The sequence below is a fragment of the Petromyzon marinus genome, chromosome 13, assembly GCF_048934315.1.
Source record: "Petromyzon marinus isolate PM22_M1 ecotype Great Lakes invasive population chromosome 13, UKy_Petmar_22M1.pri1.0, whole genome shotgun sequence".
In the NCBI taxonomy this organism is placed as follows: domain Eukaryota; kingdom Metazoa; phylum Chordata; class Hyperoartia; order Petromyzontiformes; family Petromyzontidae; genus Petromyzon; species Petromyzon marinus.
This window is the reverse complement of record NC_133679.1, coordinates 8,467,191-8,755,548: the sequence shown is the minus strand read 5'-3', so window position 1 is coordinate 8,755,548 and position 288,358 is coordinate 8,467,191. Positions and strand designations below refer to the sequence as shown.

The 288,358-nt window shown below is 45.9% G+C and overlaps 7 protein-coding genes and 2 long non-coding RNA genes across 15 annotated transcripts; 5 read left to right on the top strand and 4 right to left on the bottom strand.

Moving 5' to 3' along the window:
• Positions 1 to 27,038: 27,038 nt before the first annotated feature.
• Positions 27,039 to 47,894, bottom strand: FST (follistatin). Of its 2 annotated transcripts, none has more exons than XM_032953395.2 (6): positions 47,625 to 47,894; positions 44,914 to 45,105; positions 40,926 to 41,141; positions 34,982 to 35,236; positions 29,727 to 29,957; positions 27,039 to 27,924 (listed from the first exon to the last, which is right to left on the bottom strand). In XM_032953395.2, the coding sequence occupies exons 1-6, from the start codon at positions 47,707 to 47,709 to the stop codon at positions 27,893 to 27,895; spliced, it is 1,011 nt and encodes a 336-aa protein (XP_032809286.2). In that variant the 5' UTR covers positions 47,710 to 47,894; the 3' UTR covers positions 27,039 to 27,892. The 2 variants fall into 2 exon arrangements, with proteins under 2 accessions (XP_032809286.2, XP_032809285.2); XM_032953394.2 differs by having other exon boundaries at positions 27,039 to 27,902; positions 47,625 to 47,892.
• A 9,400-nt stretch (positions 47,895 to 57,294) lies between these two features.
• LOC116942140 (sodium channel protein 1 brain) lies at positions 57,295 to 72,720 on the bottom strand (the record flags this gene model as incomplete). Its single annotated transcript, XM_032953747.2, has 7 exons — positions 57,295 to 63,498; positions 64,856 to 65,126; positions 66,926 to 67,039; positions 67,839 to 67,976; positions 68,922 to 68,975; positions 70,358 to 70,630; positions 72,547 to 72,720. Coding segments are annotated over 7 exons (2,160 nt in total), but the record flags the coding sequence as incomplete, so codon positions are not given.
• A 50,258-nt stretch (positions 72,721 to 122,978) lies between these two features.
• MOCS2 (molybdenum cofactor synthesis 2) lies at positions 122,979 to 125,683 on the top strand. 2 transcript variants are annotated; one of them, XM_076066843.1, is made up of 4 exons: positions 122,999 to 123,088; positions 123,406 to 123,486; positions 124,475 to 124,596; positions 125,557 to 125,683. In XM_076066843.1, exons 1-4 carry the CDS (start codon positions 123,074 to 123,076, stop codon positions 125,681 to 125,683), a joined length of 345 nt encoding a protein of 114 aa, XP_075922958.1. In that variant the 5' UTR covers positions 122,999 to 123,073. The 2 variants fall into 2 exon arrangements, with proteins under 2 accessions (XP_032809284.1, XP_075922958.1); XM_032953393.2 differs by lacking the exon at positions 123,406 to 123,486 and having other exon boundaries at positions 122,979 to 123,088.
• A 591-nt stretch (positions 125,684 to 126,274) lies between these two features.
• Positions 126,275 to 130,890, top strand: LOC116942139 (molybdopterin synthase catalytic subunit-like). The gene is made up of 4 exons (XM_076066842.1): positions 126,275 to 126,395; positions 127,798 to 127,951; positions 128,377 to 128,500; positions 129,356 to 130,890. Exons 1-4 carry the CDS (start codon positions 126,275 to 126,277, stop codon positions 129,482 to 129,484), a joined length of 528 nt encoding a protein of 175 aa, XP_075922957.1. The 3' UTR covers positions 129,485 to 130,890.
• Positions 130,891 to 136,538: 5,648 nt separating this feature from the next.
• On the top strand, positions 136,539 to 148,532 carry LOC116941958 (E3 ubiquitin-protein ligase RNF126-B-like). 3 transcript variants are annotated; one of them, XM_032953392.2, is made up of 10 exons: positions 136,539 to 136,696; positions 139,315 to 139,376; positions 139,595 to 139,655; positions 140,042 to 140,159; positions 143,102 to 143,210; positions 144,103 to 144,153; positions 144,272 to 144,341; positions 144,698 to 144,791; positions 145,583 to 145,698; positions 146,355 to 148,532. In XM_032953392.2, exons 1-10 carry the CDS (start codon positions 136,604 to 136,606, stop codon positions 146,496 to 146,498), a joined length of 918 nt encoding a protein of 305 aa, XP_032809283.1. In that variant the 5' UTR covers positions 136,539 to 136,603; the 3' UTR covers positions 146,499 to 148,532. The 3 variants fall into 3 exon arrangements, with proteins under 3 accessions (XP_032809283.1, XP_032809282.1, XP_032809281.1); XM_032953391.2 differs by having other exon boundaries at positions 143,099 to 143,210; XM_032953390.2 differs by having other exon boundaries at positions 136,540 to 136,696; positions 143,093 to 143,210.
• Positions 148,533 to 149,198: 666 nt separating this feature from the next.
• On the bottom strand, positions 149,199 to 216,748 carry LOC116941956 (integrin alpha-10-like). Of its 3 annotated transcripts, XM_076066841.1 has the most exons (30): positions 216,243 to 216,744; positions 192,078 to 192,198; positions 187,335 to 187,456; positions 183,629 to 183,720; positions 182,948 to 183,062; positions 181,948 to 182,075; positions 180,706 to 180,854; positions 178,184 to 178,334; positions 176,894 to 177,059; positions 174,616 to 174,689; positions 172,554 to 172,698; positions 170,764 to 170,912; positions 170,352 to 170,498; positions 169,452 to 169,652; positions 168,768 to 168,898; positions 166,621 to 166,787; positions 163,898 to 164,040; positions 162,856 to 162,966; positions 162,655 to 162,740; positions 161,292 to 161,433; positions 160,512 to 160,607; positions 159,401 to 159,477; positions 158,085 to 158,174; positions 156,635 to 156,737; positions 154,831 to 154,944; positions 153,518 to 153,628; positions 152,202 to 152,315; positions 151,795 to 151,890; positions 151,109 to 151,222; positions 149,199 to 150,180 (listed from the first exon to the last, which is right to left on the bottom strand). In XM_076066841.1, exons 1-30 carry the CDS (start codon positions 216,313 to 216,315, stop codon positions 150,112 to 150,114), a joined length of 3,597 nt encoding a protein of 1,198 aa, XP_075922956.1. In that variant the 5' UTR covers positions 216,316 to 216,744; the 3' UTR covers positions 149,199 to 150,111. The 3 variants fall into 3 exon arrangements, with proteins under 3 accessions (XP_075922956.1, XP_075922955.1, XP_032809277.2); XM_076066840.1 differs by lacking the exon at positions 149,199 to 150,180 and having other exon boundaries at positions 150,683 to 151,222; positions 216,243 to 216,748; XM_032953386.2 differs by lacking the exons at positions 149,199 to 150,180; positions 216,243 to 216,744 and adding an exon at positions 207,752 to 208,075 and having other exon boundaries at positions 150,683 to 151,222.
• Positions 206,287 to 216,031, top strand: LOC116941959 (uncharacterized). The gene is made up of 4 exons (XR_004402742.2): positions 206,287 to 206,979; positions 212,391 to 212,470; positions 214,448 to 214,496; positions 215,404 to 216,031. It is a non-coding gene; the product is annotated as an uncharacterized LOC116941959 (long non-coding RNA).
• Positions 216,749 to 225,682: 8,934 nt separating the features above from the next.
• LOC142924426 (uncharacterized) lies at positions 225,683 to 229,818 on the top strand. Its single transcript, XR_012941642.1, has 2 exons — positions 225,683 to 229,232; positions 229,410 to 229,818. It is a non-coding gene; the product is annotated as an uncharacterized LOC142924426 (long non-coding RNA).
• Positions 226,344 to 280,243, bottom strand: LOC116941957 (integrin alpha-1-like). The gene is made up of 30 exons (XM_032953389.2): positions 279,556 to 280,243; positions 277,585 to 277,696; positions 261,124 to 261,233; positions 259,692 to 259,783; positions 256,512 to 256,629; positions 254,493 to 254,620; positions 253,186 to 253,334; positions 251,835 to 251,985; positions 250,967 to 251,132; positions 248,296 to 248,363; positions 247,210 to 247,363; positions 246,222 to 246,370; positions 244,163 to 244,309; positions 242,951 to 243,151; positions 242,680 to 242,813; positions 241,167 to 241,333; positions 240,138 to 240,286; positions 239,871 to 239,981; positions 238,535 to 238,620; positions 237,444 to 237,585; positions 236,654 to 236,749; positions 236,302 to 236,378; positions 235,719 to 235,808; positions 235,052 to 235,154; positions 234,379 to 234,492; positions 233,744 to 233,854; positions 233,294 to 233,407; positions 232,171 to 232,266; positions 230,601 to 230,714; positions 226,344 to 229,565 (listed from the first exon to the last, which is right to left on the bottom strand). The coding sequence occupies exons 1-30, from the start codon at positions 279,602 to 279,604 to the stop codon at positions 229,464 to 229,466; spliced, it is 3,600 nt and encodes a 1,199-aa protein (XP_032809280.1). The 5' UTR covers positions 279,605 to 280,243; the 3' UTR covers positions 226,344 to 229,463.
• Positions 280,244 to 288,358: the final 8,115 nt, after the last annotated feature.

Sequence of the window (288,358 nt, the reverse complement as noted above, 5' to 3'; positions counted from 1 at the left end):
AAAATAAACCACCTGTTTAAAAGACCTTCAATTACCAGCACAGGTCGTCACATCTGTTGATAAACGAATTGGTTAGGCACGTCAGAAGCCAGTAAATTACGTCAATGTCTGCTGAACGGATGATCACGAAAGAAATTTAAAAAACCCGAGTAGAACAGTGAAGTCACAGAAAATGAACGTGTTTCTGTAAAATCGTTATAGTCTTTTCTTTTTTTTTTGACATGTGAATCAGAAAATATTTCAACATTATATTTACTCGTAAAACAGGTGTGCGATGCTTTGATATGGCGAATGCATTTCCCCACATGGGTTGTGTTATTTCCTGCAGGACATTAGCTTCATAACAGCAAAAGTATTGCCTTGTTGGGCACATGAATGTTAAAACAATGAAAATATCTCACAAATATCAAATCTAAATATTGTGTGTTTTCCTTTGGGCAAATTCTTTCGTGTCAGACCCAATTTCCCAAACCTTATATTTGCTGATAACGTTGATGATGACGACGACGAATATGAAGATTACGATTTTTTTTAAAAACCCATTGTCAGCGTTAGCCACTTCACGCGGATCAAATTGTGACGACGCTGCGATGTAAACAGTGTCCGGCCGGTCAGCCTGCCTCCAGCGTGGCACGTTCTGCGAGGGCTCGCCCTCCCGTAGGCCCCACGCAACCTGGCCCGGTTCCTCGCATTGGCAGCGGGAACGGTGGCTCACAGATGCCGGCGCTCGAGAGATGAAAGCCTCTCGCTGCCCCAAGGTCTGCCTGCGCTCAGACAGTGGGGTCAATCACCGGAACGGTGGGATCCCCCCATCTTCCCAAGCCGAAATAGACGGCGCCCTCCGCTTCTGGATTTCCCATCTCTGCAGGACCCGGCGCAGACGCCGTTCGGCGAGGCGCGCTCGTGCATGGGGAAGTCATTAGGAGACGTGCGTGGAGCCTCCTGTGTGAACGAAAAAAAGATTGATAGTGCCCGGCAGCCTCCTCCTCGCTCCTCCTCGCGTGCGCTGGCATCGGCTACTGCGGTTGAGGGCCACGGTGCCACCCCCCCCTCCCCCTCGAGGGTGCTGCGGGAGTTGTGGCGGCAATGGGGGCTGGGGGTGGGGGGGTTTGTTGGCCGGCTGGCCGGCTGGCCGGCTGGCTGACCGGCTGGTGTGGCCGTGATGTTTTCGTCCGACGGTCAGCCTGCCTCTCGGTTGACCCCCCCCCGTCCCTCCCCCTCCAGAAACGAAGCACACGTGAGCGGCGTTTGTACTTGGGTGTAATTACTGCTCTCACTGGAAGCCCAAGCGTAATATTTGCATTCGTTTAAATCTGGCATCGAGCCATATTTTAGATAGAGAGAGAGAAGGAGCAATGAGCTACAGTGGTGATTTATTGCAGGCTTATATGTTATATTAAGTTAAAAAAATCCACCTGTGCTAATGGTTGTTGTATTTAATAATAATGTTTATTGAAACACACCTGCAGATATGTTCACTTTATATAAATGCCGAATTCATTTTTTTATATATAGTGCCTGCAGGAAGTTCAGAATGTTGTTAAACAATTATGGATAATTTAACAATTGCTGAGAAACTACGCAGACTACTTTAACAATAACTTAATTATATGAATTCTAAATTGTGATGATTGACGAGCAGGTGCAAATAATGTTAAACTCCCATTGTGCTTTATTCATGCCAAGGTAGAAATAAACAGAAAAACATCAAGTCGCCCACTCATCATTATGTACCATACATCGATTTATGGATTAAAAGGCCTTATTATGCTCATGATACGTGCATTGAATTGTGCACCTGAAGATTCAGTTTTGTTATGATTAATGCAAATTCTATTCTTTTGTTACATTAAGGCTAATGGAATAAACAATGACGAATACTATATATAGAATTAGTCAATAGAACAAGAAACAATACAAATGAGATAGTAAAAACGTGACAACGGAACGGAATCAAATCGCGACCCCAAAATCGTGACAATTCATGAAACTGCTCACAGCGTGAATCATCTCCCACCTAATCATTATGCTTGTGCATTCGGAATGAATTTCTTGACATTAAGAGGCAGTTCAAAACTCTGCAAACTTTGCGCGTCTGCTAAGGATGTATTTTTTGTCGTGCTGGGATACGAGTGACACTTTGTTAAGTCGGTGCTTCTGCAGGCTCCTATCACGCCCTGAGATGAGAGGCTTCCTTCTTGCCATGCCAGCCTGCAGGCGGCTCTTCAGGTCCGAGACGGATTAAGCCGTGGCTTAAGAGAAGCAATGATACCTCTCGCACAGGGCAAGAAAAACAAATGCCCCGAGTGTAGCATTACGGCCTTTTCAAATCCCGCCGCGAACGCACGCCAAGGAAGAATACAACAACAAAAAATCCTGGTTCTCTCCCAGCCTCTGTGGCCAGCCGGGGGGACGAGTGGGATAATCCAACATCTGGGAGCCCTCTCGCCTCGCGCAAACAACGCGGCTCCAGGGTAATCCCCTCTCGCCTGTCTAGGGGCAGCCAGCGGGCAGAGGCCTCGGGCAGCGCGCTGCACTCGTCAAAGGGCCGTGCCAGGGACCAGGGAGGAAACTGGGTTCATTAGGAAAATTCGGCAAAGAAAAACAAGGGCTCCTCTCTGTGCCATGTGGGGGGGGAGCGGCGGGTTGGGGGGGGGGGGCTTTGACCCCGGCCTCCTGGGAGACAGCCTTCCTTCCCTCTGCTGCTCTCTTGTTTGCAAGTTCCCGCCCGATTTTCGTGCGAGCGTCGGCCAGACTTGTTCCGTCGGTGATCTCTGTCAGCACGTTACCCAGAGGCCAGTCACGGGGTCAGTGGCTTTAATGACGGATAAGATGATAAAGTTAAGCGGCTTCCCGCTCGCACGAGTCTCGCGTGATATCTCGGGGGATGCAACACTGTGAGTCCGCGGGGCGTTTTTATAAGGGGTCATCTAACCCACATCAAAATTCTCCGTCGCCATCCCCGAGGTTGTATCCAACGTGTCGGGGTATATAATGGATATGTGTAATGTGTACGTGTTTGGTATTGAATGTGCTGAAAGTATCAAATTTGACTATACCGATGATGGCCGGTGGTCGAGACTAATAATGGAGTGGCGATCAAAGGAGACGACGCTCCGTAGACGATGCCCACTCCCAGAGATTGCGCAATGAGGTCGGCTCGTGTGCACGAGCTGTACGGATTCCATACATCACGAGATGGTGGACAGATTGAGGTCTTCATCTAGCAGTAGATCGATACTGGCTGATCATTACGATGTCATGGGGGTGCAGTGAATAATATACAAGGTTGTATGCATAATTAGAGGAAAGCTACGTGGACTTTCACACGGAAACCATCGTTTTAAAGCTTTCGTGACTGCAATGATTCATCTTCTTTGGTTCTTTCGGTAAAGTCACGTAGAATGAGAATAAAATAATAAATTGATAAAATAAAATAACACAATGATATTCTCACGATGTTTCGGCCACAACACAAGCGGCCTTCATCAGGTGAAGGGACGAGACTGTCTGGTAGGACAGCGCTGGAGTGAAAGAGCCACGCTGTCCTACCAGACAGTCTCGTCCCTTCACCTGATGAAGGCCGCTTGTGTTGTGGCCGAAACGTCGTGAGAATATTATTGTGTTATTTTATTTTATCAATTTATTATTTTATTCTCATTCTACGTGACTTTACCGAAAGAACCAAAGAAGGAGAAACCATCGTGTGAATGAGACACCCCACCTTGCAGGCAGTACAGCAAGTCGGCTGTTAATGTGTGTGTGTGTTCTGCAGTCACTCCAGTTGCTACGTACAACACACTCACGAGAGATTTTTAAAATGGGCCCAACATTCCTCACCGGACCCTCCTGGATATCCTTGAAACTGAGTAAGGTGTTTTTGGGTGAAACAAAAGGCTTATTGTTATAATAATTACAACAATTGTATTCATTCACAAGGTGAAACGTACAAGTTTAAAATGTTACGCACAGTACTCTTATGCTTTAAGCATTTCCAACGAACAGCATGGATTGGAATAACTTCAGACGTGCAAAATTTTAGTTTTAAAAGACAACGCTTTTGTCTAAAACTAAAAAGGATCGCACTTTTTTTGTTTGCTCGAGCGTTTGAACAAAAGTTTTTGGTAAAATTTGTAAAAAAAAATCTTTAAACGTAAAAAAAAAATGCAAGTCTGGTATTTCTGCGTGTAAAATGTGGCTGTGGAGCCAGGATAATCACTCAGAGTTCAACCCAAACGTTGGTCATTGTAACGTGAAGATGATTTTCAACAAAACGTGTGACAATGTCACGTTAAAATGGTGTAATGTAAAAGTTACCGTTCACAATCACCGGCTAATGCATTACACTTTTAATTAAAATCTGTAGGTATTGTAATTTAGTGGGGGTTATTTCTAAAAAAAATACTCTATGCAAACAATGCACAGCAGCATTACATCGTTACAGAAAGTTGTTAGCCTTGCTTGACCTTCATCAGCTCATAGCGTGTAACTTTCTTGACAACTCAAAATTTACTCCTCACGTATTTTTTTACGTTTCATTATGCTGATAATGAGATACGTTCAATTAGGATGGGATGGGGTGGGGGGGAAATTGCACAATTTGTTATGGCTGCACTAAACAGTCTCATAATTTAAGATGTTCTTACTCACCGCAAACTCTGCGCGGCGCATCCAACGCTTTGCTTTCTTGCGCATTAGACCGACCGTCCCACCGATCGGTGCGTGCAACCAACAAACTTTTCGGGGTGGCAGGCGATTGGGCATCCGAGGTCACATCCTGGGTTGTTGTAATGTTCTCAATCGCACCAACTGGATCACTGTGATAAAGAGCTTCGTAGCTCATCGGACTCCTCCAGTATAGATACACGTTCCGATTCTTTATTCTGACACTTTGTATTACTGTGTCGATTCCTGGATCCAGCCAGAAAATGTGGATTCTGAAAAAAACAAATAGCTCCTTTTTAAAAATCTCGGGACGGATGAAGGCCGTAATTTCACCTCGCTGGTCGAGCTGGTGAAGATTTCACTCCGACGACTTCCCTTAGCGGTGGGCAGGAATTGAACTCGGGAGATCGCCATCACTGGCACCGTTCCTTAACATACCACCACCGTGTCAACTGCTCCAGCCAAGTTGACGCCAGTCAATACTGAAACGGGCAACCGCCTGTTTACTGAATGTTCAAGAGCCCGTGGCTTCATTTGCCAGTAGTTGTGTTTGTGTATGGGGTCAAACTTTCCAATGACAAATGTATTCAACAAATAATGATCTGCCCCTCGTTAACCAAGAGGACTCGGGTCTCCATTGCAAAAGAGATCATCTGAATGGCTAAATAATAGGACGACGATGCACAGAATTCGATGCGTCGTGCAACTTGCACAATTTCCTTGCGTGTATAAAATCACGGATTTTTTTTGGGGGGGGGGGGTGGGGGGGTGGGTGGGGGGGTGGTGGTGGTTTCCACGAGTCTCGTACTACTTGACGCCTGGTCTCTTATTCACCCGACAAAAAAAATACCCAACGGAACAGGGCTTCCGTTACTTTTCACTTTTTTTTCCATTTTCCTCCACGCAGACTTCTCACGGCGAAACTGTCGGTGCCAAATAATTATTAAAGGCCCATTCTCTCGACAGCAGGGTTATTCTTTCTTAGCCCACCGACTGCCACCGGGCAGCTGATGTGGGGGGGGGGGGGCCTGTGCTTTCACCCCGGCTGTAGTTTCTCCCTCCCCAGCTGCTGGCGCGGATACCGTCAGCGGCAGCCCGCGCGCCCCTATCTCGTCGTACGCCCGATACACCAGTGACTGATTGCGCCCTGCCACAAAAGGCCGTGGAGTTGTTGAGGGGTAACATTCCGGGCATTGTCTCCAAAGCAACAGCCCCCCCCCGTGCCCCCTCCCTTCCGTGCCACCAGCCTCTTTAACTACGGGCGCAATAATGCAATGTGCTCCGCACATTTTTTAGGACTGCGTTTTTCTCGGAAACAGATTGTGACCAAGATTTGTTTTTTTTTGTCTTCTAGATTCTTGAAGACACAACCTTGACTGTTGTCTTGCGATGTTGTTGTCATTGTTTTTCCCCTTCGCAAATAAAACCAGCCGTTTACGATTTCAATGTGCAGCGTGCACATAACTCGTTCTCTCTGTGTTTTGCGTACTTTAGATGTGCAGCTATTTATCCGAATATTAAATATTCCTAGAAGTAAATAACATAAATACGCTAAATATTTTTTATTTAAAGCTTTCGTGACTGGAGGGATTCATATTCTTGGTTTCTTTCGGTAAAGTCACGTAGAAGGGAAACAATAAAATAATAAAAGTATAAAACAATACAATTCTCACGACGATTCATCAGGTGTGAAAACCACAGCAAGAAAATGTTCTTGTTGTGGTTTTCACACCTGATGATGATTGCTTGTGTTGCAGTCGAAACGTCGTGAGAATTTTATTGTTTTATATTTTTATCATTTTATTGTTTCCCTTCTACGTGACTTTACCGAAAGAACCAAGAATACGCTGAATATATTAATAATTTCAGTTATCCATTTTCCCAGGAGAACATTTACTGAGCCACTGGACCTTTTTTATAAATATAAAAAAAGGATTTTACTTGTTTGGTAAATTCGTTCTGGCATTTTTGTTTTGTGTCACATGAAGTCAAGGCGCCTGGAGAAACCCCAAAGTATATGAGGAGATGACACTAATTACATCTTTTACGTCCTGTGGTAAACAACACTTTCATTTTAAATAAACGATTTCATCAAAGGAGAAAGGAATTCGTTTGTAATAAATACCCTTTTGTTCGGGGGCGGTGCAGCGACGCAGCGGTTTGCACGCTGCGCTATGAATCCGACAACCTGGCTTAAATTCGCAGCCATACCTAATAACAATAGTGGCGATTGATCTCTGAACCAGTCTTGAGCTCCCACTTCACAAAACCGCACTGGCCAGAGTGGTGAAGTATTACTAAACAACATCGATTATTTGCACAATTCATGAAGGCCTTCATCCAGCAATGGATTGCCAGAGGTGTGAATTATGAATATATATTTCATTATCACGAGTTAGGTATACCTTCGCTGGTATTTAGCTTATACGAAGCATTGCGTAGGTGTTCACTGTTGCACTGTATAACCTCTCCGATTGTGTTTTCGGGTCGTACCTCGTGATGTCCGGCACGATGTCCGACGTTTCGCTCCACATGCCGAAAGCATGTCCATTTTCACTGGTTTGAGTCGCTCACTTTCGCATTCGATTATATAAAGTTTGAGGGCATCTTGCCAAGCAACACACGGTCCAACACACACACACACAAAAACATCAGAGAGATTGTTAAGTTATCATCCGCACAATGGCTTGAGGAGGCTATAATCCAGCATTGGATTAACCATCGATGATGATGATGATTGAGCGAGTTGCTGTTGAGCGAGTTGTGTTTATGCTTAAAGGACGGATGCATGGCTATAGAGCTATGGGACTCACGAATACTTACACGCTGCCAACAGTCGGCCACTGCAACCAATTGTCACGGGACGGCAAGGCAGCCTCCAGACTGTGTTTTGGCTAAGTTCAAATGTTTTGAACTGCAATATGCGGTGAAACACTCCAAGCGAGAGTTAATGTTCACATTTTTTTTTGCGCGAACACAACTTAGAAGGGTCTTGTGGATAAATGACTTAGTTTCCCCAAGGGCTGGCCTTGTAAAATAAATATATATAAAAGTGAAATATTGCGAGACGCACCAGTGGCGAGAAGCCACACGTTGCGCGTTGAGAACATTGCTTAGACTAAAATCAGCATCGTGTCGAGATTAAGAAAATTGGAGGTCGTTCTATTTCAAGATTAAACAAAACTCCTCTCGATTAGTGTTGTTCCCCTCGTTCCGGTGTGAGCATGGGGAGCAGCCTGTGACTGTCCACACCGACGCCTCTCTGCGCCACGATGGCGAAATGTTAGCTACCTCGCCTGGTGTACAAGAGAGCCTGTGGGTTTCCATCCCGACCCTGACGCCTGCTGTATATTTGGAGTTTACATGTCTCTCCGGCCGTGGTGGCGTGGATTTTTCTCCCCCCCCCCCTCCACATTTAGAAACATGCGTTGAGAGTGTTTGACTGCTATGCATCTCTCCACATGACAAGCCACTTCGTTGAGCTATCATTTGTGGTCAGGTTGATTCTGAAAAAAAGAACAGAATAGCTCTATGGTCCTTACCTGATAAAATAAAAAAATATATATAGTTTAGTTTTAGTTTAGTCTCTTTCCCTGATATGAATCGCACGCATGCTGTATGGTGATGCTGATTATGACGACGACGACGATGATGAAGTGATAGAGAGTGGGGAGGGTGTGCAGGGTGGTGCAACCGCGCTGGGACCTACAGCCCGGAGGGGCCCATGCGGTGGTCTAGGAAGGGGATGGAAATCGGACAGGGGGCCCAACTTCATTGCTTCCACCATGGCCCATGCCACCAATGCTTACGCCACTTAATGGGGGGTTCAATAATTCCCCACCACCACCACCCCCATCACGATTCAATCAGTTGTTGGGATCCAGTCACAATTCCATTCAAGAATATATTTATATTTTTATGTTTACCATTGTGAAGAGTGTCGATGCTTCTCGTGGCCCTTGGCCATTGGTGCCATCTGGGGGTGCGAAGAATGCCAGATTTTTTTAGAAGGTCGAAACAAATTAAGCACGGGCACGTAAGTACAACTACTTTGTTTCATCAAATTCCGTGTGTTTATTAACATTGTACATGTTTTAACGATTGAGAAACAAAGGGATGCAAGGCTGTAGTCAAGATTAAGAACCAATGCTCTCGGCTGTCGTGTAAACCTATTCCGCGCAACATATATGAATCTCAAATTATTTATTCTAATTCGATTTAAAGCTTTCGTGACTGCAGGGATTCATTTTCTTGGTTCTTTCGTGAGAATTTCATTTTATTATGTTTTATTTTTATTATTTTATTATTTCTCTTCTACGTGACTTTAGCGAAAGAACCAAGAAGATTATTTATTCCAATTAATTCTATGCATGTTGTTGCAAGCTGTATAGTATCAATTGGTGAATTGATGCGTCGTTACACCATTTTGTATTTTTTGGTGATCCAGGTAACTCTTGCAAATGAGACTCATCCTGTTGTCTTGAGTTTTCACTCGGTTAAACAAAATAACATTCGTAAATGTACCATACCTGAGTCTGTTATTTCGGCAAGAGTTTCAACAAATGTCGTCTCTTACACAGGATCCACCGAGGACCTGACGCGACTGCACATGAGTGCGACCTGCATCGAGTGGCAGCAGCTTAGACGCATGCATGTTGAACTTCTTTCGCGCCATACGCAGCCAACCGTGCTAATCGGAGGTGCGGGGGAAGGACAACAAACTTAACCCATAAAGCAGTTCTCGGGAAATTAGTTTTCAATCTACATTTAAAAGTGCATAGCTCCAGTGGCTTCCTAATATCGGAAGGAAGAGCGTTCCAGACGGCCGCAGAAGCGCATCTGAAAGCGCGCGATGCGGTGACTGTCTTTGTTCGATGGTCAGCCAATAGCCGCTGCGAGGATGACCAACGGAGTTCACGTGATGGTTTATGCGCCTTGACGAGATCAGCAACGTATTGTGCGTGCGGCGTGGCTACGCCACCCTAATTCATCCAACACTTTTCGCCATTTCATAAAGTATTGACGTTGAAACGTAACTCACGCTGGGTCGTAATGATGAGGACTAATAATGGTGGTGATGATGATGATGATGTCATCAATTTTAACTGCCCCCATCTGTCTCCTTTTTATGGCGGCTATTTATTTATTTATTTCATGAACAGCGGTGAAATTTCTGCCGACTAGCCATGCCGACAATATTTCAACCAAGATTGCTTTTTAGGTCAAAGTGTCGGTGTCACGGTAGGTCAACCCTCCCTATCCCTGAAATCCACGTGTGAGTGGCCCGACTTGTATCTGTGGAACTTGTCAGCCATCCAGAACCAAATTACCGGTGAGAGTCCAGATTTACACACTTTAGTCTTCAATTGCTGTGTAGGTGAACAGATCATAGGTCACAAGTCAATATCATAATACTTCAAAGGAACGTCATAGAAGTTTTACTTCTTAGCTTATTTGCTGTATGCATGCATGTACACTCCTGTGTGAATGTCAGGAGCGGTCACAAAGATTTGAGAAAGTATGCTCAAACTCTCACTCTGCTCGTTTTCAATACAGGACAAGCCTTCAGTGACACTTATTACGTTTCATGATTAACATTGGAAGAGCGGCTCTCAAAATAAGCCTGACGGTACGCTTGTGTGAAATTTTTACCGTCGCTTTCCCCCCAAAACGTTTTGATCTCCACTCGTAAATATATTCCATACGCATTAATTTTCACAAGCTGTCACGAGTGCTTGCGTGCAGCATGTGTGTGTGTTTTGTGTGCGTGGGGAGCGGTAGCGCGCTGCGCTTACGAACCCAGTAACCCGAGTTCGACTGCCGCACCCAACACCAAGTGACGAACATCTGAACTCGTCCTGGGCGTCTTCTAGGTCGACTCAGCCTCAAAGGAGTATCTGGTGTGGTCTGTAAACATCGCCACTTGGGAGAAAAAGGAGGCCGGGCGTGGTGCTGGCCACCCACCCCCTCGTGTGCCCTGCCGGCCTTCATAGGTGCTCGCGAACAGCACTTGCCCCAACAGTCTGTTCAGGCTATAGGGTTTTTTTGTCTTTTTGTGTGCGTATGCATGGCTTTTTAGACAACGACCAGATCGCTGCACGGTCAAAGCACAGCGAGTTGGCACACTGGGACGTGCAGGTGGTGCATCTGCCGCTCATCTCACCGATGATATCTGGGCCTGTCCCACCAACAAGCCTTCGACACCACGATTCACGTTGGCCTCAAGGTGCGCCCAGCCTGGCACAAGCGCCGTGTTGACATGTATGTTGAACGTCTTTTTGCACCCCACATTGCCAACGGTGCTAATCGGAGGCACGTGGGAAAGACAACAAACGATGCACGAAAAGCAGTTCATCACCGTCACTTAGTGACGGTCGTCGTTGTTTTTGTTGTTGACTATACTCTTACATAAGCGCACAACTTTAGCTATCTGTGATGAACGCTGCACTTTCCGTCGTTTTCATGAAAGGAGGCGCTGCAAACCTTCACGCGCCCCCTGCATGAACGACGGAGGCGCAGGGACAGACGTTCGATTACGATGGAATCGATCTGCAGACGGCGGTCTTCTCGCACGGCCAGCAGCTCTCTGTCGCCTGATCTCGATCCCGCAATCCCAAACGGGTGAAAGTCCGCATCGAACAGAACCTCCACAGCAAGGCCATCTACTTAACGACGAGATAAAATCCGCACGAAATGTCCTTTTCAATTAAGTCTTCCAGATGTAAAATTATATAAGCCTTTAATGAAGAAATACAATTATCCAATTAAAAACATAATACAATTCAAAGATGTTTCATTTTAAAACTTCAAAACGGAGCATCGGGTGCTTGCGTGAATGCGTCGTTCGTGTGCAATTGCTTTTGTGACTTTCCTGGCCGAAGGCCGTCGTCAATGGTTGTTCGGGGTCGCCGCAGGCATCCCCGAACAACCCCCAGTTTACCAATACTTGTGTACACCCATTGCACAGGGCGTGCACCGGGGTTGAATGATGCATCGATTACAGCAATTCATTCATATACGTTCTTAAGCTATATATGATACGTACGTCAAATCGCCTGCTTAATATAATCTACGTTTCCCGATTCATAAATGTATTCGCGTTGTATCTGCAACGAATTTGCGTCCAGCCGGCGGCTACTCGAGCATCCACCATTCACAGCAATGGCAGCACACACACAAACAAGGAATTGACTCTGGTATAGAATCGCGATGCTGCATCACAACACTTCTTCAAATTGCCGGCAGAGTTGTGGGGGGGGGGGGTGAATTCTTCTCCTGGGAATCGCTGCGCCGCTGATGCTGCTGCTGCTGCTGCCGAAAAGTGGGAAATCAGCCGTTCCCAAACACCACTCTCCACTGCCTCTCGACATTCGCCAATCTCTTCCACGTAAAGTAATTGATGCTTTTGAGGAATCTGTATACCTGCCCCATGGTGTCACGTGCCATGCGAGTTAGTAATTGCCATGTGTTACTCAGAACCCACCACCAAATTATCGGAGCATCGTTATCATCAGCCATGGTCAATCGACTGCCAGATGAAGGCTCCCCCCACCCCCCCAAGCCGTCGCCATCTCTCACTTTGCTGCTATGATGTAACAATCCATCTATCACCTTGACATGAGTTGAATTTAATCACTCCATCGCCGCGGTCAATCAACTCTCAGACGTCGTTACATTGCCTGGCTGCTCCTTCTTCGTCATTCTTGACACATCGGCCCATTGGGCCCTTCGAGCTACGCGCGCTGCTCAAAGCCAACCGACGTCCCTTGACAGTTTGAACGAAGTCATTAACCTGCGCGCGTTCTAGAATCTCACGTGATCCTCTATCCCTCTTCCCAGTGTAATCCCAAACCGTGCCGTGTATCCACGCTTCTTTGCACGCTGTTCGGTTTTGTTCTATCTTCCGTTTGACGATCCCGTCTCTTGACTGTGTGTCATTGTAAGTGGCAGTAGTCGTAGTCATAGACCATAGCTTAGCTTTAAAAAAAGCACTCCGCTATTTCTAATTTAGTTCAGGAGCTAAATGCCAAAATCGATGTCTGCTAGCCACGACGAGAGGGCTTTAGGACAGAGTTCGTGTCATGCTGCTGTTCCTCCTCCACTGAAGGAGCACAGCCTCCAGTGGTTTATGAAAATATGTTTTATTTTACCAAGTAAAGCCCACTGAGCTATAACGCTCTTTTTCAGAGGCGACTTGGCCACAAATGATAGCTCAACGGAGTGGCCGATCACGTGGAAATGTATAGAAGCCAAATACTCTAAACGCATGTTTCTAAATGTGGAATGGAAAAACCGGAGGACCCGGAGAGAGAACACGCAAACTCCAAATGTGCAGACGTCAGGGTCGGGATCAAAGCCACGGCCTCCTGACATACCAGGCGAGATAGTTAACGTCTCGCCACAGTTGCGCCCGAAATGGTCCACGGCCTGGCTTGGCTTGCGTTGCCACGGTCGCGCTATACTGTTGCTTGTGTCTTCAATGTAGCTGCACGGGTCTCATAAACATCCACGAGGCTCTACGTCTATACGTTTGAATTGGTTTACTATGCAGTCCATAGCTCTCCGCTGAAGGAGTGGAATACACGGAGGCACTCTGCTGCCTCACCGCAAACACACTTCACGCCGCGAACAACACTGGGGGGGGGGGGGAGGGTTGGCTACAGACGTTCCGAGCCCACACCACGTCCACACGGCACGTGCTGAGACGCCGTGTCCAGCACACCACACCGAGACGCACGGGCTGGGACATTAGCCATTGTTATCTTTGGTTAAAACGTTAAGCCCCCCCCCCCCCCCATTCGGAGTGCTGGAAAATGAAAGCCGCAGCAGCAACAGCGGCGGTGGCAACAGCAGCAGCATCGTCTTTCACAAATATACCACACACGATTCTACGGGATTAGCGTTTCTTCTGGAAACGGGTGGAATGGTGGTGCCGTGGTGCGTTCCCGTGTGGCCGCGCGGTACGGGAAAAGGCCCCCCCCCCTCGCCGTCTCTCTCGCTCTGCCGCTGAAGTAATTGACAGCAGTTGTGGGAGTCATCACGATAAGAGGCAGCTGACGTAATATGGGATTGGACGTCTGTTAACGACCTTCTCGGCGATTAGCATCGCACACATCCAACACCAGCAATCCCAGCTCCCACCTGTTCTCTACGACGCTCAAAATCCTCTCAGGCCACAAGGTTTTTTTTTTTACGTTTTGCCAATTGTTCATTAGCGGAACATAAAAAAGGTATGGATTTTTTTTTTTAGAGCCAGAGACAAATCAAAGACATGCTTTTTGGGCTTTGACATTTTTATGCCACACTGGGGTTTAATAATAATGCCAACTCGAAAAGTTTACAATAAAAAATATTTATACCCTATCGGCAGAGTGAGTGAGTAGGCATAATGCTTTTTTTTCCTGTGCATGTGTCACCTTTGCGCCTGCTTCGCGCGTTTAAGGACCATGTCGAAAATGTAGGAACGGCACAAAGATACGTCATTCTCACGGCGCTTATTCTGTCTGTTCATCTGCGTTCATTTGCTTCAGTTCAGGGCTGGTACCGGGGTGCTGTGCAACCGATCGCAGTGCCAATGCGAGCTTTGTGGAACCTGCCATCGTCAAGGTGTGGATAATGGAATGCACGCACCGTCAGAATGCAGACCTATTCATCATCCAATTAATCTATTTGCCACACCTGACAGTCTCCTTGCAAAAGCCTCATTTGACCTGTGGGGCGACGAATGCTAAGTTCGTTTGGACTCACAAAATTTGCAGCTGTTGTGCATTAGCCTTTTTACGCATTATTAGATAATCTACATTGCCTGGGGAAATGTGGAATATGTTATTTTGCCTGTTGTTGTGCAGAGCTGCAGTGAAGTCAGTGGATGTGGCCCATTCCAGAAAATTCTGCCGACATGGGAAGACTGAGGGTTGCAAGATAGGCGTGCCTTCAGTCCAGAACAGATCATCCCCGAGGGAACATTTTCCCATCGCATCCCATGTTTTACATCGCACGGATTAATTCTTGCTGTTTCAATCAGTGCATGAAATTAGTCTCGTGTGCCATTGCGCCCTGAGTGTTTTTGAGCGACGACTCACGTGAGCTCTGGGTGGAAGCCCATTAACGCAGCTCGAGAGTAGCTCCACGTGGGACACCAAAAGGGCCAGTGGCCTCGGAAATCTCCGAATCGGTGAAAGGGTACAAACACGGCTCTATCGCGGACGGTGTCGCCTCCTTCATCGGCTTTCTGCGTGAGTCCTCTGCCCAATGGCAGACTTTTTGACTCAGAGCTTCCTTCATCCTGTCCGATCTTGAGCTTTCTTCTTTATCATGTCACTGCTTGGTCCGCGTCCACCCTTCAAGTCAACGAGCAGCATTTATTGCATTTTTTGCATTCCACTTGTTTGACATCCTTCATTTCAGAACTTCCTTCATCAAGCTGTCACCTTTGAGAATGTGCCCATTCCCTTTCTGGATTGTTCTAAGTTAGACTTCTCCCTCCATAATCATCAAACCAGTAACATGGATGTGTGCATATATATATAGCCAAAAATATCCCGTGTACCCAGAACAGACTTGGGGCGAGTGCTGTGAGCGAGCACTAATGAAGGCCGGCACAGTACACGAGTAGGCGGATGGCCAACACCACGCCCGGCCGCCTTTGTCTCTTCAGTGGTGATGCTTACACACCATGCCAGGTACACATTTGAGGCTGAGTCGACCTATATATGTATATATATACACACTCACCACCGGGCCACTTTATTCAGTGCCAGCAGTTTGGTCCGCACAGCTGTCCTGTAATTCTTGATGTGCCGTCTGCTGTGAAGGGGCATGCCTTTAAGCGCTGCGCTGCCGCTGTTCATACCACATTAGCAATACCTGTTTGCGCTCCCATAATATATGTATGGGACTTTGTGGCTAGCATGCCGCGCATTAGAAACTTCCCTGGCTGCGGCAACAGTAACGGAGAGAGAGAGAGAGCGAGAGAGAGGGAGGCATCCAGAGAAGCCGTCGTAGTGAGAATAACTGCCCGGGTGGAGGGAGGGGGCGATGAGTTTCTCAATCTCCACCTGGGCCACCAAGCAGAGAAGGTTGCGTACATCAGCGCAGGTTTAAAATCGTGATTGTGGTCCGCGCCACATTGATGGGGTTTTGTTTGGGGCGGCGAGGTGGGGGGTGGGGGGGTGGGGGGGGGGGAATCCAGGACCGGTTCAGATATTAATTCGCCCCTGACGTTACTACCCGTGGCCCCTGCATTGAACACAGGTCGAATAATGCCGCTCAGCACTGCGCCACCCTCTCCGTGTCTCTTCCACCAGCGTGCAAAATCATCTCGCCGCCACCAAGGACATCCCGGGCAACTAAAGTTGTCTTAGGGCAAACCAAAAATACATCCTCGCCATCCTCTGGGACAACTTTAACTTTCCAGGAGCGAATTGAAATACAAAACAGCACGGCGGTGGCGCACGACATTGATAAGGTGTTGGCGCATTGCAACAAAAAAATGTTTCCAGTGGAAGGAATTCCCTTTGGTTTGCGTAGACAGATGTTGGCACGCAGGAGTGCATCTCGCGGCAGACTTGCCGTGAGCCACTGACAAATGAGCCCTCGTGCGAAGTTCGCCTTTCCCTCTGGAAGCACGCAATGGGAAATGTCGCCGTAACCGGTTACGAGAACACAGGCTTTTGTCTATCCACCGCTGGATGAGGACCTCCCGATGCCGTGCGGATCGTGGGGGCTATATGAGAATAATTCAGCAGGCTGCCTCGTGCGGGTTGGCGAATGAAAGGAGCATAGATGAGTGGGAGATTAGTGCAGCGCAAAGTCGGATGTTGCTCCACTGCCCACACACACACGTTGGCTCCACGGCAGCCTCTAGCACCTGCTTGATGCACTGTGGTCGCCCATGCAGGCACGACGAAGGCTCAAATGCCGCTTAGCTGCTGCGATCGGATGAGATGGGGCACACTGTGGGCGATTTCGTCTCGTCGGAGGCGTAGGCAATCGCACGAAACCTCACGAGGAGTCGGCACTCCGGCATTCTCGTGCGTGTCCTGAATGCACCCGCACTGCCTGGTGATGGGATGCTGGTGACTCCTATTGGAGTCGATCCAAGTTCAAATTAATCGTTTTAACATTGAACAATCGTTGTTGTTGTTCTTGTTGTTGTTGTTGTTGTAAAACAGCCTGCACGTGTTGATGAGGAGGTACAGAAATGATCTCCACCAACGTGATATTCGGCTCTTTATAAGTTTCTATCTCGATGGACGAATTATGTAATTCATTGTCATTAGTAGCGGCAATGCAGCAGCAGCAATGATCAATTCCACTGCTGGATGGTGGAGGCCTCCCCAAGCCGGCACCGTTTTTCACAGAACTGTTTGATCCACACAGCTGATCAAACAAACCATGGCAGATGCGGATACCTGATGCACAAATGGAAATGTCTCCAGTGTGCGGCTGTGGTCATCCAGAACAGACCGTACAGCGTTGCACGACGCAATGCCAGATCCACGAATACGAGGGAGACATCACAGCGATCGCACACCGCTGCTCCCGACGCCGTTGTCTGTGGCTTGACCACACCTGGCTTGTGAATTTGTCGTTGTTGCTCCTGCGTCTTACATCGGCGGCCGTACGACAAAGAAGAAGCCGGCGGTCGCGATGCAATCGTTCGCATGGCACCTCGGGAATTACAAAAAAAATGGACATCCTTCTCTCGTCGTGTTCCTCCCGCCCGCGCCCCCCTCCCTTGTCACCATCCCGTCGTTTGTCGACACCGTCAGCCGTCGTCCGTTCTGGCCACGCCGCCTGCCCAAAGCTCCCCGCGACTGCTGTTTATTGACAGTCGCCACGATTGCCACTCACGAACTTGCACGTTGCTCGCCCGATCCGTGCGTCCTCTCAGCTGTAATCCCCCAAGCCCGCGCGTGCGCATCTCAGCAGAGCGTCGACTTATTTGTTCCATTTCGCTGCTGCTGCTGTTGTTGTGAACTGGCCAGAGTTCTCAAATGTCACGGCGGTAGCATGGATTAAACGCGTTATTATGTGGGAACATGTGTTTGTTGCTTTTCACTATTACGTTCCGAATTGTATACATGTTTAAAACCGTACAACAAATATAGGATATGTAATAGGAATAAACAAAGTAATTATTTTGGCCATTCTCAAACCTTTCAGGCTATCCTCTCATACACACCCGGTGTGTAACAAGTGACCACAATCGTACATTTAAAGATAAATAACTTCCAAAGTTTTGTCGATCCGCTGCTGGTGGATGAAGGCCGCATTACCATGCAGTGTCAGTCCTTGGGGTAACTTCACCACACTTCACCACGCTGGTAAGCGTGGGTGGTAATGGAGAGGATGGGGCCAGGACCGTTACTGATGTTAACCGTGTGACTGGAAATCGACCTCAGCTGCCACTAAGCGCTACACGTATGCGCCTATGTAAACACACAGACAAAGATGCCCCCATATAGCCCGTTAACACGCGGTTGGAGCAATTGTTGTCAGCGAGTTGCGGCACCTTACGAAGGCCGGCACGGCACACGAGGAGGGTGGTGGTTGGTCAATAGCACGCCCGGCCGTCTTTGTTTCCCCAGTGCCGATGTGTACGCACCGCTCCAGGTACTCGGGATGAAGCGATGCGCGCTGTCGCGTCCCGTGGATCGGAGTGGACGGGAGAGTCGGCGCGCTAAGGGTGCGGCCACGCAAGCTTGCCAATCCACCCAGAGGCGCCCCCTTCACCCCGCGGGGACATAAGGGGCCGTGTGTGTGCAAAGGAGCGACGCTCACAACAACGAGCGGAGCTCCGGGCGGATAAAACGCAGCAAGTTGGCGCAGTGGGGGAGGCACAGTCGCTGCATCTGCCAGTCATCGCAAACAGTCCGCCCATGGCACCTGGGTTTGTTCCGTGACCTGCCAGCGAGCCTTCGACACTTCACGTGGCCGCAAAGTGCACCTAGCCTGGCACAAGCACCGTGGTGACAACACACCTCCACTTAGTGGCGAACGATGGTTGTTGTTGTTGAAACGGGGTTCGACTCCCGCTCACGACCCCGGACCTGGGCCTCCCATAGCTCGAGTAGCTGGTTCGGTGACGAAAAAAAACCATCGTCAGCGGGGAGACAAAAGCTGCCCGGGCGTAAGTGCTGGCCACTCACCCCGTCGTGTGCCGTGCGGGCCTTCAATAGGTGCTCGCTAACAGCACTTCCCTAACAATATGTTAAGGCGTATACGGAGGGGGGGAGGGGGGGGGTGGATCTTTGTGTGTGCATCTCCCAGCTCATGGCTCCGGGAGGGCAGGCGGGGGGCACAGCGGTCTCACTTGAGTAATATCTCTCTCGCGTGGGCTCCGATCAAAGCGGCCGTGTGGCTCTCTCGCCCGCCTGCCTGCCCGCCGGTGGCCCCGGCCAAAGCAAAAGGCTTCCGACTCGTCGTAAAAGCTAGTAGACCATACTGAGCCTCCTTCCAGTGGTGGAATGTTTTTTCATTCTAATATTACGGAAGCCACCCCCCCCAAAAGGAACAAGGACTGTATGGTGCGGTCTTGCCTGATTGCGTGTGGCCTGGGTGTTTTTTCCTAAAGACAAAATTTGTGTGAAACACATTGACAACGGCTTTGAAGTTGCACTAGTCCGGTGACCTGGGGTCCGCCGTGTTTGGCCCAGGAGTGACCGTGATTTACAGTGGGAAGAGAGCACACACAGAGGTCTCATCTGGGGGGAGCCTGGCCCTGCTACTTCCATGGGCCACTGAACCCATCTTGGAGTTTCAGGTTTTTTTACTTCTTTTTTTGTTCCGTTCCTCTCACCGCAATGACCCCCGCCCACCCACCCACCCGCCCGCCCGCCGTCAGACTCCCCCTCTTTTTTGTTTGTTTAAAAAGCAATAAAAATAAAAAGTATACATAGGTGGGCACGCACGTGTGTGCTGGCACATGCGGACATAATACAAAGACGAAGCTCCCTTGCCCAGACTTTTGGGGCAAGTGCTGTTAGCGAGCACATATTACGACCGGTTCAGGGCAACGAGGAGGTTGGCTTTGGCCAGAAGCACTCCGGTCGCCTTTGTCTCCCCAGTGCTGATGTTTTGCACACTGCCACCAAGTACATTACGATTTGCTTGAAAGCAGAATCTACCTGGGCCCTAGGGGATGGTTAAGGAACAGTTCTGATGTCACTCGCCACTGATATTAACCGTGGCTGGTGGAATCGAACCCAGGTGGCTGGGTGTGTAGGGCAGTGTGCGAACCACACGCAAACAGAAAGACTCCTCGATTGCTTTCGAGACTGTTGGGGCAAATTCCGGTTAGCACACACACACAGACAGGCGTTGTGACAAAGGGTTTTGGAAAAAGGGTAAATCAAACTTTTGGTTGTGGCGAGTTTGTAAAATTTGAAACGTATGTAAAAAAAAACATGGCAATTAAGTGTAAGTTCATGGTAGAGCAGAATGAGTGGAATAAACCGCCCAACAAAATTTGGGGCAACGATTTCACGAAAATGACTCCCATCCCCTTTACCTTACCCGCAGCCTCCGGTGGTCTGCGAGGAAGCGGTAACTAAAGTGAGAGAGAGACGATTTCGATTTCAATCACCGCTCACTCTTGTGTACACTTCTGTCGGGAAGCGACAGGATAGTGAAGCATGATTTTAATTAATTCTCGCACGACCATTGTCTATGCATGTTGGGGTCCCCCCACCCCCTCCAGCCCCTCTACCCCCCAACTTTTGCAATATATGAATCTTTGACTTTGTAGTCGTTGTCGAGGTATTATTTTTGTTCCAACTTGTGTCGTCTGGGATTCGTGAATCCGACAAAACAGTGATAGACGATGTAAAAAAAAACACACAATTACGTGAAAGTAGCAATTACAAATCTGGCATTTATAAAATTAATATTCTTCCGTGTTAACGATGAGCAATTAACACAGCTTGGAGAAGAGAAACGAGCTCACACACCGTTGGCAAATTGTGTGACAGGGGCAGCCTTGGTCTGCACTGACGAGGAACATCTTCACGTCATCTCTGCGTTCCTAATCGGGTTCTTTGCGTCGCCCCACAAAGCCGTTCCATGAAGTCAGGGGAATTCCGTGCGGCTATGGGAGAGAGTTGTTGTGGCGCATTATGGTGCGACTCAGTTCTGTGATTTAGTCTATCCCCCTTTTGACTTTTCACACGAATTACACTCCCACACTATACAGCAGTTTATATTTATAGATATGGAAATGTTTTGATGGTCTTGGCAATGCTGGATGAAGGCCTTCCCCAGCCCGTCGCTGCCGCTGCGGTGGCGAGATGTTATCTCCCTCGCCCTGGGTACGCAGAAGGTCGTGCGTTCGATCCTGGTCCCTGGCGATGCCTATGTCGGTCGCGTGTATTTTTTCTCCTGGTCCTCCGCTTTTGCCCTTCACATTTAGAAACATGCGTTTAGATTTCGATGTAAAGCTTTCGTGACTGCAGGGATTCATATTCTTGGTTCTTTCGGTAAAGTCACGTAGAAGGGAAATAATAAAATAATAAAAATATAACAATACAATTCTCACGACGTTTCGACTGTAACACAAGCAATCATCATCAGGTGTGATTTTTCACACATTTTTCACACCTGATGATGATTGCTTATTTTATTATTTCCCTTCTACGTGACTTTACCGAAAGAACCAAGAATATGCGTTTAGATTACTTGGCCGCTACAGTACGATAAATTCCCAGATATGATGATATAAGCCACTGCAATGAGCCGATCGTGTTTGGACAAGTCGCAGCTGAAAAACATCTAAGAGCTCAGTGGGCTTTACCTGGTGAAATAAAAACAAATTGTCGTAGAAATTGCTCACGGTCTCGCGACGCAACAATCCACAATGTTGTGTTTTGTGCGCTGTCTAAAGTGTCGGGGTGAAACGATAATGCGTCGATTAATTGATCAGCATCGATTCGTAAGCTCACGACACGTGCATCGACTCGCCCGGGTAAAATTCTACGTGCTTTTTTCCCCGTACATGTTGCATTGGGTGGAGCGGTCGCGCAGTGGTTGAGCGCACTGTGCTATGAAGCCGGTTCTCCAATTGCCAGACATGGCTATAACATCAGTGACAAAGGATATGCGAACCGGTCCTGGACCAATCCTTCACCGATCCTGGGCCTCCCACCTTCACCAAGCATGAATCGGGGTGGTGGCATGGCCTGGCGGTAGCGCGCTCACCGTTTATTGTAGAGGTTCGTGGTGCACACCAAGGCCGTAGCCATGGAGTCAACATTGGGGGGGGGGGCAACCCAGAAAAATATCTAAATTTGAAAACGAATTTCTTGCCTAAAATATTAAAAAATTCACTAACACATGGGATGGACTTTTCATTTTTTTTATATATATAATGTCTAATAGTGTATTGTATTACATTGCTCTGTTTTTACTTTTTTACCATTGCTTCTTTCATTGTATGTAATGGCAGAGATTAGGGATGAATAAAGTACAACCGTAACCACAATCATATACACTGAAATCTATGCATTGATTTGCATGAAGACAAGTCCAGATATTGTGGCCAAGGTTTAGCAAATTGTTGTTTTTATTTACATAGCATAGCAATTATTTTTTATAGCAATATATGGGGGGGGGGAAATTTTGAGCATATTTGAATATTGGGGGGGGGGGATGTGTCCCCCCCCCCCAATATATTATATTATAATACATTATAACAATATATTATAATATAATAATACATTATAATTACGTCCTTGGTGCACACTGCCAGCTGCCTGATTGATACCGTGGTGTGTGGGTAGTAACCGTATAAAATACGCGCCATTTGCTTCAAAGGCCACGTTCAGTGTCCCGTGATGCCATGAGCAAGACTAGACCATTGTGCGACGGTGTCTTGGTCCAGATTTGCTCAATTTGAAAAAAAAAATACCCGCAAATTACATTTTTAAATTATCTAGGCATGGTAATCGTCTCCCTCCCACTGTGGAAACTTGGCAGGAGCCACCTGAAAAGAGTGACGAGACGCAGTGAGGTTCTGTTGGGTAAAGAAGCGGAATAATCATGACCCGCACTCACCACCCTGGAGAAGAAAGGTCAAACAAGAGCCATGACCGACACGGCGTGAAGGAGGAGGCCTTCAAAATATCCAGCGCTGGATTGACAGAGGGCTGTAAACACGTTGCATCTTATGGGTTCTTGTGACCCCTCCAGCCACTAGAGGCGCTACGAAGACTTCAATCCTCGGATTAATACAGATTTAGCAGCAACAGACACATAAATCACGGGTCTTACCTTCGAGCGTAAATACCTATCATCAACAGTAACGAGTGATGGTTCGGGAATTCCCATGGCAAGGAATTCACTAGAGATACGTGATTGGGTCGGCATTAAACACCGCTGCCAATTAATCCATGAAAATTATGTTTCTTGAAGTCTGGTGTTTAGAAAGGTACTCCAAATTCCAAAAGATTTCAAAGAAACGAAATACTCACGCGGCGGCAATTAAGCGCAAAAGGGGAAAAAAAGTGTCCAATCACTGAAAATGTGTGAAGTCTCGCCGTGATTATTCGGGTTCGTATCCACACGGGGGTTCGGCGTGCACGGTTGGCTACGTACGGTGCGAAATTAGTTCAACAAACGTACCTGTATGTACAATAACAATAATGCTTATTCACTCCGTCTCACACTGCTAGATAAGTTCACGCTGTTTGTTTGTTTGTTCCTCAGGGGTTTGCTGAGCAGAGGCAGGATGGCCCCAAAACACCAAGCGGCCAGCAACATACAGTACCATTATTATTAACAGTCATTTAAACTTGCGGGGTGCACAGTATTCGTTCACTCTCGAATAGAGAGAGAGAGAACGCCTCAGAAGCAGCCGCGCGGTGAGCCCGTGCCCACAATTGCCCTCGCTCTGCGGTCCTCAATATATCACGGTGTCACCTGAACAACGAATGAGCATGTACGTGACATTTTAATCGGCGAGAGTTAACACACTTTTTGAATAGCAAGGTGTGTACGAGCGATGGAGAAAATAGAGGACGGGAGGGAATTCCGGAATTGAAGGGTGCGGATGAAAAGGGCAGAATGAGAGGTTTGGTGATTGAACACAGTGTGAATGAGACGAGACAGTCGATGTGGCAGACCGAGTGCTCCACATGTGTGGAGGAATCAGCGAATTAAATTCGTGCGGGTTATTTTACCAGACGTCAGAGGTGTGCGTGTAGGTTCAAAGTCTCGCTCTGTTTTTCACCAGTTTATTTATGAATGCCCTTCCACCCCCCCCCCCCCCCCCCATTTTTTGTTTGTTTAAATCGGTATAGAATGCACAACATGTTGCAAACTGAGTGTTGTTTTAATTTTCGACAGCTGTTGGGAAGCTCGTTCATACCGAGTGGCGAATTAAGAAAGAGGAATATGCTTTACGCCGTCGCCCTGCTGACTTGGACCCCCCCCCCACCCCGCGGCCCCGTGATAGAGCACACATGCGGCTGATGTTCAATGGATGTGCAGCGCTCGGCCGTGGGGCGGAGGACGTCGTGTGCGGGGTGGTGTCGAGGGTGGTGTGCGGGGTGGTGTCGAGGGTGGTATGCAGTGTGGTGTGATGTCGAGGGTGGGATGGTGTGCGGTGTGGTGTCGAGGGTGGGGTGCAGTGTGGTGTGATGTCGAGGGTGGGGTGGTGTGCGGTGTGGTGTCGAGGGTGGTGTGCGGTGTGGTGTCGAGGGTGGTGTGCAGTGTGGTGTGGTGTCGAGAGTGGGGTGGTATGCGGTGCAGTGTGGTGTCTAGAGTGGAGTGGTGTGATGTCCGGTGTCGAGGGTGGTGTGCAGTGCGGTGTGGTGTCGATATTGGGTTATGTTACAGTGCGGCGTGGTGTCGAGCGTGGGGTGGTATGCGGTGCGGTATGGTGTCGATATTGGGTGATGTTACAGTGCGGCGTGGTGTTGAGCGTGGGGTGGTATGCGGTGCGGTATGGTGTCTAGAGTGGAGTGGTGTGCCGTGAGGTTATGATGTCGAGGGTGGGGTGGTGTGAGGTGCAGTGTGGTGTCGAAGGTGGGGTGGTGTGTGGTGTGATGTCTAGAGTGGAGTGGTGTGCCATGAGGTGTGATGTCGAGGGTGGAGTGGTATGCAGTGCGGTGTCGAGGGTGGTGTGCAGTGCGATGTGAGTCGAGAGTGGGGTTGTCTATAGATCGTGGTTTGGCGCTCAGACCACGGCGTGGTGTGGAGAGCGTGGTGGTGTGGAGAGCATGGTGGAGTGGAGAGCGTGGTGGTGTGGAGAGCGTGGTGGTGTGGAGAGCGTGGTGGGGTGGAGAGCGTGGTGGAGTGGAGAGAGTGGTGGTGTGGAGAGAGTGGTGGTGTGAAGAGCGTGGCAGTGTGGAGAGCGTGGTGGAGTGGAGAGAGTGGTGGAGTGGAGAGCGTGGTGGTGTGGAGAGAGTGGTGGTGTGGAGAGCGTGGTGGTGTGGAGAGCGTGGTGGTGTGGAGAGAGTGGTGGAGTGGAGAGCGTGGTGGAGTGGAGAGCGTGGTGGAGTGGAGAGCGTGGTGGTGTGGAGAGCGTGGTGGTGTGGAGAGAGTGGTGGAGTGGAGAGCGTGGTGGAGTGGAGAGCGTGGTGGAGTGGAGAGCGTGGTGGAGTGGAGAGCGTGATGGTGTGGAGAGCGTGGTGTGCATGCTACGGAGTGGAGAACCGAGCATAGTTTCCGGAGCGATGGTGTAGAGAGTGGGAGAGAGAGAGTTCCGCGGTGTGAAGAGTTTGACATTTTGGTGTGGATATCCTGCCAGGGAGTGGATTGGGTAGTGGAGATCCTGGCGTGGTGTCCCGATCTTGGCGTGGCGCTGTGCGCGGTGTGGTTCGGATCACACGAGCGTGGTGTGTCGCACTTGGCGTGGTGTGTCGCGACTGGCGTGGTGTGTCGCACTTGGCGTGGTGTGTCGCGCTTGGCGTGGTGTGTCGCGACTGGCGTGGTGTGTCGCGACTGGCGTGGTGTGTCGCGCTTGGCGTGGTGTGTCGCGACTGGCGTGGTGTGTCGCGCTTGGCGTGGTGTGTCGCGACTGGCGTGGTGTGTCGCGCTTGGCGTGGTGTGTCGCGACTGGTGTGGTGTGTCGCGACTGGCGTGGTGTGTCGCGCTTAGCGTGGTGTGTCGCGCTTGGCGTGTCGCGCTTGGCGTGGTGTGTGCACGCCTCGTCCATTCTGGAGCGCGCTGACGTTAATGCGCTCTCGGCTTGATTGAGTGCGATGAGGTAATGTTCTTAATACGGTGGAGTTTCGGCTGAATATTCTCGTAAAAGCCCTTGCCACGTATTTATTTGGCGCAAGGTACGCCAGACGGCACGACGGCAATGTATTTTGGACAGTAAAAACGTCCAATATATTTTATCACCGTCTGCGAGTGTGTCCCAAACTCTGCCCTGTACGCATATATATACTCGAGGGGGAGGTCAGAAACATTTGAGAAAGATGCCAAATGAAAGTTGCACGAACTTAATCTTCATCGTGGGCTTTTTCATTTTTACGGCTCACCTTCTGTGTCACCGCTCGCCCGTGATCAGCGCATTTGGGCGGTGGCGTTGAGAGTGGCGGGCCACGCATACGAGCGGGTTCGGTGGTGCGTCGTTTACGCCTCGAGATGCGTTAATTATCATCAGCCACGGTCAATCCGCCGCTGGATAGAGGCCTCCTCAAGCCGACTCCATCTCTCGCTGTCGTGCCATGTAAGAATCCATCGACAGTAGCACGTGCACACGAGCGGGTTCCCATCGCTTCATTGTCTCCGTAGTTGACGTTTTCGGACGCATTCCCATCTTTGAATGCCATTCCGTCATTGTTCTCGACCATCGTCCCCCCCTCTAGCCATGACGTGTCCTACATAAGCCCACGTGCTCTTTCTGAGCAGTCGATATTATGCATAGAGCGTGCGTGCGTCCTGCAATCACACGTGTTCCTTCTATCGGTTTCTCAATGTACGGTCATCTCAAAATCCTATTCACGCAACTTCCCGACTGCCCGTTCTATCTCTCGGTGTGTGCGCACAGTAGTTATCACATTCGTCAATCACGCTGCGACGTTTTGGGCAATGACTCTTCTGCGCAGCGCATAAATCACGTAATTTGTAACAAGCGTAATGCGTTATTTATGTGCTCTGAAGAAGGGCCATTGCCCGAAACGTCACCCATTATATATATTTTTTCCCGATTGATGTTGATGTGATGAGGTTTATTTTTTTGCTTGGCGCGCCGTTATAACGTGCTCGGCTGCGAAGTTTCACTCGCACGTGCGCGCGTGTGCGTGTGTATGTTGAACTTCTTCCGCACCGCGCGAGCGGCCAGCGTGAGATTTAAAGCGGTGGTGGCGGCGGACTTCCCTTTCCCCTCTCGAAACGTTTAAATACGAAACAAAACAAAACACAAGTCTGTGCCCTTCGGTATATTTACAAGGTCACGATATATACAACAAATCACAAAAAAAGCATATCATATTTAAAGTACAAAATTATATTGAAATACTTCAATACAAAAACATGATCCATGTTTTAGTACTTATAAAATATATCTTCATTCAGGCAGCGATAAAAACTAAAGGTCTAGGAACACAAACGTCGGGTTGCTTTTGGGGGGAGGGGAGGGTGTGGTGAGGATAGGGTAGAGTTGCAAAGATAGATTTAAAAAAAACAACAACATACATGAAGCGTTTAACATTCACATTGTATCTATTATAACACTGATTAGTATACCCATTACAGATACTTTGGAGTAAAATCTGGTAATAACGCGATCTCAAAAGCAATTAAATAAACTCTAGAGCTATAGTCTACATCTGCCCCTTTTTTGCATGCAAAACACCAGTCATTGTTTATGTTTTGGGTGTGAACCAAATCGGGCCCCCTTTACCCTCTTGGCACGAGATACAAATTCCACAACACTACTACATGTACTGCAAAATAAATAAACACTTCAGACTGACCATATAGTATAAATACTGCAATGCTATAAATTAAAAAAAACGAATGTTGTACAGATTTTTTTTTTTAGAACATCACGCGAATAAATACAAGTGGCTTCCTCTAGAATATGTACAGTAGTGTACGGTTTATGACTTGGCCCTAGCCGGGCGCTTAGAGATGCGTGAAAGAATATGGAAACATTTTTTTTGCTTTTCTTGTGTGTGTGTGGTTTTTTTTAGGTCCAAAGGTCTACTACCAGTTGTGAAAGATAGGTTTAGGAAATGTGTTCATGTCCACATCGTCGCTGTCCTCCTCCTCTTCCTCACTGATGGCTGGGAAAGGAATACACGGCGGCTGCGATGAGAACAAGGCAAGCGATGCTGCAGTTCTGGGTTCAACAAACAGCGGATCCACAATAATCACTGGCAAACACAGCTCAAGACAACCGCGTGACGCAACGCACAAAGATGCCCCCTGCACTGACTGTCAGGGCGCAAAGCGCCGTGAGCGAGCAACCGATTAAGGTCGGCAGGCTGGGCGAGTGTGGCCAGCACCACGCTCCGTCGCCTCTATCTCAGCCACACATGTAAGGCTGAGTCGACCGAGCGGTTTGGTCCAGGAGCGGTTCAGATAATCGCCGCTGGTGTCATCCACGGCTGGGAATTGAACATGCCGAGGGGGAGTGAAGGACCACCATGCCGAGTGTGGGCGGAGTGTACCCACAAGAGGTCCAGACCACGTTTGTTTTATTCTAACCTCCATGAGGTAGGTGATTAAATTAATTAATCACGTGTGAATTGTAAATGGTAAAGTTGTTGATTACTTAGTGAGCTCTTGTCGTTCAATTTAACACGCTCGACTCCACACTCTCTGAATTTTGCAGTACGCAGAAATGTTACGATAACAATTTAAAAATGAATGCGTGTTGGTAAATGCGCGTAATTGACATATCTTGAACGTACTCATTGCATACGTCGATCATAAAGCACACAATACCAGCTCGTGCTCAAAGTGGCGATGTGTATCTTTCCCACTAACTCCCAGTCTGAGGTGTGCTCTGATTCTGGTTAGACTCACTGACATACCATTCCAGCAATATCCGATTGTGAGGTTCCATTGATTAATTGAGGTATCCATCTACCGAGGTGGTACTGACTCAAGACGCCCCATTGTGAGATCCCAGTGACTCACATACGTTGCACTGACTCATTGAGATAATATTCCCTTATTTAAGTCCAATTGCCTCTTTGGGGCCCGACTGTGAGATCTCATTTCCTCTCCGATGCATCCACTTATCGAGGTCCGATTGTATTCAATGAATTTCCATTGACTTATTGAAGTCCAATTTACTCATTGAGTTCCATAGCCTCATTGAGTTTCCAATGCCTCTATGGGGGTCTCATTGTGTGCTTCTTTTGCATAATTGTCTCATTGATGTCCCACTGTGAGGTCCCACTGTGAGGTCCCATTGACGCACAGATGCCCCATGTGATCAGCAGCATGCTAGTCAAGGTGAGGGCGCTTCTGGCCAGTCTGTAAATAACAGAATAATAGTGTGGAGGTGTAGACTACACATATTTATGTTGAACTTATTTCGCACCGTATGTAGCCAACGGTACTAATCGGAGGCCACGTATGTGGTTTCCAGGGGCAGACCTTGCAGCAGTGGTCCATGGTGATTCTACATGTGTTGATGAATCATAACAAGAACGAAACCGGTCCACGATTAAATTTTGATTTAAAGCTTTCGTGACTGCAGGGATTCATATTCTTGGTTCTTTCGGTAAAGTCACGTAGAAGGGAAACAATAAAATAATAAAAATATAAAACAATATTATTGTATTGTTTCCCTTCTACGTGACTTTACCGAAAGAACCAAGAATACGGTCCACGATTGTTCATCACTGCACCTAGCCAAAGTCGGTCACATTTTGCTAAGTAAGTATTTTGACGGTCATCTAAGGCAAGGAAAGAGCACCACGATGCACTACTTATTTTTTCATTCTTCTTCAGGAACGGTGCTGACGGGGTTGTTTTATCGGCATATGCACGGAGGCGGTGTGCCCCCCTCACACGTTCATGCAGCGTGTCTCTCTGTGTACCCGTTCTAAACCTTTTGTGTTGTACGTGCCAAGTGCGTGCGTGCTATCTCTTACCGCTGCAGTAGCCGGTGTGCTTGACCTCCAGGTAGACGCCGCTGGAGCACGCGGCGTTGCCCATGGCGCACGCGTTGGGGTAGGTGTTGTTGTTGGTCGCGCACACGGGCTCCATGCGCTTCGCGTCGCGGCAAATGTCGTTGCACTGCGCGCAGTGGGGCCCACCCTCTGCAGGGTCCCAGAGGCACTTCTTGCCCGATCCGCACAGGACGTCGTCACAGGACTTGGACTCTGCGGTGGAACGGTTCGACCCGCACAGGAGGACGTCGGATGTTAATCTATTTAGTTTTTTTTTTAATCTTTGCCGGGTGATTGTTTGTTGTTGTTGTTGTTGGTGGTGGTGGTGGTGGTGCCGCTGCCACCCCATGGGCACACGGAGGTTTCTTTTTAAAATAACGTTCTCAAGGTTTCGCCCAAAGTAAACTTCCACTTTTCTTATTTAAAGCTTTCGTGACTGCAGGGATTCATATGCTTGGTTCTTTCGGTAAAGTCACCACGTAGAAGGGAAACAATAAAACAAGAAAAATATCAAACAATAAAATTCTCAGGACGTTTCGACTGCGACACAAGCAATCATCATCAGGTGTGGTTTTCACACACCTGGTGTGGTTTTCACACACCTGGTGTGGTTTTCACACACCTGGTGTGGTTTTCACACACCTGGTGTGAAAACCACACCTGGTGTGGTTTTCACACACCTGGTGTGGTTTTCACACACCTGGTGTGGTTTTCACACACCTGGTGTGGTTTTCACACACCTGGTGTGGTTTTCACACACCTGGTGTGGTTTTCACATACCTGGTGTGCTTTTTCACACCAGGTGTGGTTTTCACACACCTGCTGTGGTTTTCACACACCTGGTGTGGTTTTCACACACCTGGTGTCGTTTTCGCACCTGTTGATGATTGCTTGTGTTGCAGTCGAAACGTCGTGAGCATTTTATTGTTTTATATTTTTATTGTTTTATTGTTTCCCTTCTACGTGGTGACTTTACCGACAGAACCAAGAAGTTATATTCCACTTTTCTGTGAAGCGTGATGGTGTGGCCGTACCGATTCAACAATTTGTCTTCTTCCCAAGTTCTAATACAAAATATAAGCCATGGACTGACACGCTGCGCAACCGATGATTTATAAACATGCCTCACGTGACGTAACGAGGCGCTTATCATTGCAAATAGGCGCTCTCTACATCACGACTCAACGTACACACACACACACGGATAGACGGACGTTATCATATCTTAAAGTGAATAGGCGTTCTCTACACCTCGTGGAAGGTGTCAAATAGCAGCAGTGAGGCGCGTGCAGTGTTAAAGACCTCAATTCTGTTTGTGCCGTCTCTGAAACGAGGTGAATTGGACAACTCGGAAAGATGAGCGGTGGGGTGGCAATGAGTGGGGTTTGTAAAACCCCAAACCTTGAGACCCCCGTTATGTACACAATGTATGTTGAACTTTATTCGCACCGTACATAGCCAATTTGTCTCCCAGTTCCTTTTTTTTTCTTGAGCTTTGGATTTGTTTTGACCTTTGTCGTTCTGTAGGAGGTGCCGCTGTCAGCTAGGGTAACTGCTGATTTCAACAATAATACCTTCGAGAATGTTGTCACTTTCCCCGCAAACCCATTAAGTAAATAACGCAACTTCCTCTATATCGCAGGGCGATATAAACCAGCACGCCCGATGAACTCTGCCCCCGAACGCTCGGAGTCCATTTGTACCGTCGCGTTAGTGTATTTGCTGCGCGCAGCGGTAAAGCGGACGCGGTATTCTAGTCCGTCAAACCCCACTTGCTCACCCAAAATTCGCTACACGCGGTTTGAATTCACTCATTCGCGGCCATGCTGTCGGACGTGGGCACAGCACTGAGTGTGTGCTGTTCGTCGCAACTCGGCAGGCAGCTGTCTCTCCTCGTACTGTTTCGCTTTGAGCGCCACGCATTTTTTGGAACGCATCTACCGCTGCCGCATAGAGTGGGGGAAAACCCTGTAATGGGATTTGATCGCGGTCGTGGAAATCCGCCGAGGGTCCCGGCATGAGCGAGAAGTCGAAACGGAGGCCGCCTCGAACTCCCAATGATAGCCGCGCGCTGTAAACAAGACCCTTCCTCCATGGTTCACAAAAGTGTGTTTGTTGTTGCCGTGCGATAATAAAACAGTGACGGGGAACGCGCCGACATCTCGCTTCATATCATAAATATTCCTGGGGCGGATTAACGCGTGGTGCACGTGTGCATGCTTGTCCCCTAGGTCTACTTGGCCTTAATAAAGCACCGCGCGCGGTGCGCGAACACCAAGGGGTCGGCCAGGCGTGTGTCTGCATGGCCACGGCACCCCTGCGCTCACAAGTGCGCAGTGTTGGCCTTAATATGTGCTCGCTAACAGCCCTTGCCCCAACAGTACGGCTAGAAGTTTTGGCGGCGGTGGGGCTAGGGGGCTCGATGTGTTTGCTGTGCGCGCGCGCGTGCGCGTGCCGCGTCAACCCCCACTCCAAAAAACCCCGCAGCCGTCTTCAGGCGACGCTTTGCGAGCACGGCGTCGTTACCCGCTCAGCATGCGTGCGCGTCTCTGCTCCCCTCCGTGTCCCTCGCTTGTTCTCTCCCCGAGCCCCCACCCCCGACTCTCTCTCTCTCTCTCCCCACTGCTCGTAAACACGCGTTACGCTCCCACCACCACCACCACCACCACCTCCACCTTCCCCCTCCGCGGTTGTTTTCGGGGCCGCCGTGGCGTACGTGGCGAGCGCCAGGGAGAGACCGCGCGTTGCGCAAGAGGCGGCGGGAATCACGCGTGCGGCCGGAAAGCGTCAGACGGATCGCGCACGTTTAGCGCTGTCGGTCGGTCGGCGGGGGGGGGGGGGGCTATTTTTACCCTCCCCGCCGGGAACACATCACACGCGCAGACGCATTAATAGCGGGGCTTTCAGCACGCTCAAAAAAGGCCGCCTTCCAACAAGACTGGAACCGCCCGCCGCAGCAGCAGCAGCAGCTGCTGCTGCTGCTGGCTTCGCGTGGAGCGGTGGTGCAGTTGCTAGCGCACCGCCCTTCTGAACCCGACCGCAGACTTTTTGAGTTCGATTCCTGGCCAAGGTTATAATGCCAGTGGGTGAGTCGATGCAAATATCTGAACTGGTCCTGGGCGCTACACTTACTCTGCCCACCAACCTGCGCCGACCGGCGTGGCGATGTATGGTCTTGTACGGTTCAGAATCAGCTCGGTGGGTTCGTAGCGCTGCGCGATGGGCTAACCACTCTGTGCCACCGCTCCTCCAAAATTAAATGTTCACTTTGTATAAATTTGACCCGTGGAACGTTTCTTTTGCACGTTGATAAGAAGACGTGAGGGGTGAGGTCATGGGTACGTGAGTGTGTTTCCTTCTGCAAATAATCATTCCGATGCGGAAGTCTACTTCAAAGCTGCAGCAGGCGCGTCGATGTAAACATTTCTTCCCCGGGATGCGAGCCCGAGTGATTGTGGCAGTGTTTGAGGCACGTTTGATGATTGCCTCTAATCGCTTCAATAAGCGAGAATCCACTGCGGATTCTGCGGCGGAGCGAGGCTATGTGTGTGTGCACGGCTGAAATACCCGTATGCATCTGGGTTTCTAAACTTCTGCTCCGTCGAAATATATATGTGAAGCCGTGTGTAAGAACTGATCACATTAATGTCTATAAACAATAATGCCAAATATCGACTCATTAAAGGCTCGCTGAGCCTCAAGACTTTCCCAGGAGGGTCCTGCTTACATTGGCATGTTTGATCCAATTCCATTGAGTGTTTGGCTTCATGTGGGGAGGGAAATCGGAGAACCAGGAGAAAAGCCACCAATGGCATATTAACGGTGATTAGGTTGACACGTTGCTTTTCCTACAAGGCAGCTCTGAATGATTGTCATAGAGAATTGGCTGTGGGAATATTTACGGAAAACATCTCTTCAAAAACTGTGGGATATGGCAGAATTCCGGAAGCAATTGCATTGACCGTGCTGACCTCTTGAACTCAAAAATATTCAAGCCAGTGTTCAGGTTGCACCCGGACAAGGCAATCACAACCCTGCTGGAAGAAATGTGTGCTCCTGCTCACCCAAAGGCTGAACAAATTAAACTCAATCCCTTCGGGAATGTCAATGAAGCCAGTTCCAAGGTAAGTTACCGAGTCTGTGGCCGAGCGCACAACTGTGATGAGCGTGATAGGAAACCATAAGAAAACAATGGACGAGACGGTTGGGGCATTGTCTAAAATAATACCACCGGCGCTTTGGTGACCGAGTGTGTGAACAGCATTGGCGATGTCTGCTGCACTGCATCTACTCTCAAGCCAAGACTCCACACCACCTCTCCACGCCCTCCTGGCCTACGACGGCACGTCTTTATTGCTCGTGTTTTAGCTAAGGGGACTCAAAATAGGCACGTGATCTCGTGGCCTAGAGACGATTACACCCCAATGTTACAAATCACATCGCTGGTTAACAGCCGCCCCTTGGGCTGCGTTTCCATAATATCATTGTTTATGTGTGTGTGTGTGTTAACAAGGCCTGAGAATCACATGGGCAGACTCGGCCTCAAATTCAAAATAAGTGCCTGTCACGTGGTAGCAACATTGGCGCTGGAATATACAAAAACTATGACTTAGTAATGCGTGGTGCTGGCCAGTTACAGAATGTGTTCGAACTGTTGAAACAGGAGCTCGCTAGCAACTCTTGCCCTAACTGTCTGTTAATGGCTCCATTGGGGGGTCTTTGTCAGTGTGTACATGTGCGTGTGCACCCACACACTCAAAGACACGAGGGGGAACTGGGTGTCTGCTTTCACCGTGTTATTTTTTGGTTGGAGTAATCGGTCTTGATTATAATTTAAGCTTTTATTAGTTTACTTTTTTTTATACATCCGAGAGCAGAGGGTTCCCACCCTTTCTGGACTTGCGGTCCACCGTCAAACCTCGCTAAACGTCGGTGGACCAGCGTGCAATAGACGATCTGACGCTCTGTGAACCGAATCGCGAGTGCAACAATCGTGCGCGGAGCACTTCCCACATCCCCGCAAACCGCCGGTGGTCACTACCAATGGGTGCCCATACCAGAGGCTGGGCACGACCGCTTTTTTCTTAACCAAACATCCTTGCATTCGGTAAAATGTCAAATCGTCGAGCGCCCACGCAAAAGCGTTCCGCAAATACGCCTCCGTCGTTGCGAAGTGTGAGTGCCGTGACGTGGCGAACGGGAAAGTCATTCGACCAATCCGTGTTTCAAATACGCACTGGAGCAGCGTCCCTGGTAGGCGACGCCGATGGACTTTCCGAGCAGGCACGTGGCACGGCGCAGGTGGCACACGCTGGCGTAGGTGACGCCGTCCTTGCCGCACACGTGCTGCTGCTGCTGCTGCTGCTGCTGCTGCTCGCCCTGGCCAGACTCCGCCGGGCACGGGCGCAGGTTGCAGAGCACGCAGTGCGCGTTGTTGTTCTGGTCCACCACGCAGAACGTGCCGCTGGGGCACTGCACGTCCTTGCAGTTCTCTGCACGCACGCGCACGTTCGTCGACACTCTGGGGGTTAATCGGATTGCCGCCGCCGCCGCCGCCGCTGTTCGTGGTCGCAGTTGTTGTTGTGACCGCAATTGTAATCAAGAGGTGGTGTCAAAGCGTGAGAATGAGAACATGAGAATTCACGACGCGCAGTAGTCGTATTAGTAGTAATAATAGCGAAAAGCTGAAGATTTTTTTTTTGTCAGGAAGGTTCTGCTAAATTTTGCAATGTGGATGTTTGACTAATACCATTTTAAAGAAATTAACGTGAGAGGAAACCACAGTGCCTGGAGAACACCCACATACATTTACCCCTGGCGGTCACCCATTCAATTACTAAGAAGGCTAAATTCTACTTCGCGTCTAAGATCTAGTGGCATTTAGTAATAAGCATAGGTGGTAGATGACTGGAGATCCATGACAAAACATTACAAATCTTACTCGCCTCATGTCAATACGATCAAAGCGTCTGCCCTGATAATCTCCATTGGAAGCTCTGGGGAGGAGGTGGTACAAATTCCACATTGCTATGGCGAGGTCCACAATCAGCGCGTGAGGCCAGATTTTAATTTCTGTCGCTCTTTCCTCGTTTAGAGCCATCAGATTCCCCAACGTCCCATTACTCGCAGTCCACTCTGCTCCACGTTTACACATTTACCAGTCTTATGAATTGAAATGCACACTCAATTGTCACACCTAGCGCACACTTAATGTAGGGGGGAACGTGTCCCAGGTAAGACTGAGAGTGCTGATTCAGAGAGTAATCTCAATATACTTTGGGACACCCAAAACCAATGTTGGGGGGAGACCGAGGATCTTGGTGCTTTTGTTTTTGGAACAATGCAAATAGTGTCCAGGCAAATGATGTTTGTTTGTGTAACAAGAAGCAGCTGATAATTCAGGCGAGTGTCTAACTTGAATCTGGGTATAGTCCAGGTGTTCGTGGTGGGTGAGTGTACCGAAGAAGACTGACTTTTTTGGCACTCAGACCACGCCATGCAGAACCCTATTAAAATATATATTTAGACTCTATGAGACTTTCCTGGATGAATGCATTGAATTTCGTAAAGCGTCAAACATGTAACACGCTAATGGCTTTGAACAGTACAAATATCAATCTTAAGAGGGTATATATATACGGTGTGTATATATATACACATATATCCTCATATATATACACACACACGCGCAGGCTCGGCGGATTAAGAATACACCCCTAAAGACAAAAGTGGTCAAAAACCCAACGCATGCGTCTGCTCCCAGTGCAGGTGAAGGACGGTCGCGCAAAGTGGCACCGATGGTCCAGCATATTCCATTGGCACTTTCCTCCAAACGTCAGCCGCCGGTCATGAGTGTGGCTATTCTGAGACCGCTGCTATTTCAAAATGTGGCTATTGTGAACCACAGACTGGGGGAAAATATAAAGTCGGGGGGGGGGGGGTGTGGAAGTTGGCTGCAGGGAGGACGGAGAGTCGATCGCTGCGCGAGCGTTGGTGGGCGGGCGGGCGGGCGAGTGGAGACTGGCGGGGTGGTGAGACGACGGGGACTAAAGAGTTGCGCTATGATGAAGGGGCCGTGGTGGGGGTGGGGCGCGCCATCACCGATTACGGGAGGCACGGTGCGGTTTTTTTTTTGGCACCCATTGAGTGAAATCTGCCGCCGGCCGCTGCCGCCGACCGCTCGGTCGAGCGCCAGCGTCACCAACGTAAATATCCTGGCCCTGTCACTCGAGTCGCGTGCGAAAGTGCACGTCTGGCTACGCGGTAGAAAGAGTTGGTGGGAGGTGGTGGTGGGGGGGGCACTGCGCGTGCTGGAACACCCAGGGGCGTTTTTTTTTTAAAGGGGATAGAGAGAGCGAGAGCGGGCAAGGGAGAGAGTGAGGGATAAGCCAAAGCCTGTATGTCTGGCACCGAACCTGAAGGTGTGTGCGAGTGCGCTGTGTGTGTGGGGAGCGGTGGTGCAGCGGTTAGCGCTACGCTGCGCTATGAACCTGGCCACCCGGGTTCGATTCATGCTCACGGCCAACACCAAGTGGCGATTATCTGAACCGGTCCCGGGCCTTCCCTAGGTCGACTCAGCCTCAAATTAGTACCTGGTGCGATGTGTAAACATCGTCACTAGGGAGACAAAGGCGGCCGGGCGTGGTGTTGGCAACCCACCCCCTCGTGTGCCGTGCCGGCCTTAATAGGTGCTCGTTAACAGCACTTGCCCCTACAGTCTGTTAAGGCTATACGGGGGATCTTTGTGTGTGTATCAACGGAAGTGTGTGTTGTGCAGGTGCAGCAGTCGCGGGTTTTTGAAAGTTGATGGTGATGATGGTGGTGATGATGATGGGGGATTGTGGGGAGGTGTTTGGATCTCGTTTAAATAAAAAAAAAACATTACCGACTGGAATTTTCAATTTGTGATTTAGTCAAGCATAAATTGTCAATTAATTACAAACGGTAAACTTTGAATATTTAAGTGGTTAATGATTCCATTGAGTATCAGACCGGGATTTCCCAGACGAACGACCTCGTGCGCCTCCATGGAGAATGTCTTTCCGAGTTTACCAATCGTCTCCCGACCAAATGCAAAACAAATTGTTACATACTCCACGCGTCTGATGATTGCTAAATACATTCCTCGTGAGCTCGAGGGTGCTGGTTCAGATTAAGAACGTGTGTGTGCGGTCGTGTGTCTTTGTACTTGGCAGCGTAGAGGGTGCTTGACGGCGCATGTTTAGCAATCATCAGACGCGTGCGGCGCGTGACTACTTAATCTATATTTGAACCGATAAGATTGTAGAACATAATCAGACAAACTGTTGAGGTTCGGTGTGAGGGCTATAGTTTGGGAACTATCAAAAGGCAGGAGTTGGTCTTATCAGGCAGTGGTTGCAGTGAGGGAAAAAAAGTATTTGATCCCCTGCTGATTTTGTACGTTTGCCCACTGACAAAGAAATGATCAGTCTATAATTTTAATGGTAGGTTTATTTTAACAGTGAGAGATAAAATAACAACAACAAAATCCAGAAAAACGCATGTCAAAAATGTTATAAATTGATTTGCATTTTAATGAGGGAAATAAGTATTTGACCTCTCAATCAGAAAGATGTCTGGCTCCCAGGTGTCTTTTATACAGGTAACGAGCTGAGATTAGGAGCACACTTTTAAAGGGAGTGCTTTTAAAGGGAGTGCTCCTAATCTCAGCTTGTTACCTATATAAAAGACACCTGTCCACAGAAGCAATCAATCAATCAGATTCCAAAATCTCCACCATGGCCAAGACCAAAGAGTTCTCCAAGGATGTCAGGGACAAGATTGTAGACCTGCACAAAGCTGGAATGGGCTACAAGACCATTGCCAAGCAGCTTGGTGAGAAGGTGACAACAGTTGGTGCGATTAGTCGCAAATGGAAGAACTGTCAATCTCCCTCGGCCTGGGGCTCCATGCAAGATCTCACCTCGTGGAGTTGCAATGGTCATGAGAACGGTGAGGAGTCAGCCCAGAACTACACGGGAGGATCTTGTCAATGATCTCAAGTCAGCTGGGACCATAGTCACTAAGAAAACAATTGGTAACACACTACACCGTGAAGGACTGAAATCCTGCAGCGCCCGCAAGGTCCCCCTGCTCAAGAAAGCACATATACATACCCGTTTGAAGTTTGCCAGTGAACATCTGAATGATTCAGAGGACAACTGAGTGAAAGTGTTGTGGTAAGATGAGACCAAAATAGAGCTCTTTGGCATCAACTCAACTCGCCGTGTTTGAAGGAGGAATGCTGCCCATGACCCCAAGAACACCATCCCCACCGTCAAACATGGAGGTGGAAACATTATGCTTTGGGGGTGTTTTTCTGCTAAGGGGACAGGACAACTTCACCGCATCAAAGGGACGATGGACGGGGCCATGTACCGTCATATCTTGGGTGAGAACCTCCTTCCCTCAGCCAGGGCATTGGAAATGGGTCGTGGATGGGTATTCCAGCATGACATTGACCCAAAACACACGGCCAAGGCAACAAAGGAGTGGCTCAAGAAGAAGCACATTAAGGTCCTGGAGTGGCCTAGCCAGTCTCCAGACCTTAATCCCATAGAAAATCTGTAGAGAGAGCTGAAGGTTCGAGTTGCCAAACGTCAGCCTCGAAACCTTAATGACTTGGAAAAGATCTGCAAAGAGGAGTGGGAAAAATCCATCCTGAGATCTGTGCAAACCTGGTGGCCAACTACAAGAAACGTCTGACCTCTGTCATTGCCAACAACGGTTTTGCCACCAAGTACTGAGTCATGTTTTGCAGAGGGGTCAAATACTTATTTCCCTCATTAAAATGCAAATCAATTCATAACATTTTTGACATGCGTTTTTCTGGATTTTTTTGTTGTTATTCTGTCTCTCACTGTTCAAATAAACCTACCATTAAAATTATATACTGATCATTTCTTTGTAAGTGGGCAAACATACAAAATCAGCAGGGGATCAAATACTTTTGTCCCTCACTGTACGTTCGCAAGACCCAGATTAAAATGCTTTATAGTGCTGTATGTCATCAGTGAAGGACATTGTGAATGTTCCGTGTTAAGTACTTGATATTGTTTTACATTTGCATTGGCTCTGATCCAGCAGAGATAATGCACGCACGCTCACATTCTCCCACCACCACTTTCCTATGGCCTTTCTTTTGAGAGCATCACGTTGCCTGTTTGTATCAAGCGAAACAAAACAACGCAATAGATTACTCATCTAGAAAGCAGCTGTGTTTGATATCCACCAAGTGACGTGCATGAGCTTTGTCGCCTGTAATGTGGCACATTCCCTGGGATATTTTTGCTTGCTCGTTTTTTATTTTTTTACCAGCGTATAAAATAAATTCACCTTGCAATGAGAGCCGATCTGGCTGCAGCCCATAAAATAATGCATTAAACAATTCATGCACATTCCAGTTATCAATTACACCACCCGCACATGTCACCTGCAATTGGGGCAGTGTTTGGAGTGCCTTGCCCTGCCTTGCCCTGCCTTGCCCACACTGTCCAGGGTTGGATTGCGTCGCTGGGCAGTGGGGCATTTTCTAATTTCAGTCAGCTGGCAGACACAGCTGAATCGAGTGTGTGGGGTAGTTACACTCCAGGATCGGTTTAGAGAAAAAAATAGTAGTAAATAAAATAATAAATAACAAGATGATAGTGGAGCCTTATTTTTTTTTACCAAGCCTCACCAAGACCCGGCATACAAGCGGATAATACTCAAAGATCTGCACAGACGGATTCACGGACTCGTTTGCTCTACTGCCATCTCCTGTCCACTGGTAGTTCGGCAGATATGGGACTTTAGTACAACTGCAAATCTGTCCACTAACCCTCGCCTCCAATGCGCTGCATTACTGGAATGCGTGCATCACCACCCAATGCCCCAATCTCATATTGAACCACTGGTGAGAGGAGAGGACAGCAGGGAAGAGTGCCAGTGGCATGGCGCAAGGAATAAAATAGGGCCCTCTGTCCAATGTCCCTGTCCTCGGGCCTGTGGGGCCCGGTACAGTTGCACCGCCTGCACACTCAAAAGCTGTGCCACTGGAAGGGTGATGGTGCGTGGGTTGGGTGGGATAGGTGAGAGGTGGGTGGGGTGGGTTCGGTGAGAGGTTGGTGGATGGAGTGGGTTAGACGAGAGGTGAGCTAGAGGTGGGTGATAAGCACTCACTCTGGCATGGCCCGTGGTACTGCATCTCCAGGTTGGGTTGGCCCTTGCACCTGGCCTTGAGGAGCGCGCAGCCGTCGCGGTACGTCTTGCCGTCCGTGCCGCACACGGACGCTCGGCTCGCGTTGGAGCAGTCGGGGGCGCAGACGCAACGCGGCTTGTTCCTGCGGCTCATGCGGCACTGCTTGCCGGGCCCGCAGTCCACGTTGTCGCACGTCTCTGCAATAGAGGTGCGACGCACACGCAGACAGAGACACGCACAAGCACAAAGAACACCCGCAGTAGCCTTTTAACAGACTGCTTGGGCAAGTGCTGTTCGCGAGCACCTATTGATGCCAGAACGGCGCACGATGAACCACGGAGGCTCGGACACTAAAACTGAACTAAACTATTTATTTTATTTTACCAGGTAAGGCCAACTGAGCTATATCACTCTTTTTCAGAAGCGACCTGATAGCTCAACGAAGCGCCTCATCATGTGGAAATTTATCGCAGCCAAATAATCCAAACGCATGCTCTACATGTGGAGGGGAAAATCGGGGGACCTGGAGAAAAGTCCACGCGACCACAGGGAGAACTCGCAAATTCCAAATATATAGGCGTCAGAGTCTGGATCGAACCCACAACCTCCGGTATGCCAGAGGAAGCAGATAACGTCTCTCCACCGGGGCACACCAGGATTGCCTCACCAATGCTGGTGTTTGGCACAGCAGCAGGAAGTACTCATTTCAGGTTGAGAATACCTGGAGCGGCCCAATACGAATTCAGATATCTCGTGCCACGAATGGTAGCCAGTGCCGCGAAGTGAACCCAGGTTGATGGGCTCATAGAGCAGAGCTACATCGCCACGAACCCAACCGCCCCCACCACACGCACACATTGACGCACACGTGCACAGATAAGCCAAGTGAAATAACATCGCACTGCTATATTAATGCACAATTTAAACCGCCTGTGCTATAAACTGGAGTCTGATTTCTGGCCATGAGCATCGGGAGTAATTGGTTTGTTTTGGAAAGTGACTTGGCTCCAGTGATGTGGAACTGGCCCAAATGAGTGCTGTAACCGGGAGAGTGGTAGTGTGGTCAGTGAAAATGTTGAGAAGATAAAGTTGGTTGACCATGCGTGGTGCGGTTCCAATACCAATGCCCCTTTGTGCATCGCCTTGGTCTTATTCAAACAATAGGCGCTCACTAACAGCACTTGCTCTGCCTTCCTGCCCAGGTGTAATGGGAGAGAGAATTTTGTCTTCTATTTGGGTCTCTCAGCTGCTTGTAAAGGAAAGGTTTAAACAATTGCACGTATGTACGCACGATGTTATTACAATGACAGATTCGAGTTTTTATATTTGAACTTTATGGCGGGACCCCAGAGTCCCGCCATAAGGTTGATATATATATAAAACGTCGAATTGCAGCCACATCTCGAGAAGCTGTATAGAAACGGGGTGGACATGTTTATTTCGTAGAGAGAAACGAACAATCAGTCGTCATCAGAGGGGGGAGGTGGGGGGCGGAAAGGGACCTTTTGAGCCTGGATTTGAGCAGGGAACAGGGAGTCGACGACACGGAGGGTTGGGGGAGGGGAGTTCCAGAATGTGGATGGGGTAGCAAATGAGGATGAGCGACCTCCCACCGACTGAAGGTTGAAGGGGGGCCGGGAGGGGGGCTTTGATAATCGTTTTTTATTGCAGCATTTTTGATACCGTGTTGTGTTGTGTGAGCGTGCGAGTGCTCAATTATGTGGAGCGGTCGTGTTGCGGTCAGCGCGCTGCGCTACAAAACCCGAGTTCGATGCCAGCTCACGGCCAACATCGGTGAACCGGTCCTGCGCCTCCCCTAGGTCGACTCAGCCTCAAATGAGTACCTGGTGCGGTGTGTACGCATCGCACCTCGGGAGACAAAGGCAGTCGGGCGTGGTGCTGGCCACCCACCCCCTCGTGTGCTGTGCCGGCCTTCAAAGGTGCTCGCAAACAGCACTTGCCCCTACAGCCTGTTTCGGCTATACGGGGGATCTTTGTCTTTGAGTGTGCTCAAAACGTGTATGTAGGCGTTACAATGCTGACATTCCTACATTCAACTCCCCTTCCCCACGGGACTCAACAATACTCATAACTGATCATACATTTGTAAAATCGTAATGGCATGTGTCATCTGGTAGCCTTTGAAAACAGTGCTTGTGGCTGTTCAGCGTGGAGCAGTTGTGCAATAATTCCGCCTATAAATGATATTGACTCTGGCTGCTCTGACAGCGAAGTTGCCAATACCCATCACGATAATTTCACATCACAGTTCTGTCATTTTATTTTCATCCGTTGCAACATCGTTCCCACGACAGCGTTTCGACACACCAGACGAGAGTGCGCCACACTTGAGCACGTGAGACAATTTATAATAATCATAATTTTTTTGAAGAATTCCAATTATTCACCCCAGAAAACCTTGCCGAGTCCCAATACAGTATTTCGTTTGTTTCCAGGATGGTCCTGCTACATTGGGATGTTTTGGACGACCGCGTTCATGAGTGTTTTGCATCATGTGGGAGACATCCGGAGTATCCAGATTAAACTCATGCCGACGAAGGGGTTGACCGTTACATTTAAAGGTGGTCGCTACCAACACTTGCCATGACAGTTGATCACCCGGGCACCTTCCATTCCAGCGCTTACAACGCATGAGAAGCCCTGGCGGTCACCCACTTAAGTACTAACCAGGGCAAATCCTACTTTACTTTTGAGCTGTAACGGGATTGGACACTTTTATGGTGAGCTTTTTTATTTTTAGAAATTAGGGATTGGGTGAAATCAATCACCAATTATTCCCCTCCTTAGACACGGTATTTACGACATTAATACGTCCCATGCAATCATCCTCATATATATATCCTTGCATTGACAAATTTGAACCATTTCTGGCCGTAAGTGGGAGTTGTTGCTGCTGTGTGTGTGTGGTAGACGTCACCTCGCATTCCAACACACGCTGTGCGCGGATGAATAGGTGTCTTTGTGGACCTTTCACCTTCCCGCAGTTCATCTTTTTTCACGTCTAGCAGTCATCACACGCGTCATGCGGGTTTACTAGTGCATAGTTTTTTTTTAATGAATAAACCTGGAAACGCATTTTTGGGGTCGTGACTCACGGATGCTTGGCATTTGGGCAGCGCTGGCGTGAAATACTCATTCTTGTACGAGCAGAGAAAAGCAAGCAGTGGGTGGTGGTGATGAGTGATTTGGCAAATGAATGAGTGTGCGTGAGTGTGAGGTGGGTGGGCGAGAAAGTGAATGAGTGGGTCGGTGGTGAGGTGAGCGAGTGAGTGAATGGGCGAGTGAGTGGTGAATAAGCAAGCATTGCCAAGGCTCAGCACCCAGAGTAGTGAACACGGTCTATCCACTCCTGAGCAGCGACGATCTCACAGTCAGTGGCCAATTATAGCAACGCGCTTTTACACATTGATTCGAAAAAGATGCTCAGGACATTGCCTTTAACCAAAGCTATCAGCGTAACCTCAATTAAAACCAGCACCTGACGCTGATGGTTAATTGCTTCGGATAATATGTCTCGTGTAAATTGCTGGTTCTTTATTCAATCAATTATCACATCAATTCATGCATTGACGCCAAGACTTTATAATGGAATTGGTCAACACATCCCAATGCAGGAACCTTGAGAAATAATAGCCTTGTGACTCGGTGAAGCTCTGATTGGCAACCAAATACACGAAATCCATTCAGAAAAACGCGCACGTGGTTTAAGAGAATGTCAATCGGGTGTCTGGAAGGACAATCTGCACAATGCGCTCCATTCACGTTGGCTTATTTTTTTGAACAGATTTGTAAAGATTGTGGGGTTTGTGTTTGGTGGTGGCGGTACGTTCGTGGGTGGGTGGGTGGGTTTAGTTTGAGTTTGGAATAGCAGAGCAAAATTCAGGTGAGAAAAACAAAAACGGTGCACGGAGCGGACCAGAGGAATCGATCATCCGTCGTGCGTCGCACCTTTGCAGGGCTTGCAGTTGGGCGCCCCGCCGCTGAAGGCCATCCAGCGGAACAGCGTGGCGGTGGACACTTGCTCGCCCGTGTACGCCGAGCCCAGACGACCACTCCGGCAGCATTCCTGCTGGCTCACGTTCATCTTTAGCAGCTCGCGGCAGCGGCCGTTCTTGCTCTGCTGCAGCCAGCAGTTGCCGGCTGCGGGGTGGAAGGGGGTCGGTGGGCGGTTTGGGTACGAGGTCGGGGTATTAATTATAATGATTGTTATGTATATTATGATAAGTACAATGTTAATGTATGCGGCCGGGATAAAGACGAATATCCCCCGTATAGCCTTAACAGTCTTTTAAGGCAAGTACTGTTAGCGAGACGCACACAAAGACAAAGATCCCCGTATAGCCTGAACAGATTGTTGGGACAAGTGCTGTTAGCGAGCACCTATGAAGGCCAGAACGGTATACGAGTGGGTGGGTGGACAGCACCACGCCCGATCGCCTTTGTCTCCCGAGTGGCGATGTTTACACACCGCACCAGATACTCATTTGAGGCTGAGTCGACCTAGGGGAAGCCCATAACTGGTTCAAATAATCGTCACTGGTGTTGGCCGTGTGCGGGAATCGAATTCGGGTGACCGGGTTCATCGCGCAGCGGGCAACCGCTCACCACAAACACACACCGCATACCACACACACCGCATACCACACACACCGCATACCACACACACCGCATACCACGCGCCGCATACCACACACGCACGTCTGGTGCTCGGCGAGTGAACAACGCAACAAAATCACGACGCAGCGGCGTCAAGTTGGGCACAGGTTGAGAGGCTGCAGTGCTGCATCACCCGCGCACACCACGAACTCCGGAGAGCCAGAAGGAGATTGGAGGAGAGAGCAAGGGTGCGGGGGGGAGATTGAGCAAGACATCGTGTCGAGTTCGCATCTCAATACCGGCTGCGATTTGTGAATGTTCTGTAAAGCCGCACAAACTGCCGCGTCCTTAAAAAACAAATAAAGACTTGATCGCAGCTACGCAGGAGGAGGGGAGCAGTTTTGGGGGGGGGGGGGGGGTCTCGCACAGAACGCGACAGTGGTGGCAGCTGCCAGCCCCGCTTCTCGCCGAGCGGGGATGATGATGATGATGTACGGCTGCGCACGGCGTGATATACGAGCTATCGTTTATCACGCTTGTTAGATAATACCCATGGGAAGCTCACCGTAGGGTTTTCTGGGCGCTTCTTGGAAAGACGGCGCCGAAAAGAGAAACCCGCTAAATCCGACGGTGCCGGTGGCTCAACTCGCGAGGGCGCAACTCCGCGGCGGCGGTGGTGGTGGGGGTGGTGGTGGCGGTGGTGGTGGCTGTGGTGGTGGCGGTGGTGGTCGCGGTGGTGGTGGCGGTGGTAGGAAAAAGGCGCGAGTCGCAGCCACTACGTCAACAGTGGCGTCTTGTGCACCACCACAGCCACCACCACCACCGCCACCACCGGCGGCCTGAGCGAGCGAGCGAGCAGCCTACTAACTTTGTTACCACTTTTCTCCGCAACGCTTTCATTTTGTTGTTGTTGCTGCGGTGCGCAATAAAAAAACAACAACTCGAGAAGACCGCGTCGCGACAACATCGCCCGCAACGGCGCGGTCCGCGCAACGTTTGTTTCCGAAGCAAAGTGGCAACATTGGGTAAATGTTTATAAATTATCGTAGAATTCTTTGGTCCCACACTCGACACGCTACTTGCCCGCACCTCGACTCGGCACGTCTCACACGCGTGCTGTGCAATCACGCATGTTTAAGATCCCTCTCTCTCTCTCTCTACTCGTTGCGCTGCGTTTGTTTTATTTTCCCTTTAACCAGGAGAGGGAGAGAGAAAAAAACGGAACAACGAACGCCGCTCCCGCCGCAAGCGAAAGCTATCGATTCGCTTCCGTCAGTCGGACAATCACGTCGCTTTTTGCTTGGCAGCGATAGTTGTGCGCGCGTCCGTGTGTGTGTGTACGCGCGCGCGCCTGTGCGTGCGTGTATACACACAGCGGTGTGTATTTATAGCCGCGTGTGGCCGGGTTATTGTCAGAGTTTTCAGTCGCGTGTGCGCCTGGAGCAGCAGCGTTCCGCGAATGTGTGGATTCCGCGGCTCGATGCGAGAACGCGCGCCCAACGCGCTCCCGTCGCCGCCTTTGCGCACAGGTGTGCCACGCGGAGCGATGATGGACACGGTGGCCCCCAACAACGGGGACACACCCCCCCGCTCCCCCCCCCCCGGTGAAGGGCAATCAACGTAAGAGGGCGACGGGTTCGAACAAAAATAATAGAAAACAAAAACATCCACCGCCGCATCACCGCGCCCGTTTAAGCCGCAGAGCGCAACAACCCTCCGAATCGTGAGATTGTCATTTCGCTTTTCTTCTTAAAACGCGAACATTCGCCCGCCGTCGGCGTCATCACGTTAGACGACGCCCGCCGTCGCGCGCTGCTCACTATGAGAAGAAGCCGCTAGGTGTCGGCAGGTGAAGACGCAACGCTGCTGATTTGTTTTTTTGTTGCCAATGCACAATAGCTGTTTATATGCGTGCGTGCGCGCGCGCGCGCGAGACAAACAAATTTACACCGTGGCAAAGTGTGCGTACATTGTGTAAACACGAGAGGCGCGTGAAGAAATGCAAACGATGCCCTCGGCGCATTCGCGCGCGCGTGTCTACTGCGACGACGACTCCGACTCACCGTGCGCTGGGTGATTCGCAATGAATGCAAACACGAGGAATGCGCCCAGGAAGACTTTGACGGTCGCCACCTTCTGCGATGACATCTCGAGTTGATGCGCCTCGAGCGGAGACGAAACAACAAAAAAATGCCCCTCTTTTTTTAAAAGTGTCACAGCGGAGGAGCCGAGCACTCTTGTCTGTCCGTCTCTCTCAGAGTTGAGACTGGTCGCTCACCGACCTTAAATATTTCACTTGATCAGGCACCACCACTCATCCTCCACCCACCCAGCCAGCGCCCCCCTCCCTACTCCACCTCCCCACACCACACCCCCTATACACATACACACACTCCCCAAATCCACATCACCACCACCACCTACCTCCCCCCCACCTCCCCCCCACCCATCTCGCCTCTCCCCAGCACTGATGTAGATGGTGGGCGGTCTCATGCGGTGGTGGTGTCTGGCTGCGTTTCGTTACTAGAGGATGGTGGTTGGAGTGGGTGGGTGGGCGAGGGGGTGAACGGGTGGGGAGGGGTGGGAAGAGGTGGGATGGGTCGTAAGAGTGGAGCCAGATTTTTCTTTTTAAGTTGAGCGTGAATTGCAGTATGCGCGTGTTATACGCAGTCCCACCACTGGCACGCGCGCACGCACGCACGCGCACACGCAGGCGCGCGCGCGCCTCCACTTCATCCTTGCCGAGCGGAGCTGAGCAAGCGATTCGTTCCGTCTGGTGGGGTGGAGTTGGTTCCCATCACGTCACTGTGTCTCCCTCCATTCAGCAGCATTAACGACGAGCCCTCTTATTACTTTATTTTCCGCTGCTGCGTTCGCAGAGGAGGAGCCAGGTGACAGAGTTCGACTTATCTTTTTATATTATCAATGCAAGCTAGCGTCCCCTCCCCTATTTCTTGCCGCCAAAATCATTAACAGTTTCACCATCCTGATCATCATAATCAGGAGCAGCAGTCGCAGCCATGAACAATTCACTGCTTGAATAAAGGCATTTCCCAATTCGTCACCATCTCCCTTGATCTTGCGATGTCACGTTAGAAGTTTAACCCTTCTCAACCATGAGTGTTTTATACAATATTGTGTGTCCAAATAAGACGGTGCTGTGTGTGGAGTGTACTTAAATGACAGAGATCGTTACTACATTTATCCATCTCGATCAAGAAGCTGTGAGTGTTAATCTCTCATATGCGTGTGATTTCTCCAGTTTTCTCCCACATGCCAAAATGCTCCTTCATGGAATAGGAATAAAAAATATCCGTTTACAGGATTGTCCCGCACAAAAAGCTTTCCAGGATAAAGAAGGGACATTATCATAATTCTTATTACCCATGCAATATATTTGGTCCGACTACAATACTATTTTTGTTTACGCAAAGTTGGCCTAATTCACTTATTTTTGGTTGAGGTGTAAAAATAGTTCCATTTGGAATCTGTGGAAACCGAAATGAATAAGCCGTAAAAAAAAAACTGTTACCAGTTTGTGGCACATTCAGCAATGTCCACATGCGAAATAAATGTTGACATTTGACCAAGTTACGAAGGAAGCTGCCACTGTTGTGCAATGATTATCGCACTGGACTTGCTGCTACCCAGAGGTCGCCGGTCAAGTTACGTCGCCCGGTGCGGCAGCTGAATCAATGGGGCTGGCTTCTTAAAGCCCATCCCACCCCCGCCTCGATCCACCCAGCAGTATACACGCGGGCAGCACAGTCGACTGGCAGGTGGCGTGTGGTGGGGTGAAGTTTGGGTACATCCACCTCTCCTTCCAAGGCGTCTGGCCAGCGTGTAGGACTAGGCCAAACTACCCTCCAGTAGGGCCTTCTCCAGAGCTCCCTCCCCTTCTACCAGCAGTGGCGTGAGCAAAAAAAAATCAACATTGCAAGGCTGCACCTTTGCCTGTTGTCATTTTTTTCTCCACACAGCAAATCAACGCAAGGGCGTTGTTCGTCGTCACGCGCGCTCATTAAATCCAGCACTGCCTCGTTCACTTTGGCACCCTCCCCCCCCCCCCAAAAAAAAAAACGACGTGTCTCCCGGTAGGCCCGAGATCCTCTCTCCAGCAGGTGAGGGAGCGCCCCCCGTGTGTGTGAGGGTGGTGTCAAAAGTGACGGCTCCGATGAAGTCAACCCGAGAACGAGCGCAGCGCACACCCCTCTTGGGTGGCGGTAAACAAAAGAAAAAAAACCTGCCAGACTCTCTCAGCCCCCGCATTCGCGGTCTGCGCGATTAAAATGTGTGATTTTCATTCCAAGCGTTGGCTGCCAGTTTTCACTACTTTTCTTAATTTAACTTTCGTTTTGTTTTGGCAGACATAGCTGCCCAAACAAAAGAGTAAATGTTACAGGAGGTACTTATTCCACATTACAGTGTCTTGATTTTAATGTCTCATTTTCTACAAGTGTGGCCTCCCACAGCTATGCAGTCATTATTTTGTAACTAATAATTTTGAACAATGCTCCCTTTTAGCATTCTGTGAAAATGAAAATAAAATGTTTTGTAGAAAGTTTGTCTGTGCTCTTGCGTGTTTGGACGAGACATTTTACATTGTTGAGGGGCTTCAGATGAACTAATGCCCCCTCTAAATTGCTACGTCTTATACACATATATCCGTTACATCCATGGTTCAAGATCTGGCCTATTGAAGTATATTTTTGGTACTATTGATTTATCTGTACAAATTTGAGGGTTCATTTAACATCATGTAGCTGATGTATTGAGGACATAGTTGATAAACCACCACTTAAGTGGAATATTTCGTCAGTGTGCTGGCTTTTCGACGTAACTGGCTTTTTGAAGAAAAAAATTCAATTGGCACATTTGCCAACGTGACAACTCGATTTGTTTGGCCGTGTCGGCTGATGGATGATTACAGCTCTAACTGACTTCATACCGACACGATCTAGCGCAACATAAACCAGTTTATGAATCGTAGTTATCGACGTTTAATTTAAGCTGATGATCATCATTAAACAGCTTTCGACAGCCCTTTCTCACTTAAAGTTTTCGTGACTACACGAATTCATATTCTTTGGGTCTTTCGGTAAAGTCACGTAGGAAAAGGGGTGGGAGGGGATCCTGATGCCGACCGCTTGTGTTGCGATCGAAACGTCGTAGTTTTTTGTTATTTTCTTTGAACCAATTTACGTGACTTTACCGAAAGACCCAAAGAATAGCCCTTTCCCAATCCACCGCTGACCTCCCCCCACTCCATGTGGATCATGGGGGGTTGGTTGACCATACTTCACCGTACTGGTCACTGCGGAGTGGTGAAGGGGATGTGGGTAGGGTCCCACCGATGGTTCAGACGTCACTCGCTATTGATGTTAACCATGGCTGGGAACTCAACTCGGGTCGCCGAGTGCAAAGTGCAGCGCGTCAACACTGCACCACTGCGCGTCAACACTGCACCACTGCGCCGTCTGTTATATAACGAGCTTGTTTGCCCGTCCTAGGGCGGAAGCTGTAATATTTACGAAAATTTTGAGCAAAGTATAATTGTGTCTTGTGTAAATTTAATGGCAGTGAATCTTGCCCGAAAGTACGTCATCAAACACTTCACTGCAGTTCACTGTAGCACTGTATTAATGGCAATGAATCTTGCACAAAAGTAAGTCATCAAACGCCTCACTTCACTGTAGCACTGTATATAACTGACCTTTAATTTGTTCAAATTGACTGCTCTGAAACTTTATTTTCTTCTGCTTTCGGTCGCTGGGGTTGAAATTAATTTTAAAATCGATACAATATCTGGCAAATCACCGAGAAATATCTATTTTACCATAATGTAGAAGCATAAATTCGACTTACCTTTTGTCTCAAGTGCTGAAGAAATAAATAAAGACACCAAATCCACTTTGTTGCTGCGTATAATTATTTATTAGATTCACTTTCAATAAAGAAACGTCAAACTTAAAGCGAATTTGCGAAAAAAATATTTCCGCTGAACCTTCTTCTGCATGAGTGTAAAAATCCACCCGCTCATGAATATTAATGACGGGGGGGGGGGGGGAGTGCGGCATGTGGAGTGACGTCACGCACGTTACACACAGACATTATTGGTTCATTATAGTAGTAATACAGGAGTATATATGCCGATTGAAACAAAGTCTATGCTACATGAGACAAGCTAATGGGATGCTGTCACGGTGGTGTAATGGTCAGCACACTGGACTCGAGAGCCAGAGGTCACTTGGTTCGTATTCAATTTCTCGGTGCGGCAGTCGCAATCTCGGCGCAAGTTTATGACATCCCCCCCCTCCTCTCCCCCTGGCTTATGTCCACCCAGCGATGTAAATGTGTGCTTCCCAGTTTGTCGATCGGTACGTCATGTGTGGTGGGGTAAAGTGAGGGTAATCTCACTCTTTACAAGACGTCTGGCATGCGTGGAAGAGTAGGCCCAAGTGCCTTCCTGAGGAAGTCTTTTGAGCTCTCCTCGAGTGGGAGCTTGATACCATCTGATATTTAGGGAATATGACATTTAGTGATATTTAGTGAATATGACATTTAGTGATATTTAGTGAATATGACATTTAGTGATATTTAGTGAATATGACATTTAGTGATATTTAGTGAATTTGACATTTAGTGATATTTAGTGAATGTGACATTTCGTTATATTTAGTGAACATGACATTTAGTGATATTTAGTGAATATGACATTTAGTGAATTTGACATTTAGTGATATTTAGTGAATTTTACATTTAGTGATATTTAGTGAACATGACATTTAGCGATATTTAGTGAATATGACATTTAGCGATATTTAGTGAATTTGACATTTAGTGATATTTAGAGAATATGACATTTAGCGATATTTAGTGAATATGACATTTAGCGATATTTAGTGAATGGCATTTAGTGATATTTAGTGAATATGGCATTTAGTGATATTTAGTGAATATGGCATTTAGTGATATTTAGTGCATTTTACATTTAGTGATATTTAGTAAATATGACATTTAGCGATATTTAGTGAATTTGACATTTAGTGATATTTAGTGAATACGACATTTAGTGATATTTAGTGAATATGACATTTAGTGATATTTAGTGAATTTTACATTTAGTGATATTTAGTGAATTGGACATTAAGTGATATTTAGTGAATTTGACATTTAGTGATATTTAGTGAATTTGACATTTAGTGACATTTAGTGAATTTGACATTTAGTGATATTTAGTAAATTTGACATGGCCTCTGATATTTACAAAATTGTTCTCAACGTTGCCAATCATTAATTTATTTATTTTCAAGACAGTCTTATTGATGAATATGTGCATTGTTGTTATGTTTGTGCACCGTTGCCAATCCGCTATGACTGCGTAATTTGTTATATGTACATTATTTATAAGGGCATCAAGGCTTTGGAATGACATTGCCAACAGTTGCTCGCGCACTCAATCAACAACACGGTGGCTACTCATTGTTAAAGAATGCAAATTTCCTCTGCTTGATTTCTGATTTGGTATCAACGGTCACGCGTGTTCGTTTATTTTTTTTCCTGTTGTTCCCACCGCTCCGGCGAATGTGTCATTGAAAAAGCCCTCCGCTCAAAAGCGAGTTTAAACGGTGACACAATTACAACTCGTTCAGAACGAATCGCAATCGCTGATCATCCCCTGCGTGCAAATACTCGAAGCGTGTGTTCTCGTAAATTGACACGCACGCTTGTGCACGCACGTGCGTAATCAGTGACTGAATAGACAAATAAGAGTATTGAAGTCTGCACACTGTTTTGTAACCGTCGGGGTCGTGTTTGAGGTAAACACGCCGAGACCGTCACACAGACGGCTGCAACTGGGGCTCAAAGAGCACAGCACAGGGCTGGTGTCTCTCCCGAACGCGGCGGGCAACATGACGGGGGAAAACATCCGCGCACAGACCAACCTTCTTCTCCATATTCTTCTTCTCCTTCTTGTAGTGTTGCTGCTGATGTCGACGCAGTGCAACGAGACTAGAATTGTCACATTCAGGTGGCCAAGCCACGTAGCCGCGTCACGAGGAGTGGCAGAGCCGCGTTTCGCCGTGATGTCTCCTTCCTCGTATCTTTGGATCGGTGGCATTGCGTCGTTATATGTTGTGCGGTCTGTTTTGTATGGCCGCAGGGAGCCGTGCCATGGATTCTCAATGTTCATCCTCATCATCATGGTCAGCATCGGTCATGCTCAATCCACTGCTGAACGAAGGCCTCCTTCGTCAGTCCTGCAATAAAATAATGGAAAAAAAACCCGCAAAAAATAAACAAAAGCCATGGCTCCATCTCCTCGAGGTGTCCATCCGAAGACGTTGACTGTCAGTTGCCGCTCCGTTGTCGTTATTCTGGACCATCGTCCAGCCCTGATTATGTCACGCCCAAGCATTTTGAAACTTTCTTCATAGTTTTGAGTAGTCGAATTACGTCATCATTCTGTTCCCTTCGAGTTCTCTCATTATAAAATACGAAAACATAACTTCAATTAACAGGTTTTCATTGTATTCATTGTCTTCTCTATACCTGGGAAATCAAACTCAACTCGTGTGCAGGTACGAGGTGGATTATTGCAATGCAGGACCATGATATATAGCGATGGTTTGTGGAGGCCTTCATCCAACAGTGGATATGTCGTAGCTGATGACAGTGAGGATAATTCATCATTACGTGTTTTAGCCAAGAAAGCCTTACTGAGTCTCAGGACTTGTTTTGGGAGGATCCTGCCAACTTCTGACAGCAGTGTAATGAGATTCAGTAATTTATGGGTGATATATTTTATTTCAGCATTGGGATGTTTGGTCACTGCTTGTTACACTGTGTGTTTTAGCGATAGGAGAAAACCAGAGGCCCTAGGGAATAGGCGGAGAACATACAAGCCCCACACAGAACGGCACCCAAGTCGGCAATTGAACCCAGGCCATTCTGGGTTCATCCGGTGCGTGCAGCGCGTTGCAGCTTGGGTTTGTTCTTGTGAACGGAGAAGACTGGTAAACACGGAGAAGACTGGTAAACACGGAGAAGGCTAGGCTGTGGTGGGTCGCGAGGAATGTGGGTTGGGAAGCCCTGCTGTAGCCAACTGTCACGGGAAGCCGGCGACGCGCGTGTTTGCGTAAGCATCGGTGTTTGTCCGTTTCTATGTTTAGTGCCGATAGGTCCTCAGTGGACGAGCCCCCTGTTTACATAACACAACAACAACACATGTCAAGTATCCAGACATTTTTTTTACAGAGAAAGTCTTCGCCCTCCAAAATATCTGACAGATCAACCCACGTTGGTTCGAATAAGCCTGGCTCTGCCGATGCAGACACCGAATGTTGAAACCGATCCAGAGTTTTCTTTGTGCTGGTGATATCATTCGCTCCTAGAAGGTTTACGTGGCTGATGGTAAATGCGAGAATAAAATCTATTATATATTTGTGATGTGGAGGAACAAATATATATACGATAGCATTATTAATTTCCTCTTTCAGCGGCTGTCGCATCATGTGACAAAGTCTGCACACACGGCCAGTAGAGTCATTGCGAGGGCAACTACCCTCTGATAACATAGCGAGTTTCCTTAGAAGTCTCATAATATGAACACAATTATTCCATGTTTTCACATTGTGAATACTAAATAATGTCTTCGTCCATCAGAATACTGGCTCTCCAGACCAACACTATCAACGCAGCATTTGTTAGAGCCAGCAAACTCTAGACTAATACACCAGTTCAGTACAATGCACCGGTACTCAAAAACAGTCGAAAATCTTAATTTGAACTGAAATTCGCCTTCCGACTGCTTCGACATCACGATAACTGATTTTGATAAACCACCCCGCAACATTTTCTGGCCGGGTTGCGAATCGTGGGAAAACAAATACATATTTTTTTTTAATGTGCTTCTTTATACTGCGCACCGGCTTACCACCAATACGCTCATATTAAAAAAAAATCCTGCTCGACCACTAGATGTAACTGGCAATAACACGACATGCAATATATGGGACTACCTTCATCAATACCATACACACACCCTCATTGGAAGCTACAAGGAGATTTCCATTGACGCACCAGAATAAAATACTCTTTGGTTCTATTCGGTAAAGTCACGTAGGTAAAAAAATAAAACAACAAAAATCACGACGTTTCGGCCACAACACAAGTGGCCTTCATCAGGTGAAGGGACCAGACTGTCTCGGCCACTCCAGCGCTGTCCTCGAGACAGTCTGGTCCCTTCACCTGATGAAGGCCACTTGTGTTGTGGCCGAAACGTCGTGATTTTTGTTGTTTTATTTTTTTACCTACGTGACTTTACCGAATAGAACCAAAGAGTATGGATCCTTGCAGTCACGAAAGCTTCAAATCTAGAACAGAATAAAATAATAAATAATGCGAGAATAGTCGCGTTTAGCTCAGCCGACCTATCGGTGCACTCATGTCACCTGCCCCACCTGCGCCATAACACGACGCACGGCCAAAGTGACTTGGAATGAACGCCCGGCATATTTAGCCTGAGTGTAACGCGAGCCTCGTCTGACAGGGATGACAGTTGAATTCGTTCAGGGGCCTTTCCCTCCAGGAGTCTCCACGATCACACACACGTGGGGTGGGCACGCAGGCCACTTTGTTAACGAGCACTGATTGAGCACCGGCAATTAGCGACGTCCGGAACCTCAACCGTCATTGGCTTCTTCCCCTGTGACCATCTCATCATCGCTATATCGCCCCGATCTTAGTAGCTAAGCAGCGTTGACCCTGGAGAGTGAGCGCTTGGATTGGTGACCGCAATGCATCAAACAAGCGCAGGGATGGCAACCGATCCCCGTCATAGGAATGTGGAGTTGACCAATGACTAAAGACTGCAAATGCAGCGCCCGATGCCAATGATACATTAATCTGTATTCTTGACACGTGTGTATATACAGACACAGAAATTCACAGAGAAGAGTCTGTTCCACCGCATGCATGCATGCATACATACATACATAAAATAAATAATAAATACATATTAAATTCAGGTATATCAGGCCATCGACATTCCAGACCAATGTTTTCCACGGCATCGCCAGTTTCGACTGCATTAATCACATCAGAAACGTGCGGCCCAGTGGACAAATGCCACTGGCTTTGTCTCGTCTCGTTTAACAGAACGCTGCAACACCGGTGGTCCTAAAATAACATTTGAGGCCACCACTTTTTATTTTGTGTTTATGTATATATCAACAAACGGCAGCTGTTTGTTTATTTTATATTAAAAACAAATACGTCACAATGCATGGCTGTTTTGGATGAGGTCACGGGTCGGCAAACCGCACGTGGCTCATTGAGGGCTGCTTCGTGACCGTCATTTAGTAAGGAACCACCGTCTCATGCATTGTGGCTCTTATAATATTGAGAGGGGGGGGGGGGGTTATTTTTTTACCGAATTCGAAAAAAACTGGCTCTTCTTGTTGTTTTGGTTGCCGCCGCTTTGGATGAGGGTGATAAGATTATTCAATAAAAAACGAGGCAGACATCCACCGCTCCACAGGTGTAAAATGGAGCCCTGTCGAGCTTGAACTACACAGTCGCGGCTGCTGCCGAGGGGTCGCGGATATTTCATTCGCGGTCACGATCGTTGACTCGCTATTGATTCGGCGCTCGCCAAATCTTTCAGATTCTCCGATCTTCAGGTGAAACGTGTACCGGTTTACTTTAAACGACAGACGCTCGTAATCCAAATGAGGAATCAAAGCCTTTATTTTAAATGTCATGGAGAAAGAAAAAAAACGTACCCCGACAATGATGAAACACCCACAGCGAAAACGACCCGTTACGCCAAGCGCTAGACAAACCAAAACACACCGCGGGGCTTCACAAAACACATTCTTCAGGATACGTTGCATCACCCCGAAAATAGAAAATACTTCACCCCCGTAAGCACTAACACTGGATTAGAACTGCAAACTATCTGCGCTAAAAATAAGCCGTAGTTTTTTTTAAGACGGCGTTTCACGAGAAAAAGATTTCTAATGTACGTGCAGTATTTTCTCCGTTAAAACAGAGAACAAGCCATGTATCTGTGCCAACGGTGGTAAATTCATCTGTCCTCACCCCTGCCGATCACTTCCACGTTTTACAGCCCAGGTGGATGCATGCATTTACTTAAAGGATCCTTTCCAAGTCATCTGGATCAGCATGAAAGGGGACAACAAAAATAGCCACCGATTGGGGCTCCGTGGAGCTCCACCGAGTGGACAAACCTGCAGTGGCTTGAGTAAGCTCTTGCAGGGCTGCACCTCCACTTTCTAATTGCGTAAAGGCAGACACAGCCAAGACGTGCATCCTATCTTGAGTATATACTTCCAGACTATGTTGTCCCTGGGTTTGCCTAACACGAATTGGAATCTTTGTTCGTGAAAGAAAAAAGCCATAAGCATGCATTCTAATACAGAGCATGGCATGTCTACACACTTGTCCATGACTTTAGAGTCTTTACTATGATCGTTAAAGCTCCAAACTCATGTCAGACAGCATGGTACGTAACTGTATTTGCAAGACAACGCTACTTGTTTGATTTGGGTTGCATCTCCCTTAACGGGAATAAAATGTGCCCCGAGTCCAGGTGAACACGTCATATGACCCTAGGGGTTGTCATCTCAGAAGTGCAACAGGGAATTGTCAAGAATACGGTATTTCAAGATACCAGAGGATGGAACCAAACGTAAATGAGCTGTGGATAATAATCATCATCATCATTATGCAAGTGGAAAAAAAAAACCCAGGAATGTTGAATAAAATGTCCCCGGGGAGACTTACAGACGTCCCAGGCCAGCTACCTCAACAAGACGACGATCCTGTGAAAATCAGGACAGGTGGCAACCATATGTGGTCCTGCAGTGTCACCTTGCTCCGCACAATGGGTGTGTGTGTGTGCGTTGGATGCCGTTGTGAGAAGCAAGCATTGGGAATCTTTTGCGCTTTCTGTGCGGTTTTGCCTCCCAATTTAAAACAATAGGCAGCGCTCCACAGCTTCACCACGAATATATCTCGCATCGTCGTATATACTTTGGGGGTGAATGTTATTAGCGCGCACCTACTAAGGCCAGCACAGTGCGTGAGGATGTACAGTGCTAATGTTTAAATGCCACGCCAGGTACTCATTCATGGAAGGTGGAGTCGACTTAAGGGGTGGCCCAGGACCGGTTTAGATGTCACCCGCCCGTGATGTTCAGGCATGGCGGGGAATTGAACTCAGGAGAGGTGGCCAGGTTTGTGGAGCAATGTGCGAACCGCTGCTGCCCACCTCTGTCCACTCCGTTAGATAGATAAACGGCTAAACTAAACGTACACAACGCTACACGCAGCATACACACCAGCCATAACTCTCTCGGTGAGTGCACGTCCCCTGCGGTCTTCAAGAACGGACGGTCAGCCGCACAGAGCTGAGGTTGTGGCCGATCATTAGGCAGCAGGAGGATGCAACGTGACAGCAAAATATCGGCTTCACCATACTTAGGGATGATCAGGAGGGCATGTAGCAGGCTACTCGTGGACGAGGCGGTTTAACGTGCATTGGTAAAACACAGCAGATGAGTCGCATTCATGACGTATTGTTGTTGTTGTTATCTTAATTTCCCAGCTGTTACGAGGCGTTCCCTCCAATGAAGGTTTTCGCCCGCTTTCCAGGTCAGGTCATGTCCTCTCAAAAAAAACACAAACGCGTATCATGGAAAACGGGATTTTTCGAGCAGATGTTTCCTAAAATGCTTATCCTTGTGTTATTTACGACTCTCGAGTTAAAGGCAGAATGAAGGCCAAACAAACATTCATATTTCAATGAATCGCAGGTATCAAGATAAGTGTTTTTGTACCATGTGCCCGACTCACAAAGGTCATGGGCTAACCCATGAGCGTCACCTCTGGCGGCCGCGACTGCTGTTAAATAAATACATTACCAATTGTAACGCCAACGCGAGAGAAATAACCAGCAAACTCCAGGCATGACGTGGACAGTTGGCACGAGGAGTGAACGCCGACTCACCAATGCATCGGTTCCGAGACAGCAGCGTGGCCTCCAGGACGCTTCTTAGAATTTGAGCAGTGGAATATTTTCGCGCTGTCACGAGGCCATCGCTTGCGTGACAAAGAGCGCCGTCGCGTGTGCACAGAATAACGTCTCTCTCCGGACAGACACTCGGCGCCCGCTTCGCTTGTGCGCACGGAAGCTTCCCCCCGCACCCACCCACTCACCCACCCCCCGAGGTGCAGCGTCGTCCGCTTCTCGTGCAGTGGATTGGCACCAAAAGTGGCAGTTCGCAAAGCTCTCGACAAGTGTTGAAAAGCAATGTTGACGCGAGAACATTTCAGCTGGGCGGTCTACCCAGAGTCAATTTGTTAATCCACTGCTGGATGAAGGCCTTTCTGTGTATGTGTGTGTGCTATTTCGGTTAAATGGTGGTTATTTGACCATAACTTCATCGTGCGGGTTAGTGCGTATAGGACTCTCAATCGAAGTTGGCCATGCCAGGGAATTGAACTCAGGTTGCCAGGTTCATCGTGCAGTGCGTGAAACTTTGCGTACCCACTCCACCAAGAGCAACCAATTTGCTTGATTATATTATAGATATAATTTTCAGGCCTGTGTTTGTGTCTGGAAGCAGGCCTAGGCTGAAATGTAAATTTGTCCTGTGGATGAATAAAGAATGTTGTGCCCCGTGAAAATCATCTTTTGGTAAAAGCCCCACAAACTTTTGCCATTTGTTATTCATCATGTGACTCACGTGTGTGTGCTATTAATCATGTGACTCACGTGTGTGTGTTATTCATTACGGTAGTGGAGCGGTGAGCGTGCTGCGCTAGGAACCCGACGCTCCGAGTTCGATTCCCGCTCACGGCCAACACCAGTGACGATTTTCTGAACCGGTCCTGGGCCTCCCCGAGGTCGACACAGCCTTAAATGAGTACCTGGTGCGATGTGTAAATATCGCCACGAGGGAGACAAAGGCGGCCGGGCGTGGTTGCTGGCCACCCACTCCTTCGTGTGCCGTGCCGGGCACGGCACACGAACAGCACTTGCCCCAACGGTCTGTTAAGGCTACACGGGGGATCTTTGTCTTGATACTCATTACATGCACGCTTTGTGACGCATCTGTAAAATTAAGTGAAAAAGAAAAAAACCCGACGTGGTCGTACTCTGTACAATTGTTGGCGCCTCTCGCAGATTTTGTGCCCGAGGCAGCTATTTTGATCCCCACCCCCAACTCCGCGCCTGCCCGAGAGTCTGCACATCTTGGATTACCAACAAAGGACAATGACGTGCTTTAATAGAGGAAACAACATCACTGTTTCCCTATTAGCTTTATAATAATAATCACAAAGGTCAGCTTCACCGTGTCACCTATGCAGTGACCGTGAAAAGCCTTTACTCAGGCCTGGTAGGCTGGAACCTCTCTGTGCTAATATCCAGTAAGCTGAAAGAAGATAACTCTGTGGATTGGATGAGAAGCCTACCATCTGTGTAGTCGTGGCAGTGTCCTCAGCAGTACAATGCACGACCACGATTGCATCTGCGGGTGTGTACGCACTGGGTAACGTTAGTGGAATTGTGCACGTGACAATTATCGACCATTTATTTTTTAAGGAAATTGTACACAACTGGCTAGGTGGCTCAGTGGTATAGCGATTGGACCACAATCAGATCGTGCGAAGTAAAAGAATCCTGGTTGGAAGTTGATTCAGCCCATCATCCCTCTGTAATCGATACAATGGGGACCACTTTGTGTAAATTCAACATTGGCTGTCCTTTGTATGGATTGATTCACTCTTGTCATAGAAATGTGGAATTTCCACCACTGGCTCAGGGCTGTAAGAAAAAAAATTGCACCACCTGATGTCTGTCTATGATGCAAGAAATCACTTAGCCTATGTATTGTTTTGGTAATATTGCAATTAAGCTAATATAGCAAGCAAAATCGTACAGACGAGATGCACAAAAAAATCTATGAACAGCACGAGCGAGACTACAATCCACAAGACGCAAAATACGGGACGGTTGAATCAAACCATGACTCCGAAATGTGGAAATTCATCAAATAAAGAACGGGATTGAATCAAACAGAATGCGTACATTTAATTTCTGTAGACAAACTAATTACTCGGCCTACGTCCGTTCAGCATACAAATATAGACACTCGCACGCACACACATTGCACATAAATTCCACACTTTAAAAACAGAGTAAATACGTTTAAAACATATTCTTGGTTCTTTCGGTAAAGTCATGTAGAAGGGAAACAATAAAATAATACAAATATAAAACAATAAAATTATCACGACGTTTCGACTGCAACACAAGCAATCATCATCAGGTGTGAAACGTTTAACATGTAGGCTTTCGCGACCAATATCATCCATAATATAGGGTTTTGGGTTAGATCGCGTAAATATATAAAATGTGTCATTTAAACCATACAATGTGTCGCCTGATGAAGCTAGTTGTAATTACTGGCGAAACGTCGTACTCAGATTGTAAATGTTGTGGCTTGGCTCTCCAACACACCGGTGTGCTGTACTAGTGACGAATTGGCCACGTTCTGTTTACGTGACAACCCTTACTAGTTGGCCGTGTCGGGTGGTGGCGGGTTTTAACGACACATTTGATATATTTACGCGATCTAACCCCAAAACCTCTATTATAGAGTAAATACAGCTTGAAACCAGCGCGGCCCTGTCGCACTCTTCATTAACAGCGTCGTTTAATCGCTCGACGGTTGAACGCGCTCGTGCCCAACTCCTCACGCCTTGCCGCTCACGTAGCATCCCTGACGGTGGATCGGCGCCTCGCGAAGCTCTTCACCTTCCAGCCGTTCATCACCTTGCAGCAGCTCACCACCTCCGAGAAGTCAACCCCCGCTCCTCCTTCTCCTCCCCCTCCTCCTCCTCCTCCTCCGGTGGAGTCGGCGCCGGCGCCTTTGGGGCCTTCGCGGTAGCCGCCCCCGCGGCGCGAGCGGAGGGACGTGCGGCACCCCCTCGGTTCCTGGCCCTGGTGCCCGCGCCAGTGGCGGAACGCTCGCTGGATGACGTGCGCGGCCTTCTCCTCGCGCCGCAGCGCCAGCGTGGTGCTCACCACGTGCATGATCCTGCGGAGCGGGAAGCGCCGCATCACCTTCTCCTGCGCCTGCCTGCTGAGCTGGCGCAGGTGCTCCGTCTTGACCACGCGCCCGAAGATGACGCGCGTCATCGTCTTGAGCACGTCGAGGCAGTGCACCTTGTTGCCCTCGACGATGGCGAGCTGCAGGGCGGCGATCTTCACCGTGTTGGGCTTGGGGATGCGGAAGGGCCTCTTGAGCGCGTCGAAGAAGTTGGGCAGCTGCTCGCAGGCCAGGAACTGCGTGGCCAACGGATCGAACTTCCCCCACACGCGGTAGAACATGTCGATGTCGTCGTCCGTCACCCCCGTCTCCTCTTGCTCCTGAGCCTCGTTGAAGTTCTCCAGGATGATGGCCACGTACATGTTTATGATGATGATGTTGCTAAAGATCACGAAGGTGGTGAAATACGCGATGACGAGGATGGCGTTCTGCGTCTTGGTGCCCAGGACGGAGCCCATGACGTCGTTCCAGCCACCGGCCGTGTTGAGCCGGAATAGGAGCGTCATGCTGTTGGCGAATGTCTCGAAGTTCACCATGTTGGTGATGGAGCCACTGTAGGGCAGATCGCGGAAGATGCTCACTCCGAGGACGCCGTACATGAACATGATGAGCAGGAGGAGGAGGCCGATGTTGATGAGGGCTGGCAGCGAGATGACGAGCGTGTAGATGAGCTTGCGGATTCCCTCCACGGAGCGGATGAGGCGCAGCAGGCGGACGAGCCGCACCACGCGGAACACGCGCAGGATCGCCGGCGAGAAGTTAACTTGTGATGCCATGGTCTCCAGGACGATCTCTGCGGACAGGGACACAAACGCGATGAGGGCGGTTCGCTGTGCGCCACGAGCAAGGCGAAGTTCCCTCGCGTGGCCTTCAGCAAGCTCTTGGGTCAAGTGGTGTCAGCGAGGCCTCTGTCTCATGAATGCCTATGTTTACACACCACGTCAGGCACTGATTTAAGGCTGAGTGGAGCTATCGGACACCCAGGACTAGTTCAGATATTCGCCACTGATGCTGGCCCAGGATGGAACTCAAGTCGCTGGGTTTGTAGCGCAGTTCACCATCCCCCTCACACACTCACACACACAGACTTGGGTGGCAAGCACCATGCCCGGTCCACCTTTGTCTCTCCAGTGGTGTTTCACACCATACCAAGTACTCATTTGAGGTTGAGTCAACTTAAGGGAGGCCCAGAACAGGTTCAAATAGTAGGCACTGGTGTTGGCCGTGAGCAGTAATTGAACCCGGGTCTCCGGGTTCATAGCAAGCGCGCTAACCACTACACTACCGCTCTCCCCCCACACACACGTATGCTCAAACCTCATTACTACTCAGAATTTTTTGAGCAATTGTTAGTTTTGGTCAATTTGGCCCATATAATTATTTGACTCCATAACCACATCTCCCTGAATGTGCCCATTTTCATCAGTTGAGCCTGGTTAGTACCTGGATGGGAAACTGCATGGGAATACCAGGTGTTGCATGCTTGGGCTACGAGTTGGCCAGGAGACTGCAGTACAGAGATTGATGTTTTTTATTCATCTGTGCGTAGCTCTGAGTATTTCCCCCTCATCGGAGCGGGGTTTCTCTGGGTGCTCTGGTACTCGCCAAACACTCAATGCAGGATGCTCGTGAAAATAATCCGAGGCCGAGTGAGATTTGTTGGATAAATAACAATATTATTACAAGTTTAACATGATTATTTCTACGAAACGTCTTCCCACCCCAGCAAAGCAAATCCATTACTGTTCACAGTAATTTAATAATAGCAGGCACAGCAGCAATTATATCCGACAACTGTTGGCAATATACAGGGTGCAATGCATGAACACAAATAGAAATTTTAACTAGTAGGAAAATTAAAGTACAACGAAAAATTACAACCTAAATGCGTGCTTACACACGTTTAATATGTTGTCGTGCATTGTTCCAAAACTGCTCAAACTCTTGGCACCACAATGAACTACACACAACCATGCGCAGACATCATCACGGACATCAAGAGACAACCTTCACAGACATGACAGACTGACATCACAGACACTCAACACGGACACACATCATGGACAGACATCGCAGGCAGACGTCGTGGACACCACAGACAGACTAAACAGACAGCGCACAGCTGAACTGACCACCGATCAGCGCTGTACCTGTTAAGGAGATGCACACCACAAAAAAGTCAAAGATGTCCCACGGCTGGCGGAAGTAGTGGATTCGATTCCCCAGGATCTTCAGCGCAGCCTCCAGCATGAAGAGGCCCGTGAATACCAGGTTGATGATCTTGGTAATGTTGGTGAAGCTTTCACTCTGCTTGTAGTGCTCTGAAGCGAGCATCACCATGTTGAGGGAGATGACGGCAGTGGAGATGTACTCGAAGAGCCGGCGGTGCACCAGCAGGTAGAAGAACCTCAGGACACGATTCTGAAAGTGGGAGTCGCGGCGGAACCACGATGAGCCACTCCGATGAGCACGGTTGGCAACGCACGGCGCCGACGAATTTCGACGCGCGTACGTACACCACGTCGTCCCACGACACCACGTGGTCCCACGACGTGGCGTACGTACGCGACGCGCGTACGTACGCCACGTCGTCCCACGACGTGGTGTACGTACGCGACGCGCGTACGTACACCACGTGGTCCCACGACGTGGTGTACGTACGCGACGCGCGTACCACGACGTGCGTACCACGACGTGGTGTACGTACGCGACGCGCGTACCACGTCGTCCCACGACGTGGTGTACGTACGCGACACGCGTACGTACACCACGTCGTGGGACGACGAACAGCCCGTTGCTGCTCGCGTGCCACTCGATCGAGCGACCGATATTTACGGAGCTCGATTCGCATCACAATAAGCATCTCGGAGAGCTTCACGCAACGCTTAACTTATACTTGAGTGCCCGAAACCTTAGCGGCTATACTTTAAGGTAACAAAGCGAGGTAACCTCGACTGAGTCATTAAAAACTAAACAAATGCTTCCGTTGTGTTGAAATCCAATGGCTAATCTCGAGGAATAAGAGCACTCATCTCGCCGCACGTTATATTTTGCTGTTCCAAATGTCCACATGATGAGCCACTTCGTTGAGCCATCATTTGTGGCCAGGTCGTTTCTGGAACATGAACATAGTTTAGTTTTATTTGTATATATTTTTTGTTTACCTTTCGAAAACTTTGCATTTCTATCGTGTTTTTGTATTGCTGACCCCCTCCTGCTGGACATCTGTGGAAAAAGAGCTTCATAGCTCATCGGATTCCTCCAGTATTAATAAATATTCTGATTCTGATGCTTGCATGATGTCGCAGAAGAGCTGCGGAGCCGTGGCGTGCCCCTCATGTCGTCAGCTCTCAGCTGGCATCACTCCATGGGACTCACGTTGACACCTTTAGCACCTTAGACACACGTCTTACAGTAACCCTTTGCCGATGCAATTTAATGAACTAGAAATAAAAAATTCCAAATCCCGGAACTGTTTCTCCATCAGGATACCTCAGTATTGGGATGAATTTAGCATTTTTAAAAGGTAGCTTCCTATTTTTCTGATTTTTAAAATTGCCAATTTTCAGATACTTTTGGGTTTTTTTGGCTCATTTTCAATGGGTAGGGGTGTAAGATGTCTTCGTGCCAGCAACAGTAATGTCACATGATGCCACACAACACTACTTTTGGTGGTAAAAGAGCAGAAGTGACGTCATGTCCATGATGACACCTCTGGATTCAAATAGGTAAAATAAGGATATTTTCTGAACGTCCAGAATTTCGTATCAAGGGGATCATTTTGGAATTTTCCTCTTTAATCTAAGAACTCGAGCACACCCCCTGCTATAGTGGTATCTATACTACTGGACATCTGTAAACTCCTGGACATCTGTGAAAAAGAGCTTTATAGCTTATCGGATTCTTCCAGTCTAAATACAGATTCTGATAATAGCAGTTATCAGTTCCATATCAATCCACTAGCGAAGACCTCCGCGTACTTTTTGGTCACGGAGATTGTTTAGTCATACTTCACCACACAGGACAGCGTTGGCTGGTGAAGTGAGGGTTGGTGACGGCATCAATTAAGACATCACTCGCCCCTGATGCGGGCAATGGTTGGGTATCGCATTTAGGTTTCTGAGTTCGAATCGCAGTACGCTAAAACCACCATGACCAACCCCCTGCAGCCCGTTGCTTTTCCATGCGCTCGGTTTAGCGTGCCGCGTGACAGTGGAGACCTGGGGTTGCGGGATGCTCTTGGAAGGCTTGCTCCTGTACAGCCGTCGCATGGTTTTGTAGAACTTCTGCTGATCTTCTGTCAGGAGTGCCATCAGCGCACCTTCCTTGTGAGACTGAAACAATCGCGAAGGACAGTGACCAGGCACGGCTTGAGGATGCAAATATGCGAGCGTGGGACGACGCGTCGCTTCAATAATCAATCAAAGTCGACTCTTAAGACGCAGGGTGCATTGCATCGAAGTGCGCGCGCGTGCAAGCCGCAACATTTTAACGCGAGCAACGACCGGCTCGTGGGTCAAACGGAATCGTGCGAAACGACGCGGGCAACATTGAGAATGCAAACGGGGCGGTGAAAACGAGGCAAGCGTCCACTGTTTGCTTTGCACCGCGGCCCGTATCGTGAAAATCCGCCGATTCGCTGACGGCGTGAATTCTCAACACCTCAATAAAAAGGCGGACTAAAATGAAATCACGCCGGTCAGGCTGGCTCCTCAAAAATCTACCGCTACACGGAGCAGCGCGAGCGATTTTTATTTATTTTCACGTGCGCGCCACAGAGAGTGCGATGAAAATGACCGCGTTTGCTCTCTTGCTCACCTCACTTCCCCCCGTGCCCCACTTCCCCAGGCAACCCTTCAATAAAATAACTTGCTGCAAACACATTCTCAAATAAGGTTCTCAAAACAAAATAATTTCTTCCTATGGGCGTCTGAAACAAACAGCCCGCCTGCCCCCCCCTCCTCCACCCCCCCCCCCCCCCCCCCGCTATGACAGCGTATAATGTAATGGAAGTGAATCGATTTGCTGCATTAACAATGTTTTGGGTTGGCGTGTGGATTAATCACCGGAGGGAACAAAGAGGTCATTTTTGGGCGATTGCCTCACTGGAAGCAAATGCAATCAGAGGCTTACCCTCTTGTGCACGGAGTTAAAGTTGTCGATGACAACTCCGATGAAGAGGTTGAGGATGAAGAACGATCCGATGATTACGAATATGATGAAGAACATCTGGGAGTAGATGTTGGCATTGTAAGATGGTTGTTGATCGACCTGCAATTCAAACATTGACTCATTCACGTTCATAGTCCATTACCTGCTCTTGGCATCACCGCCTTGATTGAACGATGTAGACTTGATTACCGAGTCTGAGGTCACTGTTCAGTAGCATTCGCTCCAGTTCACTCTCCCCAGTGTTTAACTTTCGAGATAATTACATGCAGGCACGCTTGGTTCAGGTCAGAATGAGGTCGCTTATCAGCGGCGCGCGTGCAAGACGCCGTCGCCTCGTGTCGGTGTCACGTGCCATTTGCAGCGCAAATAACCCAAGCGCTGTTGCGCGAATTGAAGATGTTTTCACAATTATTTTTTTAATATATATATAACGTTCCCCCTTCCCCCCGCCCACCCTCGCCTATTTCCCCCTATACCCTCCCTTCGCCCACCGAAGCGAGTTTCGCAGATATGAAGCAAGAACAAACAACAACCAAAAAAAATCACGCAGTGGCAATTGGAGAAGATGCTTCGGTCGTGAGCTACGATGGAGCGTGTCGGAGGCAGGGCGGTGTAAACACGTGCGCGAGTTGAGTGAGTGCGTGCGGGGCACTTGAGCTTGGGCACAGCACATTCGGGCAAAAGAAACCGTTCCCTGCGCTCAAATGCTTTTATCTTTCCCCGAGCACTTGCAAGCACCGTCGGTTCGGGGTTGAGTTGACCCGAGGGTACTCCTCAGAGAGAGCACCCACTGCAGGTTGAGTCGACCTGACAAGAGGGTCCTTGTCGGGGACAATAGTTTTTGGCCTAGTCGACCTAAAAGGTGGCCCCCTCTTACTGCACGGTGACACTGGAATGGAACTCCGGTCAAGTCGCGGTCGTGTTGTGTAACTAGGATGTGGTGCTTCATTACCCGGTATATTTCTTTGTTCGTTGGAAATGAATGCACAAATTGCGCCACTAAAACGAAATTAGAGTGAGGCATGCGCTTGGCAGTGGGCTTACCCCCGTCGAATCCGAGGCATCCGCCATCTGTTCAATCCACCCTTCGAGCGTGGCCTGTCAAAGCATTAACATGACACTCAGAGAAAGGTTCCGCTGCGTACATGGCCATCATCTCTCTCTCCTCACCTGAAGCAACTGAACTATGGCAGAATAAGTCAGGAGCAGTACAGTCATCTCTCATTATACGGCAACTTCATGGAATGTCGATGTAACGTAACTTATAAATTAAGGGGACAAATTCGATATGAAGTACATTAAATTTGCATTTCAGAAATTTTGAATCCCTAAACTATTAATGTGCGCTTGATGCGGCTCTAGGTGGTTTGTGTGTTTTTCACACTATACTGATTTCCCGTGACTTATTTTGATTAACTCTGTAACAGGCGTCAATGGGAAAATAGGGTGAGATCTTCGGAATTTCGCTAAACGGACAACTTTCCAGGAACGTATCCGTTCTGTATATTGAGGAATGCCTGTAGCAGCCTTTATCTTTAATTTGATATAAATTATAACTTAATAAAACTGCACTGCATGAGTGACCTGAAGCCTGATGAGGTTTAAAAGATGGAACATTAGCAAAATAAAAATGTTGATGAAAAAATTGGTAAACTATTGGATTACATAAGTTACAATCCAAATACTGGTATTTTTTTACAATTTTATTTAGTTATAAAATCTAACTCAAAACACAATTATGAATCACGCTATTGGTCGTAAACACCTACGCGTTAAAGTAAATAAAGAATGGTCATTGTTTTTAATCTCGGTCAAAGGTCACAGGTTGCACATTATTCATCATCCATAATATCATCCGCCTGAAGATGCTAGTTATAATTACTGGTGAAACGTCGTACTGCGATTGTAAATTTTGTAGATTTGCTCTCCAACACAACCGGTGTGCTGTACTAGTAACGAATTGGTATGTTCTGTTTACGTGACAAACCTTACTAATTGGCTGTGTCGGGTGGTGGCGGGTTTAATGACACATTTATATTTACGCGATCTAACCCCAAAAAAGCTATATTATAGATGATATAGGTCACGAAAGCCTCCTACGTGTTAAACTGAATAATGCATCATCATTGCTATAGGTCCCTGGTTCATAGCTCATCATCAACGCCACCATGACTCAACTTCAACACTATGGGTGCCTGGTTTCTCCTGGTCAGAGTGAACCAATTCTTGACTCTGTGACCAAAATTTAATCAAAGCAAGTACTGTGACCAACTGACCGGCTCGCAGCCGGACAGATTAAGCTTAGTTTTTTCACACCGCAAAACAAACCGAATGCGTCCAGCCACACCGCGAACATTTTTGCTCGAGGACAGACTCGTTGGACATGAATCTCTCTTCCGCTGTCAAAACGACAAAGAAGCCAGCGCTGGCGGTGGGGGGGGGGGAGGAGGGCAACTCCCTGCTGCCGCTGCCACCTTTACCACTTGCAGGAGAGCCAGGTAAGCAGAGAGGATGTTGTCGTAGTTGATGATGGCGTTGACCCAAAGGTAGCCCTCGGCCGCGAGGCTCTCGCACACCGTGCGGTTCGCGACCTCCGTGGCCGGCAGGCGGTTGCCCTCGGCGTCGATGCAGCGGAAGAACTTCCCTCCGAAGAGCTGCACCCCGGCGATGCCGAACACCATCCAGAAGAGCAGGCACATCAGCATGACGTTGGAGATGGACGGGATGGAGGTCACCAGAGCGTTCACCACCAACTGCACGCGGGGAACGAGACTTGTAAATAAATGAAAACGTAAAGGGAGACGATAGTGAACAACGACGCCATCTGCGGTAATAGTTCTGCTCATCGTAAGGCCGCCGCCGCTGCATGCTGCTGCCGCTTGCTGCTTGCTATATGTCTTGTTTTCATACTTCATGCGTGTGGGAAGAAAAAGGCTAGATTGGTAAATGGTACTTTTGACCGGTTATAAAAACATTCCAACGTGTGATCCCTTTAAAGTGTTTTTTTATGGGTAAATTTGAAAGACACAAAAGATAAAAAAGGCCGCAGTGTGCGTGCATATTTGCTTTGAAGGCTCTTGAATATCAAGGGCAATTATCAGCAAATGGTAATTTAAACAAAAAATATTTCAATCGCCAAAGGCTGCAAAGGGGAGTGTGACGAATGACTTGTGAAAGTCGCTTATCGCTTCCTTTTACTGGTTACAGTGCCATCTCAAGTCCAAAATAAATTCCTGCAGTGATGTGCCATCTTTCTCTCAAGTAGCACGAAAATTCCACGGTGGCGCCACCATGGCGAGCTGTAAACTCCCTCGCCTGGAATGCAGGAGACCATGGGTTCAACCCTGACGCCTGTATATTTGGTGTTTGCATGTTCTCATTTAGGAACATGCGTTTAGCATGGTTGGCTAATGACGGTGCGAAAGAAGTTCAACATACATTTGGCTGATATAAATTTCCACATGATAAGCTACTTCGTTGAGCTTTCATTTGTGGCCAGTTTGCTTCTGAAAAAGAGCTATATAGCTCAGTGGGCCTAACCTGCTATAATAACATTAGTTAATCGTTAGTTAAAACAAGAAAGAAAAAAATTATTATTGCCAATTGTTTTGAATTGTGCTATCGGTGTCCTTGCCATGAGACCAAGGGTCCATTCAGAACTCTGGTACAGCAGTGCCTCACCCTGTGTTAGAGAATTGCCTGCCGAGGCAGGTATCACTGCAGTGCTTCTGAGATCCCTTTAAACTATCTCTGATCTACACGCTGCTATCAAGACGTCTGTCTCATGACAGCCAATTTGAAATATTCATCCATGACAACAAGGGTGTGGCACACCAGCATTGTCACGACTTCATGTTTACAACTACCAGACTTTTGTTTACATAATTCGATTTGTTTGTTATTATTCACAGAACTGGAATTAACCAAGTGAAGTGAAACACCAAACTTAACGTGGTCGGTTATTTGTGTGTGCTGTCCGGAGAAACAATAAAGTCAATGCACTTGCAAATCCGATTTTATTTAGCAGTGGCTGAAACCCAGATATTAACCCAGAGCTCTCAGCAGTGCTGGCTCAGAGTTCTGAGCCATGAGATACATTGGCAGCCTCAGAAACATACTTGTTGCAGGCTGATGTGGAGCATTATGGGTAACAAAATAAATAAATTAAGCTGGATCCATTATTTCTCCATGTAAAAATGCGCTCATCTGGTAGACTGTGGACATTCTACACCATTATTACCCAACAGCATGTGATAATAACACAAGCAAAGTCTGGACCAGTGTCAACTTCATGGGTCTCATTAGCAGAGTCATGCTTGCCAAACAAATACTCTACAACTATTGTATTTCATGATTTATCGAATGCTCTTGCCAATTACATCTGGCAACCCAGCAGTATTTGTGGAAGTCAGAAATAAAAAAAGATAATTTCTAAAGTACTCTACAGTCTCGCATATCACTCATACCATAATTCTACATCACAATCCAATCCAATGAGGATTTAAGAGGCATCCAATCGCGACGGCACGTCAAGATGCTGCACAGAAACAGTGGGCGCATTTATTTTACAGAGAGAAAAGAGGTTGTCCATTATGGGCAGAGGACAAACAAAAAGGAAAGCTATGAACCTGGTATTCAACAGCACGGACAGGTGGGGGGAGGGCCTTACCCTCATGCCCTTCCACCGGGAGATGGCTCGGAGGGGCCTCAGGGCCCTGAGCGTGCGCAGAGACCTCAGGGACTTGAGGGCAGGCACCGCACTCGCTAGCTGATTCAACCATGACACCTGGTGGGAGCAGACACCCAATGGTTCAAACTCAACGGCCACGTTGGACAATCCCTCTCAGAAAGCCACCTCTCGTACACTTGAAGTGTAGTCCGTGTAGAGCCCTTTGTCAATTCACTGCTGGATGAAGGCCCCCCTTCACAGCAGAATCATCTTTATTTAGACTGGAGGAATTCGATAAGCTATGAAGCACGGCGTGCAAGTCACGTGGGTTATTTGGTCATACATCGTCATGCTGGCCAGTGTGGGTTGAATGCGGGGACCATAAACGCAAGAGCATACAATGATGGATTTTGTGGCACCTGTCCATCACATAACCCTAATGTATTGTATGTGCTTACACGTATTACATATCCATCTGTCCAATAAATAAAGTGCGTGTGAGGTCTTTTGGCCAGAGGCAGGCATCACGCAACACGTATTTTTAAATAGCGAGCACAATTTTTTCTTTGAAGCTCACAGTCACATCATGATACACGTCAACTGGCGTTGCAACTAAACTCCTTCACATTTGCTTCCCTGCAGGAGAGATAATATATTGGAGGGTTTAGGGACTGTCCTGCGAAGTTTTTTAGGGCGGTTTATAGTTTTTGTACAATGAGGGAAAACAAAATTTGATCCCCTCCTGTTTTTGTACGTTTGCCCACTGACAAAGAAATGATCAGTCAATAATTTTAATGGTAGGTTTATTTGAACAGTGAGAGACAGAATAACAACAAGAAAATCCAGAAAAACGCATGTCAAAAATTTTATGAATTGATTTGCATTTTAATGAGGGAAATAAGTATTTGACCCCCTCTCAATCAGAAAGATTTCTGGCTCCCAGGTGTCTTTTATACAGGTAACGAGCTGAGATTAGGAGCACACTCCTGTCCACAGAAGCAATCAATCAATCAGATTCCAAACTCTCCACCATGGCCAAGACCAAAGAGCTCTCCAAGGATGTCAGGGACAGGATTGTAGACCTACACAAGGCTGGAATGGGCTACAAGACCATTGCCAAGCAGCTTGGTGAGAAGGTGACAACAGTTGGTGCGATTATTCGCAAATGGAAGAAACACAAAAGAAATGTCAATCTCCCTCGGCCGGGGGCTCCATGCAAGATCTCACCTCGTGGAGTTGCAATGATCATGAAAACGGTGAGGAATCAGCCCAGAACTACACGGGAGGATCTTATCAATGACCTCAATGCAGCTGGGACCATAGTCACCAAGAAAACAATTGGTAACACACTACGCCGTGAAGGACTGAAATCCTGCAGCGCCCGCAAGGTCCCCCTGCTCAAGAAAGCACATATACATGCCCATCTGAAGTTTGCCAATGAACATCTGAATGATTCAGAGGACAACTGGGTGAAAGTGTTGTGGTCAGATGAGACCAAAATGGAGCTCTTTGGCATCAACTCAACTCGCCGTGTTTGGAGGAGGAGGAATGCTGCCTATGACCCCAAGAACACCATCCCCACCGTCAAACATGGAGGTGGAAACATTATGCTTTGGGGGTGTTTTTCTGCTAAGGGGACAGGACAACTTCACCGCATCAAAGGGACGATGGACGGGGCCATGTACCGTCAAATCTTGGGTGAGAACCTCCTTCCCTCAGCCAGGGCATTGAAAATGGGTCGTGGATGGGTATTCCAGCATGACAATGACCCAAAACACGGCCAAGGCAACAAAGGAGTGGCTCAAGAAGAAGCACATTAAGGTCCTGGAGTGGCCTAGCCAGTCTGCAGACCTTAATCCCATAGAAAAACGTGGAGGGAGCTGAAGGTTCGAGTTGCCAAACGTCAGCCTCGAAACCTTAATGACTTGGAGAAGATCTGCAAAGAGGAGTGGGACAAAATCCCTCCTGAGATGTGTGCAAACCTGGTGGCCAACTACAAGAAACGTCTGACCTCTGTGATTGCCAACAAGGGTTTTGCCACCAAGTACTAAGTCATGTTTTGCAGAGAGGTCAAATACTTATTTCCCTCATTAAAATGCAAATCAATTTATAACATTTTTGACATGCGTTTTTCTGGATTTTTCTTATTGTTATTCTGTCTCTCACTGTTCAAATAAACCTACCATTAAAATTATAGACTGATCATTTCTTGGTCAGTGGGCAAACGTACAAAATCAGCAGGGCATCAAATACTTTTTTCCCTCACTGTATGTGTAGTGACTGACTCGGAGACACTAAGAGTTGGAGGCACTCTGTTTAGTAACGCGGCCTAACGAGTTAACACTTCCAATATTTTGTTGATACCGGACTACAGTTCCCAGTCAGGACAACTGGCAGACTGCCTGACTGGCGGCGCCGAGAGGGTGAAGGCGGAGACGGCGAGAGAAGAACGGTGAAGACTCCAGCAGCAGCACGACGGGGATCCCACTCCACACGACAGCCCCGAGGTCCCCTCCCGGGGCCCCTCTTTTACTGTCACCGTGGCCTGGCTCCGCCCCCGGCCACGGCCCCTTTCTGGAACCTACCAGCGGGTTCCTCGTGTGCCCCTTCTGTGACTTTTCCCCTAGATCCCTCTCTGGTGTATCACGTGGCCTGCTGTCGGTCAGCGCTGCTGTAAGCTGCAGATCCCCTTCCCCACCAGCAGCCAGCGCTATGCTGCTACATGACCAATTCTATGTCACTAAATATGCATGTTGAACTTCTTTCGCACTGTACATAGCCAACCATGCTAATTGGAGTTTAGGAAGAAGGACAACAAACTTGACACAACAAGCAGTTCTAAAGAAATGAGTCATCGACAGTGTATAATCCTATGGTCAATATCACAAGGTGACTAAAACTGGCGGCCGTGTCTATATTTTAGAAGCGAGTCCTAAATGTTGAAGGCAATTTCCACGCTTCAGTTTATGAAACCCTACATCAGGCTCTAAGCCATTGAGAGGAACTAGCCTGGGGGGACACTTGCCAAGACTAAGAAGCAGTCAAGTAGAGTCCAGAAGCTGGTGAAGTACTTGTGGAGGCCGAGGCCTATCATCTTGAGGAACATTTCCATGGAGAAGAACGCCATGTAGAAGATATCCATGTAGCGGAGCACCTGCATCAGCTGCGCGTTGCTGCTGTTGTACTTGTCGTCCAGCGTCTGCACGAGAGGGCAAAGGCGTGGCGGTGCTCGCGTCAAACGCACGCGGTGAAGGATGGGACGAGACATTACAAACCACGCCAGCGCCAACACAATTAAATCATTGTTCCGTGCTCGCTGAGCTGCAATGGCTTCCAGTTGCTGAATGAATACATTATAAGGTCGCACTCATTACACACACAACGCTTGCCACAAGTCAACCACAAAACCTTCCTGATCTCATCAGGGAGCATAAACTATCATGTGAACTCCGGTCATCCTCGCAGCGGCTTTTGGCCACCCATCAAAGAAAAACGGTCACCGCATCACATGTGTTCAGATGCACTTCTGCGGCAATCTGGAATGCTCTTCCTTTCGATATCAGAAAGCTACTGGAGCTGTGCACTCTTAAATTCAAATTTGATAACTCATTTCTTTCGAACTTCTTTTTTGTGTTTGTTTTCTTATCCTTCCCCACACCTCCCATTAGCACGGTTGACTACATACCATGCGAAATAAGTTAAATATAGATACATCATTACTATCATCAAACATCCATGATCTCTCCACTGAATGTACGAAGGCTTCCCCCAAGTCGTTGCCATCTCTCCCGGCCTCCGTGATGCGACACTCGAATGGAATCAGCTCGAGCGCAGAAGCCAGATGACTTGGTACATCGCAGGACCATCAGAGGTGATGAAAGGCTTCAGGAGGCCTTCATCCGATAGCACTTAGATCATGACTGATGGTAATGTATGTAAGTATAAAATACAATACATTCCTATAATTATTATTCTAGCGTATGCATGTTTTTGTAAAGCCAGACTACATTGTCATTGTCTGCAGTGTTAAGTGCTCTTAGTCCTCCAGTCTACTCAGAGGGAAATCCTCCTGCTCCACCGTATGCCTCACAGTCTGCACTTTTCCGACACATTCATGCTCTGGGCTTCCCCCGGATGCCCCGTCTGGCCCTGTTGCCCACACAATGCCCTTGTCCAGTTCCAAATTGTTTCAGTGGAGCCCATGCATGGTGAGGGTGCAGTTTGAAACCTGGTTGATGGGTGGTGGGGCAACTCAATGCGTAGGTTTGGCGGTTGGGGTTGGCACCGGGAGTCTCCTTGTCAGGCCTATCCAGTGAAACATCCTGCGAGCACAACCAAGGTTGTGCAGCCAAGGTCGGCGAGCTCACAAGGTGATTGGGCTACGCCAGCGCAATGCACCGGCACAAGATGACCATGCGGGTTGGGTGGTTGACACTAAAATTGTTCGTAACCGTCGACGAGAACTACTGTGAACTATTCTGTCGACAAGTCGTGGGGTGGAAGCTCAGACCACAGTGGGTGTCGTGAAAACGGTCACGGACCGAGTGCTACTCACCAATGTGAAGCTGCTCATGATGACCATGAAGAGCACTAACCCATTGAAGCCCGTCGTATGGCAGAGGCGAAACACCATACGCCTTACCGCGTGGAACGCTCCCACGCACCCACCGCAGCACCCTGAACCGCTTCCCTCCCGGCCTCCGTCGCTGCCCTGCCGCCCTGTGCTCGCCTCCCCACCCGAGGGCTCTTCCCCGTGCCGACCTCCTCCTTCTCCGTCGCCGCCGCCGCTGCCCACTGCTCGCTCCACGTCGGAGTCGCGACGTCGCTGGCGGTGACAGCAGCAAATGCAGCTGGCGGAGAAACACGGCGGCACCTGGACGCGCTGCTCTGAGCCCTCGGCCTGGTGGCTTTCCGCGTCGGACTCGTCCTCGGAGTCGTCCTCGCTCCACGACTTGGACTCTTGGCTGTGGGCGCTGCTGCGGACCGAGCCTCCCTCCAGCTTGGCCGGCTTTTGGTAAAGAGAGACGGGAAGGTCGACAGCATGGGTGGCTGGTCGTCATGGTAACGCGAAAGCAAAGCATCGAGAATGGCAGAATTAACTTTCTTTTTTAAACGTGGGACTGTACGGAGATATTTAATTTGATTTAAAACGAAAATTGGATGAGTCTCTGTTTATGAAAGTCAATAACAAGCTCAGCTTGGTTTTATTACTTGTGATTATTTATTTCTCATTTTGTCACACATGGACCAAGTAGGATTATTTCCTTGCTGGTAAGCTCCTCGATTGGGCCAATAAACACAACCCGAGTGTTGCTTTGCTGGCCAAACATCTGTTGTTTAGTACTGTATGATAATAAACTAGGAGTGTAATGATGTAGCAGCCTCTATGTGTCTGTGGGGGTCATGTGAATGCCTTGCATGCAACACGTACATTGTTTAATTAAAACATCGATTCTTACACACACTATCACAAGCACATATTGTGAGCTTCAGAATCAATGTTAATCAATGGATCAATGCATCTCTATACTGTACCTCTAGTCCTTCAATAGTCACTAAAAACAAGGGTGTTAACATTCCATAGGCAAAATTCCACAGGCAAAGATGGGCTGTATTTCAAAAGAGTATTTTGGCCACTTCTACCCACAACATCAGTGCCGCAAAGTACGAACATTTTGATCTGGTCCCTTCATACAATGGAACTGAAGGTTGACGCATTGCATTCACCGCGTGTAGGAAACCGTTTCTAACAATAATTATTTAAAAATTATTCTATGATTTTAGATTTGTGGGTTTTTGAAGGACCATTTCGGATTTTCGCATTCTTGAAAATAATATAAAATGTAGCGTGTCTTCGTGACAAGTGACATCACACGACGACCACGTGCCACCACCTTTGGTGACCGTAACCCGTATGTAAGTGATGTCACTTCCTGTGTCATCATACTTTCGGATGAATCAGATGAAAACTAATTTGGATAAATCTTAATTTTTGTACCTCGGCTCCATTTTTGGATATTTTTCTCTATCCAGATTAACCTAAAAATCAGGAACTGCACTCCTAATCTACAGCATTGCAATGGACGAGTAATTTAGCCAAGGCAGCAGACCCATCACTTTCGCTTGTGCAGTGAGTTTCGCGACTTACGTCAAGGATGACAGAGTTGTTTTTGAGGCTCGCGGTTCCCCCCGCCGTGGCGGAACTGTGCAGGAGGTCGTTCAGACGCTGCCAGGAGTTCCTCACTTCGGCACTCACATCGTCGGACGTGGGCGTCCTCGCCAGGCGAGCCAAGGGCTTTGCCGGAGCGATGTAAATGTAATCCTGGGTAGCTGCACGCCGCGGTGATGTCATGCAGAGGGACATGTCATCACAATTTAGTCAATCGCCCTATTCTCAGAGTGCAACAGCTACCACAGATGTCCGCCGGTAATGGGCGATGTTGCTCTGCAATTTTTACCCAATCAGGTTAAATCGCAATTAATTTTACGAATTTTGACCCTGACAGCGGCACACATGAGCCTTTTTTTTGTTCGCATAAAAGTCACCGAATCTTTAATGTCCACTTTGAAGCAGACACTGCACCAGGTATTTTATGGTCAATACACCTGCATTATTAACCAGGGCGGTCACCGGGGTCGACACAGAAACTTCTGCAACAAGCGGCACACGGGGTCCCACTTGGCCCTGTCACCGCCCCGTGGTGTGGAGAATTAGCAATTCTAGGTGGACAAGACAAACAACTACGAGGTCCTAGATACTACAATACAGCCGTATTACTCCATTGCCTCCTCAACCTGGAGCCACCAAGTCAAGTGTGTGGTGAGATCTCACGAGACCAGGATGAGTCTCAAGAGTGGCCTGGGTCAAAAGAACGGCAATAAGGCAAAAATAAATCTGAGCAAGAAGAACTGCGTTCCTGGAGGAATCGAAACTACTGCACAAACACAAATCGTTATTAGAGACGATAATTTTCCCCGAAATCAAGGTTGGCTCAGACAAGTTACACTTTAAAAAACGTTCATAGTACACCGGTGCGTGTGTGTACGTTTGTAAGTTGAACTTCATTCTCACCGAAAGTAGCCAACCGTGCTAATTGGAGGTGCAGGAGAAGGACAATAAACTATGGGTCTCTGCGCGAGTCTATGTACTGTATGTATGTGTATTGAACTTCTTTTTGACCGTACGTGGCCAACCGTGTTAATTGGTGGTACGGGGGGAAAGACAATAAACTAAACACTGTGTACACCGTGCCACGCACCCTGCACGCTGGCCACGCTGCTGCGCTGCAGGTTATGGTAGGTGCCAACGTCCATGTCGAGCCGAGCGTGCTCGCCGCGACGCGAGGCGGCCTCCTTCTTCCTGCGCCCGAAGCGCGAGGGCTTCGTCGAGACGTGGAACGTGCGCCGCGGCTTGAGCCCCGTCAGGAAGTGCTTCACGCTCGCCGACTTCGCCGTCCGCTCGCCGCTCGATCTCGCCTTGAGGTTGTCCCCGCCGAACGAGGCGAGCAGCAGAGCGAGGAAAAGGTTCAGCACCTGCCGGGAGACGGAGCCCGACGCGTCCTCATCGGCGCATTTTCACGTCTCGCGAGTCCAAACAGAGGACTTTAACCCTTTCCCGTTCCAATGACGTATGCGTATGTCATCACAACGAAACCAGAATAATGTTTTTAATTAATTAACTTTATCAGTACCGAGGCTCCCACAAGGCCAAGCGGCAGGGAGCGTGGCACAGTTTGTGCCAGCTATCATAGAGTGCAGTCGTGTCGCTACAGCTCACGGCAGTGAGTACAATGTCTTTAAAAACAACGGTGCTATGCCTCTAAATAAAATGTACGCTGAGCCGCTTGCACGTTCTGAGATTCAGAGGTGAAGAGGACCCATCCTGAAACTTGCAGAAGTCCCAGAACGAGAAGGGGTTAAGAATTGCCCCGCGTCTTTTGCAGCAGCTTGACGATATTACGCCCAATATTTTTGTTCAAGCTTGAAAACAATTGGCGTAGATTTACATTTGTAAATAAAAAAAATACTTTTTGTTTTCAAACCACAGTTGAGGACTTGGTCTGTCAGACTGTTTCGTCACGTCCGTACTCTGTGCGGCCACCACACTGCAGATATCACCTCTTTTCCCAAGTTTTCATAAAGTTGGCCAATTCAATAAAACGGGTTGACTCAAATTATCTATCTAGCGCTGTACATTGTTGCCTCTCGAACCATGGGGGGGGGGGGGGGAACCCCAACCATTTCACTCACCAAGAAGCCACCGACGATGTAGGTGAGGATGAAGAGAGGGATGCAGTAGTAGATGTTGGAGCACACGAGGCATTCGTAGAGTGGCTCGATCCACTCGCCGCACAGCACGCGGAACACCATGAGGAAGGAGGAGTAGAAATCCAGGAAGTTCCATCTGGGGACCTGCCCGCTGGAGAATTTGTTCTGCGTGGGACGAGAGGGCAGCGGCATCAGCGGCATCAATGCACGGCCACCCGCCTGGGGCCAGCGCTCTCCTCCTCAGCGCGGAGCCTAGCCCGTAGGATCACCACGTCAACACGATATTGCAGCGTGTCGCTACGATAAGATCCCCCAATAACTGTATCGCCCGTTTTCCGAAACTATCGTTTCATCATGGAAATTGTTGCTGGTTTTATTATTGATTTGAAGATTTCGTGACTGCAGGAATCCATACTGCTTGGTTCTTTCGGTAAAGTCACTTTACCGAAAGAACCAGAAAGTATGTTTCATTATTCTTGAAATAAAAACACGTATTTCCTGACAAAATATACATGACGCAACAAACTACATTTTTCCATTTGTAAATAAAGAGCTATTATATATGGCATTTGTTTTGTCTTAATTGGCAGTAAGGCAATCACATTATACAGGGTGTTTTTAAATATGGACCCAATTTCAAAGCAGTATATTTCACGATGGCAACATGTTACAATTACACAAAAAGTTACAAACGGTTTAATGAGTTATCAAGTTTTACTAACCGTTTTATAAATGCTCTATGTGTCCTCCACCTGCTGTACGGACAACATCGAGACGATAGTTGAATTCGTCCCAAACGCCTCTCTTCTCACGTTTTCCTCTGATGTGCATGGTCGCCCTGTGCTCTTCCCTTTACATAAACAGCAGCCCGTTTCCTCAAATTGTCGGTACCAACGACGAACGCAATTACGGATTCAGTCTTGCTGAACTGCAGAACGCAAAACGCCCTTTGTGTTGCGGGGTCACCGTCTCGCGAATGACTGAGGCTAGGGGCTGTTTGTGCACAGGGAGAGGCATCATTTTAATAATTTATAATAACAATTTAAACTTTGTGCCCCGCCCTTTCAAGTGGTTAGAGTTTCATTCATGGGCGGTTCGTGGTTGCAGAGATAGAGCGATTTTCAAATCGGGTACATCGTTTTCAAATACCCTGTACTATCATTTTGGTAGTTGCCATAATTGTTTAAGCTGCAATGTTTAGGAGATTTTTGGCGGGCTCATGTCGAGTGAACTGCGGTTAAATAACTTTTCCGTAATTTATATTCTTACCGGAAGTACAGCGAAGCACAAAAACAGCCCAGTAAAAATGTGAACTGCAGTTTCAAAGTCGTGGGAAACTGATATACAGGAATGAGAGTCATCGTCATACGGATAGGAAATACGATGTCCTATCCATACAGCAAAATATGAAATTGCGGCAATCCTCCTCACCCGGTTGTGGTAGTAGTCTCGGCCGATGAGCTGCATGCCGATGACGGCGAAGATGTAGATGACCAGGGCAAAGATGACAGTGAGGTTTCGCATCTCGCCAATGGCGCTCTTCATCACACGGATGAGGAGGTTGAGCGTCTTCCACTTCTTCGCCAGCTTGAACACTCTCAGCTGGGTTTCGAATTAAGTTCATGGTTAGGGTTACTTTTTTATTATTACGGTTGCTGAGCGCATGCCCCAAAGGTCCATAAAACGACAAGTAGCCAGCAACAAACAGCGCTGCTGAATACGTCATAAATAAGGGTTAATAGGCTTCTTGAATCGAGTAGGGTGATTATGAGAGCTTGGGAAAAGAGGTGATGGCAGGGAATTCCTAAGTCGAGCAGCGCAAGGAAAGGAGCAGAGAGAGAGGAGTGTAAATCTAGACTCGGCAAAACAGTTCCCATTGCTTTTTTTTTAATCCACTATAATATCCTGCATTGAGCACGGCTACATTCAGAGCAAATTAATTAAACCATATAAATATACTTTAGCATTGGATACCTTAAAGAGCATTTTAATCACGGACATTTTGTTTCAAGTGTTATACATTTATCCTTCAAAGGACCTATCATGGACACCGACTGAATGATTCATTCATTTTTTCAAGATTTGTCACTCAAAGGGAGTATCGCTGTAAAAATCACCAAGCCTGGAAACTCTGAAAAGGCTAAGCAGCTTGCTCCTATGAGCATTACTTCATAAATGGCATCAAACATTTGCCACCATTATCAAGGCAGATCACAAGAGTGCACACCAAGTTTTGTGCGTCAGGTTTAAGTGTCGAGGTAGATGGGAGATGTGTTCCAGTGAAAATCCTCGGGTCGACTCCTAATATGAGTACTCACGATTACGGCTATTTTAATAAATTAATGTAATTACGTTCTCAATTAATGACGTTTTAATGGTTGAAAAGCATTCTGAGATGCCCTAACGTAAAGGGAGCTCTCTTTATCTCTTATTATTATAAACAGATGTCATCCGTAACTGAATTCTTCCTAGTATCCGCATTCCGCAGATACGAGGAGTCACCCGGAAGTGGCACCAAATTCACCCTTTTATCTGTGAGTCACCTGAATGTAATCGCCCAGAAATAACAAAATAGTCATCCTCGAAACTGCATATTTTTTACATACAAGAGGAGGCACTGGAACGTAGTGCAAAATTCATCCTATTATCAGCATTAATCGGGGCGGGTAACTACCCGGATATCTATCTGTATTAATTTTTGTGGAATGGTAAAAATTAGGATCTTCCAATTGTACCCCCCCCCCCCCCAGTAAATGCATATAAGGGGAGTTTCACAACACCCTATGCAGCACAAAATGTAGGGTTGCCACATGTCCTTGTTTTCCTGGAATTATCTTTCTTGTAAGGGAGCTGTCCTGGGGAAGCTGTAATGTTTTCCTGGGACGTTAAAAGTCCCAGTTTTTCTCAGCAATAATAATATGTATATGTCTCCCTTCTTCCGGTCTTGTGGGATATTCTTCCTCCTGCGATAACGTCTCGCTTCGACTGTGATCTCACAGGTGGCAACCCGAACCAAGAGGTGGTGGACTCATTGTTAAGGTGGCAGAACAGAACCCATACGTACAATGCGGAATGTACGGATGATGGAGATGTTGATGTTGGTGTTGCTCATGGAGTCGAGAATCCACTCCACCACGCTCGTAATCACCACACAGAAGTCAAATATGTTCCAGCCCAAGTGGAAGTAGACCCTTGGAAAGAGAGCCGTCAACTTGAGTACTGCCTCTGCTATGAATATGGTCGTCAGCACCTGCAGAAAAAAATCACCACAATGCACTAAATTGTCAGGAATCGTACATTATGGATAAAGCTATCAAATGGTTTGGTTTGGAATGGAACAGCGCCGGTTTTGAGGAAATCCATTCCGATGTTCCAAGGCCATCGTGAAAATTGGGATTTTGTTATGGATTTTAAAATGTTCTGGCCTCGTGTTCGACTCATCATACAGGCACAGGTAGCACAGGGGTGGGCAGGGACCTATGAGCAGTAAATGGAGCCAATGTTCGAACATTGCCCCGTTTCATCACGGCCTCAAGGCTTTCACTTGGAATGAACTGTTGCTTGTGAGGACAATCAACTAAATACAATAAGTATACATACGGTTATTTTTTAACCCATCCCCTTGGCTACACATTTAAAATTCTCCCTCTGCCCACCTAACCAAGACGTTTTCTTAGCGGCCAGGGGCTGAAGCATATCATTCATCTCCCGAGTGGAAGGGTGATTGGCTTCATGGCCCCCCCCCCACCCTGGCGCCACCTATTCCGGGGTACCGTATTCCCGATGTCGAGGGCACTGCTGTAGGGGGCATTGTAGTAGTCGATGGCCATCATGACGGTGTTGGTGATGATGAGAATGGTGATGAACGTCTCGAAGACGCTGGAGGTGACCAGGGTGCGCAGGCGCTGCCGGAAGGCCACGAATGCTGAGCAGCAGCGGAGCGAGTTCAGGCAGGCGACGAGTCTCTCCCGAGGGCGCCTGGCTGCGCGCACCGACAGGAGGGAGCAGGGAGGAACATGGCTGGCAATCGGTGGGCGTAGTAAGGTCAAGGAGATGTCCGGGTGGCTCAGTGGACAGAGCCTCACTGTGCTTGCACTGCTGAGACCCTGGTATTGAAGCCAGATTTCAGCCACTGGGAGTTAAGCGGGTTCTCAAGAGTAGTGAGTTGATGGTCTCAGCCTGGTCATTAATGACTGCACACAAATGCAAAACGCATTTTTAAAATTAAATTTTTCATTTAATTTGGAAAAATTCCAGCTCAGATATTAAAAGTTATCATATTAACCGCCATGCGATGAACATTTCTCTGTAGCTGGGAGTGTGACCAGGTGTGCCCCCCTCGTGTGTGGATATAATTAAAGTGTTTATTTTTTATCAGAATTAGTTTCGCGAAATCGCCGTCCACATGCTATTCTATAGGGTGATGCATTGCTCCGGGATAATTCTGAATGGATACTTCATCTCATAACATGACACCAATAGGACAATTCGAATAAGTAGAACCACAGTAGAAGTGCGAAGCACGGAGCGCCATGCTCCATGGTCATTGTGTTCCACTGCCAAGTGAGCACCCACTGAGCTGTAAGGTGGAGCCTGCGCCCAAGTGGTCGAGGCCCTGGGAGATGCTGGAGTCCACGGAGAGGTCCCCTGATTGCCGGGTGGACATGTGCATGTGCGCCTCCTTATTCACGCTCATGAGGGCCTCCACCACCTGGAAGAGAAGCGAATTCGAGCACTGTTACTCTTTTTTTTTTACACCGGCACATCCGAGCCAATCCAGCAAGGGGCCCTCACACCATGGGCAGTTTTGTCGCAGCCCCGGTATGGCTCAGTTGTACAGTGGAAGAGAGCCGCATAACATGTTCCTTTCAGAAAATGTGACGGAGAGGGTGTGTGACCCGGTCACGACAAGTTCTCATGTGGTGGCGCACACCTATGGTTCAATGATTTGGAGATTCTACACTCACCACAATAGTTTAAAGTCATTGAGGTGACAGGAACAAAAGGAACAGGATCTCCGTGTTCCAAACTCTTTATTTTACTTGCAGCAAACTGGCTGATTAAAGACGAGATTTATTTAATGATCTGTGGACATGGCAGTGGGACCAGGTGATTTGTTATTAGCGTTGTCAATTTGATCATTGTACCAGTTAATCAACTTGCGAAGACAGGAAATCATTACTTGCCAACTGCAAAAGTGGACACAGAATATAATTACCAGTAACTTACAAGCAAGCCTCCCAAAAACCTAACCCGAATACCAACATCAGCATTTATTGTAAAACAGCTGAAAGTACGGTAGATCCCCTATTAACGACGGTAATTGGTTCCACAAAACCGGTCGTTGAGTCATTTGGTCATTTGGGGAGTATAGCAAATACATGTTAAAAGCTGAATTTGTTCCGATAGCATCGAGTTAACATTTTTCACTGAAAAAACATACTTTATGATATTTAAACAATGGATATTAATACATAAAGATAATAACAACATTATAAACGTGCACATAATATTAAAATAAACATGGTTAATCAATGCATTAATTTATATTCACTGTACCTACAACAGCCAGTCGTTAACAAGGAAATGGCCAGTCAGCGAACACATTGGGCTCTACGGAGGCCCATCGTTAAGTGATTAGTTGTTAACAGGGGTTGTCGTTAAGTGATTAGTTGTTAACAGAGATCGTCATTAAGTGATTCGTTGTTAAGTGATTAGTTGTTAACAGAGATCGTCGTTAAGTGATTAGTTGTTAACAGGGGTCGTCGTTAAGTGATTAATTGTTCTCAGGGGTCGTCGTTAAGTGATTAGTTGTTAACAGGGGTCGCCATTAAGTGATTAGTTGTTAACAGAGATCGTTGTTAAGTGATTAGTTGTTAACAGGGGTCGCCGTTAAGTGATTAGTTGTTAACAGGGGTCGCCATTAAGTGATTAGTTGTTAACAGGGGTTGCCGTTAAGTGATTAGTTGTTAACAGAGATCGTCGTTAAGTGATTAGTTATTAGCAGGGGTCGTCGATAACAGGGGTTCTACTGCGGTAAGACTATGATAGTGCCATCAACCTCTGGGTGAAGTGGTACATACCTGTCGGGGTATGTTGTGAGCGTTTCAAACTCACAACCCCACTGAGCTGCAAGGTGGCCACAGGAGGTGGGAGTTAAAGCAAATAGGTTCGTGAACCCGTCTGTGCCAGTTGACCGACTGGCCAAACAAGCCAATGCAGGACTCTCCTGAAACACCGACTCTCGAGATTCAGTGAGACTATTCTGGATTAATCAATGCCCTTGTCAATCTGTATTACAAGATGTTTCATTCGTCTATCGGTGTGTCAGTCAATTTGTCTGTCATAGCACTTGTTGAGTTTTGTCAAACAACGTCGACTTCAGATTTATTCTGACCACAGAAGAAACCAGACACTTATGGAATTCATGTTGAGCTACGTATAACCTTTGACCTCAGGAAATGAAACCCTGAGCAAAGCAAGCAATTGCAGGGCTGCACACATTAACCTTCTAGTTTACCCTTAGAGATACCATCATATTAGCCGCGTTGACGATGCGAACGCACAGTCGTGGCGATGCGATGGGTGCGGCAGCACCTGTCTCTGCTTGCGCTCCGCCTCGGCACGCTCCTTCTTCTCCTCGTCCAGCAGCTGCTGGTGGTGCCGCAGCTCGCGCTCGTACGAGGAGGCCACCACGGCCAGCACGAGGTTGACGACGTAGTAGCCGCCCAGCATGATCACCACAATGAAGAAGCCGATGAAGTACTGCCCAGAGGCTCGCAGCACCTGCGACCGTGGAAGTCACACAGAGAGTGGCCGGAGGTCGCAAGCTCGTTCGTACGGACTTTCGTGGGAAGTGCTGTCTAATAAACTATGAACTGTTTTAAAAACTATGAACTATTTTTTTATTTGACCAGGAAAGGCCCATTATTTGACCAGGAAAGGCCCATTATTTGACCAGGAAAGGCTCTTTGTCAGAAGCGATCTGGCCACAAATGATCGCTCAACGAAGTGGCTTATCACGTGCAAATGTAAAGCAGCCAAATACTCAAAATGCATGTTTATAATTGTGGAGGGAAAAACCGGAGGACCCGGGGGAAAAATCCACGCGACACGAAGGAGAACATCCAAACTTCAAACATACAGCAGGCGTCAGGGTCGGGATCAAACCCACGACCTACAGCATACCAGGCAAGATGGTGCCACCAATGGCACACCTGCTCAACAAGAACTGGTGAGCAGCTGTTCATGTTGGTAAGGTACACATGGCAGTGGTGGGATCTGTGGTGTAGCTGTTCAGTGCGCAGGTAGTGCAACTGCACCAGGGCCCGTGGGTCGGAGAGGCCCGGGTGATGGAACCCGAACGAAGAGGAGGGAAGCTGGACATGGAGGTGCCCATTTCATTCTGTGCACAGAGGTCCATGCCGATCGCACTACGCCGCTGGGTGTGACCAGCACTGTGCGTGTCCGCATTCCGTTGCTGATGTTAACCACATCCTACTCGGTACTCATTTTATGCCGTTGACCTGTGAAAGTGTTTGGCTTAACCTGCTCAGCTTAGGAACACAATTATATTATTAAGGGATATTCGAGAACTAAATAGAACGTGAAAATGTGAGAGAAAAAAATATGAACGTTATTTACCTAGGCAAAGATAGATGAATCCAGTTTTATGGTTAAACATTTCCACGCCGCCACATGACTCAAACAAAAGTATCCATGTTGAGTGTTGCCATGACAACAACATGACGCCGATGAAAGGGCTTGCTGCATGCGCAACAAAACAAATCTCAAGACTCGTGTCAAAGTGAGGTGTTGCTCAGCAGCACGGGAAACTTGACTCACGCGGTGTTGTCGAGCTACATGCACAACAAAAATAGACGAAACGTTTATTATTGCAGCGGAAGTTGAGATGACACTTGCCATATTGTAGCAGTTCTCCCAGTAGTCGATGGTGATGATCTGGAAGGAGGTCATCATTGCCCAGCCAAAGTTGTCGAAGCTGGTCGCACCATGGTTTGGGTTTTCACCGATGTCTGGCAAACACGTGTAGTTTGCGGGGCAGTGACTGAAACAACACCACAAAGAGAGGCACATATCATGTCTCTACCCAGTAATTTGTATGTTGCTCGATACGACTAATGGTTTTCCATACTACCATTTACCATATTCTCCGAATTATAAGACACTATTTCCCTGATATTTTAAAGCAAAAAGGTGAGGATGCCTCTTAATATCCAAGAGGTGTGTGTGTGTCTGTCATCAGATTTCCGTACGTTTATTGACACCGGGTAGAGATCGGGGGTGCATCTTACTTTCTGGAGCACTTAATAAACCAGAGAACATGGTAGTCGCCAATGAGAGTGTGTTAAATTTTTATCACGAGTGAATTTAGAAAACTCAGAACAAGTCACCTGGTGCCAGTGCCGTTTCCACAAACCATGATTTCAATGTCGTCCGTGATCAGCCAGTTTGCTGTAAATAGAAGAAAAGAGCTGCAAATGTGGAGAACCAGACTCGCGTCGTACAGTGAAGGCCACGGGTACAAACGAACGTTTAGGGATGATGATGAGGATGATGATGCTGCTAGTGGTGGTCATGAAATCATGAAATCATGACCACCAATTATCTATGGACAATAGCACACATATGTGGAGTCATTTTATTTATGTGGCTAGTTGGCCACAAATGACAGTAACCACCAACAACAGCAATACCCATATCGATGTGGATCAGAATTTCATAATGAGGACTATAAAGACGATAAAATATGTGTACATGAAAAGTTCATTTCTAGATCCACTGCTGGATGAGGGCCTCCACATGCCATGTGAGTCATGAGGGTTATTTTACCATACTGCACCATGCTGGTAAGTGCGGGTTGGTGAAGGTATTGAGCATAGATATTGGAACATAATACAGTACAACAGTAGCGTTTGCTTTACTGTCCACTGCCAACAACTTATAAACTATTTTATATGGTTTAGAAGCATGACCAATAATAAGAAATATCGAACGTACATTTTAAAAATGTGCAAAGAAGAATTGAGAGATGCATGCTTGGAGTGATATTGAGAGAGAGAGGGGAGCACATGGTTTGGAGAACATACACAGATCAATGACACCATCAAAACTAAAAAAAAAACAGTAAGTGTGCTCGGGCAGGGTGCATCATAAGGGATGACAGGCAGTGGTCAAGAATAACAAAGTGTGGAAGTCAAGGAATGGAACATCCACCGAGAAGGCAGCAATGAAATTAGTCCGCTTGCATGTTAACTTCCTCGCCTGGTATACAGGAGGTCGTGGGTTCGATCCTGACCCTGATACCTGTATTTTTGGAGTTTGTGTGTGTCTCTCTCCCCGTGATCACGTGGATTTTTTTCCAGGTCCTCCGCTTTTTCCCTCCACATTTGGAAACATGCGCTTACAGTATTTGGCTGCTATACATTTCCATATGATAATCCCCTTCTTTGAGATGTCATTTGTGGCCACGTCGCTTCTGAAGAAGAGCCATAAAGCTCAGTGGGCCTTACCTGATACAGTAAAACATTGCTCAAGTTGTTTTGTTTTTATTACATCTGTGGATCATGAGAGGTTGGTGGTTGGCTTGAGGAGGCCTACATCCAGCATTGGATTGACCGTGGCTGAGGATGATGGCGGCGACGAAATCACGTAAAGTCAAGTGCCCGCTTACACTTGTTTTGCACGTAGTTGCTCCACTCGGCATCGGAGAGGGAGCTCGTGCCCGGGTTGGGCAGGAATACGCACTTCTGACGCAGCACACCGCGGAAGATCTGCAGGCCGAAGAGCGAGATGATGATGAGCGCGAAGATCATGAGCAGCATCACGTTGAGGAGCAGCCCCGCCGACTTGAAGATGGCCCCCACGATCGTCTTCAGTGCTACGTAAGGTGCGAAAGAAGTTCAACATACACACATGCATTCATCAGAAGGGAAAAAAAAACAACAAAGACACACTCAAGTATGTACGTATGTTGAACTTCTTTCACGCTGTACACAGCCAATCGTGCTAATCGCACCCGCACCACTCGAACGAAAGCAAAGGGCGAGCGGTTGTGAATTGAATATTGTTAAGAGTCAAACAGCGACCACAAAGTCAAAATAAGTTTTCTGCGGTCGCTGCTTGTCTTTGTAAGCTCGACCAGGTGAGCCAGAGCCAGTCTCGTTCACATCGTGCCGAACAGCCACGCGGTAACAACCAGAGAACACATTTGTGGCCAACTCTTAATGCAGAAGCTGGCAGCTGTTGCACGTTACCAGGAAGGATGGCGATCATCTTGAGAGCTCTGAAGGCTCGCAGAGCTGAGAGGCCCGGAAGGAAGGGGAAGGCTATCGTCATGTACCTATAAGAGAAGGTGAGGTTCGAGCAACGACAGAGACAACTTTAAACGATTTGACAGTGGACATTGAAGCAGTGCATTGCACACACTCACGCTTTGCACGACATTTATAAACTAGAAAATCCCTATTTTTTTTAATAATAAAAAATATATTATTTTATTGTTTCCCTTCTACGTGACTTTACCGAAAGAACCAAGAATATGAATCCCTGCAGTCATGAAAGCTTTAAATCAAAATTGAGAAAATCCCTGTGAACTCTCACGGTTTAAGGTTCCCCCCCCCCCATCCTCTCCAAAGACTCCAATTGTGTCTTCCACATGTTTCCCAGACTTTCGTTCATTTTACAAAACTATTCCCAGCTGCCGTCTAATAAAATCAGAGGAATGTTAACAGTGTTTAGAATTGCATGAAACCCCATGAGATAAGTGTGGTTACATTTTTCAGTCAGTTCTTTTTTTTCCACCTAGGTTGGCTACGTGCGGTGCGAAAGAAGTTTAACATATTCTTTGGTTCTTTCGGTAAAGTCACGTAGAATGAGAATAAAATAATAAATTGATAAAATAAAATAACACAATAATATTCTCACGACGTTTCGGCCACAACACAAGCGGCCTTCATCAGGTGAAGGGACGAGACTGTCTGGTAGGACAGCGCTGTCCTACCAGACAGCCGGCCTCAACACTCCGACACTGAGACCCGGCCTCAACACTCCGACACTGAGGCCCGGCCTCAACACTCCGACACTGAGACCCGGCCTCAACACTCCGACCTTGAGATCCGGCCTCAACACTCTGCGCTGTCCTACCAGACAGTCTCGTCCCTTCACCTGATGAAGGCCGCTTGTGTTGTGGCCGAAACGTCGTGAGAATATTATTGTGTTATTTTATTTTATCAATTTATTATTTTATTCTCATTCTACGTGACTTTACCGAAAGAACCAAAGAAGATGAATCCTGCAGTCACGAAAGCTTTAAATCAAAATTTAAGTTTAACATAACATACATAGCTCATCAACATCATTACCATACGGTCCAGGTTCCTTTCGGTCCGGGTGAGCCTGTAACTCGACAACAAGATTACTTATGCAAGTAATTTGCTGAAGCAGGCTGACTCACGGACGGGAATAACATGTCCTTATCATGTCGATAAACTAACATTAGGTCAGTGTATAATGTTTTTAGTAGCTCATCCTTACAACATTTCCATAACATGTGTGAATAACACGCGTTTATATGAAACAAACGTTATGAAATGTCAGCATGCTGAATAATTCGCGAGCAAGTTTAACGATGCAATGCACAACAGGTATGGGAAATCATGGGGATTGATGTTAATGTTCTTGTTGTTAAGGAATGTATGAATAAGGGTACAAACCAAAAAGTTGAGATGTACCATTGACTGTGAACAAAAGTAAGTGTGCTTGGTAATGACATATTGTTAAAAGGGATGATCATCAGACTGCTGATGGAGTGGCAGCCAAAGGAGAGAACGTGCCTGAGAGTATAACCCCCCGGAGATTGGGTGACGAGATCAGCACATGCTAGCCAGGGAGACCCCCTGTGGCAGCTGTACCTATGTGGCACAAGGTATATGCAACATCGCCCTGAAAATGGGGCACCAGTCTCCTTGTAGGGGACGATGCAGTTTTAGGGGTTTTCCAATGGGGTAATTTGTGAGTATTTTTTTTTCAAATTGTGACCATGACGCTGGCAATGATGACCATCTGCTTCATGAGAAAATTGGCGCAACTGACGCGAGGATGATGACGATGAAGTCGAGCCAGTTCCACGCATTGCGCAGGTAAGAGTACGGGTGGAAGACAAAGCCCCGAGCCAGCGTCTTGATGAGAAACTCGCCCGTGTAGATTGCCGTGAAAATGTAACTGTGAATAAAAAACACATAAACTAATATACAGCCCCTGGGGAGTGGTGGCGGGGGTTGTGGTTAGTGCACTGCCTTATGAACGAACACGTGTAACCTGCGTGTGATTCTGGGCCACGGCTGACATCTGTGGTCAGTGATATACGAACCCATCATGATCTGTCAACATCCTGCATAGCTGGTGGCTTAAGCAGCAGAGCAAACGGCTCTCAAAGGGAAGGTTGCAGAGTCCAAATGCTTTTTTTGGGATTGACTCAGCCCATCATCCCACCGGGGCCAATTCAATTGAGTACCACTTTGTGGGGAAGTAAACAGTGGTTTCCCATGGAAAGACTTGCCTGTGGTATTTCCACCACCGAATCAAGGTTGTGAATATAAGATGAGCACCGTCTCAATGCTCATTTGAGCAAGAATTCACTTTGACTTTGGAACAACCTACTTGACAGGAAGGCTTGGGGAGTGGTTCAGTAATGGATTGGCAAAATTACATATTGTTATTTTATGCAGTGCATTATGTGACAATAAGTAATTATTGAGATGTGATAATGCCTATTATAATAAAATATCAAAGGATGGAAATATAAATAACACCACCTGGTAAGAGAGTTGCACAGTCCCCGTATTATATTTCAAGGTGTGCAAGGAATACTTCAATACATTTTTATCTTGGCATCAAAATTGACGAATTGATTGATTTGTCTTGAGTGAAAGCGAGCGACAATCTACTGAGATTAACAGTATTTCCTCCTTTACAACATAGACGCAAAAAATATATTTAGACAAAAAGAGACAGTTGTCATATATTTATATCATTTGGAATATGGGCAATGATGCACAATACTCATACATTTACAGTGCATTACGTTTAACTTTATACTTCAGCATGAACAGTGATCGGATCAATAATGATGATAACAATGACAGGGCAGCACTGTAGTTTCAGTGGTAACACTTTGTGCCTCACAGCAAGAATGCCTTCGGATTGAGTCTCTTACCCAGACCTCTTTCTGTGTGGAGTTTGTGTGCCCCCCCCCCCTATGTTCCTATAAAGACCATATAATCATATATTATATAATAAATAATCATATATTCATATAATCATATATTCATATAATGTAACCGGTCTTGGCCAAACATCCCAATGCTGAAAAAAATTGCCTGCAAAATGCTCATTTGTGATATTGCACAAAGCAGCAGCAGCATCGCTCCCGACTTATAAAACCTGGCACGACCCTCCTGAACAAAGAATCTGGAAGACGGTAACACTTGCCTGGGTAAACAAGACAACAATAACAATCTTCTCGTCGTCTCCTGCTGCCACCACAGTTAAATGTTTATCCGGTATCGGGGACACGTGATCATGGCCCTGTCCGCAGCCCCTGCACTTTACCTGCGTATTGAAGCAATAACAATACACAATTATAACAAAACTTGTGGACCGTTCAATCGTGTGATGGCGGCTGCTTTACTTACTCGGCCAGCGGATAGGATTTGTTCGTCGCCAGGATGATCATGTTGACGAAGATCGTCAGGATGATGAATGAGTCGAACATCGTTCTCGCCGTCAAGGAACAAAAACGACAGCACTCGCCCGCCTCCCTCGTTCCCCAGCTCCCCTGTAGGGCATCTCGAGCTGAACCCAAACGGTGTCGTGTTGCGTAACGAGGCAAATCAAAACCAAAACCATCCGAATGTTGCCGCGCGACCAAATCAGCCCAGGATGAACGACGCGCCCGGTCTCGTCAGATCTTAGCAGCGAAGTGCCAGAGAGAGAGATCTGAGCCTGCCGTGGAAGGGCTTCTTCAATGGGCAATCGCCATGCACGACAGCTGGTAAGAGGCCGCGGGGTTGTAATCAGCAGATCGCAAGCTAGGGCCGAACGATTAATCGATTTAAAATCAAAATCGCAATTTGAAACAATGCGAGTAGCAAAGCGCAAAGGCTGCGATTTTTTGCGATTTGAAAAGTCCTGTTACTTTCTTGTTGGAATTGTTCAATTTGTTATTATTATAACTTTATTTATTTAACTTAATTGTTCTATGTTTGATTGTTCTATTTCGATTAAAACATTTTAATAAATACATGTTGGAAGTAATTCATATATTTGAAGTTCTCATCCTTGCATTAGAATATACAGAGCAGTTCATATTGTGATGGTATCACGTGGTAATGCTACATCACATGTTTTAAATCTGTTACACAATGAATATTGAACTGAAGCTTGACTTAAAACAATTTAATCGCAAATCAAATCGCAATATCTATCAGAAAAAATCGCAATTAGATATGTTCCCCAAATCGTTCAGCCTTAATCGCAGCGCAGCGGAATCCACCGTTGTACAGCACTGCTATGCTCTTGCCTTCTAAGCTGCTAGCCCTCGCCAACTCGCATCGACCAGAGTGGTGAAATTCCGTCAAATCAACCTCAAGGCCCGGCGAGGCTTTTTATGGGAGGGGGGGGGGGGGTGCAGGTTGTCATCCAGCAGTGGATTGGCCAATGGGTTGCGCGTGTACGCATTTACCTTTCGGAGGGGGGGGGGTCATAACGGAGTGCGCACAGGAGGCCATCCATTGAGTAGTTACACACAACTCTGTCAAAACTTGACCCCCCCACCCTCCCTGTAGGCACGCGTACTTTTTAAACCCCCCTCCCTGCGTACGCACTAAATGGATGGCCCCTAGCACACGAGTGTTGAGTTGTGTTGCGTGTGCTCCACCCCGTCTCTGCCCCCAGCCCGGTGGAGCAGGCACGAGACGCGTTGGCGGGAGACAGACAGAGAGACAGACAGAGGCAGACAGAGAGACAGACAAGAGACAGACAGAGACAGACAGAGACAGAGAGACAGACAGAGAGACAGACAGAGACAGAGAGACAGACAGAGGCAGACAGAAAGACAGACGAGAGACAGGCAAGAGACAGACAAGAGACAGACAGACAGAGACAGAGAGACAGAGACACAGACAGAGAGACAGACAGAGACAGAGAGACAGGCAGAGATAGCCTCGCAGCTTCAACTCCCCCGTTGGGTATTCTGAGTCTTTCGGTAAAGTCACGTAGATAGATTTCGATTTAAAGCTTTCGTGACTGCAAGGATTCATCTTCTTTGGTTCTTTCGGTAAAGTCACGTAGAATGAGAATAAAATAATAAATTGATCAAATAAAATAACACAATAATATTCTCACGACGTTTCGGCCACAACACAAGCGGCCTTCATCAGGTGAAGGGACGAGACTGTCTGACAGTCTGTCTGAGACTGTCTGACAGTCTGTCTGAGACTGTCTGACAGCCTCGTCCCTTCACCTGATGAAGGCCGCTTGTGTTGTGGCCGAAACGTCGTGAGAATATTATTGTGTTATTTTATTTGATCAATTTATTATTTTATTCTCATTCTACGTGACTTTACCGAAAGAACCAAAGAATCAGGTAGATAGGTTCAAAGAAAATAACAAAATAACAAAAATAACTACGTGACTTTACCGAAAGACCCAAAGAATATGAATTCCTGCAGTCACGAAAGCTTTAGGTCAAGATCCCCCGTTGGGGTTTTGCCAAACCTGTCCATCCTTGCAGGGAATGAGTAAGATACATGTTCCTTTGAAGGAAGTAAAAATAAGAAACGACCATCTAAATACCCCCCAAACTACCAGCTAACAAACAGGCCACTCGCAATAGCCCTCCCAATCGCGTTAACAAAGAGCCAAGCAATTACCCGGTACGAGTCTCTCCCGAACTCGAAGCCCCTGATGGCCAAGCATCCACTCCGCACTCGCCCCGTCACTGAAGTTAGCCCTTAACCAACCAGCCATGCAAGCACTCACCAAGAGCTCACCCTTCGAAATGCAAAATATCCAACCAGCTGCTCGTACTAGCCCGACCCCTAACCCTAAACCAACCCCTAACCCTACACCACGAGTAGCGACCGTGGCCCGAATAACGCTACCAACCACCCAGCTCCACGCCTCGCTTTTTCGTCGTCGTCGTCGTTGTTGTTGTGGGCTCTCCGCAACTCTGCGCGTGCTCTCTCGCGTAAGGGGGGGGGGCGGGGGGGGGGGCTCGTTGACAACGGCACCGCGTGAAGATGAAGGAGGAGGATATTGGTTGGTCATGAGCCGCACGGCGAGCCAGCGCACGTGGCTCTGCGGAGCGAGCATGAGCAGGGCGCGGCAGCTGCTCATGCGGTACATGAAGGGCTTGTTGAAGCGCGTCGTGATCACGCAGTACGATTGCTGCTGCAGACCCATAGATGCGGGGGTGGAGGAGGGGGGGTAGAGGGGATTAGTGAATAGTGCTCGGACAACGATTTGTTTACTTTGCCTATACGTTGCGCTCCATACTCTTGGTTCTTTCGGTAAAGTCACATAAGTCACATAAGTGACTTTACCGAAAGAACCAAGAGTATATGGATCATTGCAGTCACGAGAACTTCAAATCTAGAACGTTGCGCTCTTGTCGTGTGTTTCTGTTGTTGCTGCGTCGTTCTGATCTCGTGTCCCCTACTGGAACATCTGTGACGAAGAGCTTTATAGCTCATCGGATTCCTCCAGTAAAAAAAAATATTCTGATTCTAATGAGGGCGATGAGATTTTGTGGGTTATCAAGTTGTTGTTTTTTTTCTCCAGAACGCTCCTCAATTCTCTCCTGCCTGCGTGTCATCTCCACGCATCCAGACTGTGCAGTGGTTCAAGCACGCGGCCTACAATAGTAAGGATTGTGAATTCGAATCTCGTGGGGTTGGCTCGAGTTTAAAATGCTCTGGGGTTGGATACACAGTCATGAGTTGGTATGACTTTGTGGAAAGTTAAATCGTGGAGAAGAGAGAAAAAAACGAGTTCTAATGAAAAACGTGCCCTCGCCAAAGGAATGTGGAATTTACATGACTCACCCGGGACTGTGAGCAAAAAGATGAAAACTGCCCAATGCTCATATGAGTGAGAAATCACTTTCACATATAGACTTTGTTCCATCATCAAGACGTCACAGAAGACAGCGAAAAACATTCTCTATCTTTGTGATTAAAAGTCTGAAAAAAAAACATATTCAGTCGTGGTCTGCTGGCCTCCGACTAAAATAAATCAGTTTTAACCTGGAATATAAAATAGCTGCCGGAAAGCAGGTGCGGGTGACAACAATGTGGTATAATTTTCCTTCAGTTATCACACATCATGTAGCTTCCTAAGCTGCAATTGCTTAGGTTTATAATTTACATGTGAAGTCGTTTTCATTGTGTTCATAATTGATTAATAATTGGTTTATTTTATGTTTAAGTGGTGTATAAATGTGTCGTAAAGCCTCCTCCACCCGACACAGCCAATTAATAAAAGTGTCACGTGAAGCGAACGTTATCACTGCTTCAGCAGCACGCACCACCGGTGTTGTTGGAGAGCAATCTCACAACTTTATACAGCCTCACCCGATATAAACCAACGATGAGCCATAATATTGGCCGTGAAAGCCTATGTATGGCATGTGTTAATTATTGTGTAATGTTCACCATCATACAACTCCAAATCAGATGCATATGACAGTTTGGTATGATGTAACCATTATTGATGAGTAACTATGTATCTCGGCAAGTGCGTTTGGTGCTGTCCTGACCACCCATGACCCCTTGATCAGAAAATGCACGTAGAGTACACAGGGGTAAATATACAACATTTTTCAATACGTAAACAGTATAATGACGATGTTGACAACAAACATCTTTCAGAAAATCAATAGTCGCGTAATGATTTGAGAAATATTATCATTCAACCGTCCGTCGTCAATACGTGCCCCTAGGGAGCAATCACAACCACCCAATGACGCCAGGAAGAGTTTGCCCTGCTCTCCGTGTCGGATCACAGACTATCAAAATAAAAACATTTGTGTTTTTGGATGTATTTATTAAAAAAAAACATTTTTAGCTCTGGTGTTTAAAGCTAAATGACAAATGTGTCGATAAATCAACAGTCACGTGATGGCGTCAAAAGTCTGCAAAGTGAGAGAGAGTAATTTGTAATGGGCGCCGTGGTGGCGAGATATTAACTAGCTCGCCTGACATAAAGGAGGTCGTGGGTTCCATCCCAAACCTGACACCTGTATATTTCGAGTTTGCATGGTCTCCCCGTGGTAGTGTGGATTTTTTTCCGGTTCCCTCCACATTTATAAACATTCGGTTCGAGTATTTGGCTGCTATAAATTTCCACGTGATAAGCCACTTCGTTGAGTTATCATTTGTGGCCAGGTCACTTATAAACAAACAGAACAATATAGCTTAGTGGGCCTAAACTGGAAAAACCCGTTTTTTTATATAGTAACGTGCAATCTCCACCATGTTAAGAAAAGCCTTTGATCTGTAGTATTAACATGTGCCATGAAATCATTGCACAAAAAACAAGAATAAAGCAAAAAAAAGCCTACACTTTTTGTCGATGCCAGAGTTGAGCAGCCATGATCTCAGCTGGGCTGGTAGCAATCCTCAAACCCCACATTTGGAACATTTTCCTAACATATGCAGCAATCTACCCTCGGCCCCCAAAAGAGCAGAGGTATTCGCAAACTACGCCAGCAAGTATGACGATGAACACCATGTGATTGCCAATTGGTTTACGCCACGATGTGGCCACCCAACTTGTATCCAAGGCTGAGCCAGGGGTGGTACGAGCCTGTGGGAGTACGTACTGCACATGCACACGAACACAACATTCCCACTTTTAGACTTATAGGCTGGATGGAGGGGTAGCTGCTGTTTGTGAGCATCTATTCATACTGACAGTGCGAATGAGTGGGTCGTAGTGCCAGCAACATGCCTGACCGCTTTTGTCTCTCCTATGCCAATGTTCACATTACAGCACCTGATTCTCGTATTAAGCTTGAGTTGATCTGCATCAGTTGCCTTACGCTTTGGGATATGCTGTCACTTGTGATGTGCGGTACATATGAACGACGAGGATGATGGTGATGATTGTGATGATGGCGATGATCATTATCATCATGATAGTAGAGAGCCCAAAGACAAGTTCAGATTACAATTGCCACTGGTCAGGTGCTAAACCCAGCTCACCAGCAATGCAGTGTACTGCACCTCAACTCTCCGATGCGTTTTCGAATTTTACCACGTATTATCCGATATGATGTTCGACATTTTATTGCACGATGCTGAGATGTTCTCCTCGTGCTGGGAAGTTCTCAGCATGTGCAGATCACGATCACTATGAAGAAGCGCCCTGCACGTGGAGCAAAACGTCGGACATCGCACTGAACAACATCCAGTACAACCCGAAAACACGTCGGAGAGCCGTATGGCACAACCGTGAAAATCCACGCAGGAGTATACCCCACCAACCACCAAACCACCTCTTCCTGCTGTCATAATTTCCTTGAGCTCCATTCCCATACCTTTCCGTCTGCCTGCTGGTCGTTGTGCATAATCTCGGCCTTGCCATCGGTGAGAAATGTGTCATTCTGAGTGATGAGGTGCTTTTCCTGGAGCCAGGTCAAGAGGTCACTCTTGTCTCCATTCTGAGATGTGGCCAGTGGCTTCTCCAGGGACAGGCGCAGTGGCAGCTCCAGCAGCCGCTCGGCCGGCAAGGAGGGCATCCGCGTGGTGATGTTGAAACTGCGGATGCTCTGCCTGACTGCCATCATTTGAGAGGGATCCATGTTCTGATACTTGGCCGTCCTCCTGCGAGATGGCCGGACGATCGTGCTGCCCATGCTGGGCACGTTACCCTTCTGGAACGGAGCCATCCTGCCAGCGGCGCCCTGCAAGGAAAAAGCACCGCACTCTCAGAATTTAAAACTACAGAGGGCTTCATTTTAGCCGTAGCTGTCCGGGGATGATCTACATATAATATTTCCCCACTTGTCAGGGGCAACAGAGTCCAGGATGTTTGCAGCCCCTAGGAAATAGTCTATCAGCATATGAGTACAAACTGAGCAATCATTGGAAGGACGTTATCAACCAGTTTAAGCCATAACTAGCTGTGATGTTCCCATCCTACCACCGTCCGATGTTAGTTGTGCTTTACGCCCATTTCAAACTTGCGCTTTCACAGGGTTCACACCAAAACAGTCACTTCGCACGCCGACTACCCCCCAGTTGCGGCTCTGCAATTTTCAATTTACATGCTAATCCCACATTAACATGCTAATTGTCACCTGGCAGCCCTTTGATTGGTGGAAAACCAACCACCGTCAGGTTGGCTGCCCACCACTTGCACTAACATTGGCTGCTGACATTTGGGCTACGTCCATTTCAAACCCTTATAAACAGCCTTTGGAAGCTAACCCCCCTTTTCCTGAAGGCAACCGCTTGTGTTGCGATCGAAACGTCGTAGTTTTTGTTTTTTGTTATTTTCTTCGAACCTATCTACGTGACTTTACTGAAAGACCAAAATAATATGAATTCCTGCAGTCCCGAAAGCTTTAAGTCAAGAGTCTATCAGCAGTTAAGCCCTGAAACTATACATTGATGAGGTGGCCAGACGCTTGAGAGAGATTAGAGCACTGAGTCGGCATGCCTGAGAGGCTGTGTTCAAGTTGGGTTCAGAGCCAACTGTGCTTCTCAAGTGTGATTATTTGGTGGTCACAGTGTGGTCACAGTGTGACTGCACAAACCAATAACAAAGTAGATTTCAGTTTTGATTTAAAGCTTTCGTGACTGCAGGGATTCATATTCTTGGTTCTTTCGGTGACTTTACCGAAAGAACCAAGAATATATATAGATTTCAGTTTTTAACTTCGGCTTATTGTCTTGAATATTTAATTGACGTGCAAGGAACAATTTTTTTTTCCGCAGCTTTAAAAGCTATGCCTTTGGTGTGGGTAAAGAGGTTCATTGACGTTACTTCAGAAGTAGTTCTGTGACATACATTTCTTGAGCCATTCTCTGACACAGGGTGGCATCCTCTGATAGTTGCAGAGCTCCAAATGGCAATTAAAATTTCGTGTTTCTTGCAATTGTACCAGAATCGCAACCAGAATATAATTGTGGATGTCTTCTTGAGCGTGTTTTCTTCGTTGGCTGTCACTCCGCCGGTAGTCTCGACCGGTGCCAATTATTCCTTCTGGTTTTCGTTCCAACGCTGTGGAAAATCAAATCAGGTGAGAACAAATGTTACGGATTGCTCGCCATTGGCAGGTGCACTTACTTCTTTCGCACTGTACGTAGCCGGCCGTGCTAATCGGAGGTGCGGGGGAAGGACAACAAACCAAACACAATGCAGATCGAAAGAAACGAGTTTTCAATCGAGATTTAAATATTCATAGCTTCAGTGGCTTCCTAATGCTGAAAGGAAGAGAGCGTTCCAGGTGGCCACAGAGGCACATCCTGAAAGCGAGCGATGCAGTGACCGTCTTTGTTTGATGGCCAGCCAAAAGCCGCTGCGGGGATGACCGGGAGTTGGTGTGATGGTTTATGCTCCTTGACGTTTGGGATGCAGAGCTTCCGACCATGACTGTGGCTTCTCCTAGTGGGGCCTGTCAAGGTACAGTGCCCTTCAGCCTCTTTATCCCTATGGCTAAACCACCGCTGCATACAGCGAAGTGGCCCGGTCATAGTCGAAGACAAAAGCTCAATTTCCAGGCCAAGTGAGGTAAAAAAAATAAAAACCAAGCTTGATTTCGCATCGTGTCCACAACGGATGAGTGTTCGTTTCATCAAACAAACCTGATACGAGGCCCTCTGCTTTAATCTGCAGTGGCACTAAATTTTCCGCACGGTTATTGTGTCACTGGGACCCGCTGTCTTTGCGTACCGAAATAAGAATTTTCATTATTGACTCGTTTTTTTATGAATGCCCTCGGTTGTATGGCAGCGGCAAAACGGCTTGAAAGCCAACACCTGCGGCCATGAGGCACCGAACTCCTGTTACAGCTCGCCAAATAAATATTATGAAGCTGAGCGTTATTTCATGCGATATTATAAACCTATTGGTTTTTTTTGTGGCGCGTCTCTGCCTCCAGGTGAATGTTGTTATATAACACGAGGCGGGAATGTGACCCTGCCGCTGTGCGAATCGAAGCTGAATCATTGATTAAAGTTGCCTTTAATATTTAATGTTACATCACGTAAAACATCGCAGGATTAATGTTGTATGAGCGGAAACCGCATGAGCATTTTTTTTGGTGTCTAACATTAAGTTTACTCTTTCAGAATGACGTTGCCAAAAAAATTGGAGGAAATTATTTGTTTTACCATGAAGGTTAAACGCACACTAAACTCAACGTCGTAATAATCGTGATCAGTCATGGTCAATGAAGGCCTCCCCAAGCCGTGGTGAAGAGGCTTGAGGGCCTTGAAGCGGTGAGCTGAACTATTGGACAGGGGCAACTCCCTTCACCAAAACCACCATTGACCGGCCGATGATTGATGCACCTAAACACACAAATAGTATGGTATAATCATAACAAAATGCTATATTTTGTCAAAATATTCTTAAAATACTGTTTATAATTTGAATACGATGCCCTGATGACCAAATCGCCGTGAATGTACTCATTCCCAACGGATCTCAGAAGGCAAGCAGCGTTGAGCTTTTTGGATTTGAAGCTTTCGTGACTGCAGGGATTCATATTCTTGGTTCTTTCGGTAAAGTCACGTTGAAGGGAACCAAGAATATAGCGTTGAGCTTGTTCAATGCTTGGATGAGAGACTGATTGAGAACATCAGGACTTGTGCCCTTGGACTGCGTGGTGACTAGAAGATGGCAGTATATCAACGGATTCTTGAATCCATATATGTGGAGCTTTGAACATTAGCCCCGGTTTAATCTATGGGTTTCCTCTGGATACTACAGTTGCCTCCCACTTGTCAAACACTCCTTTGTGGAATTGCACAAATATCCCAATGCAGAACCATCTTAAAGTTTTTTTTCGTGGATAAATTAAACCAAGATTTATTATTACATTTAAACTAACAGGAATATGAATATGAATGTATTACCTGCATTCCCCTTTTTAACTGAAGCTAGCTATGTCGCTAAACATTAACAGGCAAATGATATTAAAGCATATCACAAATGCGCCTTCATTCCTGATGATGAGTTGTAGCAGAAAGATTTCTCCTAACACTTGATTTGCACTGATAGATTGATGAATATCTACTTGCACCTCTGTGTTATAAGAACCTCAGATATAAATGCCCCAACCTCTTATAATCCTTACATCGAAGAAAGAGGATCATTAATTGATCTATATTATTTTATTGTTTCCCTTATACGTGACTTTACTGAAAGAACCAAGAATATGAATCCCTGCAGTCACGAAAGCTTCAAATCAAAATTTGATCTATATTGCTTTTAACTCTGTAAATAATTTCCATTCCTTACACGTCTCTTTGGTACAATAGCCTCTCAAACCCTTGATTTAAATAAATGATCATTGTACTCTTTGGTTCTTTCGGTAAAGTCACGTAGGTAGAAAAATAAAACGAAACAAAAAATAATATATCACGACATTTCGATCGCAACACAGGCGGTCGTCCTCAGGCGGAAAAAATAATGCAGCAGTTCCACTGCTGAACTAGCGAGAGAGCTGTTACAACATGTATAACCATATATAACCTTGTTGTAACAGCTCTCTCAGCAGTGGAATTGCTGAACCAGCGAGAGAGCTGTTACAACATGTATAACCATATATAACTTTGTTGGAACAGCTCTCTCAGCAGTGGAATTGCTGAACCAGCGGTGCTGAACCAGCGAGAGAGCTGTTATTTTACCTCTTGTTGTTGTAACAGCTCTTTCGCTGGTTCAGCACTTCCACTGCTGGATGATTTTTTTCCGCCTGAGGACGCCCGCTTCTGTTGCGATCGAAACGTCGTGATATATTTTTATTTTATTTTATTTTTCTACCTACGTGAATTTACCGAAAGAACCAAAGAGTATGGATTCCTGCAGTCACGAAAGCTTCAAATCAAGAAATTATCATTGTATTTTTACAGGCCTTTATCAATCCACTGCTGGATGAGGGCCTCCCCATGTCATGCATTTCTTGGTGTATGTATAAGCATACTTCACCGTGCGGGTTGGTGAAGGATGGGGAGCATGGATGTGGGTGCATAGAAGTACAGTACAACAGTAAATTTTGCAGCACCGCCCATCATATATTGTTAGAGCCTATAACAACTGCTGTGCATGACGGTTGCCCATCAAAAGCACTATCTAGGCCCAATCCTGTGAAGTGTCCAAGATCTGATGAGATCACGTGCATTCTAGATGATTGGGTCGCAGGAAAAGGATAAATAATTTCTCAAAACACCCATTGCAGGAAAGTTATAGTACGATTATCGAGCTTGCGTGTTGGTCGTAACTCTTGAATAATGTGTCGTGTTAAACAAATGTATTGCTTTGCTTTGCACAACCAAATATAATATTTCTTGTTGGGTGGGTGGGCCGATGGCAGTGTTTAAACTGCTATATCTATTGCGCAGCTTATTGCCTTTTGCAATCTCCCGTGCTCAATATAAGTAAACAACTTTGAAATACAGTAGCACACTTTTCAGCAGAGTTTGTGTTTGTTTTAAAGACCACCAGTTATTCACATTCACGATGGGTTGTAAACGAAACAAATCAAATAAATATTGTGTTGTTGTGCTTAAATGTGGATTCGCTAACAGTAACTCAACGCGTCAGACAAATTCCAAGAAATTTATATTTTTTGTTGTCCATGAAATCATTAAATGCCACGTATTTTCCAACTTTGCTTATTGCTCTAGTTAATAATGTTGTTAGCTATATATTATTCGTGTTTTAATTATATATGCTATTAAACACTGAGAAACTATGCCAATAATTTTGCGTGTTATTACAAAATGGAAAATAACTAACCTTCCCACTTCGTGTCAATCATGGGGATCGTTTGACCATACTTCACTTTGTTGGAGAGTGGAAGTTGGTGGGGGGGGGGGGGTTAGGAGTGGTTCTGATATCACACGCCATCGATGCCAGAGTCATAATCGGGAATCAAACCCAAATTGCTGGGATCAGATCAGAGTGAGCTCACCGCGATGTCCTATTGGGGTAGATGTGTTATTTTTTATGAACCTATTTCTAAAACCATGCTCGTAAACAAATCAATGACACACTTTAGTTTCTACAGAAACGTGGCAAACAATTTTGGTCAATATACCTAATTTACCTTGTGAATGCCATTACATTTTACCCAACAGGCAAATAGTGATGCAAGTTCATGTAAAATTGTTAAAATCATGCTTGATTTTCAACAAAACCAAATCAATTAGCACATTTGCCCACGTGACAACTTGATTTCATTCACTCTTATTCTTAGCTCTTTCGGTAAAGTCACGTTGAAGGGAAACAATAAAATAATAAAAAATATATATAAAACAATAATATTATATATATTATTTTATTGTTTCCCTTCAACGTGACTTTACCGAAAGAGCTAAGAATATGAATTACTGCAGTCACGAAAGCTTTAAATCAAAATTTCATTCACTCTGTCGGGTGGTGGAGGGTTATACATTAACATAGGGCATAATATTAACAGTATGCCTACACAGTGCCTGCGATATCGAGTCAGACTGCTGCTCCAGGGCATACCGAATGTCTCGGCTCAACCAGACCGCTCTCGTCGGGACGCCAATATACCAAACATTACTGGGTCTCCAGTGGCTTCCAGTTGAGCTCGGTACACAATTTGAAATTGCTGACTAATTCACGAAGCGCTCTGCTATCTCCAAACTGCCTCCTCACTCGTCGACTGAGACATTTGCAGTTCTCACAATCCTGTCAGAAGTGTGAGTTCCTCGCACAACCGTGCCTCCCTGCCGGCCACGCTGTCACCGAGCACGCTATGAAATTCACGACAAAAAACCGGAAACTTGTTCTTATTGAACCAGGTAAGGCCCACTGAGCTACATAGCTCCTTTTTTTGTTCAGAAGCGACCCGGCCATCACAAATGGTAGCTCAACGCAGTGCCTTGTCACGTGGAACTACATATCAGCCAAATGCTGTAAACGCATGTTGATTCTAAATGTGGAGGAGAAAGACCGGAAGACCCGGAGATAAATCCACACGATCACGGGGATAACATTGAAAAGTCAATGTACAGCAGGCGTCAGGGTGTGGGATCGAACCCACGTACTCCTGCATAGCAGGCGAGGTAGTTAACATCTCACCACGTGACGTTCCTCAGATGTGTGGCTCCTCCGCTCGCTGAGCTCCGTCTGACGTTCTGAGATCCTCCTGCCTTTTATGAATAAATTTAAAACGTTCTTATTTCGTAAGATATTATTTTACATTTTGGAGAAATTGGGTAGATGTGTTGTTATTATTAATCGGGGCGGTATCATTCACGAGTGTGTTGAGAATTTTGTTGAAGATACCATGAACATGCCTTGTGTTATTTCTCACGTATGTGTTTTTGTCACTTCTTAGAAAATGATTTTGTTGCACTGTTGTACAGCACTCTGAAACCTCTATTTGATCTGTTGTGCTTCATACATTTGTTAACGTAACTAAATTATAATGTTGGCGATGAAAGCCGACGTATAAAATTAAGTAGTGATGCATCTATGAAGCGATTCATGTTCATTACGACCAAACCCACAATGCATGGATCAAATTGGGCGGACGAAAGTTAAGTCCTCGCTGAACGCGTGTTCACGCAAAGCTTTTTCGCTATAATGCGGTTCTTCCATAAGCGAACACTTTTCGCACAACGCCCATTATATCACGGAACAAGCACCGCTATCACGCGACAATTAACTACTTTTTGGAGCTGCGCTGCCGAGCAGTATGATACAATACGTGGAAATGATACAGAAACTCGGCCGCGTACCCTCAGCTATTTGTCCCGCCATCTCACCCCGTGTGCGGCGTACATCACATCTCGCCAAAATTTTATCGTCACATTATTTTATGGGGAAATCGTTTTGTTGATTAACGCATTTTTTCGCCTAACGCGCCACTTTTCAGGAATGCATCTAACACGTTCAAACGAGAACTTTCTGTGATAACGATTTCTGCGAATTTATACGCGAGTGATATTGCTACAGTTAGGCTAATGAGGCAAACAACATCTGGCACAATAATAAGTAATATTAAAAAAAATTAAAACACGCTTTTATGAAATGTACCCTTAGTCATGGCAAGACTCCAGGAAGTGGCCCCGAAGCTTGCCGTAACGTAAGGGGACCCGTGGTGATTTACAGGCAACGTCAGTTGACCGTGGACAATTAGACCCAAGCCGAAACATAACATATAAAAAAGATTGTTTAAAAATATTAATGTTTTTTTATGATAGAATATAGTATTGTCATCAGTATGACATAATTATACCAAGTTTGCAGTCGATACCACATTGGGAAGTGGGTAAAAATGTAGTTACAAGATTTGAGGATACAACAACGACAACAGAGTGAGTTAATAAAAAGCGTGTAAAATAACAAAAAAAGAGAAACGCTACGAAACAAAATCTGACCAAACAATTATCAAACCTTAAATCGAAATGCATCGATCGCTGAAATTCATTGAATCTTCTCCGAGGGTAACTCATGCCTATTGTCCTATTATCCACAATGCGGAACTGTGGACAAAGTTTTCAATGCAAACTCAACTCGGGCGATGGAAGCAATTCAATCTGCTCGTGCGCCTGTCCTAGGAGGGGAATTATTATACATCGCCGAATCGCGTGATACGGCAGCCACTGGGTGAGGCTTTCATCTCGCAGTAGATTGAGCATGGCTTATGATGGCGGTGAATACACGACAGCAGTTACACTTCTCGCATTCGTGGTATTTTCTGGCGGACAGAATTTGCGGCAATGTTTTATTGATTTTGCCACTAAATTGTTTTCCTGCCCAATGTCAATGCTGCTATGCTTGGCCATTGCTCTCAGGAGCAAGAAAAGTATACTTATATGAAATCTAAAGGGTCTTCTGTACATCCTATTGCCAAGATGTCAATTGCAACCAATGTAAACATCAGCTAAATCATCATATGATCACTATCACATTTGGAACGTGTGATATCTTGCATTTTGACAATGTGCTGAGAGAAAATGTCATTTATCACAGCGGCAGAAAATCAAGCTGATTTGACATATACATGCAAATAAAACTCACCTGTCTGTGATGGCCGTGTTGCGAGATGATGCAGTGTTGCTGTGTATTTATGCTTACACGTCACATAGCATCATAACCTAAACAATGTCGCCAACACTTGTTGAATTTTGGCTTAGCTAGTTTACATAGGAGTATATATATAAACTCTGTGCCTGTGTGATTGCGCGTGTGGGTGTGTCACCTCCATAAATAATTGACTGCATTGTAGGATGATATATGTTTTCTAGTAAGCTACCAAATAGTGCCACTATGCATCCAATAATTTAAAAATCATCGGACCGTGGCAGAAACGTGACCCTCCCTGCCCACGGGCTCAAAAGCGATGGTGACGAATGCTGATTCATGCAGCCTCGTATGTAATGTATGAGTCCAAAACGGACACTCATCCTCAGCAGTAGCCATGATCAATCAACTGCTCGATGAAGGCCTTCCCGAAGTACTTGCCATCTCTCAGTCCTGCGATGCAACAATCTATCTCCCGCACGCAAACTAATCACGTCGCTCCATCTCCCCAGTGGACGTGCTCTTGGGTGTGTTCGCTCCTTTGGCTGCCACTCCTGACTTCGTCTCAATGACTGACCATCAATCCATTCTGAGCGATGTGTCCTGCCCAAGCACACTTGGGCAGGACACATAATACATACCTGTCAACCCATACAGTTTACGGGTATTCTTGTATAAAGGGAAATTGAGTTGTCAGGTCCAGACGGTTTACAGCCGTTTCAATACGGGCAAACATTTTTATTTGTTTGTGTATCTCCCTTGTGAGAAACACAAACTTTGTAGGCTTAACGATGAGGTTTATAAGGGCACGGGGTGACCAATAAGGTCTGAATTGGTCTGTAATAAGGTAGGCACTGATAATGGGTTGACAGGTATGATACTATCAAAACCATGTGTTCCTCTCTTGGTCTATGGGTGTAAATCCAAAGCATTACAACAAACCCAACAACACAGAGAGCCCTCCAAAATGAGATAGCACACCTCTGTTAGCATGCTCACCATTGCGATCTGATTTAGATCCATTTGGTTATTGATGTAATAACCAAACATTTGTCATGCCTGCAAATGAGGTGGACACTTGCACAGAGGGTCAGTGGATGAAATACTACCTCAACTCAGTACTGATTACCAGAATACCAACAGCTGTAATTAAGACATTCACAATCTCGGAATGACATTGCCAATTAAGGGATGTGTATGCTAGTGCATTGAGCGAACTTGCAAAATGTTTCAATTGCCAGCATTTGTGAATTTCGGGGAATTGAACGCATACGAAGTCAAACAACAATACAACCTTGAGTGGTATGTTTCTGTACATCGTTAACCGGCACTTTGTATTCACTATCGAGGACAAGTTACGTCAATATCACGACGGCCGCCAACATTAGGCGGCAACAAATTGTTCCGTGGTCAACGCGACATTGAATGCCTTTAAAAAAAAAGTGACATAAACGAACACGTCTCGAATATATATTCAGGGTTAAGATTGCGAAGTGGACACCCCGCAGGTTGAATTGAAGCATTGATATGAGCCAGATGTCCTTCTGCAGAGAGACGCTGATGTTTTGGCCCACTGTGTATCGCTCTCTCGCTCTCTCTCTCTCTCTGTCCCAGGGCTGTAAACACGCACAGGGAGCTGGCAGCTCGCGATCGTGGCGCCAATCGCAGTGAGCGAGAGCTCGGCCTGGCGCCTGCGCAATTAAACACAGCGGCTTGGGGGCTCCTCTCTCTCTCCCGTTCCAAGGGAACACGGAGTTACGCCTGCACTTGCGGAGTCTCCCCGTGCGTTGCGACGCAATGAGAAACACAACCGGCTAAATCTGCGTGGTCAAAAAAAATTGGCGAAATGTGAAAGTGCAGCCGCTTATGTGGCTCTCTCACGCCACTGTCGGCAGATGGGCGAGCAAGGTGAAGGTGCGTCCCTGCAATTGCTTGCTCATGGCATTGCTTGCAGAAAGCCCCCCCCCCCCCCCCCCCACTAGAGCCAACACCAGAGAGAGCTACTCCCGAGCGTACTTTGGCCTACTCTTTTCACGCCCGCCCGGAGTCTTGGAAGTGGTGGGAGTGCCCACACTTCATCTCACCACACACGACCTGCCCATCGATTTAATTGTGGTGCACCCGTTTATATCGCCGGGCGTATATCTATATATGTTGAATGTAGCCAACCGTGCGAATCGGAGGTGCGGGATTATAATCGCAGAGAGGCGGGGGGGATATAAGTAGCTTGCCAATTGTTTCAATATTCAACCGGCGACCTCTGGATTGCAATTCCATCGTGCTCACAATTACACCACAATAGTATTGAATCTTACATTATGCACAAATTGTATATTTGTCCATCTGTCATCAGTCACAGCACTTTTACTGGAGTACTGTCAACTGCACAGAGTCAAGTAAGGGCTCATTCTGACTGGAAAGAACAAGAGACGTATGGAATTGATAATGAGCAATGTAAGGCATAAGACAGGGAGTGGATTGACACACGGATAGTAAAATTGTATGTACAACGCATGGTGAGTGCAATTTAGCAACGTGTGCATTTTCTGCAGGCACCACCGTTTTCTCGCAAGCAGAAAAATCAGTGTTTAATTGACCAAGCATCCCAAGTGGAGTCCTTCTGAAAACGAGTCTTGCGTCTTAGCGAGGCTATCCTGGTTATCGTGTTGCCAGTTCACTACTGGGTTACTGGCTGCTTTTCTCCATGTAGATATATCACTGGCAGTTCTTTTTGGGCAGATAGCTGTGCACCTGGCAAGTCTTCAATGGGTGCCTTTGCCAATTACACAACTGTGGGGTGGGGGGGGTTATAGCCTTGTAGATCAAAGAGTCTTGTGTAAAGGTAATACACTTTGTTCTGTGTTGAGCTTCAACACACTGTTTGGAGGGCGACTAAAGAATGCGTCTAGAGGATTAAAGGAAATGCCCAGTTAGGGTTATGATGGCGGTGTTTTTGCAATGCAATCCAAATGTACAAAAATCTATCAACGACAACGCATTCAATATTCCCATTATCCATAACCTTAATTCATACATGTCCTAAAATGATTACACTAATTGCAGGGGCCTAGCTTAATCCTTGAGGCAGACAGAGAAAGATGCTGCTTGTTGACTTGGAGTCAGAGAGCTGTACGGTGAAATGAAGATGAAAGCTCAAGATAGGACAGCATGGAGGAGGTCTGAGCCAACAACCTGCCAATGAGGAAAGGACTAAAGTAGAAGAGCCTCGTCCTAAAAAGGTGAAATCATTAAGACTCTAATGCACTTTTTGATCTGGTGGTGCATGCCTGTTAATCAACTCGTAAGGGCAAGGGTTGGTGGATCATCTAGGTTTTTGAATCTCCCAAACCCACTGGCTCGTGAGATGCCCAGGAGATGGCGATTCAGAAAATCGGTTGTGTCTTCCTGAACCTTTGAACATTCTCCCCTTGTGTTGCGTGTGTTTTCTCTGGATCCTCCGGTTTCATCTCTTACGCAGCAAAAACGACGTTCATCGAATTGACCGAACATTTTAAACCTTCTCAAAATATTTTTTGAGACTAAATTCACCTATCTTGGATACATTCCATTGCAAAAATACCTATATGGAAGCGTGTCCAACTGAATACAAAACAATACATTAAAACAACTTTAAATGCTATATTTACAACATACGATCAGTAAAGCCCTCCGAGACGAGTGTGGCATACCGCAGGTACATTTTGATCCGGGCGCAGAGGCCAGGTGGCGACCAGACTTCAAAAGTGGAGAGTGCCTCACGTCTGCGCATTCTATCGACCAGGTGTGGAGCCACAGGGTGCAATGGGCAGCGAGATTATGTGGGTGAAAGGGTGGCATCTCACGTCGTGGGAATAGCTGCACAACTGGAGTCTGCCACTGCACGTTTTTTGTGTTTTATAAGAAATACGGTTTTTTTACAGCGGTTGTGGTAAACTCTGACGGTGGTCAAAGTAGCTTACTGGTGATGAACAATAGTTTATCTTTAACACGTAGGCTTTCTTTGTACAGATGTCACCAGCCAGCACTTTATCAGTCCGCTTCTGGATGAATTGCTCCCCATATTGTCGTGTCAGTCATTTGGCCATATTTTAGAATGCTGATCGGTGTGGGTTGGTGAAGGGGAAGGCCCATGATCGGTTCAAATAATCAGAATCAGAATATTTATTTCTACTGGAGGAATCTGATAAGCTATAAAGCAGTTTTTCACATATGTCCACGTAGAGGCGAGTAAGAAAGTTAGAACAACAAACAATACAAAAACACGATCGGAGTGCAGGAAAGGTAAGCAAATCACAAAACAAACTATTTTTAATTTCTAATAAAAATTAAGCATTTTTATTTTACCAGATTGAGTCCACTGTGCTATTAGTTTCTTTTTCAGAAACGACCTTGTAACAAATCATTGCTCAACGAAGTGGCTTCGCTGGAAATTTATAGCAGCCAAATAATCTAAACGCCAGCACTTTATCAGTCCACTGCTGGATGAACCCCTCCCCATATCGTGTCAGTCAAAGGGGTTATTTGGCCATATTTCAGCATGCTGGTCAGTGTGGGTTGGTTAAGAAGAAGGCCCATGATCGGTTCAGATATCACTCATCACCGATGTAAGAAACCACTGCCAGGAATGTAACTTGCTGTCACCGGGTTTGTAGAGCAGTGTGATAAACACAGTGTTAACACTTAACATTCGACACCTATAAATCTAAATACATAAACTGTACAACATGGAAAAGTATCCATCGCATGTGATTCAACGTATGTATTATGAGCCTTACGAGTCGATATTTTTATTTGTGGAATCGATGGATTATAACATATCTCTACTAACGACGCATTACCCAACAGCTGGAATAAAAATCATAAAGATGGTGGTTGTTTATAGTTTCAATCCAACAGCCTCAAATCTTGACTTAAAGCTTTCGTGACTGCAGGAATTCATATACTTTGGGTCTTTCGGAAAGTCATTTTATTTTTTGTTATTTTCTTTGAACATATCTACGTGACTTTATCGAAAGACCCAAAGAATATCCAACAGCCTCCTTTTTAAATGCTTAACCTAATATGCAGCCATAAATTTACAGTCAAAATATAACAGAATTATGACTGCAGAGCAAAACCAAATAATCATGAATGAATTCATTGGGAAGTTTCTTTTTACCGGTATTGTATTTGTGTCTCCTTTTTAATGTTACAAATGTTCTGGTAAATGTCACCGATGCTAACCAGGTATGCACAGGTGTGCAGAGAGATTGCTCAGAATCAAATGTCTGTGTGTCTGATGAGGGTTAAAAACACTTTGTTTGATTGCCATTAATTACTTAAACATCATCAGACAATGGAGTCACCAAACTCATTTCCATTTGTGTTTTACTGATGTCGCTTTTAGGGTTTTTTGTAAGTTTAAAATATATATTTGCATGATGAATATGTTGTTCACTTTACAAATGTGCTGATGGAATGGGTTTGATATCTAAGGATGCCGATGCTTAATTTTAAATGATGCTTACAGACATTGTTTTATATTTGGACAAAAGTATTGTATTTATATTTAACTTTCCAAATGCAGTACAGCACCGACAAAACATGTAATGTTACGCCATTTTGATATCTACTATAAAATACTACGCAACAAAATTTCACATTTAATATTTTTAAAAATGTTTGTGAATGCGGTTTTGTGTGTATACAATTTGAAACTGAGTCTTCCATAGTCGCTTTATAACAGTGGAAAACATTAGCCCAATCTTTCTCCAACTACAACGCATTAAGTCCTTGATGAGGTCACTGAGCGTCTGCAGATGGAAACGCCTCTGATGGATAAATACTCGCCCCCAGCAAGGAAAATCTTGGTTCCGAGTGGTCGAGACATGATACCACCTTTGTTGTGGCGATGGAAGAAGGGTGGTCCCAGCTTCCTTGGCTGATTAAATTGAAGTCTCTAGCAATGAAGGTACCGACCACTGAAATGTCACGTCCTTGTTTGCATGTTATTCAAATTCTTGATGCTTGGCAAGTACAACAGAGGCCGACCTGGGCCTTTGCCAGTGATGCATCCATGGTAAATTTGCCTTTAGTTAAGCTTACCCACCGTGATCGGTACATTTCTTGAGATTTGGTTTGGTGGGTGGCACTCCCACAACACAAGGATTTAATGCGTGTCCTCCAATTAATTGACCTCTGTCCCATTTTGCATGTCTCTTCTGTGCCGAGGTGGAATTGCCAACTTTGAACGCTACCGCTCTGGATTCTTGCCATGCAGATATCCACGCCCAGGAAACAACAAGTACTTTGCTGCCATTTCAGCAACGGAGTTGGTTTAAGAATGCTTGTTTAGGGATGTAAATGACCATATGTTTCTGTTCAAGACTATTAGTCAGAGTGGTTGGGAGACTGTGGCATGTCACCAAATCATTTAAGTTTGGTTATAATTGCGGCATAAGCCATTTCAAGCTCTAAATAGCTGGGCTGCAGACAGTGGTGGCTAGCGCATTGTGTAGAAAAAACATGTCTTTCTTCTACTGCGTCACATCATCCTTGCGTATGGATGCATGGCGATCCTACTCAAAGGTGCAGAATCTTAGTAACTGAAGCAAAATGTGACCCAACTGGTTGCAGCTCCGAGATACAAACTAAATTGGGATTAAATCTTGATTTGAAGTTTTCGTGGCTGCAGGAATCCATACTTTTTGGTTCTTTCGGTAAAGTCACGTCGGTATGAAATAAAAAAAAATCACGACGTTTCGGGCAGCAGACCATGCTTTTCCACCTGATGACGGACGCTTGTGTTGCGCCCGAAGCATCGTGATTTATTTTATTTTATACCTACGTGACTTTACCGAAAGAACCAAAGAGTACAAATTGGGATTCATGTTCAGTTTCATTAATGTACTGTAGATCACACTGCGTTCGCAATTTATTATATTTTTTATACATTAGTACATCTGCTTTCTGTTAGTTGAATTGCTTGCTTAAATTAGAGAAAGAAGCAATGTTTTTATTTTACAATATCGTTTCGCATATGTATACTGTATATGAGTACCATTCAATGCAATTCATGCTGTAATTTTTCAATGTGTATTGGAACAATTTGTTCAGTGTAAATTTTGCTGGGGCGTTTATATATCTGTTAAGAGGCGCAAATACACTTGGCCGCTGAAATGTATGTATGTATGTTGAACTTCTTTCGCAGAGTGGCAATCGATGGCTACAAATCATTTTAATAAACTATTGACGACTATGCATAATGACATAAACAGTAAATAGTATTATTCCTTGCTTGTTTACAAAGGAAAGCTTCACTGAGTCTCACGTCTCATTTTCAGGATGGTTCAATCTTGATTTGAAGCTTTCGTGACTGCAGGAATCCATACTTTTTGGTTCTTTCGGTAGAGTCACGTAAAGGTATAAATTAAAATAAATCACGACGTTTCGATCGCAACACAAGCGGTCGTCCTCAGGCGGAAAAAAATTGAATCCAGCAGTGGAAAGTTCCTGCAAAGTTTTCGCAGGAAAGCGCAATGATTGTTTCGTGTAAAGTATAGTGTAATGCCCATTGAGTAATTTAGTAACTTGTGGTGAGAGCCATCGTGTTTCCCACTCTTGTCAGTGTGCATCATCGACAGTGTGCAGGCTTCAGATTTGTATAAACTTTAGATGACAAATTGAGCGGCAAACATGGAGCATGCATTAGTGCACACAAGATACTAGTGAACATCTGAGCCATCAAAGTATACGTAACATAATTTTGTTTATGTATACACTGAACGAATATAACACTGCAACATTTATAAAAACGTCCCATTACACTGTTCTATAAAAATGATGACCACGTTGTAATTGCAAATGCCAACTTAAAGATTTTGTCAGAAAATGGATGGATGCCTGCTGGGACCGGATAACACCAAACTAAGAATGTATGGGTTTTTCTAGGCCAACGTGCTGCAAAGCAATGCATTCCGCATGCATTACGGTCTAATGCAGTGACGACAAAGTGGTCAGGGCAATGCTCTTTGAAGCCGGTGACCTGAGTTCGATTCCCAGCCAGGTCACCTACCCTGGTCTCCTTCACCAATCAGCCCCACTGCGGCGTGGGGTTTGTGTTGTGAGGTGGCCAAGGGGACGTTAGCATGGCACGAGGCTGTGTTGCTCTCAGACAGAATGTGTGATGCCAATGAGACCAATTACTACCCAACAATGCACACCGAATGTAAAGTAACCGTTGTGCTATTAGAACATCACAGAAGAAGTGCATTCATTTGCAAGACTTTCAGCATTAAGATTTTGAAAAGGCTGGAAGGACTAACACTGATATTACGCTACTATTATTAAGGTTCATTAATTTAACTTTACCACTTGAGAAGGCCTCCATCCAGCAGTTGACAGATCATGGCTGATGATGATTATGAACATCACTTTCCATATATACATCACGTTAGGCATGTAACGATGCACCAATTAACTGATTAAAATCGATGCTTATACAGTGAGGGAAAAAAAGTATTTGATCCCCTGCTGATTTTGTACGTTTGCCCACTGACAAAGAAATGATCAGTCTATAAGTTTAATGGTAGGTGTATTTGAACAGTGAGAGGCAGAATAACAACAAGAAATCCAGAAAAACGCATGTCAAAAATGTTATAAATTGATTTGAATTTTAATGAGGGAAATAAGTATTTGACGCCCTCTCAATCAGAAAGATTTCTGGCTCCCAGGTGTCTTTTATACAGGTAACGAGCTGAGATTAGGATCACACTCTTAAAGAGAGTGCTCCTCATCTCAGCTTGTTACCTGTATAAAAGACACCTGTCCACAGAAGCAATCAATCAATCAAATTCTAAACTCTCCACCATGGCCAATACCAAAGAGCTCTCCAAGTATGTCAGGTACAAGATTGTAGACCTACACAAGGTTGGAATGGGCTACAAGACCATTTCCAAGCAGCTTGGTGAGAAGGTGACAACAGTTGGTGCGATTATTCGCAAATGGAAGAAACATAAAATAACTGTCAATCTCCCTCGGCCTGGGGCTCCATGCAAGATCTCACCTCGTGGAGTTGCAATGATCATGAGAACGTTGAGGAATCAGCCCAGAACTACACGGGAGGATCTTGTCAATGATCTCAAGGCAGCTGGGACCATAGTCACCAAGAAAACAATTTGTAACACACTACGCCGTGAAGGACTGAAATCCTGCAGCGCCCGCAAGGTCCCCCTGCTCAAGAAAGCACATATACATGCCCGTCTGAAGTTTGCCAGTGAACATCTGAATGATTCAGAGGACAACTGAGTGAAAGTGTTGTGGTAAGATGAGACCAAAATGGAGCTCTTTGGCATCAACTCAACTCGCCGTGTTTGGAGGAGGAATGCTGCCCATGACCCCAAGAACACCATCCCCACCGTCAAACATGGAGGTGGAAACATTATGCTTTGGGGGTGTTTTTCTGCTAAGGGGACAGGACAACTTCACCGCATCAAAGGGATGATGGACGGGGCCATGTACCGTCATATCTTAGGTGAGAACCTCCTTCCCTCAGCCAGGGCATTGAAAATGGGTCGTAGATAGGTATTCCAGCATGACAATGACCCAAAACACACGACCAAGGCAACAAAGGAGTGGCTCAAGAAGAAGCACATTAAGGTCCTGGAGTAGCCTAGCCAGTCTCCAGACCTTAATCCCATAGAAAATCTGTGGAGGGAGCTGAAGGTTCGAGTTGCCAAACGTCAGCCTCGAAACCTTAATGACTTGGAGAAGATCTGCAAAGAAGAGTGGGACAAATCCCTCCTGTGCAAACCTGGTGGCCAACTACAAGAAACGTCTGACCTTTGTGATTGCCAACAAGGGTTTTGCCACCAAGTACTAAGTCATGTTTTGCAGAGGGGTCAAATACTTATTTCCCTCATTAAAATGCAAATCAATTTATAACATTTTTGACATGCGTTTTTTCTGGACTTTGTTGTTGATATTCTGTCTCTCACTGATAATTTCTTTGTCAGTGGGCAAACGTACAAAATCAGCAGGGGATCAAATATTTTTTCCCTCACTGTAGTTAGGATACATTCGATGAATTTGGATTGTGAGAATGGATCGTTTCGGATTGACACAAGTTGGAGGTATTGCAGTTATGTTCAGAGACCCCTGCAGGCACTAGTGGTGCTTCAATAACCCTACAATGTTGTGTTTAGTAACTATTATTTAATCAAACTGTGTCCACGAAACGTGACAATTCAAATCGCATGGGGGGGCATGCATGTCTTCTAAACATGTTCTGCCATGAGTAGATAATGTGGGATATCAAGTTGCTGCTTGAGTGAACTTGTGCTTAAAATATCAGGCTATTTCAAACATAATGGCAAGTGTTTTTTTTTTGTTCATAGTGTCTGAGAGAAAATGAAGATCTTAACGTTTTTGTCCACTTTTCTTGAAGTAATGTTGAGGATTAATGAAAAGCATTCTTGAATAGTGTTGCGAAGTGAGGTAAGTAGTCAGTGTTGTATGATAGTATACACAGTATCCGTGCATCCGATTAATATGGATGTCTACATACCATGCGAAGTACATTGAACATACTTACATATATGGCCCTGAATGGAAGCGAGTGCAAATTTGGGATACAGTAATGTACCTATGGATGTTAGAAATGTTAAAACACTGATAATAGTTTGAAGGAAAGGCTGTGGTAATGCTGAAACGTGAAACTAAACTCAACTTTTTATTTTATTTTACCCTGTAAGGCCCACTGACCTATATAGCTCTTTTGCAGAAGCGACCTGGCCACAAATGATAGCTCAACGAAGTGGCTTATCACGTGGAAATGTATAGCAGCTAAATACTCTAAACGCATGTTGTGGATTACTTTGGCTTAACAATAATTACAATGATGCATTTCAATGTATGAGGCCGTGCTGCAGGCCATATGCTTTATATTATTACACTGATTAGCGCGGTTGGCTACATATGGTGGGAAAGAAGTTCAACATATATACATACATTTGAGGTCACATATATAAGGAATAATATATGGTATTCCTTAGTGTTAATAGATGGTTGTCAATGGTAGTACAGTAATAATAACAATGCATTGCATGTATGAGAATGTATGCGTTTGTGTCGTGTGGCTTTGCAGAGGGTGGCCGCGCTCAATGCGGGTCTCGGTAATTAGGTCCCATGCGGGTACTCGCCTTGAGTTGAGGTAAGGAGTCTCCTCATTTTCTCGACTCTCGCTTTCACCATCTCCCCCTTCTCTCGAGTGCACCTTGGGAATGACATCTCCCGAAAACGAAGCTTGATAGCCAGGTATAACACATGCCCAGGGAGGGTGCCGTGGGTGTCCAATTTTATATAGTTTTTTCCATAAAGAACTCACACCTAGCTCCACCAACTTATTTAGTCTCATTTGTCTCGCTTACTTTAAGCAAGCGTGTAAAAAAAATCCAGCATTTGTAAGGTCATTTCCATATCGCTGTGATATTCGTTTGCAACGAATTAATTTCTTTGATTGGGGTCAGGATTCGGCATTGCTTTCATTTTTATGCAGACGACTCAAGCTCCACTCTCATTCAGTGTGTTTGCTCATTTTTTGTGGTTCGTAACGCATATGAGAAACGTGCTACACATTCGACAGCGCTTTTGCATAAATGTTAATGAGGTTCTTTACTTTCACAAAGCAAAAGTGTTCTGCATGCACCAATTCAATCTCAATTTCACATACTTAATTTTTATTTGCTACGAGGAAAATTTGGCCTTAAAATGCTTATTTCCCCAAGTGCTTTTTCACGAAATCTCTCAAGGATCACAAAGCACTGACAACTTTCCCACGAAATCTATCAACGTATATAAAGTGTGTACACATTTTGTGGCTTCGACGACATTTCTCGTGCTCATCGCTGTACTCTTAATACTTAACTTATTCCTCCGGCCTTTAATTCTACATGAATCTATTCGTACAGGGAATTATGGGCATTGTTGTCCAGGTCACACAACCACAGACAAATGCGTAATCTTGCCTTTGGGGTTTTATTTCTGCCATTCACATGACTGGTGTTTGGCGTCTGCACTGTTTGTGAAAGCACACATATCCCACGATTGTGGTAAGCCACTGACACATCTTAAAAGCAACTCCGATCTGTTGAGCAACCAAGTTCACAGGATCAGTTGCATTTAAAAAAAAATTCAGGCTGAAAATATTTTGCGTCACATTTTATTTTCAAGCCACAAAACATTTTGTGTCACATTTTATTTTCAAGCCAACATTACACAACTGGGAAAACAGCTTATCTGCTGTGACCCCCATATTCGACTGAATGCATTGTTTCTTGTGTAAGTAGTTTATTCAGGATTGATTCGCATCACAAGGCCTCTTGAATTGCATATTACCTTCTATGACATGTGTATCACCAAAATGGAAACTGACAAAAATGTCTTACCAAAAGTGTGGAGAGATGCATGCTTGCAATTACATTGAGAAAGAAAGAGGAACACTTAGATGAGAGAGCAAATAAAAGCAAGAAAACTAAAATGGACTTGTACAGGACACATTTCAAGAGCGGATGATAGCGAATGGTTAAGATTGACAATGGAGTAGCAGCCAAAGAAAGGCACATGGCTGAGAGGATCATCACCATAAACATTGGGAAATCAGATAAGCTCATGTGCAGGTGCCAGATGGAGTGTTGCATCACAAGACCGTCAGGGATGTTGACAGCTTGGGGAGGTCTTCATTCAGCAGTGGATAGATCATGGTCTTCAAAAATATATTTTCAACATAATATATATCCATAACTGTTTATAGGTTAGTACAATAGTCACCCTATAGCGTGTTCATGTTTCTGCAACTTAATTCTAACTGTACTAGGATCAGTCAGAAAATAATCTACCTGATTTATATTTGTGCAATATTTGCGAATGCTCTTTTTTCTATATTCTCCATTGCTGTATTTTATTTATGTATTTTGTCATTTGTTGACACAGGTCACTCTTACAAATGAGACGATTAGTATCTTGAGTTCTCACCTGGTGGTTACACAAAACAAACTTTAAACAATCATGAACGTTGGATGGAAACTACGTTTGGACAATAACAATCTCTTGCTGGTGCTCTTAGCAACCTCAGGCTATGGTACGCAGTCTGCATGTACAGCCCGGAAAACTGTTTCAGGCCTCTATTTAGTTTTTTTTTATTTTTACCTTTCATTGGCCTGAACAGTCAGACAGACATTACCGTATGAGAATAGGTTTTCCCCTTTTTCTGGCAACAAAACAGGTGTTAAGATGGTAATACATCAAAATGAAACCTTTTACAAGGAATCATGTCTACATTAAGCACAATGCTTGTGGTCAGAATTCAAACAAAAAACGTACTCTGATAATATATGATGCATTGTCTTTGAAACTGATTGGTCCACACCAGAGACAGCTTTCTTTTGAGCCTAGTCTCAAAACGGTGTTAGACCAGAAGACGCCAAAATGCGTACGTCACAAAGGTAAGCACTATCAGAGTAATGAGAGCTCGGGGTGAGCATATTTGGTACTGCCAAAGGAGGTCCCATGATGAAGACATTACCGTAGTTGTGAATTGAAGATATTTTGTTTATAAGCAATATTAGTCGGTCTAAGCTACCACCTGCTGGTACAATGTGATCATTGCACGGACCAGCTAGTAAACCCCGTCGTTGCTCTTAAGCCCCCGTGGGCAGTGAATGCAATATGCTCTGCGTTTTCACCAAACACATTCCCAGTAAACACGCAACGTTGCGCCAAAGTTGATATGCGGTTTGCCCAACGTTGGCCCAAAAAGTTCCATGTTCACTGGATCGTTCTTTGGGATGTGACGAAAACGCACAGGGCCCCTGTGGTGGACAGAGGCAATTGTGGTCACGTGATGCGTGGGAAGTGGAAGTGACATGCCACGTGTTGTCGGGTGAACACGGCGGCCCGGATATCCACGTGAATGACTGCGGTGCAGGTCAGTGCGTGAGTTGCGAGTTCCCTGCTCGTACAAAAGCACCGGGCTCGTCACGGCCACGGCAATGCCCTCCCTTCTCTATGCTCGCGAAACGTGGATCCCTCCAAAGGAACATTTTGCGCCGGGTTGACACATTTCAGGCTGGCCCTGCCTGCGATCCATCCCTGGGTTCGACCAGGCTGGATTGTGCGATGGAGCTGGACACAGTTCCGTCAGTGAGCTACTCCAGCCGGCAAGGCTGCGCTGGCTGGGTCATGTAGCCCGCGCTGTACTTTACGCGACTAAACGGGCGCGGCGCGGGCTGTTGTGGTATACAGAAGGATACCGTGGAGCCGATTGGACTTGCCGATGACCGGTACCAGCGGTGTCAAAATCGACGGCTGGAGAAGGAGGAGGAGGTTCGTGTGGGATGCTGCGGGGGGAGTTGGAGGCAGTCGCCCTCCAACAACAGCGGAGGGCAGAGGAGCGACGCTCACAGCGACGAGCGGAGCGCAGAGGCTTGGCACAGTGGGGGGGGCACAGTCGGTACAATCTGCCAGCCATCTCCGTCTTCCCCATGGCATCTGGGTCTGTCCCGTGACCTGCCAGCGGGCTCTTCGACACCTCACGTGGCCTCAAAGTGCACCTAGCATGGCACTTTTTTTGCCAAGCTTATATTAATGTGGGGGGGGGGGGGGCATGATCCCACCCCGTGTAGCCTTCAGCAGACCGTAGGGGCAAGTGCTGTTAGCGAGCACAAACGAAGGCCGGCACGGCACACGAGTGGGTAGGTGGCCAGCAACCACGCCCGCCCGCCTCTCTCCCCCTAGTGTCAATGTTTACAACACCGCACCAGGTACTCATTTGAGGCCCAGTCGACCTAGGGGAGGCCCAGGACCCATTCCGTTCATCATAAATTGGTGTTGGCCGTGAGCGGGAATCGAACTTGGGTCGCCGGGTTCACGGCGCAGCGTAGCGCTAACCGTGTTGCACTGCGCACTCCCGACAAGGTTGGAGTGGAGGGGGTCCTAAAGGCATGGAGAGTGGCGCTGGGAGACATTGAGAGAGATGAGCATAGTGCTTTAGACACGAAAAGACACGTACCTTAGGGGAGACGTGAAGAGGCAAATACAGGGTTGACTACGCATCTCCCATTAGCACCGTTGGCTACGTACGGCGCGAAAGAAGTTCATCAACATACAGGACGCGCACTGCGAGAGTCATTTAGACATGCACGTACGAAATCAGAGCGCAGAACGTTAATGCTGGAGACAGGGACATGGGAGAAACAGAAACAAACTCCATATGACCAGGCGCGATCAGCATACGCAGCAGCATCTGATGACGGCAGCGATATTGGGACCCTGGGATGGCAGTGAATGTTATTCTGTGTTCACCCCTGGCCAGATCACGGTGCTGTACTTTGCGAAGAGCGCCGAGCTGGCAGAGACTAGGAGGGAGGTCCTCACTGTGCCGAGGCAGCTCACGTCCCGGCAGCTCTGGCTGGAGATTGTGTCTCACCATCCAAGGTTCAAAGAGGCCCTTGGGCTCATTTACATGTTTCCAGTATTTTAAAGTTGTATTAAATTATCATCATCATTAGCCATGATTAATCCACTGCCGGATGAAGGCCTCCCAAAGCCATCGCCATCTCATCTCTCACGATCCTGCGATGTAATAATCCACCTCGCACCTCCGCACAAGCCAATGTAATCACCCCACCTCATTGGTAGACGTCCACTCAGACGCGTTCGTCATCGTGTTTCATTACATCAGCCATCTGACCTGGTTCCTAGTGAGATGTTTTACCAGACCTCTGTTTTTATGAGCAAAAATCACGTTATTCGATCTGATTTAGTTGAATTAATCTGTTGTTAATCTACATCGTTGTGGCATGATTTGATCATCTTAATTTAGATGCACTTCATGTCAGAAGTCAATGGAACATTACATTGTCACAAACCAGTTTGCAACATGTATATTTATATTTAAAACATTTAAACGAGAAACTACTGGGAACACTAAACCTTATCTTTCACAGGTGGTGCAGTGTTGACGGGCCTTAATAATTATTCTGTTGTGATGGGTTGATGATAATCATTCTACACCTTCACCATGAGAAGTGGGTTCACCACAGGAAACAATAACACTGAATTTAAAGGAAACATATAATAGAGGTGACGTTTCAGGCAATCGCCCTTGTTCATAGCACATCAATAAAAAGGCCAGAGAGATAGCGTGGATAAAGGTTGGAGACTGCACTTTACACCATGGGGCCTAATAAGAATTACTTTAAAAATGTTTCCTAACCACAGGAAACAGACTCGGATGAGTTACTTAATTTATGGACCGCAGCCAAGACCCAATAGAACAATGGGAATGTTTACTCTGAGTAAGGGATGAGGAATAAAGTGAACAGCAGTCAATGATGGCAGGCCATTGTCAGAGATTCACATTTTCTTGTTGCCATGCCCATACTTTGCCCCCAGCCTCCGAGTGATTGAGCAGAACCTGGTCCTCGCCGTTGGGGAGCAGTACGTCTCCTTGGGTGACGAAGAGCTTCTTCTTGAGCCAGGCCAGGAGGTGGCTCTTGTGCCCCCGCTGAGCGGCGGCTAGCGGCAGGTAAGCAGCGATAACAATACAAACATCATCATCATCAGCCGTGGTCAGTCCGCTCCCCCAAGCCGCCACCACCACCTCTCACTATCCTGTGTGGTAATAATCCACCGAGCACCTGCACACAAACTGATTTCATCGATCCATTTTCTCAGAGCGCATCCTCCAAATGTGTATATACACTGCAAAATATTAACTCCGAACATTCTAAAAGTGTTTATATATGTCTTCACGTATAAACCAATATTTTTAGTACATCGGCCTATTTACTCTCCACGCTAATATTTTCAAGTCAAGAGGCGAATGGACAAAATCATTTTATTTAGAGAGAACAGAGTTCAGTTTAAACATGCTTTTTCCAATAATTCTCCACAACAACGCTGTATTAGCTTCCTCAGCTCCTGAATCTCCCAGCACGTGGAGCAAAACGTCAGATATCTTGCTGATAAATTCTCAGTACAACCCGAAAACACATCGGAGAGCCATACAGCACAACTGCGTCAACCTATGCAGTTGTTAAGGATATTACTATTGTTAACTGCAATTGTTACACCGACAGTGTTTGACAGGTACGGTGTTTGCGCGCAGGCCATGGTGGATGCTGCAAGCCGCCAGAGGGATGTGGTGACACTGTCGCACCACAAGCTGAGCGTGGAGGAGGCAGTGGCGGCCGTTACCGCCCCGTGCTGTGGGGCTGTGTCCCTCTTCATCGGCAAGTCAGACACGCTGCAGCAGCAGCAGCACATACAGTAACAAGTCTATAGGCATGCCGAGGTAGCCATGTGGCTCGGGGTGCGAAGCTGGCACTGTTGAGATCCTGGGCTCGAATCCAGGCAGCTGCCTGTGATTAAACCGGGTTCTCTTGTGTAGATGGTCTTGAGCCAGTGACCAATCTCTGCACAAAAGAACTCCAACATTATATGTTGTATAAATTTCAGCTCTGGAGGATTAAAACTGTCAGTTTGACTGTCATGTGACAAACATTTATGCGTGTAGTATGGCGGTTAGGAAAGTATCACTCCCGACTGTGTAGAAAGCAGTCTCTTAAAGGGATCTCAGAAGTAGGTATGTTATCTCCTGGTATGGGTCATTGTCTAGCATGGGGTAATGCACTGCTCTGAGAGAGACTGGAACAGATTCGTCTTGTGACATAATGCCGTTATCACGATCAGTAGACATTCTAGCTCACATCGAATTGTGTGAATGAACATTAATTATTATTTATGATTTTATGCAAATTATATGCAAATGTGACGTTATACATGACTGGAGCTCACAGACTTACAAGCGAGACAGAATTTTATTTGTAAAAATAAAAAATAGATTATAAAAACAAAATATAATTAAATAACCTTGCAACCCAAAATTGTGACAATACATAACAATGGGGGGGGGGGGGTCAATGGTCATCTGCCTACAAATCAGTACACAATACGCATTTGCTGGCTTGGCAGACTGTGCGTATCCATAGATACGACACGTTATTATTCTATACAGTTTTGCACTTTACTCTTCTTCAACACATTCGTGTGTTTCATTGTACTACTATCATCGTTGTCGTCGTGTCACACGGCAAACAAGTATCCATTCCAAACTCACAGCCAGCAGTGCAGCACCCTGTGTCAGAGAAGGGCTCTGGTAGGTGATGTCTAAGAACTATTTTGAGAGTCACTTGAAAAGGCCTCTATTCACCAGTGCAGGCTTTTCTTGTCGAACTAAATGCTGCTGTAAAACATTTGTCCAAAAGTGCCATTTTGGCCAACAGCCTCAAAACATTTTATTTTGGAAATGAAACGAGGCATCTTACGTCTGCGTGGGTCTCCCCGGTTGTGCTGTATAGCTCTCCGATGGGTTTTCGGCTTATACCTTGTTTTGTTCGGCATGAGGTTCCAATTCAGCTCCTGAAGAAGCTCCCAGCATGTGGTGAAAAACGTCGAACATCATGCCAAACAACTGCACGGTACAACACGAAAACCCATTGGAGAACTAGGCACCTTGTTTGTTTGTTCCTTCATGTACTTCATTCTCAAATGTGTCACTCGCATGCGTTTATTGACATGCGCCGACCATTGCCGTTGCGGTAAACGGGGTTGGGGATGCTGTGATGTATGCAGGCGTGACACGCGACAGCTTTGAGGCTAGGAGAGTGGTGCGGCTGGAGTACGAGGCCTACGAGTCCATGGCGATTACGGAGATGCGTAAGGTGTGCGCAGCGATGCGCCACCAATGGCCTGCTGTGGAGTACATCGCAGTGGCTCACCGGCTCGGGTTCGCAAGCGCAACCAATCACCCGTTATTTTTCAATAAAGATCAACATCAACAATAATGCACATTCGTGTTGTGTCTAAATGCAAAAGCATCTCAAGACGCTCTCACGCATGTACGTGGGTGGGGAGCATTGGCGCAATGGCCGACACAAATGGTAAGCGGTATCAGAACTTGTCCTGGGCCTCTCGTAGCTCTTTTCTGCCTTAAATGAGTACCCTAGTACAGTGCGCGAGCATCTAAACTTGCGAGTTAAAGGTAGGTAGGCCTGGGTCCGGCAACACCACCCCGGCGTGTGCCGCTGTGCCTTTCTTAATAGGTGCCCACTTAACAGGACTTTTCCCGACAGTCTGCATTGCCGTACATTGCACATTTGGCTATGTACGGCGCAAAATAAGTTCAACAGACATACATTTGGTTTTGTGCAGTGTGGTGCCAGTGGAGGAAGCGAGCGTGGTAATCGCCGTGTCATCCCCGCATCGCCGAGACTCTCTCGATGCCGTCAGCTACTGCATTGACAGCCTCAAGGCCACAGTACCCATCTGGAAGAAGGTGAGTAGGAGCTGTTCTCTCAGAATGAAACCAATCTGCTGTCTCTCTGTTGAGTCACTGTGAATATTAGAGCAGCAGACCTGTGAGGTCAACTATAAGTTACTCACTTATCGGCGGACGATTGCCGTAGTGGTAAGGACACTATTAGGTATTTGTTTATTCATTGTGATCTTATTGTACAGCACCGTCAGATGTTTCTGTTCCTGTTTTTTATCGTAGGATTATAAAATATACATTTTTAGTGACAAGTGATTGCGTTATGTTCACTGTTTCTTTTAAAGTAATTTTGTACACTATTATTTTAATTACTATTCCTTAATTTATTAAATATCTGTTGCAGCGCTTTGAGGTGATTTTATTGCTCAAAGGACAATCTATAAATAAAAACGATCGATTGTGTTATGATCCTGGCGATATGAGTTTCATTCCCGGCTACGGTTAACGTGATGACGAATATCTGACCTGGTCCTGGGTCTCTGACCTGGTCCTGGGTCTCTGACCTGGTCCTGGGTCTCCCCTAGGTCGACTCGGCCTGTTTACTTCATTGCCACTTCGCAATACACCTCAACAAACATGATATAATTTGTACTTAATAATGATATGCCATTCAAATAATGAAAGCTTTCACAAAATTTGTGAACAGATTTACTGGATAAAGATTTACCTTGAGTAAAAACTTTCAACATGCAGTCATTTGTATTTGATAAAAAAAAGTTTCATTGTTCTACTCAAGCTTATGGTGTCAAGCTTGTAGAACACTTGGCAATTTGTGTGAGCAAAGTTAAAGTTTACCACTGTCGATTTAAGGGGCAATTCTGCATGTGGATTTACAAGGTTTTGTGTTTGGATGTGCAGGAGGTGTATGATACAGACGAGTACTCCTGGAGGGAGAATAAGGAATGCACTTGGGCCGAAAAACAGGAAAAACACGAATGCGGCACAAATGTACGAGACTCTGAAGATGCAGTTGACACATCGTCGTGAACTCAACGCAGTATTAACATGATCGTGATTCTAAGTTCATTTTAAATATAAAGTAATGATAATTGCGTTTTAGTTATTAACAGTTGGACATTTTCCTGGCCTCACTGGAGATTACTTGTAAGGATACAAGATAGATTACACCAGCAGTATAATGCAACTTGAATTTATATATAGTGCCTAAATGGAATGAGACACACACTACTAACTCAGCATTTGTTTCTTGATTGTTGGCTCAATTGTGTAATTGGTCTGGTGTTCATATCTAACCTGGCTACTCAGAGTCTTAAGGCTTAAGCTGTCTTAACCTCGGGGTATGCTGAGTGGGAGGTACAATATAAATAATAAATTATGCACGATATGTGTTTTAAATATTGTTTATTTGCGTTCAGTTGAGTATACGCGTAAACATTGTTTCATGAGATTAATTGCAAGATAAAGTGTAATGCCCTCGATCCTACCCTCTTTGTACAGCCATGTACCAATTGCTTGGTGAGGTCATTGTGTGCAGATCTAAATGCCTCTGGCAGCTAAATACTGTGGCCCCCAGCAATGGGAAATCTCAATTCCAAGTGGCACTGACAAAACACCACTTTTCTTGTGGTTGTGCAAGTGGGGTGGTCCCAGCTCGTGACCTGCTTGGATGATTATTACATTGAAGTTCTAACGAAAAAGCTACCAGATGCAGAGCATTTTATTATTTAACTCTGCTGATTCGGTGGGTTTAGCAATTAAGCTGCGGTCCCCAACGTCTGGCCAGCATGGACATATTTATGTAAGCTCACGTCACATTGAACCCACCTGCCCAAGCCAAATTCGTAAGTCCAAGTTCAGGGTGAGAATCGTTATCAGGGTAGAAATTCAATGAGTGTCCTTGGTGCATTCATTTGAGGCCATTACCCTAGATGCCTGTAGAGGCAGCTGAAGCAATCTTTGCATCACAAGTGAACAGAAAATATTTGCCTTTGTTGAACTCTAGCGTTAATGATCGTTACCTTGTAGGATGGGGGCAGTGATTAAGAATGGCCCAAGTGATTTAGGGGAGCTGAGGGCTTCACTCGTTGGAGGTAAACTCATGTGACAGGTCAGAGGGAAATAGTCGATGAGTAACTTGGGGGCCCCCTATTTAATGGCAGGCCCCCCGTGGTAGTGTTCAGAAGCCTTGTGATGGCCTGGTATGCAGGTCAGCAAGGTTATTTGTAACATGGGAACTATGGCAACCAGGATGCATACACCTTGACTCACATTGCAGAGGGGAACATGGCTAATGATGGGTTAAGAATGTGTGTATAAGAAAATAATTGTTTAGCTAAAACTGCATGCCCCTTCTCTACAAAAAACTCGGTACATTTTTTCGTGTAATAAGTGTTTCATTACACAGCACTCAATAAAGGAAGTGCATGATGGCATTTAAGCTAGATTTTTTCTTTAAAGAAGACGTACATGAATAGTAGACAATTTTTGACTGGTCATATGTGCTTTTTACAGTTTTGAAATGCCAAATAAATTGGAAAGTTACGTTGTAGAAACATGAGGGCGGTGGAAATGGGACTATATATGGTCTAACTGGACATCAGCAAAGAGCACTTGGTGGTAGACCTAGATTCAAATCCTAAAAGTAAAAACAATTCCAAGGTTTTTTTTGGCAAGTGAAAACAAATTCTACTTTTTTAGATTTATATAAGCATATATTTGATTGCGTTTGTGCTAAATTTCAGCTTTCTAGCTTGTATACAGTGTCATGAAAATGTAAACCAATTAACTCACAAGCAGATATATATATACATCTTTTGTGGGGCACTGTCAACGTTTGGAGGAGAACTGACGTGCACAATGTGTGATATCGATGCCGGCGCCGCTCGTAGTGCCCCCTCGTGGCAATGAACCGGTAACCCACCGGCCACGATGACGAGTATCGTACAAAATGTTTGCGTTCGCGGTGAGAAGGTGGTGGGGGCTGAATTCTTTTGGGCCTTTTTGTCTTTTCGTGTGGAGGAAGTTGACTCAGCCGAAAGCGAGCACTTGGTGCGGTGCCTAAAACATCGGCACTGGGGTGACATAAGTGGTCGGCTGAGGGGTTTCCCGCCCACCCCCTCGTGCACAGTGCCGGCCTTCATAGTTGCTCGCTAATAGAATTTACCGCGACATACTGTCGACGAGACCGGAGATCTAATCTCTTTAAATAAATAGTATAGGAGTCAAGCAAAGGACATCCGTGTCCCACATACACCGCAAGGTGAACAGGGAGTGGCCGTGCAGATTTAGCTCTCGGCTTGCTCACCAGCATGAGTGCCCTTAATTATCATGAGCAGAGAGAGTCGGGGAGACCCTGAGAGCCCTTCCTCCGTCGACCCAGACATTTCCCATCACTCACCTCACCAATGATGACCCACACCGCTCACCAGACACCTTTCACCTATGACGGATGAACGAAGTGTTGACGGTACATGCTGAGAGTGAGCGGAACTTTTCTGTGATTGATGAGCGTGTGGTCGGTGTTTATACTGAGCGGGTCGTTGTTATTATTATTGCACACTGGTGTAACGCCTCCGGCCATCTATAACAGGGGGTCTGTTATAGATGCACACTGGTGGGCCACGTGGCGACTCTTTAAAGGACTAAAACTTTATTTGGAGCTTTCGTGACTGCACGAATTACTTTTTGGTTCTTTCGGTAAAGTCACGTAGAAGGAAAATAAATTAAATGATAGAATGCGACGTTTCGGTTGCAACACAAGCAATCGTCATCAGGTACGAATGAATGTGAAAAAAAAACCTAGTAAACTTAGAAATATAATGCATAACACAGAGAGTCGGGTGTTGACTTATGTTAGCCGACTCTCTGTGTTGTATTGCATTATATTTCCAAGTTTACTAGGTTTTTTTCATTCATTCGTACCTGATGATGATTGCTTTGTGTAAGTTGTGTTGCAATCGAAATGTCGTCTTCTATTATTTAATTTATTTTCTTTCTACGTGACTTTACCGAAAGAACCAAGAAGTATTTAAAGGACTGCTTCGTCAAGTTATTCGCATGCATTGTGGCTTTTAAATATTGAGAGGGGGGGTTTACAGAATTCCAAAAAATTACTCTTCGTGTTATTTTGGTCAGAGACCCCTGAACGGGTTTTTTTACAGAATTAAAAAACAATTACTCTTTATGTTATTTTGGTTAGAGACACCTGAACTTTACGATACAATAAGGCATCGATGCGACGACAATCAGATGCAATAGCACATTTTATCCAGAAGACGGCGCACCACTCATTGCGATTCGCGGGCGGTTTACTGGGATTTGTGTCGCTTTCCAACTAAGGTGGAAGGCATTCATGCATTTGTCCCGTCTGTCTGCAGCGGGGAGTGGGGGGACAATAACTCTTGTAACGATGATCCATATTGAACTACATATTAGTGCCAGGTTGTGTTGCCATTAGGGACTTACCCTATCGATAAACAGGCACAAATTGACGTGCTGCCGTCTTGTGCGGCTCGGAAGATAATGTGATGGTACATAATCATTAGCCATGATCAATTTATCTTCGTCGTCATCAGCCATGATCAATCCAACAATAAACGATGTAAATTACGAGAGAAACCCATCAACTTCACAAATTACGGTACAGGCCGGAAAACCCTACTCACAAAAACGTCTAAAGAGCCTCTGCTCATGCAAAAACCTTCAGCAGTTCCTAAAGAAGGCCATTGTGGTCCTCTTCAATCCAATGCTCGATCAAGGCCCCTCCCCAAGCTGCCGTCATCCCCCACGGTCCTGCGATGTAACACGACACACGGTACCTGCACATGGTCTGATTTCATCGCTCCATCTCCCCGGTGCATGTTCTCTCTCTCGCCGGCGTGTTCACTCGCTAAGCTGCCACTCTGTCATTATTCTCGACCATCAGGCACAATCCCTTCTAACGACGGGTCTTTGTCAAGGGCGGTCTGTCCATATAGGCGAGGAAGTACGCGGTCGCCTAGGGCGTCAAATTAAGTGGGGTGCCAAATTCGAGGGAAAAATATACAAATACCACAAAGAACGAAGATGCCATTTCAATTCCCATGCGCATACAGAGGGAATGACTTATAATTAATTTCTGTATATTTATGAGAATATTGGTTGGACAGACGGACGAACAAACCGAACACGTATGCCTCTGTTAAATAAAAAAAACATTTAACGGAAAATAAGGGCAAAATGTTTCCAAGTTTACCAAAAACCTCAGCCGAGATCTACCCTTGGGATTTGGGGGTGGAGGCACCGACTGTATGGTTCGCCGGGGCTCCAGTTGCTGGCAGCTAGTCTAGGGCGGCCCCTTGTCTTTATCCAAGCCCACTTCTATGAGGTGGATGTCAATAACCTGCGTATACTCTATGAAGTCTAAATCATGTCTTCTCTTTTCTGTCCCTTAGTGTAATTTTAAGCATGCACCTCTCGATGCTCCGTTTTTTGTTGTTAATGTCCGTGATGAATGTCAATAACTGAGGATGGGCCAAACATTCATATTGTACATCGGTAACATTGACTAATTGGTTCTGATACATGGAGGTTATGCTTTTGATGTGTTTTACGCTGGGATAAAAAGAGGCTGAACATTTATTTTGGCTCTTTGATGAAGAAAAAACACTGGTCCCTTTCCAAACATTTAACAGGCGTGTATAGACTGCAGATTGGTTTAAAGTTCATTCTGAAAAGCAGACGCGAATTTGATATTGGTTGAGACTTAAATTATTTTTTTAAACTATGTTTTAGTTGACCAGGTAAGGTCCACTGAGTTATATAGCTATTTTAAGAAGCGACCTGGCCACAAATTATAGCTCAATGAAGTGGCTAATCGTGTGGAAAATTATAGCAGCCAAATAATCTGAATGCACGTTGATTCTAAATGTGGAGGGAAAAAACTGGAAGACCTGGAAGAATATCCACGCAACCACGAAGAGAACATGCAAACTCCAAATATACAGGCGTCAGGGTCGGGATTGAACCCACGCACTCCTGTTTCCCAGGCGAGGTAGTTAGAGACCCTGCAGCAACAGCCTTGTGTCATTGTATAATGTGGAAATTTGTCATTCTTTTTTACGATATATCCTGGAAAGTAAACTAAGATTGTGTTTAGTGTTGACCCTGCAACCCCAGTAAACAAGGAACGTTAGGCAAACGTTAGTCCAATCACATGCTCACGTTTGCCCAAGGGTTGGCGTGCTTACTGGGACAACAGCCCTCTCTGTCTTTTGATTATGTTAATAATCATTGCTTTTGAATATTCATATTATCCATTCCTGCAAATAGTTTATTTTAAAAAAACACCATGAGAATCATACATTTTTAATTCCAGTCTTTGAATGTACATCGCTGGTTTCGTTAAAAATATTGAGTGTGATATATCAATGTGTTTCTTTCAATGTCCCAAAACCTATTAAAAACAATAATTACGAGGACAAGTGCGTGTTGGAAAGCATAAAAAACGTGGACATGCATGAGTCCTTGTTTTACATACTGTAGCTCGCAGAACATCGCAAGTTCATAATTGTAATTCCATAAGTCCCTGGTTTCTTATAGCACGAATAAGCCCTGTACAACAAAAATATCTCAAGTATAAATTACACTGTTGACCAGCATTACGTTTTTACTGATTAAATATATTGTGGCAATTTGAGGTAAAAGGCGTCATCTATTGATGTTAAATTCAGTTGTGAAAATTCTTAAGTCACAGGTGAGCAGATATATTGATCAGAATTTAATCAAGACATTGGCACTTGTAAATAATATCTGTGTAACCGTGGAAATCGTGTCAGAAGCGATCATAAAAAAAACACAATTCCCGATCAACCGCAACTCCTATGATCTGTCGAGTTCGTGGGGTCCATAAAAAAACCCTATTATCTGCAATTATCAGCCGTTTTCCCACCCTGCTTTGCAATTATTCACGAATAAGGGGAGTCACAATTAACCCGATTATCCTGCGATTTTTTTTTACGGATAATAGGATCGGCAATATTATTCCCTTACGTCACCATGGATAAGACGAGTTCTCCTGTACATACACGCAGTACTACACGTGTGTGTGTGTGGACTACAGAGGGTACAATTTAGCATGGAATATCCCACCCCCACAGCGAGGTGGCGGGGGAATATCTTCCGGATCTTCAGCCCCGGGCAGCACCGTCTCAGATTTAGCCTCTGTCCACCCGGCAATATAAATGCGCAACACCACGGTTATAGTCGATTGGCAGGTCACGCGTCGTGGCGCCAAGTGTGGGTATACTCCCACCTCTTCTAAACTAAACTCTTGCAAGACGGCTGACCAGCGTATAAGACGAGTAGGCCAAATACAATCTCCGCAGGTGGAGGGCTCTGTAGACCTTAGCCTCCCTATCGCTGGGGTGGAGGGGGGAGGCCCTTTTGCCAGCAGTGGCGTGAACAGGAAATTGCAGGGACTGTACCTTTATCTGTTGCAACACATGCGCATGCCTGTCAACCCCTTATCAGTGCGCGACCTTATTACAGACCAATTCAGACCTTATTGGTCACCCCGTACCCTGATAAATCTCAATGTTCATCCTACAAAGTCCCGTCACAAGGGAGAAACACAAACAAATAGACAAAAACGGGTTTTTTTGACCTATTGAAACGCCTGTAACGCCGTATGGACCTGAAAACTCAATTTCCCTGTACAATAATACGGCGTAAAGCGCCTGGGTTGACAGGTACGGTGCTCGCGTGCTCGCCCTATTCTCCACCTCCTCTCTCCCTCGCTCTCCGCTCTCTCTCTCTCTTTTATTTATTTTTTAATCTACTTTTTTCTTTCTTTTTATTATTGACTCTTTTCTGTTTTTATATCATTATTCTTTTTTTTATATTTATCTTTCTTTTTTTCATTTTCTATTCCGCTCTCTCCCTCACGCTCTCCCTCTCCGCTCTCATCGCTCGCTCTCCTTCGCTCTCTCTCCCCTCTCCTCCCTCTCCCCCCTCTCCCTCTCCCCCTCTCCCCCCTCTCCTCCCTCTCCCCCCTCTCCTTCGCTCTCTCCCCCCTCTCCCTCTCCCCCCCCTCTCTCTCCCCCCTCCCCCTCTCCCTGGCGGTGACATCACTCCCCGCCTCCTCCCCGTCCGCCACCGACCGCCGCGATGGCGGAGGCTCTGGGCCCGCAGCAGCCGCAGCAGCAGCAGCACACGCACTTCTGCCACCAGTGCACGCGCGAGATCGACCCCAAGCTGCCCGTGAGCCGCGCACAAACTCCTCCATCTCCTGCTGCGCCTTCATTCGGGGGAGGCGAGGAGACATTCACGAGGCGGTCGGTGTGAAGGGGGGTGGTGTGGCTGGGCACATAGCCGGGTGTGGGAAGCTTGGTGGCGGTGGTGGCGGCGGTGGTGGTCGTCGTTGTGGGGAGGGCGCTTGGAAGCTGAGGGAACAACAAGGCTCTGGAATGTTCTTGCGATTGTGGGTGGTGTGAGGGTAACTGTAGTGGTGGTGGTGATGGTGGCGTGGGCGCCGAAGTTGTTGTGGTGGTTGTGATGGTGAGGGCCTTAGCATGGTGTGGGTTTTAGTGGTGGTGGTGGTGGTGCTAGGTTGTAGGGTTACGATGGTCAGGGCCTTGGCAGACGGTGCGCGTCTGATGGGGGGGCGGTGTTGGTATGGTGAAGGTGGCCTGGATATGGTAGAGGTGGTGTGCGTGTCGTAGTGGTTGGTGGTAATTGTGGTGGTAGATTTCAAGGTTATGATACGGCCTTGGGTGGTGTGGTACTAATTAATGGGTGTGTTTTTTTTGCGATGGTGATGATGGTGTGGTTTACAGTACTGTACTGCTCGCTCAGCACCTGGCCCCAACAGTTTTAAGGCTATTGGGGGGGGCATTCTCTTTATGTTCGGGCTGGTTGTGGTTATTATGTGGTTATGATGATGTGGTGTGGTTAGTGTGAGTGGGTATGTTATTGGTCGGTGCAGTGAATGTGGATCTGTTCGGGGCGATGTGGGTTGAGTGTGGTTATGACTGTGCTGGGGTGTTTCCGAAATAGTTGTGGGTATCGAATGAGTGGGTGTAGGTCTGATGCTCGTTTTGGGACGGTAGGGGTCGTAGGTATGATGGTAGTGTCAATACGATTGGGTTGCTGTGTATCTTATACAGTCGTGGCGTGCCACTGGTTGTCACATAGGTATTGCTCGTGGTGTATGTTTGGTGGATATGTGTGCATGTGATGGGGGGTGGTGTTGGTCTGGTTATGTGGGTCTGTTCGGGGCGGTGTGCATCTGGTTAGGTTTGTGTTGTATTTGTTTAGGGCGGGTATGGGTGGTGACATGTGTCTGGCAGGTTTGGTCTCGGTGTAGTAGGGTCTGGTTCAGTCTAGTGCATCCATATGGGGTGAACTCCGTTTGCTGGACGTCTGGTTATGGTTGATAGAGTAGTGGTGTTAATCTCCTAGGGTTATTTTTACTGGTAAATTTGGTGTGTTTCTCGTTCGTGATAGCTTGATTATATAATGGTTGGGGTGTGTTTGTGACTCGAGTACAGTTGATTTGTGTCCGGAAGTGGAGTGGGGTTACTCTATAATTGACGGTGTGTGTTTTACTCGTACGCTTGGTGTCTGGAAGGAGTGGCGTGAGATACTGTGCCTTGTTTCTCCCCCTTTATTAAGAAAATATCCCCACCACTGCCAGTGAGGAGGGTGGGCCCACTCACTGTCTGTGTCTTGGATGCCAATGATTACACTTCACCCTTTGGCTGGAGGACACGAGAACGAACATAATGTTGCCATCTGCACCCATAATGTCTTTCAACACTAAAGTGTGGTTAGTTTGGTGGCCTTGTCTTTTTGTGCGTGTGTCTGGTATCTTGGCTCAAGGGTTGTGTTTGCAAGTTTGGAGTGACGCTATCACCAACGCTGCATTTACATTTTGTGCGGTGAACATGTTTTTTTCTTTCACCTCCCTCCCCTGGCTCCGTGTTTTTTTGTTCTTTGTATTTTTTTTACACAGCGTGCTGGCCAATGTGTGCAGACAAGCTTGAGCACGGTCTCAAAAGGCCCCCCACGCGCTTGTGTTTGCGAATATGGCCATGAGTGTATTGTTCTTGTACTTTTTTTCCTGCGCATGATGGCAAGGCCCACTGCGAAGGGGAAGTCAAACTGTAAATGTTGAGATGACATCACCTTGAAGCATTTGCTTGTACGGCACAGTTCGCGACAGAGACCCGGTTCCTGGGTCCTGAATTATTCAACTCTGCCCTTCCCTGTTAACCCCCTTCCATTGATTCAATGGATCGTCACGATTTGAGGTCACGATTCGAATCAGGAAAAAATGTTTGTCTCATTATTTAGTGTCATTTGTATTTATTCCGTATCATTGGTAAATTTGTATTCGTTGCAGTAGCCTACATTTGCTAAATCTGAATCTAAAATCATGTATAATTCCACAACTTGATTAATCTCGTGTGAGCATAATTGTAATTGATGAATTCATGCACCATTACATGTCAATTGGTTTTCTTTTACACCAGTTATTTAACATGTAACTACAATTTATACCGTAATTTCCAATGCAGTACTGCCATTACTACATGGCTACAAACACACTTATCCTCCTCCGCCATGTAGTTAACCAAGATAACTAGCATGCGTCATATCTAACTCCATACAATGCAGCTGGTACACCCCTCAACTGAACTTCAGTAGGATTGTCCCATTGAGACGTTTAGGGCTGCATCCCTGCTGGTTAGAGATGAATCCTGCAGCGAATATCATTCACAAACGTGGCACTTGGCCAGTGGGGGGGGGGGGGTACTTGAGTGGGTTTCATGCGACCTGTTTGTGATGCTCGTCACTGACTCCTGCGTTTAATCTAGGATTACACTTGCCCGAGATGTGACTCCGGGTTCATTGAGGAATTGCCTGCGGGAGGATCTCGGTAAGTACTGTCGTAAAAAACAAAATAACACACGGAGAAGGATAAGCCAAATGCAGGCTGCCTTTTCAACACGCATGCTAATTATTTATTGACATGTATGTTGTACTTCTTTCGCACCATACGTAGCCAACCATGCTAATATTTAAGCCAACGAGTTGAATTTTCAATTGAAATGAGTATGATATGCACGTTTTGATTTTGTAATTTGTTCTTGCCAGGAGTACCATCAATCACAGATCCAGGGTGTATGAAGAAGACCCATACATGCTCTTGGACCAGGTATATAAAATACAGCATTTTTCATATAATGTGGTTAATCAGTGGTCAGACTGCAGTACACTACCAGAAAACCTACTTGACATGCGGCAAAAATATTCGGGTTCAAAGTCATCTGGCTGATAATAGATTTATCCGGCTTATCCCTGTACAGAAAGTCTATCACTTCTGCACAAAAACGTTATCAACAAATACCAAATTATTGATTTGTCTCCGTTTCATCAACTCACCTTAAGGGGTATTTTGATACATTAATATGACCAGAGTATTCACGTGGACTCACATTTGTATTAATATGCATATGCATTGTCTGATAAATATTTATTGACAGTGTTTACTTGGAATTTGTCGCATCTTGGTGATCGCTTTTGTTTTTTTTCCTCCCACAGTTCTTGTGGCAATCGGTGTTCGTACAGGACCCATCTACCCTGGCCCGGTCTTGGGATCAGGATGGGAGAGCAGCCAGCCCCAGCTCGTCTGACGATGAAGAGGAGAGGGAACAAGGAGGTTGGTTACAGTACCCATACCAGCTCTGAGTCATGATTATTTCATAATGATTAGGCATGTCAGGATGAACATCCCCTCCCTCCTCCCCTACTTTTTAAAGTCACAATTCAGCTCAAACATCAATTGTTTTTTGTCTTTGTACCGATTTGTGTTAAGTCTCATATGATCTGCCTCTTTTGTTGTGGCTTGTCCGGTCCATTAGCCTAAAGGCGCATTAGTGTATTGAGCTGGACATGATGTTGTGCAGACCTATAATCCTGCAGTTTGGAGGAGGTTGTTGGTTCACAAAGATTTGTGAAATTTACAAACCCCCCTGAGCTTGTGAGGTGACAAACCAGGCACATGCCTATAATCCATTACTTTGTGGAGGTGATGGTTAGTAGATTACGCATGTTGTGAAACTCCCATCTCCTGGGCATCGAGGTCGCCATGCCTTAGCTCTGTCGGAGTTGGGAGTACTGCAAGTGGAATAATCTCCATCTCTTTTCATCTGTACAGGGATAGTACAGTATTGTCCCCCCCCCCCCCTTGCACGTGTGCGTTTTCTCTGGGTGCTCCCGCATTTATAATTACACATTCATGGAGTTGGTCAAACATCCTAATTTATGGCTACAGAGTTGGTGCAATTGTTTGTGCTGGTTCTGCCTGCCTTCCCACTTGTCTATCGTATCCTATTCCTCTGAATCATCTATGTATTTTACAAATGTGTGGCTTCAACTTATTTTTTGGACATGGCAGGACAGCAAATTAATGATTAAATCCACCTGTGGATAGCTTTGTGTGTAATACCATCATATTCATGAATTTCTCTGGGTAGTCACATATTCCAAACACCTTTAAATGGCATTGGTCGAATATCTAAATGCAGGAACCTCCTGAAAAAGAATCTTCAGACTCAGGCAGGCTTTCCTCAACAAAAGGCATTATTGTAATTTTCATATCATGTAAATAATCAATCCGAGACACATTTTATTCATATTTCATAAGCATGTTTTCATACAGTGCCCAACCACCCACACCTCCGATTAGCACGGTTGGCTATGTATAGTGTGAAATAAGTTTAACATACATACCATTCTACAGGTCAAAACGCTTCTCTTTCTGTTTCTTCCCTCCCTCTGTGCGACTTTGGAGCATTCCCTTCACCGTCTCTTTTCCCCAAGCTCTTATAACCTTGCTCAGTTCAAGAAAGACTTTAACTCTTACATCTTTTACAACTTCAATAGTGGTCTTTGTTGCTGGCCGCTTGATGTTTTAGGTTTTGGCCCCTGCTCGTAATCTGTTTGAAACAAATAGTAGATTTTAAGAAATAAATGTATACATACCTAATAAGGAGACTGTTCTGGAAATACAGGTTTGATCTGGCTGAGCTAAATTAATCAGCCTGCAAAAATGACTCGACATTAGGTTACTTATATTCAAGTATGCAAATGTTTTTACACGATTCTTTTAATTGGAGTTACTCACTCTGAAATGTACCTGCAGTGCTCAAAATTAGGCTATTCATAATAGTCCGCAGCTATTTTTAAAGTACATTGTAATGTGCCTTTTTAAATTTACCAGTACATGAAAGCCTCTGGTAGATAGTAATTGGGGGAATAATATTCCGGTTATGGTGAAATATCCAGCATACTGCAAATAATGAAATAAATATACTCCTTACTTTTACTACACTGGAGATATTAAATTGAAACTTAATAATTTTATATTACTCAACTCAATATTTATTGGTTAATATTGAATATGTAACAATGCAAACCACCGCTACTGAACGGTTTAATATGAATCCCCATCACCAGGAAGCATGAGGTGGAAGGCTGTGATTTTTCTGGAGTTGTAAGGCTGAAGAGATTTAGTTGACCGGCTTGAATACTTTATACGTAAAATAAATGTAAAGCACGTGACATCCAAGGTAACGGGTTCACCGAATTCTATGTTTTAGAATTGCGAGTGCACATTCACACACCGTAGCCTCCTGGGCACAACTTGCTTCGTGTGAACGTTGTTCCGATCAGTTATATGGTTGATAGAATACGCATTATTTCTTCATTTCGTTTTGCCGCTGTTTTAATGCAAATTCATGTAAAATTCTGATAGAAATGCAAGTTTTTGGGGAAAGTGTATACAACTGAAAGCACCCCCAGCTAACAGCCCTGTTGACACCCATTGACGCGCTGCCCACTCACTAGAAAATTGCATAGCTGTGGTGTAAATGTGTGCGGATATCTGAAAGCGCAAATGCACAATGTGTTTCCATGGATTTTTTTGCTGGGCATAATTTCACTCCACACAGTCAATGACTTCATGTGGAGCAAAATACCTGAAGGAGGTGTTACACAAAGGTTTCCATCTGCAGAGTGTTGAGCTTTCACTGGCCAATGCAGTTCTCCATTGTGCAAAAAATACTCAAATAAACTTGCCAAACATCCCAAGCATGACCCTCCTGAATTTTCCCCCCAGTTATATTCTGTGCTGTAAGCAACGTGTCACGAGATGCACAACTTTTTGGAACTCTCACATAAAAACATCGCATTTATCCATATTTCATGTCTTATAAAAGAATGACGCTGGATAGTGCACATTATCACTTGCCCTGCTGTAGAGGTATTCATCATATAGAAATCAAACTAAATGAATTTTAGTTGAACGAGATGATGAGAAATCCTGAAAGTGAAAATAAAATTAAGTGAAAACCCAAATGTATTGTATATATATTTTTTTATTGTTGATTGGCCTGAGACGATGAACTCATTAGACGTGAGAACCCAGTTTAATCGCAAGCAGTTGACTGGATTTGGATGCTAGGTCTCAGCAGTGCTGGCTCAGTACTCACGCACAGAGATTATTAGTCCTCTTGAGGCACCCCACTTCCCCCATAAACAAAGTATAATGAAACCCAGGACTCCCCAAGGTAAAGATAATAATTTAATCAGTTCCAGCAGATACGAGCCGAGGATGGGACAGCCAGAGGCAAGGACGGAGCACCAGTCGGGACAGCGCTGGCAACACATTTCTGCAGACGCACAACGGACGGGCCCCCTCCGTCGAAGGGTACGTGTACGAGATCATGAGACAAAGAAGGGCCTGTCGTTTGCTGAACTCCAGTGTGTTTTAAGGAGGGACTGAAAAGAACATAACTTCGAGTTATATTTAGCCATCAGTTAAAGACCTCCTACAAGACAATTGTGGTCATTTGCAGTCGAGAGAAGATTATACAGGCGATATTCATTTGCGCTTTACTGTTACTGAGCACAGCTGCATAGTGATGAAGAGAGTTGGTTTGGATGCCGCGGTGCAGTCTTAATATTTTCCAAATGTAACAAATGGCTCCATTTCTATAGGATCCGCACCATCACTGGTTTGTCCGGAAATGGCACATGTAAGTGTATTGTTTATGTAAGTGATATTGGTCCAGCACACCCAATTAAAACACAACCACCAACTATCGCAGTCAGAGAACGTGTCATATATGATCCTTATGGCGGTACCCCGGAGTACCAAATAATATAAAATGGGCAAGGCAATGAAATATTTTATTTCTGGGACACTATTTTTTCCAGGGATGTACTTAACTCCGCGACTGGGGTACCAATCAATCCGAAATCAGGGCTACTTCGCAATGTCGAAACGTAGCGAGGACGATTGAGCTGAAACCCTGAACGCTCGCCGTATGCACCGTAGTGGTGCATCGTGAGTACAGCTCGTCGAGATGAGTCGATTTCCGCATCGCCGACCATCAAGACTAAAAATGACTGCATCACGGACATTAAGCGAGAGCCGGGGTACTATGGTACGCCTGGGTACCGCCATAAGGTTAATATGTGCGTGTTGCAGTGGAATGCTCCGTCATGTATAAACATTGAGAATATCAAGTAGAACTCAAACATTTGCATAGAAATAATAGCTCATTTATTTTACTTTGACTTCCGTTATGTTTCTACAGGATTATTCAGCACCTTTTAGGAAGCTTTCTCGGACGGCAGTTTGCACCATGGTAAGCATAATTTTATTGGCATCTCCCACGGGGTATTTGCATTCAAAGACCAATTTTTACAAAAATGTTAAAAGCCTGCAAATCAATAAGTACAATATGTACCATTGCTGTTCTCTAGGGGAGCCCTGCATTCTGATCCTGGAGACTACGTGTGGGGAGTAAACGGCATTGATCAAATAATCACGCAGGTACTGCCCGTAAGCCCACAGTGCACACCAGAACTCATTAAATTTCCCACTTGTATTCCACTACATAATAAAACATCCACCATAATTCTTGAATCGTTGCATTACTCAGAGACCGTTTATAAAGAATTCAATATAATAAATCATGCACAGTGCAATGCACCGCATTACAGTTGTTCCTAACAAGTAGCCTCTTGTGCTACAAAACTAAATTTCAGTCGACGCATAAATTGTATACACGAAGCAATTGGCTCTGTGTTTTTTATAGGTCAGATTGGACAGATACTTTCTGCTCACTGGGTAATGTGCAGTGTGGTTTCTTGGCCGGTCGATGACGCTGTTGCATTTTGCATTGGCAGCTCCTGGGACAGCTGGACAACTCTGGCCCGCCACCTGCTGACAAAGACAAAATCATGGCTATCCCAACCATAAGCATCTCATCAGAGCAAGTCGGTGAGCATGAGCCTCATACAGCATGATGGAGACACCCAATATATCATTGTCTTCGAGTATATTTTATCTCAGTTCAATGTATTTTCAATGCTTAATTGTAGGTAAAGATGTAGTGTTGCAATTGCCTGCTCACTTGTACTGTTGCTGGCGGAAAGGCCTCCACTAGAGGGGGACCCTGTTGAGAGTATTTGGTCTACTTCTCCACACTGGCAACAAGTCTTGGAAAAGTTAGAACGAACCACACGTGACCCACTGATCGACTGATGTACCCATTTATACTGCTGGGTTGACAAAGGTGGGAGGATTTAAGAAGCGTGTCCATTGTTTGAATTTGCCGTGTCGGGAGATTTAAATAGCGACCTATGCATTGCAAGTCTAGTGCTCTAAATATTACACCATGGCAGCATTCCTAAATTGTACATGTCCACATATACATTGTACACCTGTGTCTACACTCGTGCATATATACACACATAAACCCTTTGTTGATCACTGCTGGATGGAGCTCTCTTCATGCCGTGCCAGTCATGTGGGTTAACTATACTTCACTATGCTCATTAATGCCAGTGGGTGATTGGGGGGTGGCCCAGAACCAATTCAGATATCGTTCATCACAAATTTTTGCTGTGGTCAGGAGTCAAGTTAAGGTCGCCAGTTTCATATTGCAGTGCGCTAACCACTGCCACCAAATTATTTGTTTAAAGAATGTAAAATATGGAAAATGTTATTTTCAGTTTACGTTATTGCCAGCATGCAATCACGTGTGTTTGTGTGCGTGGGAATTCATTCAGATTGCGGTTTGGAATGTTCCGTTTGCAAAGAGGACTTTGATGAAGGGGAGAAAGCCAGGCAGCTGCCTTGTAAACACATCTACCACACGGACTGCATTATCCCGTGGCTAGAAATGGTGAGAGTTAACCACCTGAACCATTTCAACTTAATTTTTTCAAACATCTTTTCACAATTTCTGTTGAATTTTAACTCTGTGATGTTCTCTCTTCACTTTTTGTAACTGCATTTGCTTTATCCTTTTAGACACCATTCATTTGGAAAAAAAAATAACTTTATCTCTACTATTGTTTCACTTAAACGCATTTCCACATTAACTTTATCATTGTCCACCTCGCAGAAAATAGTTTGCACATGCAACTTAACCCTTTCCCGTTCTGAAACGTCTGCAAGTTGCAAGGTGGGTCCCTTTCACCGTTGAATCTCGGAACGGGCATTAATTTTATTTAGAGAGGCATAACGCCATTGTTTTTAAAGACGTTATACCCATCGTAGAGAACTATAGCAACACGACTGCATTTTATGATAGCTGGCGCCAAACTGTGCCATACTTCTTCCCGCATGGCCTTGTGGGAGCCTCAAGATGGACCAATAAGGATGTGTAATTTTAGTGTTTATTCCGATTCTGTACACGCACATACACGTGCACGTCATCGAAATGGGAAAAAATGTACAATTGTCTTTTCTATAAAATCGCAACTGATGCAATCATTGAGCAACAGAGCAGCGCGTTAAAACGACGCGACTGACTGTACCGTCTCTCACCGGGCGCAGCACGACACGTGCCCTGTGTGCCGCACGAGCCTGAGCGGAGAGAGCACAGCCACGGCGCAGCACGCCTTCTCCGGGCCTTACCCCGCCCCGGGGAGTGCCCCTTCCTCGGAGCCCCAGGGCCCCGGCACCAGCCAGGACGTATAGCGCACGTCGCTGCCACCGCCGCTGCCGCCACCACCGCCGCCACCCACGCAACCGCCCCCAGCTTTCACCTGAAGTATCCGCACCACCACCACCACCACCACCTTACCGAGCCATGGAACATGGCCACTACAAACGTTCGCCTACCAAATTTGCTGGCGGACGACCACCTTTACGGTGGAGGATCGTCGTCTTGCGTTAACTTACACTCGAGGGTAGCGAACTGTGTAGATGCAACACATGCTGATCAGATTCATAACAGTGTGTTTAGGCTGTGTCCTCGTGTTCTAGTATTGATGACGCTGCACACTGCGAAGGATTGTATGCGTATGATTTTTAAATGTTAGGTTGGAGCCCTTCACGCATTGGCTTGCATTAGTTTTAAATGGAACTTTGCTATAACGATACCGGCCTTTTCAGACTGGAGGCATGATGCAGTGCCAAGCTGTCCGATATTTCTCTAGGTGCCCACCCGTGTTACGGGCAGTGCTGTTTCCAGGAGATCTGTAGGCCCGGTGCAAAGCTGATCGTTGCACAGTCAGCTTGCACAGTTGAACAGCTCTTGCTCTGGGATACAACGGCGCAATACGAATAATATACAAGCCAGCCCTTGAACATCATCGATTTTCAATCCAGTGGAAAAAAAAAAATCTGCAATTCTAACACATTCAGAGGCTGTGAAAGCGATGTAAACGCCAATAAACACAATTTGTCGACATTTCAAACAATTTTGTCGACTTCTTTGGGCTCGAGTGATGTGGTAAAGCAATCTTTTGCGGAATTCTAATGCAAGGCAAGATAAAGCCAGTGTATTTAGCCAACAGGTCTTTCTCAAGGTGCACTTTTAGCAAAAAAAAGACTCCGCTTTGCCAGTAAAATTACATGTAATTCCACCATGTGTATAGCATCCCTATTGCTGTTGCAGAACCCTGTTAGTGCTTATTTATGCCAACACTGTTACAAATACAATACTTTAAATTTTAACGCAACTCATTTTACATTTTAGGGTAGTTTCTACCTGAATCACTTTTAAACATTGAAATAACGTGAACAATGTTAGTGAGTGGTGTAAAATGAACGTGGGATAAAATGGTTAACAAGGGAGAGCGAATGTTGTTTTTGGTTGTGAAGTGAAAGTTAATGTTTTTTTTCCTGGGTTGTTTATTCACGGTGCACAGAACAAAGTGACATTATCAGCAACTTACATTTTTTGCTCTTTGAGTTGAAAAATATTCCTTTCCCCTGAGCCTTACTAAGCAAAAATCTTGTTTTGTTGTTTATGGTACGCAGTGTAATGTTTTTTCAAAGTTTGAGAAATGTGTATACAGTTTTGAATTTCTGTTGTATAATAAGGGTGTTTAAAGGAGTTTGCTTCACCAATATTGATAATGATGATGCATGAGGGTCAATTTGGAAATATAAAATTGTGCGTTATTGGTATTTCTAGATTGTGACTTGCACTTGTGTTTTGTCAGATATATAATATTCCATATATTGGTACACCATACTGTTGTTCTATGTGGATTATCATGCAAGTTTTTGTTCTTATTGTTTAACAAAGAAAAAAATAGACACCTTATATTGGCAGCTTGTTGTTGTTGAGTTTGGTTTTTCTGAGCAAACAATTTTGTGTATTTGAACACTTCATGTTGGTGACTCGTCTTGACAAACGGATATTTTTGTGCAAAAATTTTACATTCACGTAAAAAAATGTAGGTCTTAGTTTCTCCCAAAAAAAACCCCACGGACGTTAAGGATAGGCAGTTCGAAAGCATTTTTTTGGGGATGCACATACACATAACGTGTATATGCATGTGGAAGTTGTGTGTACATATTTGCACGATGGAATAGCAGGCGTTGCAGATCAATATCTGTGGGAAAGAAACTAAATCTAGATAATCGTGTCTCGTTTATACGTCTTCATTTGTGATGGCATAAACTCTACCAATAACTGCTGTGATTTCTGTCATGCAACTGAACTAATGTTTTATGTAATCTGTGAGCTGTAAATGTATACAGTAAATCTGGCATTTGTAATCCTCGTAACGTTTTGTCACTTCCTCCCTGTGCCCCCCCCCCCCCCCAGTTGAAGTTATAGATAATGACATTACAAAACAGCATGATTTTCCAGTGGTGAGATGTAAATACGGTACTAAATTGGTATTTTTTGGGACCGAAGACACATTTCGAAGTCATTAAGAAAACACATTCATCAATAACATTGCCTTAAAATGAAAACAAATCTACAGGTGACGTTTCAGGAAAATGGCCCTTATGTGCTATGAAGGGCCATGCGCCAAGATGTTGCCTATTGTATATTATTATTTTTATTTCAAGGCAGTGATGTTAACGAACGTGTTGATTTTTCTTAAATGTCCTTGTGGTGCACCACTGCCAACACAGACAGCATCGCCAAATAAACAGTTATAAAGGGTGTATACCAATGCATAATTTAATCAATTTCGAATTTTACGATAAATGCTTCCACATGTGTGCAAGAATCATGTTCTTTTTGACTTCAGTAAATTGCGTGAATGTAATGCTTGTTACACAAGCTGTTACATTCATCACGGTGTAAAAAACCTGCAGTGACCCTGCGTCAAAATGATTCGTCAAATCTAAACGGGGGGGGGGGGGGGGCAAATCATCACACTCCAAGCAGACAAGCTTTGGGCAAGACATTGAAAAGAAAACACGAACGCAAACAGTTAAACAGTGCATGTATTTTTCACGTTTCGTTCAAACGTCTGCATCATTAAAGTAGCGACCCTGTTTAACAAATTTGTACATCGTTGCGTAGAAGCAACACGACAGAAAGGAATCTACGGGTCTACAAACTTTACAGCAGAGATTGTCACCCGAATTGTTAGACAAACAAAAGCTCCGCATGTCGGAGCTTTTTCTCAACGAACGTGCGGATGACAATGAAACGAGGAATGCATATTTACATCGAAGCACATTTTGGTCTGAAAGACGTTAACCTTTTTATAGAAAATCAGTATCACTTTTGTATCCTTTGGGGAAATATATATGTGCGTAAACTAAATATCTGTAACATTACATTTCTGAACAATACCTGAAATATAAATTGGGGGTCTTCATATTTGAAAGGGGAAAAAACCATTGGGGGCGGAAAGCAGTAATAAATATAACTTTAAAAAAATACAATCCCCCAACTCCCATGATGCACCCTTTCATAATGCACAAGGGTAACAGACCATGTAATCATGTTCTCTTTACAGATGGGAGAGGTCATATCGGGGACATTTGGGACTTGAAGGAAAACCTTTCGATGGACAGCATATGGAGTGGGGTGCCCTTGGGTTTCCCACGTGGACCACTGTAGATAACACATTTTTAAAAAGGTAAATTTTTGAGCGTAAGGACTAGAGAATGACCCTTTATATTTTCCACCACCGTGAACTGGTTGTACTATAAAAAGCGCAACCAATCTGAAACAAACGTTAACGCCCACTACCTTGACCCTTAAAGTTGTAAAGGATGTGCACACAACTGGACCTTGAGCTAGGTACGAGTGTACAGCTACTAACGAAAACGTACGTGAGACAAAGACCAATTGAGAGGGAGTGAGAGAGCACCATCCTTTGCTCCGCAGCTATGTGGGATGAATCACCTCTGCCTTCTGGAGCTGCTGCATCGGCTGCTTTCGCTTGAGGAAGCCCAGCTGCAAGCGACGCAAAGCACAAGCTCATTAAGTGTGGCAGATGACATCGCGCACCACTCGTGACCGCCCCTGACGCAACTGCTGGAGTCCCCCATCAGCCCGATGATACACTAGCACCAGCGCAGAATGTGGCCGTGCTTGTGCCTGGGAACCCAGTGGGGAATCGCAGGGCCTTCCTGATAGGCTTGCATTATAAGAATGGTATGGATACCAAATGTACTAAACTATTATTAAATGCGTACGAGGCTGTTGATGGGCATTATTTAACTATCTCGTATCACGATTGCTGAGCACAGGCCCAAAGAGACATATGCAGTAACGCAAAGTGGACCACAACTAAGAATGCTAATAAGACTCTGAAAAGTCACCTAGGTGAAAAAATAAAATATGAAATATTTATTTATTCTAAATTAATTTATTTTATATTTTCACCTACGTGACTTTACTGAAAGAACCAAAGAGCATGGATCCTTGCGGTCACGAAAACTTCAAATCTAGAATACTAATAATCACATCAGATTATAATCAGTCATTAACAACGGAAGATATTTAAAATGGTGAAGTTAATGGGAACTGACTGGTAGCAATACAAGAATGATAAGGAAAGGACTGAACAACAGTGACTCAAGTGAACCAGCACAGGATCATCTCTCAGCTGACATACCATAAAGCAACAATATCTAATACATTCCGAGCCTGTACACGCATTGCAGGAGAGGTGATGAATAAAGCATACACTCATGATTAGTTTCTCACACAATGTGAATGATGAAAGTAATCTGCAAAGCCAACATGATTCCGTGAATGCAGAACTGTTGTTAAATTGGTGCACGTGTATTAACACGTTTCTGCTCGAGCCTTGCAATGAGCCTCGGTGGGGGATCCACACAAATTTCGGCGATGCATTGTCGATGTGTGCCGAGGTTACCTTCCACAGGGCCAGAATGATGAGCGCCAGCAGCAGCAGCCCTCCCAAGACACTCGCTAATATTATCCAAAACGGAAACACGTACTTCCCTCGCTTTATGACCTCCACGGTAACCTAAAAATAAACAACAAAGGGGGAAAACTCACTCAGTTCGTTGGTGCTACTGCGTTTAGCAGTGGTGCACTATAACAACAACAAAACCTGGCATTTGTCAACAGTGGCCTTAAAAGGATAAATATATAATAGGCAATGTCGGGCAATGGCCCTTCATAGCACATCAGAGAGATGAGTGGATAAGCATTGGAGACTGCACTATACACCGTGGAACCTGATACGAATTACATTTCACAAAATACTCTGGTTCTTTCGGTAAAGTCACGTAGGTAGAAAAATAAAATAATTTTTTTGTTTTATTTTATTTTTCTACCTACGTGACTACCCAAAGAACCAAAGAGTATTGATTCCTGCAGTCACGAAAGCTTCAAATCAAGATTTCACAAAAATGTTTTCTTATGAACAATTTGAAATTTGCCATATGAAGTTACCCAAAAGACTCGGTTTAAATCAGTGTGTGTGGCACCATTAGCACTGCTCCATTGCAATCCCTGCACTGGCAAAGCCGAAGCTCTGAATCCCATCGATGTGCGGGGGTCGTGCACGCTCGACCACGCTGCGCACGCGCGTACGTTCGTCGTGCCGTGTCCTTCCTTGATGACCATGAGCGAAGAGTTGAGAAGGTGCAGCGTTGTGGGCGCCACGATCCTCACGTGACTCAGCTTTCCCTGTGACAGTGAAAATCGCGCATCGCTAGAAATGTCTCCGAGCTCGACTTTGCCATCGCCGTCCCCACAATTGCCGCCACTATTGTTGTCATTGTGATCAATCGTCATCATCAGTCATCCTCATCATATCAACATCATCAATGTGCCACATATCATGTGTTGCAATATTAAACACATTTTAAGATATTATTTTAACCCTGGCATTTCCAGGTTCATTCATAGCTCATCGGAGGAATCCGATGAGCTATGAATCTCCTTTTCACAGATGTCCAGTAGGTGGAGTATACGCGTTAGTGAGTAAACCTCCGCACCGTGTGAAATGTGGAATTCCACAGCCTCGTCGTCACCTTGACCCCCAGCGTCTGATGCTTGTCCATCCGTTTTATTGTGCAGAGAAACGTGGCACATTTGGCCGTCTTGCAATTCTGTAAAACAATTGCACGCATTTAAGTTCACTCGTGGACTCTGGAGGCGAGCACTTGGCCGCCACCACTGAGGTCCTCAATTCAAATCCTCCGTGTTTCAGTTGCCCAGGATTAAACCATGTTCTCATGTGATGACTTGTTGGTCTCAGCCCGGTCACCAATCACTAAGGAAACATACAATTACTTTTGCTGTTTCCTTCAAATATTGGCTAAATTGCAGCTCGAAGCCAAGATTGATTTGATCGACATACAACACACTTTTCAGGGCATATAAAAGGTGTGTCTCTTACGTAGCTGCAAAGGTCGACTGAAGTGACATTTTGCCGGGCCGTTCTCTGACACAAGAGACATCCACTGCTAGCGGTAGGAGTTCCAAATTAAACTTTAATTGCATGGCACCAATAGCATAACTTGAATTATATTTGGTGGAGATAAAACTTTAAAAAATGACTTTATTTGACGACCGTACGTTTACCATTAGACCACAGCTGACCAAGGGCTTGTGCCAAAAAATATTAAAAAATAACAACCTCATCCTATATACCATTCATCTCACTGTATTACTAACAGACTCCCTTTGATTAATGAAGGCATTTTGGAGAATAATCAATGGACACACACACACATGATCATTCAATCTATAAAGACCACAGTGTAATGAGGCTTGACTCTTAACGCTTTAAAGTGATTGGAGGCAGTTTCATAGATGGGATGTTCGACGTACATATATCCATGAATTAAAAAAACAGCTCGAATAAGATGTAGCAAACTTGTCAGAAACACGTATCACAGTGGTACATTTAAATAGCAATGTATCTTTCGTGTAAAAATCACTAAAACAGTCGTTAATCACCACTGCTAGGTGAGCAAATGTGTTATATTAAAAACATGTTCTTGGCTGTAATTAACGTTTATTGTATCCAACATTCTTGGGATTATTTTGAGTAATGTCGGCCCATTAGATAATGTTGCGTCTAACTACGACCTATATAATAAAGACATGGTACTTGCTTTTAACATCTGGCAGTTCACCAGCATTGATTCAAGCAAGCCTGACTGCTGATGTTGAAACCGGTCCAGAGGTTGTAATGAAACAATCCTGCCAAAACGATTTACTTTTTAGATGTGAGAGATGGATACATGCGAAGGTTATATATTTCCCGCTTAACTATTTTGTTATTCTTGGGCTTAGATGAGCTTACCAGTTCTCTCACAGCCATGAAGTCCTCGGCCAGGAACACAGCACGTGGCTGGCTCTGAGCCACGGTGAACGGGTCGACGATGTTTCCAGTGTGGCAGCGGACTTTGTGCGGCTGGAAGAGTCACGATCGAAGAAGAAAAAACAGTGCCTCCACCACAACCACTGCAACCAACAACAACCCGTGTGTATATACTGAAAATATGAACGCCATTGGATTGTGTAAAACAAACACTTTATATATTTTTTTACGTATGTGACGGAGATGCACTGTCTGCTCATCATTTTTTGTCACTTATGATCTCCACAATGATACGAATGATACGTTTGTGTAAACGTGCTATGGGTTCAATGTGTGGCATTGTTTCAATATTTACGAATGCAATACACAAGCCGCTGTAACAATCAAGTCGCTACGCTGAACACACGACCACCGTGATGGCACCGCCACTGTAGGTGTCGTGGCCATCTGGACACTCCCAACATTATTAGATATAGCTTAGAGACGCTCACAGAATGTTGTGCCCCCGGGTCAACACATGCAGTCAGCACACACACAAAGTCAGTCCACACAGCACACACGGTAAATACATGAAGGCAGCACACGCCATTAGCACACACACACAGAATCGACACAGAAAACACTGCACGCACACATGTTCAACACGCGCACACACATTCGCAATCAGCACATTCACAGGATCAACACAACACATTCACACGGCCACATCACTGGAACGTCGGCTGTGGCATCAGGTAAATTATTCCTCTTCCTGGAAGATGATACCGAATCGCTGGGTTTGGGCTTTAGTAGAATTTTGCATAGTTATGCAATATACATAATTTTAACGATGCCTCGGTGGATGATTATGTGGAATAAAATCATATAAAATAATGCAAACAGGCATGGTGCAATATGCTTCAAGCCATTACTTCCAGCAGAAAATAGGCAAATCCTGGACCAGTTTTGACCATCTAAGTCTCATCAGCAATGTCAATGTATGGCTTCTGACAGTATAATACTGTACTAAAAAAACTTAACTTTTTTTGTACAGGACAAACCTTGCTGATCAAAACCAGTCCAGGGCTTTGAAAACATAGGGCCAAATGACCAATTGTCGAATGAACATGTAGATTGTTTGGTGGTGAAATTAACTCTTACTGGTTAGTCCGTTTATTTAGTTATCTGCTGTTAAATGAATACTTGGCCACAGAGTTTAATTGTGGCACGGTCGACGGGAGGAGCTGTGTAATGCAGGAGATCGCTGGCTATGGCACATGAGCCATGGACAGGTGCTGCTGTGTGCCACTACAAACCGGGAAGGTGTCCACGTGCGTGATGTAGAGCAGCGGATTTCCTTTCTGCGAGAATGCTGGAATGGAGACGTTCACCTGAAGGTGCTCTAAAAGATACGGCCCCGTGTTCTCTATCTGCAGATGAGTACACGTGCGTGAGCAAAAATATTGACAAAAGCAGACAATAGGCGCCACAGTGGCGAGATATTAACTACCTGGCCTGGTATATTTGGAGTTTGAATGTTCTCCTGGTGTTCGTGTGGATTTTTCTCCGGTCCTTCGGGTTTTCCATCCACATTTATAAACAAGCGTTTCAAGTATTTGGTTGCTATACATTTCCACGTGATAAGCCACTTTCTTGAGCTATCATTTGTGGCCAGGTCGCATCTGAAAAATATCTATATAGCTCAGTGGGCATTACCTGGTAAAATATTAAATTGTTCGGTTTAGTTTTAGATGGGGCAAGTGTCCTTCGTGAGCACCTGTGAAGGCCGAGACGATACACAAAGGGGGTGGTGTGGCCAGAACCACACCCGTTCGCCTTTGTCTCCCCGGTGCTGATGTTTAATACACACTGCACACCAGGCACTCATTTAAGCCGGAGTCGACCGAGTCAGGTCTCCAGATTCGAAGAACAATGCCCTAACCACGACACAAGCACTCCCCACATGTGCGAGCACGTGTGGTAGCACACGTGAGATTCGACGGGTAGGAAGTAACGATTCACTCTGTCAAAGGTAAAATGGATTGTTATGATTCAGCTCTGTGCTTCGATTTAAAAACCGATATTCTTCGGTCTCATGTTACCATCTTGCTTCTATGTTTTTTTTATTTGTTCTGTCTAGTTTGTACAGGTTCGTTTGCTCCGTTAACCCGTATATAACATTCACATAATGTACATGTTATTTTAATAAAAAAAATATATATTGCGTCGTTCATACAATTTACATCTCACAATCACTGAGGTACCAGAGACAAGCTCGAAGGCTGCCAGACAGTGAGCTGGTGCCAACAATTGCTCTGCAGGTTCTTTGTATATAAAGACGATGTCTTTCAGCCAACTGGTGAGTGTTAATGCAAGTGGCAGAAAAATAATCAATGTTGACATACATGATTATATGCATGTGGCATGAGCCGGAGAATCACTTTAACTCAATGCGTTTATGCATCGTTATTGTATATTTATGTCAGTCATGACATAGACTTCCCAATAAATTCTGTATGCAGTACAGAACACATTTCAGGTTATGGTTTCTGTCATGTGTCTACATAATGAAAGAACAAATGCAAAGATCAATGACGCTCATTTCATGTCTAAATTTCATATTTAGTAATGTAACGTTGAACCAATAGAATTGTGCGTGTAAGAATGTTTCGTGTTGGTAAAGTGCTGCCCCCTACTGTGGGATCTCAGAGGTAGCTCTGTGATATCCGCTTCAACGGGCCATTCTCTAACAGGAATGGTTGCACTGCTCTTTGTAAGAGATCCAAATGGATTCTCTCGTGATGCGACTTACTGCACGATTTGGGGTACAATTGGGGAGAAATTACAAAGAAATTAGGATTTTTAAAAAATCTACTATTCTTGATTCGTCTAAGTTCCATATAACTGGTTTGCGTGACTTCCACAGCAAATAAAGAGTCTACATTAACCACAATGGTAACTGCAAAAATAACCCAGAATCGAATCGCAATCCTGAATAGTGAAAATTAATCAAAACACAAGCAGAGGAGAGGATCGTTACATGACTAATATGTATCCCTGAAAACTATAGGGGGAATTGCTGTGTCTATTGAGATCAGCTTGTGACACGGGCAAGCTTACTGTGATGGTGAATTTGAAAATCGTCCCAATGTCATTGAAGGACTTGATGATGTTGGGAGGCCGGACATCTTTAAGGATTTCAATGTATTCGATGTTGGTCTGCCTGGAACAATAAATACATACATTTAGAATGACATATACGTGATGAAATACGTGTTGAATGTGTATCGCACTGCATCATTGGAGAAAATAAAGGTGCATTTCTGAGTCATGTCTGAGCTTGTTCCATTGGCCATATAAGCTACTGATAGTGGCAAGGATATTATTTTTCTTTGCCACTGACTAATGATGTCCATGTGGCTTATGCACACGCAATAATCCAATCCCCAATGGCCTCTCATCCAATCCAATAGACAGGGCATTCTGATCCCAGATTCTTTGGTTCTTTCAGTAAAGTCACGTAAGTGAAAAACTAATAAAATAAATAAAATCACGACATTTCGATTGCAACAAAAGCAATCATGTGTGACAACCACATTTCTTGCTGTGGTTGTCACACCTGATGATGATTGCTTGTGTTGCAATCGAAACGTCGTGATTTAATTTATTTTATTAGTTTTTCACCTACGTGACTTTACCGAAAGAACCAAAGAATATGGATCCTTGCAGTCACGAAAATTTCAAATCTAGAATGAATTCTGATCCCACTTTAAGGTAAATTACTTTGCGTGAGAGCATGGGGGTGTATGCATATATACAAGGTGCTTGATAACTGCACTTGCCCTAACAGTTTGTAAAAGGCGATATGGGGGACTTTATCTTTGTTTGTATATTGGGGGATTTTTTGTGTATGTGGGAGAATAGACATTAACAGAATTACAACAGCAACACAGTCGCACATTCGATACGGTGATGGGATTGGTTCTACATCACACCACCCAGCAGCGCAAAGTACATTTAGAAACTAAAATGGTCCAAAGGATGCTTATACTACATAATGTGATGGTCAGGTTGTGTGTGACATGTTGTAATCCTATTACCAAACAATTGGTCATCTAAGAAGCATACAGTATATACAAAGGTTAGACTGAAATGTTACCATGGATTATTTTACATTTGAACTCATTTGTTTATATGCACATCATTTATGTTAGAGGTACTGTTTTATTCTTGAAATATATATATTGCAAAACACCAATGTAAATTTTAAAGTAAAGAAACAGGTTTTAGTCTACTGGTACTTTTGATGTTGTTGTCAAAACAGAGCATATATAACATAAATACAATCGCATGAACCAGTTACTACCTTAATACAGCTTAGTGTGGTGTAAGTGTGTACACGAGCCACCCAAAAATCACGCTCAATGGGACAGCAGTTTGCCCAAATCCGAGTGAAATTACACGAGCAAGGCTGATAATTTTTCACGTTTGGTGAGCCTTTAACATTCATCGGCAGCAATTGCACTTTTTTTTTACGACAGCCACAGAGGCTGGCAAAGTTCTAATGCACCTGAGTAAGATGGTGTCGGCTTGATAGCGCACGGGCAGCGACAGATGGAAGGCGTTGTCGTGCATTGTGTCCGGGAGCTCGTCGCTGTCGCTGAAGGGTGGCACGGATATTCAGCATTTGTTCTGTTATTTTTACATATGAACACTACCGTGAGCATGTGGTTGTCAAAAAAAACGCTGTCCACTTGAGAGAACCATCGTTTAAGAAGACGCAAAGCATTCCCAATGCGGTGCTTGCAAAAATAAAATCGTTGACATCCGATTAAATTAAACGATATGAATTATATATTGCCCTTTAGTTTCTGAGAACAGAGCCTCGCTGAGTCTCAGTATTCATCCCCAGGAGGTTCCCGCATTGGCATGTTTGGCCAATGCCTTTGATGAGTGGCATGTGGGATAAAACGAGCACCCGGAGCAAAACCCATCACACAATCGAAGTAATGACACTCAATACTTCGCACAAATGTATCAAAGAATGCGACACTTTCATGCCCTGGTCACGTCACAACCCCAGGTCATTTGTATCACGAATAAAATAGTGTGCTTCGTAATTTAACGTTTGCTATCAAAAGCAATTATCCCTTTACGAATGTTCAATAAGAGCCATTTCAATTCCCGAATTCCGTGGGTTATAAAATGCTCTGCAAAAGTACAACGCACTCCACACTTGTGTCCAGTGTCAATAAATGTAAAAAAATCTAGTCGATTTCACGTACACACATAAACTTTGGTTAAAAGATTCACCCCCTTACTTTTGCTCTAATAATAAAGGGGTGAAAAGGGGGCATCCTACAATCTGGAAAATGCAGCATCGTGATGGTTTCATTGAAGCAAAAATAAGATACTAATGAAGTTTTTTTCAAGTACCCATTCAGGTACCACGCTGCTCAGTCTAATTTGACTATATATGGGCGCGTTGGCCGATGGCATGAGTAAATTACCGCGGGGCACACTCCACTTTCGGACATTCCAGACTCCCTGCACGAAACCCCACGGCTTCCTGTTTCCAACCGTGTCAAGTAAACGCTGCGACAAGAGCTGGCAGTGCATTTGTATACCCGACTCATCAGGCTGTAATAACAACAATATCAACATGAAATATAACGAGACATTAATGGCAGCCTGAAGGGGCACTGTACCTGGCCCTTGGTGGAACCGTGTTTACAAAGGGCCCACATTCAACTCATGTGAGACGCACGTGGCTCAGAGATCCCCACCGTTCAAAACAAGTGGTGCCTTTTTTTTTGGGGGGGGGACGATCAAAAAGTCAATGCTGTCTCTGCGCGGTAAATATTTAAACGTGCGGTGAATTCGTACCTCATGGCTTCCATCTGAAAATCAATGTGGTTCAAAAGCGTCGTTTCGCTGAGCTTGAATTCAAACAGGCGGCTGATCTGGAAGATGAAAAGCAGGCAGCGAGTTACGTGCATGTCTAACGTGTCTGTCTAAATGTGTCCATGCCGTCACGCAAAACTCTGCTCTCAATTTTGTATTTGTCTGCGGTGCAGAAAAGCAACGATTAGACCGTTCAAAGCTGAACATTTGCAACCGGGTAAAATTCTATAATGCTTTTCTCCCAGGAGGAATGGTGTTTGATGTTGATAAAGTAACTTTAAATAAGTAGGCTCTTAACAGCAAGTAATAATAATAAAAATTTACAGTCGTTTGTCAGTGAATTGCTTGACGAAGGCTTCCCCTTGCCACATACGTCGTGGTTGTTACGTTACTCGATTTTACCACACTTGGTCATTTGGGTTCGTGGAGAAGGTGGGGTTCATAGCGCAGCGTGATAAACCATTGCACCACCACTCCCCCCAAAAGCAAATACTTTTTTTATAATTATACAGTGCGGCGAATATTTGGCATCTATAACCAAGCATTGATTCAGCAATGAACGTTTCTTCGGAGGTTCGCAATATAAACTGGTAAGAAAAGGTTACTTTTGATTCATGTGTTGTGTGCAATTGGGTAATATAAGCCCTGCAGCCACGAAAATGTCAATAAAAATGGTAATTTGTTGAATTGAACCACAATCCAAATACGCTATAATCATGAGGGTGGCACTTCATTATATATTCAATATATGACGGTTTAAACACACAATGTTAGTCAATGGGAAAATAAGAATAAAAAGCGGGACATGCTACGATTTTGTATGGTTTCATTGCATCCTTATAGACAATAACACTATTTAAAGTTTACATGAATCGATAGCCAGTAATGGAATTGTGGTAAAAAAATGGAGTGTTTTAAATGTTTGCAGAACATTTGATAATGGAGTTTTAATAATGCTTTAAAACGCTGTGGTCACCTTTCCTGCAATGCCACGATCCTGGCTCCCTAGTAAATTAAGTCGATTTAATTTCATTGTAGCTTTGACTTGGTGCCTGCTTGTCATTGTTTTTTGGCTGGCGTGTCACCACCGTACCTTGGTGTTGGACTTGAACACCGGGTACCCCGCCTCGCACACTCGGCCCGTTGCGTGCGCCAACGAGTGGCAATTAATCTTCACCGCCTTCTCAGCCTGCCGCAGGGCAATGTGACAGCGCAAATTAGACTCGCCGGGGAATCCAAACGGCAGCGCTTTTACAAATCGGCTTTCGTGGCACTCGCAAACGATGAGGACGACGGCGACCAACAAAGGAGGCGAAGCAACAACATTCTGTGAACGCGCGGAAGTGAGAATTAATTGTGGTTGTGCGGGACCAATTTTGTCAAATCTCAGAAGCTAAGCAAATTTCAGCCTGGCTAGCAGTTGCATGGATTATCACCAGAGATTGCCAGGTGTTACAAGTGCATAGGACAGCAAGGTGGGCAGGAGATGGCGGTGCCGAGTGATGCCCCCTCTGAATTTGTGGTGGGTTTCCTTTCCAGGTACTCAGACTTTTGTCCCACATCAAGCAAAGCACTTATCAAGAAAGCATCGGCCAAACATCTGAATGCAGGACCCTCCTGAAAACAGTAGTCATCACCCTGTGAGTCAACCCCCTCCCCACTAAGCCTTTCAGAGGCGGTGCAGGCTGTGGAATGGATACCGTGGAGCAGAAATGTCATACGTGTGCAGGGAAAGTCTGTGGTGGCTCGACAAAACAAATGAATACGCAACAAGCAACAATGCCTCACAGACACCACACCTGCGGTGCGGTGGGGGTGCAGGGATTGGGAGGGGGAGTGGAGGCTCAGGAGGTGGGGGGGGAGGGAGCTTCACCTGGTCCATGACGTTGCTGAAGTGCAGGTTTGGGGAGAGCGACACGTTGAGTCGCGTGTTGTAGGCGTTCTCCAGCTTGTTGTGCAGCGTCACGTTGAGGAGCACGCGGTGCATGGTGCTGCTGATGAGGAACGGAGCGCTCCTGCGGGAGACGCGCACGGGACGGGGCTGTCACGTCCGAGGAGCGAGGCCCACGGCGGAGCGTGCGTGCGCGCGGTTCAGTTGGCTAAGCGCGTGCTTGGCGGTTGGATGTTCCGCCTTCCTCAACATCCAGGAGGCTTTGGGACCAAACCTCCGCTCAGGGCTTGCACCAGGGACTTCTTATTAAGCCTGTCCGTCGAAACATCCTGCGAGTGCAACCAAGCTTTGAGCGAGCACATTACACGTGCACAAGAAGCCCCAGTTAAAATGTTCTGCTTGTCATCAACGTCCCACTCCGGGGCATATTCGGTGTCTCGTACGAGTTGTATGTTACATGCACGTGTTCTCCAAATAAATTGACACTCGTATGCTTCTTTGCGATAGCAAGAGTGCAGGGTTCACAGCTGTTTATTTGTTGTTCAAATCAAGCCGCCACCCTGGTTAATACTGCAGGTGTAATAACAAAAATAATGCGTGCCGTACGATTCAAAGTGGTTGTTAAAGATCCGCCGATGGCGTTCGCAAATGTAGGCTGTTGTGTGCTGGTTTCAGGGTCCAAAATTTACCGAATTCCAAAACGACTGGCGGGTTATTCATTTGGGACTGTGCATGGCAATCACCGCCCCCTACTGGCAGGCGAATGGCTCCAGGTCACTCTCGCAAATGAGACTCTACACCGTGGCCTCTTGAGTGCTAGCCTGGTTAAATAAAACTATTTAAACTCAACTCAGAAACGTTATAGAAATCTAAGGTTTCAGTGGGAGTGAGTAAGGCACGTCAACAAGAGTGAACTCACAATAGTGATTGCGGTGGAAGCGACAGCCTGGTTTAAGAAGCAGGTGGAGCCATGGCACATCGATTAGCGCACCGCACTACGAACCCGGAGACCACAAGTCTGATTCCCAGCCACGACTCACATCGGTGGCGAGTGATATGTCAAGGTGTTGAATGTCTCGATGTCTTCAATAACTCCCTTTTTAAACGACTGTATTACGTTGGTGGTCTGACATATTGAAAAAGTGACTTTTGGTCTCAATGGGAAATGTACTTTTGTACTCATACTTTCCCACTTCTTTGCTCCCCGCCTGCATCGACTTGCGCTAACCAGCGTGAAGTATTATCAAACAGCCCATGTGATCCGCACAGCGTGGAAAGGCACACATCTACCAGTGCGATGGCAGTACCGCGGTACGTTATGAAATGCTATGAATTTGCGCCTCACGTTGATCCGCTGGCATCAGTGTTAACGCTCAGCACCAGGTCTGTGATGCACTGGTCATCATCTCCGCAGTCCTTCTTGAACGGGATCTGAGGGGGGCAACACAAACACCATTCACGAGCGTGCACACCGCACGATGCCAGCGAGTATGAGAGGCGTGTGTACTGCATTCGTTCAACAAGACGATACAGTTATATTCCTGACCATGTATTCAACGTGTTTGGGCTTGAGCAGGTTTAGGACTGGTCCGGAATCTGGGTCAGCCATGCGGAAATCCACGCGGACTCCCAGCGGTTTCACATAGTCCGATGCTTCCTGGGAAAGAGAGACGATGCAAGCACAACATGAGGATATAAATATTAGAGAAACGTCATCATCATCATATTCTTCTTCAACCACGGTATATCCCCCGCTGAATGAAGGCCTCCTAAAGTTGTAGCGTATCCCCCAATGGTCCTGCGACATGACGATCCAACGGAGCACCATGCACACGAGCTGACTGCGTCGCTCCATGTCAGTGGTGGATGTCCTTTTGTGCCAGTTCCCTCCTTTAACTGCCACATTGTTATTAGTCTCTGCCACCGGCCATAATCCATTCCAGTGAAATGTTCGGCCCGAGCCAATTGACTTTTCTTAACAGTCAATATGATATCTGACTCCCTTCAGGTAAAATTAACTAAACGCGAGGTTTAATAATAGGGGTTTTCCCCTTTTCTCTGGCAACAAAACTGAAACCTTAGTACAAGGATTCATGTCTGCATTAACCACAATACTTGTAGTCAAAATGCAAACAAAAAACAAAATGGCGTCCTCTGGTCGAGCACCAATTGGGTCGAGGCTCAAAAGAAAGCCGTCCATTGGTGTGGACCAATCAGTTTCAAGGACAATGCATATATTATCATAGTATGTTTTGTGTTTGCATTTTGACTGCAGGTATTGTGGTTAATGCAGACATGAATCCTTGTAATAAGGTTTCAGATTTGTTGCCAGAAAAAAGGGGGAAAACCCTATTATTATATTTTGGTACTGGCAAAGGAGGTCTAATGATGTAAACGAGAGGTTAGTAAGAGATGCACGGTGTTTTTTGGCTGGGGTTGCGTTTTCCTCTGACAAGGCAGCGCATGCATGCGTATTTTGCCTTTTGCTTTCAGGCCCAACCTCTTAAGAGCGCGGACGATACTCGTGAGGCGGAACAATTGTAAAAAAAAAATGCAAAAAAATGAACCCTGCATGGGTTGAGACTCACGAGCATGTAGATTTTAAAACGAGAGCACGTCTCCACGTTGTAGGGGAGGATCGCCTCCCGCAGCAGCCTGCGCTCGTCGTGCTTCTCAAAGAGCGCCCGCGGGGCCAGCCTGCTGGCGTCGATGGTCACGTTGTACACGACGGCTGCGCGGGATCCACGAGGACACAGCAACAGCAGCTCAAGTGAGTCAGGGATCCACGAGAACACAGCAGCACAGCTCAAGTCAGTCAGGGATCCACGAGGACACAGCAACAGCAGCTCAAGTGAGTCAGGGATCCACGAGGACACAGCAGCACAGCTCAAGGCAGTCAGGGATGCACGAGAACACAGCAGCAGCAGCAGCTCAAGGCAGTCAGGGATCCACGAGGACACAGCAACAGCAGCTCAAGTGAGTCAGGGATCCACGAGGACACAGCAGCACAGCTCAAGTCAGTCAGGGATCCACGAGGACACAGCAGCACAGCTCAAGTCAGTCAGGGATCCACGAGGACACAGCAACAGCAGCTCAAGTGAGTCAGGGATCCACGAGGACACAGCAGCACAGCTCAAGTGAGTCAGGGAACCACGAGAACACAGCAACAGCAGCTCAAGTCAGTCAGGGATCCACGAGGACACAGCAACAGCAACTCAAGTCAGTCAGGGAACCACGAGGACACAGCAGCAACAGCAACTCAAGTCAGTCAGGGATCCACGAGGACACAGCAGCAGCAGCCCAAGTCAGTCAGGGATCCACGAGGACACAGCAACAGCAACTCAAGTGAGTCAGGGATCCACGAGGACACAGCAGCAACAGCAACTCAAGTCAGTCAGGGACCCACGAGGACACAGCAGCACAGCTCAAGTGAGTCAGGGATCCACGAGGACACAGCAGCACAGCTCAAGTCAGTCAGGGACCCACGAGAACACAGCAGCACAGCTCAAGTCAGTCAGGGACCCACGAGAACACAGCAGCACAGCTCAAGTCAGTCAGGGACCCACGAGAACACAGCAGCACAGCTCAAGTGAGTCAGGGACCCACGAGGACACAGCAGCACAGCTCAAGTCAGTCAGGGATCCACGAGGACACAGCAACAGCAGCTCAAGGCAGTCAGGGATCCACGAGGACACAGCAACAGCAGCTCAAGTGAGTCAGGGATCCACGAGGACACAGCAGCACAGCTCAAGTCAGTCAGGGATCCACGAGGACACAGCAGCTCAAGTGAGTCAGGGATCCACGAGGACACAGCAGCAGCAGCCCAAGGCAGTCAGGGAACCACGAGGACACAGCAACAGCAGCTCAAGTGAGTCAGGGATCCACGAGGACACAGCAGCACAGCTCAAGTCAGTCAGGGATCCACGAGGACACAGCAGCTCAAGTGAGTCAGGGATCCACGAGGACACAGCAGCAGCAGCCCAAGGCAGTCAGGGACCCACGAGAACACAGCAGCAGCACAGCCCAAGTCAGTCAGGGATCCACGAGAACACAGCAGCAGCAACTCAAGTGAGTCAGGGATCCACGAGGACACAGCACAGCTCAAGTCAGTTATGCTGCCAGTATTTTTAAGCGTGTTCTGCAGGAACGCCAAGGCATGGTGTCATACGCAGTGCACGTACCGATGTTACATTTACTCAAGGGGCCGTCTATAAATGACGTCACGCGATTTTGGAAGATTTTTTTACCCCCCCCCCCGTCACACGGCGTCACAAAAAGTCAGACCCCTCCCCCCTCAAATATGACGTCACAAAGCTCTGCACCCCCCCCCCCCCAAACCATATTTCCATTTTTAAAATAAAACATGCTTCGAATCGCTTTAAACTATTGTCATTTGTAGTGCGTATTTAATGTGGCGCTGCACTCTGATGTTGTAGGAGTGTTGTTATAACAATTCTATATTTATTGAAAGTTGCGCATTTTTATTTGACGTCACATTTCTCAAACTCCCCCCCCCCTCGTCACACATCGTCACAAATGTCTGACCCCCCCCCCCCCCCAGGCACGTGACGTCATTTATGGACGGCCCCCAATTCAAATTGCTCACGTGCGATTACTACGTGTAGTGTTCATGTTCCCCTAGTACTACTCATTTGCAGGCCAGGTGCGGCACAGGGACAGCTGCCACTGGGGGTATCCTTTCAAATGTTTGAGATGAGATTGTGATGTAAAGCACTGTGAGATGCCCTGGTGTATGGGATTAATTAACACCATAATTAGAGCGGACATTTCAACTTGGGATTTGGTTCACAGTAGAACGTGCATTTATAATAGTTTTGATTTAGCACCTATGTTTTGATTCATGGCCTGATTCACATTCTGGCGAAAGTTATACTTCATCCATTTTGGTGAAAACGAGACCCGCACATCAAGGCAACGAACAGGCAGAGCGAGCATATTTATTTTATACAGAGAGAGAGGCAGTCAGTTATAGGCAGAGGACACGTGGAAGTTTTGAGCCTGGACTTGACCAGGGAGTGAACAGCACAGAGGGGTGGGGGAAAGGAGTTACAGGAAATGGGGCAGCAAAGAAGGGCATGTGACCTCCCACGAGCGACAATTGAATGGGGGCTTCGAACGATTGGCTTCCGTGTGCCAAGGTCTCGATTTCCAACAGGAGAGAAAATTGCCAAGGCAATGTTTTTCAGCCCAATCGCCAAAAGACGCAAGTCTGGCTCTCAACATTCCAACTGCAGCAGCGATGGGTGGGGGGGTGGGGGCGATGCACGTGCCAGGTCATGGGGAGGCTCACCGACGTGCTGGGCCTCCGGCTTGGGAGCACTGGTGCGTGCAGTGAGGCACACCGAGGACTCCACGCAGAAGGTGCTACGCCCGCGCGCCTCGCACGTGAAGCTCCAGATGTCGATCTCACCCGGGTCAAAGTGCGTCGCCACCTCCACCTCCACGATCCCGCGCGACCTGCGAGCCGACAGCCACGCCGGCACAATCTCACAAAATAAATGTGTTCATGTATACAGATAGTCCCCGAGTTACGATGGTCCGACTAAACATATTTTTTTTTACATACGATGGGGTCGTCGTAACGCATCTCCATCGTAAGTAGAGGACTACCTGTAGATAACTTTCCCAAAGAATCGATCCCGATTGTGCTCTCGGAGTCGCGTTATGAGACGAAGAAGACTCCACTCGGATCTCTCACGGAGGATTTTTACGCGGGTGTTTCTGTAGAGAGTAACTATTTCATTCTGTATTGGCACCAATAGATTATGCCATCAAAGCGAATAGAGTACTGACTGTATTCTGATTGAGATTGCAATCGGTTATTTGTGGAGGCTGAAAGCAATGGGAGTTTCACACCCTGCCCGGTCCGCATAACATGGCACCTTTATTATTGTCTCCTTCATTTTCTCAAAAATAAAAACCTAAAAAACAAATTCATACAAAAATGTTTGCTGGATCAAATTGTAGGCTCTGAGACCAAACGCTAGACAATCCTGCATCTTCGAAAGCTTTGGTTTGAAACATCTGTGGAACAGAGTAAAAATGTAAAGAGAATTGTCCATTGAATCCATGGGGGACAGCAATACAATGTCTTGGAGTAAGCCGTCTTGTAATTGCTCGGCTCCAACAGGAGGAACTGGCAGACGGTCCACACATGACGTCTGGCCACCTTAGCCCAGACACGGAAGTTGTACGGCTCTGGCTGAGACACGTGTTCTCCGCAGCGATGTTCAATCGCGGGCGCATATGCCGGTGACAGCCCGGAAAACTGCTGAGCGCCGCTCGACTGCATTCCAGCATCAATCGCGGATCGAATTACTCCGTCCCAGGTGCCGGCCGGTCCGTCGCAGGTTTCACCTCGGTTGTAAATTAGGCTCCCTCTGTTCGACTCTTTGTTGGGATGATATCGTCGCATGGAGTGCGCTTTGTGTCGACACGTCATTGCTATTGAGGACCACCGTGATGAGGCTTAGAAGGTAGATACAGCCCAATTGGACAAACAGGTCTCGTGAAGTCGTACATGCAATAAAATTGTCCACGTAACAATTGTTCAGTTTTCTTTTCGTATGCCGTGGACAGATTCACACCGACAGAAAGAGGCACACATGGAGCAGATAACACATGCAAGTTAAATTTTGATTTAAAGCTTTCGTGACTGCAGTAATTCATATTCTTAGGTCTTTCGGTAAAGTCGCGTTGAAGGGAAACAATAAAATAATAAAATATATATAAAACAATAAAAATTCTCACGGCGTTTTGACCATAACACAAACGGTCGTCATGGTCGAAACGTCGTGAGAATTTTTATTGTTTTATATATATTTTATTGTTTCCCTTCAACGTGACTTTACCGAAAGAGCTAAGAATATACATGCAAATTAGTCACATTGTATTGACTGAATGAAATTAAGGAGGCTACAGCAGGATTGACCAGTGATCAAGACTAATGAAAGAATGACACCCAAGGGATGGAACGTGCCCAACACGTGTTTGAGATGGAGCGATGTTTGTTGTATCGCAAGACTGCGAGAGGTGGCGGCAGCTTGGACAGCTCTTAATCCTGCAGTGGATAGATCATGGCCGCTCATTGCGACACCTTGGGTTCATGTGATCCTTGCTGTCACGAGAGGCCAATATTCTCACCGCAACCCGAAATCAAAGAACCAGTGAAAATTCGTCGAACCATTTCAAAGCTTACAACAACAGGCCTAGAAATCGAGAGCAGTAAACCGCTCGGAAATGAGCGTCTTGGTGGAGAAGAGGCCACAAAAGTGGAGAGGGGATGCAGAGACGGGGAGAGAAGAAGCAAGGGGGGAAGGGGGGGGGGGGGGACGGGTTAAAAGGAACGAGAGGCATGAAGAGGGGGAGAGAAGGAGTGTGGTGAGGTCGGGACGGTAGGAGAAGCAGCGAGTTCGGAGCAGGTGGCCCGATCCTCACCATATCACGACGGCGGCGCCCAGCGAGCCCACCGCCACGTCGGCGATCTCGTTGCCGTCCACGTCCAGCTGCGCGTGTAGCGAGCGCCCGAAGAGGAGCAGCCCGTGCCCGAGCTGGCTCGCCGCGACTCGCTGCCGGCGCGCGCGGGAGAGAGACACAGCGATGAGCAGCACGGCTCCCGACGCGGCGGGCACACGAGAGACAAAGCCGGCAGCGGCGCAGTCACCCACCCGCTTGCACCCGTCCGTAAGCCTTTGCGCCCCCGTGAGCGGTCGGGAGTCAGATCCGTGGCGCGCCTATTGAGTGTGAAGGTGTTGCGACTGCAGCACCTCGGGGTCCATGGGTCAGAAGGACCCAGGCTCAGAAGAAAGGGGCAACTCTGCATGGGTGGTGGTGGTGGGGGGTGGGGGGTACATTTCGTTCCGCGCACCAGGGCCCATTTTAAACCATGTTACACCCCCTTTTTTTTCTCTTCACCTGATGACGAGCGCTTGTGTTGCGATCGAAACGTCGAGAGGTTTTTTTATATCTTTATTATTTTCATTGTTTTTATTTTATTTTCTGTCTACGTAACTTCACCGAAATAACCATAGAATAAGAACATGCCACACCACTGAAAGAGTTCACGGTAGGGAGGGGGGTGGGCAGGGGGGTGGGGATGAGGAGGCGGGGGGGGGGCAGCACCTGCACGTGGGTGGTGCGCAGGGAGCGGCCGTGGCCCTGGAACAGGTAGACGGCGCCCTGGCGCTCGTCCTCAAGCGGAGCCCCCACCGCCAGCTCCCCCCAGCCGTCCTGGTTGAGGTCGGGGACGGCGGCCAGAGCCGAGCCGAAGCGCGAGTCCTGGCTCTCGGCCGGCGAGAGGTGAGCGCTCCACTCCAGCACACCCTGCGAACGTACGCACACACAAACACACATGGACAAAGACCTCCCGTATAGGGTTGACAGATTATTGGGGCAAGTGGTGTTAGCGAGCACCTATGAAGGCCGGCATGGCACCTGAGGGGGGTGGGTGGCCAGCACCATCCCCTACTGCCTTTGTCTCTCCAGTGGCAATGTTCACACATCTCACCAGGTACTCATTTAAGGCTGAGTCAACCGAGGGGAGGCCCGGTACCGGTTTCAGATAATCGTCACTGGTGTTGGCCATGAGCGGGAATCCAACTCAGACACACATGCAGACAGAGTGACTTTGTGCCAATGCACTTCCCTGGCATATCCAGGATTTGGTGGAAAGTGTGAGGATTTAGTGCACATTGGGGCTGAACTTGGCCTTCAACCACTCTCGGGATACATCTGTAACGTCCCTGTTAAGAGTATTCTTCCCAAGGCAACCATACCAACATTTTCCATTCTCAGAGCTGGAATATACCTAAAATGTAAAACGATGGGTTTCTTTGATCCGTCGTCAGTCGCCGGGTTGAGAGTACAAACTCAGGGCTCTTGAGAGCCCGGATTAATGGCAGACAGCTGAAACCCGAATTAAAATCCAGGAACCCAGCCGTGCCGGCTCGATGACCCCTAAAGCCTCCCGGACACCTTCCGTAGGTCGTCTGTCTGTAGCGCCGGGGTCACGGCGGGGCACACCTGGGGGCTGAACGTGTAGAGGTAGACGCGGCCCGTCTCTCTGCTTGACGAGTCCATGAACATGGGGGCGGCCACGAGCAGCACGTCCGACACCGAGTCCCCGTCCACGTCCATGGCGCACACCTCCCCGCCAAAGTACGAACCGATCTGTGGGTCACGGCAATGCGGCGCCCGGTGATCGGTGACCGGTACCGCTCCCCGGATAACGCTCGCGCCGGAACGCCGGCGCATTCGTCATCCAGAAACAAAACAAAAACCCCCCTCGAGAAAATAAACGAACGAGGCGCGCAGCTTAAAAGTCCATTCATCAACGGGCTTCAAGCTGCGCAGCACAAGACGGACGGCGGTTTCGCGTTACGCACATCTGCTCGTGTCCGGGCACGGCGGTGATGCAATCTCGCTTCCTCCTGACCTGCTCCCCGGAGAGCGTCTTGAGCACGCTGACTTTAGAGTTGTGGTCCTGCGTGAAGACGACAGTTCGGCCCGTGTGGTTGAAGCGCGGTGCCCCGGCCACCAGGATCGTGGAGCCGTTCTCCGTCCTCGCCGACGTCAGCGAGTAGCCTGCGGTGAGCACGGTGCCGGGTAGTGTTCATTGTGCAGGTATCAGGCGCAAGCCCTTTTGTCGATACGCTGCTTGATGAGCGGCTGTACACACCGTGCAGGTTATTTCACCTGACTGCAGCACGCATTCAAGTAATGGGTATTGCTGAGGTGCCCTCTGCTGCCCACGAATGTGGCCGAGCAGCAGCCTGTCGTGCATGGCCAGTGGCCCATGATCAGAACACGAACAAGGCTATCCATGGGACCTGTTTCCCAGTATAAAAATGATGAAAATAAGAATATTTTTTCATCATCACAAGGCAGCAGACATCTGCGCTGCTCGCAGCAGACATCGCGGCTCTCGCGATTTTCACCTGAAGACGAACGCTTGTGTTGCGTTCGAAACGTCGTGATAAATTTTGTTTTATTTCTATTTACACGACTTTACCGAAAGAACCAAAGAGTATGGATTCCAAGAGTCACGAAAGCTTCAAATCACGATAGGAATAGGCATTACCCTTTCTAGCAATAAAACAGGTGTCAAGATGTTCAGGTCCCATAGCTATAACTACTCAACCCGAGCTATTGATCATTTGCCTTTGTACTGTTCGCCTTTTGGCATTCTCTGGTCTGATAGTGGTGAGACAAGGCCATGAACACGGCTGTCTATGATGTAGGCCAGTCAGTATACAAAGCAATGCATATATTATCAGCGCATGTTTGCATGTTTTGCCACAACTTACGTGTGGTTAATGCAGACTTGATGCCTTGCAATAGGCATTGATTTGGTGTTTGAAAATCGTAACGCCTGTTTTATTGACCAGAATGGGTAAAGCCTATTCTTACTAACGACGCTAAAGCCTGCTCAGCTTCTGATTTTCTGACGAGATCAGGTTCACTCCTGGTGATTTGATCAGAGGCTGTTTGGTCATTAAATTGCTGTTAAAAGAGTGTCAAACTATTCGGGCTCCGAGGTGGCCACAGGGCTCAGGAGTCAGGGGCGTGAGGCTGCACCGTTGCGTGCGCTTTTGCCACCCTGGAATAAAACCGTTCCTCAATTGTAGTCAATGAATATGCTTGGTTAAGTTACAAAAAATATATATTGCATTTTGTGTTTTCACTTAATTTGGTCAAATGTCAGCTCTGGGTTTGACTGTCATAAAACAAACACTCTTGCAGGGCTTATTACCATTAATAAATAGGCCAATTGAAGTGACCTCATATGTACTTCTGTGACGCCATCCTCCAGGGCGATTTTCTGACACAGGGTGATGCACTGGTAGCTGCAGAGTTCCAAATCAAAGTTTCTTTGTCTCGTGATTATAGACAATATTACGGGCGAAGTTGTAGCCCTCCAATTGATTTCTCACGTCACTGCTGGCAGACAAGGCTCCACTAGAAGTAGCTGCAGAGAGTCCCGCTAGAGGGTGCTTTGGCCTACTCTTCCACTGCTAGACATGTTGGAAGAGGTGGGAGTACCCACACTTTGCCCCATGCCTCCGCTTAGCACGGTTGGCTACGTACGGTGCGAAAGGCGTTCGACGCGCACGCAACACAACACGACCTGCCAATCAGCTCGCCCGCATTAGACTGTGATTGGTGGGGGGGGGGGGGGATACAACGATGAATATACAAAGCGCAGCTCATGCAAGAGGCACGGACCAAGGTAGGCGGCGTGGCTTCGCAGCTCAGAGGGCAGCGCCGACTCGAAGGCGTGCTTCCCCGGCAGGGACACCTCGTCTCCCACGCGCCGCACGATGGTTCCCATCCACTCGTACGCGCCCACCGCTCCCAGCATCAGGGCGCCCTGGCACGCAGCACGCGCGCACACACGCACACGCGCACGTATGCGCACGGACGCACACGGCCCGACAAAACGCCACACACGCAAGCACACGCACGCAGGCATCAAAGATAAATAACCCCCCCCCCCCCGTATAGCCTTAACAGGCTCTTGGAGCAAGTGCTGTGAACAAGCACCGATGAAGGAGGGTATGGTACACAAGGGGGTTTGTGGCTAGTGCCACGCCCGGCCACCTTTGTCTCCCTAGTGGCGATGTCTACACATCACACTAAGTACTTATTTGAGGCTGAGTCGACCTAGGGGAGCCCCAGGACCGGTTCAGATAATCGTCACTGGTGTTGTCTGCGACCGGGAATCGAACCCGTGTCGCCGGGTTTGTAGCGCAGCGCGCACACATGCAAGTGTACACGCACGTACACATACACACACACATGCAAGTATGAACACACACGCAGCCAGAGGCAGAGCCTCAGTAATCAGGAGCAGGTCCATCGGGAATAGTGTAACGGTGCTGCGTGGAATGGAAACGATGAAACCCGGTGGCAACTTTCATTGCTGCTGCTGCTGCATTAAACTTAGCTTGGGGTGAACGGAGCTGCTGCTGTAATAGCAGCATGGGTGATGTTTTATTTTATTTTACTGCAGAGGTCTCCTTGGTATTCATTACCACTCTGGACACAGCCAGCACACAACAATGGTACCGGCAATGATATTAATTTGCTTACGTGATGGCGTCACCTCTAAAATACTGTTGACGAAGTCAAGGGCAAACCATCCCAACCATCATCTTCCAGTTAGGACTCAAAAACCCCGAGTGCAGAGTGTGGTGTTAACAACGCAAAGAGGGGAGAGAGATCGAATTGGATGGATGGAAATATTAATATTTTTTGCGTGTTGAGCAACGTCATTTTCTTGAACCCTCCATGTCATATTTACAGAGTTATTATTTATACCGTGCCAATATATTGACCAAATTCTCACCAATAAATCTCGCACTCACCGCTGGCTGAATGATATTCACGTTTAAATTTAACACCAACATACGACAATTTGCTCCAACTGCTTTGAGCTTCTCCTTTAAGCTGACTCTGTGCTTTTGAAAAAAAAGCTGTCAGCTGATGCAACCCACTCAATACAATGGAACGTATATATAATAGCACATTATTTTTACAATCTTGTTGTGTGGTGGAGGGTTAATGACAAGGACTTTAAAACTACGTGGCTTAAAACAACAATGTGGCCTTACCCAAGAATAAATATTGATCACGGTATTGGCTTGGAAAACGTTTCAAGGGATGGATGGAGCTTGAGCTATTGGCCCTGTCCTTGGGCAGAGGACTTAAGAAGAAGGGAGGTTACGTGTGTGTGCTGTGTGCAACTCACTGCTGTAGATAAACCGTGCCCCGGCGGCAACAACAACAAAAGCAGCCTATTCATACAAACACAAATTTCCCCAACGCTGTGCAGTGTGCACACGGTGACAAAAGTGCAGTAAGATTTGACCGCACACGAGCCCGTTGGCGATGATGAGAACGGCTGCAACACAAAGCCGCGGAATCGGCTCGTGCCAAAGCAGCAACATCGGCAACGAAAGGGGCAGCGGTGAAGAGTCGCTGAAGCGGGCCAGCCGTGGCACGTGGCCATCACACGGGACGGCGTGTTTAGCGGCGAGACACAACAACGCTCAGCCTCGTTGATGTCCCTGCATTTTAAAAGGGGGAAGGATTGAAAAAAAAATCCTTCCAGCCTCTGAAGATACATGAGAGGAGGGAGATTTTTAGAAGCCGCTGCTTCTACGCTTTTGTCATCGACTATGATAAGTAACTTTGCCCCGCTTGGAATGCGGGAGTTTTGTTCCTCTCTCTCTCTCTGTTCCGTGCGTGGGCGGTCGAACGCTTCGCGAGCATTTGCGTTCGTTACCCCGACATAGTGAGCGGAGAATCCAGCCTGAGACAATTCCAGGTCAAACGAAGTCTCGTTCTTTTCCCTTGTGCCTGCAAAAACAGCAGTGAAACAAGTCGGGAGGGGTGGGTAGCGGGGGGGGCAGGTGACGGGGTGAAATCACTGCGAGTGATTATGTAACGCTGTCCCATGTTGAATTTGTCTTTGAGAATATTTGATTGGCAGCACGGAAAGCTAACGGGTAGCTGTCAGGGAAAGGTGCGTTTTGATATTGGAGAATACATATTAATCAATTTGCTCTGGACTGCAATCTTCCAAATAGTGAGCAACCATTTGATAAATTCGGTAAGTTTTCAAAATGGCATATTCCTAATATCAATAAAACCTTCGAATAAAGTTTTGTTATTATATGATCACCTTTACGAGAGTTATCGTGCCCAGATCCATTACAGACATATGGGCAGCCGGAGCTAATACGTAAAAACGTTTAACCTCAGTTGGAAAGAGTGCAATGATCATGAGGGGATAGAAGCTTACTTGAGATGGAATCTTAATAGAGCTGGACATGTCGAGATAACGCTTTTAGCGTGTATGTGGCAGTGGCACAAATACCCGTATGATACCAGAAACTTGGGCTTGATTCACAATCATGGATAACATCAGTGTGGCAAGTTGTATCTTCAACCTGTCCTGGGCCTACCTTAGGTCACCTTGGCCTTCAATTAGTACCTGGTGCAGTGTGTAAATCATTACCCACTTTCGGAAACAAATATGGCAAGTCAAGGTGCTGGTCACACCATACCCTCATGCAAGTATCGGAGAATATTTGTTATTCCAGGATTTAATATTTGTTTCTAATCGGAACCAGTATTTGGGAATATATTGGTTCCCCTTCAGAATATTTATACCCAATTGTTTTTTTTGTAACAGAGTAACCCAACCCATATGCTGAATGAGGGCCTCCCCATGCCACGGGGGTCGTGAGGGTTGTTTGACCAAACATCACCACACTGGTAAGTGTGGGTTGACGAAGGTGGACAGGATAAATGTGGGAGTATAGAAGTATAGTAACAACATATATATTTTGTCTACACTGCCTTGCTGCCATCTTCAATGCCTGATATCATGTAGCCCCAACTGCAAGCCTGCAACGCCTGCAACGCCTGCAACGCCTGCAACGCCTGCAACGCCTGCTACGCCTGCTACGCCTGCTACGCCTGTTGGTCGCCCATCCGACCACTACCCGGGCTCAAACCTGCTTAGCTTCCTCTCTCTAACAAGATTGAGTGCATGCCATGTGATTTGTCCATAGGCTACACAAGATTAAAACCACCCTTAATAGGTGCTTGGTAAGAGCACTTGCCCAGCAGCCTATAAGGCTCTACATCGTTGTTGTATGTGTGCGTGTTTGCGTGTGCATAAGCAAACCCTAACTTCAAAACTGCCACACCGCCTGGCCAAAACCCCTGCGTCCACGAATACCTTTTGACGGTTTACGCACGGCGATAAATAAAACGTGACGTCAGGAATAAATGTTTGTGAGACTGCAAGCGAGCGCCGGGCTAAAGCGAGACATGTTTACATTTCTCCGTGCCTCTATCCATGTATGGTCGCTACGTAAAAGCAGTGGAGGGGTGGGAGGGGGGGGGATCTGGGTGGCCAGGAAGACTTCCAAGTGGAGGCAGCAGAAGGACCCTGACCTGAGAGAACACTTTACCGGCAAGCACGTGCTTGGCTCGTCACCTGCACGTGGGATTTTAGCAAATAAGCATGAGAGTGCTTCCAATAAATCACAAGGGGGGACAGCCTATGGTCTCTAGTAGCCTAGAACAAACATAGATCAGTGTTAGCATTGCTGTGTAATTGCCCGCTATTAAAAACATATATTTTTGGAAGCCGCATAATTCATTGTAAATATTTACACCCCAGAAGACGGGGAGAGGTCGCCGTTTGAGAGATCGCCACGTGTGCCGGGGTTATCGTTGTTACCGATCGCCAGCACCACACAGTTGTTGTCTTTGCCTCCGTCCGTCTGTGGCCACATTCACGTGTTGATGCAATGGGCAGAACACACTACATTGCCAACACACGATACTACATGGAGAGCGATATTACGTGAGATTCTCCAAGCTATGGTTTCCCATAGTGCCTCGTGGTAATTGTGCCTTTTGCAGGCAGTGTAAAATGTGGTGCGTTCCAGTGGTTCAAGGTCCAGTTGACTGAGCGGTCATCTCCGAGTTCCTGGGTTCAAATTCAGGGCGCGCGGCGAGAAAGTGAGAGAGCGCGTTTCGCGCACCCTCGAGGCTGAAGATGCGTTCCCCGAGTGTGCCGACGATGTCGATGAGGGTGGCCTCGCTCGTCACGTTGAAGAAGTGCCTCTCCACGGGGTGGCTGGCGATGGAACGCACCTCGTTAATCAGCCGAGCCACGTCATCCGCATTGGAGCTGTACGAGCGTAGCACCTGTGATGACGACGTCGTCAACATCATCATCGTCGTCGTCGTCTTCCTCATCAGCATCATCATCGTTACAAATGGTTACCAACACTGGGGGCAGCAAGCAATGGCGCAGTGGTGAGCACAACTCTGCTATGAACCCGGCGAACTGAGTTTGATCAATGCCCACGACTAAGGACAGCGGTGAGTGATATCGTCACTGGTCCTGGCCTCCCCCCCCCCCCCCCCTGCACAAACCCGCATTGACCAGCGTGGTGTAGTATGGCCCCACAACACCCTTGATGCAGCAGGTGTTTAAAATAGGGTCGTGAATTAGCCTTTTAAAAAATCAACATATGTATGTCAATATGGATGGTTTAAATGAGCGTTCTTCACTCATTTTCAGAGGGGGGACACTTTTTGCCGATAAGACATCACCATTTGAAACCAATGGGTTGAACAGCACGATGGGGTTTTTCACTTTCGTGAACTATCGGGGGCCGCACGTCAGGGGCCACGCTAAAGGCCACCAGGGGCTGTCAGTGGCCCGCGGGCCTTGCAATGAAGAACACTGATTTAAATCTATGTTGCCAGTTCTTAGACAATTGTAAATTCTACATCCCATGCTGGGGGTCAATATGTCCATAGGGCAACTACTGTTGATGTCCCAAAAGGTGATAGCAATTTTATTGTCCATGGATTGATGGTCGGATTAATAGACACCCCCTGTCTATAGTTTGAACTCCAAGGGCTTCTGATTGTGAGGCCACAGCCCTACCCCAGCCCTGTCCAATGATTAAGAACATTATAATTGGTCAAAATACGTGAGTTAAGGTATATTCACCTTGTTGTACCATTTATTTATCGAGAAGTATCCTGCATGGGGGTGTTTGGATAAAATCTAAATTGAAAACTCACTCCTTCAGAACTGCATTTTGTGCTTAGTTTGCTGTCCTTCCCCCGCGCCTCCGATTAGCACGGTTGGCTACGTACGGTGCAAAAGCAAGTTCAACATACATTACGTGCGCGCACAATGCCATTAAAGATTGACCACCGTGAGCCGTGAGTCTGAGGAAAAAGAAAAACCCCGAGCGACAGTGATCGCCCTGGGGAGTCGCTGCACATCGGTGCTGGGTGAGCGGGCACCGTACGGCGATGGCGTATCGCGTGATGCCGTCCCTCTCGCACTGATCGATGACCTCGGGCAGCAAGTATTTGTCGTGCGACTCGCCGTCCGTCACCACGATCATCACCTTCTGGGCGTCGGGACGTGCACCCCGCTCCGGAGAGAACGCCTCCGACCTTGAAGGTTGGAAGGGAGACAGGCGTTATGGTGTGTCGTGAGCTCGTAGATCAGCCGATGCCTTCACCCGCTGTTGCGCTCTTTGTGAGGAGCGGGTGGGGGGGTTGTGGCAGTCGTGTGGTCGTTTCAATTATTTGTTGTTTCGTGTCAAATGTTTATATGTACACACACACCCGTGTTGTCGCGCCTGCATCACGATTAGGTGTCGTGCTTTTTAAGTTAAATGGTTATTTTGTTTATTAATTTATTGATTGAATACGTAAACGTTCAGGTCATTACCGCGCTCCATGCCCCACCTCCTCCACAAAACGTTAAATAAACGTTCGTTGGTGTTATAATTGAACACGCAATCTTACGAGGTGATCGTCTTAGCCTGGTTGCAACCCCCGCCCTACCAAATCATATTACAATACATGCACAATAACTATACGAATGATAATTATTAACCATGAAAAGCCTTGTCGAGTCCCAAAACTCGTATTCAAGGTGGGGGCTGCTACTTTGAGATGTTTCACCTCTCCCATGAATGAAAGTTTGGCTTCACATCAGAGGAAACCGGAGACACCAGAGACACCCCCCACCGTTCATACAGGGGGGTGTCACTCAGCACTGCCATTTCCTGGCCACCTCACACACCTACAACAGCTGTAAAGGCCTTTGTGGTCACCCATACAAGCACTAACCAGGCTCTGGCATGCTTAGCTTCTGAAACTTCTGAGATCCGATGAGATTGGGTGCATTTCAGGAAATAGTTGTTGTCTGACATTAAATTAATTTTGTCATGTGGTCAATCTTATTCCAACTTTGAGAGTCAGAAATTTGAACATTCTTGTCGGACATATATCGTTCATTCTCTCGGGATTAGCCCCTTCATTTGATGTAAGCTTCAGAAGTAGCTACGTGACTTTTTCATCTTTCGTATCTGATCTCTTGACACCAGGTGGTGCACTACTCACTGCCGGAGTGCCGAATGTAAATGTGCTCAGCTCTTGATACGATGGATAAGGCACGATCGACACGTACGTAACATTTTGACAAAGCACGGAGCACGCTATGCCGTGCGGAGAAATCTGGCACCTCGATTTCCGCACGTGCACATGACTGCAATGGCCCAGATGGTCGAGAGACCTCCATTGTGACGTGCACCAATAAAAAGTGAGCACAGAGCGGGCCCCTTCCCGTTGCATTTCCCCACGGAGCGCAGTGACCACCCTTCCCATTCGATGGCCTGTTTCCCCAAGAGTGCTACAACCACCGCAAGCAATGAAAGCATCTGTGTTCTCTGCTTTCACTTAACTACTTGCGAACGGCAACTGGCCAACCACCCACAGGCCCACGGGGTCTGTGATCGTGAGCAACCGCGGCCCCGGCCTGACATCGTGGCTCATGAACTGCCTCACCGTGAGGCTAAGGATGTGCACGTCGAGTGGCTCTAGACTTAAAACGCCTCAAAGACTCTCAATCAAGCCCAATGCCCTACTGCAGGATAGCCTCGGGGTAGCCCATGTGGCAGCTGGCCCTATGCGGCACAAGGTATACGTAGCACCAGCCTGCAAACGGACATTAGTCTGCCACTGTGCCACCTTACATTGCTATGAATAGCATATAGAGTGTGTGCGCTTATTTGTAGTTTATTTGTAAGGTGTTTAATGATTCGCACCGACAGTGATTTTAAGAAGTGTAACATTTCACGGTCACAGTACAACATAAATCCTCAATAATGAGCATGACGAGATGGAGCCAAAATTACAACCGATTGTTTTATTCCCTCGTTGTTGCCATCTCGGTCGAATTATGCATTCGCGTCGTGGGAGGAGTGAAACGTTGTCATTTATGAACCAGTGCTGCAGTTGCGCTCGAGTTGTTGCAAGCGAGTGAGCTGGGCGAGGGAGCGCAACGCCGTTCGCCCACGTTGCTCCATCACGAACCGAATCCCGGCGCCCGCAACCCCGGCGAATGTGCCGACAAATGCCTGCGGCGCCATCGCCTCGCGGTCACCGCCACCACGCCTCTCCCACGGCGTCACAAAAAGTCAGAGCCCCCCCCCCTCAAATATGACGTCACAAAGCTCTGTCCCCCCCCCCCCCCAAAAAAAACACATGCTTCAAACCGCTTTAAACTATTGTCATTGCAGTGCGTATTTAATGTGGAGCTGCACTCTGATGGTGTAGGAGAAAACATTTATTAAAAAGTCTATTTAATTGAGTAGAACGCGTTGTCCATATTTATTTAAAGTTGCGCATTTTGATGTGACGTCACATTTCTCAAACCCCGCCCCCCTCCTCCTCGTCACACATCGTCACAAATGTCTGACCCCACCACCCCCCCCCCCTCCTAGGTGCGTGACGTCATTTATGGACGGCCTCTTACCGCGCCGTGAAGACGCCCTTCGCCGTGTGCGTCTCGTTCCCGCGCAGCTGCCGCACGCGCCGTGCCGCGTCCACCGCTTCCTCGGTCGAGCGGAAGTCGCCCAGGTCGAACTCGTGGGTCGCCACCTCCCCGTACTGCACGATGCCCACCTGCGGTGGCGGCGTGGCCACGTTCAGTGAGGGGGCGCTCCTGCTGTGCGCTTGTGTCTAATTGGTGTGTGGCCTGGGACCGTTTTGTTGTCGCTTTCGCTGCCTTGCACAATCTTGATGAATCGGACTCGTGCAATTAATGTGTTTATTGTTTTACGATATATTTAGTGACCTGCTGACTCTTTTCGCTATTTTGCACTCCTATCGGGTTTGTTTTGTATCGTTTGCTGTTGGAGCTCGCTCACCCGCCCGCACTCCACATCATCTTCATAGCTCATCGGATGTCTCCAGTCTCGATAAATATTCTGATTCTGATTCTAAACCGCTGACAAACACGGACACAGCCCACAACACAAATACGTAGCGTTTGTCTTGTGGATTTTTTGCGTGTTCTGGGCTGTCCGACGTGAGTTTAAAGCTTCAATGATGACAAGAAGAAAAAGAGACTGAAATTTTAACAGCACTGTAGAGCTGTTAATGAAGACTTAAAAGTACACCAGAATGGTTTTCAAAAGTTCTGAAGACACGTCACGCCATCAGATACATTAAAACGTACGAGAGCCATGCTCCGTTTGATGTGAGACCACAAGTGTTCTCCTGGCGCTGATTTTAAAGGGTTTTTTTTTCACGAACGAAGATTCCATCTTGTGTCAGGCAGCACAGAGACGAGATCTGTATCTATGCTGAAGGGGCTATTGCCAGAGACATCAGACTGTTAAATATCTATACACGTTTCTATTTCGGCAGCGTTAATGACAATTGTGGCGAGTTATTTTCATTCCTGTAAGATGGGAAGAGCTTGCCTTGTGCTACTTTTTCCTTGAAAACAACAACAACATTAGCTCCGGGCAGGCAAACGTCATCCTCTAAAGAGGCACAACGATGAAGATCCCCCCCCCACCCAATTTGGTTTGTGACAGACACAGCGTGACCTATACAATGATAGACACAGAGAAGATGAACCGACATGAAGCTCATTGCTGTGTATATATTTGCGCGATCTAACCTAAAAAAACTATGTTTTGTATGAAGCTCGTGTAAGTGGGTTGGCGGATTGACTCGACTGGGATGGGCCCAGACGCCAGCCACCAACCTGTGTCTGATCAGGCCCAATGTGGAACGACTGCAGAGTCTTGACCAGGAAGTTTTGGACATCGGACCATGGGTAGATGCTGTTGGAGCCGTCCAGCACGAAGACAATGTCCATGTAGGAGCCGCATTCTGGGGAGAGGGACAAATAGTGGGAAAGGGTCATTCACAGTACAACTTGCTGACCTGCCCACACTGGACATCTCTGAAATATAGCTTCATTGCTCATCGGATTCTGATTCTCAGCCGATATCATGCAAACCCTCTATGTGAGCATGTATGGCCACTGCTGCTGCAGTTTTAAACCCATTATTCAGACAGCAAAGCCAAAGTTGGATTAGCAGCGCCGTAGTGGTTATAGCACTGCGTTGTAAACCCAGTGGCCTAAGTTCAATTCCGAGGCGTGGCTAACATCAGCGTTGGGCGAGATCCAAACCGGCTGCATCTCCAGCGCTTTCACCAATCAACGCCGACCAGCATGACGAGGTACTGACAAACAGTGCACGTGACCGACGTGGCGTGGGAAGGCCTTCATCTAGCAGTGGATTAATATGGAGATATCAATTATTATGATGATTAAGGCCATCCACACATTCAAACAAGATTCGGGTAGCTCTCATCTCTCTTGGTGGTCCTGAGCTAGAGATGGAATTCATAATACAATCAGTGTGCTTTGAGATTTAGATGCCGTAAAAGTTCAAAAATAGAATGCGTATTCTACCAATCCAAAAGAGATGATGCGCTGCATCAACCTCCAACCAGGATTTGAGCGCCTGACTTCTGTTTGAGAGATGCGCACGGTGCCACAATACCACGACCTCTCGTGCCTGCAGAGGGTCAGATAGACCCATTAACGCACAATATAAAGGTGCGATTCAGCACACGAATTGTGCAGCTTTTGAATCAATATCAATTGACGAATCGTTACAGCCCTTGTGCTAAACGCTGAATACGGACGCAGCTGAGAAGTCAGCAAGTGTGGTGTCAGAGGCTGTTGTTCCTACTTTGAAGCGTGGGCGCATACGACTCGGAGACGTTGAAGCCGGAGTCGACATTGCTGCAGATTCCGGGGGCAAAGTAGGAGCTGCCGCACTCCTGGGCCCAGAGCGGAGCGCACACCTGCACACGCACGGCGGGGCAGGGAGGAGCGGGCCAGGGCATCACTCTGGCCGTGATGCTCTGCGGCGAGGCGATGGTCCGGCGGCTGGGCAGGGCGGCCCTCTCATCAGCCGCTCGTGCATGCCCCCATGCCAAATCAACTCATCGAGCATAGACTTGAGAACCCGGTATGATCTCAGCTGGCTGAAACCCAGATTCAAACCCACGATCACAGTGCTACCGGCCCATTGCTTGTATTTGTTGTTCTTTTTAGTGGGTTTTTTTGTATTTAAGAAATTGTTATTATTTATTCTGTTTGCATGTACTGATTGTTTATGTGGTTGCCTTGTATAACATCTTGAAACTCATATTTATAAGATGTATACATTCATATTATTGTTCAGTGTTTTTCCCCTAAAGAATGAGATTGAATCAATACTGACTACCCCAGATTCGAAATCAGCATCTCAGTGGTAACCTGCCCAGTGTCGTGGCCCCTGAACCAACCATCCACATCCCCAGCGGCATTCTGGTCACAGTGGCACAGGCTCGCAACCGTGCAAAGTGCGGCGAGCGTGTGGACGTACGGTGAAGCTCCCTGGATCTGGCCCCGGCGCGAGATTCATTCCCAGGTTCATGTTTTCCTTCACCTCCGTGACAGATGGCACGGACACCACCTCTGCACCACACAAAATACAAAGTTCGCACGTAAAGCATCCTGTCGGAGCAAGTGCTGTTTGCGAGCACTTATGAAGGCCGGCACAACACACGAGGAGTTGGTTGGTAAGCACCACGCCCGGCCGCCTTCGTCTCCCCGGTGCCGATGTTTACACACCTCACCAGGTACTCATTTGAGGCTGAGTCGACTCAGGGGTGGCCCATGACCCATTCAGATAATCGTCACTGGTGTTGGCCGTGAGCAGAAATCGAACCCGGGTGGCTGTGTTCGTAGAACAGCACACTAACCACTGCACTACTACTCCCCACACACGCACACACGCGTACGCAGAAGGCCCTTCGTACCACGAGTTTATCCACCGTGCGAAAGTCTCGTGCTTGAGGCAGGCAGGTCGCCTCCACTTCAAAGCACTGAGAATTGAGTGTAGTTAAAGCGAAGATGTAATAATCCATCCTGAGAGATGATGATTAGGTTATTAAGTCTGGCCCTCAGTGGGACTAGTGCTGCTTTCTATGACACAATACCCCGGGCCATGCTGGGCTGTTCCACGGGCGGCTCCGTGGGACTCGGTCCTTCCCACTCGGCCCCCTCCCCTTGAGCCCCTTGCCCTCCTCCTTCTCTTCTCCCTCCACCACCGTTGGAAGGAAGTGAACGTACACTGCTTTATTTTAGCAAGGTTTATCACGTGATTGGATTAGCCTGCGCTTTCCCAATCTAAAAATCTATTATTTTCTAAACAAAGGCACAACCCTGAACTCCTGAAGCCGACCTAAGGCACCATATACCCATTGATCTCGTGTCTCTCTACCATGCTGACCCCGTGACCTCAAACCCATTTAAAGGCGATCCGTCTAAAGGCGCATAGCTCCCTTAACTGAGTGAACTGCTAAACCCATGAGAAATGGGCCACGTGGGGTGGAGAAAACCGGGTTTGCTAAGTGGGGCAGACACAGCAACTCGGGCGGATGCCACTCGCCCCGGGTTTGTGATCCAGGACAGGGCCTACTTTTAAAGTGGTCGTGGGAGAACAGCATGGGTCTCCACTCAAGACATTGCACGTGGAGCTGCACCAGGCTCACGTCTTCATGCCCATGCCCACCCCTCTCCAAAAGTGGCTAAAGCCAGCAGCAAAAATAGCAACACAACCGACAATCATAAAGCAAACTGAAATAAATTGCTCCAGGTCATAACACTGTATATGCAGCAGCCAAGATTGGCAATATTGGCAGATGCCTAGATTTCCCCTGATTATAATTACATATAATGCGTTGTGGTAAGTTGTTGAATGTTAAACAAGGGGTAATTAAATTATGCAATTTGGAAAACAAATTAAACGATGATTATTTTAATCGAAAAAGCAAAGTAAATATTTAGATTCCGTACGTCCCTTGCATTCATATTTTGTTGGTGCTGTTGTATTTTTCTTGAACGAGCTCGCCAAAAATATATCAGTCCTATCTGTTTTTTGGTTTCGAACGTTCTTTCGGGAGAACATTCCCTTAACGAGTAGCATGAAGAGCAGGAACGATCTGAGAATATACATGGCCTGAGCCCCCTCAGCCCGAAGTGCCAAGATCAGATAGCCTGAACCCCACCATCGCACGCAACCTTCTCTCTCTCTCTTGTTGCTGCACTGAGGCCAGGGATGCACGGTATATCATTCCCTGCTCCCTCTCTCCAGACTCGACAGAGAATCCCGCGGGAATCTGTTACACTGCCTCAGAACCAGCTCGATTATCCGGAAGGAAACGCAAAGGCCAAGCGAGCTTCTCCTCTGCTCAGCAAATTCTCTTTCCGCCAAAATCCCCCCCCCCCCCGCCCAACTCCTCTTTTGCATTCTGGAAAAATGTAAAAAGCAAAGAGGCAGGGAGGTGTTGAAACAAATGCTTCACGCAAGGGATGCTTTCGCTGTGTCAACAACAGATTCCTGCCGTTCGCATCCAGCCCTCGTAGCAGCATAGTTGCGGTCCACAAATCAACATACATAATATCCAACATTGCTAACGTATACATTTACTAGGATCACAGTGACCTAACATTTGGGAAATGGCTGTTAAAACGCCTGCGTCTTCTGCGACCAAGAGTTTCTCACCAAATAAACGTGGATCACATTATCCGCTTCCTAACTTCCTCGTTATTTGTAGTTGCGCTATGGAGCCTTTGTTTGCGTTCCACGATGGCATCCCTCCAAACAGCTCGCTGAACTCCCTTGGAAAGCATCCATCAGCCCATTCCGGATGGATTATAGGTTCTTTACCACGTCCAATATTAGCCTGTTTTTTTTTTTTAGATCCAAGTAGAAGGGGAAATTTACAGAGAGGTAGAGAAAAAATATCGGCCGTTGGTGTTTGAAAGCTCTCTTCACCAAATGTGGTCTACGATGGTAAACTGATGAATCCAAGCTGACAGAAATATCCTTGAAATAACAATAATTGTTAACTGTATGTACGCAGGAAAGTAATGCTATGTCTTTAAACTGATTTTCTGCAGGGTCCTGCATTGACATGTTTGGGCAATACCATTATGATAACAATTCAATTAGCAACGTGCACAATATTTAACAGACATTAACTGCCGTGACTCTGAGGCGCGGAACCATTAATGAGTGTTTGGTATTTGGAAGGAAACCAGAGTTGACAGAGAAAAACCATGCTAATGGGCGGTAACAGTCAAAGCTCCACAGAGATCGGTTCAACATGCAGACTCAATTCAGTGAGTGAACAGAATCTATTTCCTGACCACGCCCATTGCTTTACTTCCATCGATTTGCACCTCGCGGTCCTCGCCGCTTTATTAAACATGTGCTCTGCTCAGATATCTCCCTCACCCGCATCTGGCGTAGGAAATCGGCAAATCTTACCACTGGGCCCTGTCGCCTCTCAACGTTAGTGCAGAGGCTTTGCCGCCATCCGTGATGTTATCACTGCTCAAAATCTCATAAAAATGGGTTGATTTAATTGCCGATGGAAGCAATGCGTGCTTGGGACCAGGGCGGATTTTACGCAGGGGAGTCCTACAAATATATAAAGATATGCTTTATAATGGTTCAAATGCAATATTGTAGGACAATGATACATTCTATGATGCAATTTGGTAATTAAAGTCAGATATCATCACTGACATATGTGTATTTCCACCAATTATGCCGCAAAATTGTAAAAGTTATGTTTGATTTAGTATTACAACGCATGTATCACATTTAAAAACCGAAATCACCAATGTGAATATCAATGCAGCGTTTGGCATTGGGTATGGGTGGTGGTGAAACCGTCAAAGGCAGGGAATTAAATCTACAAAGAAGGCCCCCCCCCCCAGAACTACGCACAACCTCTCTATGCCGGTCCACCGACCTTCCTTGGGGCCATCCTCCTTCTTTAAACCGAGTGGCCACGTCTCGCCGGGCGCGACCATCAACGGTCACCCCCCTCCCCCGCCCCCCACTGGGGTGGCATCGCTGTTGACGTTCGCCCTTCGCGGGGTTGCCCTGGTTGCCGGTGCCAAATTTCAAACGCTTCCCTGCGCTAGACAAAACTTCCCCGCCGCTGGGAGGGCCGGGCGTTTTCTCGCCGCTTTCGCGCGGTCCCGGGCGGCCCTCGCGTCATTGCGCGACTCACTCTCCAAGCCCAGCTTCTCGCAGCTGGAGTTGGTGACCTCCGACCCGAGTCCCAAGGGGCATCTGTACACGTCGCCCGGCCGCGTGCCCGCGGAGCCTTTCCATGGTGCCCCCACGAGCAGCCTGCAAAAAATAAGAGGTGGGAGATGGTGAAGGAAAAAACCCCCATCATGTGTCTCACGGAGCATTTTATTTGCTTTGGTTTTGTTTTGCACGCGCGTGTGTTTTTATTTTCTCTACTGTGCATCGTGAAAACAAGTTCTTTATTTACCCAGGATGACTTCACTTGGCTAAAGACTCTTTTAAGATGGTCCTGATTATATTCTTAGTTTTTTCGGTAAAGTCACGTTGAAGGGAAACAACAAAATAATAAAATATTTTTTTATTGTTTTATATATATTTTATTATTTTGTTGTTTCCCTTCAACGTGACTTTACCGAAAAAACTATGAATATGAATTACTGCAGTCACGAAAGCTTTAAATCAAAATGGTACTGATTATTTGGATGTTTGACCAAGTTTCTGTATTTTGGGGATTTTTTTAGCACGGTCGGACAATTAAGTCGTTGAAGAATACCCACTGTTACAAGGAGAAAACACGCACACGATGTACAGATAGGGCAGCAATCTACTTGCTGTACCGTCTCCTTAAGAAGACCTACTTGCTATACCGTCTCCTTAAGAAGACCTACTTGCTATACCGCCTCCTTAAGAAGACCTACTTGCTATACCGCCTCCTTAAGAAGACCTACTTGCTATACCATCTCCTTAAGAAGACCTACTTGCTATACCGTCTCCTTAAGAAGAGCTACCTGCCCTGCATATGGGTGTCTTTGTTGCAGTAGCCAAGTGGTTCAGGGATCAGAGCACTGAGTTAACACCACTGAAATCCTGGGTTCGAATCCAGGTTCTCATGTGAAGTGAGTTGATCGTCTCAGCCTGCTTCACATTGACGATATTTGTAAATAAAATATCATTATCAAACACAGTTTTCCCATATTCGTTGGTTCTTTCGGTAAAGTCACGTAGATAGAAAATTAATAGATCACAACGTTTCGATCGCAACACAAGCAACCGTCTTCAGGCGAGAGAGAGAAAACTACTCTCTCACCTGCTCTCTCACCTAAAGAGGGTCGCTTGTGTTGCGATCGAAACGTCGTGATCTATTAATTTTCTACCTACGTGACTTTACCGACAGAACCAAAGAGTATGGATGCCTGCAGTCACGAAAGCTTCAAATCAAGATAGTTTTTTCACTTAATTTATCTTATTCAGCTCTGAGACTAAAATGTTTTTGTTTGATTGACACGGGACGAAATTTTGGCAGGACATTAAAAGGTGTTCTCTGGGTGCGGAGGCTTCCAGTAGCGATTTCAGAAGCAGTTCTTTGATGTCATTTTCCTGGGGCTGTTATCTTACACAGGGTGATACTCTACTCGCTGCATGTAAATGTGTTCATCTCAAGATATAACGTCAACAGCACAAGTAGAATATAATTGTGGCAATGGACATTTTAAAGAGATGTAAAGCATCTCAGTGCGATCCACCAACTCTTACCCCACCTCACCAGACTAGAGGCATGTGCAACTATATACAGCTTAATCGGCTCAGAATATAGGAACCGTGTACGACCCTTCAGCATCTTATGAAACTCTGACAGTTGTTAATAAGACAATAAAGTGCGATTCGTTTAAATAGTAGATGAAAAGTGTTTATATTTTAATTGTTACACGATGGCTTCAATAGTGCAGCAGGTAGTCACCACGAGATGCTTCTGCAACGCGCACGCACTGTCGCCACTTAAAGCGTCAACGTTTTGCGGTGGCTTCCCGGATTACCCCATTCGCCGCAACTCAAAACCGAGCCCCGTTTGTCCTTGCTCTCTGGGTTTGGCAGGAACGATCGCGCGTGTGTTTGTACGACGTCTCTGGGGGTTTGAATTGAATTTTTTTTTGTTCTAAGCGAAAGGAGAACGACAGCCAATTTCTGCCCACGGCTGCGAGTGTGAAATACTGCCGCTGCCGCCGCTTGCCACCGCCGCTGCCACCGCTGCCGCCGCTGCCGCCGACCGTCTATGGGACAGCTCGGTGAGGTCGGCCTTCTGTACTCAGCGATGTTGCCAAGTCAGCAAGTAAAATCCGCAGGGCTTGGATACTTGCACAACAAAGACCAACATTTTATTGTGTGTGTGTGTGTTTTTTTAAACATTGCGACGTTTTGGAAGAGGAACAATACTCCAAGTCTCTCTCTCTTACTCCTCATGCCTCAGTGCTGAATATGCATGCCCTTTCCATGATCTTTCATTAAAGGACAGGGATCTGACAATGACCTTGCATGGTTCAGTCATGCGGACGAAACATTAGACAATTGTAGTATACGCCTGTAGTGTGGGACTTGGGAGGCAAGAGTTCACGTAGATTTGGATCATGGAGATTTGTGAAACTGGGCTGTGAAGTACAGCAAGTGGATTTGCGAGCCCACCTGTGCAGAACGTTCACGTTATTCCGTCACATGTTGGGTTTTCTGCAGATACTCTGGATAAAACCACGTAGTTTTCTCCCACGTGCAGAATGCTTTTTAATGAAATTAGTCAAATATTCCAATGTAGGACTGTCCGAAAAAATGGTTTTGGACTCGGTAAGGTGTTCCTGGTTAAATAGATTAAAAAATTATTATTTTATCAGCATCGGTGTTCATTGTTGTCATGAATCGAGTAGAAATATGAACTACAGATTTTACTCGCATGCAGGAACACAAGCAAAATACTGCGCGCACCCAAGAAAAATTCACGTTAAACTGTGTTATGGTGTGTGGAAACTAAACGCACAGTTAACAGTCCGCATACTCGCGGCTAACACATCAAACGGGACTATCAAAACTGCAGGGACAAACCCCCCCCACAATTTACGCGCCAACGTTGTGCGTAATCACGCGCATGACTGGGGTTCACCTTCATGGAAACAAGTTCACTTGTTCACGCCGACTTCAAAGGCGTGGAGGAAGAAAAAAAACAACGGAGAGAAATCATCGCAGGCACCAGGCTCCTGACTTAAGTCATGCGGTAAACGAGACAGCAACGGATCGAGAGCCCAACAACACCCCCCCCCACTCCCCCTGCGGAGTCCACCGCCCGCGTGTCGACAGCGGCAACAAGGAGCGGTCTTCATTCTCCGTGAGCGTGGGGTGGCTGCCGCTGCCCCCCCCCCCTCCCCCCATCGCGTTGGCCACGAGGCCCGGGGCGAGCGCGAGGCTGTGGAGGTCTTCACGCATGGGTTCAGTTTTAGCGCACGGACGGACGGCGGCAGCGACGTGCCCCATCTATATTAATGGGCACGGGCGTGCCAAAAGACACACGCGCGCCCTGTTGCACCTTCTCCCTGAGCCCGCTGTAGTAACATTTTAATAGATGGCAGTGCGGCTGAGCACAGGCCCAAAAGGCTAAACGGCCAGCATCAAACAGCACGAATGATGGTGTGACAGATGAGAGCTTACGCGCACACAATGGTTTGAGCAAAACAGCAAAGCACTTGGTGACGGTCGGAGGGGATACCAAAGTGGAGCCGTGCAATTATACAATGTATTCATCGTTGCATCGCTTCTATAATCGGTTACATTTTTACATCCATATAGGTGGGGACCACTCTCTCTATAGGATAAACAATGCGGAATTCTCACAAAACGGTAGACATTTTAATCACCCTAGAAGTATGATGAACCGAGTAAACCCTGCTTGAGATTTGACAATGTGAGCTTGCGGCAAAACCGCGGTGCCCAGCGAAAGGAAGCGAAAGCGAATTGCAGTACCATCAATGACCTCTTGTCCTGGTGATCAATAGCCCAATGTTCTGCCGAGGCAGCTTCACAGTGAATAATGTCACGTACCAAGCTCTTGTTATTAAATGCCTCAAGGCCAACACTGAAATCGCTTGCATTGCCTCCTTCGCTGTGGAATAAAAAAAAAAAAACCTCCCTCTGCGGTATTTATCCACAAGGCAGCCAGCTCAAAGTGAACTGAAACCAACACTCGACCAGCAGCAGTGAGCATTACAATGAGGACAGAGTCAATGAGAGCACACAAAGGGAGTCACAGACCAATCCCCCTCAGTTTTCACCGTGATCCCTGCCCAAGCGAGCATCTTCGCCTCATCGAAAGCGAGCAGTAATCACGTAAGAAATTTCGGCTGTGATGTTTCGAGTAATGGCCCTTGATCAGCGCGGAGAGTAGAAAAATTGACTGGCACGTACGTTTCAGTAATTCGTGCCTTATGAACTTTGATGAAAGTTCACATGCATAGTCTGAATGGACATATGAACAGTTTTTTTTCCAAAAACAAACATGAAGTAGCAAACAAACCATTAAAGAGAAAAATGTGGACGTGCCAATTTATGCAAGTACAAATATGTACAGTATAGTATTATATTTAGATGCCAGAACTGCGTCATGGGAAGGCAGACAACTGGGACCGGTAAGGGAATGTCATAATAAAGTAAATCCTGTTGTTGTGCTTGGTAATTCTTCTTATTTAGAGAGGCAACATGCGTGGTTAAAATAACCAAGGCAAAATTAATGAGCCAGTGCATGGCTCCCGAAGCGGCTGGCTACAAGTCTGAGATGCTGCCAGCAAACATCCGAAGCGGGGGGGGGGGGAAGCTGACTTATGTCGCAATCCAAACCACATCGTCTCCTACGTTGAGACAATTCAGCAATTAATAGCAGGGCTGTCGGAGTCGAGTGGGGGCTTACCAGTTTTTGCCAGAGGCGTAGTGCTGTTGGACACTGAAGCCAAACTGCGCTTCCTCGGGCCCACGGAAAACCGTCGGCCTCTTGGTGTCGAGATTGAAGGCACGGGAGGGCATCCACGGGCCTGCATTTGATTTGAGGGCGCGCGATGACAGAGAGACGCGGGGGGTTGGGAACAGACAGCCAGCGGGGGGGGGGGGGGGGGAGTAGTTAGAAATTCCGTCAGGCAGCACAGAAGCAAATGCTCCTCCAGTGCTCGCGAGACGCCTGGCTGCCTCATATGGTGGCACGAGCCAGCGGGCAGCTGCCGGTACAATTGTAAACCCTTGTTCGTCTGAGCGGTCACAAGTAGCCATTGAGTGTGCATCGCCAGGGAGATGGGGATGGGATGTTCTTGCGGAACCTAATTAACAGCTGCGGACACCCATGTGCACTCCAACACTTATTTGTCGTAACCATGAGCACCACTTTCAGGGAAAAGATGTTTCATATAAATGGGATCAGTGCACAAAGCCATATTTCATCGTACGTACATAACTCAAATGCTTGTTTTGCTAGGTTTTTCTTTTTGCTCCAAACATCTGCTGATAATTTAATTCAGGACTCCTCGGCGGATGTACGACGGCCTAAGCCTTGACATTGTGCAAACATCTTCACATGACTAAGGGCAGCGTGAAGGCGGAAAAAGAATCCTTGAGAGAAATTACTAAAACAAATTGTATACCCCCACTGCCAGACATCTCCAAACAATGTCTATTATTGCACGGGAAGCAGACGGGACCCGACTGTATCAAAATTTCCCAAGTGGGGCATGAAAAGTGGTGGCTGGGGACCAGAACAAAAAGGAAACGAGTCTCTGACTCAAGTTTCTAGGCTCGAATTCAAGCCGAGGGCCCCCGGCATCGTCGCAAAGCGGCGTCGCTCTCGTTTGAGCCACAGGTCCCCACAACACGTACAGCCCCGCCCGTTGTCGATCCACCGCCCAGCGAAGACCTCACCCCGCACGCCATGGGTGTTGCTTGGTCATACTTTGCCCCACGCTCGTCAGTGCAGGTTTGTGAAGTGGCGCGGGGGGTTACTTCGGACCAGCTCAGATATCATTCGCCACTGATGTCAGCCGTGAAATCGAAGTCAAGTCGCCGGGTCCATAGCACGGTGCTCTAACTACGCCACGGACACGCCGATACAACGCAAGCGGACAGAAAATAATAAAAATTCACGTGGACGAGTGGTCACCCCTGTGTGTGTCCTGGTTCTAAATAATTAGACAACTAAGCCGATTACTGTAATTGACAAAAAAATTGCAAGCAACTACGTTTTTGGCAGGCACTCCCAAACCCTGCCTCCTGAAAGCCAGAAGCCCATTCACGAGTCATGCCCACCACGACGCCGAGAATGTCACCAAGCGACGCCCATCACCTCCCATTCAGAGGCATGCATAGGAACAGGGGTGATACTTTATTTTTCAAGTCTTTCCTTGATATCAGATCCGTTGAGTAATGGAATCAATAATCGTAATCGGTCATCATTAGACCTCCTTTGCCAGTACCAAAATATAATAATAGGGGTTTTCCCCTTTTTTCTGGCAACAAAACTGAAACCTTTTTACGAGGATTCATGACTGCATTAACCACAATACCGGCAGTCAAAATGCAAACAAAAAACATACTATGATAATATATGCATTGTCCTTGAAACTGATTGGTCCACACCAAGGGACGGCTTTCTTTTGAGCCTCGACTCAATTGGTGCTCGACCAGATGACACCAAAAAGCATTCACAGCAACGCAATAAATCAAAACATGGTGGAGGCATACATTCGAACCCCAAAATTTAACAAGTGTTTTGTTATTATATTTTTAGCTCTTTCGGTAAAGTCACGTTGAAGGTAAACAATAAAATAATAAAATATATAAAACAATAAAAATTCTCACGTTTCGACCATAACACAAACGGTCGTCATCAGGTGTGTCGGTTTGCATTAATTTATGTATTTTTAAACGGTGTATTCATTCATTTATTTATAAAAAAAAACGTCAGCACCACGCGCAGCGATTTGGCAGTTTATTTAGAAGGACGAGTCCATCTATGTTCTGAAAAGAGGAGGGGGGAGACGAAAAATTAATGTATGCTGTCTGAAAGCCACTGTAAGCGTGAACAATCAATTAAGACCTGAAATGGTTAATCAACTCTTTCCAATGATTGCTAACGTGACTTTACCGAAAGAGCTAAGAATATGAATTACTGCAGTCACGAAAGCTTTAAATCAAGTGTTTTGTTATGAATATAAATAAAATTGAATGCTGTATTAATTATTTCTATCAGTCAACCACAGCATTTTGAAAGCTGTACAAATATTTGCTCCATGTGGGAAAAGGAATTTTTGCGCCATAATTCAGTTTGGAACATGAAGTACTAAAACATATCCAAGAAAATCTAACCTCGACTCAAGCATTTTTCTGCATATCTCCCCTTTCCTTACCAACACACATCTAGCATTAGCACAATGAGTGTCAGAATTGTAATCATCACTTTCTTAACCACTGGCATAACTACAGGTGTATTAATTCACCACCACCATGAATGTATCAGTTGTTGCAATTGATGTTTGCAAACCATTAAAACATTATTTTGTTAAACGTTGTGGTGAATCTAGCAGCCTCTGGTGGATGGAGGGTTCATAAAAACCCAGAACTGTACATGCTGCATAACAAATAAAATACAAATTCACCTCAGCTCACATGTCAGAGTTTCTTTTCAATTTCCTTACCAGATGATTTACAATCTAATATTTAGTCTTTAAAAAAAAACTTCGGGTGATTCATGACACAACTCTTTCTGAGAACTACTTTGTTTTGTGTTGCATCATGCGTTCCTAAACAGACAAATTAGAGGTGACTATTGAAAATAGTTTATTAATAGTTTTCAGCCTTCCTCAACCATTGCAAGATGAAGGCTTATGCTTAACACCATACTTCACCAGAGTAGCCGGTGGTCAGTGTAGATTGGTGAAGGCACAGGGCACCATGACCGGCTCAGATATCGCTCACCACTCATGTTAGCCACGACCAGCAACCAAACTCGGGGTCACTACATTCAGGTCGGTAACCCCTGTGCCAAAAAAAGGAAACACGCCCCAAGCATATATGACCATCGCGGAGATGGAGCTATGGAATTAGCTCGTGCTCAACATTCAAAGGTTTGGGGTCGCACGACAGTGAGGGGTGGTGGTGACATGAGGAGTCCTTCCTCCAGAAGTGGGCAGATAATGGCTGATGACGATGCTGGTGAACTTGTATATCAGAGTAAATAATGTATTAATTGATTAATCAAAGTATCATTATACCCACAGCCATGATCATTCCCTGTCACGGGGCCATGAATCTCATCACCATAATCATCACTGGAATTGTCATCAACCACCTTTATGTTAAGCCACCGGCATGGTTACTTTCCGCTGGCCCTTACGCCACACGGGATCCATCCAGAACAGACATAAATTGCAACAGGCCCCCTTTTAAAAATAATTATTACCATTGTCAAGCAATGTGCCTACATGCCTCATGATGTAACAGCAAGTAATGCACATGGCACGACTCCCCACCGCACGGTCTACATCTCGGGTGCCGTAAACGCCATGACCCCTCCGTTGGGGTCACCTGCAGCAAATGGGATGAAATCTCCCAGAGGGCTTCCTTTTCAGTTCTGCGCCAGGGCTGCAAGGGCCCTTCGGCACAAAGAAGGAAGAAGAAAAAAAAGCCCACGGCTAATGATTTGCCCTTGTGTTTAAGCCGCAGAGGTTTTAGAATGTCCACAACCCTTTGGCATCTCGTGTCGTTCCATGCAAAGACCAAAATCTTTCAAACAATTGTTTTTTGCACTGAAGTGTGTGCGGGTAAAATATTAAAGCGCAATAAAATGTTACGTAATGATTTCTTTCGCTTCAAATATAATATATATAGAACGTATCGCCCTTTGCAAATATATTGCTGGATGAGGGCCTCCTCACGACGTCTGTCATGAGGGTTGTGTGACAATACTTCACCATGCCGGTCTGTGCGGGTTGTGTGAACCATTGCTCAACCAATCCACAACCCCAATATATTATAACTATTGTGCGGATGATATCCTGTTCAGTAAGCTATGCAAACGCATCACAACTGGGGCTTAATCTCTCACTCGACAGTTGGCGGGACACTACTGACTAGCTTGGAGTAGAGATTATTGACGTAAGGCACTACCACTAGAGTATAATGTACACTTTTTCATGACAATACTATATTATTGTACCCTATATTCATTTCAAAAGGTTTATAAAATTATATCTAGAGACTCACAAAATTAAGCGAGGTGGATGTGGCGTGCCAAAATAATTTACATTGTTTCAGGCTGTTCCGGCTGAAAATATGCACTGCTTACACGCAATATACTGTCCATATATACACTGAACATATATTTTATATGTAAAACTACTAAAGGCCTGATAAAAGTCAACTACCTGCCACAAAATAGTAAAGCTTTCGTGACTGCATAAAATAACTCATTGGTTTTTTCGGTAAAGTCACATATGTAGAAATACAATAAAATTATATTAAAACAAAAAACAATCACGACGTTTCGATCACAACGCAAGCGATCTTCATCAGGTGTCAAGAACAAATCACGGAGGTAAATACAACAAAAAGATGAGAGACGAGAATTCAACAAACCTGAAAAAACATTATGTGAAGCACATCCAGTCAGGCCAACAACACAGTTAGACACTTCCTGGCGGACCACGAATTTCAGAAGAGTGTTAAATTTCGTGTTCAACCTTTGGATTGCACATACCAGCATAGATAGAATGAAAAATACGAGGTACACGGTCAGTAGAAGATGTGCGTGTTTGAGCTGCCGCTCTCGCTCTGGCCCCTTCCCCCCTCCAACCGTATTTCCTATTTAAGCTTCTGTTCATCCCTCCGCCCCCCCCCCCCCCTCTCTCTCTGACTCCCTGTCCGTCTTTCCTCCCTCCTTACCTCTTGGTGGACTTGTATATGTATTTCTACTGACCGTGTACCTCGTATTTTTCATTCTATCTATGCTGGTATGTGCAATCCAAAGGTTGAACACGAAATTTAACACTCGTCTGAAATTCGTAGTCCGCCAGGAAGTGTCTAACTGTGTTGTTGGCCTGACTGGATGTGCTTCACGTAATGTTTTTTCAGGTTTGTTGAATTCTCGTCTCTCATCTTTTTGTTGTATTTACCTCCGTGATTTGTTCTTGACACCTGATGAAGATCGCTTGCGTTTTGATCGAAACGTCGTTATTGTTTTTTGTTTTAATATAATTTTATTGTATTTCTACATGTGACTTTACCGAAAAAAAACCAATGAGTACCTGCCACAAAGCCACACAGCGTGGAATGATAAGCTCCTGGTGACTGGCCCGGTTTGTTCCTGGTTGCGTGGGAGGCTTAAATGTGAAGGGTTCGTTCCAGTCACGCGAACAAACCCACAGCAAACAACCTCGTCCACAGAAACGGGGCCACACAGCCCACGAGCCGCATCGTTTCACGGGCACAAAACAACGTAACTCCTCAATTTTGTTTCACGTTGTGTGAATCATAAGTTACACTTCTATTTTTAAGTACAACGATCTTGTTGGGTTGCATGCTTAATAAATAGACACGTTAGAGGTGACCCTATACAGTACAAGGTAGCCCTTTGTTGATCCACTGCTGGATGAAGGCTGCCCCACCCTATGCAACCATGGTGAAGTATGCTTATTTAACCAAACTTTACCACGCTGGTCAGTGTGGGCTCAGTGAAGGAAGAGGAACCCAGGAATCAGTTCAGATATCACTCGCCAATTATGTTGGTTGTGGCCAGGATTCTAACTTAGGCCACCGAGTTCACAGTGCAGTCGGCTAACCGCTGCCACCACTCTCTGCAGTAGCAATATGCTAATAATGTTCATTTTATTTTATCAGGTAAGGCTCACTCAGCTATGTAACTCTTTTTCAGAAGTGACCTGGCCACCAATGATAGCTCAACGAAGCGGCTTATCATCACGTGGACATTTATAGCAGCCAAATACTTTTGATGCACGGTGATTCTAAATGTGCAGGGAAAAACCGGAGGACCCGGAGAAAAATCCACGCGACCACGGGGAGAGAGACACAAAAACTCCAAATATACAGGCGTTAGGGTCGGGATCGAACCCATGGATTACTGCATACAAGGCGAAGGAGTTAACATCTCGCCACCGCAGCTTTAATTGAGTTTATGCCATCATCAACTGACGCCAGTCTGGGGGACCTGTTGGCATGTCAGCCATGGACTAACACAAGAAGACCCTTCTTCTCATCAAGCTCACATCTCACATCTTTACAGCCAACGGATTTATAGCAACCCCATGAGACACTCGTGGTCTCGCAAATAACAAAGCAATTGAAGGATCACAGGGCCGTGACAACGTGATGGGTAATTAATGCACTCCAAAACAAGTGAAACGGTTCACAGGTGAGCATGTTTTTCCCTTTGAAATGAGTAAACCTGAGCACAGCGCTGGTGGCGAACGTAAGCAACCCATGTCCCGGGTTTACGCAATTTGCTTTTATGGCATGCTATCCTGTGGAAATAAAACACACTCCCACACTCTGGCTGAACAAATTGTTGAATGAAGATATAAATTGATAAAAAAAAATCTAAACGATACCCGCAGTGTTTACAAGACTTCATCCAAACATCTCTTTGGCGAACATGAAAGTTTTCTCACGGTGGGATCGTTTAGAGTTCGTCGGCACTTTTGAAATCGGCTCCAGCAGGAAATCATGAAGGTTTATTTTCAGATATCTCTTGCGAGGTATCTCAGTATCTCAAAACCGTGCGTGCATGCATGGCACATGAACGATATACGCAACAGAAGCATTTTCTCTCCCTCCCTCCCTGTGTAGTTAATTAATATTATCTAGATTAACAATCAGCGTGTGTTTAATAAAAAAAAACAATCTTGACCAGCTGCAGGGACGCCGCTTTGCGAGCGTCAGCGGACACGTTAAGAGAAGGGTACGTCTGAAGGGGAAGTTGACCTTTCGTGCTCACCCAGATCGATGGCGTTTAAGTAACTGCTTTGAAATTGTAAACATTTTCCTCTCGGCGTTACGTTGGTGCTCACGCTGTTTTGAATTAAATAATAATCATCGCCTGGTTGGGCGCTTGAACAGTGTTCCCGGATTAGTATGAGGGATCATTAGCGTAATTTTAATTCTTCATTTTCAAAGTACACATGTTGCTCATCTCTGAACTGTAATCCTTAAATATGTAATTGTTCGTTTTAATGTTATGTTAGAAACACTTAGTATTTGCTTACCAGTTACCTGGGTGAAAATGAGTTGGCTAAGTTTTGCCTAATCATGGCCAGCAGGCTCCAAAGTTTACTAAACTAAACAATGACTACGAACTTGCAAACACAGAATGTGATCAATGCACGTGACGTGTGTTCAACGGCATTCTTCCCGTACAACATGTTACCTGTACATACTCTGCACAGGAGTGCTATCGTATTACATAACAAAACTCGCGTATTAAATTAAATATTCTTCTCTAGCAAAGGTTTAACAAACTCCACTTCCTAAGACCCTTCATGGCATGCCGTTCAAAGTTCACCAGGTTCCTTTAACCCCTTCCATAAAAATTATCATTACGTGCTGCACATGCCAAATGATTGATAAACACATAATTTCTGTTGTAAAGAGCAGTCGTTCCATTGAACGTAGAAAAAAAAACTCACATTCATCAATAATTTTGCGGTCTTAAAATGAATAATATATAATCGAAGACGTTTTGGGAAATGGCCCTTGGTCATAATACAATGTTTTGTTGATGTGTCATTGCCTGATACGTCAGCTATATAGTTTTACACTTAAGGCCAGTTTTTATTGACGAATGTGTTGTTTGTTTTATATTGTTAAGTGTGCTTGTGCACCACTGCCAACCCAGCAGTGGCATCAGCAAAATAATTTGTTCAAGATAAAAAAATCTTCGATGTGTCGACTCAATTTAATCATCACGCTCCAGTCACGCGGGAGTCACGTGTGTACACGCGCGCGCGCGCGTTTTTGCATAACCAGGCTCGTGCAGCACGTAACGACTTACACATTGTATTTGGATGTAGATACAGCGTTAGACTTTAAAGAGGTAACAGAGAATCGAAGTTAAATTAAGTCATGAGAAGTATGAAAACGCCGGTGAGGAGCTTGGTATGATCTACATTTGAGCAATACATTGGGAACGTATAAATTATATCTTTGTAAACGTTGACGATCCTGTCGGGTGGTGGAGGGTTAATGATGACGAGAATTTTGCCATAAAATTACGCCCACGTGGCCTGACCCAAAAATGAAACGCGATACGCGTCAGAGAAGTGAAGATTAACACTGGCTCTTGCGACCAATATTAAGACTCACGTGTAAGATGTGTTGGGTCAGGTTGTGTAAGCAAAACGCCAATGTGAGTCATGGACCCTCCTCCGGCTGACACAGCCAAATCAATGTATTTGGCACAAAACCTCGTCCGTGCCTCGTTGTTTCGCGACGTTGTGCATCGCTGTCCAGCACACCTGGTGTAGGATTGTGTACCACACAACACATTGGTATTTTACTCACGCGATCTGACCCAACAACGTGTTACGAAGTGAAGATTAGTGTCCATTAATAGGCGCCCTCCACACCCTGCCTCTTGAAGGCGTGAAACCCCCCCGACAAGAAACGCCCGGCACGACACGACTGATCATATTTACGAGCTCTGCCCATAACCTCCCGTCCGGTGGCACGTGTGGGAGAGCAGAGTTGAGACTTTCCCCCCTTCCCAACAAATAATTTTGTGTTATCGAATTAGTTAAGTGATCTGACCAATGCTTGACAGAGTAATCAATGACAGTACTTAATCAGAGAGGCCAGCTCTAAGACTAAAAAAAATGAATTTTGGCAACAAAAAAACTGCCGTAATGTTTGTGCAAGGTCATTGCGGCGTGCCACACTAACGCTGCTCAACTGGACGTCGCATGCACAGCGCTCACACACACAAGCATGAGGGGGTGGTGGTGCTTACCACAGCAAGCAGCTGTACGGGCGCACGGGGAGGGGATGGGCGATCGGCGAGGGGAATGGATACCGGGAGGTGCACAGGGACTGCCTGTAAACATTTGGCAGGCTCTACATTTCGAAAAATGTGGCCTGTAAAATGATCTGCAAACTGCAGTAGACACTAGCAGCAGTGGGGCGCATGTGCGTTGACGAACAAAATCAGGGCCATGCCGACGTATGCGTGCCAACCGGCGGCGCTTCCTTTCGCATTCCGAAAGGTGTTCAGACATTTATGAACTGGGAAAGGGAGTCACGTTTGTGCGCTGTTTACTAAAGTGGCAAATCAAATGTGTCAATGTCAAGAAAGCCACATCATAACAGAATAATAGTGCATGCCGCAACACCATGAAGTTTCACATTTTTGTTTTTTTATCGTGACCTAAACCAAAAGGGCTACAATGCACTTCTTCAGAAACTGCTGATGGTATTGTACATAATGCACAAATGCTGAGTGCTTTTTATATGTTTTTGTGTTCTGGATATGTGGAGTTTATTTGGAATATCAGTATTTTGAATGATGAGACCTTTTCATAAAAAAATCATTCAAATGGCTTCAATTTTAAACACCTGTGAAAATATACTGGTTTGCGCACAGTGCTAAGAACCCAGTGACCTTAGTTTAATGCCCAGCCACATCACTCACCACATCCTTGGTGAGTGATGTCTAGCCAAATCTCCCCCCATCTCCTTCACCAACCCAGCCTGACCAACGTGAAGTCTGGTCAAACAACCCCATGACCGACGACATATGATGAGGAGCCCCCGCATCCAGCAGTGGACTGACAACAACCCGTAAGCCACGTACTTACTCAATTAATTCAATCGCATCATATAAATTGCCAAGTGGCTGCGAGCGGTCAAAATTTCACATTTGGCTGGCAACACTGGCGAGCAATGGCTTACTCTTACGGATGAGCTCAAGGGGTTCCAGAAAGACGTTACAAACGGGTGACACTCTCTGGTCATTCCGTACAAAAAGTGAACTAAATTACTTTGGCGGCTGCGGAAATCTCACCGTCAAACTGTAAAGAAACCCGCTCAACGGTCGAGTTCCCCGAGCGCGGCGCCACCCTGCTGACACAAAAAAAGACGCTTCCACGACGGAACAAGATGAGCACACGCTGGAATTCCAAGCGCAACTGGGGAACAGCGCCATAATGGAAAGATGTAAAATTGTCGGCGAGCAGTTCATCACAAACTATCAAGGACGCAAAATTAAATCGGCCGTCACACTGGAGATGGATTAGGGAGTTCATCTGCTCTGGGAGACGGAGGAGTAAAGGAGTTTTGTGGACAGGGGTCTCAGCAGGGGGGGTGAAAAGGCAACGGAGAGGGCGGCAGATGGATACACAGAATAAAGAACAAAAAAATCTCAGCTCTCAGCCACCAGTATTTTAAAGTCAGAGAAAGCCACAGGGGACTGATGTCAACGGTTTTTTTTAAGGGGGAAGGAGGCTGGAAAATGAGGAAAGGAAGTAAGAGGAGAGACTAAAACACAGGATGGACGAAAGCAAATTTGGGAAAAGAGGATGTTCTGTCCTGGGATAACAAAAAAAGAAAACTGTCTTCGCTAATGGATGGTGGCATATCAAGCGAATGTACCCCAGCTGACTGTGTTGTGTAAACAGTAATATTTCTTAGAAGTCGCAGAAGCTTGCCTGGGACCTTTTAAGCTGCTTGTCTGATAAAGATGAAGGGCCTCTGTTTAAAACATTCACAATAATTATTGGCTATTGCCAAGGTCATTCAACTTAAAAGTCGTGCTTTATTTCATTATTATTGTTGGTGTTCTTAGTAAAACCTATCTCTATGCAAGTGTAAAAATAACATTTACATTTTTTTTAAAATAGACTACAGTATTGCTCAATGACACGCGTTGTCCAACTTGTCACATCGTTTTTTGTTAAAAGCAACAGATTGTTTCCCACTCGATTGAGTGTGGCCGGCACTCATCATCTGTTCACAGCCCTGAGCCAGTATTGAAAATTCCACATTCCTATGGCGGGATCATCAGGTATATCCATAAGGCAACCATTGTTGACTTCCCCACAAAGCGGCACTTATGTTACCCACTCAGAATGTATGAACGGCTGAGCTGAATCCCAAACCAAGAGTTGATACTGAGGCTGCGTGCTGATATGAGTGCACCACCAGGCCGGATGTCAATCTCAGCATGGGTTGTAGACGTTAAACAAAATCAGAACAAATTACACACACAAAAATAAAACCATGAACCAATGTAAAGAAAAAATCAGCTGATTTTGCATGATATAATAAAGCACAGTGGGTGCACGTATGCCGTTGTCTTAAGGCTGCACGCTGTCAGCGCATTGTTGCGTAAAAGTGTTTGTGTGCTATTGTTGGGCCAAGAGGCTCCGTCCAGTGGTAAACGGCACCTTATAGAAGCAGTCGCATACCTCTCAACCCCTTTTTATCAGTGCCCCTACTATATTTCAGACCAATTCAGACCTTACTGGTCACCCAGTGCCCTCCTTATAAATCTCAACGTTCATCCTACAAAGCCCGTATTGAAACGGCTGTATGCCGTATGGACCTGACAACTAAATTTCCCTGTACAATAATACGGGTAGACCGTATGGGTTGACAGGGTATGCAGTAAGCGTGGATAGTTCGTATTTATGAACATCACTCGTGATTTGTATATCCTTTTTCCCAAAACTTGGTTCAATATCGGCATGACAGATGTATGATGAAATATTGGTACTCAAGCCATCTAGCTGGGCAGCCACGCTTCCTGGCTACAACGTAAATATTAATCTAAACACGCAAGTGAATGACCGTAAAATCAAACTAATAAAATGATCTACTGTGGCGAGTTAATTAAAATGTGTCAATCAATACACCCAATATTTCACCAACAAAGATAACCATTGTTCATTGTTACTGAACTCTCTGTGCCTTTAAAGGATCACGGCATAAACTTGAGTGATGTAAAACCTCATTAAATGTTTCACACCTTGGAGCATCCATGAAGAGCAAAAAAAATTATCATGATCCTCAGAATGGATACAAAACACTGCATTGTTAAAGTCTACGCACGCGGTGCGCCAGCCTCAAACAGACCCTGGAGCATCGTTTCACACGTCAGCTGACTTCACACAGCAGCCTTTGCAACAGTTCCAAAAGCCCCCCGCAGAAGAGAATGATTTGATTTTTTGATAGCGCGCCCCCCAATGCGCTGGGGCATCTCTGAGCACTTTACATCACATCTCATCTCAAACATTTGAAAGAACACTGCCGGTGGCAGCTGTGCTTGCACTTGGCCTGCAAGCAGACAATAAGCCTGCTAACAGGGGGCGAGGATTGCTATGTAGAATCCCAATTGAGACATTTCAGGGGATTTTTCGAATCTGGAAAATGTGGACCCCCGACACCGGCACACGATGGCCTTGCTCTTGCGAATGTCGTCAGGGGATCTTGAACGTCCACTGTGAGTGAAGAGCATGGCGCGTGACATCATCACGTTTATTATACCCGCAGTAATTATAATCGGGGCGGCCGCTGGATTTGAACTGTGAACCTCTGCAATATTATCCGCAAGCATTTGTTTAAACGCAGGGAAATCCTGGACTGGTTTATACTTTCATGAGTAGAGTGCGGGCATGTTGAACAAATGCAGTCGGCTTGTTCTCTGGCACGAGCGAGAACTCTCCATGAACGTTCCGGAGCCCAATTACCAAAACACAGCAGCGGCACTGTACAACATGCACTGTGGTTTGTCGTGGTGTATTGTGAGCAATAAAACAATAACGGGGTCTGTGTTACACCACTTGCAAAAAAATATATATAATAGTTTTGGCACAGCAGCCTGCATTCCTTTTCAGCCATTAGTGACGGGCTAAATTGTTATTGTTATTTAAAGATGATGAAATCATTGGCTGTTAATTTATTGTGTTATAATCCAAGACACACCACAGGGGGTGGTGCGGCAGATTGCATGGTGTTCTAAGATCCCCGATGACGTGCATCTGATTCCTGACCACGGCTAACACCGGCGGCGAGTGATATCAGAACAGACCTTGGGGGGGGGGTCTCCTTGACCCAGCCTGCACTTACCAGCATGGTGAAGTATGTTCGAAACGTGGGTCGAAGCTTTCATCCACAGTGGACTGCCAAATTATTTATCTTGACACACAACCGCACGTAAAATATGTTGCTCTATCGATGCTCCCAGTCAAGTTGTGGGAGGCCACTCCTTCTCCTGCGCTACCCTGACTTCTTAAGAGCTGCTTTTTTTGTTTACTCTGTTGGCCTCCCCCCGCACCTCCGATTAGCACGGTTGACTATGTACGGTGCGAAAGAAGTTCAACATACAGTACATACTCAGAGTCTGGAACTCCCTTCCCCCAGCCGTGTGTGCTGTTGGTTCCCTGTCCCTGTTCAATTCTAGGTCATAACCTTCCTCTGTTCCTCTGCCTAGGACTGTATCTTTGTCTACGTGACATGAACAAGCCTCCTTTCCCTAGAATGCCACATGCCGACTGGTTTGTACCATTTCCTGACAGGCAGTTGCATTTTGATGCTCTATAACATTCAAATTTCATATATTTTTTATAACTGACACTGCAGCCCTTTGTCAGTCCACTGCTGGATGAACAGCCTCCTTTCCCACGCTGTCGGTTGTTTGACCACGTTTCACCTCACGCTGCGCAGTGCAGGTGTGGCGATCGGTAGGGAGATTCCCCAGGACAGGTACAGATACCTCTCGCCGCTAATGTTAGCTGTGGCCAGGAATCGAAATAAAGTCGGTTCAAACAAAGCAGCGCGGACTAATCTCCGTCGTTCGTTCTATTGGCTGAATAATGAAGCTCCTTGCTGATCCAGGATATTGAGAAGCCCAGAGGCATGGCCTTCATAACGCAGATAGATGTGGCCAGTATGAAGCAGGAAAGGACCCCTTTCACTGGCCATGCTACATGGAGTGAGCTGGCTGTGGTTACAAGGCCATGCCGTCACATGCCTTCCATCTCCACGGGTGGCCGAGGCCAGATGTTGGAGCCTTCCCCCTGCCCATATTGAGCAGCAATCAGCTGAGTGCACAATGAAATAATGAAATGCCTGCCCGAGACACACGCACACACAAAAAGCCAGAAAAACCTCACGCACGTGTAGAAATTGACTACTTATTGTTTCAGCTCACCCTTCCACCCACCCACTTCCATTGGCGTTTCATGAATGAATTGGGTGGGCTATCTGATTCGCCAATTCTTTAAGCAATCAATTAATTCAATATTTCAATAGACAGAGTGGACGCATAGATGGATGGGGCTACGTGGTGGGAAGCAGAGGGCGGTGGAAAAATCGATTGTTGTAATGTAATTCTATGCTCCCCCCACCTACACTGACCAGCTTGGTAAAGTATGGTCTACAAACTCCCGTGACCTGCAATGGTGCGGCAAGGCGCTCATCCACCAGAGGATTGACTAAGGGCTGTAGATGTACAAGTAGATTAATTGACAACTCTGCAAGTGACAGGACACCTCTTTGCTCACCGTCCTGCATACATCGAGAGCCTAAGGAGAACATAAACAAGGCTGACAAGAGCGGCGAATCACCGTGTGGTTTTTGCCGAGTGCATATATACATACATACACACGTGCAATAATACCCGGGTTTACTTCGGGAATGCGTTCCCGCAGGGTGCGGCGACGGCTTATCGAAACGACGTCAATCGAAGCGATTGACGGGGCTAGGTGGAGGCGAAGGCCTAGAGGCGACGTGGCACGAGGAAGGACGACGCAGACGACGCCGTCAGTGCGGTGAGTGAGCGCGGCTTGAGGCGACGCACATGAGGTCACGGGACGACGCATGTGTGAAACGACGCATAAGGGGGAGACGTCGGTCGGGGTATTATTGTATAGACCCTGTGTAAACAATAAGCCAGTGGGAAACATTTAAACTGTGTACGACCGATGGACATATCGCATCAGAACATGTGCATTAAATTAATGAATACGATTTATCTCATGAACATGCCCAAACAACAGCACTTATATTATCAAAGCAGATGTTGACTGAAGACCCACGCTGATGATGCATTGAGAGGGTTATGTGAAAAGGCAAAGTCCATAAGTGTCTGCCTTGATTATCTCACAACCCTAAGTAAACAGCAACCAAGCGAATGCCTCCTCTTGTCCATACCACAAGCGCTATACTGGGTTTAACGACAAAGTCAAGATTTAGAACGGGTTAAAACTGTAAACAATTCCGACAGACGCTGATGCGTGTGTCCACCCCGAGCTGTCAGTCCCAGTGTGAGTGTGCACATGCAAGGAACGTGTTCAACGTGAAAGGATTTTAATTGTGAAAACAGAAGCGCGGAGCTCTGCAGCAGTGAACATCGCACTGTGAGCCAACGACGTGTTTGTTGTTGTTATTGTCAGAGATTACAGTAACGCGAAACATGTACTTACAAATTCCTTCGTAAAAATAATAATTATTACGCTCGCGCAGCAACACACATATACGAATCGGACCGCCGCGATGTAAAGCGGCCGCAAACATTTTGGAATCAATGGAGATCATTCTTACCGTGAATCAGGACCCATAGGATGTGCCACACGTTCAAGTCCATGGTTCCCAAACAGCTAATTTTGGGTCCAAAGAATCCTAAAAACTCCAGGCAGAGCGATGAAGGTGAGGTTTGCAAGCAGAGGCAAGGAACAAGCCAGGACGCTTCTCAGTTGCAGCATTAAAAAAAAAACAATGTCCTCTTTTGTTACATTTTGCATCTCAACATTTATTAACTCTGTGATATATAATGTGGCACAATCTTGACCAGGGACTGCTCAAGATTCGGGGAAATGCTTGGTGGGAGCCGGAGGAGTTCTGAATCTCGCGTGCATCAGGGGAGGGTGGCGGGGTTGGTGGGCGGAGAGAGGGAGGGCTGCTGGCGGTTGACATGGGTTGTTTTTTTAGGAAAGCGTGGTGGACGGGGGTGGGTGGGAATGAGGGTACACTGGGTTGGAGGCAGCAGTGAAACAGGCTGCGATACACACAGCACCGAACGCGCGCGCGTACGCACGCACGGTCTCGGATTTTTTGCGGTGAATCTGTCTGACCGCTGTCCCCTGAAGGGGGTTTCAGAATGGTCCTCTTCAGCCCTCGTTTTCCTTCGTCTTGAAACGTTGAAGGGGCACAACTCTTTACCAGACACAACTCCTAGACGTGACATCACACGCAGATTGCCATGTCGGTCTCTGCCGCGCGAGCTCATAAACTTAATTAGAAAAATGGGAAAGCAGAGGTTTCGGCTCGTAACCCTCTATCACCCACCAGGAATGAAGGTGTGCTACATTTTCCCACATGCCAAACACTCGTTCATTGAATTGACCAGACGTTGCAATGCAGGACCCGCCTGAATACTGAGTCTTGAGACTCGGGAATTTGTCGCGTAAATAACTGGCGTTCATCAGTTTAACACGTAGGCTTTCGCGACCAATATCATCCATAATAGAGGTTGTTGTTTTTTTGTTTGGGTTAGATCGCGGAAATATATAAATGTGTCGTTAACCCCGCCACCACCCGACACAGCCAACTAGTAAGGGTTATCACGTAAACAGGCGTTCATGTAATTATTACATTTACGGGCCACTTCACATGAACGACATCCGCAATGCATTTCCTGTGCAAACATCGCTCTACATTCCGCCCAAACGCTCATGTGGCAATTAAGCCACATTTTTGTTATATAATGAAGAGTCAAATGTGACTTACTTATTTGGCCGCTAATGTGACCAAATGTGTTTAAACGAAATGTTCCGGATAACACGCAAGCTTGGCAATGTTTTTTCAAATTAGCGGGAATGTTAATCGCCGCTCTGCTGAAGCACGGAGCAGCAGACTTGGGATTTTGGGACACTCATCGCGATCCCCAGTCGACAACTGTGGCAGAGCGACAATCTTCCAACTGCGCGCATCTCCCATGAACATGCACCGCTACTGCGTTCAACCCTCTTCACCTTAACGCACGGCAAACAACTCCGAGCGAAAGCACAAGCCCTTCTTTGGACATGCTTGCAAGGTGACTAATGGCTGTTAAAGCAAACGATGTCAGGCTTCGTAACAAATTACCGCCGCTTCCCCGACAGCCTCTGCCCTCCTCACCCTGATCGGCACGCACGTGCAGCCAGGGCAGCACCACACCGCGGGACGCGTCACTGGCAACCACGTGCCAAACCGATCCACGGCAATCACGCACCGCAAAGGAGGCTGCTGGACTTTGGACATTGTCATTGGTCGGCCCGCTGGCTCTGATCGATGTGACTAAACCATACCTCTCAGACCGGGTCAACTTCGACGAGACTTCATCCTCTCATTTGATCATTGGAAGCATTCATTTCCGAGTTCTCACGATGATCTTCGCCTGCGTGGGCTTTGTTGTTGTCCTGCACAGACTCTGTAGCGCGGACTCTTGCAAATGGGACACTCCCACTTGGACCAACGCAAAGACTTGGCACATTTTCCTGGAGTGTGAAAATGTTCTTCTTCTTGAGTTCGCTGTCCAAGCGCAGGCTCAATTTCTTCCATCCAACCAATGCTGTTTCGACTTCGCCAGCTGGGTGGTGTAGTAGCGGTACAAGGCACGGCTTGGAAAGTTGAAAGCTGCTGGTTCAAATTCTGGTTGAGCCTGGACTCAAGTCAACAGTGGTAGCTCTATTGAAAGACTCGCCCCGACATGTGTGGACTTTCTACCACTGGCTCAGAGCTAATTGAGTCGGAACAAATTTTGATTAGATTTTTGTATGTTACAGTCTTGATTGCTTCTCTTCGTTTTTCCATTCAGCCCCACGTTCTTCAGGTCACCAAGCAGCACCATCTTTTGTCTGCATCTTTGGTCTTTTCCTCGACACAACTCCCGTGGAACTTCCTTCCACAAACTTCTCGGAACATTTCGTCCAATCCAGCCCTTCTGCCTCCAGTAGCATACCCACTGTGGCACGTTCTCTTTTCTATTTCTTTCGATCAAGCTGATTTCTCAGCGTGACGCTAGCCCCCACATCTCAAAACATTCCATTTGTCTGATGTGCTCCGTTTTAAGGCACGCACAAGAACATTATAATTGCTGTATATCAACACAAGCGTGAGTCGCTGCGTTGCCCGCGTTATGCGAGGATCTTCACTTCACTCGCACTGGCCACGGTGGTGAAGTATGGCCGCAATTGCTTTCCCCAATTACGAGTGCAGCCCAAAGCGAGAGAAAAAAAGAGAGAGAAACGGGTGGCTTTGGAAATACAGCATACGGAAGTTAGAACCCACAATGACTGTTCAAAAATATTAGCGGGCTTGGGAAGAGCACGTTGCTACAAGGTACGATGGCCAGTGGTCAAGACTAACAACACAGCTTAAGGAGGGAATACGCATGACAGGACATCTGCCACGGACATGGAGCGATTAAATCAGCTGATGTGTAGGCGCTGGATGAATTTCCACATCGCAGGGAGCGAGAGCCATGGCTTGGGAAGGCCTATCGTCCAGCATTTGATCAGTCATGGCTGATGACGATGATGTATTTAATGTGCGTACATATTTGGTGGTATACATACTCAACACTCATTCCAAGCCATTAGAAAGGGGAAGATTTTCTTGGTCTCCACTGCATTTGCACATGACCCTCTGACCTTAAACAATCCCGCTCCCCTGATACCCAGCAGACATAATTGACACCACGGGGGTTAAAGCCTGTACTAAAAGTTACTTATTGGGTCATTTGAGCTATCCTCGGTTTAAAAATAAATCACGAAAAGTCCTTGAAAATGTTCTCACAGAAGCAACTCCAGAAACATGTCCCGAGATTGTTGTTAATAATTCCAGCCAAGGCACTAATGCCAGTTGGTACCGATAAATATGTGGCACACAGTGACTGGACAAGAGGATTCGTATCGGTTTGAGTTGAAGATATCATGCAATCATTTTTGTTATTGCAGGTCTGCCTGGTTTATACCTTCAATTTGATTGCTTTTAGGCAAAAACATGATCAGGGAAAAAAACACCTTACATTTTAATGTGGCTATGAAGAACATGGGGATAGAATAAATCTACACAAAAGTCAAATGTAATGCACACAGTTGCCAATGAAACAGATAGACTCTTTGTTGCTTTGCCTATGCAATACTGTATATGATTTCCATCTGTTCATTCGTTTGAGAATTCCTCACGTGTTCTCGGGAAAAGCACAAAATCCCGAAACCAGTCACTCCAAAACTCGCCACACAGCTGACTCACATCAATGGTCACATCCATGTTTTTTTTTAGAAGATTGTAAACAAAATTATTTTAAATTCCTCTTCATAAAAAATATACAATTTGATGAACATACTGTTCTTGTGGAGTTAGCGTGCATGTGCTAGGACACACCTGTGTTGGTGTAATATCGCGTGCCTATCAACCACGTCGCTCGCGTGTATGTGCGTTTCCGTCGGCACACTTCGGTGCGCAGCCGATTCGCCCAAACTAAATCGAGGCTTTCTTCCTGGACTGACTTTCCAGTTCCAGCTTGTTTTTATTGCAACCAGCCCAAGTTTTAATGAAGTAGATGTTTTTGTTCTCCACAGCTAGCACGCTGCGTGTGATGATCAAACGATGGACACGTGTTGTTGAACTTGCTAGGTAGGGTGGGGATGAGGATTTAACGTTTGCGGATTCAGTGTGCCTGTCCATAAGCAGAAAATGTGCAGGCGACACACACGCCTGCAACTTGCTATACAGTACTAAATAGAAACTGTCATTTTGGAATGTCAGGACACACCTAATTTCTGGCATCTAAAAAAAAAGCAAATTAGTGTCTGTACTTTACAGAATAAATACAGGTCCTTCATTCGCAGCGTTTAAACCAAAAAATATATTTTGGTATCGTATTTGTGACGTCCAGGTGTGGTTTGGTAGTAAACATGATGGCAACAGGTAGCCTTTTATCTGAGTCCGGCATTAATTTTATGCCCAAAGAATCTAGAGCATGCACTCCAGTCATATGCACACGAACAAACGTATCGCCTTTGTATATTGCTCCTGAACATTCAGTCTCATTTATAGTTTTATTTCCCCTAAATAGAACAGGACATCATATTCATGAATCTAAAATACTGTAGTGTAATATTATTCTCTAACTACTTCCTATGTAAGCTTTTTTTGCGATTGGGTTGTACACTGTATCTCTGATGTGTGTCCCCAGTTTGACCACATGTTGTTCCAGCACGATGTTCCTGAAGAAACTACCAGCACTTCGCACCTCCAAAAGAAAGTTCAACATCCGTACGTACATAGACTCACACAGAGACCCATAGACTCACACAGAGACCCATAGACTCACACAAAGACCCATAGTTTGTTGTCCTTCCCCCGCACCACTGATTAGCATGGTTGGCTATGTAAGGTGCGAAAGAAGTTCAAAATACACACATACTTGGAGCACACCAGTCATCACACACAGTACAGAATCGTATCAGAGAGCAATCATTTCTTAAGCTCACAGTCCCATGGGTTTATCATGGGCACAGCACAAACATCAATTTTAATCGGCGAGTCAATGCAACGTTGTGTGTATGTTAAATACCTCGAGACTCTGAATTTAATTCCACACGTGTTAAGTGTTGCACGGCACGGCACAGTGGGTTTCTCTCTCTCACCCCATAAAAGGAACCGCCGATCCCAAACCCATGTCTCAGTGACATGCGCTAAATTCCCATTGAGAAAAAAACCCCCTCAAGGTTTCTAGCCTCAAGATGTTTCTAAATCCATAGGTACTTCAGCATCTGCTGATCATTAAAATAGGTTATTTTTGTTAACTTGACAAGGTGGATAAGTAACGGACACAAGGATTGGGCATTCCTTGTCATTAGACTGTGGGATGTGTTACTACAGTGCATGGGGGAAATATGTTCGCTAATGAGGAATGGTAATAGCTCACAGACTTATGTTTAGTTTGGCGGTTTACCACGAAATTAATAGAAAAAACTGAACGCTATTACAATTCATATTTTATGCTCACTTATTTGACATTTGGCATGGAGTGGGGACACAATGTTTGGCACACTTATGGACCTTTAAACCTGAGTTTGATTCCTGGCCACAGCCAAATTTAGTGGTGAGTGAACTATTTCACCAATCCTGGTCTCCACCTCCACCAGCCTGCACTCACCAGCATGGTGAGGTATGGTCAAACAACCCCCTTCACTGACACCATAAAGAAACACTCATCCAGCAGTGCATTAACACAGCGGCTGAACATTTATAGTATTTCATTGCATTGTGTACAAAGACTAACAATGCATCTCAATTGCAACATGTGCAGCCTAGAGCACTTGGGGTTTTGGGGTAAAACATTTGTTTACATTCACTATGGCAAGGGCAATAGTTTAGCCTTTTCCACTGGAAGACGGTGGCCCGAGTCGTGAGTCAATCTGCAATTCATTTCACAGAATACACCACACCTGAATGGCTCCGATATTGTCAGATCTCGGAAGCCCATCGGGTTTGAGCCTCGTCAGCACTTGAATGTGAGACCACTGGGGCTTGTGAATAATCAGATGCTATAGACTCGGGCAATACTACGATCATATGGCAGTACAGCAATGGATTATGGAATCTATGTGTACAGACTTGAGTGCCAGCCGGAGCTCTAGGGAGCCCCCTCTAAATGGTATCCGGCTACAGGGGGAAGTCCCCACACTTGGTCCCACCACACGCCGCCTGCCAAATCGACTTCGGTGCCGTGCCCTGCCCACGTTACACTGCTGCGTGGAGAGAGGCGGGCTGGGCGGATTGAGGAAAGTGGCCAGCCACGCTTACAACCGCAGCGGACAAGGCGACTTCTGCACTGCCAGTCCGGTGTTGCCAAGTCGCTGACGGAGTAAAGGGCCGTCCATAAATGACGTCACGCGATTTTGGACGATTTTTGAACCCCCCCCCTTCGTCACACGGCGTCATAAAAAGTCAGACCCCCCCCTCAAATATGACGTCACAAAGCTCTGCCCCCCCCCCCCCCCAAAATAAAACATGCTTCAAATCGCTTTAAACTATTGTCGTTGTAGTGCGTATTTAATGTGGCGCTGCACTCTGATGGTGCAGGAGAAAACATTTATTAAAAAGTCAATTTAATTCAGCAGAACGTGTTGTTTATATTTATTTGAAGTTGCGCATTTTGATGTGACGTCACATTTCTCAAACCCCCTCCCCCCCCTCTTCGTCACACATCGTCACAAATGTCTGACCCCCCCCCCACCCCCCTAGGTGCGTGACGTCATTTATGGACGGCCCCTAACAACCACTGAGCAACCTGGTGAGTGCTGGAGCGGGGAGAGCACTGCACCCCGCGTGGACACGAGACTCGAGCGTGCCGGCCACAGAGCGGAGCGAGGCACCGTTGTGGGGGTACACGGGGGGGGGGGGGCCCGAATAATGTCGTGAAAGCCGTCCGAGACGCGAACCAGTCAAAACATCTCTTTTGATACTCGAGAGCCGAGTGGAGAGTGGTGGTGGTTGTTGCTGTTGCCAGCCGCATCGGTTCCCCCCGCACATCCAGGTGATGAGAAACGGACGCTTTGAGGTTTGCCCCGTGGTTGACATCGACTGCCGTCAGTGTCGGGGTCAAAAAAACGTCCCCCCTCCCCTCCCCCCTGTCACACCGCCACAGTTCTCGGCTCACCCAATTTCTCCGTCTCGTTTCACTCGAGGCTCTAGCTGTGTGGTCTCATCTTTGTTTTCCCTCTCAGCAGCCTTCCTTTGCCAAAAGTGGAAATTATTTGTGTGGGGTTTTTTGCTGTTGACGCGACCTCACTCTGCGTGCACTCCGTGTTAGCTCCAAAACTTCCGGTGTTAGGCCATTGGTAATTGCTAAGTCTCCCTTTTTTCATCACTGCAATAAGAGATGTTTAAAACGTGACTTTTCCAAGATAAACAGGGATACAAGTGTACATATAAGGATCTCTCCTACAGCTCTCGTGATGTCTTCGGCTTGTACCGCGTGGTGTTCGGCATTATGGCCGACGTTTCGCTTCACGTGCTTCTCCAGGAACCGAATTGCCCATCGACACTCGGTACAACCGTGAAATAGCCTACCCCGTAAGATGAACTTCCCCGGGCTTCTACCGATGCACCTCACGACCTTCTGAACACGCACCTCAATATTCAGGGACACTACAATTCGGCTCTCTTTTTACAACGTCTGGTCATCGCTGTCATTTCAGCTTCGTGTCACCTTACGCGCGCTGGATTTGTGGCTGGAACAGGCGGGGAGATAACCACATCCATATCCCCTGCCCCCCGAGGGCTGTCTCATCTCATCATCCATCCTCGCCATCCACGCGAGATCATTAATCTCCCCCTTCTGCGTAGCCGGGGATCAGAGGACTCCGTAAACGTGAACTCCACCAGGCACTCACTCGGACCCATCAGCAAAAAAAATATGCAATAAAGCTTTGAAAACTACCGTGTGTATTGTTGTGTTTATATTCTTGCCTATCGCAGCAATTTGTTCACGAGCTAAATGCCAATGTCAAGGTCTGTTCGCGTACGACGAGAGGGCTTCAAGGAGTCCGTCTCGTTTTGCTATTCCTCCCCGGTTGAAGGGCCGCAGAGGACAGCGGTTTATTATACTTGTTATGGCCCATAGCTTGGGTTGCATGGCCACAAGCCCACTACTGTGGCTTTTCATCACACACGTGCATTACAACACGATGATAAAAACACGTGCAAATCCGCTCTGGGAGTTTTTTTTAGCACGGATTTGTAGATAAGTGGCGCGTTCGATCTCCTGGCGCGGCATTTGAAATAATGGGCAGGTACAGTATTCTTAATTCCCACTGCATCTATACAGTAGACGCAGCAGTACAGGAAAAAGTAGCATCCACAGGCATCTATCAGTTTAACACGTAGGCTTTCGCGACCAATATTATTCATAATAACGGTTTTTGGGTTAGATCGCGTTTATTTATAAATGTGTCGTAACCCTCCACCACCCGACACGGCCAATCAGCAAAAAAGTGTCACGTTGACAAAAGACAAATAATTCACTACTTTAGCCCACCGGTGTGTTGAAGAGTGAATCCACATTTACAGTTTGAGTACGACGTTTCGCTGGTGAGTACTTCGAGCATCATCGGGCAATTCGCCAGAATGGTGAAGCCCTCGCTTGCTCCCGGTTTTATATAGAGCAGCAGGGTGACGTCATCACTTAACTCATATCAGGTGCAGAGATTAGAGGCGGAGGGGGGGGGGGTAATGTAATTATATAATCGATTAGTAATCAGTCATTGGTTATGATTAGTAATGAGTTGTAGATTAGTAATTCTTTAAATCAAAATGTAATGTGTATTATTTAATAATACGCTTCCAGGCCGCACTAAGCCGGTAGCTGTCAGAGCGATTAAAGTTATTCTTGTTCCTCTCAATTTCAATGGATTCTCTAATTAGTCTTTGCCAGTAATAATTAGTTTTACACACCACTGCAACATTGTCAAAATCAATTGAGTGTCCTTGTTGACTAATCGATTATATAATTACATTACCCCCCTCCGCCTCTAATCTCTGCACCTGATATGAGTTAAGTGATGACGTCACCCTGCTGCTCTAAATAAAACCGGGAGCAAGCGAGGGCTTCACCATTCTGGCGAATTGCCTGATGATGCTCGAAGTACTCACCAGCGAAACGGCGTACTCAAACTGTAAATGTGGATTCACCCTTCAACACACCGGTGGGCTAAAGTAGTGAATTATTTGTCTTTTGTCAACGTGACACTTTTTTGCTGATTGGCCGTGTCGGGTGGTGGAGGGTTACGACACATTTATAAATAAACGCGATCTAACCCAAAAACCGTTATTATGAGGCATCTATCAGTCAGGGCGGGATGGATTCGGGCTGTTCTGAGTCTGGGTTGCCACCATAAAAGACGATTCAAGACAACAGCAACCATTAAACATGTCAACGTTGGCATGCAGGTAAATACACACACACGAAAACACATTTAAAAGAACTACATTCAAATAAACGTGCGCACACACTGACCCTACTCAATCACTACAAAAGTCTATTTGAGACGAATAATATTGTCAGCGGGTAGCACGATTTGCGATCTCTGCTTTAAGCGCCTTGCACACAACGGCTGCCCACACCCCCCCCCCAACCTTCTCCTTTGGGAACAAAAGGTGAGGCTCGCCCACGACGTCACGTGCCAGGTAAATGCCGCGGGTTGCATCGTCGTCTCGTTCTGATCGCGCGGGACAAGGAGGAGGAAGGGTTTGAATTGGGTGCGAGTCGATCGAAGTGTCCCTCGTGTGGTGGGGTAAAGTGTGGGTACTGCTCATGTGAGTGGCACAAAACGCCATCTGCATATCCCACAGAGAGTGGGGTGGGGAGAGCCCTTTCTCCAGTATTGCCGTGAGCCAAACAATTTACTTTGACTTTACAACTCGGTTACGCGTGGCCCTGATGATGCAATTCCCCCCCCCCCCGCCAACGCATTCGTAGCCTAGTGCCTGCACCCCGACGCAGTTGCACCGCCTGCACACTTTGAAAGCTAAGCCACTGCAAACCATCGCCAGCACCACCACCACCACTACCACCGCACGTCACCGGGGTCAGGGAGGGAGGAACAAATTGAGCGGAGCAGAGGAAACAACTGAACGCTAATTGCAGCTATTCTGAGCACGTGGCGAGGGCGATGCATCGTAATATATAACTTCCCGTTAATGCCCACTTCCTATTGACATTGTGTTACAAATAGACACATCCACCTCTCCTATAGGCAGCCTGCGATAGCGATCATCCTGTCAGAATAAAAGTCGCGGGCAGGTATATCTCTACGGTTCCTCACATGCTTCTAAATTCAAAGCCAGGAGAGCATCGTAATGCTTTATAAGCAGGGTCCTGCTACATGTTGAATGTTTGGCCAATGCTATTTAATGAGTGGCTTCGTATGAGAGGAAACTTGAGTACCCGGGGGGAACCCCATGCACACGAGGGGAGAACACTCAACACTGCCAGCTGATTCATGCCACCGAGCAGCCGACAACACCTAACAAGCCCCGGTGATCACGCAACCACGAGCTCATCACGCCCATCCTGTTCACCTTTCGAGATTCGACCGGACGGGGCGCATGCTAAAAGGAGGGCCCTAGTGTCCATCCATTGCTGGGTTGAGAGCACTTTGGTCAATGGCATCCCAGCCATTAATTCCTAGTAAAATCTATAAATTAATTCATCGCATTTAATAGATTATTTAATATCGTCATTACCCAGATCAGTTGCAATAATATTTATTTATATATATACTACACACCCTTATTTATACAGTGTACAGGTTATTTTAATTCTTAAGGGGTTGGTTCTAAAATTATCTGAAGGCCAGTGGGTCACAGTATGAAGGAAACACGCGTATTTATTTCCACTCCGTAACAGTACAGAACCGTTATTATTGGTAATTGACAACTCGTTATAAAAGTTACCTAAAGCAACAACAATATATGTTTTGTTGCCGTTGCTTTTGTTTTTCAACTCTGTCGCCTGATGACGCTGGTTGTAATTACGTAACGGTTCACGAATTGGAAATGTTGTGAGTTTACTCTCCAACACACAACCGGTGTGCTGTACTGGTAACGAACTGGCATGTTTTGTTTACGTGACAAATTTTACTAATTGCCTGTCCAGTGTGGCGGGTTTAACGACACATTTTTATATTTACACAATATAACCCAAAAATACCTCGATTATAGATAATATTTTTTTATCCAAAGGACTGAAAACATTCTGTTACTTTTCAGAATAATTTACACTCAAGACTCAAACACAAAATGAATGATAGACTGGCAGAACAAATAGATATATTAAAAAGCACATGTTTAAATATACCCATGCAACAAATGTGCATTTAAATTAACCCCCCGTGTTTCCTGTCAGGGAAAAAAAAGACTTTGAAACTAGCAATGGTTTGCATGTATGCAATAAAAGGCAGTCTGAGCTATTTTTACCCTGGGCTAAACATTGTCTGGCCGATCAGAGCCTGCAGATGTTGGCTTTTAAAAGCCACTCTAATTCATGCAGCATAATAGGTCTGTGGGCACTTAGGCGTGCTCCTAATATTCAACATGCGTTAGAGGAATCGCTGTACAGGACAGTGTGTAAACGTGAGCCGCAGAACGTTTTACAATGGGCGAACTGTTGGATTACGGATCCCGTAATCTATGGCGTACCACGGAAATTAAAGTGACCCATAAATCCGTCAAAAATTGGCGCCGACGCAGTGTGCCGCGGATTATTGGAGGAAAGAGCCACGCAATTTCATGAATCCGCAAAAAAATGGGCGAATTACAGGGGCAGGGCAGCACGTGACTCGTGGCTCCATTAATTCGCAATGTGTGGAGTTTGATTTATTTAAAGAATAAAATGACACAAATCTGCCATACGGGTTTGCAAAATGGTTTCTGTACTAAGCTAATAACGGCAGCACAGCTAGTCTGTTCAACTTGAACCAAAAACCAAAAACTGCCAAATACAATTTTAAAATACTTTAGGCCTTTTTCCCTCTGCAGCTCCGCTCTGCAGCGCTCCATTACCACCAGCCTCTTGCACGACTTTGTGTTAGCCCCGGCCACTTCTACGGCTCGGTTTGGGGTCGTCCATAAATGACGTCACGCTATTTTGGACGATTTTGGACCCCCCGCCCCCTTCGTCACACGACGTCACAAAAAGTCAGACCCCCCCTCAAATATGACGTCACAAAGCTCTGCCCCCCCCCCCCAAAATATATATAAAACATGCTTCAAATCGCTTTAAACTATTGTCATTGTAGTGTGTATTTAATGTGGCGCTGCACTCTGATGTTGTAGGAGAAAACATTTATTCAAAAGTATTTAATTAAATAGAACGTGTTGTTTATATTTTCCTCTGCAGCTCCGCTCTGCAGTTTTCATTTATTTTGTTTATTTTTTACCTACGTGACTTTACCGACAAAAACAAAGAGTATTGTCTATATTTATTTAAAGTTGCGCATTTTGATGTGACGTCACATTTCTCAAACGCCCGCCCTCCCCTCTTCGTCACACATCGTCACAAATGTCTGACCCCCCCCCCCCCCAGGTGCGTGACGTCATTTATGGACGGCCCCTTTGCAGGGCAAGAAGCATTCTCAATCCGCAGTTCTCTATATATTAAGATGTTTTCAGCCAATCAATGAGTGTTTCTCAACACTGGAGGAAACCGAGCATCAGGAGAAAAACTCACGCATGCGATGGAACAACACTATCCCATACCGAAGGGAGAGATGATATGAGTCCGCACTTTGCTGTATCACCTTCTCCTGGCGAGCTACGGTATGAGACTTCGACGATCAAAGGAAGGGAGTTTCACAACCTTCGTGCGATCCACCAATCCTCGACTCCACAGTGCCGGATTACAGCAGTGCCAGATTATCCCAGTAGCAAAAGTAGCTACATATGTAGTAGTAGCTACATATGTAGTAGTAGCTACATATGTAGCTACATATGTAGTAGTAGCTACATATGTAGTAGTAGCTACATATGTAGTAGTAGCTACATATGTAGTAGTAGCTACATATGTAGTAGTAGCTACATATGTAGTAGTAGCTACATATGTAGTAGTAGCTACATATGTAGTAGTAGCTACATATGTAGTAGTAGCTACATATGTAGTAGTAGCTACATATGTAGTAGCAGCTACATATGTAGTAGCAGCTACATATGTAGTAGCAGCTACATATGTAGTAGCAGCTACATATGTAGTAGCAGCTACATATGTAGTAGCTACGGGCCCGACACTTTCAAGGGCCCCACGCTAAACGCTTTCAAGCTATCAATTCCGGTTCAGTGATTCTGCACTTGCTCTATTACTATAATACTATACTGCCTTGAACTTTTATGAACGACTGGGTGTTTAAGGTTAGCGATTTGTATAGCAAATGAAAAAATACAATTACTTTCCTATGCAACTTGAAAATGTGTTTTTTAATATTTATGTTTTTTATTATTATTTAGGGCCCCTTTATAAGATATGCTACAGGCCCCGCACTCGCTTAATCCGGCACTGGATTACGGGTGTGCACAACTACTGTGCTGTGTTGTATCGTCAGTTTAGTGCCGATGAGTCTGAATGAGAACAAAACCAGTCCACATGTGTCTGTCACTGCACCAATGCTGCTGTCAGTGGGTCACATTCGCTGGCATTTATTTTGATGGTGATCTAAGTCAAGAGAACCACAATGCAACTTCTTCAGGGAATGTTGATGGTACGGTAATTACGAAATGGATGTGCTTCTTATGCTGGAATGGGGTTTTCTCGTCGTTTACAGATGTGATTTATCTGCCCTTGTTTAACATTTGAATGATTCAACTGTTGAATGTCAACCTCTTAACCACAACAAACAAGCATGTGTGATCAAACAATGTAATTACAAATAACAAAAAATACTGCACACGACCGTAAGCCTAACATGTGAGCCGCAGTGCATTGATGGACACAACTATTGATGTATGCACAGCCAAGATGGGAGCGAGCTGAAGGGGTTGCCCAACGAGAGCGTTGATGTATGTCTAAAGAGTAACTTAGTTTTTCTAGGCAGAGGATAGTAAAACAAAAACAAAATCTAGCAGGCACAGACGAAACACTGTCTGAAGAATAATGTAATGTGGTGGTGAAAACGCCAATATACAAGCGGGGTTGCGAGTCAAGAAAGGTGCAAATTATAGATTGGCCGAGATGCAAGAAGTATGTCTATGCCTGTGTCCACATTGTATGAGGCTTTGCTTCCAGGAATGAGAGACAAAGCACTCGTGTAGGGAAGTCTCCATCAAGGAGAACAGAGACAGGGGAATGAACGTTTCTGCCTTTGGGCAAACCTTGTCCATCAATTATTCAACAGTATGACAGCTTTGGTTTATTGTTTTCATCAAAATGAAAAGTACCAGAAGCAATTTCAAACCGCAAAAATTCAGATCGTATCAACGGGGGGCTCTTAAAACGGAGCGATGGGAATCACCTCTGTCTCACGCCTGCATTGGTTTGTGTGGGGATTGTCAATGCCTTTGTGTGTAGGAATGCGCCCATCCTATGAGACTAAACCTCAAGTCAAGTGACAACTAATTCTAAAATCCTGATGGAGCGACGCCATGTCTGTGGGATGGGTGCAAAATGTATCCCATGTGTGAGACCCCGCTGAAAATATCGCAGTGTCTGTTGACAAAGGTCATTCTTTCTCATAATACATACGTTCAAATATAAACCCCATTGAACATCTGATTACGAGTTTAGCATTTAAATTGCATTAGTATTCATTTGGTATGTAGTTATTTACTTGTTTTTGTAAACCGAGTATTTATGCTCAAAATACATACACAGCACACTGGCGGATATTGATTGATATTCGTTTTGTTTACTGGACTGTATGTTTTATAGGGTGGAACAGTGGAGCAGTGGTTGTCACACTATGCTATGAACCCAGTGACTTGGGTTCAATTCTCGGCATGGCTAACATCAGCGGTGAGTGGAATCTGAACAGGTCCTAGGCGCCTCCCCCCCCCACCCCCCGTATTAAGGGCCCGTTTATATCATATATTACGGGCCCCGCACTCGCTTAATCCGGCACTGCCCCCGTTCACCATTTTGCATTGACACAGTGTGGTGGTCAAGTATGGTGATACAACTCCGACGATCAACATGGTCTGGGGTAGCGTTAATTCATTAGTGGATTGGCAAAGGCTTCTGAATAATGTATCATTTATTAAATGCTGTCTGTTATTTGTTCACTGAAATCCTATCGCCACGAGAGGCACTTAATGCACCTTAATGGGGGGGGGGGGGGGGGGAACTTTCATTTAATCAAATTAAGGCACCAAATCGTTGTTTTATATTCATACTTACATGAGGGTTCGTGCCAACAACGTTACACCGCTAGATGGTATCTCTGTTAGCACTGTCCGTGGAATACATTCCGTGGTCCTATGCAGATACAAGTTGACTTTGCACAGCCTCGCCATGTTGTCATAATGGTACTGACCCCAGCAAGGTGATGGGCTGACTCCACACTGACCACGTTTTGATCACATGACCTTGCAAGCACTCGTCCATTGCTTATACCGAGTGAGGTGTCCCAGCCGTGTGTGTGTGAACCGGTTATTGCCATACAAATTATACACATCACTGCTATAATCCTGGTCTAACCTGTAGGCAAGATATCCCAATATCACTCTTGAATTTTCATCTTAGCTGAAAAAGAAACACTTCGTGAAAACTGGTCAGGAACTCAAGGCAAGACCTACGGGCAAAAAGCATTTTCGTGACACAGTTCAATCCGTTGGCGTGTCAAGGCAACGAATCAGACCGAAGTGTTGTGTGCTGGTGATGGTAGCTGTCAATGCCACGTGGCCTGTGTCACTCCGCGTTGGTGTTCTGTATACGGCACCGTGACATCTTCTTGTCCACACATTTCAGTTGACAGCCGTTACGTTAAGTCTCTTTTGATTTCCTGTCAATTAGCAACTGACGACACGCTTTAATCTTGGCTAGTTTCTTGTTAATTGAAAATAAAAATTGCACTGATTGGCTGTGATTGAAACATAATGCGTCTACTGACATTCTCATTTAAGTCAAATGACATTCATACAAAAAATATTGTATTTCATACTCTTAGTGTTAGCTAATGCAACCCTGTATATTTTTTTTCATCTTTGTATGTGAGTCTACGTTACTTGTGTTAGATGTCCCCCGTAAGAACTTCCAATGCACTGCATTCTCCAAAGCACCTCTTGCATTTTAATCTCAGCTGCAAAACAACTACTACTCAAAACAATGTTCCATGACCAATTAAACCTTTTGACAAACTTTTACGCCAAAAAAATACCCTGATCATGGTATTACTCTAGTTTCAAAAACGACAGTTTAAATATTCATTACTTTTGGGTGTTTCTTAACTGTACAATTTCTATATTAATAAAGAATTAAAGCTTTCGTGACTACATAAATACCTCATTGGTTATTTCGGTAAAGTCACGTATGTAGAAATACCACAAAATTATATTAAAACAAATCAATCACGACGTTTCGACTGCAACACAAGCGATCTTCATCAGGTGTAAAAAACAAATAGCAAGGGAGCATACAGGGTGACACCAACGCAACACATAGAGAGCGTTAAACTGCACGGAGGTAAATACAACAAGAAGATAAGAGACGAGAATTCAACAAACCTAAGAAAAAATTACGTGATGCAAAACCAGTCGGCCAACGACACAGTTAGACACTTGCCTAGCACTCTTCTGAAATTCGTGGTCCGCCAGGCAAGTGTCTAACTGTGTCGTTGGCCGACTGGTTTTGCATCACGTAATTTTTTCTTAGGTTTGTTGAATTCTCGTCTCTCATCTTCTTGTTGTATTTACCTCCGTGCAATTTAACGCTCTCTATGTGTTGCGTTGATGTCACCCTATATGCTCCCTCGCTATTTGTTTTTTACACCTGATGAAGATCGCTTGTGTTGCGGTCGAAACGTCGTGATTGATTTGTTTCAATATAATTTTGTGGTATTTCTACATACATTTCTAAATTCTCCAATTAACTGTCGCTCCCATCGCGAGTAATGAAGAGTGCACGATAGTTGTGACCTCGTTTCCTGTCGCGTACGTTCCACGTCAGGTGGAAGCTCTGAACGTTTGTTGTGTAAATCCCCAGATACCAAATCACGTCACAACGGCGCTGCACTCTGGTGGGCCATAACCATAGCACAAATTGCAACTCCAGAAACATAATTCTTCGATATCAAAAACATATCGCTGTGTATACCGCGATATGGATTTGAAAGTAAACTGCTCTCGGTGCAGTTGCACGACGTGTTAAAGCCTACATGTTAAACTGCACTTGTGTTCTCTATACATTAAAAAGGGAAGTGTAATTGTATCGCATTGTATTCTCGTGTTTGACCCATGCATGGCATAAGGCACAGTCAAACCTTACAATGTACAAAACTACAAATTCAATGTGCTGTATTGTTGCAGTCGTTTTTTGGTAATAGTCAAGGTGTTATGTGTTGTACTAAAATACAAATATTAGTATTATGCTTCATTATCCAGAAAAGTACCACCGAGTATGAACTCTTTTTCAGCAGGGTCCTGCCAAGTTTTCGCAGTAGGGGGCAATGCTGCTCCTCTGTGTAATCCCAAATGAGTAATTTGCAGGAATTTATTTTGAGCATTGGGATGTTTGGTCAATACCAGTCACGTACAAATAATGCTTTTTTTTCTAGTTACGGGAAGAAACCGGAGATGCCGGAGGAAACCTAAGCAGAACAAGGGGAAAGCAATCATTGGAAGGATTTGATCAACCATTTCGGGTCTTAATTGATTGTTCACGCTTACGGTGGCTTTCAGACCGCATTCCATTCTCTTCGTCTCCCCCCTCCTCTTTTCCGAACATAGATGGACTCGTCCATTTGAATAACTGCCAAATCGCTCTCCGTGGTGCTAACGTAAAAAAAACGCCACTTTTTTCAAATTTTCTTGCTGTGGTTTTCATATCTGATGATGATTGCTTGTGTTGCAGTCGAAACGTCGTTAGAATTTTATTGTTTTATATTTTTATTATTTTATTGTTTCCCTTCTACGTGACTTTACCGAAAGACCCAAGAATAAGGGGAAAGCATATAATGTCCACACGAGAGAGACACCCGAGTCGTGAATCAAAAGCAGAGCCTTCTTGCTGCGAGGCACTCAGCGTTACCACTGTCCACCAGGAAACCCTCAGGGCCATCCGATCCCATTAATAAGAGGGTTAGGTTTAGGTTTTAACAATGCCATCTACTGGCCACCTCACAGCCCCATACATACGGCACCTGCCAGTGGTCACCGCAAGCACTCATCTCGACTCAATCCTCCTTAGCTTCCGAGATCTGCCGAGATTGGACACATTTTTCGTAATGTAGTAAATCGCAATGTAATTACTTTGGACAAATGTGGAAACATTCTAAAAATATATAAAATACAATGTAAAATGCTTCGCCATGTGTCTGTAACTTAGGAATACAATTGTGAATTAGACGATGAAGCATATTTAAAAATACATAAAATCAAAACGCATTCATAATTTACAACGTGAAATAAAGATGAATAAGGAGATGAGACAAGACCGCAGTGTTGTTATGCTTGTATTGGAAAAATCAACAACATACCACGCATAAGACTGTAGCTAGCAACAAAAATATAAACACCTTAATTTTTGAAGTAATCAATAAATACAAACACTGAGCGTACCCCCAACATGGACAGCGCCTCGAAACCAGGATCACCTTTTAAAAGCTTCAAAAAATTCTAGTGCAATGAAATGTACAAACTTGTCAAGTTGAATAAAAATTCTAACCAGAAACTAAACACAGACGACACAACACGACAGTATGAGTGGCATTTATGCAAAAAAAACCAGGAACATGGCCAGGTTCACTCAGGTTCACTTGGTGACAATGGAACTCCAGGATTATACTGCCCGGAAAGGCATGAAAAACTGGACAGTAGCAATTCACCCTCCTAGAGATTCAATTAATTATTACAAATTTGGGGTCGTGATTTGATTGAATATTTTACGTCTCATTTTTACTGCCTCGTTTATACTGTTTCTCACTTTTTTTGTCACATTTGCAGTTTTGTTCACGCCATCACCCTAAATGTAATATTAGTAAAAACAGCATTTTTATATAATAGGCGTTAAGTGTATAAAAAACAATTATTGCCTCGCACAATGCGACAAATGTATCATGAGCGTGAGAATATATTTCAAGACATGCCAACTAAAGCCCTTTTTCTGTTTTACAACAACCACCATTCACGTTGCATCTGCCCCTTTGTCAACAGCGACGGTCGTTGAGCAAAAATTGTCCTCCTTTGTGGAAGGAAAAGAAAAGCCAGGTAAATATAAATACATTTTTTTTTTACCAACTGTGCTGCTGGACCATACAGAGATAATCCATGGAAGTGTAATTAGAGTACACACTGTGACTGCGAATAATCAAAAGTTTTCACGAGGAGGCCTGCTATGATTTTCGTAATGAATGCAACGTCTGTTGATGATTATATTAATGTAGGGCATAACAAAAAGTCTATTTATACATTTGGAGTATCGGTTTTGAGTCACCATGGAAATACCCAACGGTAAATATTTGTACTGTGCTGTTATGTTGGCCAACTCTGGGGTCTAAACCCTTATTAATTGACCGCTGAAACTGGCCACCATTCCGGCCACCACGGAGGTTATGAGTCAATAAGTAACAGCAAACTGTGACCTGAGAACCGTGTATCCTGGAAAACGTAGTCCCAGTGAAATCCCGGAAGAGTGCAGCGATTGGAATATTAAGGTGCGATGCATGGTTTTGTTGAAAACCCTTTCACGTAATTTGTGCATAACGTAATCTATAAAGTATTCACCAAAAGGGTCATCGGCGTTCGTATTGTGGTTATGATCTCAACAGTAACGCTAAAGGCACACTCCCAATCATATGTTAAAGAATAAGGAGACTTTAATGAGAATATCCTGATCTCTTGAGTTCTCACCTCGCTTAACAAGATACACTTTAATCTATACTGTATTTTACAAGTTGTTTTAAAACACACACACATACAACTGAGTGCAACACCTATAAAATGGGACAAGCTTCCTTGGCACGAACTTAACTCGAAAACACTTCGATGTAAATTACAAAAATATTACCCCTCCCGATCTCACCATTGTTCTCCAGCAGAAGACCCAAACTGGCCTCTGTGGTTGGCTACGTTTTTCCCTTGGCTCGGGGCTCCTTGACCAATTGGTTAATTTCACTCAGGCAGCATGCAAATCCACAGTTACACAATAACACTTTGGCATTCTCTCTGGCAAGGTCAAATACAAACTTGACGAAAACTTAAATTTCAAGCTATGATATAGAAATTTTAATTCATATGCTCTCCACTTTAGTAACCAAGGTGTTCTTCAAGAAACCAAAAGTCAATCTCTGTTGAAAGGGAGGTCATTCCTTCACTGCTGCTGTAGTCTGGAATTGCTTCTCTCCCAGCCATCCGTGTTGCCGGTTTCATCCATCTGTCTCCATCTGTTGAGGTCTATGCTCAATATCGTCCCCCCCCCCCCCATCTGTACATATATATTTATACGTTTTCCCTGTTCCAAGTCTTGGCCTACAATGCACATTTTCTACTTTTTAACAACTTCTTGTGAGAGCTGCATTTATATGCTGTATAAACCTTAATTATATATGTATTTAGCAATTTTCACAGGTCATGGTCCTGAGTGCTCGATTTGGCTGTGCTGTTGAGGAACCATCAAGGCTGTGCAGCAATGGGATGTGGGAGTGGATGAATGAGTTTGTGCCAATGCCCTTTGACCTTATGGGGTCCTGAGTGAGTTCTCCCACCGTCGCTGGGGAGGTGGAGCTCACGTGTGCACATTTTTTAGGAGGCCAGCCCCCTTCCTTTGTGAGCGTGACCCTTGACTCCGAATCACAAACGCTCACAAAAACACAGTGATGCATTACACTATCGGGTCTCCAACAATTCTATATGTACATATATTTAAGAAAATAGCCCTCCCCTTCCTAATTATTTTGCCACTTAAGCGGCAAGCAAACCCGGCTGCAGTGAAGCCAATTCAGCAGCCCAAAGGCAGGGGCGGAGCCAGGGGGGGGGGTGACAGGGGTGACATTCTGCGTTATAAGTGTACGACACTCGGTCTGGCGGACTCCGTGCAACTGCATTGTCAGAGTGTGTCCGCCAACCGATGGCGTCTGGTTCAACAGCCTGACTCTCTAATCATTCTTGAAATAAAAAATTGTTGAATGTCACCCCGGCCTGAAATCCTGGCTCCGCTCCTGCCCGAAGGTGTTCAGAAATCGTGGGACGTGCCCCGGGTAACCGCTGAGCAGTCATAGCACCGGGCCTGAATATTATTTTTTTCGATATTTCATTAGCGCGCGTGCAGCGACAGCAAGGCAGGCCCAAAAGTCAGCACTAACTGAAACCGGCAGCACCAGCAGAAAGCACGGTGTGGCTTAAAACCTCCATCATTGTTTTACATGCCCATTTTTTTTTTACAAATAAAGAAAAAAACACGTATATCTGAAAATCTATTTTTCGATCTAACAGAGAACCGGATGACTTAACTGCAGCCTTCAGGCAGTTCTGAGGCTTTTTCTTATATTCATTCTTGTGTGTTTTATAGGCTTGCTCGCAGGCTGCTGCTGTCCCCTGGCTCGCAGGCAGGCAGCAGTGTGCTCTACTCTTCGATGGTGTTCATATCTGACAGCGGGTTGGTCTCGCCACCTTCTGGGCCTGCATCCTGCAGCAGCTGCTTGTAGCGCCTTTGGAAAAATCCCAGCTGCAAATGAATTCAGAGAAGAAGAAGAAAAACACACACATTAGAGAGGCGTAACTAATGCATCACAAGGGCTTTAGAGATTGTTAGTACTCTTTATGTAGTGTACATTGATGATTTGCATTTTTAAGAGCTGTTGTGTAAATTGTGTTTCGTGCCTTTCTGGATTCTGCCAACAGCAGACGTATTAAACATTTAGGAAAATTTGGTGATTAAAACAGTATCTTTAAAATAAAAAAAATATCCAAACTTCCCAGTTGTGTGTCATGTGGATTTTGCATTGTTCACCTAAATCTATACAAACTGCAATAAAAAGAGACATCAGATTAAGAATGTTTATTAAGAATCTATTAAGAACCACGTTTTAAAAAAAAAAAACACTGGATAAATATTACAAAGGTTTTTTAGTGAAATAATCTTGAGTTATTCATCCAGAAGAGGCTCGCCAAGTCCCAAGACTCCTTTTCAGGAGAATTCTGCAAATTGTGTTTGGCCAATGAAATTTGAAATGATGTTTTGAATAGCTGGAAAAACCCCACTCATATGAGGGGATAACATTCAATGGGCCGCATACAAGAGTTTCATAATAGATTAGAAAAAAAACATTCTGGGTGGCTTCAAGCCTGGATTCCTGTCTGCCTGCCTGGCGTGCCAGGCAGGCATGCCCGGTGATGACGTCACCGCGCAAATCTGCGTGATGACATCACCTACACCCCTTAGCATTGAGCTGGGTTCGTACGTCGTGCTGACATCACAACTGCCCCTACCCTTCACCCTGCCTCCACCTCGGATGTGGATCTTTTACAAATGCGACCGAGGAGAGAGAGTGAAATGAGGGAGGGAGATAGTGGAGCAAGACAAGGCTCTATATAAGATTACAAGTTTTGCTGGCAGGCTGGGACAGATGGTCACATGCAAAGGACGTGTAGGTTGTTTGTAGGAAATACACGTAAAATATTTACTGAACGTGGATGCTGAAATCATATATACTGCCAGGCAGGATTCAGGGTGACAGGCTGTAGAGAAAGCAGACATCACCTTCCAGAGGCCAAAGATGAGCAGAGCCAGCAGCAGGAGACCGCCAATGATGCTCCCAATGATGATTCCGACCGGAACTTCACCGTTTTCCAGCCTCGTGACCTCCAGCTCCACCTAGCAGCGACAGTAACAGTGGTTCAAGACCACATGGTACCAGGTGTCTATTGCTACATTTCCACTGCTGTTAAAACTCAGACCTTAGCAAATATAGGCAAGCAATCATAATTTTCTACCACTTTAACAAAATGAAACATATGTTTAGATAAGGTTTGTTTTGCCAAGTTTTCTTCTGAATTAAAACAAATGGCCCAAAGTTGACCTTAGTGAGAAATGCCAAAACAGTAACGGTGAGCGTCTCTATTCCACGTTGACCTGTGTTGTGATGACTTCCCCAGGGTAGCCCGGCTAAAAGCAAAGTGAGCTACAGAGCCCACAAGATTTGGGACACACAGCCAGGCTTGGTACGAGCTTGGCCGAGCAAGGCTACCATGGAAATACGAGGCTCACCACTCAGGTCCGGTTTATGAACTCGGCTAGCCCACTTTTAACAAGTCATGGGAACGAGGCAAAGGTTACATCTTTGCTCTCTTGTGGCTGAGTCTTATTATGCATCATTTCTGACATGAACCATACACTCTAATCATTGAACAGCGAGTGCAATGTGTGAAATTGAGATTAGCTTGTCACCGCACGTCGAGGCCTGAACTTTTCATCATCCATGATCAAGTCTTGTTTTAACTTTTTATTAGTTTTTGTACTCAACAGTGGCCAGTGCAGTTTATGTGCTGCTGTGCATGTTGAAATGAGCACAATTCTATTCTTGAGGAATGTGGATGGATGTAAGGAAGATGCTTGTTTTCAAATGTGTGGGCTATGTGACTCTGAGTAGGGTGTTTATGATGTTTTATTGATGTGGAGTGGTCTATGACAATTCTATTTTGAAAGGCGCTATGTTAAATAAAGTTTGATTGATTGATTTGAATGTTGTTGCAGGTTCAATTAAATTTCAGTTTAACTAAATGACAATTTAAGAGGGGTATTTCGATTGCATAACCCTGGATTGACAAATAAGTTATGGTACTGTTCACTCGGCAGTATAATTACTTTAAGCATCACCAAAAGCCTTAACGACAGATTAACTCAATAATCTTGCGCAGGTGTTTTAGGTCATCTCGTTTGCGCATTTACTGCAAAATAGTGAAATCTGAGCTGAGTGCAGCCAGAAAACATCTCCAAAAGAAGGTCATAAAATGTATTATAGTGACATGGCCACGTGGCGATTTTGAAGAAATAACCGTTGAGTAAGTCTTCGCGGTGTGTGTCACGTGCTGCAGCCAGGTGGATGTGATTGGTTGATGTGTGCACGCGGACTAGGCCTACATTGTTTGAAATGCACACGTGTGCGAGATGCGTTATCGGCATACAAAAGTGAGGTGAGAGGGGACAGTGATAGAACACGGCACACACACATTGCACCTCCGATTATCACGGGTGGCTATGTACGGTGCGAAAGAAGTTCAACATACATGCATACATAACGACGCGCAGATGTTGTGTGCTTGCTGCTTACCGTCCTCTCTTCGCTGCCCTTTGGAATTAATAAAAATGAGGAAGGGCCCAACTCCAGCCTCCCACGGGACACCAACTTCACAGATTTAAACTTGGCCTTCAAAGAGAAGTCACGCGAACCGACATTCATCATTGAAACACTCACCACCTATTTCATGGTATTTAAAACAGGAGCAGTGGAGTGGTTGGAGCATTTTGCTATGAAACCAGTGACTCGAGTTCAATTGGCAGCTGTGGCCAACACCAATGGCGAGTGAGGAGCTGAACCGGTCCATTGCCCCACCAACCCGCAATTGGGTCCAAAATCCCATGACTGGCACTGTCTTCATCCAGCAGTGGATTGACAAAAGGCTGTAAATTATTCATTATTCATTATTTATTTTAATCGGTCATATTCCACAGCCAGCAGAGCATACCTCTAAGGCACCCTCTGCTGTCAAGTTGTACATTGCAGACTCGGTGACAATGAAGACTGTTTCAGTCCTGTATAACATACTCAAAAGAGTATGTTTCAGTCCTGTATAACAAATGGAAATAAACGCATCTTTTATATTTGTTTTAAATCTTAATTTCAATAACATGGTGGCATATTTTGATTTTTAAAAATTGATATTGACTTTTTACTTTTTCATCCTTAAAATGTAGTTCGGTTATAGAGGGCTATTCGACTAATTATTGCTATTCCTGGAAAATATTATGTCCATCTGTCCATCCATCAGTGAGGCTTTCCACCACAGCTCTTCCCATCATCCAGGTCTCTCATACCCCTTTTCCACTGGCACATCTGAGCCATGCTAGTTCGGGGCCGGCCTCCAGGCTACGAGTGGTTTTCCACTGCCTATTGGCTGAGCCAAGCCAGAACCAAACTGTTAAACAATGACATCGTACGACATTTGAATCTCGCTCAAGGCCAAGCAGAGTCACGGGTGGCGTTAATATTTTTTGTCGTGCACTGCAGCTCGACTTATTCACTGCATGTGAAGTCAGTAGCACGACTCAGCCTCTGCAGTGGAGAAATAATCTGGTACCTCCTGAGCCTCACTGGGTTGGGCTGGGCTGGATCAACATGGCCCTGGCTCGGCACGGCACAGCTGTGCAGTGGAAAAGAGGCTTGAAGATCTTACCGTGGCGAAGGTGGTGTTCCAGAACCGGGACGTGACAGTGACCGATGCATCCTTGCCTTCGTCCAGCCGGCCGAGCGTGCACGTGAACACAGAGCACTGGACATCTGGACATGTCTGTGAGCAGCAGAGCAGTGGCCATCAGAGCACTCGCACCGTCGCCGTGGGAGGCCCGTCGATATTAAGTGTTTATTGTGCACGGGGAAAAAGGTAGAAAAATTATGTGTAATATATACTTATTTATATACATATTGAATAACGACACACGACTGTGTGAATCACACGACTGTGTGAATCACACGACTGTGTGATGGGTGGGTGAATCGGTGGGTGGGTCAGTTCGTTGGTTGGGATGGGTGTGTGGGTAGTGGTGAAAGTGAGCCTGGAGGTCGATGGGATTGCAGGCCAGTGAGCAAACCAGCTCAAGTGTCTCGATCGTTGCTGGGGCCTCACCAGTTTCTCCACGTTAGACAGGTCCTCCGTGGTTTGCTGCACCTCGTACTGATGCTTGGCGATGTTCAGGGGATCAACGATGCCAGTGGTGTCACACTTCATCATCTCCGGCTGCCAGAGGCAATGAAGGAAGTCAGCACACGTGTATATGGCACTTCCAAGCGTGCTGCACAGACTCGCGCCACGCACATACGCATGCTAAGAGCATGACGGAACGCAGCGCATCTCCCTTAGAAGTAGCGTTGTCGCAATGTATTATATTTTTTCACAATATGATACCATGTTCGTTTTCATGATATGAAGATTACGTCAATATGGTTATCCATATGTTATCAATCATTGCGAATTTACAATCTATAATGCGAGGAATGTATAGGCCATCAGTTACACGTGAAAACAACATTAATTGGATTTACTACGAAAACAACGATGTGAAATAACCTCCGAGACAACAATGAATTTGTTAAATGTTTTGCTCATCGCTAATTTAACTGGTAACGTAGATGTTTGACCATCGTGTTTGTTATTTCATGCACGTTTCGTCAGGAAAAAAAATATTTTTAAAAATGTAATGAGCGGCGACAATCGCAACGTAACGAAGCAATTATGATTTGCCAGTGAGCACAGGGACACACCGGGGAAGAGTGAACGTTGGTCACGTAGAGCAGGCGGTTTTTCTGTGCGGTGAACATCGGCAGGGAGATCTTGAGTTTAATTTCTTCCGGAAGAGGGAATCCAAATTTCTGGACCTGTTAAAGGCAGGAGAAAAGTGGTGAACTTGAGGCCAAACATTCTTTACAGATGACTTCCACTCAAATATGAATCCAATCAATTCCGTGTGTTCCGTTCATTTGTTTATATTTTTGTGAAGGTAATATGTTTTCGCAATTGGGTTAAGTCAATTTTAGAACACTCGACAATTCATGGAATTTGTTATTTCCCAATTCACAATATGACAAATTGTGACAATTATCACAATTTCGGACTATGGTTGGAATCACATAATTAGTAGTCTTTCGTCTCATTTTAACCACCTCATTTGTATTGTTCATAGATATTTTTGTTACTAATTTGTACAATTGCATTTGCTGTATGAGCATGAATGTAACTTTAATGAATCGTTTGAAAATGACCATTTTATCTAGGTACGAGTCTATGCATGTATTGCCAAAATAAGAATCGATTTTAATTGTGGAATCAATTAATCGTTAAATGTATATCAAAAATACTTGTTTAGTGGTGAGAAAGAAACATAAAACTTGTATTTTAAAGATAGGTATGATTTCATGGCATTTACCACCACTTCACCTTGAAAGTGTATTTCAATTCAGGACCGATGTCATCCAACCCCTTAATGATGTCCAGTCTTTGTGGTTTGTCATTCACCTCCAGCTGTGCGAGGTTCGAGTCCCTGAGACACGAGAGACAAAAAACTAAAATAAACACTACACACACACACACGATCCTAAAACCACTCACCAAGATCACACAAGACACTCACTCGATCCTACAACCACTCGGCAAGACCACACAAGACACTCACTCGATCCTACAACCACTCGGCAAGACCACACAAGACACTCACTCAATCCTACAACCACTCGGCAAGATCACACACGACACTCACTCGATCCTACAACCACTCGGCAAGATCGCACAAGACACTCACTCGATCCTACAACCACTCGGCAAGACCACACAAGACACTCACTCGATCCTACAACCACTCGGCAAGACCACACAAGACACTCACTCAATCCTACAACCACTCGGCAAGACCACACAAGACACTCACTCGATCCTACAACCACTCGGCAAGACCACACAAGACACTCACTCGATCCTACAACCACTCGGCAAGACCACACAAGACACTCACTCGATCCTACAACCACTCGGCAAGATCACACACGGCGCTCGCCCGATCCGACACGTGCGCTCAAAAATCTCGCATGCAAAGTTCATTCGGTTGTACCTGAACAAGATGATGTCGGCTTCGTAGTAAAGGGGGACAGAGATGCGTGCGGAGTTGTTCTCCAGCTGCTGGGCCGTCTCCTCGCTGTCACTGCGTCACCAGCGTGCACGTGCATGGCATGACATTTATTGCTACGTTTCATCTTGAATGTTTATTTAAACGTGTGTAATATTTCCTTATGCAATGTCGTTGCTCATTCTTCTTTAGTGTATGGTCAATAACTAAAATAGATGCTAATAGTGCTACAATTGTGTGCTATATTGCCAATAAATAATGTCAATATGAAACATACAGTACATGTTAACTGGCTATGTAATGCATCGGTGACAATTAAACAAACATTAAGGATCAAACATGGCAACAAATATCATGCCGTGAACGTGCACAGCAGCGAATGCGATTGTCCCACAGCCAAAGCCAGCAACGTGCAGTTGTTTTTGTGAATATCATCATCACCCAACACCTATCCACTGCTGGATGAGGGCTTCTCGACTGTGTACAACACAAAAATACTCAAGTGCTGTGACTGTCAGACTGACCCAGAGACAAACAAGTTTCTTATAACGAAGATCAGGACTCACACCTTTTCACTTCCGCGGAGAACGAAGCTGTGCTCATGATATTTTTGCGGCTGAACTCAAATATAAACCGTATCGTCATCTGTAAATTGATGTAAGAAAAAAAACACAAATTAAACACGTGAAAAAAGAACAAACTCCAAAAAAAATCGTATTTACAAACCTGTGTTGTCCATAAAAGAAATCGCCAAACATTGGCAACGTTGCTAAATTATATTATCAACTAAATAAAATTGCAACATCGCCCCCTACTGTGATGCTTGAGATCGAGTGAGTCTTGAGATTCGGGAAGGATTTTCTGGTCGAAGCAAATGTTAAATGAAGGAGGGGGAACCAACAGGGGAAACACCAACAGACCTTGGCGCTCGCTCTGAACACCGGGAATCCGATCTTGCAGAGCTGTGAGTGCGGATGGTCCTTGTGCACTGTGCAGTCGACACTCACATCCCCGTCCTGCGAAAAGCGAAATTCCATCAGCAACCGACAGTAACGTTACCACGGGTGAGTAGGAAAGCCACCTGTACTGGTTTTCAGAGGATCATCCTCTTTTTCAGAGATCTATAAGTTTTCCCAGGACATTAAAAGTCAATTTTTTTGTCAGTTTTTAAACGATAAAACACTGTTAAAGACTTATAGTTATTGCGAGATATTATTCTGCCCATTATGTCCTAGGTTTGTGTTCCTCTGAGGTGGCAACCCTAGAAAATGAGCCCCGAGTGTGGACACAGAGATTCGTTTAAATTACTTCAGTAGTAGTTCTGTGATGTAATTTTTTGGCCTGAAAACCCAATATGTTGATGCGATAAAACATATTTTGTATTTATATGAGGAGAGACAGGATGGAGTTCTGTTCATATCCATCATGTCAACTGCTGCACCAGGAGATTGAACTGGCAACGTCTGGATTCACAGTCCAGTGGCCTTACCGTTCTACCATGACAGAATGCCATGTCTAACATAGCGCAGGTATTTCCTGGAGTGGCGGTTGGGTGTAGAGGAAGTGGAGATTTAGTTTGATCGGCAGGACCTTCGTGTTATTATGACCTTTTATCGGTCCCGAGAGGCTCTCCTCCTGGACTCATCCCAAACTCTGTTTCGCCAGATGAGTGCCCCACTTAGGAATTTCAGTTGAGTTTAACCTTCCCACCTCCGTGTCGATGTTGCGGAGTTCCTGGTTTGGTGAGTAGGTGAAGTTGAGCCGGGTGTTGTAGGCATTCTCTCTGCGGTTCTCCAGTGTGATAGACACCACGTGCTTCTTCCTCTCCGACCTCACCACGTACGGAGACTCCCTGCGGCGGGATTTCACATTAACTACTACGGCCATCCGTTATTCACAGCACAGACTGCAACTCCGTCAGTATGACGCAAATATAGTTTGAATCGATAAACAAACGCGCGCCCGGTATTGCATCGAGAGACAGAAGGAGTAACACGTGGATGAGAGTTCAAGACATCGTTCAAACTGTTAGGAAAAGTGGGATTGGGCAGGGTCTATCTCGAGAAGGGATGATGACCAATGGTCGAGAATAATGACAGTGGCAGCCAAGGAATGGAATGCATCTGAGAAGCCCACCATCGTGAAGATAGAGCAATGAAACCAGCTCGTGTGCAGGTCGAACAATCGTAAAAGATGGTGATTGCTTGGGCATCCTTCATCCAGCAGTGGATTCATCATAGCTGATGATGGTGGCAGTGTCTAAATGCAGCTGCATCTCAAGACACTGTACAAAACTGGGACTGTGGGTCACGGATAACCATCAAACAGATAGGTGTGTATCTATATCAATTAAAGTGTGGATGACACAGTACTGCAGAGACAAAACACATATAAGGTCACAGGATAAATAGGAAATGAAGGTGTTGAGCCTAGACTTGAACCGGTGTAGGGTCTCCAACCCTCCCGGATGGGCCGGTAGTCTTTACTGGCATTTGTATCGATCTCCCAGTGACTACTGAAAGCAATATCAATTATGGAATATTTTAAGAAAATGTATTGATATAATAAATGCACATAAGTCATATGGAAGTTAATTCATTGTTATAACATTAACGGTGTCAGCTTACTGCGGTCTTCTTTTGTAATTCATCACGTATTGCATCATTTTGGGAGAGAAAAAAAATCTCCCGGAATAGCTTCAGCCAGAGTTGGCAACCACAGATAGAGAATCAGCAGCACAAATGTCAGTGCGGAGGGAATTCCAACTTGGTCTGCGCCCAATGTAAATCACACAGCCTCACCGTGTGCCCTTGATATCGTGCTCCAGCGTGAGCACCAGATCCGTCTCGCAGCGCTCATCTGTGCCGCAGTCTTTGGTGAACGGCAGCTATGGGGGGGGGTGACAGGACGCCGAGCTCAACACGCAAACCCCGCGGCCGGATGACGCGGCGATTACACGGCGCGTCGTCAGAGCAAACAGCGCCACACGTTCACCACCCACCGGGTTGGATTACGTTTGTATGTTGAGAAAACAATATATTCGTATTTTCAACAGCAACTCTTACGAGGGGGAAAGGAATCAGATTATGAAACACCAAGACAACGGGGATAAATACATGGAGTTATAGGTGATCCTAAGTATGTACGTTGAACTTCTTTCACACCGCACGTAGACAACCGTGCTAACAGAGGTGCGGGGGGAAGGACAACAAACTAAACACAAAAAGCATTTCTAAAGAAATGAGTTTTCAATCTATATTTAAAAGTGCATAGCTCCAGTGGCTTCCTAATATCGGAAGGGAAGAGCGTTCCAGACGGCCGCAGAAGCGCATCTTAAAGTGCGCGATGCAGTGACTGCCTTTCTTCGATGGCTAAGTCAAAAGTCGCTGTAAGGATGACCGAAATGTTTGATGGGGGCTAAGGACTGGGACAGTATTGCGGGTTCCCCACTTCAAAAATTCCTTCTATTTTCTGTCTTATCACCACCTATGCTAAATTTTCTAAATCAAAGTTAAACCAAACAAAACGTATAATTTCGACACAGCACTGGCAGTAATGCACGCAGTGACATGATGGCTTTAGTTAGAAAATTACCTATAGGATGTATCATAATGCTACAGTGTTGCTTTTGAATCATTATAAAGCAATCTAGATTTGAAGTTTTCGTGACTGCAGGGATCCACACCCTTTGTTTTTTTTGGTAAAGTCACGCAGGTATAAAATAAATCACGACGTTTCGATTGCAACACAAGCAATCATCATCAGGTGGGAAAACGACAGAAATCTTTTTTTTATTTTCCCCCCACTTCAGCAAAAAAATGTCTTGCTGTGGTTTTCCCATCTGATAATGATTGCTTGCGTTGCAATCGAAACGTTGTGATTTAATTTATTTTATTTTATAACTACGTGAATTTACCGAAAGACACAAAGAGTATGCATTATAAATCAGTATATATTTTTAGGAGCCCGTCAAAATCAAAGCCCCTCGGTTGCAGTCCCTAAATCCCCTGCATTCATCTAGCCCTGTTCACCAACAAGATTTCCGTATGGTCTGAAAAGATGACGAAAAAATGTGAAAATTGGGGTCGGCTCGGCCTCAGCCACTGCGAGCCTTAGCTCACAGACGGTTCTCCCTACCTCGAAAATCTTGCTGCTGAGCTCCTCCACATCCAGCACGGGCCCCTGCTCGGGGTCTTTCAGGGCTAGGTCCACACGTAGCTCCAGCGGCTTCACGATGTCGGCGAGCTCCTGTGGGGGAAGAGCCCAATGCAGATAATGAATCGAGACGCCCGAATTCAGCTTTGGACGGAGGGTCTTGTCAAAAAGCCAAGAGAAGGAAAAATTGCCGTGAACACTGTCGCTGAAAATTGGGGGACGGGTGCACGGCTCGATGTTGCTTCTCACCATCACGTAGAAAGTGTAGTCCCTGCAGAACGGGGAGGAGGTATCTGGTCGGACGGTTGCAGTGCCCTGCAGGGTCCGCTCCACCCCACCGACAAAGTGAGCGCGCGACACCGACCGCACGGGGTCCAGCGTCATGTTGTACACCAGCTCTGCCGGTCAAATGCGCTCGCGTTTTAATCGAGTGCGGACAAGAAGTACGCTTTTTAAACCTTTGCATTGCTGTGGAAAGTGAGAAGCTACCTTATTAAGAGTGGGCATTGTGCAAGCTTTGTTCGTGAATGATGGATAGTGGCCTTTGATTGAACTGACCTTGGTTTGGGTGTGCTATGTGTCTTGTGAGGGGCACTTTTTTCTTATTTTATGTTATTGCCGTTGCCTTGTACAGCATTGTGAGGTGCAGTTTTGCATGAACGACACTATAAAAAGATATATATAATTATTATGAACGATACACTATTTTATTAAGTGTCTAGATTTTTAGTGTCACATTGCTGACTCATGGCAAACTACGGTCATGGGATTGCTGTGCCAAGAACGAGGAAAAATGTCTAACAGTCACAAGTACAAGATAAACATGTTAAAGATTATTGTTTTTGCACTACTGGCCATGTACACAGCACCTTCCTGTCAAGTAGCCCCACACACAGCTCGCTAAGCATGCATGTTGCCCAAAAGCCGATGGTTTGCAATTGTAACGACGTATCACTTCATGAACTAAAATTTATTATTAAGCTAAGACACATCCTCGAATTGTGTGTGTATCAACATTTTTCAATTCGTAATGGGTGTTTTCAATTCAGTACACATTCGTGCATTCAATTAAATTGTATACGGCCCTGGTAGCCAAATGGTAGGATACTGGGAGACTGTTTGTGCGAATCTTGGAGGATCCGTTTCTACTTTGCAGCAGCTGTGGGATTTGCCAGAAGCGAGACAGCGTTGGAGAGTCGTGGTGGCATCGACAGCTGTGATTTTGACCCCCGTGCCCACAAACAGCGCAACCACATGGGGTGTTGACGCCTCACTCACCAAGCAGAGAGCTGGCCATTTGAGCAGGCCGCACGTTGGCACTGAGGCACATCTGTGCCATCACGCAAACAGCATCCTGCCCCAACCCCTTGCATGTCTTGTCCATCATGTTGATCTTGTTCGGGTTGAATTTGACCGTCACCGAGACCCGTGCGATCGCTCGGGACCTGATGGAATAGAGCGGTCACTTATCATTAGACCTCCTTTGCCAGTACCAAAATATCACATCGTGATACATTATGACTTCCTGAGATATAAGAATAGGGTTTTTCCCCTTTTTTTCTGGCAACAAAACTGAAACCTTTTTCCGAGGATTCATGTCTGCATTAACCACAATACCTGCAGTCAAAATGCAAACAAAAAACATACTTTTGATTTAAAGCTTTCGTGACTGCAGGGATTCATATTCTTGGTTCTTTCGGTAAAGTCACGTTTTATATTTTTATTATTTTATTGTTTCCCTTCTACGTGACTTTATCGAAAGAACCAAGAATATAAAAACATACTATGATAATATATGCATTGTCCTTGAAACTGAGTGGTCCACACCAAGGGACGGCTTTCTTTTGAGCCTCGACCTAATTGGTGCTCGACCAGATGACGCCAAAAGGCGTACAGCTGTACGCCTTTTGGCGTGGACCAATCAGTTTCAAGGACAATTAATATATTATCATAGTATGTTTTTTGTTTGCATTTTGACTGCAGGTATTGTGGTTAATGCAGACATGAATCCTTGTAAAAAGGTTTCAGTTTTGTTGCCAGAAAAAAGGGGAAAAACCATATTATTATGTGTGTTTATGTTGAACTTCTTTCGTGCAATAAGTAGCCAACCATGCTGATCGTAGGTGTGTGCGTGTGCGTGCCGCGTTCTATCACTGTCTCCCTTTATTTTGGTGATTTCGAAAAGTATGGTTAAGCCATGTTTGTTGAAGTACGGAGTTAGCCTGATAACTTTATCGAAATTGTCTTATGGTTATTGTTAGACTTGCATCCCATTGGGGTTTTGGCACAAAGCGTTGATATACGGTGTTTTTTTCTGGAAGATTTTACTGGTTTTTCCTGGATGTTTCTGTTGCGCGTCGCCACTATAAGATGTTTTTGTTCATGTTTTGTTCGTTGCGGTTGGTCAAGAGCCTCATGGCACACAGGGCTATACCTAATAAATGAAACTGAAACCTCACTTCTCCACGTGCCGATAGCCCATCTCACACACGCCGTACATTTCAGACAATGTCGGCAGTCCGCGTGTGCACATCCACCAATCGCAGCCACCCGGCTGCGGTACTTGACACCGCAACCCGTGGTGAGAGTCGCAACGATCTTCCGCTGCCCTAGGAAAACCACCTACGTCACCTACATCTAAAACCAACGCTGAGGACCCCCCCCCCCCCCCCAAGAATTACCACGAGCGCTCGCACCCTCCACCTTCCGTACTCTTCATAGCACAGCGGCTCCGTGAGCCACACTGCAGTTGCAGCGCCTGCATGCTCGAGCCATGCCAATGGCTCCTTACCACAGCAGCACGGCCTTGCCGTTGGCCCCGACGGCGAGGTCGGGGATGCCGCTCCGGTCCATGTCCAGCATGCCGTGGAGCGCGCGGCCGAAGTACTGGAGGCGATGCAGGCCGAGTGTGGATGCCGCGACGCGCTGATGAATGAATTCGACAAAACACATCGATTACATTCAACAAAACGGCTCCGTCAGTTGGAGAGGCAGAGGGAGGGGAAGAAGGGGAGGGAGGGAGGGGGGAGAGGGATTTACGTGAGGGGGCAGGGGGGCAGCACCTGCACGTGGGTGGTGCGCAGGGAGCGGCCGTGGCCCTGGAACAGGTAGACGGCGCCCTGGCGCTCGTCCTCAAGCGGAGCCCCCACCGCCAGCTCCCCCCAGCCGTCCTGGTTGAGGTCGGGGACGGCGGCCAGAGCCGAGCCGAAGCGCGAGTCCTGGCTCTCGGCCGGCGAGAGGTGAGCGCTCCACTCCAGCACGCCCTGCGTACGTGCAAAGGCAGACAAAGATTCCCTGTCTAGCCTAAACAGACTGTTGGGGCAAGTGCTGTTAGCGAGCACCTATGAAGGCTGGCACGGCACACGAAGGGGTGGGTGGCCAATACCACGCCCGGCCGCCTTTGTCTCCCCAGTGGTGATGTTTACACACCGCACCAGGTACTCATTTGACGCTGAGTCGACCTAGTGAAGGCCCACGACCGTTTCAGATAATCATCACTGGTGTTGTGCCGTGATTGGGAATTGAACTCGGGTCACCAGGTTCGTAGTGCAGCGTGCTAACCGCTACACTACCGCTCCCCTGCACACGCACACACGCACGCACACACGCACGCACACACGCACACACACACGTACACACGCACGCACACACGCACGCACACACGCACGCACGCATGCACACATACACGCACATATGCACGCACACACGCACACACACATGCACACACACGCACACACGCATGCACACACACACGCACGCACACGCACACACACGCACACACACACGTACACACACATGCACACACGCACACACGTACACACACACGCACACACAAAAGCACACACACGCACACACGCACGCACACACGCACACACACACGCACACACACACACGCACACACACACGCACACACACACACGCACACACGCACGTGCAGGGAGAGATGAGTGCTGCACTCAGCACATCCTGCATGGGCACAGCAAGACAAAGACACACACACACAAAGAGCCCCCAAATAGCCTTCAAGAGACCACTCTGTTTAGTACTGTTAGCGAGCAACCAATGTATGCCGGTAACAAATGTTCACTGGAGGGAATAACTAAACTTTACCCCTGGGGAGAATATACATTCACCAAATATATACTTTCGGGGTGGGGGGACATTTTGAGGGGAACCAGTATTCGTTTGTACCAGCTCGGTGGTCTGACCCCTAAAGCCTCCTGGCCACCTTTTGCAGTAGTCTGTCTGTAGCGCCGGGGTCACGTGGGGCACACCTGGGGGCTGAACGTGTAGAGGTAGACGCGGCCCGTCTCTCTGCTTGACGAGTCCATGAACATGGGGGCGGCCACAAGCAGCACGTCCGACACCGAGTCCCCGTCCACGTCCATGGCGCACACCTCCCCGCCAAAGTACGAGCCGATCTGTGGGTCACGGCAACGCGGCGCCCGGTGATCGGTGACCGGTACCGCTCCCCGGATAACGCTCGCGCCGGAACGCCGGCGCATTCGTCATCCAGAAACAAAACAAAAACCCCCCTCGAGAAAATAAACTAACGAGGCGCGCAGCTTAAAAGTCCATTCATCATCGGGCACGGGGGACGCCTGTCAGCCTCACCCCTGGGCCCCTATAGCAGTGTTTCTCAGCTCCAGTCCTCGCAGCTTTCCACGATTACCAACTATCAGGTGTGTGCGTGGTGTGTGCTGTGGGCTAATTTTATTGTGGAGAGAAAGACATTTGTAGCCATGAAAAGGCGGACCATGGGGAGGTCGCAAGGACTGGAGTTGAGAAACAAATACTGCCCCTAGCCAACGGAAGGTGGCACAGCGCTGCAAGCTCAGCACCCCATGGTCTGGGGGGTGGGCGATGGGTGGGTGGGGGAGGGGCAAAGGGGATGCCGGATATTTGCAAGTGAATCAGAATATGTATTTACACTGGAGGAATCCGATGGGCTATAAAGCTCTTTTTCACAGATGTCCAGTAGGGGCAGGTCAGAACGTTACAACAACAAACAATACACAAACACGATAGGAGTGCAAAGTATAGGAAGGACAAGATAATAACTAAAAATATATGAATAAAACGAACCTATTTTATTTTACCAGGTAAAGAACCACTGAGCTATTAGCTTCTTTTTCAGAAGCGATCTGATCACAAATGATAACTCACAGTGGCTGTGAGTTAGGGATTGGGATGCAAAGAGACGAGGTGTTCGTGATCAGAGTCATTCAAGCAGGAGCACTGCTCTGATATATTTTATGAAATAGCCGACGGGGTGGGACATAGGGCAGCCTTGCTTAATATGCAAGTGACGAGGTTTACAATGTGTTAATTATGTAACATCAATCACAAATAGTTGAAGAGTACTTATTTTTTGTGTATATATTTTTGAAAAGTTAATTGTCAACACTAACTTGGCACAAAACCAAGTCAAACATAGACCCCTAGTGTCCCACCCCCTGGCTCCAGCGGTCTCTCCACTGAGCAACAGCGACACCCATGCCGTAGCCCCCTTTCAGCCTTAAAATCACCGAGCATATTTGTGCTGGCCTTCAACAAGGCAATGTGCATGCCCCTTGGTGATGATGTGATGTGACATGCAAGGCATGATGGGGAAAACCTATCCCACTTTCAAATCGCACCTTTTTTTGTCCAGAAATCACCTTTCTGCATCACGTACTGTCACTACTCTAAAGTGCTGTCGACGACCACCACCAAAACCTCGGCTGGCCTGTAAGAGTCATCTCACTGCGGTGGCTAGGAGATGTTAACTACCTCGCCTGGTATGCAGGAGGTCATGGGTTCGAGGTGGCTAGGAGATGTTAACTACCTCGCCTGGTATGCAGGAGGTCATGGGTTCGAGGTGGCTAGGAGATGTTAACTACCTCGCCTGGTATGCAGGAGGTCATGGGTTCGAGGTGGCTAGGAGATGTTAACTACCTCGCCTGGTATGCAGGAGGTCATGGGTTCGAGGTGGCTAGGAGATGTTAACTACCTCGCCTGGTATGCAGGAGGTCATGGGTTCGAGGTGGCTAGGAGATGTTAACTACCTCGCCTGGTATGCAGGAGGTCATGGGTTCGATCCCGACCCTGACGCCTGCTGTATATTTGGAGTTTCCATGTCTCTCTCCCTGTGGTCACGTGTATTTTTCTCTGGGCCCTCTCGTTTTTCCCTCCACATTTAGAAACATGTGTTTAGAGTATTTGGCTGCTATACATTTCCACATGATAAGCCACTTCATTGGGCTATTATTTGTGATCAGGTCGCTTCTAAAAAAGAGCTATATAGCTCAGTGCGCCTTACCTGGTAAAATAAATGTATTTCAGTAATAGTACCTGTTGCCCAACCAGGGACTGGCGAATAGCATAATCCCTGGAGGTGTCGTCCATGCCGAACGTGACCACTTTGCCCGTGTGGTTGTAGCGAGGTGCCCCTGCGATGTACAAGGTTTTCCCCTGCAGGCTTGCGGATGAGAGCGAGTACCCTGAACGTGACAGAAATGCAGGAGTTGCGCGGTCTCACTACGTGTCCACGAAACACAAGCCAAGTTATTATGTAAGCGGGTCGCGTCCCGCTCCTCTCCCCCTTCGCCCACCACAACTCCATGCCCGGTTTCAGTAATGTGTTTAGGCAAGCCGAATTTAGCTGCCAATTGAGACAGAAGCCAAAACTCTTCCAGATAATTTCACTTCTTGGGTTGGCCTGAATTCTACATCAGAATGCGGGTCGAGTGGAAATATTGAAATCTGGGAAAGACCTGCCCAACTCACGTAGGAACGTGAGCATCTTGGATAGTTGTCGCGATGCCACCTTTTTTCACAATTTAAGTGGTGATAAAAAGAGCACAATTTTGTGAAAAGTGAAATGTTAATTTGCCTGTGAAGAGACTAGTTCTCGGAATGTGCAATTTCCACCACTAGCACGAGGCTGCCAATGGAGCAGAGCACCATCTCACTGCTAATGTATTTATAGATACTCCCAAACTAGAGTTTGAAAGTGGTACACAAGCACAAATAAAAAAAATACAGTCGACGCATTTATAAACAACACTTTGGCCTCAATGGGAAAATAAATAACAGGTGACGTTTCAGGAAATGGCCCTGTGCTGTGAAGAAGTCCCATTGCCCAAAACATCGCCCGTCAATATATTTTTCCTTGTAAGGCCACAGAGTTATTGGTGGTATACATATATCAAAACAAACAACAACCGCAACAAGAGCAACAAACGCAGCGAATGCAACTTCTTCACATCACGACGTCGGCAGCTAGGCCAGGCACATCGACGGCTGGGCCGCGTGGGCGGTGGTGGCCGCTGCGACAGACCGAGGTAGTTGTTGTGGTTCTTGAGAGACGGCGGGAACTCGGCGGCAAGCGCAGCTCGGGGGAGCAGCACGGAGCCGGCGCCACCCGCGTCGGGCACGTGCAGCACGGTGCCCAGCCAATCGAAAGCGCCCACCGCCCCCAGCAGCCAGCCGTCCTGTGCACCCAGCAGTCGAGCCACAGGGTGACGCGCCTTAGTGTCTTTCACCAGGGCGATCGATATATATATGCTCCGTCCGGATTCATTGATATAGATGCGAGGGGATCGGTTTTGGAGTAATAAAATATATATATGCTTTTTGTTTTGTTTAAGGCGAGTCTTTGGATATTGTTGTTTTCGGAATTTGGGCACTTTTCAGATAATTTCTGTAATGTTACGTGCCTTCGTGCTAGCTGAAGTGACGTCGCCCGATGTCAAGTGACACCACTTTTGGTGCGAAAAACGCGCACATGTGATATCATTGAAATGACATCACTTCCTGTGACCGTGACGTCACACTTCGGATCAATCTCAAACGATCGATATTTTCGGATCTTCCGACCTTTAGCATGACCTTGTTTAAGGAGGAGGGAGGCATACAACAATCTCAGGGGGGCACGAAATGGTAAAATGTTAAGACAAACATTAAACAAATGTTAAATGCTAAAGAGAATGAGTAACGATACAATCTGCTTTTGTCGATCACGCAATTCTGCTCTGGCTATCGCTCCCTATGTTTATGAGGAAAGGCTGGCAACGCCCATGACTTAATTATATTTCGACCAACATGTTTTTACTTGACAAGCATTTAGCAGGGCGACTGTACAGCTCGTCCAGACACTATGGGGTTGCATATGAATCTGTATCCACGCTCCGCTTTGTCTACACGTGATATCTCTACCCATGTAAGGTTCGCATCGAGATCTAGAACAATGAGGCTGCTGCTCTGCAACTTAAAGAGGAGGCCAGTTGATGAAATGAAAATTAATGCACAAGACTGGACAGGGCGAAGGGAACTCAAACCATGAAACTGCCCTGAGGCAGGGAACCCAGGAGAGAGTTCACACAACAGCACCTCCAGGAGCTTCGTAGTCAGCAGCTGCTCGTACCTTCACGGGGAGTATGGAGAATCCAGCCTCTGACAACTCCATCTCGAACGTCGAGATGTCGCTGGTTCCTGATGGGAATCAATGCGACAACAGCACAGTGACGCGAGGGCTCTTCTCTGCCAGCATCACTGTGATTTTTCAGTTGTAAATATACTTTCCCAAAGTAATTAATATCCGTTATAATTGCTTTAAAGTCCTTACACATACCACATCTAAGGTAAAACATGGATCTAGAGTCACTATAAATCATTCATTGGTTCCATCTGTAGTAGTGGCGTAGTTATTGAGGGTGCAGGCAGTGTAACTGCACTGGTCCACAGGGCCCCAGGAGCTGGGGTACGGAGAGGGGAGAAATTGGACAGTGCAGAAGGCAGGGGGAGGGGGCATCTAGTTCCTTGTACCCGGGCCCATGCCAACCATGCTACGCCACTGACACTCGTATTCCCAAATTATATTTTATTCACCCAGGAAAGTATCACCAAACCTCAAGACTCATTTTCAGCAGAGTCCTACTTGAGGTTGGTGGGGGTTTTTTTTCAAAATCCTCTATTTATTCTTCCATCCGATCATTGGACAACTTGATTGCCTCATAATTACCTCACAAACCGAAGATTCCCAAATTCCTTGTGATTAGTATCCCCTCTGATAAGAAACAACTTCACATATCCGACTATATGAACTATTTATGGCCCATATAAGTGGGTTGTGGGAGAAAAACCGACCCTTCATGTGATGTTGATGAATGAGAATAGGTTGTCCCCTTTTTTCTGGCAACAAAACAGGCGTCCTCTGGTCTAACACCGTTTGGGACTAGGCTCAAAAGAAAGCTGTCTCTGTTTCAAAGACAATTCATATATTCATCTTCTTTGGTTATTTCAGTAAAGTCACGTAGAATGAGAATAAAATAATAAAATAACAATAAAATTCACACGACGTTTCGGCCACAACGCAAGCGGCCGTCTTCAGGTGAAAGGTACAGACCTGTCGGGACGACAGAGCTTCATTGAATAAGGAATACAATTCATTGAAGCTCTGTCGTCCCGACAGGTCTGTACCTTTCACCTGAAGACGGCTGCTTGCGTTGTGGCCGAAACGTCGTGAGAATTTTATTGTGTTATTTTATTATTGTATTCTCATTCTACGTGACTTTACCGAAAGAACCAAAGAAGATGAATCCTTGCAGTCACGAAAGCTTTAAATCGAAATTCATATATTATCAGAGTGTTTTTTGTTTGCATTCTGACCACAAGTATTGTGGTTAATGCAGACATGATTCTTTGTCAAAGGTTTCAGTTTGGTGTGTTAACATCTCAACACCTGTTTTGTTGCCATAAAAAAGGGGAAAACCTCTTATAATATTTTGGTACTGGCGAAGGAGGTCCCATGATATTAATTCGGAGTTCCTGGCATTATATTTTTTAAATATGGGGTTCACTTGAGGCCCATCTATAACCTCACCAATCAAATGTTGTGACATTGTGTAAAAGATTGAAACACTTACAATAACAGGAATAAGGAATACAATTTTGATTTGAAGCTTTCGTGACTGCAGGAATCCATACTCTCTGGTTCTTTCGGTAGAGTCACGTAGGTAGAAAAAATAATAAAATAAAATACGACGTTTCGGTCGCAACACAAGCATCCGTCTTCAGGTCACCTGAAGACGGATGCTTGTGTTGTGAAAACGTCGTGTTTTATTTTATTTTATTATTATTTCTATCTACGTGACTTTACCGAACGAACCAGAGAGTAAGGATTACAATTGCTGCTCCAGTAAACTCGTGCATAACTGTACATCTATGCCAGCTCAAGCCTCCCGTAAATCTGGTGACTTCTGTGTGGCCACCGCGACTCTAAATTCCTCCATCCCTCTCCCTCCCTCTCTCCCCTCTCATCATGACCCTCTAATCCCCAACATCGACAGTGTATATCCTTGATGACACTCCCCTTTCCGTGGTGTGCCACGAATGAAAAGTATTATATATATTTAAAAAACTAAAATGTAGTACATTCAACAAAAACACCGCTCTAATAAAACAACAGATAGGTGACGTTTTCAAAGACCACATGATGTAACTGGCATTGGCTAAACTTCCAAATAATGAAAAATTATCTGCAAATCCGTCAATTGGAATTACACAGAACAACGTCACCTAAACTGTGAAAACTTGGCAGGACCTTCTATATTTGAGTCCAGTAGAGTCTATTGGAAGCACCACTTAATTCTCTAATGATATATTTTCAACTTGTTCACGCGCCGTACAGTATCTGCTCATTCTCAAAGAGACAGAATGACTCGGAGGCACGAGGAACGACATACAGTATGAGCAGGAGATCCGGCGCTAAAGTCCCCCTAAAGCTCCGCGGTCCTCTACATATTAAGGTGTTATCGATTAATTAATGAGAGTTTACGTGTGGCAGGAAAACCCCACGTGTGTGAGGGGGAAACACTCTATCCCATATAGACGGAACAGTTGAAGTGTACATTTGCTGTACCACCTTCTCCCGGCCAGCCAGGGTATGGCACCTCGATGCCCCCGGAAAGGGAGTTTCACAACATTTGTGTGATACACAAACCCTCGCTTGCCTCCACAATGCTGGATTATAGGCATGCACCACCACAGCCTGGCTGTAGCTTATGCGGTGATGAACACTCAAATTCACTACGCACCCTCCAGGCTATAGATGCGTTCCCCAAGGGCCTTGGTGATGTCCACGAGTGCCCCTGTGCTCTTGACGTCGAAGTAGTATTTCTCTGTGGGCGTGCTGGCGATTGAGCGGATCTCTGCTTGGAGTTTTTCCACATTCATATTGGAACTTATGTAGTAGTCCAGAACCTGCATTGGATGGAGATAAATGGGAGCAAAAACACAAAGATCCCCTGTTTAGCCTAAACAGACTGTTGGGGCAAGTGTTGTTAGTAAGCACCTATGAAGGCCGGACATGGCACATGAGGGCATGGGTGGCCAGCACCACGCCCGGCTGCCTTTGTCTCCTTAGTGCTGATGCTCACACATCGCACCAGGTACTCATTTGAGGCTGAGTCGACCTAGGGTAGGCCCAGGACCGGTTCAGATATATGTCACTGGTGTTGGGCGTGAGCGGGAATCGAATTCGGGTCGCCGGGTTCGTCGTGAAGTGTGATAACTGCATACAAAACACACACGCACACATGTTTCTACGTAAACATGCATGCATACAAATAAAAAAGGTCCCCCTCATAGCCTTTTAAGACTGTTGGGACAAGCGCTGCTAGCAAGCAAGTACCTGTGGAAGCCGGCTAGCACCACACCCGTGATTTGTGGTAACCACGATTTTTTCTCAATTCTAAGCAGCACAAATTTTAATCAGCAATAAGCAGCACAAAACCCACAAAGCAACTGTATACCATTATTATTATTAAGACTCATGAGTATGGTACAGCCATAATTGCCGACTGCCATCTGTAGCAGCCTTCTCCCACATTGCCCAAAGGCTTAGAAGCGCTCGTGAATGCCCTTCCTTCTGCTCCTCTGCCCTTTTGCCCCTCTGCCCCTTACCGCAATGCCGAAGCGAGTGATCCCATCATCGTTGCAATCCTTGATCACCCCTGGCAGTTTGTAGGCATCAGATGACTCCCCGTCTGTCACCACAATCATCACCTTGGACGCCTCCGCTCTTCCGCCGTTTTCCGGCAAAAATGCAGTCGCCCTAGACCCGACACAGAGGCGCCTCCATTAAGACCACAAGCAGAAATACAGCAAATCTTCTCTACTTTGAAAAAAAAAACTCTTCGTATTTTCAACAACAACAGAATCAGATTATGAGACATCAAGGCAATGGGGATAAATACATGGAGTTATAGGTGATCCTATGTGTGTATGTTGAACTTCTTTCATATTGTATGCATCCAACCGCGCTAATCGTAGGTGCGGGAGAAGGACAACAAAGTAAACACAAAAAGCAGTTCTGAAGAAGTTAGTTTTCAATCTCGATTGAAAAGCGCATAGCTCGAGTTGCTTCCTAATATCGGAAGGAAGAGCATTCCAGAAGCGCATCTGAAAGCGCGTGATGCTGTCACCGTCTTTGTTCGATGGCCAGCCAATAGCCGCTGCGAGGATGACCGTGAGAGTTTGCGTGATGGTTTATGCTCCTTGACGAGATCAGCAAGGTGTTGTGGTTCATTTGTGGCAAGCACTTTGTGTGCAGTGAGTTGTCTAAGAAACAAAGGAATGAGAAAAGTAAGAGTAAAGGGAAAAACAAAGGAAGAAATAGAAAACAGAAAGGAAAGGAAAGAGAGAAGAGTCATAGTCAATACATAGTGAGGTGAATGGCTCAAATCGGTTGAAACTTCTCTTAACCACAACTTTACTGCCTGCAATGTCTATGGTCCATAATCCAAATTGTTCCGCGAAAAATCCCAGGGCCTCCCCCATGCCATGCCATATCGGTATATAAGCTGCTCCGTGACAACAAAACAGATGACTGGCATTTATATTTAATTATTTGTTAGTTCAGAACACTGGGCTGGCAACCTCTGAGAGTCTCGAGTTGCAATCCTGAGAGTGAGAAGAGGCCGGGTGGCTCAGAAGTTGAAGCATTTACTGGCACCCCTGACATTTCAGGTTCAGAAGAAAAAAAATATCATAGCTCGAATTTACCTCAATATATTTCAGAACCATATTTAACGTGATGCAGTCACTTGTAACAACGCTGACATATATCACCAACCACAATTGAGAAGCTGATTTAATTACAGGCGGCTGCCTGGATTTGAAACCCAAGATCTCAGCAGTGCAAACTCAGCGCTTTGACTTTCAAGTAACCCAGCTACCTCACACACCAGAGTTCTAAACCAGTAGTATATCAGGGTATCTAGATGTTGGTATGGCATCAGACTAAATGGCTCACCGTGCTGCCTCAATGCCCATGGCCGTGTTGGTGACTTTGCCTCCGCGCTGAGGGATTTTGCTGGCTGCAATCTTCAGCTGCGCTTTGTTGGTGAACTGGTTGAGGTTCATCTCATTGCTGACAGTTTCCCCGTACTGCATGATGCCAACCTGCATGGAGCAGAGCCGAGTGTGTGACGTTAGGACATAAGTGTACGTTTGGGTGGTCGCCATAGAAGTACAGTACAGCACTCATTAGATTTTGTTGCGCTTTTCTTCTGCTGCACACCAATTAGCCCTGCGGCTTAGAACGATCTGCTATACACGGTGGTCATCCATCAAACCAGCGTCACCGTGTATTTCCATTTGGCTCTGCTGATATCAAGGGCTCATGGCCAGGGACATGCACCAGATGTCATGCTTGCCCATCCCTTTTCAGAAGGCATCAATGCAAAACAACGTCATGGACACACGACGGGCCTTGTACACTCATCATTAGCCACCATAAACTCAAAGCCAGGTCAAAAGGTCAAAGAGTTTACAGTGACCTTTCCCAGTAATGGCACACTAAGTTTATTGATTAGCAAGGGGCCTCAGACGCCGAGGAATGGCCCTGGGCTATTCCTGCACAGTCCAGATCTTCTCTCCACACTCCGTGAGCCACGTGGCTCTGTGGGTTTGTCCTCTCCTTGTCCATCAACCTGACTGGTTTTGAGGGCATCTCGGGTAAGGGTGCCGCAATTGTGAGATGTTAACTACCTCGCCTGGTATACAGGAGGTCGTGGGTTCGATTCCGACCATGACGCCGCATGTATATTTGGAGTTTGCATGTTCCACCTGTGGTCGCGTGGATTTTTCTCCCAGTCCTCCGGTTTTTCCGTCCACAATTAGAAACATACGTTCAGAATATTTGGCTGCTATACATTTCCACATAAGCCACGTCGTTGAGCTATCATTTGTGGTGGCTAGGTGGTTTCTGAAAAAAAAGCTATACAGCTCAGTGGGCCTTACCTGGTATAATAAAAAAGGTTAGTTTAGAGAGCGTGGGTTTTATTTCTCAAAGGAGGCTATGTGGCCAACTCGAGGAGCCCACTTAGTGCCGGATTGGCCCAGTAGAGCTGACACGGGAACCCCTACCAAGTCCACTAGCCTGGTTCACAACAATCGATTTTCCACGTGCGCAGTCTAATGCATGCATCACAAGCGTACGAAATTATTTTAATTGGTGAGCCGTGCATTGTTAGCATGGCCGCTGATGATAACGATGACAATGATGGTGAGTGTTTAGCTTCACAGGGTCTATCACGCAGCATTCAGCTACACGGTCACCTGCGTCTGCCCAGGCCCAATGGAGAATGTCTCCAGGATGGAGCTGAGAAAATCCAGCACGGACGGCCAGGGCCAGATGCTGTTGGAGCCATCGAGAACAAGGACGATGTCTAGGAAAGAACGGCAGCCTGGGAGCCAGAACAGAGCACGGACGCACGGCGGTTAGTTTGGCAGACACGGAAAGGCAGGCCAAGATGCAATTTCGTGCAACGCCTCATAATCCCTACCACCAATTCAGACTGAACATGTCCGATCCCTGTCGAATCCCATAAGATAAGCAGGGTTGTGCCTGGACGACCACCAGGGCTTGCCAGGCGTTGAAGGCGTGGGGCTGAAAGATGTTTCCCCCTCGTGTGTGTGGATTTTGTCCTTCATCGGTTTTCTCCCACATGCCAAACTCTCATTTATAAACCTGGTCAATGATCTCATGCCAGGACCTTCCTTGAAATATAGTCTTGAAACTCAGTGAGTCTTGAATGAGTAATACGAATAATTACTCTTTGGTTCTTTCGGTAAAGTCACGTACAAAGAAAATAAATAAAATAGAATACGACGTTTCGATTGCTGCTTGTGTCTGTCTGTGTGTCTCCATGTCTGTGTTTTGTATCTCTCTCAAATTTAGTTACATCTGATGACGACTGCTTGTGTTGCGATCGAAACGTCGTATTCTATTTAATTTATTTTCTTTCTACGTGACTTTACCGAACGAACAAAAGGGTAATTCCTGCAGTCACGAAAGCTTCAAGTAAAAAATAATTATATTTATTCTTAACATATGCCAATATGTTCAGGAGCTAAATGCCAATATCGAGGTCTAACAGCCACAAAAGGGCTTCAGGAGAGAGTTCGTGTAGTTTTGCTATTCTACTACTGAAGGAGTGCAGTCTACAGCGGTTTACAATATGGCCCATAGTCTAGATTGCATGGCCACAAACGCACTACTGTGGCTTTCCATTCATGAAGGAGATGTGAGCATCGGCCTGTTGATGTTCTGATGCGGTTGATGGTTCCACCGGTGTCTGCGAGGAATGCCAAAGCCAGGAGGACCGATGTTTGTGTCTCGAATGAGGTGATTAAAAATTGTCACATTACTATACTGCGCTACGTTACGTGTCATCACGAGGAAAACATTGCTCGATCAGTGCTCCTATGAAGCAGAGAAGCTTTTCATGGTTTTCGTGTGAAATCTGCTCTTTGTTTTTTGACCTAAGAACCACGGTCTTGACTGGTGTCAGAGTCCCTGTGCCTTCAAACTTTTGCTCAAATCTGTTTGTAAAAATACATTCTTCAGTAGTCATGCAAACCCAATGTGGTTCATTGGCAATTAAATAGTGATGTGGAATGTTCAACACATTACTTATTGTTTAAATTTACTGTCAATTATTCACGCTGGTTTTTTAACTCAGAATTCCACTGCAGATGACCATTCCTACCTCATTATAAAAGTATTTAAAAAAGGAAACACTTTACTGCTTTAAGCTTTTGAACAGATCACCCAGAAAGCACTCGACCTCATTGCATATCAGAAGCTAAGCAGAACTGCATTTGGATACTGCTCGCATGGGTGACGACCATGCACAAAAGACCAGTGTAATGAGCTGTGTGGGCTGTAGATGGCAGTGGAGCAGAATCCACCCTGACCAGCGTGGTGAAGTATGGTCAAACATCACTCACGGCCCGCAAGGTGTGAGGAGGTCCCTTCCCAGCACTGGATTGACAAACTGGGCAGTACATGTTCACTACTACTTTATAGTTGGCAATGTAATCCACCACTTGCCAAATGAGGGTGGCTGGTAACATTCTTGATTTTTAACCGACTGCGGTATATGGTGTAAAACCGAACAGACGGCCGATCAAGCATAAGAACAGCCTCAAGTCACATCCGTCTGTCGCCATTCATAAAATATGAGAGCCATTCAACAGCAGAGCAGGCCCTGGGCATGATGCCACGTGACAGCCTCTGTGACAATGGAGTATTTTTGTAAAAGACATTCGTTCCATTCATTGACTCTGCCATACCTGTCATAGTCGGCGCAAATGGGCTTCCAAGCTGCTGGAAGTTAGGTCCAGCCACAGCACAGGCACCCACGGGGAAATACAGACTTCCACACTCGTGAGCCCAGAGCGGAGCACAGGACTGTGGGTTTCACACACACACACACACGTGAATATGTACACAAAGAGAAAGGTTCCCTGTTTTTCACTGGACAGACTGCTGGGGCAAGAATAGCCTCTACATGTGCCCGCATCTTAAGACAGACACAATGGGCATGCGTATTTTATATCGAGAGGCGGGCAATCATTGGCAGAGGGATACAAGGAAGGCTTTGAGGCTGGGCTTGAACAGGGGGCAGGCAGTCAGCAAGATAAGAGAGGAAGAAAGGAAATTAGTTCCAGACAATGGGGGCAGCAAAGGAGACCGAGCACCTCAACTGTCAGTGACCACCTGGTAAGGCTGGCAGGTTACATGGAAGGATGATGTGGACAACGCCATGCACCCTCAATCAGCTTTGTCTCCCAAGTACTGGTTGTTGTGGTGGAAACACACGGCACCAAGTACTTATTTTGGGCTAAGTTTATCTTGGGGAAGCCAAGGGGAGATTGCTGGTGGCGTGGGTGGTCAGGCATGAAATCAGTCTGGTGGCAAACTTTGAAAAGTTGCCTTTAAATTTGGAAGCAACTACTGTTGCTTGCCAATCTGTATGGGTCAGAATGGCAAGCGAAATCCAAAAATGCAATAGCTATGGCAGACTGCACATTTTCATGATACTGTACTGTATATCTTGGCGTGTACTGATTCATGGGGGCCTTGTTTTGTAGGTTCAGTGGTATTTGGGTACTGGAATATATATAAATGGTAAAGGGTGCAGGCCTGAAATGTCTTGCTCACGCCACTGCTGGCAGCAACTTCACAGGATATTTGGTCCATAATAAAGGGGGTTTTTTTTGCCAGAGTTGAAAAACAAATCTGGCTGTCGCCTGATGAAGCTAGTTGTAACTACTGGCGAAGTGTCGTACTTAGATTGTAAATGTTGTGGCTTTGCTCTCCAACACACCGGTGTACTGTACTAGTAACAAATTGGCATGTTCTGTTTACGTGACAAACCTTAATAATTAGCCCAGTCCGATAGTGGCGGATTTAACAACACATTTATATGTTTACGCGATCAAACCCAAAAAAACATGTATTTTGAATGAGATTGGTCGCGAAAGCCAGAGTATTTGGTCGATGTTTCCACGCTGGCCACATATCTTGGAAGAGGTGGAAGTACCCACACTTTACCCCACTACACAAAATGTGGCATGCACATTTGCACTGTTAGGTAAAAAGAGGCAGGGGTGGGGGACATTTAAGAAACTTGAACCATTGTTTCAACTGCTGTCAATGTATGTAGTGGTGGTTTGTTATGTATCCATTATCTCTAGCTTCACATCCCTGAATGACATCAGTGATGGATAGCCCATGCTGATTATCCAACGATACTAAACTAGAAATATGGAGGCAGTGGCCGACCTACCCTCCAGTAAAAGGAGCTGTGATACTACAAGTGACTGGCGCTCGTTATGCATTCTTCCAAAATGGAAAAGCTGGTCCTGTTCGTCAAGAGGGGATGCACAATTTTATAAAAAAAAATACAAAGTGTTCCCTGAAATAACATTCGTATGACAGAAACTTCATTCATCTAGATTCTAGAAGCTTTGGTTTGACCGCAAAATGTTGATTGGAGGTGTTATTGAGCACAGGGATTAAACATAGCACGTGGCCTCTCGACTGTGAAATATTGGCAAGACCCTCCTGAAAAAGTGTCTTGAGAGTTGATTAGGCCTTGCTGGGTAAACAAGCATAAATATAGATTCAAAGTTGCCTCTCAATAGGTTTAATGGGTTCCTCTTTTGAATCCATTTAAATGACAATTATGGCTGATGTCACGACATTTCTACTGTGTGGATATTTTGTTGTAGTTACAGCCTGTGCTGTATAATACATCAGGGAGGCATAAATGTTCAACCACATGTCCAGATAATGTCATCATCACCAACTACTTTTTCTCCAAGTTACCACCAGTGAATAGGAACTACATTGTGCAGTGTACAAAAAAATCAGTATGTTTTAACATACGGATACAAGTATTGTCACAAATCTAGTAATGACAAAGTCAGTATTTGAATTAAAAAAACAGCTTTCAATTCACACAGCATAACTTCATCATGTGCTGGAGAGTTACAGGGGTTAGTGACTTGATAACAGTAGAAGCCATATACAGTCTGCGGCACTATCTTCAGTACATGAGAAAGTGGAAAGATAGTGCAGGTTCCACTGGTTCAAACCTCTGTTTAAAAATTTAAATCATAGAGTTGGGTGATTGAATATGACCTCACAATTCATGGTCTGTGTACATAGACCTCATATACACAGCTATTAAAGAGAAATTTGAATTTTGGTCGGATTAAATGTTCGGTTTAACACGTATGCTTTCGCGACCAATATTATTCATATTAAAGGTTTTTGGGTTAGATCGCGTTATTTATAAATGTGTTGTAACCCTCCACCACCCGACATGGCCAATCAGCAAAAATAAGTGTCACGTTGACAAAAGACAAATAGCTCACTACTTTAGCCCACTTGTGTGTTGAAGAGTGAATCCACAACTCCCGGTCTTAAATAGAGCAGCAGGGTGACGTCATCATTTAACTCATTCAGGTGCAGTGATTTGAGGCGAAGGGGGGGGGTATTGTAATTATATAATCGATTGGTAATCAGTCAATGGTTATGATTAGTAATGAGTTGTAGATTAATAATTAGTTGTAATGTGTGTTAAATGTCGATGTGATCTCATTTGTCCCCATATAGAGAAGTTGGAGCAATCACAATAGTGCTATGTTGTAATTCTTCTGTAAAAACGCTTCCTCAACAAAAGCCTTGCATTTTGGAGAAGAGGTTGTTTTTGATGATTTTCAATGTGTATTTTTCTTATGCTACATATGGTTCTTGAGTTACAAGCAGAATGACAAACACATCTAAATAAATCAATAGTAGTATGATTGTGATCATCATGATGATGATGACGATGACAGTAAAACATAGTTGAACACATCAATAGTAGCGTGACAATGCAGCAACGGTTGCATGACTTCTACAGGAGGCTCCTTATTGTGGTCAAGGCCAGGCCGGATGCACACACTTGGAGTACTGCTCACCATGATACTCTTGGTCCTGGGGTGGACGGCCAGGCTCAGTCCCAGAGACATGTTCTCCCTTACCTCCGACACATCCGGGATGGTGATGGAATCTGCCGAAGAGAGACAAGGATCCCCCCTAAAGCCATGCAGACTGCTGGAGCAAGTGCTGCTCTTCTTCCTAAACTCTCTGTCTATGAGACAGGTCCATGGCTCCAGCTGCCTCCATCCCAATCACTTTCGTCCCCCCCGCCCAATGGCGGAGTCAGGATTTTAAAGTAGGGGGGGCAACCCCTCCAGCAATGAAAAAATGATAGGAGTTGTTAGTAAGTAAGGACTTGTCCCTTGCTTGTTATTCGACGCGTGTGCGGCGATGGTGCAGCCATCGATCGAGGGTCGAATTCGAACCGCGTTGTGTGATCGGCATCGCGCTCGCTGCTTTGCCGTTAGTTATTGCCCATTATGGACTCAAAACATTGTCCTATCATCTCATAGAGTCCCTGGCACGTAATAATATGCTATACAGTGGCAGTGGGGGGGTCGCAAAATGCCGATTTCTTACTAATAAACCCCAATGATCCAATCGAAATTAGGGATTTCGATCGGATCATTGGGGGGGGCACGTGCCACCCCCCTACCCCCCCCCCCCACTGGTTCTGCCAGTGCCCCCGCCCCCCTGCCGTCTTCACCTCGCAACACTAATAGTCTGCGCTAGGATACTCAACACTGTTGCTTTTCTCAAGAGCGTTCTTGGGATGCCAACATGATCCAACTGGAGTGTAGCACCAAACTCAGGGGCCAAGTCGGGGTTGGCGTAGCCATATAGACAGAGGCCATCAAACGTAGAATAAAATGCCTTCCAACTTATTCTCACTTAAAAAAACACCCATAAAAAATATATTTACCCCTACAACCATACAGATTTTGAGTGCAAGTGCTGTTAAAAAGCACCTATTAAGGCTGGCCACAGCATAGGTCATTGTTCTTCACTCATTTTCAGAGGGCGGCCACTTTTGCCGATAAGACATCAGTGAGAGGGCCGCCGCACCGCCTACAAGGGGTGATTTCACTATTTGTGTATTGTCGGGGGGGGGGGGGCTACAAATCAGGGCCGCACTAAAGGCCACCAGGTACCACCAGTGGCCCACGTGCTTTGCACTGAAGAACACTGGCATAGGTGATGGTGTGGTGTGAGACTAACATCAAGCCTGGGCCACGTTGGTATTCTAAGCACTGATGCTTACACACTGGACCAGGAGCTCGCTTTAGGCTGAGTTATCCCACAGGAGGTCCAGGATAGTTTATGATTCTACATACCACTGATGCAAACTGTGGCTGGGATCAAACTCAAGTTGCCAGGTTCTTAACACGGTGCACAAACCGCAGCACCACCTCTCACACATATACTTACAAACCCACACACACACACACAAACACAAATTAGTATACTGACCACTGAACTGCAGCTTCTCACAGTTCCCGTTACGTGAAGGGACAGGACACTTGTACAAGTCCCCGGTTCGTGGACCAGATGACAACAAGCTCGGCGCCCCAACCAACAGCCTACGCAAGACAACACGTGACAAGCAATCATGTTAAATCAAATCTGTAAGTGACGAGACAACCCTTCAAAACAGAACAGTGCAGGCCACAAACCTTAAGTTCCAAACAACATGCACAAATATTTTTAAAAAATTAACCACAGTGCACTTAAATTTTGATTTAAAGCTTTCGTGACTGCAGTAATTCATATTCTTAGTTTTTTCGGTAAAGTCACGTTGAAGAGAAACAACAAAATAACAAAATATATATAAAACAATAAAAAATTCTCACGACGTTTCGACCATAGCTCAAACGGTCATCATCAGGTGTGTCGGTTTGCATAAATTTATTTTGAAAACGGCATATTTATTTATTTATTTATATAAAAAATAACGTTTGCGTCACGCGCAACGATTGGCAGTTTGCCCAGGACTAGTCCATCTATTTTTTGAAAAGAGGAGGGGGGAGACGAAATTTGTTTTTATGTATGCTGTCTGAAAGCCACTGTAAGCGTGAACAATCAATCAAGAACTGAAATGATTTATCAAATCTTTCCAATGATTGCTAAGATAGAATCCATCTTCTCGGTTGAAATTGTCTCTGTGCTTGTATATGTGGATAGCCTCATGAACGAATCTCTCATGGAAGCCAGATGGCTTACAAAGAACCTCCGTCTTGGAAAAGTCAATGGCATGTGAGCCTACTGAATTAGAACAATGATCTGCTACGGCCGAGGTGTTGGTCCTACCGTGTTTAAGGTCTGCTTTATGTTCACGAATGCGGTCCGAGATATGGCGTTTGGTTTCTCCAATGTAACTACTACCACAGAGGCAACTTAGTTTGTAGACACCAGGGTATTGTATGTCCGGAATCACATCTTTTACAGACGGAACCAGATCACGGATTTTATGTAATGTGTTGAAACGGACCTGGATCTTGTGTTTATTCAAGATTTTGGAGATCTTTTTTGTGATCCCAGCAATGTAGGGTAAAGTGATAGTTTTGAAAGGCTCCTCAAGAGGGTTCTTCTTCATGGTTTGAGTGATAGCTTTGCGGATTGTATAGTCGGAGTAACCATTAGCCCTAAGAGCTTGGTGTACGTGCTTGAGTTCACTGCTTATGTGTTCCTGGTTGGATATGCATTGGGCTCTATGATACAGAGTCTTGATGAGAGAATTCTTCTGTGATGGATGGTGGTGGGAATCCGGTTTCAGATAAGCATCCGTATGGGTAGCTTTCCTGTAGACAGAGTGGCTCATTGAACCATCAGGTCTCTTTTTAATTAGGACATCCAAAAAAGGTATCTTGCCATCTATTTCGACTTCCATGGTAAATCTGATGGCTGGGTGTATGGAATTGATGTGGTCGAAGAATTGGTCTAGAGCAGGCCGGCCATGTGGCCAGATGACAAAAGTGTCATCCACGTACCTCTTCCATAAGGTTGGGCGCAGAGTGGCAGTCTGGATGGCGTCAGTCTCAAATTTCTCCATGAAAATGTTAGCTATAACTGGAGAAAGGGGGGAGCCCATTGGGGTGCCCTCAGTTTGTTTGTAGAAAGTTCCATTCCAAGTGAAGTATGTATTGGTTAAACAGTGTCTCACCAGGGGGGGGTACCTCAGTGTTTAGTCCTGAGACACTGTTTAACCAATACATACTTCACTTGGAATGGAACTTTCTACAAACAAACTGAGGGCACCCCAATGGGCTCCCCCCTTTCTCCAGTTATAGCTAACATTTTCATGGAGAAATTTGAGACTGACGCCATCCAGACTGCCACTCTGCGCCCAACCTTATGGAAGAGGTACGTGGATGACACTTTTGTCATCTGGCCACATGGCCGGCCTGCTCTAGACCAATTCTTCGACCACATCAATTCCATACACCCAGCCATCAGATTTACCATGGAAGTCGAAATAGATGGCAAGATACCTTTTTTGGATGTCCTAATTAAAAAGAGACCTGATGGTTCAATGAGCCACTCTGTCTACAGGAAAGCTACCCATACGGATGCTTATCTGAAACCGGATTCCCACCACCATCCATCACAGAAGAATTCTCTCATCAAGACTCTGTATCATAGAGCCCAATGCATATCCGACCAGGAACACATAAGCAGTGAACTCAAGCACGTACACCAAGCTCTTAGGGCTAATGGTTACTCCGACTATACAATCCGCAAAGCTATCACTCAAACCATGAAGAAGAACCCTCTTGAGGAGCCTTTCAAAACCATCACTTTACCCTACATTGCTGGGATCACAAAAAAGATCTCCAAAATCTTGAATAAACACAAGATCCAGGTCCGTTTCAACACATTACATAAAATCCGTGATCTGGTTCCGTCTGTAAAAGATGTGATTCCGGACATACAATACCCTGGTGTCTACAAACTAAGTTGCCTCTGTGGTAGTAGTTACATTGGAGAAACCAAACGCCATATCTCGGACCGCATTCGTGAACATAAAGCAGACCTTAAACACGGTAGGACCAACACCTCGGCCGTAGCAGATCATTGTTCTAATTCAGTAGGCTCACATGCCATTGACTTTTCCAAGACGGAGGTTCTTTGTAAGCCATCTGGCTTCCATGAGAGATTCGTTCATGAGGCTATCCACATATACAAGCACAGAGACAATTTCAAACGAGAAGATGGATTCTATCTTAGCAATCATTGGAAAGATTTGATAAATCATTTCAGTTCTTGATTGATTGTTCACGCTTACAGTGGCTTTCAGACAGCATACATAAAAACAAATTTCGTCTCCCCCCTCCTCTTTTCAAAAAATAGATGGACTAGTCCTGGGCAAACTGCCAATCGTTGCGCGTGACGCAAACGTTATTTTTTTATATATATAAATAAATAAATATGCCGTTTTCAAAATAAATTTATGCAAACCGACACACCTGATGATGACCGTTTGAGTTATGGTCGAAACGTCGTGAGAATTTTTTATTGTTTTATATATATTTTGTTATTTTGTTGTTTCTCTTCAACGTGACTTTACCGAAAAAACTAAGAATATGAATTACTGCAGTCACGAAAGCTTTAAATCAAAATTTAATCGCCTCTACGGGGAGGGTTTTCACATAACTTTAAGATCCTTCAACAAACTCCGGGATAAGAAAGCTCAGCTGATCGAGTCTCTCACCTTCCTGAAGAGATGCCGCGACTCTGGGGTAATACCAATCGCATTTACACTCACCTCTGCTACTGTAACTTCTTCTAATGCGAAACGAATTCTTTTCAAAACTAGCTTAGCTCTTATCTCAGAAAAAATCAGACTTATACGCACAGAACTAGATCAGTTAGACAAGACACTCTACAAATCACACTTATCATTGACGGCAATAATGTCCACATCGGATTGGGAACATGTAGACAATATGACTGCCTCTTCAGCTGCTACTATGTCGACCAAATGTAAGGAAAACCTGATTTCCAAATTTAACCTCCTCTTCAACAAAAGACCGGACCCACACACCAAAAAGTTAGACGTTAATAAAGTCGTAATTAATCGCAGTAACAGTTCTATTTCCGATGGTCTGAAATCCGTTTTAGCTAAAGGTCTAAACTTTGCAGTCACACCTAAACACATACCAGTTAATGATATAATTGCCCAAGTAGACGTTGCTCTCAGGGGCCTGGGTCACATCGCTGCAGACGTAGCAAGATCTGAAATCGCTGCAACCCTCAAAAACGCTAAGATGCCAGCTAGCAACCTCAGCAAAGATGAGCGTTTTGAATTATATAAATTAAAAAAGAGGAATGATATTGTAGTTCTCTCAGCTGACAAAGGCAATGCTACTGTCATCATGGATAAAATAGAATACAACAACAAAATTAAAGAATTACTCGACGATGGTAGTTATACAAAAATAAAAAGAGATCCCACCAACAGCCTCGTCACACAAACCAACAAAATAATTTCTGATTCAACCGCATTAATTGATCAATCTAAACAGTTTTCGTTGAAACCTTCTGCTGCCAGGCCACCAAGATTATACGGCTTACCAAAAATACATAAAGTTGATACACCTCTTCGTCCCATAGTCTCTACTATCAGCTCCCCCACCTACAAACTAGCTCGTTTTTTGTCTGAAATCCTGCGTCCTTTCACTGGAAAGACCACCTCTGCGGTACAAAATTCTACTCACCTGGTATCAACAATCAAGGGTATTTCCCTGTCCCCAGACGACCTGCTTGTCAGTTTTGATGTAGTTTCCTTATTCACCAAGGTTCCTGTACCTGACACCATTGCAATCATTGAAGACTTGGTTCATCAAGGACTAAACACTGAGGTACCCCCCCTGGTGAGACACCGTTTAACCAATACATACTTCACTTGGAATGGAACTTTCTACAAACAAACTGAGGGCACCCCAATGGGCTCCCCCCTTTCTCCAGTTATAGCTAACATTTTCATGGAGAAATCTGAGACTGACGCCATCCAGACTGCCACTCTGCGCCCAACCTTATGGAAGAGGTACGTGGATGACACTTTTGTCATCTGGCCACATGGCCGGCCTGCTCTAGACCAATTCTTCGACCACATCAATTCCATACACCCAGCCATCAGATTTACCATGGAAGTCGAAATAGATGGCAAGATACCTTTTTTGGATGTCCTAATTAAAAAGAGACCTGATGGTTCAATGAGCCACTCTGTCTACAGGAAAGCTACCCATACGGATGCTTATCTGAAACCGGATTCCCACCACCATCCATCACAGAAGAATTCTCTCATCAAGACTCTGTATCATAGAGCCCAATGCATATCCGACCAGGAACACATAAGCAGTGAACTCAAGCACGTACACCAAGCTCTTAGGGCTAATGGTTACTCCGACTATACAATCCGCAAAGCTATCACTCAAACCATGAAGAAGAACCCTCTTGAGGAGCCTTTCAAAACCATCACTTTACCCTACATTGCTGGGATCACAAAAAAGATCTCCAAAATCTTGAATAAACACAAGATCCAGGTCCGTTTCAACACATTACATAAAATCCGTGATCTGGTTCCGTCTGTAAAAGATGTGATTCCGGACATACAATACCCTGGTGTCTACAAACTAAGTTGCCTCTGTGGTAGTAGTTACATTGGAGAAACCAAACGCCATATCTCGGACCGCATTCGTGAACATAAAGCAGACCTTAAACACGGTAGGACCAACACCTCGGCCGTAGCAGATCATTGTTCTAATTCAGTAGGCTCACATGCCATTGACTTTTCCAAGACGGAGGTTCTTTGTAAGCCATCTGGCTTCCATGAGAGATTCGTTCATGAGGCTATCCACATATACAAGCACAGAGACAATTTCAACCGAGAAGATGGATTCTATCTTAGCAATCATTGGAAAGATTTGATAAATCATTTCAGTTCTTGATTGATTGTTCACGCTTACAGTGGCTTTCAGACAGCATACATAAAAACAAATTTCGTCTCCCTCCTCCTCTTTTCAAAAAATAGATGGACTAGTCCTGGGCAAACTGCCAATCGTTGCGCGTGACGCAAACGTTATTTTTATATATATATAAATAAATAAATATGCCGTTTTCAAAATAAATTTATGCAAACCGACACACCTGATGATGACCGTTTGAGTTATGGTCGAAACGTCGTGATAATTTTTTATTGTTTTATATATATTTTGTTATTTTGTTGTTTCTCTTCAACGTGACTTCACAGTGCACTTCTTCAGGAGTTTCTGATGACTTTTGCATAATGCACAAAAGCTCAGTGCTTTTCACACGTTTGTGTGTTGTTTGCGACGACATTGTCTTGCGTGTTCAGATCTGACAGCCGAAGCCCAGCCTCATGGGAAATTGAATGGATGTCTTGAATTCCTCTACTGAAATGTCCCAGGTTCACAGTGTTTAAAATGCGATGCAAAGTCTGCTCAGGATTTCCAGAGTCGCGTGCCGCCAGGCTTCTCTGACTCTCCACTTCAATGGGTGATGGCCAAATCAACCACGGGTGCTACGAGTAACTCGGCTTAAGGGTGCACCTTTGCTTTCAAGGAAGGTCAAATCCAGGGGGTTCAATGGCTGGGTTGATGATGAGAAATATGTGACTGACATTTGTAAACGATATGCACGTGACGGTCAATGCTGTTTTTTTTTGTGCAAATTTTGCTATTTATTAATGAAGTGGTTTTATTTGTCCATTGGTCTCTAGTACTGATGCTCATTTCAGACCACAATGGAATAGTTCTAGCCACAAGCACTGTAAACTGGAAGATTATGCCAGTAGATGTGGTGTGTGTTCATGCTCATCCTAGAGTAAATCCAATATACGTACATAACCTTTAACAGTTGTTCAAACACTTTGGGACCAAAAGTATATTTTTTTAAGATCTGGACCACAGAGAAATATGGTAAACACGTAAACAAACTTTGATTTAAAGCTTTCGTGACTGCAGGGATTCATATTCTTGGTTCTTTCGGTAAAGTCATGTAGAAGGGAAACAATAATATAATAAAACATAAAACAATACAATTCTCACGACGTTTCGACTGCAACACAAGCAATCATCATCAGGTGTGATAACCACAGCAAGAAAATTTGAAAAAAGTGGCGTTTTTTTAACGTTAGCACCACGGAGAGTGATTTGGCAGTTATTCAGATGGATGAGTCCATCTATGTTCGGAAAAGAGGAGGGGGGAGACGAAAATAATGGATGCGGTCTGAAAACCACCTTAAGCGTGAACAATCAATTAAGACCCGAAATGGTTTACCAAATCCTTACAATGATTGCTAAGCCAGAATCATCTTCTCGTTGAAATTGTCTCTGTGTTTGTATATGTGGATAGCCTCATGAACAGAGGTTCTTTGCAAGCCATCTGGCTACCATGAGAGATTCGTTCATGAGGCTATCCACAAATACAAACACAGAGACAATTTCAACCGTCTTAATTGATTGTTCAGACCGCATCCATTATTTTCGTCTCCCCCCTCTTCTTTTCCGAACATAGATGGACTCGTCCATCTGAATAACTGCCAAATCCCTCTCCGTGGTGCTAACGTTTAAAAAAACCGCCACTTTTTTCAAATTTTCTTGCTGTGGTTTTCACACCTGATGATGGTTGCTTGTGTTGCAGTCGAAACGTCGTGAGAATTTTATTGTTTTATATTTGTTTTATTTTATTGTTTCCCTTCTACGTGACTTTACCGAAAGAACCAAGAATACGTAAACAAACTGTCAAAATATCTTAAATCATAAACCAAATATCAACAAGAACATCAGGCAATTATCATTTAAAACAACACATTAACAATAAACAGCAACTGTATTCTACATTTTTTTGATATGTAATTTTCAAGAAACATATGTCCACGTGGAATAGGGTATAATTCGAAAGCAATTATGTTCATAACGGGAAAAAAAGTGTGGCTTTGCAATTTTCCATTAACTGACCTGGAAGTTTCTATATATGGTATACGATAGTTGCAACGATGTGCTATGCTTGAGGTATCATTGTTCAAAAGCATATTTATTATTTACTCTTGAAATGTAACATTGAAGTTGTAAGGCACATCATGAAATAAAGTATGTTGAACGTGGGATTCATAATCCAAATAAACTTGGTGGCAATGTCTTAGTAAATGCCTTGAAATAAAATTTATAATGTTAGCAGCTGCGTGCTCATGACGGTTATAAAACGAGTCACTCATTATATTATTGCCCTGGTGTGGTCTGCCATGTAGCAGCTAAGACTCAAAGGGATGTGAGAGGTGTACCATCAAAGCCCTATGTTAAACATCGAAGGCCCTATCATAGAAATACAAGGCCATGAGGTAACTAATAATCAGTATAATGTATACCACCTTCATTTCCTTTTATGGACAAAAATAAATGAAGGAATTGCATTATCAGTGCTACACAGGCAACAGCATAACAGAAACGCCTCATCACATTCATCAATAACTCTTCCTTATAAGGAAAACAACACACGAGGGGCGACCTGAAACACTTAAAAATCACACTGTCCAGAAGGGAGGCTCTTGTTGAGAGCAGGCAGATATAAGTGTATGGAAAAATATATTGAGTTCAGTACGCATAATAGTTTTTTTGGGTTTGAGCGCCTAAATAAATGTGTTGTTAAACCCGCCACCACCCTACACAGCCAATTAGTAAGGTTTGTTACGTAAACAAAACATGCCAATTAGTTACTAGTTCAGCACACCAGTGTGTTGGAGAGTAAATCCACAATATTAGTAACTAATTGTCATATTTGTTTATGTGACAAACCCTATTAATAAGCTATGATGGTTGGTGGTGGGTTTAACGACGCATTTATATTTACACAATCTAACCCGAAAATCATCTATTATGGATAATATTGATTGTGAAAGTCTACGTGTTAAAGTCCTATTAGGCCATCTGCAAGGGAATAATACAATAAAATATCGGAAAGTTATGATATGGTGTCCCAATGAAGCCAACATGGGTTATTTTGAATGTGTGGGCTTTCAATTTTTCCAGCACAACTGAGGCTCACTTTTCATGCACCGACCCTAATTCAGAGGAAACACTGCTCACATGTCAGCTTTCTCAAGATGTCCCAGTTGTTCAACACTAAAGTGGAAAGTGCGATCTCCAAATTACAAAGCTAGATCAACTTTTTGTCTGCCACTCCTCTCTCGGCTTTGTAGAAGGGCCATTGCCAACATGTGAGCTTGTCGCAGCAGTTCCCCAACTGTTGTCCCCGGACCCCTGGTGGTCCGTTAGGCTACTGCTACAGGTGGTCCGCGGAAAATAAGAAGACAAATAATAACATCCTCACCAAGGAAAGGTACAATTTTAAATAGCTCGTAGGTTGACAGAGGGTCCGCACACTCAAAACGGTTGGGCAACCGTTGACCTATAATCGTGTGTTTCGGTTGCAAGGCAGTGTTGATGATGAATGCGATGAGTGTTTCTTAGTTGCGCCTCCTTGTATAAAGAATTGCTGCGCTGACCCGCAGGCACTGCAATTGAGTCCGCGCGGAATTTGTGTTTTTGTAACATTTATACAGTTCCATCACATTTTTATTTAAAGCTTTCGTGACTGCAGTGATTCATATTCTTGGTTCTTTCAGTAAAGTCACGTTGAAGGGAAACAATAAAACAATTAAATATATATAAAACAATAAAATTCTCACGACGTTTCGACTGCAACACAAGCAGTCATCATCAGGTGTGAAAACAAACGGCAAGAACACAGTTCATGACGGTGATCATTTAGAGACATTTTGCCGCATTGAGAGATTATTTGGTTACATCTACAAGAGCAGCAGCACAGAAGGAGCGATCTCCCACTGAGTGAAGATTTTGACCAACGAGTTTGAAAGAAGGCCCTGATTATACTGTAACAAAAAAAATGTTCCTGGGTAGTAAGTCTTATTTTCTAATTACTTATGCGTCAAAGGTACAGAAAATGGGTATTATTCCACACAAACTTTGCTTTTGTGACCAGGATAAAAAAAGCCCTGTTAATAATCCACTCCATGAATAACACTGTGTAACAAATTTATAATTTTTTTGTTCCTGGGTAGTAAAGTATAATTTCCAAATTGCTTCTGCCTCAAAAGTACAGAAAATGGCTAGTATTCCCTACAAACTTTGCTTTGTGGCCAGGACAGTGATATTTTGAAATGTACCTATTTTCAATGAGAAAACGTGGTGTGCATGTGTCATTCCATCACAGAAAGTCCTGGTCACAAAAGCAAAGTTTGTGGGGAATACTAGCCATTTTCTATACTTTTGAGGCATAAGCAATTCGAAAATAACACTTACTACCCAGGAACAAAAATCGTGTTAGATAGTGTTACTGGAGCAGAGAGCATGTGAAAGGAAGGAGAGTGAAATATGAGGGGCATTTTACCTCCAAAAAACACAGGCTACAGAGTGCAACCCAGCAAGTGATGTAAATACACTTAAGAGAGACGTAACCATTAAAGCCTTTTTACTAGAAATGATAAAACATCAAACAAGCACATTCCCTAAAAATGCCTCATTCATGGGCAACGTCAATTTGATTCTAGGAAAACTAAGCACCGATTATCATATTAGGAGCAATGCATCTCTTCAGGCATGGTTGGATTTGTTGAATAAACATTTCCATCATAGTACATTTAAATGGATGACAAATACAGGAAGAGAATATCCTGATAACATATTATGAAATATTACTTGTTTTATTTATGCTGTAGAAATTATATCCTGGTTATAAGACATTTTGCGCAATGTGAAAAAAGAAAATAGCTCAGTATTTAAACCGCCACACACACGCACGAGTTAAAATGCACTGGTGGCTCACAGCAGGTTACCCGAGTGTCCATGGCTCATCGAGAGATAGATTTACAAAAGTAATAAGGGGAGCTTATCCCCGATCCAGAGCTCTATATATTCCGGGCCCTAAGTATTATGAGAACCTTCGTTTGCATGTGCATTGCACGCAAAGCTGGAAAGGGACCTTTGAAACTACCCCAGCAAGTGTCGTTGGCTTCCTGCGTGACGTGACCTACAAACGGCACCAATAAAAAAAACGTTGGTCTGCGATGTGGATGCACAAAACAATCATTAACAAAAAAAACCCCGCCAATATTGGTAATGCGCACCTTTCAGACACCGCTGAATTGATAACAAAAAAATGGCGATTCTGTTTCTTAAAACAACACTACTGTGTTGATTTGAAGCTTTCGTGAGTGCAGGAATCCATACTCTTTGGTTCTTTCGGTAAAGTCACGTGGTAGGTAGATAAATAATAATAATAGATCACGACGTTTCGATCGCAACACACAAGCAAAAACGTGCTGAAGTAGGCTCCAGCACGTTTTTTTCTTGCTGTGGTTGTCCCACCTGATGACGATTGCTTGTGTTGCGATTGTAAACGTCTTGATCTGTTATTTTTCTACCCACGTGACTTGACCGAAAGAACCAGAGAGTAACAACTACTGTGGGTAAAAGAAGTCAAACGGGCTGAGCCTGCCAGGACGACTCATGCCCAGCCCTGCGCCGCAGTGCAATCCGATCCGTGCCCTGTGCGTCGGCACACAGGGAAGGAGGGAGGCGTACAAGCCCAACCGTGGCTCCTTATGCAACCCCACCACGAGCAAACCACTCGGGTCGTGCACAATCACTTGCCCCGAATGAACCAGAAACCACAATCCGGCACCGTTTCAGAAACTTCTGCTCGAGAACGCATCGCGTCCCCACACAACAAGCCAGGCCATCATTCCCACAGCGCACGCAGGCAGCCCCTGAGTTCCTAACTGCGTTCCCCGCAAGGGAAACAGTAACCCTCGCCAACGTATGCCTACTTATTTCTCAGCACAAATGAGGAATTTTAACAGAGGGCTTAGAGCTGGGGGCTTGTGATAAACAAATACCGCGGCTGCACCCACGGTGAAATTTTAGGGTGCGTAGCAAAGTTGTTGGGGGTTGTGGGCGGGTTTGTGTGTGGTTCTATTTTTTTTGGAGGAAACCAAAAATGTTTTTTTTTCCAAACGCCTTGAGCAAACCCTTATCTGATCGTGGACTACTTGAAATATGCGCAGGTAATTGTAGCGTGAGCCTCTAACGCTGTTGATGGCAAGTCGATGCCCAGGAAAATAACGAAATGTCATCAACGCAGCTAAAAGACGACGGTTGACGACTGCAGTGACTTTGTCTTCCACAATAGCAGGCCTGATTGCAAACGCTTCTTTTGAAAGTGTCGTTTTCATCAAGCTTGTACCATTGCCTATGACCACATTCTCCTAAATACGCCAATCATATCCAATATTGGAAACCATGTGGGGTTACACCAGGTTATAACTTGCATGGGTAGATCACCGGGGCTTGTCAGGTGTTGTAAGTGTGGGGCTTCCGAGAGGAGTGGCCAAGGAGATGGCAGTGCTGAGTGTCACCTCCCGCTATGCTCGGTGGGCTTTCACCAGGCACTCTGGTTTTCTGCCACATGCCCATTGCTCACCTATCGAATTGGTCAAACCTTCCCATGCAGGACCCTTTTGGAAAAAAAGATCCTTCAGACTCAGTGAGGTTGCTCTAGGTAAATCATTGGCATTACAGTAATATATACTGTATAACAATACAGAACCACAAATCTATAGCTGTTGACAAACATAAACGATTCCAGGATTACAGGTGATGGGTCGTTTAAATGTGAATTTATTATTATTTTCCATGCTTTTTCTTGAACTTTCCATCGAGTTGTTATCAACAATCGCTGAGAAAATTCTAGTTTTGGAACGCTCCACTTCGCCTGTTTACATCACACACACACATCTTTTGTGACCCACACTTTCACGGATAAGACTCACGTGTGAATGGGTGTGAGAGTGGAAGGAAGTTTACTCTTGCAGACTTTTGGCTTTGAGTGTGACCCACATTACAGCTTAGAATTATGACGATTAAAACAGGCTCGGAGAGACAACGTAATGCAGCGTGAACCTCTAACTCTTTTTTTTTTAATGGGACAAAGGACAATGCCATTGGCTGAAAACACTTTAGGACAATTGCCAGCGACACATGCTTTCTACCATATCACAGTTTTATGAAATAAAAGTTGCACTCTTTGACTCGATGGTCACACCGAGCCAAGAGGGATCCTTGCACCACACTACACAGCTTAGAATGCTGCCGTTCAACCTCAAGGAAGCTCTCACCCCCCCACCCCCACCTATTGCGCCTGGGCCCCTCTGGCCCTTGGGCACCGGCGCAGTTGCACCGCTTACACACTCAATAGTAGCTACGCCACTGACCTCCCCGGCCACACAGCACCCGTCCCACAGGTGAGAAACGACAGCAATGGAGGGGAAGCTTCTCACGGTACCAAGTGATTTGGTGCAGTGGGCTACCGGGCATTAGGACATTAGTGACCTGCCGCTTTCGTGGCAGCTCGAAGTTCTCATGGAAGGGTGTCTGTCAAACGTCGAATAAGGAGATCGATGCCCGTTAAGAAGTTTACCCTGTTCACCCATTGATCGAGGAAATCTCTCCTCAAAAAAAAACAGCGCCAGATGATTAGGCCGGTTCGAAACATCATCCTAGCCCGGGTGCAGTATAGCATTCTTTGCGTTGGAAGTTTTAGGATTCAAGCGGCTATTGTACATTGTATGTGCGAGAATAGGCTACCGCATGCTGACGTTCTATGTGATCCCAGCGACAAATGCATATGATTTCCCTGTTGTACAGTGCCGTGTAAAAAGTAACGTCGAATAATACACAAGCTAAGCTGTAAGCAAATACGTGCGTTATAAGTAACGTTTTTCTTCATTCCTGAGAAGTATTTTTCTCTATCGGTTACACCCACAAATGCAGCTGGGGCAGTGACTTGTCTAGGCGGAGTCACTGGGCTGGCAGCTCTGATGACCATTTTGTTCAGAGATAAGCAGCAAGTAAACACACCAGTTAACTACCATTGTCTCTGGTCGCACGTGATTGGGAAAACCTTACTTTTGTGGAGGATAAAGAACATGCTTGCTATCAACAAAACACCAAGTCCACATCCACATAAACTCTAACTGCAGACACTGTTGTGGCTTCAGTGTAGCAAAATCCAATGTTGTACCATACTTTGTATGCTCTCACGTCTAGGCTCCTGGCCCTTCACCAAGCCACGCTGACCAGCGTGGTGATGTATGGCCAAAAACAACCACACGGAACGCACGGCATGGGATGGCTGCCATCCAGCATTGGATTGACAAAAGGGCTGTACACGCACAGTTGCTGATTTCGCTCATCGAATAATAAATACCTTGTGAGCTCTGCACCATTACGTAAAACGCTGGTACGCTCTATTGTAATTGAGAGTAAGACTTTGTGGGTGATCATGGGGCAAGTCAGTGTCAGCCCGACTGAGCCCATTGCATCAGTGGTATATAATGTCAGAAGTAGCTCTGTGGCATCTGCTTCCCAATACCGTATTCTAACACGGGGTGCTGCACTGCTCGGTGAGCAACTGCAAATATAGACTCTTCATCACAAGACAACAGACGCACCGCATGTGCAAACAGGATAGAACTTTATAAACAGATATGAAGAAAAAATAAAAGAGAACATTTATTTTAAAAGGAATGCAATTACTGAAACAATAAGCATTTCAACGTTACGGAGGAAAATAAAGTGTATGTGTTCCACAAATCCCCTAATTGTACGTGTGTTTGTGGAGTAAACACCACAGTCACTGAATAAACTTTCACAAGTAGGAGAAATATCTCAACTTATTCAATAAATGATTGCCCTGTTTGTATTCACACGTGTGACTCACATTCCATTTTCCCAACAGGTTATTGTGTCTCTCATGATTCATGGCCACTATCGGTGTTTTCTTTTGTGACTTCTTTAGTTATTTGTTGCCGAGTAGAACTGTGGGTAATTTGTATGGAATTCATCACATGCAGCTTATTTACCCTTAAAGCTTACATACTCCTTCTTTGGTTCTTTCGGTAAAGTCACGTAGAATGAGAATAAAATAATAAATTGATAAAATAAAATAACACAATAATATTCTCACGACGTTTCGGCCACAACACAAGCGGCCTTCATCAGGTGAAGGGAGCGAGACTGTCTGGTAGGACAGCGCTGGAGTGAGAGAGCCACGTTCAGATCACGGCTTTTAAGCTGTGTGAGAGGAACAAAGAGCCTTGACGAAGGAATTAGCATAAAATTTAGCATTGAAAAGGCTGAATGATTAGCTTGTGACTGGTCACAGAAATAGCTATGTTAAAAGTTAAAGCATACACATCCGCAGAGGCACCCATTGTTAAAAGGAATTAGCATAGAATTTAGCATTGAAATAGCTAAATTAAGGCATTCGCTTGTAACTGCTACAGAAATAGTTACGTTGAAGTCAGAGCATACACATTCACCGAGGCACTTAGTACAAATCAAAACAGGAGAATTTAGCATTGAAATAACTAGGCGAATTTAGCATTGAAATAACTGGGTGATATTCTCCAATCAGCTAAGCTACCAACCATAAGTCGTTATATATCACAATGCTATATGGCGAAAAAATGGGTGGATTCTTACCCTCAAATTTCCGTACCACGGATAGCTACGGGCCCCGTTCAGACGGACGAGTTCGTCCATGGTCGGAACAGAGGAGGGGGAGAGAGACAGCTGCGAAGCCCTAGTATACTCCATGTTGTAAACCATACCATTAACCGTGGTGTGAGAGGTATTCAGAGGCAATGCTGGCGAAAGAGCTGCGGTCTGAAGGTCATCGTAAAATTACAATTAATTAAGAACAGAAATGATTTAACACATCTTTCCAGTGGTTACTAAGCCTGAATCCATCTTCTCGGTTGAAATTGTCTCTGTGCTTGTATATGTGAATGGCCTCATGAACGAATCTCTCATGGTAGCCAGTTGGTTTGCAAAGAACCTCCGTCTTGGAGAAGTCAATGTCATGTGAGCCCACTGAATTGTAACAGTGATCTGCCACGGCAGAGGAGTTCGTCTTACCGTGTTTCAAGTCTGCTTTATGTTCGCGGATGCGGTCCGAGATATGTCTTTTGGTTTCTCCAATGTAGCTACTACCACAGAGGCACTTTAGTTTGTAAACGCCCGGGTACTGTATGTCTGGAAGAGCATCTTTTACAGATGGAACTAAATCACGGATTTTGTGTACTGTGTTGAATCGGACCTGGATCTTGTGTTTATTCAGGATTTTGGAGATCTTTTTAGTGACCCCTGCAATGTAGGGTAAGGTGATGGTTTTGAGTGGCTCCATTTTATTATTTTATTCTCATTCTACGTGACTTTACCGAAAGAACCAAAGAAGATGAATCATTGCAGTCACGAAAGCTTTAAATCGAAGCTTACATACTGTGCCCTGACTCTATGAGTGGATTGGCATAGGGCTATACATTATTATTTTATGTGTTTATGGTGAAAGGGTGTTGACTCAGTAATTAGCGCACCGCAACTATAATTCCAGGGTGCAAGGTTCACTTCCTGGCTGCCTTATAAAATCGTTGATATTTCAACCAGCCAAGGTTCGCCCCCATTTCACCAACCTGCACTGACCAGCATCGTGCGATCAAACAACCTCCACGAGTGACACAACATGCGGGAGGCCTTCATCCAGAAATGGATTGACCGTCATTCTCATCCAGCAGTGCTTTGCCAAAGGGCTGAATATTAAATTATTAATATTAACAGTAATTTATTCAACAAAATGTATAGGGCATGTACGTTTGTATTAACCTGTTTTCAGAGTGGGATACGTTTCATTTCTGAAAGATGCGTACTTTTTTTACATTTATCCTATCAGGTTTTAAAGTAACTTTTATTGAAAGGAAAGGCACTAATTGCAATGTACAAGTGAACCGGAAGTGCAGCGAGAGTCCACAGAGCCAATGCAGCAGGATGCACTCACCAATTGCTGGATCTCTCTGCATACTGCCGCACCGTGTAGCCAAACTGGGCATCTTCGGGGCCATCATAGAACTGGGCATTTTTTGTTCCAATATTAAATGCCCAGCACACACCTGACAAAACAACATCAACAACAACAGGACTTTAAAATAATATTCGCCAACTGCCATTCGCTTCAGTAGTCATTCCCGTGTTGGCGTCATCTCCGAAATGAATATATCAGCAGTCGTCTGCATTGTGTTTGATGTCTGCTGGAGGGGGGGGGGTTAAATGTAATCAGGGTAGAACGAGGGTGGAGTGGTTTGCTCGTTGCACAATAATCTGGTAAACTGAGTTGATTCCCAGCCACGATTAATTTGAATCGGTCCTCGACACTAACCCGTGCTAACCAGCGTGAAGTACTAAAAAACAACTCACATTACTGAAAGGCATGTGGGGAGATCTTCATCCAGCAGTAGACTCATAAAGGGCAGTGCATTACATTGCAACAAGTGTGCAGGCCAGTGCAGTAGCGACGAAACGTGTCAATCGTAACAAAGTGGAGGGCATTTCATGTCTGAAAGAAAATGCCCCTCAAATTTGGAGTGGACATTACGTGAGGGAAGCTTAAGAAAACCTTACTCAAATACCACGTTGACGTATAGCTTCAGATCAAATTGCAGCCGGGCACTCTGAGTGTCTGGCTTCCCTGTTTAACACACTTCATTGGAAGTGGTGAATAATGAAAAAAGAAAACAATATTAAGTGCTGTGCTGAAAAGAATTCAAAACTAAAATCCCAGGTGAAGTGAACCCAAAAATCCATCCATAAATGGACCCAAAAGGGAGACAAAAATAATAGGCTGTCATTCAACAAAATATAACGTTTTTAAACTGGCAGAGTGCAAATCTCTGCTAAATGTGATGAGGCACGAACTCGTGCAGTGATAAAACGCATGCCGCGTCCTGTGTGTTTACAGTGCTCAATGTGCCTGGGCTTGCACAGGATTGTGGGTGTGAGGCTTTGAGCTACTGCAAATTATTATCTTTAGTAGGTAGAGACCCAGCAGGAGATGTGTAGTTGTTTGTGGTTGTGCTGTATAACTCCTTGATGTGTGTCCAGCTTGTACTGCATGTTGTTCCACGTATAGGAGAGCCATACAACTACAGACCCTTTATTTTTCAAACTTCCTGCCATTGTACCTAAACCGCGTAACTCAATTGTGCGTGACACATCTTTACAGCAATAATGTGATGAGCATTCTGCCACATTAATCGGAAAATCAAATATTCAGAAAATAAATATTAACGGAGTTATCTGTGCAATATCAAAAATCTTTTTTAAATGCCCCTACGATTAATTTCAGTTCTTAATCAGTTTTCACGAATATTGTTTTCGTCCCACCTCCGCAGATCTTCCCTGCCTGCACAGATCATAACCGTCTTAGAGATATGAATAAACATAACACAGCTCCTTATTGTTAGTCACTTGCGCGTACGCGTTCTACAATCAAATAAGGAAACATTTTATAGATATATATATTTTTTAAACTATGCTCCCTCTGTCATCCGGCCTCAGCATTCCACTTTCGTACAAGCGGCATCTCCCGGTGAATTATTCGAAAGGTCTCTGTGATAATTGCCAGCAGTGCTCGGAAACAGGGTAGCCCTTTTATCCCTTCACATTCAACGGCTGGGGTGCCCTGCCTGACAGCCGGGCACACCCATCGTTGCCACGCGGTGCACCCTCACGGCTGGTGTTTTTTTTTGTTGTTGTTGCAACCAAGCATTGCGAAAGAAAGAGGGCGACATGTTTCCCACGAAGTTTACTTTGTTCAACCAGGCGAGAACTCGAGAGACCAGGATAAGTCTCATTTGCAAGACTGAGCTGGGTAACCAATAAATGACAAAAAAATATATATAATAAAAACAAGGAAAATAAATACATACTCAGAGCAGGGCAACCACAATTGCAGAAGAAGCGGCGCACTCACCTTGCGTCAACGTGAGAAGACAGACGAGGCCCTCCGTGCGGAATCCCATCCTTGCACCGCCGCAGCTAATTGTCAATTCAGGGCACGTTGCCGAACTGCCCCCAAGTGAAAAGGACCCCGGCAACAAGGAAATAAGTGACCGGGATCAAATATATATTAACTTCTGTTGCTCGACACTGCCTTCCCTGCAAATCACTTGTGAGCTGGAGCATGCACGCCTTTGTGGAAATGCCTGGCGGATGTGGAGGGGAGAGGCGTGGGAGTGAGCAAATGGTGGCAACTACATAAGCCGTAGTGACAAGAAGGATCAAATAAAGTGAATAGGGGAAGTTTTGTGAACAAGTGTGCGGCAGAGCTCCTCCCACAGTGCAGAGGAGGAGGAGGAGTGAGACTTCTGCTGGCTGGTGTAACCAGCAGGATAAGCACTGCCCATCACCGGGCAAAATCTGCCTAAGTTACCCTACAGCAACCTCTGTGGCTTTTGTGCAGTGAGTCAGAAGGCAAGCATTTGGAGTACCGTAGTTTGTTGTGCAATGACTTGTACTTAGTTGTTTTTTTCTCTCAGGGGTAAAACATAAAGGCACATCCCTGCAATTGTTTCCTCATGCCGCTGCTGGTGGATGGGCCTCCAAAAGACGGAGCTCTGTAGAGCCCTCTCTAGAGGGTGTTTTGGCCTCCTCTTCCGCTCAGGGCCAGACGACTCGAAAGAGAGCTGAGAGTACCCATACTTTATACCACCCCACAGGGGCCGTCCATAAATGACGTCACGCGATTTTGGCCGATTTCTGACCACCCCCCTCGTCACACATCGTCACAAATGTCTGACCCCTCCCCCCCCCCCCTAGGTGCGTGACGTCATTTATGGACGGCCCCACACGACCTACCGCATAGAATGTGGAGTACCCAGTAATACTGCTGGGTGGACAGCAGCGGGGATATTTAAGAAACGAGACTAATTGTACGTCTCCAAATAACTATTTAAAACACACATTGCAAGCCACCTGCAGGAATATTAGTTTGACAGAGAAGACGAAACTCATTAAACGGCAGTCATGTACGAACTGTGTTACATTTACAGCCCTTGTGTAAATCTCCCTGCTGGATGAGGGCCTTCCATCTCCATGTAACTCGTTGGGATTACTTGACCATACTTCACCACGTTGGTCATTGTGGGGTTGTGATGTACGAACCCAGTAGAATCGGTTCAGATGTCACGTGCCACTGGCGTTAGGTGTGGCCAGGAATCAAAATCACGCGGTGGGGTACACAGAGCTATGGGGCCGTCCATAAATGACGTCACGCACCTCGGGGGGGGAGGGGGGTCAGACATTTGTGACGATGTGTGACGAAGGGGGGGGGGGGGTTGAGAAATGTGACGTCACATCAAAATGCGCAATTTTAAATAAATATAGACAACACCTTCTACTTATTCATATTCTTGGTTCTTTCGGTAAAGTCACGTTGAAGGGAAACAATAAAATAATAAAAGATATATACAATAAAAAAATATATATTGTTCTATAAAATAATTAAATATATAAACAATAAAAATGTATTGCTTTATATATTTTTTATTATTTCATTGCTTCCCTTCAACGTGACTTTACCGAAAGAACCAAGAATATGAATCACTTCAGTCACAAAAGCTTTAAATCTAAATTAAAACCTTCTACTTAATTAAATTGACTTTTTAATAAATGTTTTCTCCTACAACATCAGTGTGCAGCGGCACATTAAATACGCACTACAATGACAATAGTTTAAAGCGATTTGAAGCGTGTTTAATTTTTTTTTGGGGGGGGGGGGCAGAGCTTTGTGACGTCATATTTGATGGGGGGGTCTGACTTTTTGTGACGCCGTGTGACGAAGGGGGGGGGGGGGTCAAAAATCGTCCAAAATCGCGTGACGTCATTTATGGACGGTCCCTAACCACTGCGCCACCGCTCCCCCCCCCTTTGAAAGTACAGCTTTACCCCGACTTACGTCTCCCCCTTTTAACATCGTTTCACAAATGCGTCGTCTCTTTATTAACACCACAACCTTCATTGCGTCGCCTCAGCCCAAACCCACGTCGCAGACAGCATCATCATCCTCACTCTCTCGTATCCGTCACCTCGGCCTTCAGCTCCACCTGCCACGCAAAATTGCTTCGATTCACGCCGTTTCGATATTCGCTGCACCTTTGAGGAACGCATCACCGACGTATACCGGGGTATTGCTGTTTTGTAAAACTACAAGAATAGTCTTACAGTGAGGGGACATGTCCGTTAATGAGCATCTATTTAAGAGGGCCTCGCAACACGTTCCGGCTGGTGGGACCAACAACACACACCGCCATCTGTGTCTCCCCCAACGCTGATGTTCACAGGCTGCGCTCGCTAATAATCTCAGCCTGTGCCAATGCAGTTAGAGGTCCCTGTCTAAGTTCAGATGTCAATTGCCAGCGATGATCATGGCTAGGTTATTGAACCCGCGATTCCCATGGCAGCGGGGTCGGAGCGTCGCTTGCCAACCACTGCATCACCGCTCACACATGTGTGCATAAGTGCACGCACACGCATGCACGCACACGGGCAGAAGATACGAGTGTGCTGTCTCCACACATTAGGCACGTAACAGTTCACCCAAATCCCCGGCTTGCCCCGCGGATTCAATGAATTGTTATGATTCAGGGTCGCAATTCAATAAAATAACGTATTCTTTTTGTCTCGTTTTTGCCACCCTGTTAAGTTTCTCGTGCTCAGTTTTGACCACCCCCCCTCTCAGATCATTAACCTAACAGTAAACATGAGCATACCAATTGCAATCATTAACCGTACAAAAAAGAATCGATTTTCACACCTTGAATTTGAGGCGCGTTGCGTGCGCCTAAGAACCGATTTTAATCGACGAGCAGGTACGTACCTGGCACTCGTCACTTAAGCATAGACCCCAGGCAATGTGGAACATTGGGCCAACGTCGGGCCAATGTTGGCCCAACGGTTCCAAAGGCAGAGCGACATTGGCCCAACATTGGCATGTTTACACGGGAGACTGCCGCGTGGATGGGCCACGCTCAAACGATGCACGAAAAGGGAGTGGGGGTGAAAAAAAAATCGGCGATCGCCCGGCGATTTGTATGTAGCAACGTGGGAACAACGGCGACTGCGGATAACTTATAATAATCGGGTTTTCCAGCCTTTTTTCTGGCAACAAAACTGAAAAAAGGGGAAAAACCCTATTATTATATTTTGGTACTGGCAAAGGAGTTCTAATGATGCGGATAACTTCAACAAATGATAACGCGCCAACCCCCCCCAACCCACAAGCCGCACAGCCTGCGCCAAGGACAATGGGAGCCACTGTGGTGCACTGGCGTCAGATGAACCATGCACGGGCCGGCAGCTCTCCCGGCCCCCAAGCCGTCGTTCCGCCCGCGCCCCTTAGCAACGGAGTGGGCGGGCAGGCCGCGCCGCTCTCGCCAAAACACCCACCCAAACCCAAGAAAAAAATCAATACTCGGTCGTTTGTGCAGCATGCAACAAGAACAAAAAACCATCATCAGTTTCCGGGGGGGGGGGGGGTGGTGAAATTCACCGGGTCGTTTTGTATTCGGTCACCATAAATTTGAGCAAATGTGACATGACTTGATGGCATCAGGGATGCAGTGATAAGGCAACCGTGGGCAGGTTATATTTTTGTTCTTGTTAGGGTAAAACCGGTCCACAGTTGTGTACGTGTGCTCAGATTTATTTTTGATGGTGACTTGAGACAAGAGGGCCACAATGCAAGAAGACTGAATGCTTTTTGGTGTGATCTTTGAAAGTTGTGGTTTTCCAGCCTGCACTATTTTTCCGTTATGTGTGTATCTTGAACTTCTTTCGCACCGTATATTGAGTGTTCTTCTCGTTTACAAACATCGCCAAACTTTGCACGTGAGAAGAAACAAAACAGCTCTACAATGGCACGACATTTCATGATATTGCATCTCATACCCAAGATTTCTGGCATCGATAGCAAGAAAATAAGTCAGTGCAGTCCACGTGAATATAACACATCGATAAATGTGGGGAAATAAATGTTTTATAATCCATAAGAGAGGTGTTTTGGGTTAGATCACGTAAATAAATATTCACGTAAATATTTTAAACGTGATCTAACGTAAATATATATTTATATATTATGTGATCTAACCTAAAACCCCCTCTATTATGGATGATATTGGTCGCGAAAGCCAACGTGTTAAACGGATGTTTTATTATATCCACGCGCCGTGCCTAAACGCGTAGACGGCACCCGATTTAAAAGGAGAGAGTAGCTTGAACTTTGAGCTCATCATACTGTACCTCTGTTTACATCGAATGTCAAAAAACTCTGAGATAGAAGAGGCTGAAGCGGTTTGGTCGTGTCGCGAGGATGGGAAGGGAGCAGAGTGGGGGGGGGGGGTATGGAATGGGCATCGTCTGTAAGAAGGGTGATAGGAGGACCAGAGAGACAATGCGAGATCACTACTGAAGATGACCCGCTTGCTGATGGAACCAGCTGCACTGACACAAAGATCACAGAATCGGACAAAATGCATGAACTGCGTCGTCTTTTTTCACCAACAGGCGTAGGGGCTGCCATGTTAAGTTCAGCAAGTGCCTTCGATGTATTTCCGTTTTACTTGTTCACTGTGAGAACATTCCTCAGATCATACCCCTGCTCTACACAGATCAGCTGCAAAGGGAGCAAGTCAAATGCTCAATAAAAGTGGTGGTCCTCTTTGCAGACCATCGAAAGTTATCCAACAGCCCAAAAATTACCTGGTATTCCACAGTTCCAGTCTTTGTCAGAGTCCATGTCTCACAAGTCACAGCTGGTAATATGCATTAAATTATAACTTTATTATTCTTGGTTCTTTCGGTCAAGTCACGTTGAAGGGAAATAATAAAATATATATAAAACAATAAAATTCTCACGACGTTTCGACTGCAACACAAACAGTCATCATCAGGTGTGAAAACCAACGGCAAGAAACATTTGAAAGAAGTGGCGGTTTGTATTTATTTATAAACGTTAGCACCACGGATAGCGATTTGACAGTTTGTTTAGATGGATGAGTCCATCTATGTTCGGAAAAGAGGAGGGGGGAGACGAAAAATGTATGTATGCTGTCTGAAAGCCACCATAAGCGTGAACAATCAATTAAGACCCGAAATGGTTTATCAAATCCTTCCAATGATTGCTAAGCCAGAATCCATCTTCTCGGTTGAAATTGTCTCTGTGTTTGTATATGTGGATAGCCTCATGAACGAATCTCTCATGGTAGCCAGATGGCTTGCAATGAACCTCTGTCTTGGAGAAGTCAATGTCATGTGAGCCTACTGAATTATAACAGTGATCTGCTACGGCCGAGGTGTTGGTCCTACCGTGTTTAAGGTCTGCTTTGTGTTCACGAATGCGGTCCGAGACATGTCGTTTGGTTTCTCCAATGTAACTACTACCACAGAGGCAACTTAGTTTGTAGACACCAGGGTACCGTATGTCCGGAATTACATCTTTTACAGATGGAACCAGATCACGGATTTTATGTAATGTGTTGAAACGGACCTGGATCTTGTATTTATTCAAGATTTTGGAGATCTTTTTTTGTGATCCCCGCAATGTAGGGTAAAGTAATGGTTTTGAAAGACTCCTCAAGAGGGTCCTTCTTCATTGTTTGAGTGATAGCTTTGCGGATTGTATAGTCGGAGTAACCATTGAGAAGCCTTTCAAAACCATCTCACGACGGTTGTGATCCCCGCATCTCACGACGGTTCGTCGTGAGATGCGGGGATCACAAAAAAGATCTCCAAAATCTTGAATAAACACAAGATCCAGGTCCGTTTCAACACATTACATAAAATCCGTGATCTGGTTCCGTCTGTAAAAGATGTGATTCCGGAAATACAGTACCCTGGTGTCTACAAACTAAGTTGCCTCTGTGGTAGTAGTTACATTGGAGAAACCAAACGACATGTCTCGGACCGCATTCGTGAACACAAAGCAGACCTTAAACACGGTAGGACCAACACCTCGGCCGTGGCAGATCACTGTTATAATTCAGTAGGCTCACATGACATTGCCTTCTCCAAGACAGAGGTTCTTTGCAAGCCATCTGGCTACCATGAGAGATTCGTTCATGAGGCTATCCACATATACAAACACAGAGACAATTTCAACCGAGAAGATGGATTATGCCTTAGCAATCATTGGAAGGATTTCATAAACCATTTCGGGTCTTAATTGATTGTTCACGCTTATGGTGGCTTTCAGACAGCATAAATTAATTTTCCGTCTCCCCCCTCCTCTTTTCCGAACATATATGGACTCGTCCATCTAAACAAACTGTCAAATCGCTATCCGTGGTGCTAACGTTTATAAATAAATAAATACAAACCGCCACGTCTTTCAAATGTGTCTTGCCGTTGGTTTTCACACCTGATGATGACTGTTTGTGTTGCAGTCGAAACGTCGTGAGATTTTTATTGTTTTATATATATTTTATTATTTTATTGTTTCCCTTCAACGTGACTTTACCGACAGAACCAAGCATATGAATCACTGCAGTCACGAAAGCTTTAAATCAAAAATATAACTTTATTGTTTAGGTCCATTAGTATTTTACTTACGATTTGTTTTCAAAAGCACTCCATCATGCTCTCACTCACCTTCATTTAATAACTTTATTCAGGGTTTGTCTTCAATATTTGCCCTATATTCGCATATATTCTGTTTTACTACTGTATCCTTCCAACAATTATTCCATTTAGAACTTGTTGCATGTAATTTTGTTAAAATGCAGAAGTGGCAAGCAACATGCAATGAGAAGTACATATTTGCATCATCCGGAATAAATGACCATGGCCACGACTAGAGATTATTTAGAGATTAGTGTACCACAAATTGCATGAGAAAATGGGGAATTAGATGGGTTACCAGAAAACTGTTACCCCAAGTGAGGACAGTGATGATGCAATTGTTCACCTGCAGTGGATAACAGTAGCCAAGAGGAATCCGCAAAACACGCCAAATTAATTTCCGACCGAGTAGAGTATTTGGAGTTTTCATCAGCCATGTTCTATCCACTGGTGGATGAAGGCCTTCCCATGTCGTCACCACGCCCCATGGTCCCATAATTCCCCAGTCCATCTTACTCTTTCACATGAGCTAATCTCACCGCCTATATCTCTTCTTTCGGTCGTTCCTCTCAGATGTGAACAATCCACCCTTAGACTTGTCATTGAAATGTAATGGTACATTCTCGGAAAGACGACAATGATTCGGTAAAAGTGCACTCCAAGTTAAGGGAACGTTACAAAACAAACTGTAGCTTTGTGTAGCATGCTATGCAATTCATAAAACGATGCATAAACATGAGTAGCTTATTTTGCCTGTTCCTTCTCTTGTAAACTATATACTTAAACACGTGCGAGGGCCTCTGTCAATCCAGCACTGGATGAGGGCCTGTCCGTACTCTTTGGTCATTGTAGGTTGGTGAAAATGGGGAGCATTGGTGTTAAAATCATAGTACAGTTATGGATTGGGCTTGCATTTCCCTCTGCTGCCCATCACAAAGCACCGCAGCAACCTATACCAACCTGCTGTGTAAGGTGGTCAAAACCATCCAAGCACTATCCAGGCTTAAACCTGCTTAACTTCCAGGATATGACGAGAGGAGAGGGCCAAATCTAGGTGATTTTGTCATAGGCTATACAGTACATACCCTCAGGTAGCTATTTTAGCGAGCTTATATATACAATATCTAAATGTATTGTTATTGCTTTACAAAAATTAATTTAAAAATAAAAATAGCAACGGGCTTTTTTTTACTACCAAAGATTAAAGGGAAACCTCAATGTCTGTCAGTCGACTGACGTTCCCTCAATGTCTGTCAGTCCACTGACCTTCCCTCAAGAAACAAACAAAAAAAACTCAACACATTGCCTCAAGAAGGCTGACAGCCAAAATGTTGATATTCTCTTTTCCTCTCGGTGACAGTACTGTATATATATATTTTTTAAACTGTTGTTTTTATTATTAAGCCGAATATATGCTTAAATGTCCCCCAACGTGTGCTTGCACTTCTACATTGTACAGCATTTTGAGATGATGCTCTTAAAATCTCGTGTGTGCGCTGTTAAACTATACAACAGGTAAGGCCCACTGAGATATATATAGCACCTTTTTCAGAAGCGACCTGACCACAATTGATAGCTCAACGAAGTGGCTTATCATGTGGAAATGTATTGCAGCCAAATAAACGAAAAGCGTGATGTTTATTCTAAATCTGGAGGGGAAAACCGGAGAACCCGGAGAAAAACCCACGCGACCACGGGGAGAGGGAGACACGCAAACTTAACATATACAGCAGGCGTCAGGGTCGGGATCGAACCCACGCTCTCCTCGCATACTAGGCGAAGCAGGTCGCATCTCGCCAGTACCCTGCAACAGTTCTGTAGCAGAGTACTGGAATCACCTGAAAAGACCCACCATCTCAAACGGGCAATTCTTCACAATTGCAATGGCATGTTTGTTGCTGGCGGCACCGCAGATGTAAACTCGGGAATGAACTCCGATTGGATTTGTGGAATTTTGGCTAAACACTGGGAGTTTTGGAATTTCCCCCAGAGGTGAGCCACGCCGCATAAAATCGCGCACTTCCCTTACATGCGATAGCTGTGTTTGTTTAGACACAGAGAACCCTAAACAAGCTCAAGGCTGACGCGCTAACCTATTGCTCAGATGGGTCAGAGTACCCCATGCATGGCCCTAAGAGTCTAGAAGCTCTTGAATCCCACCC

Bases quoted from the DNA above. Each gene is read 5' to 3' on its own strand.
- FST (XM_032953394.2), bottom strand. From the start codon at position 47,709: ATGTCATCGCAGAAGGTGGCGACCGTCAAAGTCTTCCTGGGCGCATTC. The intron at 45,106-47,624 runs GTGAGTCGGAGT...TCCACCCCGCAG, and splicing joins TGCGAATCACCCAGCGCACG to CCGGCAACTGCTGGCTGCAG. The intron at 27,903-29,726 runs GTAAGAGATAGC...TTCCTTTCCCAG, and splicing joins GCACACCGGCTACTGCAGCG to CCATCAGTGAGGAAGAGGAG.
- MOCS2 (XM_076066843.1), top strand. The intron at 123,487-124,474 runs GTTCGTGTGGGA...ACCCCTGGCCAG, and splicing joins GGCTGGAGAAGGAGGAGGAG to ATCACGGTGCTGTACTTTGC. The intron at 124,597-125,556 runs GTTCAAAGAGGC...CTTTGCCCCCAG, and splicing joins ATTGTGTCTCACCATCCAAG to CCTCCGAGTGATTGAGCAGA.
- LOC116942139 (XM_076066842.1), top strand. From the start codon at position 126,275: ATGGTGGATGCTGCAAGCCGCCAGAGGGATGTGGTGACACTGTCGCAC. The intron at 126,396-127,797 runs GCAAGTCAGACA...TGATGTATGCAG, and splicing joins GGCTGTGTCCCTCTTCATCG to GCGTGACACGCGACAGCTTT. The intron at 128,501-129,355 runs GTGAGTAGGAGC...TTGGATGTGCAG, and splicing joins CAGTACCCATCTGGAAGAAG to GAGGTGTATGATACAGACGA.
- LOC116941958 (XM_032953390.2), top strand. From the start codon at position 136,604: ATGGCGGAGGCTCTGGGCCCGCAGCAGCCGCAGCAGCAGCAGCACACG. The intron at 136,697-139,314 runs GTGAGCCGCGCA...CGTTTAATCTAG, and splicing joins AGATCGACCCCAAGCTGCCC to GATTACACTTGCCCGAGATG. The intron at 144,342-144,697 runs GTACTGCCCGTA...TTGCATTGGCAG, and splicing joins TTGATCAAATAATCACGCAG to CTCCTGGGACAGCTGGACAA.
- LOC116941956 (XM_076066840.1), bottom strand. From the start codon at position 216,315: ATGATGCTCGAAGTACTCACCAGCGAAACGTCGTACTCAAACTGTAAA. The intron at 166,788-168,767 runs GTGAGGATCGGG...GTCGGCTCGCAG, and splicing joins GGCGCCGCCGTCGTGATATG to GTCGCGCGGGATCGTGGAGG. The intron at 162,741-162,855 runs GTCAGGAATATA...TGCCCCCCTCAG, and splicing joins CCAAACACGTTGAATACATG to ATCCCGTTCAAGAAGGACTG.
- LOC116941957 (XM_032953389.2), bottom strand. From the start codon at position 279,604: ATGGGATTCCGCACGGAGGGCCTCGTCTGTCTTCTCACGTTGACGCAA. The intron at 256,630-259,691 runs GTGAGCAGTACT...TGAAACCCACAG, and splicing joins CCAGGACCAAGAGTATCATG to TCCTGTGCTCCGCTCTGGGC. The intron at 236,750-237,443 runs GTGGGAAGGTTA...CGCTTTTCGCAG, and splicing joins TCCGCAACATCGACACGGAG to GACGGGGATGTGAGTGTCGA.